Genomic DNA, 288,358 nt, shown 5'->3' on the forward strand with positions numbered 1-288,358 from the left:
TTTCAGTTTGAGGATGGCATTTTAGAGATATGTCTGTGGTGCGTTCAGAAAGGTTTTAACAACAACATATCAAAGTCTATGGCAGATCCTGTTAGAGTTTCCAGAGCTATCTCTCAGATAGTACGTAAATATATGTAATGGGTTCAAAAGTTAACTATGATAAAAACACATTTAAAAGCTTTAAGAAATGCGATGAGAAAACTCATTGGATAAATATCAACATGGCCAATCAAGCAACATCCAAAAAAACAGAAGCATTTTTTAAGAGCAAATATATAGTAATCTTTAACTAAAAGCAAGTGTTAATACCTTTTCATACGAAGATCTTAATCTCCAAGTGTCTAGACAAATTGTGATTGATAAAGTTCTGACATTATCACCAAATTCTGTAGAGGACACAAACACTAGGGAATAGTTAAAAGACTATCACTGATGAGATTCCTTGCGTTGAATACATTACTATATGAGTCCTTTATAGGCGCCATATCTGCATTTCGTTAATTTATTTTGCATCAAGGATGCTAGAAAACAACATGTCTGAAATAAAATAAATGGTGCAATATGTAGCACAATAGAATAAAATAGAAGAATTTAAATTAAAATCAGTTTATAGTAAGCATAGAACGCTTCAATTGTCGGTATACAGACGAAAATACACATGTAACTGCATGAGATCCCACATAATACTAGCAGTTATTTAAAACAAGAAGACGCAAAGTAGTCTTTATCTTCAAAATATTTAAATCACACTTTCTTAATATTCAACGTTAATTTTATTTAGAAAAGTAATGATTAATATTGAAAAGATCCGCGATATTCTGAGATGACATATATCTAATTGTGTTACAAGAATTACAATGCCTATATGAAAAAATGCAACAGTTTTAATAGAGTTTCTTCAACCTGTTATTCAATGAATCTATAGGTTCGATTCCCGTTTGGGATGAAAATTTCAGGAACTCAATTTTCGGCTCTCCCTTGACACCATTTGCGAGTATGGTCTTGAGGAAACGATGATAGTCCGTCGGAAGGGGACGATAAATGGCTGACCTGTGTTAGGAGAGAGCCACATCTCTTGCACGTTAAAGACACCCTTGTAGATTTCGAAAATAGTAGGCTAATGCCGCTACAAGGCAGCACTCGCACCCGCAAAGTGGAAAGGGATTAATATAAGTTGTAAAACTTGTTTCCCTATCCACTATAAATAAATATGTTTAAACTAAATGAAACTATATTTACAAGTCGAAGATGTTTTACAAGAATATTTTAAAAGAACTCAATCCAAATGTCTGTTGGGTCCGAAAGGGAAAGATTCGATACATAATTCTAATACTATCTTTATTTCAGGTAAACTCAAATGATGACAACGGAATTCTTACCGGCAAATGGGACTCCGACTATGTAGACGGGACAGCACCACTTAAGTGGAACGGCAGTGTCCGGATTCTTAAACAGCATGTGAATACCAAAAAGGCAGTCAAATACGGACAATGTTTCACCTTTTCTGGAGTAGTCACTACAAGTATACATAACTTTTTCGTCGATTTTTTATTAAAATAATGTTTTTATTGTTTGTATTTTTTTAAAGTGTTGTTCTTTCTCACAGAAGCATAACTTGGCAGTTAATTTTTTCATTGTTTTATTGCACAATTTTCACGACTTTCTTGCATCTTGCTTACAAACGATTAGTTTTTTTAAAATGAAAATGGTCTTTTTTTTTATCGCTATGCTTTTTAAGAACTTAATTTACAGTTAACAACATTTAATAAAATAACTTATTCAAATAAAAATCCGCTATAAAATCAGTGCATATGCCTTTAACCAATAGGAATTCGTGTAGTTACCAATAGTTTGCTTCAGTTTGATTAAGTTATATAGCGTATATGTTGAATGTTCGTGTCAATTTTGAAAGATTTTAATTCCAAAAGCAAACATCAAAAAATTTCCCTAACCAATTAATGCAATTGTTCGCGAAAGGTAAACACCACTGTGTTATCTGATAACTGTTAAACCACATCAATTTGTGTTGTTATATTGTACATCGAAAATAAAAAAAAAATCCTAATTTGCTACGTATTATTTGTAAATATTGAGCTATTATTTTTTACATTTTTTATAAAATGGAAATTGCCTCAAACCACAAAAATAGTTAACACTGAAATCCCCAATTAATTAGATTAAATTAGCTCGAAGTATATGTGCATGTCAAGTTTGATAGATTCTAATTCGAAAAATCAACATTTTTTTCCTGAAAACCAATTTAAGCAAATGGTCCGAGTGAGAGTAAATATTTGTTTTGTTTAAAAGCTCATATTTGTCACAGTAAGGGATATCTGTATTCAGCATTATGTTGAATTGAAGAAAGACTCGGATGATAATTTATAATTTTAAAGCAACTATGCACTTAAAATATAGATGTGTAATATAAGTCCATAGTTTCTTAGTTTAAAACAGGAGCCTCATCATTCACTCTTTTTCATTTCAAAAGCATTTTTTTTAAGTTCTTCATCTTCAAGTGAGTTTCCACCTTAAAACCATTAGGTATTAAAGTGATGAAAATGTAATCAACGATTATTTTTTGGGCGAAAGTTTTGACAATATTAAACTAAACTTGTCAAATTATAAATATTTTTATCATGTGAGTGAAGCAGGTAGGTGTATACACGTACTTGTATTTACAGGCTGTTTACCGAATCTTGCCTCTTAAAATTTATTTCATGAAATATTGCCTATATCGGAATATGATTGTTTTCTAAATCAAACCCTTTAGTTGTAGTTGGCTGTAAAAAAAAATCACATAACTCTTCTGTACATTTTAACTTTCATAGGCGCATTAAGAATTTTGAAATTTTGAGAATTAGCAGTTTTAAACCAACAACAGTTTATTGAATAATGTTTAAATTCATGTCCTATTTTATCAGTTTGTAGAGCCCTTGGACTTCCATGTAGGAACGTGACTAACTTTGCTTCGGCTCACGACTCGGATGGAACTGTAACAATTGATGTATACTGGGATTTAGAAAGAAAGGAAAATGTCGAAGGAATAGGGAAAAGTGATTCAGTATGGTAAGTGCACAATGTTTTTATAATATTCAGTCTATTAGGGGTTCTGTATTGGACCGCAAAAAACGAGAGCGTAGACCAAATACACAGTAGGGAAAGTAAGAGTTCAGACGCAAGACAACATAGTTAAATGTAGTTATCCATACATGATCACGCCTTTACATATTTGATCATTTATTTGCCTTTTATTTATTTAAGTTTAGGTCTCAAAAGAAGTACAAAAGTACCTGATAGAGAACCTGTAAGAACACACTGAACTCTGACGCAAGGCAACCTAGTTTTGCCTTGAAAGAATGCATGTTTCAGGAATATATTTTTAATTAGAAGTATGCGAAATAAGCGTCAAACTTGATAACATAGTACTTTTTATTTTTCCATATTACTGTTACAAATCTGTTACACATAAAACTGTTGTGCATCTTAAGAAACTTTATTTTTGTGATAATAAAGGAATTTCCATTGTTGGAACGACGTGTGGATGAAACGAAATGACCTTCCGTACGGACACAATGGCTGGCAGGTGATAGATGCTACTCCCCAGGAACGTAGTACTGGTATGTTTACATGAAACAACTGAAAATAAACAGAAAATAATCCTTGTTATTGCAACAAAAGTATATATTGCTTTTCCTGTACGGATTTTTATTGGTAGTTTTTATTAAGTACTATTTGTTTGTCTTCTTTTCCTGTGTAGGTGGTTGAGACCTCAAGTCTAAAGCCGCCGGATATTCACATGCTTGTGTTTTAAAAACAGTACTCGTAGTCTTATGTAAAATGTTTGCTATCTAGTGAATTGGCGTTGTCACTCGAGAGTATTTGTGGCCTATCTTATATAATTTTGATTTAATAATTCAGAAACATTTGGGACGATTTGGTAAAGGCATCTTTCTTATCGTAACGGATTATGTTGCCCTTCATATGTCTTAGATAAGGGTTGTCGTTGCTGAATAATTACGTATACCTAACATCATTCATAAGGCAAAATACTCAACAAATACGTGGCGGTTGAGTTTTGTTTTATACTTGGACTAAAGTAATCGATACTTTATTATCTCTTTCGTACCAGTAAAGTTCACAGTGGCTTCTCATGTCACAGATTGCAACAATGATACGTCTATGTCACATGTTGCAACAATGGTATGTCTTAGTACCAACGGCTAACAGGTGATATATGAACTATCAAGAAAACAGATGCTGTGTTCACAGTTACAAGTAAACTGATTTATACTTGTGTCTGGGTCAATGTTTTATGAGATATGGTCCAAACAATGAAGCATGATCAAAGATTACTTATTCACATGATAAATGTAGTTTGTCATTATTCTTTTGTTTGATAGAAATCTTTCTCTGTTGATGATTATCTTGTATCAATCACTTTAATACCTTCTAATGTATTTTAACATAGTTTTTTTTATAGTATCAATGGTTTACATCGCTCTCGTGTTGATTGTTAAATTCTATTTATATTTTTCAGGCATCTGTTTATGTCACCCCAACTATGTACACTTTTATAACAAACATAATCCTTTGTAGTTTACAATGCATTTTCAAAAAGTGTTTCTATAACATGTATAAAGAAGAATTTCGTATATATTTTATGCATGTTTCAGGGTGAGCATATGTCCCTTGTGCTGTCAAAACCGATCGTAGTATGAATATATACGATGTTAATTAATTTAAATTTTAGGCATGTATCAGTGTGGACCTATGTCTGTTGCTGCTATTAAATCTGGTAACTGTGAGTTATTATATGATGGCCCATTCGTCTTTGCTGAAGTAAATGCCGACAAAGTAAACTGGGGACGTGATGGAGGACAGTGGTTTATTTTGTCATTGGATAAAAGCGCGTAAGTGCTATTGACCTTGAACATATTATACCTACAAAAACATGTATGTATTGTATGATTAACATGCATGTATGTTATAATGTTAAGTTATGACGCTAAAGATTTAACCATAAAGGCTTATAGCAACAGTTATGTTCAGACGGTACCGTACCAAATACAAAATAACAAGCATATGTTCAGTTATGTCCAAATTGATTTTGAATGAAATTTTTCTAAAAAGTTTAAATGAATTTCACATGAATCTAATTTTTCTGTAAATAGATGTAATTATCCGAACAGATGAACGCCCTTACACATTTAATTATATTGTACCTTTTGTTTATTGAAAGTATTGGTCAGAATATTAGTACAAAAGTACCTGATGGAAAGCCCGTAAGACCACACTTGACAGATACGTCAGTAATTCGGCAAGACATCACAGACGAATATAAGTACAAAGATGGTAAGTGATTCATCACGTCTTGGAAGGCTATCATATGTGATTATAAGTAAAAGGATGATGACCTTAATTACATGTCTGAAACAGGACTTGTAAGTTCTAAAGTAGATAGTTTGATGTCTCGTCTGATGCAGAGTTAATAAGATGAAAATCAGAAATTTAAAAATGATGAGTTTCAATGTTAATAGACGTATTATAGAGAGAGAGAGAGAGAGCACCACTTTGTTTGAACAAAAAATAGACAAAATATATCAGAAGGAACACCACGTTCAACAAAGAAAGATATGTTATACATCAGAGAAAAAAACTTTTTTCTGTTCACCAATGATAGTCATATCATGTAGCAAAGATGCACCACGTTTAACAGATCACCAATGATAGTCATACCATACACCAAAATGCACCACGTGTTTCTGTTCACCAATGATAGTAATATCATAAATCAGAAGAAAAAAACATCACGTTTGATAGTTCACCAATTCAATCATCTGAGAGATTATATCACACATCACTTTTCATCTATTATAGACATACATGTATCCAAATTAAAAGAGAACACGATGTTTGACTGTTCACTTATAAATTGAAGTGAAAAGGACTAGGTTCAGTAAGACCTCGTTTTGGCCCCAAAATATAGCAGTTTTACAAAATTGTTAAAATTTAAACTTTTTCTTAGTTATTGGATAGTAGAATGGTTCTGCTATATAAATATGGGTTGTTTTTGACAATACAATGCACATATATTGGGTACTAGCACCATGAAGTCGTGCTAAATAACTGAAATCTTCACAATTCCAGCATTTTAGTTAAATTTTAGACGGTTTCCGGGTAAAACGATTCGTGTTCATTCAAAATATTGAAATGGAAGTTGTATTTGATGATAATACATAACATATGTAAAGATTGAGGATGAACACGGATGCGGCCACTTTCGTTTTTGACAAAAAACATCTGGAAAGTGACATTTTTTCGCATATTTGGTAGATTTTTCATATTTGAGCTTGAATCGGATCGTTTTTAATGACTAAATAAGTTAAAATCTTGCACACAAATTAATTGAATCATATGAAATAGACACTAACGTGTTTAAAAAGTGGTCAAAATCTTTTGTCAGATGAAACTTAAATTTGAGGCCAAAATCGGTCCTTACCGGACCTACTCCTTTGACAAATCTATAAAGAATAGAATATACAAAACTTTTTGTTTAGTATAAAGCTATTATTGTTTACCTTTCCTATTGATATTTTTATGATATAACACATTTAGAAATATATTATCTTTATTTTGAAAAATTCTAATTGAACAGAATCTGACAGAGAAAGATTAGCTGTGATATCTGCCAGTAGATCTGCAGTAGTTAAACGACCCGTTTACAATATCGGATATCAGGTTCGTTTTCTTATCGCATTATTGCTTCTACTATGAACATTGTTGAAAGTGTCCTTACTATCGATAAATGTATAATATATAGCTTTGGCGCATTCAACCCAAACAAAGCCTTTAAGGTTTATGACCCCTTCTGTAGCCATTTTTGTATCTTCTGTATGTAACATACAACCTTCAATGGGAACTCTAGATCTTGAAAACCAAGGAAACAAAAAGGCTAAACAGGACAGCCAGTTTCTTAAATTTATTTTGAATGTCTTTATATGTGTTGCAATAGAAAAGGAATTACCGTAGTAGTGTATTGAAACATCAACTATCTTAAAAACAAAGGGTTCCATGTGGGATTTGGTTGACCATGATGGAATATTAGTTTCACAAATAACGAGGAATGTCTTCCAATTGTCGTCATAACATTCCCGTCCTCTTTAGCTCGAATTTGACATCACCGAATGTCAACTTACATTATCAACATGATGGATGTGACATGTGGAGAAGGTAGTGCCTTACCTTTCGTCGTCAGTTTTCGATGTTGCGTCGAGTATTTACTGGTATTTTGGTCGTTTAAAATAACAATATCTGCCATGATATTGTCGGTTTGTCTTCAATACACGAGTTTGAATGTCCTGTTGGTATCTTCAGACTCTCTCGTACATGTGGAATATTAAAGTAAAATTACGAACACGCAATTACATGTTTATGCTCTAGCAGTGGTATTACGAGTTATCAAGCCTTCCCGGCTTTCGTTTATTTTACTTTGCTTTGTTTAACGCTGTAGTTGATAGCACATGCATTCAAATGTGTTGCATTGTATTTGGATGAGGTAATTGTTGATTTTGAATGCACCGCGATTGCTCTCTGCAAATAAAAGTAATGGAATCTTATAAAACATTTAGGTAATTTGATTATTCATAGATAAGCTGCAAGTCAATCTCTCTCTCTTTTTTTGCAGTCAGGGAACAATTTTCCTTATTGACTTTGGCTTTTCTGATGGACTCTTTTCCTTTACTGATTGTCCTAATGTTTGATCGGAATATTTTTAATAAAGATTGATGTAAATTCTGTAGCACTTGAAATATGATAATATTAAACAGAACATTTTACCTTGAAAAGTTACTAGTACCACACATTGAATTTCATTAAGTCTTATACACTTGCATATTAACATAGAAAATTTTAAAGTGATAACTGTTATTAGGGATGCCGAGAAACTAATATCAATCCTGTTTTTGTCTGTTATGTGTAATGATTTAAACACTGCGTATTTGTATCAAATATGATTGAAATAAACTCAATTCGGTCAATACAAATTTATTAATATTATGTTTTATTATCAATGTTTCAAACTAAATTGAATTAAATGACCGAAAAATGATAAATAAAACCACAAGAACCATCGATTATGTAACCTTTTGTTAAAAGAACACTATTATATACACGATCTTCATTTTCACATCTTACAAATACAAGGTTATTCTATAATGTACAACAATATCAAATACTGATACTTGACTAAGTGCAAGTTTTGATCAATTATTCATAAATTTCCCGTTTTCTAAGTTAATCTATATTCAGAAGATCTTTGGATATTACATTATCTAATTGTTTATTTTTTTCTTCTCTCCGTAGGATGTTATATTTGGTGGCTTTGAACACAGAGATTACATTTTAATTGGGAAAGATTTTAAAGTTTCATTGACTTTCCGCAATATCGGTGACCAAATGAGGACTCTTAAAGGGAAAATTGTATGTGAGACTGTTTCCTATATTGGTGTCAAACAGGATGTTGTGAAGGAATATTCCTTTTCTACGCAGCTTGCCCCTAGAACAGGTGAGATTACACAAAATCAATATTGAAGGTACACAACAACGTTCAACATTAATAGATTATTTATAAAATATATTAATTTGAAAATCACAGAAAAAAATCTAAACGTTTTCCCCTGTTTTCTGTGCCGTTAGCAATATTTTATAAGATGAATTTTCCATCCTTTCAGAGGGAGAATCGTCGTTGGAGGTTAAGTTTTTGGATTATTTACCTAAAATTAGTGAGCAAATGGCCATGAAAGTGTCAGCCGTTGTTCAGGTAGAAGAAACTGGTCATATACAAGCATTCCAAGACGACTTTAGACTTCGAAAACCTGACATTCAAGTAGAGGTGATTATTAGATGAATTTAAGATTACTTGTTAAGTGTAGTACTGTCATTTCCTGAATATATATTACTTGTAAAGAGCAGCAATGTAATTTCCTGGAAATGCTGTTTTCCAAGACAAGTCAAAAGAAGAAATGTCTTCTGGTAGAAATGGATAAAAATGTTAAATTGTACATATATGATGTGGTCTTTTATACAGTACTTTAAGTCAAACAGCATTTTACATATTTAATTAGTTTGTCTAACAATGTTTTAAAGATGACTATGCAACAACAAATACCTACAATCAGCAGTTATGTAGAGCTGATTCTCAATTCAGGAAACTAGACAGAAGTTCTCATATCTTAATGTTTGTCATTATGTGAGATACTGGATGTTGATGACAGATCTTTGATTGTTTCTGTTCAATTTATTGACATATTGTATTTATATCTCTCTTTTGCTGAAGACTTTATATTGCTCTCAGGGGTGGATCCAGACATTTTAAAAAGGGGAAGGGGGGGGGGGGGGGTTCCAACTATATGTCCCCATTCAAATGCATTGATCGGTAAAAAAAAAGGTGGGGTTCCAACCCCCTGAACCCCTCCCCCCCCCCTTTTGGATCTGCCAATGGCTCTATATATTTGCCATTTTGTTGATTTTGTTGATGTATCACTGTCTCATTACCGTATACGCCACATCTCTTCTAATTCATAGGCATACTTGTTTTTTCTTAAACTAGAAAAGCATCTTAGTCTGTTTTATCATTCTTAAAAATACAGAGGCGTTCTGAATTAATTGAACAACTGTTAATCATATTGGAATGTTACCTTTGAAATATTACATAAGAAAATGAGGGTAACAAAAATACAGAACTTCACAAGGAAAATTTTAAAAGGAACGTCAATAATCAAATGGTAGAATCAAAAGCTCAAACACATTAAACATATGGAAAAGAACTATCATATTCTGACAGGCATTCCCTCATGATAAAATTGTGGATTAAATCTAGTTGTATAGCCAGTTTTAGAATTCATGACGATATATTGACAAAAATTATTACTTTAGAGTGGTCGACGTCAAAGGTGTCGTTGTGCAGTATTGTCTCATTGGTACTCATACCACATTTTCTTATTTCTATGTTAATTTAGGTACTGGATAACAACATGCGTGTAGGACATCCATTTAAATGTCGACTGTCTTTTGTCAATCCATTGCCAGCTCGTCTAGCCAATTGTGTTTTAACTGTGGAAGGACCGGGATTAGATGCTGAAGAAATATTCAACCTGAGGTAAAAACATATACTTTATTTTTACAATCTTTTTTTTACACGTACACATACTTTTTGGAACGAAATGAAGGCTATTAAACAGAGTAGGATAATATGTATAGATTATTTGGAGAATCTAACTTCAATGCTTAAAACAAATGGATGTAAGTTAAGCTGGGGTCACACATTCACGATTTTTACTACCGTTCTTGACAGGACCATTCCCGATTAAAATTTATTAAAAGTCTGATCAAGATCCTGTGAATCGTGGATGGAAATTCAAACTTAAATTAAAATTTGTAAAAAAAATAATTTGATCACGACAACAATCAGATAGTGTTCAGGAAGCAACGATATTCAACCGTTTCTAAGCGAATAAGTCCCGATAATCCCGTTCTTAATCCGCTTCTAATCCGATTTGTATTTTCCGCCAGGTAAAATTCGACCGAGTCTGTCACGACTGCGTCCCGACTCTACCGAATGTAATCCGACTGAGATCAGACAGTGACCAGACTGTGAACCGACGCTGACGGAAGTTATTTGTTCGAAAACTGTCGGCATATTCGGGATGATCAGGTACTGTCGGAACGTAATCCTATCACGGTCCGCTCTATCGCATTGCAAACGGCTTTGTCTGGTCTCAGTCGTATTGTATTCTGTAGTTGTCGGGACTCTGACGTGGGTATCGTTGACGAATTTCGTATTAATAACGGGACTGTTTCGGAACGGTTTCGGCAAAAAACGGTTCGCAATCAACAAGATCTGGATGCAATCTGGACTCAAACGGCAGAAAAACAGCTATGAAAAATTACTCCGGATCATTCCCGTTCCACAGGACACCGTCCAGAATACACAAGACATTGTTCGGAATTCGATCCGGTACAGCAGAATCTGTCACGACATAGCCACGATTGTAATCCGATTAGACAAAATCGGCTGAGTTGCCCCGAATGTTACGGGACGCACCCAACTGTCGGGATGATTTGCCGAACTATTCGGACCCTTCCCGATCCGTAGGAATCTGTTACGAACTAAAACGAATGCGTTCAGACAATGATAGGACATTCCAGATAATTGAGGATACCAATCCGACTTTTTCACTTTTCATATCGCATTGCTGTCTGATCTCAAACGGGAGCAATAATCGGCAATGTGTGAACCCCGCATTAAGAATTCAAACTTCTTTTTATATAGTTTCAGCAGTGAATTAAATTTTCTCTATATATTTCAGCAATATTGGTTCACATCAAGAATGGGCAGCTATTTTAGAGCTGACGCCCAAAAAGCCTGGCAGACGACAAATATCCGTGTCACTGGACACACATCAGATTCATGATATATCTGGTGTTGAAGAAATCAAAGTCTACCCATGACGTAGAAATGTTGACCATATTTCATATAAACTACTCAACATATTATGCTTGAAATATCCCATGTGATAGTGATGAACGCTTAAAACTTTGTTATACTATAGAGGACAAAGAATTAAAATGATTGCAGGAATAAAGGATGATAAGTTTGGTTTCTGCATGGCAAAACACAACGAATTACATTAAGTTTGAGTTATTGTTTGATTTCGCAAACATAGAATGAAATATTCCAAACAGTTTGTCTGGCACTAATACGCTTCCTTAATTATAATTAATGATTTGTTTTGTATTTCGTATTTATTTTTTGTTTCATCAAATGCTGGTATTCAATAAATATTAAACGACTAGATGACCGTCGTTATTATTTAAATCAATAAGGATCGACTCATTACTGTCATTCTTTACACTAAATGGAATTTGTTTGATGGTTAGTTTTCTATATTTGTTTTCGAAATACTTGAAATTAATAAATTATGTACATTTATTTTAGTAAATTATTAAAATATTAAGTTAAAAATGAGTTATTGGTTTTGTTTAGAATTGAATGCGTCTTTTTGTGTTTTCATTGGGATGTAAAAGCATTTCAGAAATTTAACAAACAGAGGAATATATTTTGAATTCTTGAGTGGTTAAGTTTTACTATGAATTAACTGTATTTTGATAACCTTTCGAACATTGATTCACAATGCTCATTTTCTTTATTTTCCATTTTCCCTTTTTTATACGCCTGTCAAAATTTTGACGGGACGTATCATGTTATACAAATGTTCTGTGTCCGTCCGTCTGTCTGTCCGGCGTAAACATGTCTCACTGTAACTTAAGAACGACTTATCCAAATTTTATGAAACTTATCATAGTTGTCTCTTATGATGGTCAAATGATCTGTATACTTTTTGGTGAAAATAAGATTAAACGTTTTTGAGTTACGGTACTTTGTAACTAAATGTTATCAAAAGTACCAGGATTATAACTAAGGATTGTAACTAAAACAGGGGTGTGTATTTTTCTCATGTAGCACCATATATCAAAAATCATTTTTGATTTTTGATTATTGCTTGAAACTTTACACACTTCTTAGTTATATTAATCTAAAGATCTGTATAATTTTTGGTGATGGTTCAAAATTTAATTTTTTAGTTATTTAGTATTTTGTAAAAAAAAAAAAAAAAAAGGGGGGGAGGGTTTTTTGAGGAAAAAAGAAGGGGGGGGGTCATATGTCTCTCCGTATCTCAAAAATAATATATGGTTATTGCTTAAAACTTTCTCAGGAACTATTTATGATTTCTGCATAAAACTTTCACACAAGACGACGAGCGTATCATGCGCCAATGGCGCAGCTGTTTTATTTGAGCGTCACTGAAAAAATATTTTTGACGGAAGACACGTATTGCGTATGATATTTTTACCCTGGCTTCTTTGACGAATTTATTAACGTGAATAAATGATTTCATTTTAAAGAAAATGCTTTATTACTCCAAATCTATAAAAATGTAAACCGTTTGAAATATAGTTTACCAGTACGTATTTAATTCGCCGACAGTTTCTTCCAGATGCCATAACCATAGCCGTTGCACCTATAGTAAGAAATTCGGTAAAAAACATCGCATTGTTCATGATCTTCAATTGGATAATATTTGACAACATATTTCTGTATACGGATATTATTGGTAATGCCCTGTATAAATTTGATACCTTGTATTATGCTTAATTAAACGGCATAATAATAACCAGTTACAATTGAAAATGTGTCGCCTGAAATAACAATTCAAAGACAATGCCATGTATGGTATCTTTAATGACTTTGTACCGTTTTATTGTCCCTGTTATGATAATGTCATGGTTTTCTTAAGCTAAAAAATTGGATAAAGTATTATCAAATATTTTGAAATTGAAGAAAACAATACAACAAATTTATTTATTTTCTATTTATTGCACCTTTTAATCAATTCAGTAATTTAGTCATTGCAAATTCAATGATTGAACTGTACTGTGACGTATCGGTTTGAGAATGTATTTTCTTTTAAGAATCATTAAATGCCAAGAAATGAGAATCAATTGCTCTCTTAGCCATTCAATCTTCCATACAAACATTTAAAAGGACCATTTCAAAACTAAATTAAGTTCTATTTTGAATGACTTTAAAATGGAAAAGAGAATGAAAGATTTTCCCTAATCTTTTTTTTTCACCAAAAAAGCATCTAAAATGAAAGAAAACATTCATCAAGATGATGTACATTTTAAAAGAGTAAACAAGCAAAGCTTGCGAATAACATAATGAACACAACTGTACTAAGAAATTTCATAAACAAAGCTTTTAAGTCAAGGCTAAAGGTTTTATTTGTGAATATGAATATGCAAACAATGAATAAATGAGACAAGAGGTGCACAGTAATGACAATGAATAACATACTAAATAATATGGTACGTGCGAGGCTCTTTTCCAAATTGAGAAATGCTTAAAACCAAATATCTGACGCACGTGATGTTTAAATATTTAGGCAGCTAAACGACAATGATTTAGAGACCTAAAAATTTAGTGTAAAAGAGGGGCAAAAGATACCAAATGAACAGTCAAAGTCATAAATCGAAATACCCTTATAACATCATGGCTTAAAATGAAAACAGACAAACAGACAAATAATAGAACACAAAAAACAAATTAGAAAACTAAAGACTGAGCAACAAGAACCCTACCATAGACAGTTCCTTAACGAAATAAAAAAAAAATGCCTCGAATTTGACCATGATTATTGTCTAAATGATTCTATGTCAGAGTTCTAAAAACAGTTTAAGGGTCCGTTCTTATACACATACCTCTAGAAGTCAATATGACGATGGTTTCAAAAATATTCGTAAAACTGCGACTTCGGCAAATGTTTAAAAAATGTTTCGAAATACGTAGTGCTCTGTTTTTGGCCAAACTTTTTTCCATGACAAAACATGCTGACCAAAAATTACAAGCGAATATTGAAAGTTGTATTCAAACAAATATGATCCGGCCTAGCTTCTCGAGTACATTGGAAATGTTCAGTGCTTAAAGGATCTTCACAGTAGAAAATTTTCCTTTGAAACTGTTGCTTAACTTTATGAATGAGACGAAGAAATCTTTTTAAAACTATTTCTTGAGTAGAAGGCCTTTAGTCGAAATACAAAAATCTTAAATAGAATTATTGAAAAGACTGTGCTATGACACTTTGAGTCTGCTGTCGAATACAATAGGAGACTTTGGACAACAGACAGAAGTAAGACATTGTTATATCATCATCATATATTACATCTTCAATTCATTTGTAAATTCTTGCAAATAGTACAAGTTGTTTTCGGCATTCGTATTGTTCTGCATTTGTGAACAGATTTATTTAGAAATAAGGAGGTATGGAATGAGATCGTATTAGACAAAGAATAACTACAGACCAAATGAAGAGAAGGTAAAGATGCTCATTATTTCATAACAATTATCAGGGGTACCAGGATTATAATTTAATACGCCATTAATAGTTGTAAAGCCAAACAAGCCCAAAGATGAACAGCATTGATGACCCAAAATTCCAAAAAACGTTGTGCCAATTAGGGCTAAGGTAATCTATTCCTGGAAAAATAATATCCATAGTTTTTCGAAAAATTCAAAGTTTTGTAAACAGGAAATTTAAAAAAAACCGACCATGTAAAACACTCATTCTCTATGTAGAGGAATTAATGAAAGGAATAAATATATTGGTGCACAATCAGGTTCAAGGCAGGTCCCCTCCTTTGCAATATAAGGGATATGTCAGAGTCAAACAGATAAAGTAAAGAGAACTAGTATAAAAAAGGTTGTTATATTTTTGAGGTCCTGTCTTGTATTTTTTATTTCAGTCCTCACTTTATTTACTTTATCAGCCCTAATGAATTTTTTTTTGGCTTCATGACTGCCTTCAAATGGTAAATCTATTTCCAACACGAGCGGTTATAATCTATATAGATGTTGAAGTGTACTCTTACTCCTGTAAGTATTTTTATTCGGTTGAAAGTAATAATAAAAGTTAGATTCAAACAGTATTATCGATATTTTTAGCCACATACTTTTTTTATTTATAAAATTGAAGCATTGATATTCTGACCGCTCTTGTTCCTGAATTCAAGGAAAAACAAGTTACTGATTAAAGGCAGACAACTCTAATTGTCCACAGTACTATACATTATTCTAAGATTGAAAACGACTGTTCAAACAAGTTGATGTTTAACATTTTTAGAATACTAATGTTTTTTTAGATAATATGCAAAAACAATTATAGTCGGCCTTTAATGGCTATATTATTAAAAGTTTGATCTGGCAATATGTAGGGACGGTGTATTCAACATTATTAAAACACTACACAAATGCTGCAACTCACTAAAGGCCTAAAAGCTCTAAGTACGATTCATGAATGATGAAAATGTGAAATAGAAAGAAAAAAATACCGAAATGCAAGAAAAATTTCAAAACGAAAAGGTCCTTTACAATGGTAAAAATAAAATCCAAAACACATCAAGTGAAGGGAAGACAACAGTTTTTATATCTGACTTTGAACAAGCATTTGTGGCTGCATGGAAGATGTAGAAAATACTTTCACGCTGTAATTGGTTAATATCAATTATAACTAAGTATAAACTGATTCCCTTAAAAAAAAAAATTGTTAAAGACATAAATTAACTGACGGAAAGAGTAGAGCGGTAAATAATTCTGCTTTCGCCGTCAGCGACGCAGTGAAAACTAACTACAAGATCCTGGGTTGTTTGTTTTTTGTACATTTTTTATAGATATCTTGTGAATCGTTTGTTCATTGACAGGTTTTTTTCACGATGTATATAATTTTTTCCCTTAACATGGGGCTTTGGTCTGCTAGAAACATGAAGCAAGACCAGTAAAGTTTTCCATATATTATTCTGTAGAGTGCACTTATTAAAAGGTGTTTATTTCAATACAAAATTTTTCCTCGACATTAACCATGAGGTTAAAAGGAATTCAAAGGAGCAAAGGTTTAGCAGGCGAAAAGAAGTTTAAAAAAAACGCACACTACTTGTGTCGGTTAGAGAGCAGTAACGGATAAAAAAAGTAATGTCTATTATCATAATTTACTATAACATTCAGTTTAATGAAATCCATCCGAGTACTAATGAACATATCTATGAGTAATATATTTACTTCTATAAAAAAAAACACTCCTTTGTCCGGTACTTCTGTTGTTACTGCAATACACACTCATCATTTAGCCGTTTACATAAGTTCTTGAATGCAATTTTCATTATAGTTGTTTATGTGATAAAGCGATGTTTAGTAAAATAGTTGCCTACATCATATACACATGGAAAAAAGTATTGCAACACCAAATTGAAATTGAAATAAAAAAACACTCTTCATTTTTTGGGGATATAATTTGGTAGAATATAACTAGTTAAACATTATTTAAGTATCACCTGAGTTTAAGCAATAAATATCGACTCGATCATTTTTTATCTACGCATGCAGCTACTGTACCCGTAAAGAGCAAAACACTTGTTTTTATCCTCATTGTTTTCAACCCTTTATATAACCAAATTTTTAAAGTTATGTGATTGACACCTCATAATGGGTCCTTGAGAACTCTTAACTGCAGCAAGATGGCAGATAATCAGCATATGGGAAGCAGGGATGTCGCTGTAAAAACTGCACATATTATTGGTCTTCACCATTTCACTATAAGTCGTTTTGAGAATAAATCAGGCAATAAACGCTGTTAAAGACATTCCGAGATAATGAAGACCCCCTATACCATTTGCTAAGGAAAATCAAGCATAATGAAGGTTCGTCAGAAAGAAACCCGTTGCATACAAGACAATCCTAAAAAGAGAGTGGTGGCCATACAGGAGCCTTTTAACAAGAACTGTTCGAGATCGACTCATCGCTACGGGTAATCCTGGGATAAGACCATTTCGGAAACCTTTGCTAACGAACAGATACACACAGTTTTCCATATCCAATGTAGTGCAGAGCTCGCCAAAGTTGGAAATTAGCATCGTGGAGGAAGATCCAATGTTCAAATGGAATTCGGTTCATCTTCCTTCGCACGATCGTAGCCCGGATTTCAACCAAATCGAGCATATTTGGGACACTAATGTGTGGAAAGTGCGCGAAAGGACACCCAAGTTCAAACACATCATGAAATAAACAATGCCCTTCATCAGAAATGGTTGCTGCTACCTTAGCAACAAATTAGTCGATTTATTGCATGAATCAGAAGACGTTTAGATGCGGTTATCCGTTTGAATAGAGACTGTGCACAAAGTACTAATTCTTTGGCGTATAACGATCAACTATGATGTGAACAGTCATCTAAGGATTAATTTTGAAATGTCTGACATTGTAAAGTTCGACTACAGTAAAAGTTGTAAATGCCTTTTTTTGTACAAAAAACACTGCATTTTGGTATTAAAATTGTGGTTATAAAAATCATTTTTTTCAAACATTTTTTGTTCGTTTCAATGCCAATGTTATCATAAACTATGTTTCAATAATATTATACACATATTTTATTATATTTCATCCAAAAAAAGAGGCTGATTTTTCAAGTTTTAAAAAATCAAGGTGTTGCAATACTTTTTTCCATGTGTATATATAAAGGCGAGGAAAGCAAGGAAAAGATCCATGTACAATCAGAGGGAAAAAATTAACCATTGTCGTTTTGCATGAAAAACAAAATGTTGTATGAAGTCTTTTTGTAATGTTTTTTGCTTCTGCGAGGTATCGTCATTTTATATAAAAAAAAATATACTCATTTATGATAATGATGATTTTGTGTTAAGCATTGACTACGAGAAAAAGTATAAAAAGTAGCATCAGTTAATGACATAGTGTGTTTTTGTTATTGGAGGGTATTTGATGTTGTTTGTGTTCTTTTTATCATTTTTGTTGTCTCAATTTTTACACTTTAACATCGATTATTTACAAGCCTTCAATCTTAATAGAATAGAAAAAACTGAACATGTTATGTTATTGTTATAAGCAACCATCGGAAAGGCCGAAGCACTTTTGGAACAAATATGTTAATTTGCCTTTTTGATATGGTATTACTAAAACAATAATGAAATATAAATTTGATTTGAAGTTATCAAAACAATGTTAATGTCAGAAAATGTAAATAACCCATGCACAATATTATAAAAAGACTGAACTTTTGTTACTAGACCGCAGTTTAATTTAGGTGAACTAGTTTTAAAATATTCAAGATGAAAACAAAAATCAAAGTATGATATCTAGCTATTTATGAAAATGTAGAAATTAAAGCGATATTATTACAAAAGCATTTCATTTCTCATTATTGGGTTATTTCTCTTTTCGTACTACAGGTTTGAAGCAACAGCAGTTTTACTATCTTGAAATTCGTGAATTCATTAAATTAAACTTAAAAGACGACGGAATTGCATCAACAATTTTCTGAGTGATTTCGAATGTTGCTCTAGAGATATCCTCAAAACCTTAAAACAACAGTTTTTTTTCTCTGATTGAGAAACAATCAAAATGAAGCAGAAAAGTATAGATATAAAATGTATAAATGCAAAATGAATAAAAACAATCCTTTATTTTAAAGATACAACTGACAACATATTCTTTGTTTTTGGAAGCGGTGTATCATTCTTTGTAGAAAATGATTACATAAACCCTTGTGATTCAGGCAAAAATAGTTCTAAATCTATCCAAAAAGTGCTATTTTTTACCAACGTGTTACATTAGAACAATTTGTCAACATACACTAGGCGTTCCAAATGGTACAAAATGTGCTTTTCTGATCGTCAATTGTTCTTGTATTTATATTGACGGACTTCATATATTATATAGGAAGAATGAAAAAAATAACTGCTTTATCTTTCAGCTTCACGTTACGCTATATGAATGCTGTCCTGTCATCATTATAATAATTCAAAGTTTGCTGACTATGTATTAACGCATCTTTCCCATCGATATCCAAATAAAGGGTACCACAGATATAAAAGGTCTACTTAGAAAGTGACAATAGGGTAGATTGAAAACGAACATTTACAAGAAATGGGATGCTTGTTGAAGCACCAAGACCTGAAATTCCGTAACATTATTGCACTTACGGCTAAGGCAATATAGCTATTACAGTAGCCAAATTGTAGCGTTGTCTCCAATGATTATTTAGTGAATAATTCAACATTTCATGAATAGTTATTTTTCGAAAATGACACTGCTGGTGACACTTCCTTGATTATGAAAGGGATAAAAAGGTTCCTGTAGGAATCACTATAGAAATAAGACTCGTTTAAAAAATAATTAACTTCTAAAAACCCAAGATATTTGTTTTAGGAGCAAACAATACAATACAGAAGTACTATGTCTCGTACTTTTAATAACTAGGTATCATTCTTAATTTACATCTAGAAAAATCGTGAACATATTATTTTTTCTGAACGAACGGTATAGATTAGAAATACTTTACACCAATGGTCTAAAAAGAATTTCGCAAAACAACTTCGAGGAAAATTCAAAACGGAAAGTCCCTAATAAAATGGCAAAATCAATAGCTTAAACACATCAAACGAATGGATAACAACTGTTATAAATGATATACCGTACTTGGTGCAGGCATTTTATTATATAAAAATGGTGTATTGAACCTTGTTTTATAGCTAGCTAAACCTCTCACTTGTATGATTGTCGCATCAAATTCCATAATATTAACGACGATGCGTGAACAAAAAGACATTAAACTGTATAGACTAAATTCCGTCTTGCCTATTGTTGACTATCTGAGAGAATAAATGAATATATTTAATAATACATATCGAAATAACAATACATAGGTAGGTTTGACTATACTATATACTATATCAAAATATGTTTATAACAGCACTAAAATCAACATTGACATTAAGAAGACATTTATAGTAAATGGCACAATATATTCATGTCAAATTGATAAGAAAACGTTGTGGTTTTGGTTATATAAGACAACTTTAAATGACAGTAAATAATGTAAAATATAAAAGATGTACTAAGATCCTGAGAAATGATTATTTAATCAGAGAGAGAAGTCACTTATGATTCATTTTTATCAAATCCACTGTGGCTGAGAAATAGCATTACGAATGACAATAACTTAGTATTCTATCACGAATGGTTCAAAAATAGTAAGAAATTTGTAAATAATCTAATAAACTCAAATGGATCTTTGTTTCATTTGACCAATTTACAGAAAACTATAACATTAACACGGATTTTTTTAATTTTAAAGTGTCATTTCAGAAGTAAAAGAGGAATCAGGATATTTTACCTAGGGATCATACAAATTATTTTTACTTTTATACCATAAATCTTCCTAATTTTTTCAAACAGACTGCCTTTTGCTGTTACAAAATAATGAAGATTACAGTGGTTGCAATACAGGATTAACAAGTGAATCTGTGAGCAACTGCTCACTAATGATACACCGACTATAGTAAAAACGGAAGTTGAAAAACACATTACACGATATAACTGACTTATATAAACCCTGGAACCAAATTTCAGAAATCCCTGTTTTGTAGTTCCTACGAATAATGTTACGAAAATTTCCAACTTGGCTATCATTTGTAAAATGATGCAAGTGTTCTGTAAACGCATCACACGATAAAGCTGACTTATATAAACCCTGAAAGCAAATTTTAGAAATCCTTTTATTGAAGTTCCTGAGAATAATGTGACGCAAACTTTCAACTCGGTCATCATGTGTAAACTGGAACAAGAAGTTGTTTAGTGATGAAGCTGAAAATGCAATACACGGCATAGCTGACCTATATAAACTCTAAAACCATTTTTTTTTAAATCCTTATGGGCTAGTTAATGAGACAGATGCGACGAAAAATATTCATGGGACGGACTGATGTATGGTTCAACAAACAGATGGGCGAATGGACGAAATGACGGATGGTCGAAATGACGGATGGACGAATGGACGGACTGACGGACAGACGAACAGAGGTTAAACAGTAAACCCCATTTTTAGCTCACCTGGCCCGAAGGGCCAAGTGAGCTTATGCCATCACTTGGCGTCCGTCGTCGTCCGTCGTCTGTCGTCGTAAACTATTTCAAGAATCTTCTTCTCTGAAACTACTGGGCCAAATACTTCCAAACTTTCACTGAATGTTCCTTAGGGTATCTAGTTTATAACTTGTATCCGAAGTTTTGATCTATCAACAAACGTGGTCGCCATTGCTAAAAATAGAACATAGGGGTCAAATGCAGTTTTTGGCTTATAACTCAAAAACCAAAGCATTTAGAGCAAATCTGATAGGGGTAAAATTGTTTATCAGGTCAAGATCTATCTGCCCTGAAATTTTCAGATGAATCAGACAACCCGTTGTTGGGTTGCTGCCCCTGAATTGGTAATTTTAAGGAAATTTTGCTGTTTTTTGTTTATAATCTTGAATATTATTATAGATAGAGATAAACTGTAAACAGCAATAATGTTCAGCAAAGTAAGATCTACAAATAAGTCAACATGACGGAAATGGTCAGTTGACCCCTTTAGGAGTTATTGCCCTTTATAGTCAATATTTAACCATTTTTCGTAAATCTTAGTAATCTTTTACAAAAATCTTCTCCTCTGAAACTACTGGGCCAAATACTTCAAAACTTTAACTGAATGTTTCTTAGGGTATCCAATTTGTAAATTGTATCCGAAGTTGTGATCTATCAACACACATGGTCGTCATTGCTAAAAATAGAACATAGGGGTCAAATGCAGTTTTTGGCTTATAACTCAAAAACCAAAACATTTAGAGCAAATCTGAATGGGTAATATTGTTTATCAGGTCAAGATCTATCTGCCCTGAAATTTTCAGATGAATCAGACAACCCGTTGTTGGGTTGCTGCCCCTGAATTGGTAATTTTAAGGAAATTTTGCTGTTTTTTGGTTATTATCTTGAATATTATTATAGATAGAGATAAACTGTAAACGGCAATAATGTTCAGCAAAGTAAGATTTACAAATAAGTCAACATGACGGAAATGGTCAGTTAACCTCTTTAGGAGTTATTGCCCATTATAGTCAATTTTTAATCATTTTTCGTAAATCTTAGTTATCTTTTACAAAAATCTTCTCCTCTGAAACTACTGGGCCAAATACTTCCAAACTTTAACTGAATGTTCCTTAGGGTATCTAGTTTGTAAATAGTATCCGAAGTTTTGATCTATCAACAAACATGGTCGCCATTGCTAAAAATAGAACACAGGGGTCAATCGCAGTTTTTGGCTTATAATTCAAAAACCAAAACATTTAGAGCAAATCTGACATGGTGTTATATTGTTTATCAGGTCAAGATCTATCTGCCCTGAAATTTTCAGATGAATCAGACAACCTGTTGTTGGGTTGCTGCCCCTTAATTGATAATTTTAAGGAAATTTTGCTGTTTTTTGTTTATAATCTTGAATATTCTTATAGATAGAGATAAACTGTAAACAGCAATAATGTTCAGCAGAGTAAGATCTACAAATAAGTCAATCTGACCAAAATTGTCAATTGACCCCTTCAGGAGTTATTGCCCTTTAAAGACTTTTTCACAATTTGTTCATTGTGTTGACTTACTTTAAAAAATCTTCTCCTTTGAAACTGCTGTATCAATTTCAGCCAAACTTAGGCTAAACGAGTTTCAGGGTATCTAGTATAAATTTTATATTTTATTTCCTTGTATGTCAAGAAACATAGCTCCTATGGCTAAAATAGAACATATTATTTTTTTTGGCTTTTGAAGAAAATAGGACGATCCAAAGAACATTTAAATAACTTGAAAAGCCAAAATAATCATTGGTGAGAGATTTAACCAAAAGAATTAAGGTGAGCGATTCAGGCTCTTGAGAGCCTCTTGTTTTTAAAAGCAAGGGTAATACTATTGCATTCTTTCAGCAAACCAGTATTCGGTAAAAAAAAATTGTTTACCGTTGATCCATTACGTACATTTGATAAAACAAAAAACGAGTCTTTTAAAAAATCTCTTTTTGGAAACGTATTACCAAGTTTACGACAGGAGTCCCTTCTGTTGGAATAGTTCGCCCAATGAATTAACTAAACTTTCTTTTGGAGACTTATCCCAGATATTCCCCAGAAATCGATGCATACAACATGATTAAACAAAATATGTTCATTCTAAATTCTTTTAAAAAAATCTTGCATTGCAGGTTATTAAAATAAAGCTCGAGGTATGTGTGTTTTATATAATGCTAGCTGTAAACGAAACTAGATAACTGAATTTGATAGTGTATGGAAAGTTTTCAAGAACCTGTTATTTAATACACACTAATGACTATCTTATTTATTGAACTTATGACTATAAACCAATAATATATTTTTAAAAATACATTATTGTTTTGTTATAAAGCTGATCAGTGATCAAAGTTTTACGAAAGAAAAATGATTTGTTATTGCATCATACTAATGTTATACATCATGAATATGTTACATAAAATAGTTTAAAACTGTATAGACAGGGATGTATCTTGATAATTCCTTCTAACAGTTGAGATACTTAATTAAATAAAAAGTTGAAAATCATTAAAGACCGAAGGTTTCGAAATGTTGTTATTCAACATGAAATTATTTCATGTTGAACCAAATCAACATTGCATTGTTCGATAAATTATGTGGTCACCAAACATTAAATAACAAAAACACCGAACACCAAGGACAGTTCAAAACGGAAAGTCCCTTATCAAATACAAAATTAATAGCTGGTCTTTGAAATATTTTGCTAAGATATCCTGCGCCCTAAAAGATACAGCCATTCGCAGCGTTCATTTCCTTGTTTCTTTCATCTAGCAACAATATGCATTTGAAGAATGAAAATTATATAGATATAGTAATGTATGTCATTAAATTGAGAATGGGGAATGTATCAAAGAGACAACAACCCGACCATAGAACAGACAACAGCATGTATGTTAAATAGTATTTACGATTTATTAGTGATGGTTAGTTGAAAACTAATTACGATGCAGAAGATAATTTCAATTTTCCCATTGTGAACTTTTCATTTCTTTGTAACTATATATACATATGGAGTACACATCTATCATTTGAAAATAATATGCCAGGCATGCGATTCCTATCATGGATTCTTTGATAAAGGGTTCCTGGTTACAATGAAGCTTTTTCATCACATATTTTAAGTCGAAAGGTTAAAATCATCCAGTTCTTATAGACAATAGTCTAATTTTGTAGACAATTATGGAATGTCTGTGTCGTAGATAACCACCGATATGTCGTCATATGACATCCTGTTGTCCTATATTGTGACGTTACCAAACCTATCTTATTGCAGGATTTCATGAGCAACACGATTGACGCCAAATGAAACCGCATACCCGCGATTTTTCAGTTTTCACGATTGGTGGTTCGTTTCTTGTTGCTCAGTCTATTGTGTTCTGTGTAAAAATTTGTTCAAGTTTATTTGTACTTTTGTCGTTTTCTAATTGTGTATCCTAATGGACTCGCGCATTTCAATTACCCTTGGTATCTTATCTCTCTCTCTTTTGTATTGTTTCCACAACCCTTTCAGTAATGTCATTTAGTGTTTGAATGTTCTCATCCAACTAGCCTACGCAGATATATCTCATACATGAGTTTATATCCCGATATAAAATGGCATCCGTTAAATGTTAAATGTAAGTAATAAATAGTTTTGTATTCTATGAATAAAGAAAAAAGTCATATTTTATTTAAAATAAATTATACAGAGTTATACTCAAAACTCCAAATATTCAGGGGAAATAATGGACAGTCAAAAATTATACCACAGAAAAAAATGCTTTGCTGAGCGTAGCCTGATACGATCACAAAAGTCGAACAATTAACAGTGAGGCAAATTTGGACACAATCTTCAAGCTTGATACTGTATGAATTTAAAGAAATTTCAAAATTTTGAAGTAATAATATGAAACCCCTAAATAAATCTGGACAAAACATCCCCCCTTTTGAGTTAATGACCTCTTATCTCTATCCCTGCCTTCCCTTTGTGGTATGAAACCTTGTAGAAAAATGTTAGAGCTTGGAAACTAGAAAAATGCTTGTTTTTTGTCCCTTTTTGCCCCTAATTCCTGAAAGTTCAGGACAATTACCTCTAAACTCAATCCAATCCTTCCATTTGTGATATGGAAATCCTTATACTTACACACAAGTTATTGATTTTGTTTTGTCCCTTTTTGGTCTCTAGTTCCGAAGTTTTTGGTACCATAGCCCCAAAAATCAATCCCATCCTTCCTTTTGTGTTATTTAACCTTTCTTAATTCAGTTATTGTCCAGAAACCAAATTTGTCGACTACGACGACCACAACGACGCCGATGACGAACACAGCGACGCCGACGACGACATCATAGCATTATACGAACCCGAAAAAAATTTTGCGGTCGTATAACACTAATCAACAAAATAAGTAAAATCAAATAAAAATGTTGAGAAACTTCAACCCACTTAATAAAAGGTTAAAAGATATATTTAGATAAATTGTGTACTTGAGAGATCATTCGGTGTAATTTGAATAATTCCTATTCTGTTTCCCAATATCTTCAGACATAAAATTGCTGCTTTCTTTTATTGTACTTTGGCATTTGGTTTTATTGACTGAATTATAAAATGCATTCTTATAGCAGTAGCAAATGAGTACATTTCATATCGACATCGTTGTTTTATTGCTTTCCTATAGTTGTTTTCTCTATTTGTTATGTTGTTCGATGGTATTTTTGTGACATTTAGTATAAACTAAGATTGTTTATTAACTATCTTAGTACATTTGTAATTACATGAGGCCATCTGAAGCAGTAGTATTTAGTGAACTAGCTGGCATGTACTTTCTATACCTTATAATAAATAATCAAATGCAGGATTCCTGCGTACATTTTTTTTGGCCTAAAAACATGAAAATATTTGCTTCGAGTTAAAAGACGTTTGAGTTGGCTCATTTTTTCCATTGTCATGTTATCCTAAATTGTGTTCGGAATATGTGATTCAGGTAATAAAAACCGACAACACCATAATAAAATTGAAAACCGTCGATAAAGCGAAAATGAGCCCACGAAAGATACCCGGTATCAAAATTCAAACTGAGCAGCAAGAACCGCACCAAGACCGGGAATAAACATTGTTGCTTCGGAAGTGAAAACCGTTCCTTATTTAAATGTTTTAATCGTCGTGTTGCTCGTTCAAGTACATATCCATTTATAAATCTCATTCAGTGATTTTATAATTGAGACAAAAGAGAATAAAAATGCTGTCTGCTTATAATTTAAGGCGATCGTAGTGTGCCGATAATCAAATTTCGTAAATGGATTGGAAAGAGACAATGTCACATTCAGGAATAGGTCAAAGTCAAGATCAGACCACTACACTGGTAATATATCTGCAGATCTATGACTGCGAAAACATGTAGGAAGTAAGTAAATACACCGACACATCTCAATGGTCAATATTTTTCAAGACGGTTACAATAAAACTACTGCAGTGTTGATTTCAGCCGCTCTTCCTCAATAATTCTGTGTTGGGATATTTTTGTGTATTGAGAACACCCGTGTTATTGGAATCCGTTTAGTGCGAACGTGCACGAGCGAAATGTAACACATGATAAGGGTTAACGCCATGCGATTGGGCAGAGTGGGGATTTTTTTAAATGCTGAAGAATGAAAATTTGACAATTGGAAAGGTGAAATCATAACGATTGTATCTCCTGATCGATTTGAAACTCTGAACAGATGTATTCTACTGTTTCCTTCAATCAATATAGATTCTAGATTGAAATTGACTACTAGTATCTGTGTCAGTATATATGGTAAGAGCGAGATATGTAGCAACCCTCCGATGTTCAATAGTATCCATGATTTCAGTTTCGTTATTATGTAAACCATTTTTGAAGGAAGCACACTTTACTTTATGAATATAACAGAAATGAATAATACATTGACACGCCACTGAGATAATTAAATCCGTGGTTTTGCATACACAATTTTAATAGTATCCTCACAGAGAAGCAAATTAAAATGGATTATGATTAGCTGCAATTAACATGTTGAAACCTTTGAATCCTCGTTTTGCTTAATAATTGCATTAATTTTATTGAATTATTCATAGCAAATATGGTAAATCTTGTAGATGAAAGAATGACAACCTACTTCTAATTAGCATCAAGTCGTCATATAATGTTGACCTGTCTTTTAGTTATGGAACTGTTAAGGTTAGTGAATGTCAAGCAATATATGAATACTATATATATATCTATTTACATACTCATTAGCTTTTCATATTCTAAGCGAGTTTTCCTTTCACAATACCAATTTGCATAAATGGTTTAACTTTATTTCTATTTGTATTACCATTATTTCTGGAGGGTTTGGTTTTGGTAACTTTTGTTACTGGAGTATTTTTTTCAACTAAAAAATAAAAACTATATGCTATTTTTCATTGTAAACGTTTTTAAAAATAAGACTTAGTATATTTGAACATCCGACATGTTTATAACAGTTAAGCAAAAGTGTTACAATTCATTTTGTCTTTCGTGCAGGTCTAAACTTATCACGTGCTAGCTGATACATCCGACTGAAGAAATCTATTGGTGCTTTAAAAGAAAATCTTGATACACCAGGCTTCATCTTATCCACACGTAGTGTTGGCGGTGGAAGAGACGGATTGAGTTTATATTTGATTAAAGCCAATATTCCAACCAATAGTTCATCAATGTTATGATTTATTCCAGCAGACACTTCCATATATTTTGCATCATATACTGTTGAAACATCTTGGGCTTCTGTAAAGATAAATATTGTTTGATTAGTTTACGCAGACGTAATGAAATATCCGTTACTTTTAAGCATTAGATTGATTTCATATTATAATTCGAAGTCTTTACTTTTTAAATTTATTGTACTAATTCCAAATAAGTTGTCGATCTTTTTCCATTTCTATACCTGTGTATGCGAAGCAACATTCCAATAGCGCAAGCGTATTAAGTATGTAAATGCCAAAAGAAATACTATTCATAGCTTGTGTTTACTTTCAATATTTACTTGAAAGACAGTTGTTTCTTACAACGATGCAATTCAAATTTTGTTTAGCTTATTCCTAATGGTAAAGTTGAAGACGTCCATTTGAACGTTTTGTGGATTCTTTTATGATTTGGTTTCCCGACATATGCAACATCTGTTCCACACATATGTACAAATTGTCGTTGCTATGGCCAAAAAAAATATAAAGACAAAAAGGCAAATAATAGTACACAAGTTACAACATAGAAAACTTCTCCCTCGGTCGTGATCTTGTCGAACGCTTCTGATCACTTAATGAAATTGTCGTCGAATTTTAAACGCAATAGAATATGTATGTTTTCCTCCAGTGTAAATGTTAAATTGGTCCATTGCTATCTCTCTTTTTTAAAAATTCCATTTTCTTAGACAAAGATTATAGATGGTACATGACATTGCAGGGAGATAACTCTTTAAAATCAGATCAGCCTTTTAATAACGGTCTACTGTTAAGGAAATAAAAAGCTTCTCAATGATCACAATTAATGGTAATCAAACTGATATACGTCCAACGACTTTTTCCGATAAAATGCGTGTTTCAAGTATTTAGAAATCTTTATGTTTTTGTCAAATTGTCAAAAAGAATATTATTGTCAAATTGATTTTAGTCAAGATATTTGGAACCACCTAAATAGATTTGTTTGATATTAAGCAAGTTCGCTACACAGTTCCAAATAAATAGCTTTTCATAAAACTAGTTTATATTGATAGGGGATTAATGAAGGAATCAAAAAAAGCAAAATGAATCAATTTCCTTGTATTCGAGATATTAGCTATTGAAATTTTGGCGGGTAAATTTTCTCTTTTGATTTTTCATAGCTTTATAAATTTCTCAAAAACTATTTAAAAAAATAGATAATATTTTATAAGACTTTTACAATTTGCTTATAATTATACATGCAAAAGATTTATAAAAAGCAAAATGGGGGTCAAAAGGAAAAATTCGAAAATCTGACACAAACTCTAAAACATGGCAAGCGAACATCCTTAAATGCAGCGAAAAGGTATGAAGAATTATTTACAGTGATAAGGTTGGAAGGATGAAATGCAGCGTAAAGGTCGGAAGACTGAAAGGTGGGAAGATAACGGCGTATTAGTTACAATCAAACTGGTTTTTGTTTAGATTTCAATTACTAGAATGATTGCTTTTGGTTTTCCTTTCCAAATAAAAGTCTTAAGCATTGAGCGTTCCTGATAAAGGTAAGTCTAGAAAACACTACGGACATGTGAAATTTTAAACGTGTTGTTTTAATTGTTTTTCTGATATTGGTTTGTTAATCTGTTAAAAACACACTGGGGTCCAATTAAGTCGCAATCGGTCAGAGAGAAAACAAACAGAAGTTTTATCAAAATTATCAGAAACAAACCAGTTTAGAGGTTGCAAATATGCATCAGGTCTATGTTCCGCTACTGTTATCACAAAGAGTTTTATCTTTGAAGATGAAAAAAATAAAGCGTGTAATGTCAGGTGTATATTTAAAATTGGTCATCTCAACGAATTTGATTTTCTCACTTGAGCCTGTACGATTGATGACTTTTTAACAGATGTATTCTATTGTTTCATTTCTTTGAATATATTCTAGATTGGAATTGACTATATGTGTCAGTATCTTTGAAAAGAATTAGAAATGAAGCAAACCTGCGATTTTCGGTAGTATCCTTAATTCCAGTCTCATAATTATGTCAACCCATTTATGAAGGAAGCACACTGTACTTTGGTAAAATAGCGATAAAATTATTTAAATTTTGTAATAAGAAACTTGATATGTTTTGCTTTCAAAATGCTAAATACGGTTTAATTATATATGTTTCCGCCCCATTTTCTGGTCTGTGCATCCGTTCGTTCGTTCGTCCGTTCGTCCGTCCTTTCCAGCTCCAGGTTAAATTTTTTGGTCGAGGTAGTTATGATGAAGTTGAAGTCAAATAAATTCTAAACTTAGTACACATGTTCTTAATGATATGATCTATCTGATTTTTATGCCAAATAAGAGTTTTTATCCCTTTTTACGGTTCACTGAACATAGAAAATGATAGTGCGGATGGGGCATCCGTGTACTAGGTACACACTCTTGTTTGTAATAATGTGCTGCTGTAAGGTAAGGAATATCAGGTACATATAGTGGGTTAGATATGTTTTAGCTTTCGGTGTAATTACTTTTGACTAAGAAAGTCTATTTAGAAGATATCACAGTAAATATTAGGCGTCATTATGTTATCTTATTTTTCATATTACATCATTGAATGCCTCTTCGTACGTGTTGCAGTACATATCCGAACGCAGGTAAAGAAAAAATGAAAATCGTAGCATTTTTTTATATAAAATATACTTCTTTTAAACCAACAAATTAAATAAGATATGTCAACATCAATCCTATTGAAGTTGTTTATCTTTAAACAAATAAAAAGCTCTGGATTATGTTATACAGACAAACGAAGCCAGACCAGACGAATATGACGAAGAATAATTTTGATAAATGCTACGACATTTAAACATTTATACGATTTTATCAAACTCCTAATGTTTTTTTTTTCAAATTTATACTACACACATTGCCTTCTTCGATTAGCACCTGCTGATTTTAATTATAATTTATTAGGAACAACATCTTGAACAGCATGTGCATGTTCTTTCGAATTTAATTCATATACAGCACATGCAGAAATTTTTGTTAACAATTTTTATACATATTGAGACTTCACACAAATCAACTTAAAACTTCTAAATTTACTAACAAGATTATATCTAAATAATTTAATACTGGACTGTAAGACGTTTTTACTTCTGTCTTTGCTATACGCCTAGTGGCATGGATTGGATGCATGTTCAGGATGAAAAATTAAATCCGATTGATTTTGTATGTGCTGAAGGACAAAAAATGAGCATTGCTACAATAGCAAAAGAGGATTTGATGTGTATTTAAACATTTTGCGCTGCAAGAATTTCTTAAACGTGAAGAGTGACACATGGGGCACTGGAATAAACTTCATCGTTCAAATCGGACATGACTATATTCATGGACGGCAAAATACATATATACCCAGATCGATCCTTGGATAATTAGACCAATTACAAACAACTATCGCACGTACGCCGTTATTAAAAGAATTCGATCTATTTGCCATTATTATGCCATAATTTGCTCTGATTGGCTACTTCGGAAAATGAATTGTTTCTTCTTGGCTCTTACAAAATTAAATGGGCTTATATGTTTCGTTGAAGTATACTTCTAATCAGCTTTTATAGATAATTATCAAGGAATTTGTCTAAAATATGGAGTTGATACGTTAGAGAGAATCCCTCTCCTGAAAAAAAATAACCTTATGTTGGGTTTCGGTAATGCTTGTTTACTTTAAATTTGTATCCTTGGGTTTAGATTATTTTCACCTTGAACTTCTCCCATACCATTGCATACTGCGATAGTAAAACCCTGCTATAGTGGGGTGAACGTTTGATTGTAGATAGAAGTACAAAAACAAAATCACGTGCGGTCGGAAATGGACCATTAAATCCGATGCCTCGTGAACAGAGAGTGATACGTTTTCTGTTCGTTTAAGTGCTTGTTATAAAGCTGTTTTTCTCTCTCCAAAATATATTTTAATCCCATTGGAAGTCTGTGAATAAGGTGTTTCCAGGCAGAAACACGTGTAATGCGTGAATGGAATTAACACATTTAAAACAAGGAAGTACATATTAACACTATTAAAGGGATTACATTTAACGTGTTAATTTAGTGTTGAAGGTGTTAATATAATGGTGTTACATTTGTAATACATTTTGGACAGCTGAATGTTGTCTTCTTCCTGATCGACACACTTTGCAGAACCTGTCAATTGACATTTTAAAGTTTGAAGTATTTGTCACTGGACGTTAAACAAACGACAATCAATCAGAATTTAAAAAGTAAACTTAAAACTCTTATAATCCTTTGATTCTTAAAATTTGAATAATTTAAAACAGCATTTGTTTGTCCTTCAATGACATAATAGTCATTCATTATTCTGGTTTTCCCATCTATAGCTTTAATAAGTTTCCCATTGAGACGAGAGACGTTTAACACAAGAAGATTAGTAGTCTATAGATTGTTTAGATTGGTAATTACTGGTATACACATGAAACCAAGTGAACTAATAACTTTATAAGATGTAGTTTTCCTGCAGGCTCTAAGTATTACAAATAAAGAAGGATAATTACTTTTTAATGAGCTTACATTTGCAGACGATTATTCCTTCATGCATATTCCCATTCGTATTTTATAGAAGAAGAGACAAAAGGGTACTGCTTTCTATAATAGTTTGCTACAATGATTTGTGAATATAAGACAATATAACCGACGTGTAATTTGTAAATAAACCAGTTTTTTTTATTGTGCGGTTTTTAGGAAAGCTGATGATTAAAAATTTACTAACCCTGATTGTATCGTAGAATAAGAACTCGTGTAAAACTGCCCATTATTCATTAAGAGGCTTATATACGCAACTAACATCCAGAAAAAGTATGAATGCTTCGATACAATGAAAGTTGTAAGGATTGTTCATAAATAGTGTGTCTATCTTTTTTTCAAAAATTGAGCAGTTCTGTGTGACAGCTTATTTTGACAGTTCTAAAGAGAGCTTGCTACAGTGACAAAACAAAGCCGGTAACCCTTAATGTTTTCATCATATTTTTTCATAATACATTCACCATTAATTTTGTTAAGAATATCATACAACATAATTAGCAGAACTGAACAGAATGTTTGGTCTTTAATCATTAATGTTTACATTACTGCTTATCCGTTCGGAGCACCTCAGATTACCCCAGTTGTTGGTAGGGTTTGTGTTACAATTGTTTGTTTGTCTATTTGTCATTTTTTCCTTTTCTAGCCATGACGTCACTTGTCTTTTGACAGATATATCTTATATACTTTAATATTAAAGATTATTTTTTTAAGAAACAAGTGCCTGTGGTTTTAATGTCCCTCTGATCTCTATCTTAGTTTGACGTCATCAACATGACTACGTGTATGTTCATTCAGGTCAATATTACCCCGTAAATTTCTGATTGGTAGACAGAATCCATAATAGTTGATGAATAGTTTATCCATTAACACACATAAACTGGGGATAAAACTGGAGAGTCAAAAATGTTAAGAAGTCAATAGTTTCCTTGACATGTGACAACTGCAACACCTCTACATTGTAAAAAAATTGGTGTAGAAAATGACCCAGATCTTACCTTCTGTGTTAACCTTCCGTTTTCTAACTAGATCTAGTTTATTTCCAACCAAAACAATCGGCCTATCGCTCCCTAGGTCCACCCTTAGCTCGGAGAGTAGATCTGATGCTACATCAAACGTATCTCTATGCGCTATAGAAAATATTACCAGGTATGCATCTGCTTGGATGTTCTCCAGATTGATCTGAAAGTACAAGTGACACATTGTGTCATGTCTTTTCAAAAATATGAATATTGAAAAATATGAATGACACATTTAGCATGCCTAGAAATTGCCCTCTTATAGTACTCTTAGATTCAATAAGGCATTCTTGGATACACTTTCATTTTGTAAACACCTTGAGTAAATGTACCATGTTAGACTACGTAATGGATGTAACAATGATTGCTGGATGTTAAATATCTTAACATTTCGTTATGTTTTATTCAAAAGAATTTTAAAGAAGCAAAAAGCAGGATGAAAACAGACAAATACGTAGCCAACTGACGAAAAGACAATGGTTTGTAAAGAAAACTATTTGAAGAGAAGATTTCAACTTTACCATTAAGACCCCATGGTGCAGTAGCTATCTTGCAAAGAGGAAAATAACTCTTGAGTTAGGATTCATGAACGGAAACGCATTCTTTAAATTATTGCATCAGCTGAAAGATTTCTCCTTCATATTCGCCTGCTGCTGAAATATTACAATTTTTAAAAATTTCAATAGACCCCTTCACTTCATCTCTTTCGAAACGTTTACCGTTCTCATAAAACTCCTGCTGTCCAGATGTTTTTTCAGGAAATAAAGTAAACCTAACTGTACCTGAATCATAATCCATTTAATATGAAAGATGCAATCACAAAATAGTAATAAAAATTTAAATCCTTCATCTAACTAAACAGCGGGGCTTGAAGCAAAAGTAACGCTCGTTTCTTCCTATCATTTACGCTTTTTTGACATAACATAATTTCCTCTGATGTCTCTTGTCTATATCAAAATGACAAAATCAAAAGCTCAAACACATCAAACGAATGGAAAACAACTGTCATATTCCTGACTTGGGACAGGCTTTTTATGTATAACATGGTGGATTAATAATGATTTTATAGCTAGCTAAACCTCTCACTTGACAGTCGCATAAAATTCCATTATATTGACAACGATGTGTAAGTAACACAAACTGACATAAAGTATGTCCTTGGTTGTTTTTAAAACTGTTTCACATTTTTCTTTTCATTAAGTTTATATCTCACTATATGATATGGTGTTTGTTCATTGTTCAATGCCATACGATGATCACTTATTGGTCATATTATTTCCTTTGGTGTATATGTTGACAATAATACAGCATCTCATTTTGTTTCTATAAAGAAAAAACACTGCAATAACGCTTTGGAATTATGTTAAAGATACAACTATTGAAATGGTCATGTTTGAAATTCAGTTTTAACGATTTTGTGTATTGTCTGCTCCTTTTTTACAATTCAAACTTGTGGATCCTGTTTCGTATAATATATACAAAACAGAAAAAGAGAAGTACCTTATTTCTTTGATGTATAACATAATTTAACCAATACTTTTGTATCTTAATATCACATTGGTTACCTTAACACACCTGTAGATTGATATACAGCTTATTACACGTTGTAATCGGCTATAAAATGTAAACAGATATAAGATCTATTAAATAACAGATACAGATTGGAGGGACACGAATGTTGCAAATATCTGTGGACTAGCTAAACACCGGCAGGAATCAATTAATTTATTGTTGTATGTAATATAAAGAGACCCTTGAGTAAATGTACCATGTGGATTGTGTGTTTACTTTATACACACCACCTGCATAAACTGCGTAAATGTTTAATTATGATATACTTCGACTGGTGAAAACGAAAAAACTCTAATATTCTACTTTTAACAGCGTAAATAGAGAGAACGATTGCCATCTTATAATGGCTAATGACGAATATTTATGTGCTCAGAGTGTATGTAACCCCTTAAAATATGTTCTGTTATGTGTGTTCGACACTAAACAATTGTTAAATAAATATATCAAGGATAAACCCACTATTTACTACATCAGAAATGCTTAGTCAAGTCAGTATTGTGACAGTTGTTTTCATTCGATGTGTGAACATTTTGATTTTGGCTTGCCATTTGCTTAGTGACTTTCTGTTTTGAATTTTTCCTCGGAACTCTGTATTTTTGTTATTTTACTTTTCCCTCACTCACTTATACCATTTCATCTAAATTTTTCATTATTAATAACACGACTAAAACTGTTACAGAATAAATTAAGAGATCAATATACAGATTTCAGCAATACATAAATGTCTTTACAAAATGTCAATTACTTAATGGCCTTAAGTCCAGAAAGTATTGAATATGAAATAAATAAAGTGTCTTATATACAATTTGTCAAGCTCTTAATGGTCGTAAGTCCGGAAATCATGGAATAAAAAATAAATTAGTGTCTTGTATACAATTTGTCAAGCTCAAAATGATCCTAAGTCTAGAAAGTAGGGATTAAGTATAACAGTATATATCATACACCTAATATTAACACCAAATATAAAGTCACTATACTGCAGTATTGTTGTAAGCGCCTCCACAATGGCCATGTTTTATATTTATTTACATAGAAGTGTTATCATTTATAATAGTTCAGATTTTGGCAATAAAACCAGAAAATGACTAGATTGTATTATGAAGACTCACATTACCATACAAAAGCAGTGTTATGATATCAATTTAATGACAAAAAGTAGACCCACAACTGTGGAACGTCTTCTTTAAGTGTTACTGCATCAGAATCTTTTTAGATAATGACACTTTTCATATTTTATCAAAACTAATTGCTCTTTTAAGAACAAGAGAAAAGAGAAAATAATTATTGATTACTTCTATGTAAATTATATTGAGACGTCTCACATCTTTGGGGCTAATTCCCATACAGATATCAGAACACAACATCTTATATATGTATATATAAATTTTTTTGATAAATTTTCAGTTGTTTAAGGCTGTAACTTTTACAAAATTGGTAGTCAAACACCCTTTGGCAAAGCTTTTCACAATGTAATGGTTATCTCCGTTCTCAGTTATGTTTTATATCTCTTGATGTCAAATACTTAGTAACCATAATGTTTGTATCAGATAACGCATAACAACAAGTCACTATTTAGTATTGAAGTTTACAATTAAATATATCTTGAAGTTTTATATAACTTTGGATCGAACTCTTTCATATGAATATCACATCCTTTCTAGATAATTTAATTTACTTGCTAGTCGTACCACATCTCTGTTGATTGAATTAAATAAAAACTTTAATTATTTCCGCAATAAGACGAATTCAACGAACATGCATCATATTCGTTTCCTCTTGTGGAATTTTGAATCTCATTTACATTTAAGTTTTTATATTGATGCAAGGGAAATGAAGAGGAACTCTAAAATTAATCAAAATCACAAATTTAATTCATTTGTTAGATTCGCATGCGATCGGAACTGAAAATTGAAATCCTCAAGAAGATTTTTAAAATGAACATCAATACTGCATTGTGAAAGTCTAACTGCGTTAATTTTAGGAGAAATGAGGATAATAACATATCAAGATATTAAATAAACTTATCTTAGATTCCAGGATTAACATTTTATATTAACGAAATAAGAAATGATAAGAAAACATATCGTATTGTAACAAACCCAATGTAAGACATCTTACATTTGGTATACGATAAAAGACGACAATTTAACCTTTAAAAAAAAATTTGGGTGTCATGGATTGGTTAAAATGTGATGCCCAAGTTTACAACAGATAAGGACATTAATCAAAGTTAATCAAAAGTAAATTACAAAAATACCGAACTCGCATGAAAATTAAAAGAAAAATCCGTAACCAATTGACAAAATCAAATACTCAAACACACCAAACAAATGGATAACAACTGACATATTTCGTACTTGGTACAGGCATTTTCTAATGTAGAAAACCTGGTTTTATATCTCGATAAACCTCTAATTTGCATAAAAGTCTCATAAAATATTACTATATTGCCACGATGTATGAACATAACAAACAGTCATAATATATTTCTGTATATGTACTTGCCAAAAATGGTAAAAAAAAAGATACTTTAGTGGCTAGAGGAACTATTTGTTGCATTTCCGATATCAAACATAATAAGTTTAACCAGGACAATACTGTTTCAATGTGCTTGCATGGTATGCATTACAGGCAGAACCAGTATGTGAACTTTTACACAAATACTTTTTGACTTCAAGTATTCAATGATTCCTGGAATTGGTTCATTATTAGTCGTTTCCTATTCTTAATGACGACATCAACTCTACGTTAAAAGTTATGTTCTGTTCTATCCTTTGTCTGTTTTATACCTCACGTTTTATTGTTGATCCATAGATGATAAAACCAATAAATATACGAATTCCAATGAACAAGTTCAATTGTTAATGCATGCCAGTATTTTTTATAGTTCATCTATCGGTCAATGGAACTCTCAACCTCGGTAACTAAACATTTAACATTGTTTTAACAAATAATTAGTGGTCGTTATATTCTGAGCTAAGCGAAATTCTCTAGGGTTCTTCATTCTAACATCACACAAGAGTTTTCGCTGGAAAATGTTTCTAAACAAAATAAAGTCTTCGTGATATACTAGTATTCATTTCCTTTTTTTTTTTGTTATTTCAAATCTTTCAACAGCAAATGAGCATTATCTCTAATTTTCAAATTACCCTTATTTCATATGTTCAGGGAGGGTAATGCCGTTGCTAACGTAATTTGTTATTGTCGCGACGTCAAACTGTGACATATCGGGAAAAGATGCCTTTTTCGACTGATTTTTATCATTCAAACCGATTTAATTTGAAAACGAGTTCATGGACCCCTATTTTTTCAAAACGGCGTTTGGTTTCATTTTGCAGGGAGATTATGTGACCCAAATTTTATAAAACTGTAAATAGAGGATTTTTTTTAATTGTGATAAACATGCTGTAAAAAATTACGTTTTTTCCTCAATTCATGAACATTTGACAAATATGAGTTATTTCTGAATATAAAATTGCATATTTTTTAAAGATATTTATAAAATACAGAAATTACCGATTATTTAACAAAAAACAATTTGTTTTTATCTTTCATAACAAAAAAGTTATGTATTTCTTTCGAAAAAGAAATTACGGCCACAAATCTGAATTTCGAGCAAATATACAAAATTTCGACCTCATTTTACTCAAAAAGTAGCACATGAAGGTATATTTTTTATTACATATTTGATTAAATCAGGTAAAAAACAGCCTATATGCAAATTTTCATGAACTTGTAAATACAGGATCAAAACTGTATCGTATGCCCTTAATACAAACATATTGTCACGTCTATATAATTTGACAAGAAGGTGGGTTTTTACATCAGAATGTTAAAAAATTGTCATGTTGGGGCTTTTTGTAGTTGAGTTTTATCCATTGTTGAAGGCAATACAATGACCTATATATTTGCTTTCTCCACGTAATTTGAAAAGTTCTCTCAATCGAACCACATCTCTTTATTTTTATATTTCATATACGTTGAATTAAAGGATTTTTAGTTTACCCACTATGAATTTTCCTTATATTGACGAAGAAACATTCTAGCAGCAACTGCATAATTACGACGTTGATACGACGTTGATACGATAGAGGGCAACTTAAACCAAGGTTATTAATGGTATACAATATGGTTGTGATTATGAAAACTAGCATTGTTTTGTTGACCGTTACGTAAAACTGTGTCACAAATTCTAGGTTTTGTAGCGACAATCCCGTTCCAATTCTTTCGTTGAAATAAAGGAAACAGTAGTATACCGCTGTTTAAAGTTATAAGAAACCTCAAATAAAAAAAAATATGCATATGTTTTTATAACTAAATGGATAGTTTTTATTATACAACTTATGGACATATACTTTTTTCTGAGAAAAATTCTTTAATTTGTCTACATTTAGAAGAAGTTTACGTATTTTTTATTGCTTGCTTCCAGGAAGCAATTCGCCGACATATTTTCCGTATGCATAGTGACCCGAGCGTTACCCTCTTCGTAAATGGATCTGTCATTGAAATAAACAAACATCTGATTTTACACGTTAAACACGTGCTCAATACCCATGCTTTTTGTGATTTGTTTACTATAAGGTGACAATCGGTTAAACTCGGCTTCAAAACACGGCATTTAATGAGCAGCCATATTTGTTAAATCATATCAAACAGAGAGAAAAAAAATTGACGATTATATGATATATTTCCGAAAAATGATAAAATCGTGCACAGAGGACTAAGTTTGTGTTAAGTTTAAGTATATGTTAGCGGCAATAAGTGAAATTAGGCATTAAGCTTAAATCCTAGGCAATAAGCTAACGCCTAGGCAGTAAGTATATTGCCTAAATGATGTTAGGCGTAAGCTTAAATCCTGAAAAATGTGTGCAGGCATTAAGCTTAATGCCTGAAATATAAATGCAAGTAAATAAAAGACATTTATTCATTTAAATAACAATATATTTGTAAAATAATACAACATTATGAAAACTGGGGCCTTTTTATCGAAAATGTCCTAAGATCAATCCTATAAGATATTCTTAGGACAGAAATTATGATAAAGTTAGGACCGACTTACAACATGTCTCAGCATGCACATTGAAGCTATCTGAGGATTATCTTAGCTAGGATGTCCCAACCTTGTATTGACGTTAAAAAAAATAGCAAATGAAAAAAAAAATAATATTGTATCAAATTTTATAGCCAACAACTTTAATTTAGAAACCGACTAAGTATTAGAAAATAAATATTAGTTTTAAATCATAATAATTTGTACATGGTAAACTCTATGAAACAAAACATAAGTAAAAAATAAACCTATGTTTTATATTAGAATTGAACAAACTAACTGCAAATAGCTAAAATTTTACATATAATCAGTAAAATCATGCTTTGAGGGAGCTGAAATGGAAGTGTCTCAACACTCCACAAGATACTGAAAATAACATCACTAATAAGATTTGTTATCTTTATAAAAATAGTAATCTAAAAATATGAAAAATTGATAAAAATTTGTGTTCAAATAATTGTGTTATCACAAGTTGTGAAACTGTTAATAAAGAAAATTTACTTATACTATAAAAAAAATGGTGTCCGCAAAAAAAAAATTAATTCAAATGTGATTTTTTTTTTTGCTGACAAAAAGTATGTGTAAATTCTGTTTTTTAACTGCTAAATTTACTAAATAAATTACTAAATTTGAAGATCTGTCATATGAATGTATATTTACACATGTTATATTAGAAATAAATTAAGAAACACAGTTATATCAAGAATAAATTACCAAATATGCATTCATTTCAGATTTCACTTATTGCCTAAAATTATGTTCGGCAATAGGATGAATAATCATCATAAGATTTCAGATAATAAGCTTAATGCCTGAAAATTTCAGGCAATAACTTAATGCCTAGGCGTTAGCTTATTGTCTAGAATTTAAGCTTAATGCCTAATTTCACTTATTGCCGCTAACATTGGTTCAAGAATTGGACAAACATTATTTTTCACCACTCACTCGTTTCATATGACTTTAAAAGTCATGAATCGATTGAGAGAAAGTAAATCAAGGTTACAAACTCAAACAGACACACACCAACTATATAAAGAGGAAAACAACAAAACATCAGAAACACTGAAGTGCAACAAAAAACAACAAACAACAGAAACACTAAAGTGCAACAAAAAAAGACAATGCAACACATACTGCAACGAACTATAAAACTAACTACCACTGAATAAAACATAAGTTCACATCCATTTTTTTGGATGGTATGTGTTGTACAAGCTTTGTTTTCAATGTTCACGAAAGAGTTGATAGACAAACGTTTAGTAAATATATGAATGAACATGTCGATTTCAATGCGTACGAATATTATTTCTGAAATAAACTTCATTTGATAGGAGATTAAAATGAAATGTTCGCAGCATGCCACCGGAACTGAAATCGTCTAAGGCCAACTTAAGCGATTCAACAAGCTTTAAAGTATGTGAACTTCATCAAGTAATGTGTGTGTCTGTTACGTTAGCTAATAAAATGAGAATACCAAATGGATGAATTAATAAAGATGTCAAATTGTAAAGATCTATAGTCTTAAGTAATAATACTTCAGCTTGTTGTTTTTCGGCATGTGACATGCGTTATACTGCGTGGGTGATATCAAATGCAATTAACATCTTCTAAGATTTCCAAGTTACACAATGTTTGTAGAGAGAAATATGTAAACAACTTTAAGTAAAGAGTAAAACAGAAGATGTGAAAAATTTCTGATGTTAAGGATTCGCACTTTCTGGGGCCAATATGATGGACATGGGTTTCATTAATATTTCCTTAACAAATCAAAATTCAACTTCAATACATAGTACGTGACTGCATTTTTCGGCTCTCCCTCGACACCATTTGCGTGTATAGTCTTTAGGAAACGATTATAGTCCGTCGAAAGGGGACGATAAATGGCTGACCCGTGTTAAGAGAGAGTCATATCTCTTGCACGTTAAAGATACCCTTTTAGATTAAGAAAAAGAGCAAGCTGATGTCGCTACAAGGCAGCACTCGCATCCGCAAAGTGGAAAGGGATTAATATAAGTTGCCAAACTTGTTTCCCAATCCACTATAAATAAACATGTTTAAACTTAATTTAACTGTATCAAATATAAGGTGTAAAATACATATTTTTAAGTGTTTTGACATAACGGAATAAAGATTCCGTCATGTAAAGGTTCTTTTCAGACCAGTATTATAACGTTTTTAAGAGAACTGTTCCTGTCATATGTGTAAATAAATTCCAAAATACATGGTTTTCTTATTGTTGATGTGTTTCACTCGGTTAAAGTTTGTAATCCGGATTTGTTTTTTCTCAATCGATTTATGACTTTTAAACAGCGGTATACTACTGTTGCCTTTATTTCCATTAAAGTTCTAAAGGATCGTAACCTGATACAGCATGTCACATGAGTATTAACACGACGGGTACCACAAGTGGATCATAATCTGCTTACTCCTCCGGAGCACGTGGGATCCCAACGAGTCTTCGGTGGATATTGTATTGCTTTGCTTAGTAGTCTTTAGTTTTCTATGTTGTGTTCTGTGTACTATTGTTTGTCTGTTAGTCTTTTTCGCTTTCGCCACGGCGTTGTCAGTTATTTTCGATTTATGAGTTTGAATGCCCCTCTGGTAACTTTCGTCCCTCTTTTATGATAAACAACAACGTTTTCTGCAATGTGAGATACTTTTAACATGCATCTATCTACATTTGTCAAAATTTGTGTGGTAGCCTTTTGTCTCAAAAGTTATCCTTATGCCTAAAGTTTATCGTGATTTTGTTTTATACAATTTTACATACATGATCCATAAAACATGTAATCTGCTTCATAAGAATCTATCTGATAAGAACTTTGCAAGTCTGTGTTTTTGTAGTTATTTTTTGCAACGAATGAAGTTCACCAATAACCAAATAAACTTTAATCAAATCTTGCATCAATAACCAAATAAACTTTAATCAAATCTTGCATAGCTCTACTTCCAGAAGAATTTTGTTTTTAATTAAAATCATGTTTTTAATTATATCTGTTGGATAAAATTTTGCTAAGTCTGCAGTTTTGACTAACGTCATTGATTTGCTTAGCCATATATTAATCCTTGGTATCTTTATATATTTTTTTAATTTCACTTCATGATCAGAAACACAACAAAATTATGTAACAATGCCAAACGGTGTGCTGTAAATTTTAACAGACTAGAATATATTAAAGTCGTTTGAAAAAGTTGCACTAGTTCGAAGTCGATTCGTGATCGTTTTAGACATGCCAAGACATTAAGTTACATGTGCAACCTATAGTTTATGACTATCTCGCGTATGATAGAAACTAAATAAGAAAAAGGATATATACCAAAGAACATAAAAAAAACTAAATTCATTTTCTACATAAGGAAATACCTCTATGAAAGTCAGGAATATGAGTCGTTTTCTATAAAAAAAAATTGTGAATTGAATATTCGTTCAGCGTGTTTGGGCTTTTGATTTTATCGTTTGATAAGGGACTTCCCATTATGAACCTTCCTTGGACTGCGGTATATTTGTTATTTTTCTTATCAATAACACAAAGTAACAAACATTAAGTAGGAACGTGCATGAAATCCTTCTATTCTCTATGGGATCAAGGAATGTTTGCGATTTTCTGGGTCTTACCTCATTCTCTATGGATTCAAGGAATGTTTCTGATTTTCTGGGTCTTACCTCATTCTCTATGGAACCAAGGAATGTTTCTGGTTTTCTTAGTCTTACCTCATTCTCTCTGGAATCCAGGAATTCAAGCGTAGATTCTTCGCCGTTAAGCTGTACAGGAACAATGCTGTTTCCTTCACCATGATCTTAAAAATAATAAAAAAAAACATTTAGGACATATTTCGTTTTCCCTTAATTTATTTTTCCATGGGTCTTTAGTCGTTACAAATAATTAATCAGAACCCATTTTTGAAAGCGCCAAACAAATTGCTGATATAAACCTATGACATGAGTTTCATAAAATTCTGGCAACATTGAACAAACGTAAGCGTTAACATTTCAATTTTCGATATAATCAATATTTTCAAAGGGTATAACTTTTTAGAAATAATTATTCAGCATGGGTTTTTAACTCTTCAAGAACATTTATGATATAAAAATATAATGTAAATTTCAAAAACATCTGGCAACAGTTGTACACATTAGAACGCTCATAAGGCAATTTTTCATATAGTTACTTTTTCTAAGGGGCATAACTCTTTTAAAAATTAATGTTCGGCACTGATTTTCGAACTCGCCCAAAACTATGATAACATAAACCTAGTATGACAGGATTTTTTTTTTTTAAATCTGCCGAGAATTTTACAAATGAGAGATCTAACGATGCAATTTTCAATATAATTAATGCTTCCAAGGGGCATAACTCTAATAAAAAATATTGATCTGCACTGATTTTCGAGCTTGCCCAAGACATTGTTAATATAAACCTACGATATAAATTTCATACAATTTTGTCATAAGAGCGCTTACGGTGCAATTTTCCTTAAAATTAATGTTTCTAAGGAGCATGACCTTTTTTATATTGCTGATATAAAACTATGATAAGAGTTTAAATGCGGGTAAGAATTGTATACACGAGGACGCTTACAAGACCGGACGGACGGACGACCGGTATTTCCATTCCCCCCGACAATACACTTCAACAAGATTGGATTTTTATACATTGCAAAATCTGTTTCTAGTTGTAAATTATCATGTGTGAATGTTATCAGAAAATATGCTAATCTAAGCATGGTAAATTTACAATGCATGTTAACTTTATGATAAAGATCGAAATGTCAATTATAATAATCAAAAAGCATGTTTATTCATCTGTATAAAAGATATGAAACAGATGTATAAATATCCATGATAGAATTTACTTAGCAGATGTAGATTATTTCCGTTCTGACTGTTTTTACGTTTTGGTTACTATTAAATAAGTGTATAATATATCTAACAGAACAATAATGACCTTGTCCGAATGAAACAAAGTTTCCTTTAATATTTTATTTTAAATATTTTGTAACTACTTCAAAGTGTGGATATTGTTATTATCCAGTGGCGGATCCACGGGAGGGTTTCGGGGGTTGGAACTATGACGGACCTTTTCGGACCATGGGAATTTACAATGCAAATACAATGAGACGATTTTTTTTAACGATCTATGCATTTGAACTGGGACATATAGTTGTACCCCTCCCCTTTAATCCTGGGTTGGGCCGGGGCCTCCTTTTTTAATGGCTGTATCGCCCCTGTTATGGAACAACAATTTACGTTTTAGAAAAACAAAGCTTTGACCTTTCCTTAAGGAATGTATTGATCAGTAACACCTATCAGACCATCAATTATTAAGGGTGATGAAAAAAACAAGAAAATCATTGTTTCTGTCGGTATAGGTTATAGCATTATTTGTCAAGTGTTCACTGATCATTATATAGTCTTGATAGCCTTAAAATTTTAATGATTATTTTTCTGAGTGGACGATCACAGAGACTACCATGCTATATTAATTTGACTGTTTCTGATTATTGGGATATACTATTATTGCTTGCGGTATGAGTTCATGGTCAACTAAATTCAATTTCAAAGTATATAAATTATGCCTGCCATTGATTTTCCTCTGGACATCTAGATCTATGTAAGGGCACTTGTCAAAGCAATCGTTTAGTTCGATAATGGGTTGACAATGTTATGTATAATACATTAGGGGAATCGTCCTTGGTTGTTTAATGTCTTATCAGACTTAATATTTTGTCATTTCGAGAATTTGGTGTTGATGTCTTTATGATATATCTTGTTGTTTTATCAGCGTTTAATCTGCATCTATTTTTTTATTTTTCACCTATATTTGGTTTCTTCAAAAAGTCAAATCAGCAATGTATGCAACACGTTAAACTGCTGGAATTTGAATGCATACAAGACGCATTCTTTGCCAATTATACACATGTCCTTACAATCAAATTAGTATTCAGTCTATACACATGTCCTTACAATCAAATTAGTATTCAGTCTATACACATGTCCTTACAATCAAATTAGTATTCAGTCTATACACATGTCCTTACAATCAAATTAGTATTCAGTCTATACACATGTCCTTACAATCAAATTAGTATTCAGTCTATACACATGTCCTTACAATCAAATTAGTAGTCAGTCTATACACATGTCCTTACAATCAAATTAGTATTCAGTCTATACACATGTCCTTACAATCAAATTAGTATTCAGTCTATACACATGTCCTTACAATCAAATTAGTATTCAGTCTATACACATGTCCTTACAATCAAATTAGTATTCAGTCTATACACATGTCCTTACAATCAAATTAGTATTCAGTCTATACACATGTCCTTACAATCAAATTAGTATTCAGTCTATACACATGTCCTTACAATCAAATTAGTATTCAGTCTGCGCTACATACTGCATCGAAAGACTATGAAATGAAATTGTATATGAAATACAGAACAAAATGTTCTAACGGGCAAGGTCATTATTGTTCTCTTAACCGATTTCATATCTTCTTTTTATAGAGAATGTCAATGTTTGTGAAGATTTTACTTCGACTACATTTTTAGATAAATAATCAAAAGTAAAACACAAAAATACTGAACTCAGAGGAAAATAATTTTGGAAAGTCCATAATCACATGGCAAAATCAAAAAACAAAACGCATCAAAAACGAATAGACAAGAACTGTCATATTTCTGACTGACATAATACGGCAAAATCTATCAAAACAACGTTTGAAGTGATCTTTATATATTCATATTTTAGTCATATTTTGAGACATTTAACTGTTAGAACTTCAAATTTTAGGAAATACTGAAATTTTGGAAATTAGTGTGAAATAAATGAAGGGTCCCCACCTCTGTCGTTCTAACTTGCGACTTTAACTACAGTTAATTGTATACATTTGCATGCAGGCATTAGCAAAACTATCGGAAGAACTGGGGGGAAATCAGACAGAGTACCAGTAAGTGCTGTTTTGATGTTTCAGTGCAATTCTTCTCTTATGTTATACATCAGCGAATGTCAAAAGTAATTAACAAACTGCAATGATAATTGGCCATTATCACTGAATCCTTTCAAGGACTATGCCAGATACATGTTTAATAAATCAAGCATTAAAAACGTCGCTTCTGATTGTTGGTAGCATGACGGCTACAAGCTTTTCGTCTTGATAATAGACCACACGCCCATCTTTAATTGAAGGTCGGAGATTTAGAAAGTTTGCCCAGTTATTTCATGTTTTGTCCTTCGTCAGTCTTGCTTAAGATGTTAACTGTCCAAACGCGAACTTCATGCTTCCATGTACATATCTTAATCAGGAATATTGAAAGAATTCATGTTTTAATACAGTATAAAATACATTGACGCTTCATATGCTGTAAATACTATAGTAGAATTTAATAAAAAAAAAAAAATCTAATATTTTCGTGTAAGAGAATTGCATATTATTCATCGTTGTTCTGTTAATGACTTTTTAAATCAAACAAGACTAGTTATAAATGATGTTGTATTAGTTCAAGTAATCTAGGAATAGTATACTAACACTATATTATTTCCCAGGCGTAATCTACTATATGAATTTACATCAAATCGATATTTTTTAGACAGGAAAATTGTAGTTCATTCAATTTGAAAATTGTAAATTAAATGGATTTTTTCCGCAAAGTTAAATGTATCTAAAATCTACGATTAAGTGCCAAAAGGAAACGTATTTCTTTAAAGTTTTAATAATACTGTTTTAACCGTCTCTAGTTTCGGTAGCCGTTATTTTTGTGTCATTAATTGGTAATGAATAATCTGATAATAGTCATTGTATATGATTGGCCTTAGGGACAAAGACACCATATTCCTAGCATGTTTATGACAAAAAATCATATACTCGGTGGAATTTATTGAACAACTTAGCATGAGAGTGTATGTGTCAGTCAAGAGCCTGTAGTTCAGTGGTTGTCGTTTGTTGCTATATATCATATTTGTTTTTGTTCATTATTTTGAACATAAATCAGGCCGTTAGTTTTCTCGGTTGAATTATTGTACATTTGTCATTTTGGGACCTTAATTTAATACCCGATTATGAGGTATGTTTTGTTTCATAGTTGAAGGCCTTACATTGATTTATAGTTGTTAATTTCTGTGTCATTTTGTATCTTGTGGAAAGGTTGTCTCATTGGCAATCATACCACATCTTCTTATTTCTATATGAGTCAAAATTGTTACGAGATAATTGGAACATCATTAAATGGACATCATGTACATGGTTAAAGGATAGAATCGCTAACTTATTGCATGCTTCTGAAGAAGCCATGTATGACGTCTGTCTCAACTAATATTATATAACTGTAGACTCAATGGAAGAATTATTGCTAATTAAACCATGTTTTTGTATGGTTTAATTGTAAAAACCTGTAGATTTTGCTGACGAATGAAAGCATTTCTAGTATCTAGTGATTAAAAAATGTCACGATATATTCTGTATTTCTCGAGCTTCTTAGTTTTATATCACAACACGCATAGTTTTATAACTTTCTTTTATACGTCTTTTATTCTAACTGACAGGTGCATATACTCTAAGACCAGCTGTATATTGATACATAAAAGCATGCTTACAAGTCTTTCTAATTAAACAATTACTCAAAACACGTAAGAAGTTTTGCAATATTTTTGTTAGTGTTTGACACTACTCTTCTGACAAACTGAAAAAATGCCAATATTATCTCTGTATCAGTACTAACGCTATATTGTTTACAGAATGCATTTTCACCACGAGTTTCTTTATTATTAGTACTTATGTCTGTAAAAATGGTAAAGAAGTCATTGGCAATTTACGTTGTGTATTGTGCACATATGTTTAACGAAGTGGAAGCTTAGTACAATTACTAGTATGTAAAAAAAATAAAATCGGTCGTCCTCCATAATAATTTCGATTTGGGTTCTTATCGGTCACTTCAGTATTGATTAGTATTTGATATTATTTACTGCAATGTTGTTTATAAAATAATGATTAAAATGCTACTGGCTTTCTAAACTTTTCATTTGTAGTTCCAAATTAATAACGTATTTAAAATGATTTACTTGCATGACTTGGAAACGCTGATTACAAAAACAAATGTATATATATATAGTGCAACTATAGAGAGCAAGTTGACCTAGATAGGGCCTTAAATTTTCAATCCTTCCAAACAGAACAAGACATTATACACATTATTCATGCTTCGTGATATTGTATTTAAAAGATTACAAAATCTTTCCGACTTATAAATCACCTGGAAACGGTTATAAAAGTGACAGGGAAAAAATCCGGGAAAGGTGTAAACTTTCTAAAGCTGGGGTCACACATCCACGGTTTTTACTACCGTCCTCGACAGGACCATTCCCGATTAAAATTTATCAAAAGTCTGATCAAGATCCTGTGAATCGTGGATGGAAATTCAAACTTAAATCAAAATTTGTAAAAAAAAATAATTTGATCACGACAACAATCAGATAGTGTTCAGAAAGCGACGATATTCAACAGTTTCTAAGCGAATTATCCTAGTGCGAATTAGTCCCGATAATCCCGTTCTGAATGCGCTTCCAACCCGATTTGTATTTTTCGCCAAGTAAAATTCGATCGAGTATGTCACGACTTTGTCCCGACTCTACCGAAAGTAATCCGACAGAGATCAGACAGTGACAAGACAGTGAACCGACGCTGACGGAAGATATCCGTTAGAAAACTGTCGGCATATTCGGGATGATCAGGTACCGTCGGAACGTAATTCTATCACGGTCCGCTCTATCGCATTGCAAACGGCTTTGTCTGGTCTCAGTCGTATTGAATTCTGTTATTGTCGGGACTCTGACGTGGGAATCATTGATTAATTTCGTACAGAGTATCCATGATCAATGACACAAAATCAGTTCATGCACAGCAAAACAAAATCACAAAAAGCAAAGGAACAGCGCATTCATTGCTGTTTTTCATCTCAACGTGACAGGGAGGCCTTCAACACGAAGTAAAAAAAAAAACTCTCACCTCACAAGTTTTGACCATTTATTAAAAACAAATTGAATATGACAGTTGTTATCCATGCATCCGTTTACTGAGTTTGAGCTTTTGATTACGTCATTTACGTAGGGACTCCCCGTTTCGAATTTTCTCGGAGTTCAGAATTTTTGTTATTCAAATTTTTGGTTTAAATCCAATAAAAACCTCAATTTTGTTCGTCCTCGATCCCTTCCCTCATGATAGACGTACACTGATCAAAATATATCATTATATACCCAACCTTTACCTACCATTGGAATTTACAATGCAAATACAATGAGACGCAATACTAATGAAGTTATACATCGTATTCAATTGCAGTACGTACAAACATACAATATTTTTATAGTTCGTTCTTATTTGTACTGTTATACCACTGTCCCAGGTTAGGGGGAGGGTTGGGATCCCGCTAACATGTTTAACCCCCGCCACATTATTTATGTATGTGCCTGTCCCCAGTCAGGAGACTGTAATTCGGTGGTTGTCGTTTGTTTATGGGTTACATATTTATAATTGTTTATGTTTGAGTCATTTTGGTCTTTTGTGGATAGTTGTCTCATTGGCAATCATACCACATCTTCTTTGTTATATAGTATGAACACATTTTACCGAATATACTACAGACACAAACAATTCTAGTTGGAAATATCGCATTCAATTGGTATCATTTGTAAATTATGTCTCCTTTAAATCGCAATTATAAGACTAGATATGTTTCCCTTTACCCTTGTGGATCCGGCATAATGGTCAGTCTGGCATGCCGTGATCTTGTGATCTAAAGTCTCTTTTATAGGGCTTGTGGCCTTCAAAAAAATATAATTGAATGTTTTGTCTATTTTTTGGCTTAAGAGAAACCGGGTGTCAGATCTGAAGCAATTTTTAAATATGAATTTTACCTACAAGGGGGATGGGATTATTCTTCTGGAGCCAAACCTTAAATTAAACTTACCAATTGAATTGTCAAAGGCAACATATTCCGATGTCATAAACTGATGAGTTATTGCTGTTTTGCCTACTCCATGAGAACCGAGTACGACAACTTTATAGTACGAAATTGCAGGAGGACTATCCGCTGTCTTCTCCACTTGCACATCCAGAGGAACGCGACGACTAGGCCTTGGACTCGGTGTATATGCATATCTTACTTGTTCTGATGACGGAACACGATCACCCTTTTTCCTAAAAGAATCACCTCTATTCACTAATCCTTTTGTGGTTGTTTTAAACGAGCGCACTCTACGAACTGAGTGTTCCCTTTCCTTGCTTTCAAGCGATATTTGATGTAAGTTTGGAGTACTTAGTGGTAAACTACTTCTACGTCTCAATCCTTGAACATAGGGTGATACTTTTAAATCTTTCCCCGAAGATCCATTATTCAATTTAGAACGTGGTCGTTTCCGTTCTTTTTCAATTTCGCCCGGATCTCTAAAGGAACCGGAACGCAACGGTATCACAGGACGTTGCTCGTTCTGTTCTCGGAAAGAACGTGATCGTGGAACATTATCCCCTGGAAATAAGAGAGATTGAGACATATGGCGTGTATCTATAAAACTATTTGATGAACCGTGACAGACTTTACAATCCACGTAATGATCTATCGTCATTTCTTTTTTCCTAACATTTAAGTTTTTAAAAAGACGTCATTTGATTATATAAAAGACCGTCACAGTATATTTCCCTTCTAATGTCCATATAACAAGCTGCTAACAAGAAATCAATTGAAAGCCTTCTGACAACTGTAAATTTTATGCAAGCTTACACAGAAAAGTGAAGTACAGTTTTATCCTCCTGTAATTGTATAGAAAATACTAATAGCATTAGATTACGGTAATTTAGAATTATACATTCCGTCACAAATATAATACCCTATTGATTCTCTTTGTACCCACAATCCCTCAGTCTCAAAGCAGCACGTTCTCTGCTAGTATCCTAAGATATGATCATTAACAATTTGTGAATTATAGTCGCTCTAAACATATTAATCATCAGAAGGAGATATAAATCAGTTGTTACATACACTAGACGAAAAAAAATAGTGTAGACGCGAAAACAACATTTATCAACAAATATGTAGGATCAAATTCGTGACTGAAAGAAAATAGGAATGGTAAATTATTGAAAAGTCTTATATTTCATTAGTGATACCTAACATACTTATCATGCTTATGGCAATGAGGTGTATTTAAACAAAATAATGATCAGTCAACACAATATTGTATTTCTTATAAAATGAAATGTTGTTATTGACCTTTATACACATTTCTTTACTTTTTGTCGCTTCTTATGCTACCGCTCTATGCACGCACTTGCGTATGACCATCAGTTTCACTACTCATTTGTTTAATACAAGTTTATGTGAACTGGAAAACGAAAAAAATAAATAAAATTGAGAAAGGAAATGGTGATTGTGTCAAATCGACAACAACCCGACCATAGAGCAGACAACAGCCGAAGGCCACCAATTGGTCTTCAATGTAGCGAGAATTCCCGCACCCGTAGGTAAAGTATAGCTTAGACTGTATTTAGACTTTGAATTTGACAGCGGTAAGCCCCGGGCAAAATTGAAATACTACAAGAGATACATGTACGAGGGGCAATGCATTAATTTGAATCCTCTTTTTAATTCTCTATGTGCTTATGTAGAGGGAGTCAATCATTAAATTACAGAATAATCAAAAAGGTAAATGAGCGGACTAAAATGTCTTCATTATCTTAAAAAAAAAAGGAAAAAAAGGATGTGGTATGAATGCCAATTAGACAAATCTCAACAAGATATCAAATGACAAAGAAATTAACAGTTATAGGTGTCACCGTACGTATGAAGGAGACCCAGAATCCTTTGAACTCAGTAACTAAGTTTCTAAACATTACTAAGTGCCATATTACCTTTCTCTTACGTGCGCTCGTTATCTTATCTCTGGGTGAATAATGTATATGCAAGTTATAATAAGCCGAAACTGTTTATAGAATACCAATGTCTGGCGGGTAATATAATATGGCTATTATAACTCTTTAATGTATTAAAATGTATTATCTTACTCTTCCTGGAATAAAATAACCGTGTTTACACAGATACAGGAGCTAAATTATATCTTGATATATTTCTTCAAGCGCATAATGTAATGACTTAAATAATTTTATTTATTAATAATTCATTATATTTTCTGATAGATTCGAATTTCATGACACCTTTCTTCTAGCCTTTTACCTTTGTAAGCCGCTGTAGATTTTTCATTTCAAAAGTGATTGATTTTTTTTTATTCAATGCCATTTCACAGTAGAGGCAAAACCGGTATTGGTTATGTAATTGGTTTAGGAAAGCCATTTATAATCTGTTATATAAGGCAGCAACCATTTGATTTTCTAGGGGGAGGGGGGGGGGGGGGGGGGCTATGGGTTTTTTTTCTGTGCAAACTTGTTTTTTCGCCTTTGGCGAAGAACAATCTATTTTTTTTAGCGACAAACCGAAAACAATTTTTTTCTTTCAATTTAAGCATTACACATAGTGGCAGCTGAGGGTGAAACAAACAATTTTTTTTTCTCAGGGTCCAAAAGAAATTATTTTTTTCACCAAAACCTGGAAACAAACTTTTTTTCCAAAAAAAAAACATAGCCTGTGGTCTGTATGAGTGGTGTAAAAAAAAAAAAAAATTCTGTATGAGTGGTGTAAAAAAAAAAAAAATTCTGTACGAGTGATGTAAAATTTGTTTTTTCTGTATGAGTGGTGTAAAATATGTTTTTTCTGAAGAAATGAGTGGTGTAAAATATGTTTTTTCTGTAGAAATCAGTGGTGTAAAATTTGTTTTTTCCTGTAGAAAGGATTGGTGTTAAACATGTTTTTTCTCTAGAATTGAGTGGTGTAAAATTTGTTTTTTCTGAAGAAATGAGTGGTGTAAAATTTGTTTTTTTTCTGTAGAAATGAGTGGTGTAAAATTTGTTTTTTTTCTGTAGAAATGAGTGATGTACTATAAAAATTTGTTTTTTCTGTAGAAATGAGTGGTGTAAAATTTGTTTTTTTTTCTGTAGAAATGAGTGGTGTAAAATTTGTTTTTTCCCTGTAGAAATGAGAGGTGTAAGAAACAAATTTTCTGTAGAAATGAGAGGTGTAAAAAAAATATTTTTTTGTAGAAATGAGAGGTGTAAAATTTGTTTTTTTTTCTGTAGAAATGAGTGGTGTAAAATTTGTTTTTTTTTCTGTGGAAATGAGTGTTGTAAAATTTTTCTGTAGAAATGAGTGATGTAAAATTGTTTATTTCTTTAGAAATGAGTGGTGTAAAATTTGTTTTTCGAGATGTCTCTACATCAGTCGTATATATGGTACTACATGTGTATCTACTTAATAATGTTATGAATACCACATTCACATAGCATGACGTATGTTTTACCTTCATGTGCCTTGATGTCACAGTTTTAAAATATGCCGGTCTATTGCCGCGAGTAAAAAACTGTTCTTGAAGTCATTCTGCTTTTTGCGTAGATGATGTTGAAAAGCATAAATGTAGGTATATGTCTATTTTCAAACGTCAGTCGTTTGCTTTTATAGAAAAAAATGTCTGAGCAGTAGCTGAAACATATTTTTCTATAGCTCAGCAATACCTAGAGGACTCTGCGCCTCTATGTTGCTAAATTCTATTGTTTGTAACATATCAAAGAATATGTTGGAAGAAGCAGCATATTATCATTCAAATTAAAAGTAAAGGTCAACATTACAGTCTTTATAAAAAAAGAGATATTTATTTTTATATGTCATTTTGTTTCTGTGAGTAAAGCGTAATAAATTCCGGCATATTTCTTTTTTTAACTTAGATTTTAGTTTCTGTTCAATTTATTCAGAACTTTATAGTAAAGTAATGTAAGGGTTGATATATTGAATACAAGTAGACACTCGTCTTTTGAAGGAGACTATCTTGTCATCTAGATTTCTGGTGAATATTTTTTGTTGTTGGTTTGCTGTTCTATTGACGTAAACACATCGCCTTCTTTCTTTCGGCCAGAACTAAAAATACCAAATTGATTTGAAAAGTCCAAAACGGAATTTATATTCAATTCTTAGAAATTTCCACATCGAGTTAGTTTAATGGTGTAGTGATCACATAATTGCTTACAGCACATTAAAAACACAGCTGAAGTCTATTTTCAGATTTTAAATTATCTGCTATTAACCTTTGCTAAATAACAAATTATAGGTTATAGGAAAAGATTTATTTGATTCCGATGGAAATTGTTAGATTCAGCGCAACGAAAATGTGTAGCTTAAAATCTAACTGTTACTTTCACTCTCTATAGGAAGGCCATTAACAATTTGCCTTGCATCATCAAACCAAACGGTTCAATTGTTTAAAAGAGAACTAAAGTGCTCTTGGAGAGCTCTGCAATTAATTTGTTAATGTTAGCAGTACATTACATGAATTAAACACTTTACTATTCTTTAGGCTTAACATAATATTTAACTCTGATAATGAAAGTAAGGAAGTAATAACAGATTGATATGAGTTTCCTTCTCTATACCCTGCTCAAAAGGGTAAGGTTATAGTTAGTGAATCATCATGTACGTCCATCCATAACACTGTCTGTCATATCATTTTGGCAAAAAATGTTAAAGTCATTATGCTTGGTTCTTGATATATATATATATGGTACCAAGCTTTACCTGTTTCTCCTTATGATTATTGAAAAATAATAGTTTTAAAAAATGTCATGTATCAGTCCAGTATGATATAATTTTCTTCTCATTTACGAACGATGAGTAGCGATATATATATAACTTTATTTCCTGTAGCACCTATCTGATGTGGACAAAGGTTAAATAATCATCTTTACAAATGTCACTGTTGACCATTCGCATTTTACCGATGTCATGTCTTCTACTCCCACTTGAGAGTTATTATCTCAGAACTTGAGATACTTAATATATAAAATCACCTCAATTGTGAAGTACACAGGCAAAATTTGCTCACATCAATTGCACATGAATCTCACCTGAAACACATGAAAGATTACAGGTCAGATTCACCTCAATCGAGCTTATACATGAAACTCACGTGAAAATGTTCACGTGAATTTAAAGTGAATTGAGATTCAGATGAGATTCACGTGAGTTTCACGTATAAGCTCGTTTGAGGTGAAATTGATGTGAATTTCACGTGAGATTCACATGAATCTAAATTCACGTGAAATTGATGTGAGTGAAATTTGCCTGTGTAGGGGAGTGAAACTACAACATATGTTTGATTTTGAATTCTAGTTTGTTTGGGGAACACAAATATTCTCCTTATCTAAAATATGCCTAAAGATATCAATTATTTATCATTTTACACTTCTTAAAAATTCTTGAAAGCTGATCCAGCTAAATTTAGAATTATATAAGTGCTTTCTGCAAACAGGGATAGTAATATTTCAATATAAAAAAAACGGGAAGACGTGATATGATTGCCAATGAGACAACTCTCCACAAGAGACCAAAATTAACACAGAAATTAACAACTGTAGGTCACAGTACGGCCTTCAACAATGAGCAAAGCCCATACCGCATAGTCAGCTATAAAAGGCCCCGAAATGACAATTCACACAATTCAAACGAAAAAACTAACGGCCTAATTTATGTACATGAAATGAACGAAAAACAAATATGTAACACATAAACAAACGACAACCACTGAATTATAGGCTCCTGACTTTGGACAGGCACATACATACAGAATGTGGCGGGATTTAACATGTTAATCCTACCCTAACCTGGAACTGTGGTATAACAGTGCAACATAAGAACGAACTATAAAAATCAATTGAAAAAAGGCTCAACTCATCAGATGGACAAAAATACAAGTGGACGTGGACGGGTACTTGTACATCCCAACAACAAAAAGACGCTATGTACAGATCTGAGAGTACTCGGAGTTAAGTGACAGCTAGTTCAAAGCTCTAACAACTAATAAAAAGTTATGCATCTGTATAAGACTTAATTATCAATCCGTACACATCCAACATCCAATGGATTTCGTGAAAAGACGTCATAAAACAGTCAAGTTTTTTTTCTTGTATTTAATTCCTGTGATATTTTGTACCTTCTTAAAACAATTATTTAAATTCTGTAAATTTGAGACTGCAATAGCATCAACAAGTATTCCATTACATATAGTATATATTCTGCACATCAATCACAAATTTACAATGTATTAGTAGCAATGGTATAGCTTTTATAAACTAAAATGTTATGGAGTCTTAGTTTAATTTGTTTTACATCATAAAAAATGTATCTCAATATATGAGGAAAATGGTATGATATTCAAATGGCTTAAGAAAACTTAGATCATAAAATGAATGGGACCTATTTAAACTCATGCCATAATTTAAAAATGGTCTCCGAGTCTTTAAAAAATATACAGGAATACAGAATGTTATTATGTGAAAAGTGAAATCACAAAATAACTGAACTCTGAGGAAAACTCAACACAGAAAGTCCCAAATCAAATGGCAAAATCATATGACAAAACATATCAAACGAATGGACAACAACTGTCATATTCCTGACTTGGTACAGACATTTTCGTAAAATGGTGGATTGAACCTGTTTTATAGCGCTAAACCTTGGGTTTACAACGATGCACAAACAAAACAGACATAATAGGTAAAATGGTCAAAATATGGTTAAAGCAGTCATCAATGTGTTACAATCTAAAAATAAACAAACATTTAACAAAAAGCACAAAGGCATGCATCAATCAAATTAAATTTAAAAAAAACCTCATTCAATGCTTCGCGTGTTCAGAGTCTTAAAAGAGGTAAATAAACTCATCATAGATACCAGGACTAAATTAGGTATATACGCCAGACGCGCGTTTCGTCTACAAAAGACTCATCAGTGACGCTCGAATCCAAAAAAGTTTAAAATGCCAAATAAGGTACGAAGTTGAAGAGCATTGAGAACCAAAATTCCTAAAAGTTTTGCCAAATACAGATAAGGTAATACATGCCTGAGGTAGAAACGCCTTAGTATTTCAAAAAAATCATAATTTTTTTGTAAACAGTAAATTTATAAATACATTTTTTTATAACCATATCAATGACAATTCATGTCAGCACAAAAAGTGCTGACTACTGGGCATGTGATACCCTCGGGGAAATAAATGTCCACTAGCAGTGGCATCGACCCAGTGGTTGTAAATAAACTCATCATAGATACCAGGACTAAATTAGGTATTCAATGCTTCGCGTGTTCAGAGACTTAAACGAGGTAAAAGAGACTTCTGTAAACTAATAAGGTCATACAATTCCAAATTAAAGTTAGCATAAATATAGAGATAAGTTGTGGATCTTTACTCAAGAACATCTATACATATTGATATACTGTTTCCAGCTTCACTCTAAGATATTTCTTAAAAAGTGGAGTTTTGCATTCACCTTTTTTTAACTCACCTGGACCCGAAGGGCCCCATGCGAGGGTATGCCTTCTTATATCTCAGAAACTGAAGCATTTGAAGCAAATCTGCCGTTGGGTTAAATATTCAAAAGGTCAAGATCCATCAGCCCTAAAATTTTCAGACAAACCCAACAAGCCATTATTGGGTTGTTGCCACTAAATTTGTCATTTTAAGGTAATTCTGCCGGGTTTGTTTTTTTGGTTATTACCTTGAATATTATTGGAGATAAAGATAAACTGAATCAGCAAAAGTGTTGAGCAAAGTAAGATCTACAAAAAAGTTTAATATGACCAAAAGTGTCAATTGACCACTTAAGGAGTTATTGCCCTTTAAGGACAATTTTACACATGTTGTTTGTGTTTTTTAACTATAAAAATCTTCTCAAATGAATCTTTAAAATAGAAGATGCGGTATGATTACCAATGAGACAACTGTCCACAAGAGACCAAAATGACACAGACATTAACAGCCTTTATTCATTTATATTATATACATTTTGTATTTTATTTCCTTGTACGTTAAGAAATATAGACACTATTGCTAAAATGGAACATATGGGTAAAATGCATTTATTTGCTTTTGAAAAAAATATGACAGATACAATAAACATTTAAATGTCAATTTTAAGCCACTCATTAATACATATTGAAAAGCAAAAATAATCATTGATGGAAGATTTAAGCAAAAAATAACAGATGAGCGATTCAGGCTCTTGAGAGCTTCTTGATCATGTCTATATATAAAGAAGCTTGCATGTTTAGAAAGTGTTCTTGTAATCTTTTTGACAATACCATTGTTTTAGAGTTTGTATATTTCTTGTGCTGTTTTTCATTGTGTGTTATGCCATGTTTATTTTGTCAGTTCACTATCAAGATTTTAACTGAGGATTGAGATCTCTAAACCTAGTTTAACTCAACAGATATCATCATGTCTGTCAGGAAGTTCTGTGACAGTGGGCACTTTGTGGAGAGTCAAACAAAAAGTCGGTTTCTATCTTATTGTACAGACCAGGGTTGCTGCTACTATGGTAAGGGTTTGATAATCAGTATAATTAAATCAAGGCAACAGTGGTATACCAATATTCATAGACATAATGTCAATAAGAGAAAAAAAAAAGCAGGGTACCAACCAAATTCCAGGGAGACACATCAATTATAAGGGGAAAACAACAGAAAAACAGCAACAAAAACAAATGCAAACATACATGGAAATAGGATATTTGTTAACAACTGACCATATTTCTGACTTGGTACAGGACATTTTTAGAACAAGAGTGCACACACTGAAATGTCTCACCTTCTTTACTAATCATTGATATTTTGTTAATAGTCCTAAGTATATAAAGCTTTATTACAACTATCACATAAACTTATCATTAACCAAGATAGCTAAACAAAGACCAATGAACCATGAAAATTAGGTCAAGGTGAGATGAACCATGCCAGGCAGACATGTACAGCTAACAATGCTTCCATACATTATATATAGTTGAACTATTACTTATAGTTTAAGAAAAATAGACTAAAACACAAAAACTAAACACTGTGCAATGAACTGTGAAATTAAGGTCACGGTCAAATAAAACCTGCAGGACTGACATATATATCATTAAATATTTCCATACACCAAATATAGTTGACCTTTGGCATATAATATTAGATAAAAAGACAAAAACTTAACCATGAAAATGAGGTCATGCTCAAATGACATCTGCCAGCTAGACATGTTCACCTTACAAGCATTCCATACAACAAATATAGTAGACCTATTGCATAAAGTATAAGAAAAACAGACCAAAACACAAAAACTTAGCTATAACCACTGAACCATGAAAATAGGTCAAGGTCAGATGACATCTGCCAGCTAGACATGTACACTTTACAATCATTCCATACAACAAAATAGTAGACCTATTGCATAAAGTATAAGAAAACAGACCAAAACACAAAAACTTAACTATAACCACTGAACCATGAAAATGAGGTCATGGTCAAATGACATCTGCCAGCTAGACATGTTCACCTTACAAGCATTCCATACAACAAATATAGTAGACCTATTGCATAAAGTATAAGAAAAACAGACCAAAACACAAAAACTTAGCTATAACCACTGAACCATGAAAATGAGGTCAAGGTCAGATGACATCTGCCAGCTAGACATGTACACTTTACAATCATTCCATACAACAAAATAGTAGACCTATTGCATAAAGTATAAGAAAACAGACCAAAACACAAAAACTTAACTATAACCACTGAACCATGAAAATGAGGTCATGGTCAAATGACATCTGCCAGCTAGACATGTTCACCTTACAAGCATTCCATACAACAAATATAGTAGACCTATTGCATAAAGTATAAGAAAAACAGACCAAAACACAAAAACTTAGCTATAACCACTGAACCATGAAAATGAGGTCAAGGTCAGATGACACCTGCCAGTTGGACATGTACACCTTACAGTCCTTCCATACACTGAATATACTAGCCCTATTGCTTATAGTATCTGAGATATGGACTTGACCACCAAAACTTAACCTTGTTCACTGATCCATGAAATGAGGTCAAATCAAGTGAAAACTGTCTGACAGACATGAGGACCTTGCAAGGTACGCACATACCAAATATAGTTATCCTATTACTTATGTAAGTAAGTAAGTAAGTAAATTGTTTATTATAGTGACATGTGTAAGTTATAAATATATAAATTTGTACAAAATATAATTACATATATGATACACCAGGCCCAATGGACCAATAAGTCACCTTTTACTTTTAATTCACTATAAATGTTCTTATATCACTTATGATAAGAGAGAATTCAACATTACAAAAAATCTGAACTTTTTTTCAAGCGGTTACTGAACCATGAAAATGAGGTCAATGACATTGGAAATGTGACTGTCGAAAACTTCGTAATATGAGGCATCTATATTCAAAGTATGAAGCATCCAGGTCTTCCAGCTTCTAAAATATATAAAATATGAAGCGTTTAAGAAGTGAGCTAACCCCGCCGCCGCCCTAGCTGCCAAGGCCGGATCACTATCCCTATGTCCAGCTTTCTGCAACAAAAGTTGCAGGCTCGACAAAAAGTGGTGGGTTGAACCGGATTTTAAATCTTACATACTATCAAGAAATATTTCTGAATGGTCCAAATAGCTTTCACATGAAGATGACAAATGTAAAATTCACCAATTATCCTCATGAGGAGCAACAAAGACATTATAACCCATTAAACACAAATTTCCATCACCAGGTGATTACAAGAGGGTGTATTTGAATATCTTCAAAAATGAATCAAACAATGATTAACTGCAAGCATTTCGTTTCTTTCAACAATTTAACTAGGTTTCGAGATCTATACAGAGTCTATGTTACACTTCAAAACACAGACAATAAAAATTTCACAAACATGGCTCACCCAAAAGAATTTAAACAAAGCCATAATTTGATTATTTTAATACATATACATACTATAAGTCCACAATATCATAATCAAATTTTTCATTAAATGCCGTTAAATTTCATCAATAAATATTATATTCTAAATTTCATATTACATCACATAACACATAGGAATGAGATCATTAAACACTTATCTCTTATACATGTACTAGAAGATGGTAGGTTTAATAATGGTTAGGATATCTAAACTTTCATATATATAATAATTTTAATCTGTAATATTTATTAAACTAGTATGCCTGTATTAAATCTGAGACAAGATATAAAATTGATGCTAATTATAATGATGCAGAAGAGCCAGGTTTCAACATTTCCTTGAAAATACATATTTTTCCAATTTCTAAATTATTATCTGGATTTTTTAATACCCAAATATCCAGTTGCAAAAAAACAGGCAATGGTTTTTATCATATGATGTATGAAAATGAACCTTCATTTAATTTTGTTTTTCTTTTATTTCAAAATAAAACATAACTATGACGTCAATAATCTTTACAATATTTTTGAAATATAATAAGTTCTGGCATATTTCCAAACAGTATTGTACAACAACAAAATTCATGCTATTTTGTGTTATAAAATTATTTTAAGCCCAAGAATTTTAATCTAATAAATGCTGACCTTTTTATAAAGATTGGCGTGCAAGTTATGTTGGTAAATTTCTGTCTCAGTGGTTCATGTTTTAGAGAGAGAAAAATAATAAACTAAAATTACAGATTAATTTTCACCAACTATCATTTCCAGTTTATTGCATTTTCATGTGACATTTAAATTTTTTGACCAATATATGGGTATTTGGGCATAACTTCAAATTTATTGTTGTTGTCAATTTCCTTGAAATTAGATAAAAAGGGAAATATAAAGATAAAATTGTTATAAAAAATGTTTTTTCAATGGGTATATTTTAAAAGGAAAGTAAGATAAAAATATTTAAACTTGATGTGACAATCTATGGATTTGGTCTTTTATTTGTTCATCAAATTATATGCTAAGGTTAATTGTGTTCTGTTTTTCATATTTTATTTAGATTACAACACAGAATCAAATATTTGGATATTTAGATTAGTCCAGTTTTTCAACACAAAACAACATTTTAGACTACTTTTGTATCATATGTACAATGTAATAGATACAATATTTCCAAGATCACAGAGGTATTGAAAGCTAAGAATATACTTCTTTGGAGGAAATCAACTTCAATAATACAAAGCTTATTTAACAAATAATAAATAAAATAATATCCTTCACAATGCATGTTCCTGACAATGTGTAAAATATAAAGTAATATCAGTTAAATAAAAAATAATAAGCAATGTAAAGTTTAATATCACAGCAGTAATAAAGCTTAACAATACATATCTTTAAAATACTCTGATAATCAATAAAAAAAATATAATAACTGTAAAATAATCAAATTTATGACAAATATTTTGAAATCATATGATAATAATGGTTAACTGGTGGGAAAATAAATTCTTATAAAACAAAATAAATATTTTGAACAGCTTAATAAAAAATTCAAACATTTTCAAAATAACATTTACAAATGTTGAGTATTCAATGAATGAACAAAGCAAATAATTCATGAATGCTATCTATATATATAGCTATCTATAAACACCATGAAGCTGTTTTACAAAATTTCAATTAAAAAACAACTACAATAGAGTGGGGCGCACAAATTCACCGGGGACACACTTTTGCCATTTTATGATTTTGAGGTGTAAAAACTTCAAAGGATGGCTGAAATGAAGAAAAAATACCGGTAAATCATATTTTTATAACAAATATGATTATTTTTTAAACTGAGACAAAATTGCAGCGCCTACCAAAAAGGACAGAAAAACGCACACAATTTTCGGCAAATTTCCTGAATAAAAACACATGATTTCAAAGAAGTATTTCTAAGTGATTCTTTGACTGAATACCCTAAAGTTCAGATGATTATTTTCATATAAACATGTTTTCAAGCTTAAAAATATTTTGCATTTGAAGTTATCTTCATATAGAAATATCAATATACTTCAAAAACATTTAGACCTGAACATGAAAGATGTGGTGAAAATGAGCACCCCCCTCTATATAATTTTTATATAGGTTTGATTCAAAAATGCCCGTTCAAATATAACATGTATAAGATAGAGATTTCTCCCTTATGTCATTTTTATAAAACACATACATCCCCATCATGTCCATCTTTCCATGAAAATATGTTAAGAAGACAAATGAATTATGTAATTTTTTTAGATTTTGTTTGAAGAAATAGAACAAGTAAAAATGTGACAATTAAAAATATCAAAATAAAACAGACTTTGTTAAAAACAAATGAATAAATTAACACAAGCTTGGAACAATAAAATTGTAATAACAAATTAAATGACCCGCATAATAAAAAAGTATTTAAATGTACACATTTTTATATGTAAATATAAACAATACAGTGTAAAGTTTTACTTAATTCATCATGTGCTTAGTTTTTTGCTGTGAATAAGAACAGATTTCGGGGGTACTGAAAAATGTAAACTTAATCATTGAATTCATGAGACATGTAATTAAAACATTGCAAAAAATGTAAAACCAAAACTATGAAATTTTTTCAACCTGACTAGAATGGTACTGGTAAAATAGAGGAAGTATTTCTATGTAAATTCATTTCATAAAATATAAAAGTAAAGTATAAGACTATGTTCCGACCAATAAAAAATTACCATTTTCTTAAAATTTGACTTAGTGAAGTAAAGTATAACATTTTTTTTTACAAAATCTGAATCAAGGAAGACTAAACCTACATCAGACTGTAAGTCTTTAAATATTGTAAGTCATATATAATATTATACAAAAAAAGGCACAATAAAATTGTAAAGAGCTTTTCCACATGGAAATGTGATCCAACTGAGCAATGCATTAATATACTTGTTGTAACAAACTCATCAACATTTGAGATATAGAACATTCTGTTATCACATTTAAAGATACATCTGTAACAGATATGGCAATATTATATACTTAAATTTTACACAATTACTGTGGATTTGTTATGATTTGTCTAGTACCAATTTTGGTCGTTTTTGTTAGTACATATAGGTAAACCTGTACCATAGTTCAATTTTTCTATAGGCTTCTATGCATACATAAGCAATTAAATCTATGAAATCATATATCCACGAACTAACTATTTTTTCAGAATTTATGAAAATTATATCAATGAAATCAAATGAATCCACGGTGCATTAAATACTTTTGAACACATGAACCAAGTTTTTTTTTACAAAAAATAGTAAAATGCACCTAAAATATATTCTCAATGTATATATCAAATGAGGACAACATTTAAAAAGGGGTTGGTAACCTTGAGAATACAAGGTAATGTTGATATGGTTATAAACAAAACAAGCAGGTGTCAAGTTTTTATTGTTTTAATCTGGCACTTGTTGTCTGTTTTGGCACATCTGTTAAAACTTAATACTGGCTTTCTTCTCCATCTTTCATTAGACTGTATCATACCTGTAAAGAAATTAAGAAAACTTAAAAAAACTTTCATTGTCATTACTGTGCATGTTTTCATTAGCATTTAGCAGACATAAACATTGATAGTTTTTAACCTTCAGATAAGGTTTCCTGGAAGAATAAATTTTTCATATAAAGTTGGTGGTCCCCTTGAATTAGTTTTTCAATTTGTTTTTCAAAATCATAATTTATAATGTTTTGTGCTAATATTCTTGTTGTACAACCAAAAAGCCATTTCTCTGTTATTACTCATTATATTAGAATATCATACAATAGAAAATGCAATTCAGTTTCATCTATTGAATATCACAAATCACCCCCTTTTTAGACTGTCTAACCACACAAGGCATTCATTTGTTGCATGTAAAAAAATCTGAATTTTAAAATAATTTTAACAATCAATTCTATCTAATTGCTATCTATGAAGAAACAAACAGATAATAAACATTCATGCAAGGGATACAAACAATCATGCTTTATACAGACTAATAATCTTGTGATGTTTCAAATCAAATTGCATAAATTGGATAAGAACAAAGGATTAACATATAAACCAGTATGTGTTAGATCTTTGGTAGTCTCTAGTAAATATATTTCCATCATCTTTAGACTGGGGATGATTTGGAGACTGTATGTTGATGCGTAGATATATCTCATGTTATTTGTTTGGTTTGGTTGCAGTCCTATTGTATTATTACCCCCTCCCTTATATATGAAGACAACCTCTTAACTGTAATTGTGGTTGAAGCAACACCATATTTTTCCTATTAACCAAAAAACAGGAAAATACTGATAAAAAAAACCTTCCTGAAAAGTATACACCCACTTGTTATTGCACATTAAGGAAAATTTCACTGCTTTGTAGTTAAAGGCAAAATAAAAATGTCATCAAATAGGTAATGACTGGCCATTAGATCAGAAAATCTCTCAGTCCATGTGTTGGGGTGTAATTTAAAACTATGTCAATAAAAGGTGGTCATACACAATGAGTTTGAAAAGAGACGATGGTGCTATTAGGTAAAGACGTTGATTCTTTAGAATAGAGCTGAAGTGTATTTATATAATTCAATCTGTCAGTTAGTCACCACTGTTTTCTTAAAGAACTTTAAATTTTATTTTTTTATCAATTCAATTGATGTTCCACAGACCTCAGACAATTATATTTTCAAAGAAGATTGCTTGATAAACAGAACAAAATTTGAAGGTAAAGTTGAGCTAAAGCAATTTGTCTTACGTTTTCAAAAAATCTACACTGAGTGTTTCAGATAAACATGGAATTAAATATTTATCAATCTTAGCAAGTTTGCTATTTTTACTTTGAGGATGTACACTTCGAAGGAGCCAACAATTTCTAGAATTAAACTTTTTTCTTAATCTGATTTTTTAAGTTTATATGACTGAGAAAGTAACTGATGAAGAAAAAATCATATGGTAATGCACTTATTTTTTTTATATGGCCATTTGAAAGTACCCATTTTTCATCAGATTTTTTTACCTATTTTAGGACTTTTATCATGAAAAATCACAATTTCACAGAAAAACTTAATTTCCTACTTAATAACTTAATTTAAGGTAGGTGTTAATATAAGAAAGTTTAATAAAATTTTGTTGCTTTAATGTGTCAAATTCACCATGATGTCATTCTTGTAAATTTGGGTTTTTCACCTTCTTTTTTTTTAAGAACGAAATGCATATTATCTCCACTTTTGATAAATGATTGAGAAACTACATTTCTAAGAATTCGAAAAAGAAATAAAATTTGATATCTTTGGTAAAATCATTTCTTTGTACCCTCCCCTATTTTTTTAAACAAAGTTCATACAAAACTCATGCAAATTTTTTCATGAGTTTTTGTACTCATAAAGGAAAAGCAAAATCATCAACTGAAGATATGTAAACAGTACAAGACAATTGTGTACTAACCTCTTAAAGTGATCTAAGGAAAAATGAAAGCCAATAGATAGTTTAAATGAAAATTAATAGACAGCAGAAAAAGACACTAAAGAAACATAGAACAAACATACACTATAAACAGAACAGATATTAAATACGCAGAAACATTTAACAATTAGTACAAGAGACAGTCAACAAAATTAAATAAGATAAAAACCCATTGTAATTAATTTTACAGACAGTTAGTATTAAGTGCACTAAATAAAGTTAGATAAAAATGATGATTTCTAAATTAAGTAGATTCTCAATTGCAACAAGCTGGGCATTTGTAACTACTATTGAATATTTCATAAACAATAACAAAAAGTGAAACATTAATCCTGACTGTAAACCAAATTTTAGTTTAGTTAAATGTTTGAAACTACTTATCTTGAAATGTGTTCGATAATTACTGACATTCAATTTTAGGAAAACACCAGAGGGACAAAAAAATGTAAATCTATGAAAATAAGACATTTTCATTGCAAACAAAAAGGAATAAAAACAATGATGAGAAAAAAACAGTTCACAAAACACTACACAGAACACTAAACACGTTCTTTTTAAAAAAAAATTATTGCACTTTTTTCTCTTTTACTGCTTTATTTCAATCAAATCAATCAGTGGCCACTTTGACAACATGAGCTAAGAAATTGGAATCATGCTATATAAATAGATAGTTGAATAGGAACACACAAATCTGATCAGAAACCCTTACTTGATACTAAAGTGATGAATAACATGAGAATTGAAAAATTGTTCAGAAAAGAACTTTTTCTACACTCTGACAGTCAGTATAAAAGTTCCCCTTAGTTGGTTTATGATTGAATTTGTGCACTTGAAATCAGACATGTCAGCAATGGGAAATAACTCTTGAACTCAAATTACATTGTCTATCAAAAACTATCTATTGACAAAATGATTGATAGTGACAAATGTAGCATTCAAACCTATATGATGTTAGTAAAATTAACAGAATTTACAGCAAAAGTTAAAGACTCAAAACAAAATTTACAAGCATTATCATTGAAGAAACAAACAAACCTTTTCTCCTCTGAATCAATGAGATACTGGATTTTTGCCAATGAAGGAGCTCTTCCTAGAAACTGGAGTATTCTAAGATATAAATATCCTAAATTCATGATCCATCGTTCCGTTACGATACTATAGTCAAACAGGAATCTTTCCCAAACTGATTTCAGTCGTCCACCTAGACTTAGATCCTGTCCTGCCATCTTATTGGCTCCAACTATTGCACTGTAAAATAAAATGTTGTAATATCATAATTTGTTATATAGAATCAAAGAGATTTGATGACATCTGATACTGACACAAGGGATGTTTTTAGCAGTCTTATGGCTGAGCACTCATAAACATGTTTACCCAGCCACATTCTTTTTATGACTTTCCAAAATCTTGTGGTTGTTATTGGTTGCCATATGTTATATATATATTTTGTTTATTGTTATATTATAAATTTGGCAGTTTTCTTTCAAAACTGTTTCATATTTCTATAGTATTGAGCCTTTTACAGCAAACTAAACAATATGGCTAACAGTGACCTGTAATTACTTACATTTACATCATAAGTCATAAGTTGGCTTTGTTGGATAGTTTTTTTTACATGTATCATTTATACTGCAATCAGCTAGTTTACTGTACAGATAAAGCTATACGTATAAACGTTAGCTTTATACGTCAATGACCCCAACTGACCTATAAGCCCCGCCTCCTTATTGTATTTCATCAACAACATTACGTCACGACCATGACAACGTAAAGTAACAATGGTCAAACTTTTTTCAATTTAAACTTTTATGTCTTCAAATTGGTTATTTATATATCATGTTTATCAATGTTATTAATTAAGTTCATTTTCCCTTTCTAATTCCTTAATACGCCAATGTCTTACCACCTGGACTACGCTCATAGGGAAATACCCCAAAATGGTACCTCAAGAGGGAAATTCCAAACACTTTTTTAAACAATTTTTGTTACATGTTTTTTTCATTTTTCATTTCTTCAGTATAAAAACTAGAGGCTCTAAAGAGCCTGTGTCGCTCACCTTGGTCTATGTGCATATTAAACAAAGGACACAAATGGATTCATGACAAAATTGTATTTTGGTGATGGTGATGTGTTTGAAGTTCTTACTTTACTGAACGATTTTGCTTCTTACAATTATATCTATCATGAACTTTGCCCATTAGTAACAGAGAACTATATTTGGTAAAAATTTACATAAATTTACCAAATTAATGAAAATTGTTAAAAATTGACTATAGAGGGCAATAACTCCTTAAGGGGTCAATTGACCATTTAGGTCATGTTGACTTATTTGTAGATCTTACTTTGCTGAACATTATTGCTGTTTACAGTTTATCGCTATCTATAATAGTATTCAAGATAACCAAAAACGGCAAAATTTCTTTAAAAATTACAATTGGAGGGCAGCAACCCAACAACCAGTTGTCCAATTCATCTGAAAAATTCAGGGCAGATAGATATTGACTTGATTAACAATTTAACTTCTTGTCAGATTTGCTCTATATGCTTTGGTTTCATAGTTATAAGCAAAAAACTGCATTTTACCCCTATGTTCTATTTTTAGCCGTGGGGGCCATCTTGGTTGAATGGCCAGGTCATCGGACACATTTTTCAAACTAGATACCCCAAAGATGATTGTGGCCTAGTAGTTTCAGTGGAGATTTTGTAAAAGATTACTTAGATTTATGAAAAATGGTTAAAGATTGACTATAAAGGGCAATAACTCCTAAAGGGGTCAACTGACCATTTTGGTCATTTTGACTTATTTGTAGATCTTACTTTGCTGAACATTATTGCTGTTTACAATTTATCTCTATCTATAATAATATTCAAGATAATAACCAAAAACAGCAAAATTTCCTCAAAATTACCAATTCAGGGGCAGCAACCCAACAACCGATTGACCGATTCATCTGAAAATATCAGGGCAGATAGTTCTTGACCTGATAAACATTTTTATCTCATGTCAGATTTCCTCAAAATGCTTTGGTTTTTGAGTTATAAGCCAAAAACTGCATTTTACCCCTATGTTCTATTTTTAGCGGTGGCGGCCATCTTGGTTGGTTGACCAGGTCACGCCACACATTTTTTAAACTAGATACCCCAAAGATGATTGTGGCCAAGTTTGGATTAATTTGGCCAAGTAGTTTCAGAGGAGAAGATTTTTGTAAAAGATTACTTTAATTTACGAAAAATGGTTAAAAATTGACTATAAAGGGCAATAACTCCTAAACGGGTCAACTGACCATTTTGGTCATGTTGACTTATTTGTAGATCTTACTTTGCTGAACATTATTGCTGTTTACAGTTTATCTCTATCTATAATAATATTCAAGATAATAACCAAAAACAGCAAAATTTCCTCAAAATTACCAATTCAGGGGCAGCAACCCATCAACCGATTGACCGATTCATCTGAAAATTTTAGAGCAGATAGATCTTGACCTGATAAACATTTTTATATCATGTCAGATTTCCTCAAAATGCTTTGGTTTTTGAGTTATAAGCCAAAAACTGCATTTTACCCCTTTGTTCTATTTTTAGCCGTGGCGGCCATCTTGGTTGGTTGACCAGGTCACGCCACACATTTTTTAAACTAGATACCCCAAAGATGATTGTGGCCAAGTTTGGATTAATTTGGCCAAGTAGTTTCAGAGGAGAAGATTTTTGTAAAAGATTACTTTAATTAACGAAAAATGGTTAAAAATTGACTATAAAGGGCAATAACTCCTAAACGGGTCAACTGACCATTTTGGTCATGTTGACTTATTTGTAGATCTTACTTAGCTGAACATTATTGCTGTTTACATTTTATCTCTTACTATAATAATATTCAAGATAATAACCAAAAACAGCAAAATTTCTTAAAAATTACCAATTCAGGGGCAGCAACCCAACAACCGATTGACCGATTCATCTGAAAATTTCAGGGCAGATAGATCTTGACCTGATAAACATTTTTACCCCATGTCAGATTTGCTCTAAATGCTTTGGTTTTTGAGTTATAAGCCAAAAACTGCATTTTACCCCTATGTTCTATTTTTAGCCGTGGCGGCCATCTTGGTTGGTTGACCGGGTCACGCCACACATTTTTTAAACTAGATACCCCAATGATGATTGTGGCCAAGTTTGGTTTGATTTGGCCCAGTAGTTTCAGAGGAGAAGATTTTTGTAAAAGTTAACGACGACGGACGACGACGGACGCCGACGGACGACAACGGACGACGGACGCCAAGTGATGAGAAAAGCTCACTTGGCCCTTCGGGCCAGGTGAGCTAACAATATACGTATAGTGTCTTGAAATATGAAATTTATTTGTATTCGGCACGAAACGGGAAAATGCTCGGTAGAACCTCGCATTTTCCCGTTTCTAAGCCTCATACAAATAAATTTCATATTTCAAGACACTATACGTATATTGTCTAATTATAAGTATGGTAAAACTGAATACAAATCATGAGTTGTCATAAATTATTACTTCATTTGTATCACAGTATCCACATAACACTACATTTGTCTTAAAGACATTTTTTTTAGTTCAATCTCATTGCAATAGACCCCGTTCATTGGTCACCAGAAAAAACCTGTCAATTATGCACGCCTTTAAGACGTCATTTACCAAATAGAGGGGATCGCCTGTATCCCTGCACTATTAATGTTTATCGAGCGTCTTAGTGATCTTCATTGTGCAGGATAAGCTAGGAATAGTGTTTATTTTGTAAGTACTTACTCACAATTCCCTTATGACAGCAGTGCTGATTGTCAATTATGAGAATTAAATTTGCAGAATAAGATGTGCAAAATAGTATTATAATTTTCAAACCACTAGCTCAACATTGGAATGGAAGTGGAGATGCCCCATAACACACGAATGGTGTTCTCTAAAACCAGAGTTTTTGACGGAAATGCATCAAACTCGAAAGTTGTCTATTGACTTCAATAATCAAGAAATGAAATCACATATATATGTCATATATATGCTTTATATTTGAGAGCTATCATAAAAAAAACATTTTATAAATTTTACTTCTATGTACAAACCTTCTGGCCATTATCCCATATCTGTCTATAACATGACCATGCTCTCTGCAGATCGCTCTCACAGTATTCATATTTCTAAAAGGAATTAAAAATTTCTCATCATTTATTTTTTAATTATAGCATATTCATTCACACATTACCTAGTTAAGACAATAACATAACAAAAAGTAATTAATGTGTTTTTCATTTCTCATATCATCAAGTTTCAAAATTCTTGGATATATATTTCTTTACCCCTTTCTTATGCCCGTAAATAACAGATTAATATATAGCATGTAAAATTTGTACTTTTCTCTTTATAATTTGTATAACTGAAACCTCCAAAGATGATATAAGACGACAGTCATTTGACTTAAAATAAAATACTTTAAAAGTATAATTATAGATCATCATTAATTATCTCAACGAGATTGATTTTCTCGCTTGAGCCAGAACAGCGAAAGCGAGAAAGCTTAAGGCAATCCAGTTGAGATGACCAATGATAATCTGTTTATCCCTATTTTATCTCTGACTACATTGTCAATTTCATGTCAACATCATGTGCCTCCTTAGTTTCTAGCAATAATTTTCCATCTCAAAAGAGTTGCATGATATGAAAAATTTTCCCAAAAAAAATCAAAGGAAAAATGCACAAAATAGTGATAAAAGACAATACAACAGGAACAACTTTCCAATGTAATTCAGATAGGGAAACCATGTGACACTGACAGCAACATACTAGTTACTGAAAATAATATTGGTGCAGTATGATTAAGATATTAGTGTTGAAGTAATACTGTAAATTAAGAAATTATTACACGCATTTTTATTTGCAATTTAAAAAAAAATTTTAAAAAAAATGCATGATTAATATAATCAAAACAATTTCTGGAAAATCTTGATACAGATATTACAGATATATATTTATCAGATATAAGGATGAGAGGGCTAATAATTGCTATAATAACCCAGTCTCACTATTTGCAATAATTTCTGAATTTACAGTACTAAAAAAGTAGATTTACTACGAAATGAACAATTTCACAAACCTTATAATAAGTAGAAGTGATCTAGGCATTTCTTTTAATACAATCATTATTGAATCAAAATGTTGTTGTGCCCTTAATCTAATATATTCTAGATCTTCATCGGACATTTTATTAGGGAGATGTAGAGTTTCCCTTTGTATTGGCCTCTGTACAATAATTTCACCAAGAACATGGTAATCTGTGAATGACAAAATGGTCAAGCAAATAAAAATTTGAAGCAATTTGGAAAATTTTAAATTTGTATTATTCTCTTGACATCAGCTTCTGTCCTTGAAATCTGGAAGCTGTTTAAATAAATAAAATATAAAATCTTGGTTACTGGGATGCAGCAAGCATTGACTCATGTGTTTTCTTTTTGTTTTCTTAAAATTCAGAGTTACTTCCCTTTAGTGCAATTATAGAAAATTAAGATTCATGTTTCTGGTATTTTTGTAATGAAAGATGAAAGTGTAAAATTTAAACATATATTTTTTATTTTAATTTACTCACAAGTAAATGTAAAGATTCATTTTATTTTAACCATGTCAAATTTTTCAATAGGAGTAAATGAGAATTTAAGTGCTCAACAAAAAGAAAAAAGATTGAGTCAATTAATACCTTGTACATGTGTATTGACCATTTTCTTTTACAATATAGATATTTTAGAATTTTCATCATTTTGTCATTCTATTACCTGATTTATGATGACAGAAAATAGAATGCTGTGAAAGTTTGTGCAAATATTGAATAATAATGTAAATTTCAAGGATGTGAAGAATGAAATGAACAACAACAAATGCATGCAGTTTGTACAGTATTGTTAGTCATTAGTCAATAGTGAAAATATGAGCCATCCCAAACATAAAGGGGAATAACAAGGTTTCTGTATGTAAATGGTTTAGCCATAGAAAGTAGACTTTTCATCATTGACAAATAATGACACCAAGGGTGGTTTGGACTTTCCATTTCTCTTCAGAAGTCATAATTTTATTAGATTTTAACAATTGACAGCACAACCAACCAAATTTTCAATATGGAGTTCTTGACTTGCCAAAATAATCAAGCAATCCTAATTTTAAGTAAATAATTCTATATAAGATATTTAAAACACAGGCAATATTAGCCATACTAGGTCAAAACCAATCACACTTCCTATAGGCTATATCATCTAGCTCTATTGTGCACCCTGGTTACCTAAATATAAAGAACAAAGGAGCAGGCATTGCCTTCATAACATCAATGGTACGGTCCCACAGTCCATGATAGTCCTCCAAAAAAATATCTTTCTTCTCTTGGTCCAAGTTGTAAAATTCTTCTTTTGTTGTAATTTTCACTCTAAATAATGGCGGAGCTTTATGTAATTTGACTGGACCTTGTTTCACCAAAAACACAAATATCTGATAATCTGAAATTTCACTTAATAAGTATTATCTACAGGCAACACATACAGGAAAGATTTTCACTGGTTTGGACTGAAATAAATTATCTGTAAACTTCACCTACAAACTAGAAGCATGATTATTTTTTTTTAATCTTATATCTGTAAGGCATGAAGAGAAAGATGTTTGTAAATCAATAAAGACCATATAATAAATTGTTAGCATCTAAAGCCAAGCTTTAAAATTTAATGCTTTTTTCTAATTCAGTGAAGAAAAACCTTGAATCAGCTCTACTTTTATTTTTTCCAAAATGAAAACACAGAGGTTTTGTACACTGACAAGCTCATTGTGTTATCTACTTTACCTTTGTATCATAAAGTTTCAAGTCTTAATACACAATTTGATGTTAACCTTAAGTCTTTTTTTATTGTATCATTTGAGCAGAAACTGCTTACCATTCAGGAGCACCAGCACTTTTTTTTTAATTATTCCTTGCTCATAATTTATTTTTAATTGAAATGTTTGTTTTTTTTACTTTTGATTATTTTTGTTGTCATGGTGATGCAGTCAAGAAGCATGAAAACTTCATCAAAAACTGCTTTCAATCTTGACCTATCAAATGCACTTTTAAAACAGTTGTCAATGTGATAATACTGGACTCTTCCACGTAAGTACAGGTGTGCTGGGTTGATGTGTGTATGAAAGAATTCAAACTTGAAAACCCGAAGCTAAAGCAACGAGGAAAAGCACAGTTTAAATTTAAAGATCAAGCGACCAATTTACCAAAAAGTCTTTAGAGAAAAAAATATATAAGTCATGAAAATTTCACAATAACATGCAATAAATTTTAGTTGTAATTTTTGTTTGTGAATATACCCACTGGAACTAATCACTAGATTTGATGCCTTATGTTGAGCATGCTAATTAAACACTTTTGAACTAGTGTAAAATATTATATAAATTACCATCGACTCCAAGCTCTTTAGAGTATTTCATCATTTTATCTTCATCTTTCAATACAATGGCTTTAAACAATAGACTTAATGACTGTCTGTTCTGTGGTGTTAGAGTGTCGTACAGTCCATGGTCTAGTAATACTAATTCTGCTTTATTGTCTGCACCCTTTCTAATAAATACTGAAAACATAAAAAAAATAGTAAGTTTGCTTCAGACTTACATGTAATTACATCCTCAACCTAATGAATGTTTCTTTTATAAATTACAAAGACACCATGTGTATGTGAACCATAGATTTAATTGGCAATTGTAAAATAAACAGTGAAAATTGTTGTAAATGGTAGTACACAGATAAAACCTGAAAGAAACAAACAAAAAATGAAATCAATAATTTTTTTCATTTGTTAAATTCAAATATACACCTGTAACTAACTGGATACAAAAAATATTGACCAAAGAAGGTTGCATTTGGTTTTAAGCTTATATATTAGGTGGCCCATTTCAATTCTTCAATATAGAGATAGTTTTCAATAAACAAAATTTGAGCAAGAGTTACTTTTGTCATCATGTAGGAGATCTATGTGCACACATTTCTACATAAATCAGACAAACTAAACTTTTTAAACTGACTTCTAGACTTTAGAAAAAGTTGTTTTTCTGAATATTTTCATTTCTTTTTACCTTAATAAATTCATCACTACGACCTAGTAAGAATCTGTTATTAGACTTGTTTATACCGTATGTTTCAATTTTGTTGGTGAAATAAGAAAAAATCAACTATTTAAATCTCTAAAATGACAAGGGACACAACTCAACCTAAAATTTAGTCTTATAAATAATGTATTACCATTGCCTGGATGTGGATCAGCATGAACAAATCCAGTAAGGAAGATCTGGTCAGAAAAACTCTCTACTAACTTCTTATCTACCTAGAAATTAGAAGAAAAACAATATATTCAATGTAATATTTTGATTTTTTTTAAACCAGAACCACAAACAATGATTCATACTTTTTATAATGTTTTGAGTTTGTTATAAGAAATAGAGAACATTATGAATATTATACTCATTTTTGAAACAGTCTTTTAAAATTTACATACTTGTACATAAATAAGGCTGTTAGTTTTCTCTTTTGATTTTTTTTACATTGTCATTTCATCAGGGCCTTTTATAGCTGACTATATGGTATGGGATTTGCTCATTGTTGAAGGCCGTACAGTGACCTATAGTTGGTAATTGCTGGGTCATTTTGGTCTCTTGTAGAGAGTTGTCTCATTGGCCATCATACCACATCTTCTTTTTTTTATAATTGAATAAGGGTTTTTTTAGCAATATTTTGATTAATTTGAATTATATATTATGAGAACAGTTACTTACATCATGCAATGACAGACCCATAGCTTTAATCTGTTCTTTATCACTCACTTTACACCCGTCTATATACTCAGATGTCAAAACTCTCTAAAATTCAAATAATACTAAAGTCATTACAGAGAAGGAAAGTTATAATTAAATGACTATACTGATAGGTGTGATATTTATTTATTGTAGCAATGCTTTTAACCCTTTCAACGCTATACACGACATATGCCGCGATGACGTACGCCGTTCGCCACTGCTATTCGCGGCATATGCCGCGATGAAAAAGGATTTTTCATTAGGACTCTTAAACCATTCGGTTTTCATTCGGGTTCTCTCTAATTTTTCATCGTTTGAATCTAGGATATGCAAGGTCTCATTTGCGCTTGAAATCCCGACAATCTTTATAGTAAAATCATGCAGTAGAAGGAAAATAGAAGGAAAATAAAAACAAATATTTTGACAAATGCAAATGGCGGAAATCGGAAACGAAGCTGTAAATATGGGAAAATTTCAGCATTTCCTTGGCGAAACTAACAACAAGGATTAGTTAAAAGGTTTCTTGTTATCTCAATGTGTTTATTACATTGAATTCGTGTGGGAAATATGATTTGATCGATCAATACGAGACGTAGAAAAAGGGGGGGAAAACGGAGGTTGACTGAATTTTTTTAGCACGGAGCTATTTATTTGTGCCACGATTAAATAAAACGTTATGTATGGTACAATACGCTACTGAATCGGACAATTGGTGTCTTCTTTACAATATGGCAGATAAAACAACAAAATAAATGAAGACTAAAAGTAGTTTTTATTCAAAATTCAACACAAATGTAATAAATTACACCTTTTACCTGTTAATTACCTGAAAACGCAGGTAACCTGATAAAAATTTCAGTAAAATAATTGCCTATCATTACAGTTCATGCTCTCCTGAGCATTTTTCATGCAATAACTTTCTCTGTATCTCATATAATAAAAAAGATACAGCAGTCTGAAAAGGAAAATACTGTTCTAATGAATGAACTAAAAAAAAATGCAGCAGCAGCAGCCATTTTTCAATTTTTTTGTGTAGCGTTGAAAGGGTTAATATCTGATTTTATGTTGTTGTATAAAAATAGGCAGAATGTACTCTAAAATGTAACAAAACAATGTGTTATTTTTCAAAAGCTTTTTTTGTTTTTTGGTTGGTGTATAAACTTTCAGTGACAATGTCTTTATTGTTATGGTCAGGTTAAGAAAGTAGGAGTACTTGATAGAATCATCAACCTTAGGTAGGAAAATATCCCTGTAACAAAATGGATACCAAATAGAATAGTTCCTAAAATGGTAGATCCTAAAGGATGGTCCTTTCTTTTTTGAAATTGTCTTTATTTTTTTGTAATTCAAAGCGGCCTATCTTGAAACATATTTTTTAAATATACACATACACAATCTTTTTCTTTACTGGTACAAAATGTATCAATTTCCTGACATCAGATACTATATGTTGTTTAAATAAAACTGTCATATTATGACAAAACCTGAAGTTACAATCTAACGGTTAGGGTTCTCGCTAAGGATTTTTGAAGGCGAGTCCAGGGACTCACCATTTTTGGCCATGATGAGTCCAACAGTAAGAAGAAAATATTTTATTGCAACATAATGTTATATTTTAGTCTACATAGCCTTACAGACTAATGAAATGACATTAAATTCAGATCACTTTTAAACTTTAGCTATAAAATGATGACACTTGTGTTTAACTTTGTTCAGTTTATACAAAAGATTTCAATCTTGATGCATCTGTGGACTCACCAGTTTTGAAAATGGTGAGTCCAGACAGATTTTGATGAGTCCAGGACTCATAGACTCGCCTTAGTGAGAACCCTGCAGTGAGTGAGTAACCATTCTGCCAATTAAATTCAAAAGGTAATAAGTTGTGTTTACATCACTGAATATAAATATACCTTGCTTGTCTTTTTCCAGTCCACCTTTGGCACATAAATATACTTTAGATGTTTCAGGTCATTCTGACAACGCTCTGCATTTTTACCCTCATGAATGAAATCAAGTTCTTCTGCTAAGGTTGCCTTCATGTCCTGCAAAACATTATTGCAAATAGTAGACTAGTATTGAGCCATTTTAACAATACAAGTAAGTATATGTAACAGGCATTTGATGTTTACAATCATGTTCATTATATGAACTTCAATGAGTAACAAATTCGATACCATATAATAAACTATGAACAGCAAAAAGTAAAATAATAGTCCAATTTCAAACTGGATTTTTTTAATGAGGGTTGACCTGAGGTCAATTGGCATAAATGGTGTCATTGAACAATATGACTGTTACTATGACTTAAAACTTATGCATTGTGACAATGGAAATGTATGTGAAAGGAATCACTACATGTATTGCTATTATGACAGATGCAACCATTCTACATTTGATTCATGAAGTCGCATTCATTGATAGGAAAATTAACAGACAGTTCTGTACCTGTACCAAGTCAGGAATATGACAGTTCTTGTCCATTCGTTTTTGATGCATTTTGTTATTTTTGACATGTGATTATGGACTTTCCGAATTGATTTTCCTTTAAGTTCAGTATTTTTGTGATTTTACTTTTTTTTTTCATGTTTTATTAATAGATCTGGTTGATATACTGATTGGTTAACAATATCAACTGGAGACAATCTAGGAAACTGAACTGATGGAAAAAGACTACTGGCAGTAGTTTTAAAAAGAATTTTCTGAAAATTAACAGATGAAGTAAAATCAACCATAGATGCCATCTGATGGCAACGTTAACAGCTTTACACTCATATTTGATCCTGAACCTTCCACCAATTCTTTGTCCATTAAAAGCATGGGTAAAAATATCAAACCAAATTTTCATATTATTTTATTTGCCAAAATCAGTATTTGAAAGAAGAAATGGGACACAGATTTAGAATAGTGAATGTAACAAATAATAAATACATGCATCAATTACCTGTAAAACCCAAGCAAATCCAAATTTAGGATGAATCCAACCAATAAGTTTTAACAAGACCTCACATGTTCTGATATCTCCAGCAAATCTATCTTGTAAGTCTATATACTGAACCTGAAGGGAAATATAACAACATATAAATATCTACAGGACCTCACATGTTCTGATATCTCCAGCAAATCTATCTTGTAAGTCTATATACTGAACCTACAGGAAAATATAACAACATATACATATATACAGAACAAACAATTCAGTTTATTTCATTTTATCTGACATATGTTCTATATACAATTGCATGAACACCTTTAGTGATTGTATATATGATTTACAAAATCATTTTTAAAATGAAAATTTATAAACTTTGACAAATTTATCTTAACTGAAAAATAAATGGATCAGCAGTTCCACTAATTAGATCCTGTTGTTATTGGTCGATGACAGATTTTTTTCATCATACACAGACTTTTTCCATGCTTTTACAGATTTTTTCCTATTCTTCTTACCATATCATGTTGCACAATATTTGTGATAATGAACATTACTAAAATTAAAAATAGATACAAACATAGTTCCATTTAATTATCACTTAGATAACTGGAGGATGGATGCAAACAAGCATTCTGACATTATTGCATGGTAATACATAGTCCCCTACTGGTTAAAAATTAATTGTACTGGAACAAAATGCTACCTTGACCTAACAACTTGTCATGGTGTATACTATATAACAACTATCAAGTCAATATCTTCAATATGACACTTAAAAGTGTGGAAAACTGATTATTCAAGTGAATATTCAAAGTGAAAAGACCAAAACCCTTCACAAAATAATAAAAACTTGCATACATAATTTATGAAGGGATTTTCCTTCATAAATTGATTGAAACTGCATTAAAAAGATTTGGTATTTTTGCCAATGTTAACAAATTACAGTAATAATTGCACACATAACTTACTCAATTTACAGTATTTAACTACATTTGTTATGCCCATTTATGAGCATTATGTTTTCTGGTCTGTGTGTCTGTTCGTCCATCCTTTCATTCTTGTTCTTGTCAAGTTTTTGGTCAAGGTAGATTCTGATGAAGTTGCAGTCCAATCAACTTGAAACTTGTTAAACATTTGATATGATCTTTCTAATTTGAATGCCAAATTAGAGATTATATCCAATTTTCACGGTCCACTGAACAGAGAAAATGATAGTGGAACATTCTTGTTGTACATACCTTAACAGCTACTCTCTTGCCATCTTGGGTCACAGCTTTGTGTACCTGGGCCAGACTAGCAGCAGCAATTGGTTCTTTTTCAAATTCTTTAAACATTTTCTGAGGTGTCATACCAAAGTCTTCTATAAATAGTTCTTCAACCTTTACATTTAAAAATAAAATACGTATTAACAAATTTAAATATCAACAAATATTAAAATAACTGTGTATTTCAATATGTATCATGATAATAGAAGTCCACAATTATGATTCAGTTATGTGTTCCTATATTAAAAAAATAAAGCATTCATAATCAAACTACAGTGAAACTTTCCAGTAAAACATAATGGTACTGGATGAAAAATAATTCAAATCCTCTTCTTGATATTACTTCCTACTATCCAAATACTGTCTCTTCAGGAGCACATTTTTCCAACCCAGATTTTTTGTGGTAATTTTTTGTCTGTCTTTCATTTTGATCATGGTGTTAACCGACTTTCATCAATTTACCATCATTTCATTAATCCAAATGTATCTTGTACATAATTTATATTTATATATATATAATAAGCAGTGTATTTACTTAATGGTGATTTCTTAACAGGTGATCATCTTGTAAGTAAATTTGAAGGTTATCTATTCCTACTCTTTCAGGTACATTAGACACAAGATATTTGGAGCTTACTTTATCGATTGAAATGTATATATATATATATAGATGCCAATTTATATAATGTTAGTTTCTTTAGACTAAATTCTATTTATATATACTTACTTCATCAGGATGTCTCATTAAAGCTCTATCTTGTAAAACAACTAACGTGTCTATATATTCACGTGGTAGAATGTGATTCATTGAGACAAGACCTTGTCCAAGTTTAACATAAAGTCCTCCATTCTTTAAACACCCAACTAGGAGTCTGTCAGCAGCTCTTTTGTGACATAACTTGATAGCATCATTGTATTCTTTGGAGTCTTCCTTTAATTTCCATAAGTTCCATTTATAGTCAGCAGATACAATTAAACCTATTTTTAGAGATCTGAAAAAGAAATGATCCACCTCAATGAGACCAGGCAGTTGTATATGTATATGTATACAAATGTATGAGAGAATCATTACCGGCAATTACCCAATTAAACATGTACATGTATCTCAAAAACCAGGACATGAACCATATATTTTTTCTGCTTTTTTTAATTCATTATTTTACTACGGCAATTTATATACGTTCAATTATAACAGTCTTCTAAAAAGCTTGTCATTTTGAAAAAGTGCAATGAAGATACTAATTGACTTCCATTTTTTTTTATTAGAATGATGTCTCTATTGTCTTATAACAGTAAGCTCAGTTAGCTCACCCCTAGTGGCAGTTGTCTTGGTTTCAATCTTAAAGACTTGTAAATAAGTGTTTGCTGCTTCTTTTCCAGTAAAACTCAGCAATGAAAGATTGACCTGAGAGTCAGAATAATATGACCTAGTAGACTGATATGTCTTTATGCTGACTTTAACCATGCCACTTAATGTAACATTTTAAAATTAAAATCTTACCTTAGAAATATGTATACTCCACCTATGATAACTTTGATTTTCCGACAACTACTGTATGTTCTTCTAAAATCTTACCTTAGAAATCTGCCTACTCCACCAATGACTACTCTGATCTTCCTATGACTAGGTTCTTCTAGGATCTCACCTTATAAATCTGCCTACTCCACCAATGACTTCTCTATCTTCCTACAACTAGGTTCTTCTAGGATCTTACCTTAGAAATCTGCCTACACCATCAATGACTTCTCTATCTTCCTACAACTAGGTTCTTCTAGGATCTTACCTTAGAAATCTGCCTACACCACCAATGACTACTCTGATCTTTCTTCGTTTAGGTTCCTCTAATGAAACATAAACAACTCCTGTAGTTAGACAGCCTAATCCAAAACCATAAGCAAGCTTTCTTTTCAGTGATGTCTTTTTCACTTTATCAACTCCCTGTTGAAGACTGTCATTTTTTCTTAACCATTTAGTTTTGTGGAACTTTCTAAGAGTTTGTTTTGGCACACAATGATCCAATAGACATTTGGAACATATTCTTCTGCATTCATTTCTCAGGAGTACTGTGAGCAAGGAAGACATAACTAAATAACTGGAAACAAATATTACAATACATTAGTTTATAAATAAGAGAAATATTGAAGTAAATTTAGCTCTGTAGATGTCTTGTAACATTATGCAATTTGATTTACACCAGAAAAAAAGGAAGTTACTTCTTGCAAGACATCACCAAAATAATTTAGAAAAAAATTCCTGTTAACAGAAAAATTTCAAATGTATCATATGCATACACCATGCATGCCATGTACAATGTACAATATTGATACTTATAGCGCTAATCTTTGTTCTGTGAGTGAGTGAAATAGAAGTGAAAATTTCTGGTCAACCCCTTCCTTATTTTTAGTCTTTTTGCTTAAAATACTGTTAAGGTTCATCATAACCTTTAGTCTAAAATGGCCATATATACACCACCAATTTCACTCTGAGTACTAACAGAAAAATTTGTAAGGGTTCCGCACACCCAGTGTCTCGCCTACTTTTGCTGTAAATCGCAGATACAACAAAAATGAGGTAAAAATCAATAAAAATATTCCTCTTGATACTACCTTATGATTGTTAGAAGCTTCTGTCCAAGTTTGGTAAAAATCTAGGATAGTTAATGAATCTTATAAATGTTTTGAAAACTTTAACTGCAGACTGTATGTAATGTTAACTGGAAGAAAATCTAAGTCCATTTAAAAGTAAAATATGGAAAAAATAGATTTATTTTTTTACAAAATTTACTTCTGGATACTATCTTATGATCATAAAAAAGCTTGTGTCCAAGTTTGGTACAAACCCAGGATAGTTTAAGAAAGTTATTAAAATTCTAAAAACTTTAACCACAGAGTGAATGTTATGTTTCCCCGCAGAAAAAACTAAGTCCATTTATAAGTAAAATACGGAAAAAATGGAATTTTATTTTTACAAAATTTACTTCTGGATACTATCATATGATCATAAACAAGCTTCTGTCCATGTTTGGTAGAAATCCAGTATAGTTTAAGAAAGTTATTAAAATTTCAAAAACTTTAACCACAGAGTGAATATTTGTGGACGCCGCCGCCGCCGCCGACGGAATGTAGGATCGAAGGCTTGACAAAAACCTGTGCACCTACAAAAGTTTCAAGGCATGACTGGACCTAGATAATTAAATTTGAAATGCATTTTATTGTTTAGAAAATTATAAACTTTACTGGATAATTTGCCATTCATTGTTTTTCATTCCTACAGAAGGTGCAAAAATAAACTAAGTTGAGGAAAAAATTTTAGAAGCTCCCTTTATATAATCTTTGTTGTGGGTATAATGATTTAATGGACACCCCTGAAAACAATAGGTGATCTAAACTGTGTAACTGAGTGGACACAGTATCAAATGATACTTGTGTGTTTGTTTATTTTGCTATCTTCTGCAGACTGGAAAATCACATCAAAATCCAGGTAAGTCATTAATTTTCTGAAACGGGTCTCACTAATTAGCGACAACAAGCGTCAAGAAGCGTCAACAAGTGACAAGAAGCGACAACAAGAATTATTTTAGCGACAACAAGTGACAAGAAGACTATTAAGCGACAAGAAAACATTTTTTTTTATTAAAATTTAAGAACTTTGTATGTAATGTTTTTTTAAATATACAAGCAGATATGTCTTATTAAAATGTTTTATTATATACTATTAGATAGACGAAGAAATGAAACATTTGTGACCGGGAAGAAAGAGATTCTTTCTTTAATAATCATGCTTTGTCATTTAATATTTGTCTAGAAATCTTCAACCAAAATTGTCAATATTTTCAGGACAATGATGCACAAATAATTCATTTTGTGAGCTTAATATATATTGCACGAAAAGAGTTTTAAAAAACAAATTATAAGATAAATAATATGTTCTAAAATACAAGGAAAAGTAATCTCATAATACAATAATAAACGTAATACTGGCTGTTATACATAATAGATGATAAAATATTATGTAAATAATGTTTCCTTTTTTTCTATCAATTTTAACTTTCTTGTCGCTAGAATTATTTTCTGTTGCATATTCTTTCAATATTTATTGCAATAATTTATTTTAATTAAAAAAAATATGTTTTCTTGTCGCTAAATAGTTTCTTGTCGCTTGTTGTCGCTAAAATAATTCTTGTTGTCGCTTCTTGTCGCTTGTTGTCGCTAAAATTCTTGTTGTCGCTAATTAGTGAGACCGTCTGAAACATAGACTTTATATACTTTTGTATACCCAGGTCCAGTCATACCTTAAAACTTTCCTAAATGCTTCAGTTTGTCTGTACTCATAGTAAATTTTAGGGGGTGAAAACAGCCCTATTTTTATTATCCTTCAGGTGAACCTTAATCATGTTAATATATATATTAAACATGTTCAACATGGGTGCCGAAATTGACTATTGTTGAAGGCCGTACGGTGACCTATGACTGTTAAAATGTTTGTGTCGTTTTGGTCTTTTGTGGATAGTGGATAGTTGTCTCATTGGCAATCATACCACATTTTCTTTTTTTATATATCAGAGAGTGTCAGTATATCAGGTGCCAAATTATTTGACTAGGTGCCGATTTGACTATTCAGGGTGCCGTTCTGACCATGTGCCGATTTGACTAGAATTCGATGAAAAGCATCCGACACACTGACCATCTGACTGTCAGTGGGTGTGTTTGTATATACGCCTGAGGCAGCCTATGGTTACCCATAGGTACCTATGGTTTGATATTTTACATATAAAATATCAAACCATAGGTACCTATGGGTAACCGTAGTCTGCCTTAGGCGTATATCCAAACACCCCCAGTGTCACTGTGACTGTTCTGACAAGTTCTGTTATCACACATTCAGAACACATTACAAATGTTAAACATGTGTCTATAAAATTATGGCGATTTCTCTCTCAACAAAATTGTTTTTACCTACTTGTTCGTTTACCTGACCCTCAATAACGCAATGACAAGATATTATTACATAAAAATTTCGGTTAATGTAAGGGAGACAACCATTTCAAAGATAAACTAACTCCGGTTCGTAATCGGTTTTATTTCCGGATTAACTTATACAAATGTTTCCGTATAAACTGATCTAAACTTGTGCAAGCTTGAAAAATAGAGCGATCATCCATCCTTTTTATTATATCTTTGAAAAAAGCGTAGTAAACTTTTCAACCACTGCCGTGATTTTGGCAAAGTACAAGAAACAAGAATGTTTCCATAGTACACGGATGCCCCCGCCCATCCGCACTATCATTTTCTATGTTCAGTGAACCGTGAAAATGGGGTAAAAACTCTCATTTGGCTTTAAAATTAGAAAGATCATATTATAGGGATATGTACGAAGTTTCAAGTTGATTGGACTTCAACTTCATTAAAAACTACCTCGACCAATAACCTATTTAAAGCGGGACACCGTGACGGACGAACGGACATACACACGAACGAACGAACGGACATAAGGACGAACGAACAGACCCACAGACCATAAAACATAATGCCAATAAATGGGACATACAAATCTATCTGAGAAACATACCAATGGACTGCTTGGACTTTTATGCTAGGTAAACGGACAAAAAGTCACAGGACATAAAGTCACAAATTTGGTAGGACAAAAAGTAACAGTACAAAAAGTCCCATATAGTAATAATCTGTTGACAATTATTTGAATATTAATATCTTTAAATATTTGCTTTTAATTACTTATATTCATATTAAAGTTTAGGAAATGTGTCATTATACTTGATAAATTAAGACTTATTTAATTTCAATCATGCAAAAGAAAGAGTTCTTTGACATTTTTTTTCAACAATTATTTGATGAGATATGTTTTTGATAAATTTTACAATACAATAGTTCAAGAAAAATACAAACATTTTTTTGTAGAAATAAGTGTTTTTTATCATGAAAGAAAATAATCAGAAAAAATAAATTGTGACTTATTGTCCTGTAACTTTCTGTCCTATATTCTTAGTACTAGTACCTGGTATCTGTCATATTTTTCTTCAAAATAAAAAAAATAAAAAAATACCCCTATGTCCAATATTAGCTATAGTGGATATGTTTATTAACGTACAAGAATGTAAAAACAAAATTAATACATTTGTGCTAGATACTGTGAAACTAATTCATCCCAAGTTTGGCTGAAATTGATTCAGCAGTTCCAAAAAAAAGAAGATTTTTTAAAGTAAGCAAACTAAATGAACAAAATGTGAAAAATGTCTTTAACTTGGGTTTTTTTTCCAACTGATTTTATAGGGCGTTCATATGTTGTACTGTTAAACCACTGTCCCAAGTTAGGGGAGGGTTGGAATCTCGCAAACATGTTTAAGTCCACCACTTTAGATATGAGTGCTATGCTATAATAATGGTCCGAGCGTTTTGTCATATATCCATATTACTAGTGCTATGCTATAAGAACTGACCTGCTGTACTAATGGACTAGCGCTTTGTCATAATACTGTATCTCGTGCTGTATGCTAAAAGACAGGAACTAGAGCGTGATGTAGTGCTTAGTTCATCAGACTACTAACACAAAGTTTCCTGGTTCGATTCCCGTTCCGGGATGAAAATTTCAGTGATTGAATTTTTGGTTCTCCCTTGACAGTATTTGCGGGTATGGTCTTGAGGAAACGATGATGGTCCGTCGGAAGGAGACGATAAATTGCAGACCAGTGTAAAGAGAGAGCCATATCTCTTGCACGTAAAAGACACCTACATGTATGGAGATTTCGAAAAAGAGCAGGCTAATGCCGCTTCAAGGCAGCCCTCGCACTCGCAAAGAGGAAATAAAGAGAATAATATAAGTTGCAAAACTTGTTTCCCAATCCACTTTAAAAAAACATGTTTCAACTAAGACACGAACTAGTTCAGAATGATTATGTTCTTAGTGCTATGCTATAAGAAAGGACATAGCACCATGTTATAACCATGTATCTAGTGATATGCTATAAAAATTGACCTATTTCTTTGCTATATGAATGTACTTAGTGCTATGCTATAAACGTAACTATACATAGTGGAATACTTTAATGATGTACTTAGTGCTATGCTAAAAGAAAGGACATAGCACCATGTTATAATAATGTATCCAGTGATATTCTATAAGAATGGACATAGTTTTATCCTATTATAATGTACCTAGTGCTATGCTATAGGAATGTAATATGTGGAAAACTTTACATGCTAATATACGTCTGATACGTTTAGTATCTCATTTTACATGATTGAGTTACAATACAATTTCTCATATATATAATTGAGGACTGATACATGGTAATCTTTATGTGAAAGGATAAGGGTACATCTTCTCTTTCTGGAAGAGAACCAAAGCTTGTCTCTTTTGCATCTGATTGAGAACCCAAGCTGTCTCATATACATGTGAATGAGTAAGGGTCCAGCTTCGCTAACACAGATGATTTATACAGTCTCTTCTACATCTGATTGAGAAAGGGTAGTGCTTCTTAAACATCTGAATTAGTGCTTAGTGGAATGCTATGCTATAAGAAATGAACCAATTCTGTGCTTTAATGATGTTCGTAGCATAATGCTATCAGAATGCACTTATGGAATGCTATAAATCTGTATTTAATGCTAGTATGCTATAATAGTGGATAAAATTATTGCTATAATAATGTACTTAGTGCTATGCTATAATACCGTACTTAGTGGAATGCTTTACTAATGTGCTTTGTGTTATGCTTTAAAAAGATACCAACTGTATTGCTATAATAATGTGATTAGTGGAATGCTTTATAAATGTACCTAGTGCTTAACTATAAAAATGTCCCTAGTTCTCAGCTATAAGTAGGCTATAGTATATGAATGTACTTAGTGCTATGCTATTAATATGTATTTGGTGGATTTCTATACTGATGTACTTAGTGCTATGGTATAAACATGTACTTGATGGAATTCTATAATGATGTATAAAGTGCTATTTGTTTTTGATGTCCAGCGGCAAGCATGTCAAGAATATCAAGACAAGTGCATGTTAAAATATATTGATGGATATGTTTGATGTTTGTAGCAAGTACTTCAAGCAAATCAAGACAAGTATTTGTTAATGTACGTTGATGGATGTTAAATGTCCAGTGGCAAGCATTTCAAGACAAGTATATACTAATATGTTGATTGTTTTTTTTTATATCCAGTAGCAAGTATTACAAGGTTATCCAGGCAAGTACATATTAATGTGAGTTGATTGATATTTAATGTCCAGTGTCAAGTATTATAAGCATATTAAGACAAGTACATGTTAATGTGTGTTGATGGATGTGTTTGATGTCCACTGGCAAGTATTACAAGCATATCAAGACAAGTACATGTTAAAATGTGTTGATGGAGTTGTTTGATGTCCAGTAGCAAGTATTACAAGGATATCAAGACAAGTACATGTTAATGTGTGTTGATGGATGTGTTTGATGTCCACTGGCAAGTATTACAAGCATATCAAGACAAGAACATGTTAATGTGTGTTGATGGAGTTGTTTGATGTCCAGTAGCAAGTATTACAAGGATATCAAGACAAGTACATGTTAATGTGTGTTGATGGATGTGTTTGATGTCCACTGGCAAGTATTACAAGCATATCAAGACAAGTACATGTTAAAATGTGTGTTGATGGAGTTGTTTGATGTCCAGTAGCAAGTATTACAAGGATATCAAGACAAGTACATGTTAATGTGTGTTGATGGATGTGTTTGATGTCCACTGGCAAGTATTACAAGCATATCAAGACAAGAACATATTAATGTGTGTTGATGGATGTGTTTGATGTCCATTAGCAAGTATTACATGCAAATAAAGACAAGTGCATGTTAATGAGTGTTGATGAATTTATTTTGGAGGGCTAGTGGCAAGCATGTCAAGAGAAGTATATGATAATGTTTGTTGATGGGTGGGTTTAATCTCCAGTAGCAAGTATAACAAGCAAATCAAGGCAAGTACATGTAAATGTGCAATGATAGATTTTCATGTCCAGTGGAAAGTTTTACAAGCATGTCAAGACAACTACATTTTAATATGTGTTGGATAAGTTTGATGTCCAGTGGCAAGTATTACAATCAAATAAAGACAAGTGCATGTTAATGAGTGGTGTTGGATGTGTTTGATGTCAGTAGCAAGTATTACAGACAAACCAAGATAAGTACATGTTAATGTATGTTGATGAATGTGTTTGATGTCCAATGACAAGCATACCAGGACAATAACAGATATATGTAATTGAATATGAATCCTGCTTTGAATGAGGCCAACAGGCTAAATCAGGTTGAAATGCATGGACCTGAAAAGAATATTCCAACTAGATTCTGACCAGTCTTTGCTCTTCCTCTTTAGTCCCACAAGCTTAGTGGAGAAGCAACTAAAACAAATGGCTCTCAAGAGCTTAAATCACTCATCATTAATTTGTTGCTTATATCTTTCATCATTGATTATTTTTGCTTATAATATATATTAATGAGTGGCTTAAAAAATACAATTTAAGTGTTCTTTGAATCCCTCATATTTTCTTCAAAAGCAAAAAAAAATGCATTTTGCCCCCTATGTTCCATTTTAACCTTAGTGGCTATGTTTCTTGACGTACCAGGAAATAAAATACTACATGCTCTGAAACTCATTCAGCCATGGTTTGGCTGAAATTTATTCAGCAGTTTCAAATGAGAAGATTATTTAAAGAAAGTTTTCAGGGCATGTAGACCTGGACTTAATGAAAACTTTAACTTCTTGTCTGATTTCCATTTTACCCCTATGTTCTATGTTAAGCTATGTTGGCCATGTTTTTTGATAAAACAGAAAATTTATTCTAGATACCCTGAGAAGCATTAAGCTTACGTTTGGATGGAATTGCTTCTCTAGTTTAAGAGAAGATGTTTGAAATAGTTTACAGCAGAGGGACAAGGGATGAAGGATGCCAAGTGATGGCAAAAGCTTAACTTTCTTGAAAAACCAAGACTTTAGGAGGTCACCATACAGTCTTCCACTATAGACAAGCTCTAACTGTGCAATGGCAAAAATACAATGAATAACTGACCCTTATGACCATATGACCTACACGCTGAAATCTTGTTATTTTTAGTAATATGATGAACTTTTGACAAATACCACAAGTGTCTGACTGTCACATAAAATATAGTTTAATTCACCTTTTATCTCTAGTGTTGAAATTAGAGATGAGATAAATCAACCAAAATAATAGAAAACATAAAACAGCTCTGCATTATACTGTAATAAACTTGATGCATGGAGTTGCAAGATAAAATAAAGATTGATAAATTTCGTTTATTAAACAAAACAAGTATCCATCAATAAACATTACAGTAATAAACAACAATTCATAATGTCATTACAAAATATATAAAAGGGTTTCACATGACCAAGTGTCTCACCTGCAATTACTTCTATCTGTGTAATGTAATCTGACAGAAAAATGTGGAAAAATACCAAAAAGTTAGCTTTTCTCAAGATGCTATATCTTGATCACAAAGAAGCTTCTGTTCATGCTTAATAAAATACTATGAAGGTTTGGTAACATATGTTAGTTGCATAACACTATTTGCATTTATCATGAAAAAATACTAGAAAAAAATCTTTTCACCTTGATACTTTCTTGATCATTCAGAACCTTCTGTTACATTTTTTGTCCAATTTCATTCAGGTTTCTTAAAGAAAAATCAACTACAACCACAGAATAATCACAAACCACAAAAGGCCAATTAAAAATTAACTGATCCATGTTTTACCTCACCAGCCCTCAAATTGGTCCTGACTCCTGGCCAGATCTTCTTTACTAAATTTTGTTTTCCAAATTTCCTGATTATTTCATTTCAAACAAAAACTTTCTGTTCCATGTTTAAGGTTGGTAAATAACTAGCTATATTGCCAACCATTGAATCCTAAAAGCATCAGCATCTAAAGGTTTTTTCATACCTTTGTCTGCCATTATTCTAGCTCATTGGATATCAATCTGCTACTAAAAATTCACTTGCAGGTCTTATGGTGTTTCTGAATCATGGACACTAGCTCAGAAAGCGAAACAAATTTGAAGCTAGTAGTCCAAAATGGAGAAATGTCACACAGTTTCCCTACTTACTGAAAATTGGTAACAGAGGTTGTCAATCATAAATATTATTTTAGAATTTTAAAATGTTTCAAAAAAATGTAGAATTCTATATATCATGCATATATATTCTTTTAAGCTATGAAGATCTATTTACTGTAAATTCAGAAATTATTGCGATGTTTTTATTTTTGCTCAAATTGTGACAGGGTTATAATCGCAATAATTTAAACTCACATTTTGAACTTTTTTATATAAATTAAACAGGATTTAGTTTTCAATATCACAAAAATTAAAATCGTATTTTAGTGTAAATCATATAGGTTTTCTTTGTCTCATTGCAGGCAAGACAGTGGGCAGAGAATACAAAGTTATTTACAACAAACACTAAATATAAAAGTGTATAGAGTGACATATGCACTTAACAAACTTTAAAAAGATATATAAAAAAAGATGTTTCTAATAAATGATAATGTAACAACATTGATTTTGATGAAAAAAAATCGTATGTTTAGAAAAACTTTATTATTCTATGTAGTGTGACAAATTAGCTGCTTATATTCCTGTATTCTTTTGAATAGTCATAAAAGTCATATCAATCAATATCCATTAATGATAAAATAATAATTAACAAGTGTTGAAGGAAACTAGTTGACTAATGACTAAACCCTCTTGTAAACAACAGCCTGACTGCTTGCTTGTGTAAGTTAAGCTGAAAATGACATTGAAGCTGTCTCAACAAGTTTTTTAAGGAAAAAATATCTAGGATGATCATAAATTATTCAAACTAGAGGCTCTAAAGAGCCTGTGTCGCTCACCTTGGTATATGTGAATATTAAACAAAGGAAGCAGATGAATTCATGACAAAATTGTGTTTTGTTGATGGTGATGTGTTTTTAAATCTTACTTTACTAAACAGTCTTGCTGCTTACAATTATCTCTATCTATAATGAAATTGGCCCAGTAGTATCAGTGGAAATGTTAATTAAAAATTTACAAATTTTATGAAAATTGTTAAAAATTGACTATAAAGGACAATAACTCCTTAGGGGGTCAATTGACCATTTTGGTCATGTTGACTTATTTATAGATCCTACTTTGCTGAACATTATTGCTGTTTACAGTTTATCTTTATCTATAATAATATTCAAGATGATAACCAAAAACAGCAAAATTTCCTTAAAATTACCGATTCACGGGCAGCAACCCAACAACAGGTTGTCAGATTCATCTTCCAATTACAGGGCAGATAGATATTGATCTGATAAACAAATTCACCCCAAGTCAGATTGCTCTAAATGCTTTGGTTTTGAGTTATAAGCCAAAAACTGCATTTTACCCCTATGTTCTATTTTTAGCCTTTGTGGCCATCTTGGTTGGTTGACCTGGTCACGCCACACATTTTTAAAACTAGATACCCCAAAGATGATTGTTGCCAAGTTTGGATTAATTTGGCCCAGTAGTTTCAGAGGAGAAGATTTTTGTAAAGATAACTAAGATTTACGAAAAAATGGTTAAAAATTGACTATAAAGGGCAATAACTCCTAAACGGGTCAACTGACAATTTCGGTCATGTTGACTTATTTGTAGATAATACTTTGTTGAACATTATTGCTGTTTACAGTTTATCTCTATCTATAATAATATTCAAGATAAAAACCAAAAACAGCAAAATTTCCTTAAAATTACCAATTCAGGAGCAGCAACCCAACAACCAATTGACTGATTCATCTGAAAATTTCAGGGCAGATAGATCTTGACCTGATAAACATTTTTATCTCATGTCAAATTTCCTCAAAAGGTTTTGGTTTTTGATTTATAAGCCAAAAACTGCATTTTACCCCTATGTTCTATTTTTAGCCCTGGCGGCCATCTTGGTTGGTTGACCGGGTCACGCCACACATTTTTTGAACTAGATACCCCTATGATGATTGTGGCCAAGTTTGGTTTGATTTGGCCCAGTAGTTTCAGAGGAGAAGATTTTTGTAAAAGTTGACAACGACGCAGGACGCAAAGTGATGGGAAAAGCTCACTTGGCCCTTCGGGCCAGGTGAGCTAATAAAAAAATTAACAGATATATCTTAACAACAATACTATGACCAACAATTACACTCAGTCTACACTATATATGTGCTGAGGATACTTATGAAAATTTCATGCATGTAACTATGTAGAATGATTCATTTATTTTACAAAAAACATGGCATCTTTACACAACAATACTGAACATGTTTGTCAAACAATCGCTGATTTATATCAACAAACACTTGCTAATTTATATCAACAAACATAGCCTGACTTGCTTGGCATTGATTTTCTCTGCTAAGTTCTGTATACGGACCAATCTCACTTTATCAGGATTATCTGCATTGAAGATTCTATATACATGGAATTTGTCTTTGTTCTCTTGGGCAAACTTGATCTGGGGATATGAGATTTCAAAAATTTCCTTTGTACTAGATAGCGTACTTTTAACTTCAATGTAAACAGTAAATTCCTGGTCTTCAGTCACTACGCCTACTTCAAAGTCATATGGTTGACCCAGCTCCTCATCTTCATTGCACCAGTTCACAAATGTTACGGTAGGATTCTGGTCCATTTCATTAAGTAAATACTGATACACTGTAAGTTCTCCTAACCTACCAATCTCTGGCATGTCAGAGGTCTTTTCACTACTGGGCATCAACAAACTAGTTGGCAATTTCAATCCAGTACTAGTCGCTAGTTCTTCTTCTTCATATTCTCCTAGTTCTTGCTCCCATACTGGCATACCTAAAACAAAATGTATTCATTTATTTTACTGATGTTGATATGTAATTTTCTCTTAATTTAATTCATTTTTACCAAAGAATAGGACTTTTATATCATCTTGTCTGTAATGATTATTCCATATTTTTACTAAAGTATAAGCATATTTTGACGCAGCAAATGTAATGTATTAGTAGCTCTATCATACAAATAAAAACAAGAATGTGCCCAAAGTACACAGATGCCCCACTTGCACTATCATTTTCCATGTTCAATGGACCGTGAAATTAGGTAAAAATTCTAATTTCGCAATAAAATTAGAAAGATCATACCATAGGGAACATGTGTACTTAGTTTCAAGTTGATTGGACTTCAGCTTCATCAAAGACTACCTTGACCAAAAACTTTAACCTGAAGCGGGACAGACAGACGGACGAACGAACAGAAGGACGAACGGACGCACAGACCAGAAAACATAATGCCCCTTTACTATCATAGGTGAGGCATAAAAACATAATTTTGTCTTGCTGAAATATCATTTGTTTTACATCTAGTTGCACAGGACATATTTAGAGTAAATAGTGCTATGGTAAGGCATGGCAATAAATTCAGCATATGATATTGTTATTTGTCTGCATAGTTTTTAAAATATAATTAGTGAGCTGTTTTCTAAAAAAAAGTATTCAGCAAATAAAGTTTATTTACAATTTTATTTCTGTAAAATTTAATTTTAGTTAATAAAATTGCAGATTTTTATCGTACATCAATCCTGATATGATATTTTACCAGATTGATAAAAATTTATACAACAAGCTATTTCTATACATATTTAAAACAAGTGAGAAAGAAATATGCTAATAAGCCAAGCAATTACCTAGCCTAAGATCAGGCTTCTTTGCAGATGGTTGGTTCTGGGAGGAATCACTACCTCCAGACTCTGCACGACGCCTCTTTCCTAAAGAACTGCCATCTTGTTCAGGTATTAGAACACTTCCATCTCTTCGAGGGGTGGAGTAATATGCACCCTCTTGATGTTGTTTGTTTTGGTTATCTCCCATGTTTCCATGGCTACCAGCATGTTCACCGAGGGGAACAATGCCTTGATATGAGGTTGAAGGATGTTGACCATCACCCTGTGGATGTATAGTCTGACCACCATCTTGGTCCATGTTTGGTGTAATTTCCTCCAGGAAAGGTATAGGTTGATCTCCATCTTGAAATAGAAATGAGGACCTACCAACGGCTGAAACTGGCATCTGACCTTCATATTCTTGATGCTCACTTTCTCCTGAAAAAAACCCCATTGAGGAATGTCATTCACATAGAGAACTTTACATTAAAATACTGTCTAAGTTTAAAAAAAAATCATATAAATTTCTTAATAAAAATAGCTCAATGTTTTTTTTTTTTTAATACTGTATCTTGTTTTCAAATGATGCAAAATGATTCTTTCCTGGTATTCCAGTACTTAATTGTTGTTATTTAAAGTCATTGAGTGTACAATCTTTTTCAAGATTTATCTTTTTATATGATAAATATGACTAAAAAAGTGTTATACCATATTGTGCTTCACCAGGTCTCCTATAAATCTGAGTACCAAATTCTGATGATGTTTGGTCTCCTTCTGGTACGTCCTCCATTACTCTAACACCAGAGGGTAAGTCTTTCACTGATTTCATATAATCTGGAGCTCGTGGAGGAGGCCATACTTTGGATTCTTTGTTCTCTCTATTCATCATGTTCACTGAATAAACAAACAAGGTTTAATTAATTTACATATATACTGGTACTAAAAATCATATTTATGAATATTTCAGTCTAATTTGTACAAGTTCTTGCATAGAAAACTATATTTAAAACTGTTTTACTTTCTATGTTTTTTGTCTATAGAAACAGTAATCATGTTGTTGTATTGGTAGAATTAATAAACATTCTCACATGATGTCGTCCTACAAACAATTGAGGTCACACCTATGGTAAAATATGAATCTATTGTTTGGGCTGTTCCAATTGTACTGCCACATCATATGCTTTTCTATGAATAAGCTACCCGACATCATAGAACGTAAGCATTTTACGGGAAAATACACCTTTCTGAAACTGAAAATCATCACTTCAATGAAACGTAAACAAACTATGCTAAAGTGTGTTATATAAGCCATTTTTGTATACATATGAAACATTTAATTAAAATTATCATTTAGATTCATCCACACCTATCTAAATATGTTATTTTAAATAGTTTAAGCATGTCACTTATTCAGTTTGCTCCGTTCTTTTACGTAAATTTAATGGTGCGTTTATTCATGGGAACGGCAAATAATGCCTTCACCTAGAGTGCTTCAATCCAAAACAATTGCAGTAATTGTCCTATTAGAATAGAAGTTATCGTGATTTTACCACGGGTTGGCTCTATATGACGGATATATTACCCTGAGCATACCATGGGTTGTCTGTTTATGTTGATATTTTACCCCTCGCTATAGCTCAGGGTAAAATATCTGTCATAAAGGGCCAACCCGTGGTAAAATCACGATATATTAAAGCCCCCCTGAATTATTTCTTAAACAATACTCAAGAATCAGCTATAATAAAGTGTTTTTAAAGATTTTTTTTTATTTTCATGCTTTCACATAAAAGTTCAACCAGCCTACTTTAAATATGTTTTTTTTATTACTGCACACTATACTCAAACCCTACTTTTTGGTCTAGGAGGATGAGTTTTCCCGTCAGACATTGGTGGCCAAGCCCTCATTTGGTTAGGATCTTGTTCCTTCCGCTTGTTTACTTTTTGCTCTCCACATTCTTTATCCTTAATGTCGCCTTCTTCCAGATGTACTTCAGCTGCAATTAATTTAAATGATTAATGTCAACAACAAACTAGAGGCTCTCAAGAGCCTGTGTCGCTCACCTTGGTATATATGTGAATTTAACAAAGGAAGAGACAGTTCATGACAAAATTGTGTTTAGGTGATTGTGATGAGTTTGTACATCTCACTTTACTGAACATTCTTGCTGCTTACAATTATCTCTATCTATAATGAACTAGTCCGAGTAGTTTCAGTGGAAAATGTTAGTAAAAATTTACAAATTTTATGAAAATTGTTAAAAATTGATTGTAAAGGACAATAACTTCTTAGGGGGTCAATTGACCATTTTGGTCATTTTGACTTATTTTTGAGTCTTAAATTGCTGTACATTATTGCTGTTTACAGTTTATCTCTATCTATAATATTCAAGATAATAACCAAAAACAGTAAAATTTCCTTAAAATTACCAATTTAGGGGCAGCAACCCAACAATGGGTTGTCTGATTCATCTGAAAATTTCAGGGCAGATAGATCTTGACCTATTAAACAAATTTACCCCATGACAGATTTGGTCTTAATGCTTTGGTTTCTGAGTTATAAGCCAAAAACTGCATTTTACCCCTATGTTCTATTTTTAGACGTAGCAGCCATCTTGGTTGGTTTGCCTGGTCACAAAACACAAATTTTAAACTAGATAGCCTAATAATGATTCTGGCTATATTTGATAAAATTTGGCCCAGTAGTTTCAGAGAAGAAGATTTTTGTAAAAGTTAACTAAGATTTACGAAAAATGGTTAAAAATTGACCATAAAGGGCAATAACTCCTAAAGGGTTCAACTGACCATTTTGGTCATGTTGACTTATTTGTAAATCGTACTTTGATGAACATTATTGCTGTTTACAGTTTATCTCCATCTATATTAATATACAAGATAATAACCAAAAACAGTAAAATTTCTTTAAAATTACCAATTTAGGGGCAACAACCCAACAATGGGTTGTCTGATTCATCTGAAAATTTCATGGCAGGTAGATCTTGACCTGATAAACGGGTCAAAAAACACAAATTTTAAACTAGATACATCAATGATGATTGTGGCCAAGTTTGGTTTAATTTGGCCAGTAGTTTCAGAGGAGAAGATTTTTGTAAAAGTTAACGCCGGACGACGGACGCCAGACGCCGGATGCCAAGTGATGAGAAAAGCTCACTTGGCCCTTCGGGCTCGGTGAGCTAAAAAGGAAACAAAATTAGAGGCAATATAAGTCAAATTGTTCTAATAGAAAAAGGAAAGATTTTTCTACAGAAGGAGCCGGTTGTTCAGTGGTTGTCATTTCTTGTTGTGGTTCATAAATGTTTCTCTTTTTCCTATTTAGTTTCTCATTTTTTTTTTATAATTCCTGTTAAGTGTTTGAAGTGTTTTACACTATTTATTTTGGTGGACCCTTTATAGCTTGCTGTTTGGTGTGAGCCAAGTCTATGTGTTAAAGGCTATAATTGCTTACAAATTGTGACTTATATTGCGAGTTGTCTCATTAGCCCTTACAAGGTTTCATATGTTTTATTTGTTTATGCTCTAGGTTAATGTATTTTCAGAAAGTTAGCAGCATTATCTTATATTCCTAAACCACTTTTGTACAGCTTTTGAACATGCTCAGCTCTCCCTGAAGTGTCTTGCTATTTTATTTTTTTTGGGGGGGGGAGGGGTGTTACATACCAACATGTTCAGGCTCTGGTTCTGGTTCAGGCTCGGGTTCAGGTTCTGGTAACAATGGAGGAGGAACAGACCAAACAACTTCTCCGTCAGGCATATATCTAGCATTGTACCTATTCAGACATCGGTCTATAGTTTCACGTGTTTGTCCTAATATACAGCTGTGTACATCAGTCAGAAAATTTCTACAAGAAAAATAGGTTTGCTTTTTATTATAAACATATTGGTATATCTTTCAGATCATTTGCAGTAAGGAATAGAAGTTTCTGAAATTAAATACATTTAATAAAATGTGACCAACCTAAGTTAAAGTCACAAGTTTAATATTTTAATTTCTTAATTATCTCCTCTTTATTAGAGGAAAAAAAAATGTGTCAAGTAAGTAACAAAATCTCTCCTTTTTCAATAAATCCAATTGTAATGAGAGAAGAAATGGTCTGTTCTGGAAGATTAATGAATACAAAACCACCCCTGGATATCAAGGCAACTTTTTACTAAAACTGTTGTATCTTGTATCTAATTATTTGTTATATTTTTATACTTCAATGTTGTTTTTTTGACAACTTAAATGGAATTTTGTACTGATGGCATTATAATGTCTTTACCAAATTTACTTACAACTTAACTAGATTTAATATGATGTAGCGATTGGCATATTTTTATATACGTTAATTTTTTAAGACAGTATTTTGAACTGATATGTAATTTTGTTTATATGTATTGTAATTTTCTATCTAAATGACAGATCTCCTTTTATTCATACACAACATTTCAGTTCACTTTTAACACATCTCTAGGTATGTCACATTAAATAACTGATCACTAAAATTACCTTAATTCCCTGAAACATCCACTGTCATTGTTACTGAATACCCTTGCTATGACCTTGTTTATTTCACCATAGGATTCTACAGCATCTTTATGGAATATAAATTCTTCATTTTTCAATGTGCAATTTTCTGGTCTGATGGCATAAATGTCTTGATCATGTTTAAACCAATATTTCACTTCCAGTTTGTTTGTCTGCAATGTAAAAAGTAATGCAAAAGATTCAATAATAGAAAAATCAGAGGTTAACAAATCCTCCACCATACATATAATTCTGGAACAGCCTGAACTTTTAACATGGTACTTTTAATTAAGAATTGAATGCTTCTTTTTGTAAATTTATTGGGTGGTAAAAGTGTTGACCGAAGTACATTTTGTATGAAGCGCGGAAGCGCTTCATTCTAAAAATGTACGCACGGTCAACGCTTTTACAACCCTATAAAGTTTCAAAAAGAAGTATCCAATACTTATAATTACATTTTTTTTAGCTAAAATCATGAAAACACGATTTTTATCCAGTTTTATTTAATTCACCTGTGCACTTTTTTGTGGGACCTCGTGTCATCATGCATGATAAATGTTATTGTCTGATGCAATTGTTTAGGGAATAACATGTTAGCCAATCAGAATAACGTATTATAATGAAACTTACATCTAATGTAATTATTAACTTTTGATAATGTATCAATACTTTTTTTTAACTGATGAATAAGGATATTTTGATGCAATTGCTATGTGATTTTACTGTAAAAAGGTTTATGACTAGAAAATCATAAATAAGTTCTTAGCTGTTTATTTTATTATCATGGATGTCTTCACAGTATTACTTTATTTTTGAACTATTAAACTTGAGGGCTCTGAGTATACCTAACAATGTATAGAAAAGTGTATTATTCGTAGAATAAACTTACATTGTTAATTTCTATTATTTCTGGGGTACAAGTTTTCCTGAAGATTGTGGACATATAGGTGAATTCAAATATTTAATAAAATACAAGTTTTCAGTATGGTTGTATGGTTTTGGGAAAAACCTCTTAACCAAGTATTCACAAAAATAAAATTTTAACTGAATCTACAATTGTTTTTTCCACATAAATAAATGAATCAACCAGATATACAAAACTCTGTCCTTTTTAATATGACAGACTATCACATATGTACCTCAACACATCTAAGCTTGGCCAATGTTTCCACTATACCAGCTGATATTAAATTCTGGTATATACTTCCATAGTTATAGACACTGGCATAATTATTATACAGGAACTTCTGTAACAATGGTACACACTGTACCATGTAAGCCTGTAGCTTTGGACACGGTATATACATGTCAAAAATGATCTGTTCCTCAACAATGGCACTCAGGTCTTCAATCTCACACATTCTGATTACGCTCATCATTGCTTCTTTATTTATCTTGTAAGATCCACCTGAAATTATATAAAAGTTTTTATTCATATCTTTTTAGATCCATCTGAAATTAAAGAAAACTTTTGATTCAGTATATAATAAAAGTATTGGTCATAGGGCTTTTATTCATGCTACAGGTTGTGCAAAATTGTCAGATATTGTATAGATTATGCATGAAAACTCAATTTTGTATGATAAAAAGAAAACAACACCATATTTAAAGATAAAAAACTCTAATTATTCAAAATCAAAGATGTAGGAAGACACCTGAGCCACCATACTTATATTATAAATAAATATATACTTTGACAAACTTATAATGCATGTAATGACACGTTTACCTTCTGTCTGATAGTACTTCTTTCTCTGCTCATATTCCTCCACCAGAACAAAATGAACTTTCTCATGATTCTCAAATATTGTCTCATATTCCTTGCTATCAGCCATCAGAGGCTTATTTTCAAGAGATGTCCATGTTTTTCTTTTGGTTGGTATTATGTTCTGTCCTTTAAAGATATTTAATATTTTCTTCTTTTTACTGTCACAGACAAGTTTCTTCGTGTCCTTCTCAGGATCATTTTCATCAATAAACATAAGTTCTCCAATCATTGACAATATTTTCATCACATCCTGTAATGTCTCAGCCTCCACTCGATTTTGTGCACCGGCGACATGAACCAATAGTTCTGCATATTCTTCAACATCAGGACACATCTGAATTCTTCCAGTTTTGAAAAATTCTTTCAGACCTGATGACACAGAATACTTTGCATAGCTTGAAAGTATCTTCTTGTTGCCAATGTCTGCATGAATTTCTGTCAAAATTTCCTGATATTTCTGGAATAAACCGGTTTTGTCTTCCCACCACACTTCCTGTCGGCAAAGCATCTGACCAGCAACATCCACATCAAATTTTTGTTTGAATAAATCTCCTTTATCATACCCTCTTGTCGTTACTGGAACAAAAACAACTGGTTCCTTGTCTAAAAGGTCTTGAATCTGTTTCTTTGTCAGATTTTCACTTAGATGATTGTAAAATGAGATTATGTGCTGATGTGATGTTGGAAACTTTGCTGGGGTATCACCATCTGACCTTTGACCCCATTTTTTCAAACTGTTTATCAAATCATCTAACGACACCTCAAATTTCAAACCCAGAAATCTGGCAAATGTACTTTTATCAGTGTTGAAATTCACATCGACATATGTCACTGTGTAATACAACAACTTCACAATGTCTGGAAATGGATAATACAATACTGATGGTTTCATCCGACAAATCTCTTCTGTATACTTAATGATATCATTACTGGTAACTTCTGCCTTCACTGCTAGGGCAGGTAACCAGTCACAAGTTTTCAGCCAGATACAGAAGGAGGATTCAACATCCCTCTCTTGTTTGTTGTCCTTTCTGACTAGTTTTGTTTTTGTGTACCTTACAAACTGTGTATCCCAGACCTGATCCAAGTATTCACAAAGGGACTTCATCTGAAGTTCATATTTCTGAGGACACTTGTTAGATTTCAGTAGATCTCTTATTTCGTCACAGCTATAATCTTCTATAACACATCCCTCTGTAAAGTCTTCAGGGTACAACTGTTCTATAGAGGACCAAGCACTTTCTTTCTATAATATAAATTCAATAAAGTAAATTTCAATGTAAGAAAGTTTGCAATTAGTTTTAATGCAAATGAACATCTTCCTCTAAAAACCAGCTTACCTAATTATAATACATAATAGTCAATAATCAGCTGATTGCATTCATAGCTATCGACATCAAAGGACTAATTAATAAAGGTGTTGATTGTATGATATGACAAAATGATATGGTTAAAGGGGCACTAGCTACGAGATATATAAAAAATCTTGAAAAAGATTTTTTTTATTCAATCAATAATGAAAAAGAAATAATAATTCACTTTTGGCCGCCAAAATGGTTCAATTTTGTCAAATTAAGCGAAGAAACATTGATAATGACTCATTCACTTGCAAGTGAATTAGTCGACCTCATTAAATCCGTATTTATGTGAACTTCAATTTAACCCCTAACTAGAGATTGACAACGCATGCATTAGACGTGTACATGTTATTTAAAGAATAGTACATAATAGTACTTTGGAAAAATAGTTAAGTTTCATTTTTGTTCATTTCTAAATATCAAAATTTCAGTACAAAAGTTTACAAATATTAATATATAGCAAATAAGGAATAATAAATCAATTGGAGCTACCAATAGTGTAAATTAATCAAGATTTTTATGTTTTATACTAAATTCAATATTTTAAGAGAACCACAAATATCTATAAGAGTTGTTACTCAATAAATAATTATTTTTCATCAAAATAAACTCCAACCCAAAAGTCCCCTGCTAATAATATAAAGTTTAAAAACATACCACTGATTCAGAATCCAGCTCTACTTGTACAGGTCTAACAGTGATGAAATCAGTGACACCCAGCCTTGAGAAAAACTTGTGCCATTTTTGTTTTTCAACTTGATTGGCCATGTTTTGTATATAAACACTGTCTAACAGGATCCAGTCATATCCTAAAATCATACATAGAATTGTGATAGACTCTAAATATTTAATCAAGTCTAAAATATTTGGTTGCAAAATTGCAATTTATTTTAAGCATGAGTATCACAAATATTTCTTCAAAAATTAGTTAAACTATTTATATATATCTCTTCTCCAATAACAGTAAACAAATGAAATGAGTTAACTATATCATTTAATTACACTGGATACATTTTGTTTTTTTCATTTTCCCCAACTTAATTTTTTTTAACATCTGAAGCAATTTCATTGTCATTTCAAAGTTTTGTGGTCGAAAAACTAGCACTCTGATTTTCTAACTTGAAAATACATGTATTGATAAAGTTGCTTTTACTGCTATTTCTTTTACTATGAATTATTTGATTTTTTTCATTACAAAATAATTCACTGAAAACATTTTGTAATCTTAAACTAGAGGCTCTAAAGAGCCTGTGTCGCTCACCTTGGTATATGTGAACAAAGGAAGCAGACAGTTCATGACAAAATTGTGTTTAGGTGATTGTGATGTGTTTGTACATCTGACTTTACTGAACATTCTTGCTGCTTACAATTATCTTTATCTATAATGAACTTGTCCGTGTAGTTTCAGTGGAAAATTTTAGTAAAAATTTACAAATTTTAGTAAAAATTTACAAATTTTAGTAAAAATGTACAAATTTTAGTAAAAATGTACAAATTTTAGTAAAAATTTACAAATTTTATGAAAATTGTTAAAAATTGATTATCATGATTATAAAGGACAATAACTTCTTAGGGGGTCAATTGATCATTTTGGTCATTTTGACTTCTTTTTTAGTCTTAAATTGCTGTACATTATTGCTGTTTACAGTTTATCTCTATCTATAATAATATTCAAGATAATAACCCAAAACAGCAAAATTTCCTTAAAATTACCAATTTAGGGGCAGCAACCTAACAAAGAGTTGTCCGATTCATCTAAAAATTTCAGGGCAGATAGATCTTGACCTGATAAACAATTTTACCCCATGTCAGATTTGCTCTAAATGCTTTGGTTTTTGAGTTATAAGCCAAAAACTGCATTTTACCCCGATGTTCTATTTTTAGCCGTAGCGGCCATCTTGGTTGGTTTGCCCGGTCACAAAACACAAATTTTAAACTAGATAGGCTTATAATGATTCTGGCTAAATTTGGTAAAATTTGGCCCAGTAGTTTCAGAGGAGAAGATTTTTGTAAAAGTTAACTAAGATTTACGAAAAATGGTTAAAAATTGACTATAAAGGGCAATTACTCCTAAAGGGGTCAACTGACCATTTTGGTCATGTAGACTTATTTGTAAATCTTACTTTGCTAAACATTATTGCTGTTTACAGTTTATCTCCATCTATAATAATATTCAAGATAATAACCAAAAACAGTAAAATTTCCTTAAAATTACCAATTTAGGGGCAGAAACCCAACAATCGGTTGTCTGATTCATCTGGAAATTTCAGGGCAGATAGATCTTGACCTGATAAACAATTTTACCCCATGTCAGATTTGCTCTAAATGCTTTGGTTTTTGAGTTATAAGCCAAAAACTGCATTTTACCCCTATGTTCTATTTTTAGCCATGGCGGCCATCTTGGTTGGTTGGCCGGGTTAAAAAACACAAATTTTAAATTAGATACATCAATGATGATTGTGGCCAAGTTTGGTTTAATTTGGCCCAGTGGTTTCAGAGAAGAAGATTTTTGTAAAAGTTAACGATGGACGACAGACGACGGACGCCAAGTGATGAGAAAAGCTCACTTGGCCCTTTGGGCCCAGTGAGCTAAAAACAGAAAATAATGTGAGCATTTAATTCTTTTATTGCAAATCCTTGTTTTCAGGCAAAAATGAAATATCCTAAAGCAACTGCAAAAATTTTTATAAAGGAATATCACTTCTTAAAGTATTTATGTTAGTTCTTATTATACACCTTATCGCAATTTGACAGACATTACTGAATATCACATAGGTTCCTGTAAATTTTGACGTCATAAAACAAAATATCCGACGCCCCAATGGAAAAGTGATTGTTGTATGCGTCAAAAGTTCAACGGCCTGGTCAGCCAGGATTAGCGATAAGGTGTATTGTAAACCCAATATTGTTGTACTTTGTATTTTCCTCAATAACTAGACATCGAATAATTGGGGTCTCATTGGGGGGTTCTGATACCAGATTCCACTTACTGTTTTGTCGGATTCCTGTATCCTGCTTACATTATGTATGTAAGCAATTCTCATTTTTTGTTATGTCCTGTTTCCCACTAGACTACATTTCCTGTTTTCTTGGCATAAGAACTTGACTTTTTTTTGTCACGCTTACAAAACATCACGCTTATACCCCGATGAGACACACAATAATTTCAGAAATTACAGTATACAAATTAAACAATACCTGGGAATGTCTGTACCAAGTTATATTTGTTTCCATATACGGGCGTGAAATGAACATTATCCTTTTGAGGATTTTTTTCACCCTGATTGGTCATCACTATGGCAACATTAGCTAGCTCATCCATGTTGACCAATGAACTGTTCTTATCTGTCTGGTCTTTGATGTAGACAAGGTAGCTTATCAATGTTTCCCTGCTTTTTGTCTGAAAACAAAATAAAGTTATAAGAGCATTATACACCTTAAAGCTATTTGTTTACCATTACTGGACATCAAAAAGGTTCATGTAAAATTTGACTTCATAATAGAAAATGTCTAAGGCCACAATGGAAAAGTGATTGTTGTATGAAGTCAATAGTTCAAAAAGCTCAGATTATATAACAAATGAGTATACATTTTGGGAAACATGTGTTCCTTCCATGACTTTAGGCAAAATATATCAATCTCAGAATTCCTGCAATAATTAAAAAAATAATCTAAGACAATCTTCTGACAATACAAAACAAACTATAGGGGTGGAAAGTTTCAATATTGATTGACTGATTATTAGTTGCTTTTACAATGTCCAGTGCCAACCTACCTTCCACATATCTGACTTTAAAACAGGAAGTATATGATGGTTGATTACGTCATGTGGTGTTAACTGACAGACATTCAGTTTGGCCAACATTTTCTGAACCTGTGAGTTGACTTCATTGTCGGGTGCTGACAGAAACCATGGATGGATAGTATTCATATCTTCTTGTAGATAAGACAGAGGATCTAAAAAAAAGGTACATGCTGTTATACAGTTTTAATATGAGCTCCTCTTGTTTGTAGGGGTGTAACCTTGAAAATGACAAAGGCATATCAAAATCTCAATCTCAATGAAAAAAGTTAATAGAACCAGAATAGTGTATGGTTTGCATAAATTGCAAACATTAACACTATTTATCCACCAGAGAGCAGAAACTCAGTGCTGTTGTGACCTTGTTTCAATTCAATAAAAGGAGGAAACAAGACAGCATTACACAAACAAAAGATACATGAAACATTATCTGATCATACCTTTGTGTTGCTGGGATCTTTTGATCTCTTCCAGCGATAGAGGAAAGAAGACTGTATTCTCCTCCAAAGATATATAGACTTGTGAAGCCAGAGGTACCATCTTCATCTTCTTTAGCTCACTGTAAATCTCCTGGTTGTCATGGAATTCATCCAAGCTACGATACACACAGGCTAACCATTTGGCTATTAGAAATATCCTGGCATTGGGATCTACAAAGTTGAAATTAAATAACATGATATGAAGGCTAATATTTGTAATCAACTAACTTATATAATACATGTTTTCTAGAACATATGCTGTGGTATATTTTGTAAGAGGTTATTACATCAAGATAATCTATCTTAAAATTAACATTAACCTTTGGATAACTGCTGACTTTGCTCAAGTGAAAAAGTCCTCACAATATATATATATTTCTGACCAGTTTCAGCTCTAGCATCAATAAAATGACATTTATTTTTGTAGTGCCAAAAGCATATACATAGCATTACACTTAATTTCACTTAGAAGTAAATATATTCCCATATAAAGCTGAATTTTCAAGGGCAATCCAGTTTTTTTAAGTATATTAGCCCAAAACCCTCACCAACCATTGACAGATTTTTTGTGTTAAAACTTCTCCTACTAAAAGGCTATCAGAAATCACCAAAAGAGTTGAACTTTACAACAGACCAAACCAAACCAACCTCAACCACCTGAAAAATAGACATACCAACAACAAACATTTTCTTACCTATTTCAGTATTGCCTATGTTTGTTATAGCCTTTCCAATCTGTATCAGGTGATTAGTGGTTAGAGATTCTATCCCTAGACACTGTATCAAGGTTGGGTTCAACATGTCTGTAACTTCTCTATGGAGGTAGAAAAGGTCAAAATGTTTCTGTAAGAACTCAGGTGTGACGACTTCACGGATGAGTGCATCCTTTACTGTGACAACTTGTGTAGGTAACTTCCAAGACACAACACCTGTAACACAATGTGTACTATATCATTATTGTCAAATCTATATATCTAAAAAAAGGATTACTAAGATCAAGCAACCAAATTATGTGAAAAATAAAATGAGGTTTTGACTGACATTCAGTTTAAAATGTACACATTTTATACATTAGCAAACATGAGTGTATGATTTTAATTTTTATGTATGCAAACATATGTACACCTTATCGCTATTCTCAGCTGACCAGAAAATCTGCTTGAACTATTGATGTGATACAAGAATCACCTTTCCATTATGACGTCAAAATTTTAAGGGAACCTGTGTGATGTACAGTTATGGTGGACAAATAGCAATCAGGTGTATTATACACACCAGACTGCTACTTACATCCTAATACACGAGTTATGGTGGTGGAAATTGTTGCTCTGATGATTGTTATCCTTCTTTTTCAAAGATTTTCAGAAACTTGTGTTCTTTATATGTGAAGGCATCAGGCATGCTCGATTTTTTCCATGACGTCACAATAGGAAAATTCAGAGGAAATTGTCACAAAACATTTTGACGTCATGATCAAATTTCGACTCATCATTTACTGAGAACAGATATTTCACTAGTGAGGAGAAATTTTTTACTCACACCGATCAAGACATGTGAAAATTAAAGAACCTTAGAGAGCACGCTTACATACCCCACGTCCCCACATTGCCATTGGAGAAATTAAATAAGTGTAAGAAAGAAAAAAAATGTATAAGAAAAATAAATTATCTGCCAATATGCACATCTAAATAGTATGTCCTTATTATCTACAAAATTTCATGAAATTCTGTTGTGTGGTTTCAGAGGAGTTGAGATGACAAACTGTTGCAGAAGTATATTGAAGCAAAAAAGTTCAAAGGGGTTTAACTCCTAGAAAATAAATTGAATCACAATTTCCCGTCGATATGCACAACTACAGCGTATGTCCTTATTATCTGAAAAGGTTTCGTGATATTCTGTTGTATAGTTTGAGAGGAGTTGCGATGACAAGAAACAGGACTGACGGACGGACTGACTGACGGACTGACAGGTCAAAAACAATATACCCTCCGCAACTCGTTGCGTGGGGTATAATTAGAGAAATATATGTTTTGAACACAACTGACAAACTAGAGGCTCTAAATAGCTTGTGTTGCTCACCTTGGTCTATGTGAATATTAAAGGAAGCAGATGGATTCATGACAAAATTGTTTTTGGTGATGGTGATGTGTTTGTACATCATACTTTACTGAACATTCTTGCTGCTTATAATCATCTCTGTCTATAATGAACTTGGCCCAGTAGTTTCACGATCAAATTTTGACTCATCATTTACTGAGAACAGATATTTCACTAGTGAGGAGAAATTTTTTACTCACACCGATCAAGACATGTGAAAATTAAAGAACCTTAGTGAGCACGCTCACATACCCCACGTCCCCACATTGCCATTAGAGAAATTAAATAAGTGTAAGAAAAAAAAATTGTATAAGAAAAATAAATTATCTGCCAATATGCACATCTAAATAGTATGTCCTTATTATCTACAAAATTTCATGAAATTCTGTTGTGTGGTTTCAGAGGAGTTGAGATGACAAACTGTTGCAGTAGTACATTAAAGTAAATAAGTTCAAAGGGGCGTAACTCCTAGAAATGTATGTCCTTATTATCTGAAAAGGTTTCTTAAAATTCTGTTAAAACTCTGACAAACTAGAGGCTATAAAGAGCCTGTGTCGCTCACCTTGGTCTATGTGAATATTAAAGGAAGCAGATGGATTCATGACAAAATTGTGTTTTGGTGATGTTGACTTATTTGTAAATCTTACTTTGTTGAACATTATTGTTGTTTACAGTTTATCTCTATCAATAATAATATTCAAGATTATGACCAAAAACAGCAAAATTTCCTTAAAACTAACAATTCAGGGTCAGCAACCCAACAAGGGGTTATCCACTTCATCTAAAAATTTCAGAGCAGATAAATGATGACCTGATAAACAATTTTTCCCCATGTCAGATTTGCTCTAAATGCTTTGGGTCTTTGAGTTATAAGCCAAAAACTGCATTTTACCCCTATGTTCTATTTTTAGCCATGGCGGCCATCTTGGATGGTTGGCCGGGTCACTGGACACATTTTTTAAACTAGATACCCCAATGATGATTGTGGACAAGTTTGGTTTAATTTGGCCCAGTAGTTTCAGAGGAGAAGATTTTTGTAAAAGTTAACGACGACGGACGACGACGAAGGACGCCACTTGATGAGAAAAGCTCACTTGGCCTTTAAGAACAGGTGAGCTAAAAATATATTTTGAAATGCATAAATGGTACATCAAAAAAGATCCAGATGCTTGTAAATTTGTGTTGTGCTCTTATCATACCAATCATTGGATACTGATTGAAGTAGATTGAATATAAAATAGTAGTTCTATACTTAAACTCAAAGCTCCTTAATAAGGTTAAGACCTTGACATTGTGACCTCTCAACTTAAAGCTAAATAGCACCCAATATTTCTCCAGGCCAAATGTTAACCATGTAGCTTTGTTAACTATAATAAGTGAAGCTCAGTTTATTAGAAAACAATATTTAAGGTGCATTAATACTAAAAGTATAGAGATACTAACCTTTATTATTTGGCTGTGTAGGTAGACAAGGTTTAGCCCTTAGCTGTTTCAAAATTTGTGTTGAAACTGGTCTGAAGAAATCAAGGATCTCATCTTCTACTGGGACAAACTGTAGAAAGTTGATCAGGGCCTTCATTCCAGTAAACTCTTTATGACTCTGAAAGTGAAATTTACACCATTTAATAGCTTGAACTGGAAATATTGAGCATTTATGAGTATCTGTGTTCCTGACGGACAGTATTGACTGAAGGATTCTTCACTCCTAAGACTAATGCACACAACCTGTGAAGGTTTAGAAAAATGTGTATAATATTATCTACATCAGAAAATTGTACTGAAAATACAGTAAAACTATACATTAAAATGCCTATTTCATTAAATATTTTTTTTTTACAAGTCTAATCTTTCTTACCTTGAAAACTTCAAGAGCTTCTAAGAAGAGTTTATGGATTTCATTTCTAATCCACTGATTCCATGCACTGTCTCTATCCACATCCTCTCTACTAGATGGAACATCAAAATCAGCTGAAAATGTATAAAATGTTACAAAATCTTCAAAGTACTAACCAAATATACCTTAAATCCCAGAACACTTCGAAAAATATATTAAACTACAGGGCTCCATGTTTTTTCTTCCATTTTGACATCTAAGTGAAAAACACGAACTTTGATTAAATCTACGAAAGTAAACCCCACTCTTCAAATTCAATTATATCCCTTTTAACAAGATGGACTGAGAAAATTTTACTTGGAGCACATCCCCATGTCATGTTCAATGATATGTGTAAAGTTGAATCAATTTTCTTTCAATCATTTAAAAGGTGATACCTATTTGAGAGACTTTTAAAGTATATTGCAATATTGAAGAAAGTACCCAGTAAGTTTGATTATCTCCCCTAAAGTATGTTTACAAGCATGGAAAGTTTCATCAACATTAGTCCATTTAGCAAAAGAAAGGTTGGGCTTAAAAGGCACATGGATATACAGGGTAATGCCTGTAAACAATTCAAAAAGCTTTGATTTTGAAATAGGAGTTTAGAAATTCCCAGTCTCACAAACTTACCTTGAATTATGAATCTGAATCCATAGCTTCTTAGAGGCAGGAAAGCAAAAACAGGCTGTTTAGGGGGCATAACCTGTAAATATAAATAAGGATAAAAATTAGGATTTACCAACATAATACAAACATAACATTAAACAAATTTAAGACCTGACAAGCAAAACAGAATTTTAGTTTTAGTGATGTGTAGTGTTTTTTGTGTAATTTGATTTCATTTCACCCTTTTTCATTGCAAAATTTCGATCTGCTTTTTCAAATAAAATGCAGCTTGATATGACCCCAAAGAACAAACCCTGAACAATTGGGGCAAACATGGACAAGTAAGAAAAAGTATTGGATTTGACTTCAATTCTTAAATGGTTAGAACCATAACCTCTAATATCAATTCTTACCTCCCTTTTTTGGTATGAAACCTTGTGGTACAACTTCATAGAATTCCAATTCAGAAATATTTCATGCATTTATTATTGCGATTTTGTCATTTTAGACTAAAATGCAATTTTAATTTTTGAGATATTGAGAAAAATCCTGTTTAATTCATATAAAAATTTCAAAATTACAGTTTAAATTATTGTGATTATAACCCTTTCATTTTTCGCAATAATAAAATCATCACTATAATTACTGAATTTACAGTACTCCATATATCTACAACAACACTAAGAACCCATTCTAACAGAGTGAAGGACAATCTCTGTTGATTCTTCTTTCCTTACCCTATCAAAAATAGACTGATCTAATCCAGGGAAGGCCAAAGTCATCTCGGAAGATTCTCAATGACTTACCTTACTTAAATGGACTGATTTTAGAGGGAATGCCAAAGCTATCTGTGTAGTTTTTCATTACTTACCTTACTTAAAATGGACTGGTCTAACAGAGGGAACGCCAAAGCTATCTCTGTAGATTCCACTTCAACTCCAGATTTTGCCTACAAAAGAAGATTAAGAGCTGATATGTTTGCTTCATGATCAAGACTAACCAATGATGATAATACAGGTAGATAAGGGATAAGAAACTAGCAAATCATTTGGTAAAAGTTAGATTTTTAGACATAGTTGGACAGAAATTTTTGCATCTGGTATTGGTAAATAGTTCAGGCAAACCTGGTGAAATATTTCTGTAGAGGTATGAGTTAACAAAAGTTAAGCCATACATGGAGAGATAGTTTTATACAGGTGCAAGTTGATGAAATTTAAGTCATACCTGAAGAAATATTTTTATAGAAGTGCTAGATGATGAAATTTTAGCCAAACCTGGAGAGATATTTTTGAAGCATCCAACATTTTCTTGACGACCAGCCATCGGTCTGTTCCATCGTTGTGTTTTATTTCTACCACACCATTACCTAGATCATTTCTCCTCATCACCTGGGACGAATTTTCTACCTGAAATTATATGTTCTTTGATAATTTAACATGAATATTATCATAAATCAATAAAACCTGTTTCCTGATAAATTGAAAATGGGAAACAAATATGTAACATATATATATATATATTGCACTTTCAAAATAAAAATAAATATTTTTCCTAGAATACTGGAAGATTTCAAGTTAAACATATATGCATGCATAGGAATAACAAGAATGTGTCCCAAGTACACGGATGCCCTACTCTCACCATCATTTTCTATGTTAAGTGAGTGGACAGTGAAATTGGGGGAAAAATCTAATTTGGTATTAAAATTAGAAAGATCATATCATAAGGAACATGTGTGCTATGTTTCAAGTTGATTAGACTTCAACTTCATCAAAAACTACCCTGACCAAAAAGTTAAACCTGAAGCGTGACGAACGGACAAACGAACAAACGGACGGACGACAAACGAACAGACCCATAGACCAGACAACATAATGCCCCTCTACTATCGTAGGTGGGGCATAAAAACAAGTTTACTTTTAACAAGGATGCGTCTACAGTACACTAAAGTCCCGCCCACATTATCATTTTCTATGTTCAGCTGAAGGTGAAATTGGAGTAAAAACTCTAATTTCGGCATTAAAATTAGAATGATCATATCAAAGGGAACTGGTGAACTAAGTTACTAAGTTTAAGTTGATTGGACTTCAACTTCATAAAAAACAAACTCGACCATTAACAGTTAAATATTTGATTGATTGTTGTTTGCTTTACGCCACATTAGTACAAAAAGGCTATATGGCGTGATAGTTCAATTGTAAACATGATTTGAATATGACATTTAATTCTTATAATTGATTATACGCAGTAAAACTGACCTTGTTATCAATAGTTATTTCTCTCAATCTGTGTAAAAACAGCAGTAAAGATGGATGTATGTCATTAAATCTGGCAGCTAATGATCTCATATGAATCTTCATCTCTTCTTTCAAGGGAAGGACTATCTTTGTTGTCCAACTGAAATAAACATCAAATTTGAAAGATAAGTTTAACCAAAAAGATGACTTTGCAGTTCTGGCAGTTCCATATTAGTTGCACTTTTAGTGAATGGTAACAGGAAAAGCATATTAGTTATTGAAAGTTTTTTAAATGTATTCTATGATTAGTTCCAAACTCCAAGGTCACCTTTCCAATAAGTTCAGTTTGTCTATTTTTGAGATGGACCTTTGTTTACAGGTTTGACTGAAGTTGCAAAACTGATTGATAAAGACAGCACAAGCACAATGCGTTGGTTCTAAAGATGGATATGTATGAAGGGCCTTTCAGATCACAATTTATCTTGCTACAAATGTAAGTAACAAAATGAATTATGACCAGAACGGCCCTTCATAGATATGGTGCTTTTTGTTGAGCCTTTTACCGATACCATTTAGAGTTGAAAAAAAGTTATAAATATCATTATAGCACTGAATCAAAATTAACTTATTACAATGTATCTAATGAAATCAAAAGAAAAAATGCATTAAAATTAAATAGTAAATGATTAAATATATTATTGTATACCTTTCACTTGTTTCCCATTTATCATCTACCCAGTGTGGTAGAATGTACCCCATTGGTCCACTCTGTACATCAAAACAGATATGGTAGCCATTAGAATGCACCTCTGGTTTATCTGTCACACGGAACACTGACTTGAACCCTATGCCTTTTTGACCTGTTAAGAAAAATTTGATTCATTAACTCCATCTGACTTTAAAATCAAATTTTTAAAGATGAAGAACATTCATTTTTGTAAAATATTCATGATAGGTATATGCATTTTTTTCACAAAAAAAAAGACCTTGAAAATATACACTGAATTTTCAAGGTTGAAAGTTGGGAAAGACAGACTATAGGACAGAGTTGAACTATTACAAGGTCTGCTTTTGCTTTGGTGACACAGGTAAAAATCAGAAACAAGACATAGATTATATATATTTAAAAATTTCTGAAGTGACATACCAATATATCCAAATTTGTGTTTTCCTTTTGTACTTCTTCCTACATCACAAAGTGCTCGGATATTTTTCTCTACAAATCCACTCTCATTGTTAAGGGCAATCACTCCATCTGTTTGCATAACAAACTTCACAGAAGCCATCTGTCCATTTCTAGCTAAGAATTCTGGGTAATCATTGTCATCTGCATTCTGTATCAATTCCAACACAAAGTGAGTATCTTTACTGTACAAATCTTTTGACAAACGGTCTAAACTTCTACCAAGTCTCTCATCCTGAACTCTTTTCAATCTTTGTCCATCTTCATTTAATTCTATACCGATTCCAAATTCTTCTTTACGAATAGTATTTACAACTTTCTCACAGGCATTTGATTGTTTTGCTTGAGCCTCTTCTTCAGTGATGATTTCCATATCTGAATCGTCTGTTTCTGCTGCAGCTGTTTTATCTTTTTCGTCTTCTGTTTCCTTGGTTTCTGATGTAAGTGTCTTGTTGTCCTCTTCATCTAATTCATCAATTATTTTGAATTCTGAAAAAAAACCAATCCATCTACTTATTATTCACTCAAGAAATCTAGATCTTAAATACTTCATAACTAAATGTCTTGGTAATACATGTAATATAAGCAAATTCAAAGATGACAACTCCCCATTGTTAATTTTTTTAATTGTGGTATTGTTAAGAATAACTGTACCAATAATCATGTTTATGTATGTTCCACAGTTTTGTAATTAGATAAAAGCAATGTCTTCTCCAAAATTTTCTGTGCACAACACATCTATGGGTGGTAATTATAAAACCAACACTGCAATCATAGTAAAACCAAAAAATATTGGAGCATTGAGAAATTCCAATACATCAGCTTCTGGTACTGGTGTTGGTGAAATATAGTTAGCCTATCAATTATTATTCCAATTTTTTAAAATGCTGTGTGTGTGTGGCCTGTTTTGTTTTAACAGAGCTTTGGCATTATTTTTTATCTGTCTATTTTGACTTATTTCTATTATTTCTGATAATAAACCAGTCTTTATTTTCTGTTTGAATGGTCTTACACTTGTCATTTTTGGGACCCTTTTTTTTTTATAAAAGCTTGCTGTTTGATGTGAGCCAAGGCTCCGTGTTGAAGACTGTACTCTACCTATTATGGTTTAATTCTACAAATTATGACTTGGATGGAGAGTTCTCTCATTGGCACTCATACCATATCTTCTTGTATCTATATAGTATGATCTTATTATTTTAATTTCCCAACCTGCATCTTCAATATCAGGTTCTGTTTGTGTGTCCTCGTCACCAGTTGATAACTCAACCACTACTGATCCTTCTTTTTCTTTTATCTCCTGCTTTGTTTCTTTCTTAACAACTGATGCTTTTTCCATTGAAACTATCTGAACATCATCATCTTCACCATCAGATAGAATGGAACTCAGGGAAGCTATTGATGCTACATCACTGTCCTCATCACTTTCCTGGTAAAAGCATAAATTTTCAATATAAAGGTTTTGCCTGTTATTTATTTTATTTCCTACATAAGATATTGACTAAATACCAAAATAATTACAAATTCTAAGTAAAGATTGTTTCATCAGGAAGCACAGTCTACATCTATGGATTCCCTTAAAAGTGAAAACTACACTTCAAAAATTTAATGTCACAAACCTCTCCGTCATTATCATCCAGAACAATCATCTCAGCCTCCTCCTCTGGTATAATTTCTACATCTGTTATCTTTATCTGACATTTCTGTTGTATCTGACTCGTCCATTCTCCTACCCCTAACATACATCCTAGTTCCTGTAGTCTGTTAGTGTCGTCTGCTGTCTGACATGCAGATAACAATAAAGACTTGGATTTAGATGATCCAACCACCTGGCCTAATGGCTCCAAAAATATCTGAAATGGATGTAAATTCATATTGGTAAAAATGTGAATAACATGGCTTTTCCTTACAAATTTTCTTACTGTGTTCTACATATTTGAATGAATGTAATATCTCAATACAAAAAACACTATATAATAGGGCATTTAGGGGATATATATAAAAAAGTTGAAATTTTACTCTTTCTCAAAAAGTAGAGATTTATCTATTTCTAGCTAATTTTATAATAAAAGTGGTATTTAAAGCTGAGAGTTATTGTTGCATTGCTATCTCAATCATATATAATACACTTTTCCTTTTAAGATTTTAATGCACAGATAAAACATTTTTTATGTGCATTTGTTTAAATTTTTCTCCGAGGACAAAAACTGCATAAGTTTATTCATGAATTAAATATAAAACATACATTCAGGAATTTTACCAAAATGATGTTAAAGCAACATTTATAACTTGACAAATTTATTTTGGAATTTAACCAAAAGAAGTCTGATCCCAATAAAACTATTTCCTAATTAAATTTTACCTGATTAGCTAATGAGACACAAGTTTTAACAGGTAAATTAACCAGACATGCCAGGACAAACTGAACAGCTGCATCTGTACGGTTGTCTGATGGTGGTGCTCCTAAAATAAAGAAAAAGGTTAAATCTTACTACTACAGTCTTGAGCCATGTATCTTCGGCTCTTCTCATGACTAAAATTGATAGTAAGTTATACTGAAAATTTCATGATAATGGCTGTTACTCTTATATATAGTTGTTCAAACATCAATACAAATTCATACAATTTAGACGTCTTTCTTATTACATATGCAGTTTTAGTAAAACCACTTTATGATATTGGTGCCGTGACCATGATAGTATGACACAAAGATAAAATCTATTTGAACAAGACAAAGAAGCACAGTTTCTAGGGTTTAAGAAGATTTGACAATAGTTGTGAATTAGAGGAAAAACCGCAAGTTGAGGTGTTGGAAACAATTCTTGATACATTAAGGGAAATTCAAAAGCATGATATTCTAAAGGATTTTGATAAGAACTTTTTGCTTTTCCCTCAATGTATCAAAAATTGTTTCCAACTCGTCCTCTTCCGTTTTTTCTTCTGATTCAATAGTATCCTTGACATTGTTGTACAGCCAGGGTTTCCGCTGGCGGTCGCCATTTTCGCAATTTGCGAAAAAATAATAATTGTGGCGATTAAAATTCGTCATTGGCGAAAGAATTTGGCGAAAGAAATATATTAAACGATTTATTTTCAGCCATCTTGTTTATTTACTTTTTTCGGGTTTCTCTGACTTGACCGATCAGACAATACTTGGAATTCACCTTGAACTCGTTTAGATTTTGACAGAAAATCAATAATCAGCTGATTGCATTCATAGCTATCGCCATCAAAGGACTAATTAATAAAGGTGTTGATTATTTCATATGACAAAATGATATGGTTTAATGGCTTCTGTCACATATCACAAAAGGGATTTATAAACCACTTAGCGACGCACGTGTTTGAAGCAAAATTTGTAAGCTTCCTCTCCTTCTTTTAATGATAGTCAAGAAAAGAAAATTGTTGTTATGACGAAAAATGTTCAATAGCAAGAAAGGTCTCTGATTTAAAACTTTATCATTTAACTTTTATATAGATCATTGATTTGAGTGGGTACTTCAAAGTCGTTTCAGTTACACACGGGTTTCAAACATATAGTTTGACTAATTAACAATGGTCTAGAAAAGAAACTGTCGTTATGAAGAAATCTATTTAAAAGGTTGGCATGAGAGTAACCCTTCAATGTAATGACTACACCTCACACAGTGTTGAAAAATATATTGTTTTGGCGAAAGAGGTGGCGAAAAAAATAATTGACCCAGGGGAAACCCTGTGTACAGCCACTAATATTGAAGAGTTGGATGGTATGATTTTATATCGACAAGTTAAGTACTATGAGCTTAAGGGCATATCCAACAGTTTATTTCTGACGGTGAGAATTTTTTCGCTTTAAGATATTTCATTCTTCAGTTGACAGTGAATCAAATTTTGCCAAAAAAAATATATGTTGTCGATTTCGTTTTTCCAAAAATTACTGCTGAATATTGAACATTCTTGCAATTTTGGAGTAAAAAACGTTTTTTATTGAAAAAAAATAAATATGATTTTTTAATCAACATATACTCATATAATTGGGTTCAAATTGAAGCAAAATAATTAAAGATGGTAAGAAAAATCTAACTTTACCATTTAAAGCATTAATTCTTACTCAAATAAAGCCAAAAACGTTATGGTGGACCCAAACAACGGCAAGATATGAACATTTGAAATGCACATTTTTGATTTTTTGAAATATTTCTAACGGTGTCGATTTGGCAAAAGTAAGATATGTTATTCTTTTAAAAAAATGGAACGTCATAACGTTTTGAAAAATAGTTGTCACCATACTCGTTTTTGAGAAAAATTGAGTTATATAATACTGTTTACTCAATCCCTCCCGTAAGCCTCACAAATTGCGCCAAAAATTAAGACGTTTCGGAAAATAACGTTATATTTCCCCGCTAATTTTTCAAAGGCAGTGCGACGGTGTGGCAGACAAATGTATTTATACAATTTGACTTTGATGGATAGTTGTCTCGATAGCACTCATATCACATCTTCTTATTCATAATGAACCAGTATCTGGACGAGATAACAATTCAGATAATTTTACTATTGTGTTCGTCATAATTCTAAACTTGATACTGAAAAACTCCTTATTAATTCATTTTGCAGTTTCGGGCTTTTTATATTCTTTATAGGCTTCTAGCAATAACACAAATCTGTATGTTGACTATCAGTGGTTTGAATTATATGGGTCGTTGGGTTGCTGTCGTATTAATGTATACCTTTAAAATCTTTTTTCAAAACAGAAGGATTGATTGGGTATAGAAAAATTCACATCTTTAGACTTCTCCCATCCGACAGTATATCTTTGCTAAAATTTGGAGCGACCGTTTAGCTGCTCGGATGCCTCGTTTAGTCGAAATAAAAATGTATATATGATGCATAGTGCAGTGAATTTCGCGCTATCTATATGTTAAAAAAAACATCTAAATGAACGGGTGAAGGGATATATACGACTGCTTCGAATAAAATCTCTGAACAACAACAAAGGTCACATGAATCTTCAAATAAGTCACATGGCTGATTTTAACACGTCTGTTGCGCCTTTTGCAGTTGAAGGTAGAAAAAACAGCTTTATTTAAAAAAAACCCAACAGATTAGTAAGACAAAAGCTTGAGAATAAACGAAAGGGCTGAAAAACTAGCCTGACTGCCGTTTTTTTACGCTTCAATATATGAGTTACTGCATATACATGTACACAATGGAGATTGCTTTCTGTTCTACTGCCCTCTATCTAGTTTGACTGCATACAAATGTAACAACTGATATAGACTACAATATTATTTTTGATTATTCAAACAAATGAATTCAAAGAGAAAGATGCGGTAAGAAAATCTAAAATTTTCGTTTAAAAACAAAATAAAAATAAAAATAAAATACCAAAACTGGAAAACTGTTTGAGACAATTATTCGTCGGAAACTGATGATTATGCATCACTATATGAAACTGATAAATTGATTAATCCTGTGCTCCAGTGACAAATATATCACGCATATTTAGGACGAGGCGAAAGTGGATCTGAAGTAAATCATTGATACATTATTAAGATAAAGAGTTTGCTAGCGGTAAAACATATGGATAAATTTGAATAAGAGCAAAATTTTGAGTTAAGCTATTAGCCTCCCCCCTCCTTTCCCAATTTTGAATTATGGTATTTCGATGACTGTTTTTTTCCCCTATCCTACACCGGATTTTTTTTGCTAAATTATATTTGTTTCCTCATACATGAGTAAACATCAAAATCGTCAGATATTTTCTACTTGTATGTCAGTGTATATATTACAATGTGTTCCTATTTCAATTTTGTTTTTATTACAGTGTCATCTTTTGTTTTACATTGTTTACCAGTTAAAGGTTGTATTCATTTAAAGATCTACTACATACGTATATATATTGTACATTAGGAGTCCAACGCAAAGCTGATGCATGATAGATGTTAATTTACGCCATTTCTTATTTTTCTGAAGAAACCAGGTTTTTTTCATCTATCTTACAAATGTAAGTAAAAACAAACTTTGAGTTTTCTATCCTGAATGACAAAATCTCGGAAAAGTTTGGTAAAGAATTTTAAATTACACTTTGCATTCTATTACAATAATAAATCATTAGCAATTGTTCTTGTTGTTCTCTACTGTATTGAAGATAATTTCAATAAAACGGAAACTTAAGTGAGTATGGTCTATAATGATCAGGATAATTGCGGTTCTTTTATATTAGACTAAAACGACAAAGATATCTTTAAATATTTGAGTTCTATTTCTGTTTTTAAATAATCTGTATGAGTTTTTTGCCGATTCCTGCTGTGCCCTTCCCTTTGATGAAAGAACCCGCTCTTTCCAGACGGCTAGAGCCCGTTACATGACGTCTTTGAAACAAAGTTAAATTACGGGAAACAATAGACGACGTTTACGTTTGTTATTACCTCCCCTGAAACTGTTGGATATGCCCTTAAATCTATCAAGATCGGGATCACTGGAAAATTTCAACTTATCCCATATTTCCAGTCAACCAATTCCAGACAACAAGCGTTAACTGTACTTTTTTATATAAATAAGGCCGTTAGTTTTCTCGTTTGATTTGTTTTACATTGTCTTATTGGGGCCTTTTATAGCTGACTATGTGGTATGGGGTTTGCTCATTGTTGAAGGCTGTACGATGACCTATAGTTGTTAATGTTTGTGTCATTTTGGTCTTTAGTGGATAGTTGTCTCATTGGCAATCATACCACATCTTCTTTTTTATATTTGAGCTTTATTCTATCATCAAGGTATTACTTATATGGTACAGTGTATTATTGTTTTGCTTGTAATTTATAGATTCATGTAAACCTACCAGGTAGACTGTCATCAGTATCGTTAGCATGCATGGTAAACAACTGAGATTTCATCTGATTTGCTATGAGAGCCAGCGGAGAATTCTTCATCCCTTTATTTGCCACAATTAGAGACATCAATTGTCCACACACATTTCTGGGGTTCTTTTGCATCAGGGCCTCCTCAAACAATTCTGTGGAAGTTTGGCTGGTCAACTTCAGTAAAACTCCTGGTGTTGTTTCCAAGGCAGCAATATGGTATGTAAATAATTTTTTACCACCTTAAATAAAAAAAATCTTTCATAATCAATATCAATTCATGTAATTTTATTTTAAACAAAAACACAGACTAGGGCTAGAATAGAATATAGAGTTGAATATGGTGATATCATTTCATTTTACATCTTACTATAAGTACCAAGACGAATATTTTTGTATTATCAACTTTAATCAAGATATTAAAGGGAATGAGAAAAAAAGTTCCAACTGTCATATTTTAGGTCATACTTGACTTTTTATCAATAATATAAAAAAGAAGATGTGGTATAATTGCCAATGAGACAACTATCAACAAAAGACCAATATGACACAAACATTAACAACTATAGGTCACCGTACGGCCTTCAACAATGAGCAAAGCCCATACCGCATAGTCAGCTATAAAAGGCCCAGATAAGTTTTTGACTGACCATCAACAGGAAGAGTATTTGTTCCTCCATATTTCTGAATGAAATCTTTCAGTTTGCCCAGTTCTGGTTCAAACACAAGAGACCAGTGACTCCATATCTCCATATCTCCTAATAGTGGGCAATTATGTAGGCAGGCAAGGGCAGCTTCTCTGGTTTGATGGCCTAACATTCCTATCTTTGTTATCTGACTTTTCCTGAAGAATAAAACATAAACAATGAATACAATGTTAGACAGTTTTCCCATGTGCTAACCAAGCTTAATTGACAATTATTTTACTAGTAATGGTTGACACAGAGATATGACTCGCCTATCAGCTTAAATTCAGAAAAAGACAATATGATTGCCAGTAACATTGCTTATTAATTCAGTCACTGGACCATGAACTAATGGTTATACAACTTGATAATAAATATCAATAATCTATCACAAGTAGCTCCTATCAGGCAAAAAACTTTAAAATGATTAACACTATGGTTGCAGTCAACACTGGAGCAGGGAAAACAATCCCTATGTCTCACTTTCTGCAACTTTGGTCACAGACAGGATAATAAAACTAGATGTTGATCACCTGAATATTTATCCATCTTCAACAATGGTCATATTTATGCCAAAAACAACATACAATATTTTTAATGTTGAAAATTTTACACAGCAATCCTTCAAATCATTTGTAAATAGCATTACCTGACATCAGTTCCCATGGCAACTTCAAACACCAATGAGTGTTCTTGATATTGATGTTGACCTGGTTTCTTTGATGCTGTCATCAGATTGGTTATCTTCCCATAGCCTAAATGTTTGGTCTCCTTTACATTGAACTGATTACATAAAGCTGCATTTATATCTTCTTCCTGAAAAAACAAAAAAGATGACAATTTATTATAATAGTCAACCAATAAACAATAGGACAAATACTATGGATTACCAAAATCAACTTTGTGCTTTCTGTAAAATAAATGGGGAGTATGTCCATGGGACACAGATGATACCCCTGCTTGCATAAAATGTTACAAAGGGACATAACTCAAGAACTGTACAAGTAACGCTTCCCAAATTTGTTCTTGATATGAGTTTTGTGGTTATAAACATTGTGTATAGGTTTCATAACATTTGGTTGAGTTGAGAAAAACTTTAGTTAGAGGACAGGAACGAAAAATACAGCAATTTTTCCATCTGTAAGTAATTTATGTAATAATCATAATTACGCTCCATTAAATTTACATATATCGCATTCATATGGCCATTACAAAAGGCAAAAAGGCATAACTCTAGAACTGTAAAATTGATGCCACCAAAATTCAAACTTGATCTATGTTTCGTGGTAATAAGCATTGTGTATAAGTTTCATAATATTTGGTTCAGGCAAACTTAAGTAAGAGAACGGAAACCAATGTTAAGGGTACTAATGTAGACGGACAAGGGTAAAACTAAATGCCCCCTCTGCTATGGTGGGGGCATAAAAATTGTGACATGATAATTGATAGCATATCAGGTGACAAATTGTGGCCTTATAGTGGAAAGATCTGCTCAAATGATTTACCAGTTAATTCTGAAAAAAAAAATCAAAACCAACTTGTGAATACCCATTATATTACAATGATGACTGAAATTCTATTACAAAACCTAGTTGCAGTGTTTTCTGTTCTGTGTTACATGTTACACGAGTGAATAAAATCATGAAAATTTCTGATTCTTATGATGACTGAGTTCCTGTTTCTGCCCGTTTTTTTTAAAAAAACTTACCAAGTCCTTTCCACATTGTATACATTGATGGATAAAGCTGAGTACATCTGTATGAGAAGGTTTGTAACCACTATCTGTATCACTGCTACCTGTCCCTGAACCTACTGATGTCCCTCCAATCTCCTCTAGTACCTGAAATAACATTAATTATCAGTATACAATATAATTAATGACAAACATCTTCTGCAGCCAGTAAACATGATAAAGGGTAAAGCAAACTTTATCCACATAAGGGATCATAGATTTCTTCTTGGGAGAAAGCTCTGAGCATGCTTGGAGGATGAGGATGCTCAGAGCTTATAAGTAGGCTCTTCTAAGTAATTTATGTAATAATCATAATTATGCTCCATTAAAATAAATCGCATTTATATGGCCATTACAAAAGGCAAACCAGATATTTAATTTAAAGAAGCCTGATAATGATCATCATTTATACTTACTTTCTTAACATAAGCTGATCATTTTACACATCTTGCCCCAAAGCATAACATACCTTTTGAATCCACTAGATACTAGAAAAAATGATGGAAAAATGTTAACCCTGTCTTCCTTTTTTATAAGTACTTACCCCTTTAGCCTCCTGTAAGGTAAAGTGTAGAAATCTTCCATAACCTATTTCAACAAAGGAGGGAAAGTTACACTCCTCTGTGATCTTTTCTTCAATCTTGTCAAGTAATGATAGATTCAAAGTTCCATGTTGAAGACAGCGGTCAAGATACTTCTTAAGTAAGTTTAGAACAGTAGCTGTCAAATAAAAGAAAAAATATTTCTTGGGATAAAATATTACAAATATTATAAGTTTAGAACAGTTCTAAGCTATCAAATAAAAGAAAGAAAAAAAAATCTTGGGATGAAATATTACAAATATTATAAGTTTAGAACAGAAGCTATCAAATAAAAGAAGAAAAATTAATTCTTGGGATGAAATATTACAAATATACTATTGTTACATATTTATTAAATAAATATAATGCAGACTTCACCTCTTATGTCAGAATCTACACAACATTTTTAATACCCTATCGCATGACAGCAGTAATGAAATTTGACTGCCATGATGACTTTTAAAATTACAAGAAATATGAATGCTTTTCAACATTTTTACAATTTAACACCACTTTTAAAAAGATTGAAGGCAAATTTTAATCACATACATTGTCATCGTAAACAGCAGTGGTAAAAATGTTGGGTTCTTGTGTATTGATTCATGACACAAAATACCTATGTGCACTATAAGCTTGTAAGAACTTAAACTAAGGAATAGTACTTTTATTGTTTAAGGTGGTGCTTTTTTTGCTAATCTGAACAAATAAATTCTTACTGTTAAAAGTTTAAAATTAAATCCTTGAGCTTACATCATGAATATTTTAATTACCTTTAGGTGGTTTAATTCTCTCCTCCTCTGCCACTATTTCCACCACACTTTCTTCATCATTTGGTGCCAATATTTCCAAGGCGGACTCCTCAAGTACAGAATTGCTGACACAAATAGCCAGATGAAACAAAGTTCTGGCCATCACATCATCTTTCACAGTATCAAGAAAAGTAGTTATTGCAGTTTTTATCTTCTGCTGACGTTTTCTCTCTTGTTTTGATTTTTTGTCTGGTTTTGTTGAATCTGTTGAAGGTTCATCAATTGACATTATAAGGTGAAACTTCTGAAATATTTCTTTAATGGCCATTTCCGGAGAAAGTTTCATGTAATGGTTTCTAACTTCCCATGTACCGTCAGTTGTAGTGTGCATGACTGTCATTCTAAATTTCTGTAAAACTGACTCAATGTCCTTCTGTAATTGATCTTTGAATCCTTCAGTAACCATTCTTCTTGTCTGACCAGTGTGTCTCTGTGCTGTCTTCAGAACCTATAAGGACAGTATTATAAACAATTAAAAGATATGATGAACAAATGGTCATGACCTTAACTTGGATTTCCAATTTTTACTATATTACATTTTGTGCGTTATTATATCTTTTAACAATCAAATTTTTATTGTATAAATTGGGATGTCTCTGCATACCAAAAAAAAAAGATATCTTACTGTGTGTTATTCATTATTTGACTATGAGTATGTTGGAGGTTGTTGTGGTCTCTTGTAATGTGCATTACTTTTGATAATTTCTGTTAGCCTTTTTTAATTTTATTATTTAAAAAACATCATATTCGACATTTGATCTGATGGATAATCCTCTCATTAGCAATCATACCACATCTCCTTATTTATTTATTTTTTATATATGACTACTATCAGTAAAATACAAACCTGTACACCTAATACAAGACTTCTAATTCTAACACCAAGTTGGAAAGCATCCTCAGCGTCATACTGGTCCACAAGATATTCCATGAAATCTTGTAGATCAATTCTGTCAGTCCATTTCTGTTTCTTAGTTAAATAATTCCTTAAATGCTCCAGAACATCTAAGGTTGTAATCTCAGGGATTTCTTCTATATCAGTTGGAAATTTGAACATCTGATATATAATTGGTAGTCTTTGTAACGGCCCCAAATTCAACTTGTTGAAATCAGATTTACCTGGTGCATATTCTTTCAAGCAATCTTTAAGTTCATGAAGTGTACAAATTGTTCTGACCTTGAGAAAGGCCTGAACATAAGCATTGATCTTTGCCATTATTCTATTATGTTCATGTACACACCCAATTTGGTCAATAAAACGAGGCCCTATTTCCATTAAGTTTCTCACATGAAATCTCTGCAAAAGTAGTTTTTCAATTCTCTCCTGTGATACATAGCTATTAGATTCTGCTATAATTTCTATACATTCTTGGGCACAGTTTTCAACTTGCTCTGTTGTAGGTCTTTGATATCTATTCATCCTTCTCATTGGTGCTACATTTAATTCTTTTTCTTCAAACCTCTTTTTATTAATTGGTCTTGCGTTTGCATGTAAAGACTCATACGATGCTGGAGCATCAATTGTTGGTTGTAAATGACCTTGACTAGGCTGAATGTAACCTTCCATAGAGTGGTCTTGTCCTCTACTGTTGGATAGTGATCTGTCTCTGCCCTGTCTTTCTAACGATCTGTTTCGGCCCTTTTGTCCTCTTTGATTTATTGTACAGATTGTGGATGGTCCAGCTGCGTCTTTGAAAGTGCTCAGAGAAAGGAAGTTTGGGGTATCAGCAGTTAAATCAATAACACTCTCACCTGTTAAGTCAATAACTGGTTTCTGTGGTAAATCTGTGGTAGAGTCCATCTCTTCTTCTTGCTTAATCAACTGGTTCCAAGTCTGAACTGGACATTTACGTTTCAAATACCCTTCCTGAAATTTTGGTTTCACTCGAAACTTTTTTTTCCTGCCACCTGGTGTTGGTATAAATTTTTCAATGGCATCAGGAAACTTCTGTCCTACCTGACCAATTCCATAACCAGCATGTTGAACAAATGATGCACTATACTTATTCCTATATTGCTCACGTAATTGCTTTTGTTTCAATGGTCCAGTCTTTGTTAGTATATCAACTATTCTCATCTTTATCAAATTATTGGAAATAGTGTTTGGTCTATTTAGATTTTCTTCTTCTGAATCGTCTGAATCTGAGTCGTTTCCAGGTTCAGAGCAGTCTCCCCATCTAGCCACATTTTGTTCAACCCTATTTATCTCTGGTCCAGGATGCTGGACTATAGGAGGTGGAAGAAGAGAAGGTATTGGACCTGATGTTCTAAATCCAGCCATCCTTGGACCCACATTTCCAATTTGATGAGCTAAATAAGGATTGGATGCCATCTGTGGTGCTTGCTGAGCTGGGCTCCCAAATGGTATATATGAATCATTACTTAGTCTACTTGTTGGCATACTCATCAAAGGCTGTACATGTACAGGAGTAGCTACATAGACTTGAGAGGATACTGGACCAGCAGTACTTGGTGGCATGGACCTCATTAATCTCTGTTGTACCTCATTATTGGACTCAAAGGAAAAATGGTGATTTAAACAGATATATGTTTTACCATCTCTTTTCTCTTCATGTACCATATCCTCAAATAGTCCAAAAATAGCATGCATAGACCCCACTCTGAATTCAGAATTACTCAATCTTAGTGTTGTCTTTGACATAAGAAGTGGCCAGACATTAACTTTTAAGATCCCATCTGAGTATTCCACCAGAAGTTTATAAAGGTCCCTTTTCAACTCCTGCCTTTTCTTTTGAGTTTCAAGTGGGATAGGCATTATGTAGTTAGGATATAACCCACCTAAAAAAAAAAGGGATACCGTATTTGATTTAAATACAATAGTACAATGTATTAAAGTTGTAAGTTAATATTGCACTTCTCCACTTACATTTGTTTATGTAACCTTGCCCAATACTTTCATAGGATATTGTCAAGTTTTTCATTTATTTTGATAAATAAGGAAGCATGTTAAAAAAACACATGCATCAGTTAATTAGTTTTTGAGCATTATTAATTCCGAAGAGCTTAATACATGTAGCTTTAAGAGAAGATAGAAGAATAATCTTTTTGTCAATAAACCGAGAAAAAAAGCTTGAATTATCATGTTTGCAAACAATGTTTACATCTCATGTTCAACCTTTTTTCTTGCTACATCTGTCAATAACAGATATTAAATTGACATTTTTTCTATAATTTCTACTAACTCAACAATAACGTTTTATATTCATTCACAAAAAAAAACACATCATGTTTTGTCTAACCTTCTGATACACTTTTTACCCCTGCATAGCCTTTATGGAAACTATTTTATCTCTTTAGATATATATTATCAAACAGGCACTATATTACAGCCATAAAACACATAATCTTTATAAGTCATTATCCAATTAGCTCTTACCTGGTCAACAACAGTAAGAAAAGGTTGGAACTCAAACAAATATATATGTGTATCAATAACTGCTGCACATGTTTACTGTTAACCTTGCATCTGAAAAAAACCATTAATATTTACTGTATAATTATGAGGCCAAATAAGATGGTATGTGTGGTTCCAGGAGAAATTAGAAAGTGTACATTTCTCCATCTTCCTACTATTGCACTCAGTCACGCTTTGACAATTACCTATAAAATATTAAACTCAGTAAAATTTGACAGACCATAATTTTCGGATAATGTAAATCTAATTCGTGTCCATCAAATGTTACAGTGTTTAATATTTCATGTTCACCTGACAATGCCTGAAGTGACTTTTCTTGATAATTCTGGGAAACCATTTTGAAACAAAATAAATATTTGCCATCTCATTAAACCATATCTTATTTCATCATTTCTTTTGGATATTTCTGGAAATGTTTTGCATCAGTAAGCACAAAAAAAGATAGGACTTTGAAACTATGTAAAAATATAAAGCCAGCAATGAAAATTTCATGAAATTTCATCATGTTCATGTCAAAATTAGGTGTCAAAGTTCCCCCCTAAAATTTGCTCTCAAAATTCAGATGTAAAAAATGGCTTCAGTGTTATGACGTCATAGGAAGGCGCCCCAGAATGTTTTTTAAATCGCCTTGCAAGACATGTCAGATGTCATAATTATTTGGACTATGTATGCTCATGTCTTGTTCATCATGACACCATCACTCATCCCACTCCAAACCTCTAACACTCATGGAACCATCATGACCATTGAGATATGGAAAGTCTCAAACTAAAATCATGATACCAAGTAATATGAAAATGTCCCATGTGTGTAGCTGCGGAACTGTAGCTCATAGTCCAACAGATAGGCTATCCAGAAACATCAACACTAACGGATACCAATTACAATTTTGTAGGACCAAAGGAATCTTTTTACCCAAGGACGATACGAGACTGGAATGCCCAACCACATACTGCCACCAATGTAGGTAGTCTTGAATGCCATGCTTCATGACTTACCTGCATGAGATGAACTAGATTATTTTGTATGTGCCAGTCCCAAGTCGGGAGCCTGTAATTCAGTGGTTGTCGTTTGATTTTGTGTTTTACATATTTGTTTTTTCGTTCATTTTTTTTATCTAAAATAAGGCTGTTTGTTTTCTTGTTTGAATTGTTTAACATTGTTTTATCGGGGCCTTTTACAGCTGACTATGCTGTATGGGCTGTGTTCATTATTGAAGGCCCTATGGTGACCTATAGTTGTTATTGTCTGTGTCATTTTGGTCTCTTATGGACAGTTGTCTCATTTGCAATCATACCACATCTTCTTTTTTTTATAGATCAATGCCATTGAAGATGTTTTTAAATTCACTGTACATGCTGTATAATGTATAGCACAATTCAAATCAATTCAATACTTTTTTGTCTAAATTCTAAATGCGCATCCAAAAAGTGGCAAAATAATCAACTTATTGATAGTGGCCGCGTATCGGTAGCAGTAGAAATACAGGAAATACCGTAAAATGATGATTCCGATTAGAAAAATATTTTTTTCTAAATTTTGTTTATATCATATAAATTATGATCCATGTGCTGTTTGAAGTTAACTCACAAACTGAATTACACTTACCATCAAGGTAAAAAAAATTGACAGGCAGTTTTCATAAAGCTATGAACTGTTTTCCTCGTCTCAATATAAACTTTAATTCATAATTTTTCCCGATCTAATTTTCAGAAAATGTGCTTCTTTCATTATACTACAGAAATGAGGATAAAAGCAGAGGTGCATCGAAAAAACGACTGGTTTCCGACTCAGTAATATATTACAACCGAGAAAAATATTTCATTGGTATCAGTTTAATGCTATAACAAAGATCTCGAACCGGGTTTGAACCTTATATGAGAAAAATATAAATTAATGAATGGAAACACGAGCAAAAAATTATCATCTCTAATTTGTATAGGAAATTCAAGGACATTAGATTTACAATTATATATATAAAAAATTTGTAAGGGTTCCGCGGAACCCAGTGTCTCGCCTACTTTTGCTGTAAATCGAAGGCTCAACAAAAAATGAGGAAAAAAATCAATAAAAAAATTCCTATTGATACTATCTTTTGATTGTAAGAAGCTTCTGTCCAAGTTTGGTAAAAATCTAGGATAGTTAATGAATCTAATTAATGTTTTGAAAACTTAAACTGCCGACTGTATGTAATGTTAACTGGAAGAAAATCTAAGTCCATTTAAAAGTAAAATACAGAAAAAATGGAGTTATCTTTTTACAATATTTACTTCTGGATACTATCTTATGGTCATAAATAAGCTTCTGTCCAAGTTTGGTACAAACCCAGGATAGTTTAAGAAAGTTATTAAAATTTTAAAAACTTTAACCTCAGAGTGAATGTAATGTTTCCCCGCAGAAAAACTAAGTCCATTTAAAAGTAAAATACGGAAAAAATGGATTTATTTTTTTACAAAATTTACTTCTGGATACTATCTTATGATCATAAACAAGCTTCTGTCAAAATTTGGTTCAAACCAAGGATAGTTTAAGAAAGTTATTAAAATTCTAAAAACTTTAACCACAGAGTGAATGTAATGTTTCCCCGCAGAAAAACTAAGTCCATTTATAAGTAAAATACGGAAAAAATTGAATTTTATTTGTACAAAATTTACTTCTGGATACTATCTTATGATCATAAACAAGCTTCTGTCCAAGTTTGGTAGAAATCCAGTATAGTTTAAGAAAGTTATTAAAATTTCAAAAACTTTAACCACAGAGTGAATATTTGTGGACGCTGCCGACGACGACGCCGACGCCGACGGAAAGTAGGATCGCTTAGTCTCGCTTTTTCGACTAAAGTCGAAGGCTCGACAAAAATAGATGTGGTATCAGAGACAATACAATATGTCTATGGTAGTTCGATTGCTAATGAGACAACTCTCCACAAGAGACCAAATGACACAGAAATTATAAGCTATATCCTCTTTATTTTCCAAATTGTGTTTTACATTTTCAAGCAAATGTTTTAACCCTAACTCAGCCGTTTAGATATAAGTGCTTTTATGTAATTTAAAGATGTTGCCTGCATGTTATTCTATTTAAAAATAAAATGTTAGGCCACGTTTTTTTAATTTGTTGGTGTACGGATTTTCTCCATAAAAAAGTTGGGTCGGTCGGTCGGGGAAAAAAACCAAAAAAAACAGAAAAATCTCGAGAGATTATGCAAAATAAATAAATATTTCACCTTCTAATAATATGTTTGTTATGCTATTTTGATATCATCTCTTACATTTTAGTTGAAATATTATTGCTCAGCTTTCATAAACATCGCACGACATTGTCTAATAATTTTCCGTAAAATAGGGGGGTGCACGGACAAAGACGAAATTAAATCGTCATTTCACAACCAAGCATGACAGATTCGTGTAGCTCTTAATCAATTTCAGAAAAACTTGTTAAATAATGATCTTCAAACTTAAAGAAAAAAATGTAAAAACGTCGTACAAAAATAAGATTCAAAACACCTGTCAAAAGCGTAATAGACTCGTCCACTGAAAAAAAACGAGAATATCGGATTAATCTGTTGTCATGCATTCCTGTTTTTTTTTTCCAATTGGACGATATTTTTTTTTATAATCTATGAAACAAGAAAATGTCAAATGATTTGTTAATATCACAGGCACTTGTTTCTGTCAATATGGGGTTTACTATCCATACCAGTACAAAAAAAACACGTGTTTTTGTACTGGTATGGATAGTAAACCCCATATTGACAGAAACAAGTGCCTGTTGTTAATATTCAGTACTTTTAACTTAATGTCTTGAATTTCCACCTGTCCATCTTTGGACAAGTCTATTTCTATGAAATGATGCATCTACGAACTGATGACAAATAAGAGAAACGAACTTGTTAGGTTATTGGTTTTAAACACAGGTTTCGTTCTGCAAAATTATTTGCGCAAACAACATTTCAAGGTCAGTTATATATAATTGATTTGTCTATTTTTAGAAACGTAAACTGGAAGTTGCGTTTTTTCACATCAGAAAGTATTATCAATTCTGTTGGTGATTAATGCATTTCATTTCATAAAAAAAAGAATATTTTAATTATTTTTCAGTGATAATGCATTTGTTAGGGTTGGCGGGAATAAAAAAGCATGAAAAGTTAATTTTTTTTTTCTTCTGGAAATCGGCAAAATCAGGTCGGCGGATCCGTAAATCAACAAATTAAAAAATCCTGGCCTTAGTTATTTCTATATATAAAAAGAGGAACGAAAGATACAAGATGGGCAGTCAAACTCATAAATCGAAAATAAACTGACAAAGCCATGGCTAAAATTAAAAAAAGACAAACAGACAAACAATAGTACACATGACACAACATAGAAAACTAAAGAATAAACAACAGGAACCCCACAAAAAACTAGGGGTGATCCCAGGTGCTCTGGAAAGGTAAGCAGATCCTGCTCCACATGTGGCATCCATCGTGTTGCTTATGTGATAACAAATCTGGTGAATAGTCTAATTCAGTAGGTCACAATCATGAAGGGGAAGGGGATTGTATAGTTACGACGTATTTTTTTTTTTTAAAAACTTTTAATTATCATTTCCATTACAAGTACCAGCAATACTCTTTCACTTAACAGTGCTTTATCACATAATTTGAAGTTTTTATGGGCTAACTTCATCCCTGCATCTTTGAACTGATAAAGTAATTGTGACTACTTTTTCTAACACCCATCTTTTTTCTTAAGTACCGTGGATTCATTTATTTTCATTGGTACCAATTTTCGTGAATATTTGATTTCGTGGTTTTCCAAAAGTCTGCATTTAATCATACAGAAAATTTGCAATTCGTTGAACATTAAAATTCGTGGTTTCCCTGTACCCACGAAGTCCACGAAAATTGGTATTCAACGAAATATAATGAATCCACAGTACATAATCCAACTCTACTTAAAAATATATTAATTTTATCTTTCAATCAAAGTGCTTGTAGGCACTGAATGGTTAAGATTGCTACAATTTATCAGTGGGAAGTAACATTAATTATTGCACTGTTTGTAGTTGATTTGACAGCCATTGTAGACAGAAAGATTACTCCAAATTTTTCAAAGATGATTTTAACAATGACATTATTCTATTTTTAGAACAAATATTAGAAACCAGCACTTTTCAAAAGTTATGTAATTTTCTTGACAAGTTTAATATTATTTTGTTCCTTGAATATTGTATCTGAGCATATATTACATTGATAAATTTCTGGAAATGTTCATGGATAGGACGTATAGAATGCTATGATCAATGCACTATATTTTGTGCATCAAAAAAGGTAGCGATGAGCCTTGGAAAATTTATATATCAAGTCATTCCCATAAGGTTTTGGATTGCACTTTATGCAATCTTTACCTAAAACAGTTATTGAAGCAGTCATATTTCTTCTTTATCTTTTTTTTTTGTATCATTGTTTGTATTGTATTTATGAAAATTATTGATGTAATGTTTATGCCCTTAAAAATCTATAATTGGAATAAAATATATTCTTCTATTAAATTTATTCCCTTTGGCTGTTTTCTGCTCTTTGGTTGAGTTGTTGTCCCTTTGACACATTCCCCAGTTCCATTCTGAATTTTATAACTTGTGAACGGTAAAAGTGATTCCACCAAATTTTATGCTTCCAACCATAAACAGTGGCGGATCCAGGAATTTTCATAAGTGGGGGCCCACTGACTGAACTAAGAGGGGGCCCACTCCAGTCACGCTTCAGTGATTCCCTATATAAGCAACCAAATTCCCCCCCCCCCTAAATCCGCCTCTGATAAAGGGGCATAATTAAAGAAAGGTAAAAGCGAAGCCATCCAATTTCAAACTTGATCTGTGTTTTGTGTAAAAATTCAACAAGTTTTCTGCTTATCAAGGGCATAACGCATAAATGGTAAAAAATTACACCACCTAGTTTGGAACTTGATCTGTGTTTTGACTATATTTTTCATAACATTTGTTTGGGGCAAACTAAAACTACAGAATGGAAATCAATTTTGGAGACCAGAGGGTTAAGGCTCAAGGACATCATTTCATGTCTCCTTTACTACAGTGAAGCATAAAAAGTGCCCACACAATACAATTCATTATTGTCAAGCTGCTTATGAAGTCTTTATGTCCTACTGGTGAAATGTGTGACAGAACAATGAACTGTTCTGTCACCATATTGAAATATTCAAAATTTTAGCAAAAAGCACGCAGGTGTTTGACGGATAAGAAAATTTGCTCACACACCTAAACTTATTTCTGTCAGGTTGCTGACCAAATATGAAGTCTTTCTGTTCAGTGATTCCTAAGAAAAGAGTGAAGAAATTAACTTCTTAGATGAAAGAACAGAGGGACAGACAAGATGAATGCAATATAGCACCCACTTTAAGAGAAGGGTATAAAAAAGTTGTCTTTCAACATCTTATTTTCATTTCATGACTGGGATGGTTGATGAGGAATTTCCAAACTGCATTGAAAAAAAGACTGGTTTCCATCTCAGTAATAAATTATACTCGAGAATATCTGTTTTGTTTGTTTTGATTATAAACCAGGCCTTTTTTTTTTGGGAACAATTTAACATTTTATTAATAAGCTGAGGCCTTTTATAGCTAACTGTGTAAAATGGGATTTGCTTATTATTGGAGGCATTGACCTATAATGGTTTACTTTTTTAAATTGTTATTTGGATGGAGAGTTGTCTCATTGACACTCACACCACATCTTCCTATATCTATGTTATTATATATACAGGTCAACATGATTGAATTTTATGTTTGAAGTCTTTAGTTTAAACATCATTTATTCAGATAAATCATCACATAACAAAATAAATATCTCGAGTTCAGTGAAGATTTGTTTCCTAGTAAACAAAGAATACATTTTCAAGGTCAAAATGTTAATTTTTAACATGCTATGCAATAAATATATAAATTTATATGAAATGGTAAAGTGTTAAGAAAATAGAGAATAAACATGCAATCATTTTGTAATGTATACAGGATGAAATGCTTGAATCACTTTTGAATGATGGAACATTAACATCAATGATTAAAATGTTTGCTTTTAAATCTGTATTTCTGCACCAAACTAAATATCGAGCTATGCTCCAGTCCTTTACTGAGAGTACTATTGAGATGAAAGCAATATATTGGTCTCCAGGTCTTCATTTGAACATGAAGGACATGTTGAGTTTGGTGGAGTGACTCCTCAACTGTCTCAACAGAAGTGATGGCAACAACTTTCATTGACCCTTTTACACAGGTAATTTAAAAATGCACCTCTCATGGTGTTAAATTTGTGATGTGGCATACTTGTCTCTACGTAATGCATCATAAAGAAATGGATAACACTGTTTTTTTTTTTTCATTTTCCATCTTTAATAGCTAGTCTTGCGTTTTCTAGAATTTGTTTCTTCCATTGTTCATAGTCAGTTTTTATATTCTGTTCTTCCTCTTCTTTCTGTTTCTTAGGGGTAGATACTTCATCTGAAAAACAGTCAATGACAATTGTATTTAAAATGCTTTGATAAAAGTTACATAAATACCCAACAAGAAATGCATACATGAGAGTGCTAACAATGCAATTTTCAATATTTTTAATATTTCCAAGATGCAAAACTCTGTAAATGAAATAAATAGGAAATGTGTTCCTAATAGTAATTATCATTATAATGGGACATTAATCAAGAACGATAACAGTGATGCTACCCTAATTCATAATTGACCTGAGATTTGTGGTAATAAGCAATGTGTATGAGTTTCAAAACATAACTCTAGAACGATTAAAGTGATGTCACCAAAATTTAAGCTTGATCAGTGTTTTGTGGTAACAAGCATTGTGTATAAGATTCATAACATTTGGTTGTGGCAAACATAAATGTTACAGAAGGGAAATGAAAAATTCAGCAATTTTTCCTATGTAAAGCGGCAAAACTCTAGAAAGGTAAAAGTGATGCAACCCAAAAATTTAAACTTGATCTGTGTTTTGTGCTTATAAGCATTATGTATAAGTTTCATAACAATTGGTTGAAGCAGAGTTAAAGAAAGTTAATGAAAATCTGTTCAAAATTTTACATGCTATTTCCATATAATGTATATTTCTTAGAAGAATAACTCGTTTTACTTTTAATTGATTGGCACTGATTTATAAATAAGTCAAAAACATTGCTGATATAATTAGTTATCAAATGTATCAGGTTTATAATTTAATACATATAACCTTCAATATTAATTTCATAAGAATCTATCAAGAATTATACAAGTGAGAGTGCTCATAAAACAATTTTCCATATAGTTCATTAATCCAAGGGGTAATAACTGTTTTAGATATGTTGATCCCCACAGATTTTCAAATTCATATGAGACATAACTTACATGAGAGCACTCACAAGATTTTCATTTTTCTTTCTTGAGATATTGGTATTGTAAAAATTTGATACATATATATCTTTTTAAAGGAGTAGGTCCAGTAAGACCCCTTTTTGGCCCCAAAATATAGCAAGTTTACAAAATTGTTAAAATGTAAACTTTTAGTTATTTATTGGACAGTAAAATGCTTCTGCTACATAAATATGGGCTGTTTTTGACTATACAATGTGCATATATCAGATACTAGCACCATTAAGTCATGCTAAATTACTAAAATCTTCAAAATTCTACCATTTTAGTTAAATTTTAGACGGTTTTCGTGTAAAAAGAAAGTGGCCTCATTCGTGTTCATCCCTAATATTGAAATGTAAGTTGTATTTTATGATAATACATAACATATATAAAGGTTGAGGATGAAAACAGATGCAGCCACTTTCATTTTTGACAAAAAACACCTGAAAAGTGACATTTTTCGGCATATTTGGTAGATTTTTCATATTTCAGCTTGAATCGGTGCATTTTTGAGACTAAATCAGTTAAATTCTTTCACATATACTAATTAATTCAAATAAAATAGACACTTTAGTGTAAAAAGTGGTCAAAATCTTTCGTCAGATGAACTTGAAATTTGAGGCCAAAATCGGCCCTTACCGGACCTACAACTTTGGAAAACTGTTGGATGCCTAGTATTTCTATGTCATCTGCAGCATTAACTTTATCAATGTTTTAATGAGGATAACGGAAGATATAAAATACATCAAATTCAAAAATTATTGTGGGCTTTTATTATTGTCTTTGTTGACAGATCTACACAAATGTGAGTTAAATTATTGGGATTTCAAGAAATGATGCATTAAAATACAAAATATATATACAATTTTCACAACAACAAAACATTGCATTTTAAGGTATTGGTTTATGTTTAGGTTATCATATGTTAGAAATGGAAATATCCAATTTTCAGTTTAGACCAAAAGACCAAAATGTACACATGTTTTTTAGTAAGATAATTCAACAACCAAATTATTTCAACCTTACCTTGACCTAGCCTTTCTATATCATCAACAATAGTGTTTTTCTTCTTTTCTTGCACAACTTTCTTGTTCCCTGTAACAAATGAAAATAATGGTTGTATTATTTAACGGTTTTATAATGTTGCAGATATTTTATAAGGTCTGAAATCTTGAATAGCTTCATTTAATTTATATACTTGTCTGAATTCATAAGATTTTAGGGCTTAAGGTGGCTCGTAGGTACAAAATTTCAGCAAAAAATAAAATTTATTTTTTCATTACAAATTTTATGTACATGTATTACACTATTAGTTATTACTTTATGATATGGTATAAAAATCAACCCAAAAAATCTATTCAGTTTGGCCACAGATGACTTTTAAAATGTTTATATCATTGAAAAAGCTCCAAATTATCTCCCTTTGGAGCAAAAAATGACATTTTTGGGCATTAATTTGAAATATCTTTTTTAACTCATCGGTGACCTATATTTTTTATTGTTGTTTTCAAATAAGCTATACATAAACTAAATAATTGTAAAATTTAAGCGATTTCTGAAATTATTTATTATTACTTCGATATAACCTCTATTTCTCCTATTGGTTCAACAGAAAAAAAGGACATTAACAAAAATGTATGCTTCTTCTGGAGGCAGATTGTGAGCTTAAATGAACGGTGATCCCATTTTTGTATTTTATTTTTCTTATAAGTATATGATAAAGTTCATTTATAAGAAAATATAGCGAAATCTTATATTTGAAAAAAAAAAGATTTATACCCAGGAGCCCCCTTAACATGTTTTATAGATACTTCAATAGAGTATAATGTCTCCATGGCAAACAGATGTCCCCCTTGTAAATATACTATGTCATTGTACTAATTTATAGCTATCAGCAATTTGTTTTCTTTGAAACTTCATGACATTTCTTTTTATGTATTTTGTCATTAGAGATTGCTTGTGTGCTCTTATTGTTCAATAACAAACAGTAATTTAAATGAGGAGCTTAGGAACAGTGCAAGTAACACAAGTTACAATTTGCCAAATTTTTCATTTATAAAGAAACACAACTCTAGAACAATCCAAGTTAGACCAACCAAATGTGAACCTTGTCTGTGTTTAATGGTAATAATCATTGAGTATAAGCTTCATAACATTTGGTTGAGGCAAAGTAAAGTATTTTCAACTTAGATCTGAGAAAGTGGTGATCCTATGTACACATAAACTATAGAAAAATCTAAATTCAATTTTACCAATCAACTTTGTAGCTATCTTTTCCAAATCTGTTGTCAATTTGTCAAATGTTGACCTCTTTATACTGCAAACCTCTATCAATTTGGTTCTGTCAACTTTGATTTTTAAAACTCTGCAAATTAAATAAAAATAAAATTATAAAAATTGCACTAAATTTTAGTATTTTTTTACTTAGTAAGTTACTTTTAGCATACAGGTTTGCTGCAATGTATTTGAGTTTGTTAGTCCTTTTGGCTTATGAAGTATTTTATGAATTAAAATGAGAAGATGTGGAATGGTTGCCAATGAGACAACTCACCAACAGAGACCAAATGACAAAGAAATTAATGAATATAGGTCAACATATGGACTTCAAAGATGAGCAAAGTCAATTCCACATAGTCAGCTACTGTGGATTCATTTATTTTCGTGGGTACCAATTTTCCTGGATGAAGGAAAACTTGCATTTTCGAGGACATCTAATTTCAAGGTTTTGCTGAAGTTTTTATAGAAGTCTCTAGAAAATTTGTCATTTGTTGAACATTTGATTTAGTTGTTCATCTTTACCCAGAAAATCAATGAAAATTGGTATTGGAAGAATAATAATGAATCCACAATACATGAAGTATGAAGTATATTCTAATACACTCCCTATTTCTAGTGATTCTTGTGGCTAATGTATCATTTTATGTACATGTGGTATATTGTTGTTTTTGTATGTTTTTTAATTTTTGTTCACTTGTATGTTTTAGAGTTTAGTATGAAGTTCATTTTCACCTACTAGTACACTTTGTTTTTAGGGGCCACCTCCAAGTGCATGATTTTCCCATTGTATTGAAGATCCATTGGTGATCTTATACTGTTTCTGCTTTTAGGTCCAGTTGTTATCTCTTTGACACATCCCCCATATCCATTCTCATTTTTATATGAATTTTATTGATTTTAGTGTTTCAGTAATCAATTCAATACATGAAAAAAAATGGCAATTTCTTTATCGAAAAACGACCCAAGTGAAGAAAAAACTTATTTCAAAAATTTTATCTCTAATTAGAAATAAAGAATATCACAGCATCTTCTTACATGTATATAAGCTATTCCTTCCATCACTATTTTCGATTATAAATGTTTTAGTTGTACAATATATGAATATTAAAACATTAAAAGTGAGTCTTATTTAAATATAGATTTACCTGCATGCTGCACAAAGAGATGACGCCATAAAGAGTGATCCAGAGAAATCCATATCTGCTCCACTGAAGGACTTTTCATATCTGTAATCATAAAATGTACATGTATCTTTTATCTTACCCGTACAAACTAGGCTTACAGGAGCCTGTCTGACTCACCTTGGTATTCATGCATAACTCAAAAGTTAATAGGAACAAAGGTTCCACAGTGGTTAAAGAGCATTAACTGTCAAATTCATGTTCACCAATTTGACTTATATTCTAAAATTTCATTTATAACATATGAACATGTTTAAAACAGCTGCATTTGTTTGCATCTGTCCTATAAAAAAAAACCTGATGTTCAGTGGTTGTCATTTGTTGATGTGGTTCATAAGTGTTTCTCGTTTCTTGTTTTTGATATCAATTGGACCGTTGGTTTTCCTGTTTAAATGGTTTTAAACTAGTAATTTTTGGGGCCCTTTATAGCTCACACTTTGGTGTAAGCCAAGGATTCATGTTGAACGCCGTACTTTATCTTATGATTGTTTACTTTTACAAATTGTGACTTGGATGGAGAGTTGTCTCATTGGCACTCATGCCACATCTTCTTATATCTATTAAACCAATATCAAAATAACAAAAAGTCCACAAGATAAAGACAACAATGCATGGACTTTATAGTTCTTTTACAAAGAGAGATTATAAATAATAAGATGGCCTTACGATTGTAAAACTTGACTTGCCAAATCTGAAGCTCCAGTACAACCAAATTTTATTGCCAGATCTCTAATTGTGGTACGTTCTTCTAAGCCTAGCATACTTTCAAGAGTTTTAAGACCATTTCTATAAATCTTTTTATTCACTCCAGATAATCTCAAGGCTTCACTCTGAAAAAAAATTATAAATTTTTATTAACTGTTTCATTACAACTGTGGTGTCATTCAATTTGGCTAATTCTGTTAAGGCTAAAAAATACCAAATCCCAAAGCTATTATTTAAGTGTAACAAAGTTGAAAAAGAAAGAAATTTGTTCCAGGACTATTGCATAGGATACATATAAGACAAATATTAAGAATGTCGTTCTATTTCAGTTTTCCTGTTTCCCTTTTTACACCAAAACATCATTTTAAGTGCATTTTTGGTTTTGGTTTTGTTTTTTAAATACATTAAAACTTTTTGATTTTTCTGTTTGAATTGTTTTACACTAGCCATTTTGGGGCCCCTTACACATGTAGGTTGTTTTTGTAGGTGACCTAGGGTTCCCGACTAAATGCCACACTTTGACCTATAATTGTTTACTTTTTACACATTGTGACTTGGGTGGAGATCTAGAGTTGTGACTCATTGGCAATCCTATCACATCTTCTTTCTATGATAAATAAATAAACAAATGTGTCTCCAGTAAACAGATGCCCCATCCGCACTATAATTTTCTATGCTCAGTGAAATGGGAGAAAATCTCTAATTTGGCATTAAAATTAGAAAGATCATATCATAGTAAGCATGTGTACCAAGTTTCAAGTTGATAGGACTTCAACTTCATCAAAAACTATCTAGACCAAAAACTTAAACCTGAAGCAGGACAAACAGACCAATGGACATGATGGACAAATGAATGGACAAATTGACGCACAGACCAGAAAGCATAATGTCCATAAATGGGGCATACAACAAATTACCTAACTAATCTACTACATGTATTATTTTTTTCATTCCAAAGCAAATTTTTTTTTTAATTTAGTAGTTTTAATAAGCATGATAAGTAAACTTTGATACAGTACCAAATTTGACATGTAAAATTATACAAATTGCACAAATGCACATCCACCATTTCCAATGAAAGTCAAACTGTCAATTGAATCTCTTTGTATAACTTACCAATTTTTTTAATAATGCCTTCCTGTCTGTTTTATACATGAGCTTTGTCAAAATGAATGCTTTAAATAGCAAACTACAATACATTATGTTGCAATGGGAAAATGGGTATTAGGACAGACAATATTATAGAAAATATTTGTAGATAATCTAAAATAGTCATTGCAAGATCTTTAATAACCAATTTATTTACACATTGACATCTGCCAAAGAAACATATCAATCTAAACAAGAAGAAAAAAATTGAAAACAACACGTTTAATAATTTCATGCGTCCAATCGCTTTTCTGGATTTGTCTTCATCAGCAACACTCAAAGCCAAACATTTGAAATCTGAGGATGTATAAGTACCAAAACCATTGAAGATCTACATTGTAAATGACAAACATACCTAAAATTAATAGCCAAATTCATTTAAAAGTCAACTTTGCCTGAAATGTTTCTTGCTCACTAATTATACACAAGTATTTGCCAAACAGAAAGTTTAAGAGCCATGGTTTTGTTAATGTAAAAAACTGTAAGAAATCCTGATTTGCAATTCCTGATCTGAGATGAAAGCAACAGAAATTTCATGAGCTGATGAGACAGACAGGTAAAACAGGTCCCCCTCCAGGGGTAAGTTTATACACAGAAGTGCCATTACTACAAAAGTTGAAAAATGTTATAAATTTATTTAAGTGGAGTTTGTTCTGTTTGACATGGCACTGTCATATATTTTGAATGTTCCTCTGGCATGTCTGGTATCTTCGCTTCTCTTTTATAGATTATAGATGGCTTTTTACAAGAGTGTATTTCTCAGCTTACAATCTCATAGACAGCCCTGAGAGTAAGACATGAGTTTGAACAACAACCATTGATGATCTGTTTATCATTCATAGGTGGATCCAGGAGGAGAGGGGGGGCTTTGGTTGATTATAAGGAATCACTGAAGCATGACTGGAGCAAGCCCCCCTTTTGAAAAGATCTGGATTCGCCACTGTCATTGTTTTTAAAGGCAAGGAAGGCTAATTTACTAGTTTACTAGTGACAACTTACAATTTCTTTTTTATATGACTGAGAAAAACTAAATTCACTCCTGCAGGATGATTTGAAAAATTATCCACCAAAAAATCAAAACAAAATTTTAGCGATAACATTTACTTTATTTACTGGTTGTCCTGAACCAGTAGCTGCTAAGTCTATACACATCACTACACAACATGATCCTGTAAGGTTGAGAGCAGTTAAACTTTGGCTTCCAACTCTGATATCAACCAGCTGTAACAATTCTTCTGCTTTTCTGAAATATAAAGGGTTTTCATTTCATGTCAGTCTGAATTTTAATCTTCCTAATAGGTAGATGAAGTAAACTCGAGGCTCTATTTAAGGGCATACGATACAGTTTCGATCCTGTATTTACAAGTTCATGAAAATTTGCATATAGGCTATTTTTTACCTGACTAAATCAAATATGTAATAAAAAATATACCTTCATGTGCTACTTTTTGAGTAAAATGAGGTCGAAATTTGGTATATTTGCTCAAAATTCAGATTTGTGGCCGTAATTTCTTTTTCGAAAGAAAGACATAACTTTTTTGTTATAAAAGATAAACACAAATTGTTTTTTGTTAAATAATCAGTAATTTATGTATTTCATAAGTATCCTAAAAAAATATGCAATTTTTTATTCAGAAATAACTTATATTTATCAAATGTTCATGAATTGAGGAAAAAACGTCATTTTTTACTGCATGTTTATCAAAATTAAAAAAAATCCTCTATTTACAGTTTTATAAAATTTGGGTCACATAATCTCCCTGCAAAATGAAACAAAATGCCGTTTTGAAAAATAGGGGTCCATGAACTCGTTTTCAAATTAAATCAGTTTGAATGATAAAAATCAGTCGAAAAATGCATCTTTTCCCGATATGTCACAGTTTGACGTCGCGAAAATAACATATTACGTTAGCAACGTCATTACCTTCTCTGTAACTGTATCGTATGCCCTTAAGAGACTGTGTCTCCAACCTGCATCTTTAACAATAGCCATATTTTGACAAAAATCATCATGAAAGGGAAACAACTCTCTAATGTCAGTTCACTCATTTGGTTATCAGTAAATTGTAATGTCAATTTACAAATGATATTTACCTTCCCATTTATTCCTGCATTTGTAAATATGTTTGTACATGCGGCCCGAGACCACAATTAATTTCTCTATCATTTCTTTATAACGTTTTGTCGCATTTAAAAAATTTTAACTGTTCTTTTTGTCTAATTTTTTGTGTGTGTAATGTACAGTACAAGTCCAAAGATATATGCAATTTTCAGAAAAATTGCATCATAACATCATACAAATTTGGCCAATACACATCCTTACCCCTATAGGCAAGTCAAGAGATGTTCCGAAAAGTGTAAGTATAACCTTTTTGCACCTGGCCTAATCACTCTTTCCTTATTGAAATCAGTTAAAATAAAACATCCAAAAGTTTATTTCAGCTCTCTTCTTTCATTTCCACCCCAGAAAAGCTAAGAAATGAATGAGAAAGGGAAAGAAAAAAAATAAAGAAGAAATACACTATAACTAAAGGGAACTATATTCGTGAACAACGAAAAGAAGGGTCATTAATTGTGGTCTTGGGCCATGCATTATATCTTATTTGTTATATTGTTGTACTATCATGCCTTATGTGAGGCCTTTAGTGAAACAAAATGTTTCAATGTTTCAGTAAAAAATGCAAATCACTTGGGTAGAAATGTCTGTGGCAACATAACACAGAAATGTCTGTGGCAACATAACACTGAAATGTCTGTGGCAACATAACACTGAAATGTCTGTGGCTACATAACACTGAAATGTCTGTGGCAACATAACACAGAAATGTCTGTGGCAACATAACACTGAAATGTCTGTGGCAACATAACACTGAAATGTCTGTGGCAACATAACACTGAAATGTCTGTGGCAACATAACACAGAAATGTCTGTGGCAACATAACACTGAAATGTCTGTGGCAACATAACACTGAAATGCTGTCAATGTCGGAAGAGTATAGTTTTATTGTATAGTTTATGTTTTATATGACTGACCTTTGGCTTCTGGTAAAAAACTGGTTCTTTAATTTTTTGAAAGGTTACCTACTCTGTTTTATTAAATGATATCCATGAGCAAATCAGCCCTAATACGGATAAATCGGCCTATGCAATACGGATGACATCCACTGCCAATATAAAATTCAAGAGTTAATATTGATTTTCGAACAGAACCAATATGGAAAAACAGGACCAATACTGAAAAAGCCCATGAAAAAAGCTATATTGGCCCATGGTCTAATACGGGACATTATAGTAGTCTCAGTTTATAATACATATGCTGGTGGACACAATTTAACATGGAGGACAATATAAAGTCCTATGTACACCCACATACAGATTTATAACACTTTCATTATTTGTTCAATCTACTACAACTAAGGGTTGTTTAACGACTTTGACCACCAAGGAGGGTGTGGTACATACATTGTACAGTAGTCAATATTACATAGTCATTATGAATATATATCTGTGATTAAATAATAATAAAATTAATGATATATGTGTGTTCCTTATAGAGGAAGCTCATACGAAGTGTGACAGGATTGCATCCCTTAGAAAAACGTAGTAGGTACTTAGTCAGCTGTAAGCAGTTGAACTAAGGAAGTACTTCTTTAGCTCAGTCGGTTAGCTCGCTGCCTTGAGACACAGAAGTCCCAGGTTCCAGTCCCCGTGGAGACAAGCAATTTTGTAATGAAATTCGTGCTCTTCAGTTACATTGGTACCCAACAATAATAACCCACGGTTAGAAGAATTACCTATAGTCAGGTTAAAATATAAATATAAAAAGATGAAAATATCATCATTATAGAGTATAATGACTCTTGAGGTGGGGGAAGTGTGAATGGATTGGTTCCCTTAGGAAAACTTAGTAGCTACTTAGTCAGCCCTAAGCCATGTAAGCGGTTGAGCTTAAGGAAGTACTTCTTAAGCTCAGTCGGTTAGCGCGCTGCCTTGAGACACAGAGGTCCCAGGTTCGAGTCCCGGTGGGGACAAGCAATTTTGTAATGAAATTCATGCTCTCCGGTTACAGAAGAAAAGACACATGTCAACCCACTTTAGAATAGAATATTTACCAAATTACTTAATTACTTTAGGGACCAAGAAATAACATATGCAATACACAGACAATAGATTTGTATCATATGCAATAAAACATAAAATAATATACTACAGAAAATACACAACAAAATAGTACTATTAGTAGCAATGGGGGGGGGGGGGGGGGATTAGTATTAAATGTCAACATGACTATCTAATGCGTATTCATGAGCTTTCAAAGTGAAGTGATGTTTATTACCTTATAATAGATTGGGAAGTTACACCTAGATTTTGAGCTACACTTCTAACAGCATTTTTGCTCATGATTATTTTGGAATGGATAAACAGCTGATTGTTAATTGCTAAATATACATTTCCCGCCTTTTTTGTATAAATGTAAAAATATCCCGGTAATATTTCCGGATAAGACATTGACTGGTGTAATTTTAAAGCTGAAAACTCATTTATTTTTTAACATTTATACAATGTAGGTAAAGGGGAAAAGATTAATTAGTAGTGTTATGTTGTGCTTCTTAAACATATGTAATGAGATACTTGATTGACAAACGAAAATAAAAGTCACAGAACAACGCAGTAATTTGTTTTCGAAAAGTCGAAAGTGAAAGAAGAAGTTGGTTTTTCAAAAACAACAACAAACTTTCAAAATGACGAAAAGCAGGAGCGGTTTCACATTACAGAACAATTATTTGTCAACGTGATAGAAGAGAATTAACAATTGCTAAATCTTGAATATCAAAAATGGTAAGAATTTGTAGACATTTTTCTGATCAAATTATTTATATGTTTACATGATGATAAATTGATATTTGCAGAGAAAATTTCAAATCTTTAATTTTTATTCCTCATTCAAACGAGGAAAAAAATAGAAAATCACAAGTAAAACGAAAATTGGGCAATGGAAAACCCATTTAAACACCATAACCATGATAACAGTTCTACCAACTTTTCATGATTCCCATGCAATTTGGCCTATTAAAATTGTAAAGATCTAAGATAAAAAAACCAATAGGTTAAAGGAAAATGCGGTCCACTGAACATAGAAAATGATAGTGCCAGTGGGGCATCTGTGTACTGGGGACACATTCTTGTATGTAACTGAATTTCTAGCTGCTTTTTTTACATCTTGTTTTGTAAACACTATGTCATCAACTGCTAGTGTTTCTGCTTCTGTAGCAGCTTCTTTTGCCAGGGAGTCTGCCGTATCATTTCCTTTTATGTTGGCATGTCCTGGTGTCCAGTTTAAGTTTATTAAAATTCTATGTTCATTTAAATTTTTTATTTTCCCTTTGATTTCATTAATGGTTTTATGATAGCTGTCACTTTTCCAATTAAGAGTTAAGATACCTAATGAGGTTTGACTGTCCGAAAATAAAGTTAAAGTATCAATTTGCGCTTTTGAAAAAGATTCTATGTACAATTTTTATTGCTTTAAGTTCAGCTAGCAAAATTGATCCTTTGTTAGAGACAGGTCTTTTTAATTTTTCTTCTTGATCATTGATGTAAATTATAGCTCCTGCACCGCAAACATGACCCATCTGTAAAAGCGACTGCTGTGTTTGGTGTTTGAGATTTAAGTTGTTCAGAGATAATTTGTTTCCCATCCTCTATTTGGGCTGTTGTTCTGGATTTTGAGCTGCCTTTGTTACGCTTAAATTTGCGCTTTTGAAAAAGATTCTATGTACAATTTTTATTGCTACTAGAACACACCCGTGATATCGCGGGTCTGTGACTGAATTAAAGAATATAACCATGCGTAAGCCTTATTTTAGTATTGGTATTGTCATCTGATAAGGTCATGCCGATTATAAGATGCAGTTTTTTCTTCTTTCAACATCTTTCTGTTTGAACCCTTCGACCTGGAACTTATCAATTATTGGTATTATTAATTTTATTTGGGAAACAAAAGGGCCTGGAAAGGAGTATTTTTTAATCAACAGCATTGTCTTTTATGAGTTATAAATAAAAGTTGATGATTCTTTGATTCGCTATTTTACGTCATCATAGTCCGGCTAACAAATTGAAAACTGTTCATGCTGTAACTATACGCCTTATTTTAAGTTCAGATTTTTATTCTTCGTATTGTCATCTTAGAAAGTCATACTGATTAAAATACTACAATCGGGAACAATGTGAGAATGATTGAATTCAGTAGTGTCGACCCTGTGATTACGACCCGTGTATATACAATGTAGCAAAATCCTAAATACAGCATTTGGTGGTGCGCCTATCACATGCGGAACGTACAGATAAGGTAATAGATAACAGGTGAATAAACTATTCGTATCGGTATCGGATTCGGATTCGATCCGGAACTTCTTAATTATTGGCAATATTAATTGTGTGGAAAACAAAAGGGTATGGAGTGGTGTAATTTTTAATCAACAGCATTGTACTATATTAGTTATATATAAAGTTGAATTCTTTGATTCATCGTGTTTACCTGATAACGGCTGACAAATTGGACCTCGTAATTTTAGTATTATAGATAAGTTCAGCTAGCAAAATTGATCCTTTGTTAGAGACAGGTCTTTTTAATTTTTTTCCTATTAAATGGTGATATAATTTTTCTGGATTTTCCTCCTCTTTCCAAATTTCAATTTTTCTTTTAATTGGGACATTATTACTGTATGAATTAATTTTTCCTAACTCTCTGATGGCCATTTCCTCTCTTCATAAATCTATTGGTAATGTTCCACTAAGTACTTCTAATGCTTCAAGGGATGATTGAGATGGTAGATCTAAACACAATGCTAACCCTTTTCTTTGTATTTCATTTAATTTGTCAAGATGACTTGAATTGCTGGATTGCCAAATGCTGCTAGCATAATTACAAATTGAACATACTAAGCTGTCAAGTGTCTTAGTTGGTACTAATGCTATTCCTTTGATTTCTCTTATGACAGTGGCTATTTTGCTGGCTCCAGTAATATAGCCTCTTTAACATGTTTAATATTATTAGGTGCTATTTTACCAGCTGTGGCATAACTTCCTCAGTGCTTTTTACAGGCTCCAGCAAAATCAGTCAGCTGTATAAAGTCATGCTATTTTGCAGACCTGTTTTATTTCAGATTTTTCTGAATTCAGGCTATATTTTAAATTGTTTTATTGAAACTGAAGTCAGCTGTTGATGACAGTCTGCTGATAGAGGAGGAACCTAGAAACCTGCCCTGAATGGTTTCAAGTTCATGTGTAGACAAACTAATGACTATAAAATTAATTAAGAAATATGATCAAAAATCTATACCATTTTTTCAGAATTCAATAAATTTTAGAAAATGGTATAGAATTTCTCAGAAATCAGTAACAATACTGATTTGACTGCCATTACAAATATTTATTTTTATGATTGGGATTTTCCAAATGACATTTTTTTCTGAAAATTCAAAATTGAAACTAGAAGTACATGGACACATTTATTACTTCCTGAATTTGACTTGTAGTATATAAATAGTAGGCTTCTTTATACTTCTTTGTTCATAACTATAAAGATATATTTAACATTATTACTATTGGATAATCAACAGTCAGTCTAGTATTCCTTTCAATATGTTCAAGGAGTCAGAGTGGAATAAAGGATAATTTAAAATCAAGCTTTCCATTTTGATTTTATTTCTAAGAAATCAATATTGAAAGTTGAAGTGCACTACTTCCCTAAAACACAAATGTATTGACAAATAATTGAGATAGTAGATTATATCATATTTTATCAATAGGAAAAGTCCAGTTTAGATTAAATAAGCCTTTCCTTAAGTCAATATTGAAAGTAGAATTACACTACTTCCCTGAAGCATATATAATAATAAATTTGCTGCTTAATAAGAAATTAACAAGTAGTTAATTGTTTCATTTATTTTTCAAGGAGTGAAAGTCTGATAAAGATTAACCGCCTTCTTACTCATGTTACTTCTTATGTCAATTATAAAATAACAAGTCAATTTTACTTCATATAGTTCTATTGTGATAAACATGATAAATGCATTTTTTTCATTTCAGATGTGGTTTGAGGAAATTTTTTAAGTTGTGAGTTATTTTAATCAGTTTCAAAAAGGTAAGAATACCATACATATATATATGTTAAGGTGGTACCTAACACTACAGGGAGATAACTCTGTTATGTCAGCTAAACGTTTTAATTACGTTGTGTTGTAAAAGGAATATTAAGCTTCTCAATGATCAAAGTTGGTGTTTGTCAAACTGCTATATAACCAGTGTATTTTTTCTGACAAAACGGTTGGTTTAAAATTTTTGATATTTTTATATTTTTGTTAAAGGGTCAAAGTAAATACTTTGACAAAATTTTATGAAAATTAAACGAGCCAAATTAATTTCAGTGAAAGTGTTGGGTACCACCTTAAGTTACTTTTGTGTTGGGTTTTGTTTGTGGTTTATGCATTTGTTAATGCAGTTTAAAAATTGATGTGTTCTTTGTTCTTGTTTTATGACCTTGTACAGTGCATTTGAATATATATGTGAAACATTTGTGTACTGTATGGTAAATTTTGCGAAATAATTTCTACTACTAACATGACTAAAGATAGTGAAATGTTTAATACACGTAGTATCCATAAACTATAAAAAGCAAAAATGATCAGCAATACAAAATTTAGATAACTGCTTTATAATAAAGCTCCTTGAAATTTATTTCACTTAAAATAATGTTGATTTTAATCCATGTTTGTGTTTGGTTTATTTTGTTGAATATTTTATTTAACAATTGTTTAATCAATCCTAGAGAAAGTTTAAACATAAGAAATAATCAGCAATACAAGATCTATAAATTTTTGAAAATATTTTTTTAATTTTTTTAAAGTTGTCTTATTTGCAATCATACCATATTGTAAATGCTGTCAATTGTCTTTTTTCATCAAGAATCTTTTAGAGTCAGTAATTATTTTTCAGATAGCAATATCATCCAAGCTTAACAATGCCTGGTGTGCCAACGGAAACTGAAAAGAAGAGGAAGGCTCTAAAAAAAGAGCTTTATAAAGTATTGGCAGAATCCCCTGGTGGGATCATAAAAGAATATGTGTGGCCTCGTCTTTCAGCAAGTTCGGAACTAAAATTGACAAACTCTGAGTTCAGAGTGGGGTCAATGGATGATATTTTCTTATTGTTTAGGGATATGGTCCATTCAGAAAACCGAGATGGCAGGATATATATTTGTCTAAATCAACATGTATCACCAGCAGGCAGCAAACCTTTACAACAAAATGCAGGGAAATATGTTGCACCAGGAAATAGACATAATAATTTAAGAAAACCAGTTCAGGCTCCTGTTTTATTGCCTCTTAACCCATTCTCAATGCCAGCTCCATTAACACAAGCTGTTAACAAGAAATCAAACAAGCTTGATGAGGGGGGATGGCCAGTATTAGGAACTCCAGCACCACCCAAAACAAGGAAACAACAAGAGAGGAAATCTACCAATGAGTCATCGCATATATCAGGTCCTGCCTATCATGTCTCTGCTCAATCTAGTCAGGGACTGTCACATCCACATTCTGTAAATAAAAACAAGCATTCAAACGTTGAATATGATGATGATGATGATGATTATGATACAGAATCAATTGGAACTGCTAGTGATTACCAATCATCAGAAAATGATTACTCAACAGACAGGAGGTCAAGTCAGCACCGTGACACCTCAACACCACTTCAATTGCATAGGTCAAATCAGCATGGTGACACAGCTTCCCCAGGTCAATCGCTTATATATAGCAGGTCAAATCAGCACAGTGACACCTCAGTACCAATTCAATCACATAGGTCAAATCAGCAGGGTGACACATCAACACCAGACCTATTGCATAGGTCAAATCAGAATGGTGACACCACAAAACCATTCCAATCACTTAGTAACCCTACTTTACCATTAGATGCAAAGAAGTTCAAAGATAAAGAGATGAATATAAGACCATTTCGAATGACGGCTAAAACAATAGGAAAACAATTAACTAAACAGCTTGAAACTTGTGCCCAAGAATGTATCGAATTATTATCAGAGTCTAATAACTATGTATCGCAGGAGAGAATTCAAGCGTTACTGCTGCAGAGATGTAATATACCAAGTTTACAAGTGGTGGGACATCGTAGAATTGAGGAACTCAGTTGTGTTAAAGAACACAATCGAGCAATTGCAAGAGTGAATGCATACGTGCAAGCTTTCCTCAAAGTAAGATCTATTTGTACATTGCATGAACTTAAGTATTGCTTAAGAGAATGTGACCCTGAGAAAACAGATTTTAACAACTTAAACTTGGGACCAATGCAGCGGCTTCCAATCATATATGAATACTTTAAATTCCCGACTGATATGGAAGAAATACCAGCAATTACAACAGTAGACATACTGGAACATTTGAGGAATTATTTAACACAGAATATGCAATGGAGTGAAAAAGTAGACTTAACACAGTTTATGGAATACCTTGTTCCTCAGTATGAAGCAGAAAACGCATATCAGCTTGGGATCAGAATAAGCAGTGTGGCATTGGCAATTCAGGTTTGTAACTTATGTTATCATATGGTATATGGACCATAATTTGCTATTGGGCTCCGTTTCCTATAACTATAGAAAAGTGATAAAATGTGAATTACTGTAAGAAAAGTTGTAACTACATCTAAAGATGCCATTATTTTAATCAACATACAAGTGTATGCTACTCTTCCCTAGAAAAAAATTGAAATATACGAAGTTCAAAGTTTCTACAATCGTATTTTTGTGTCGTTTCTCGCGTTACTTTTTGCTTCGGAAGAGCATAACGCTGACTGATTTATAGATAATCGTCACCGGCAAATTCGTAACTTTTGCTTTCAAATAACAAAGAACATCGACCAATAAGAATAGTGAGAAGAAAATGCCGAGAACTATAAGTATTTATGTAGCAGATGTAAGAACAGTGGCGTGTCTTTTGTGTCCAATTTCATAACGCAAATTTAAGATGATGTAATCTGCTTTGTTGTAATAGAATTCTTAAAAACAATATGCAAAAATGAACTCTCGCGAGATGTTCAAACAGGTAAATCAGAGATGATTTACATTCATGTTTTGATCTTTGTAATAATTAAGTTAGAAAATGACTTTATCGTTATGCTTTACATTTCACATGAAACAGAAGTCCAGTTATTTCCTTTTTTTTAATAAAAATTGTTTGTCTATTCATTTCCGGTCATAACATGTGAGTAACATGTGATCACGCCATTACGGCCGGATGTACGAAATACTAGGTCTAAACATTGTCTAAACATTGTTTTTGTTTCCAACGGGATGTTAGCAAACATAATCTGTAGACTTGTTTCGTCTTGTTTAAAAGAGGAAAATACAATTGTCAAAGAGATTGCGCCGGTGGTCTGTTATTTTTCCTATGTGCATAATGTTACATACGATCCTGTGTGAAAATAAATGCCCAATGACTTGACAAAATCGATTTCAGATTTGACAGACGTTAGAACACACTTCGTCTCCCGATAATGACGTGTAGAGTCCTTGGAAAAATCAATCGAAATTACGTCTCTTATCATTGTACTAATGCTCGTTGGATTGATTTAACTTCAGCAGTAAATATTACTGGATATTTTAGGTGAATAAATATAATTTAATAAAAAATACATGATAATATACCGTTACACTTGGAATGTACAAAGTTGGAATCTTTGTCACAATTTTTAATTCTTATTTTTTATTCATTGTCTGCAAACACTTATCAGAAACGCAATAAACTTGTCAAAGGAGAAGTAAACTTTTACCATGCATGACTTGAAAGGAAGTACTTTATTGATTTTAGCCCACTAAAGTAGGTTAAAATGTGGAAACCATGTAGATGGTGTACAGGTCACAAGTATCACATTGTGCCTATTTTAAAGATTTTAATTCCAAGTTAAAAGTTTTTATCTTTACTGGATTTAAAGAATGTTACATTGCCAATGATTTGGAATAAATTGTATATAACTGGAATTTCAAAACCAAATATAAATACATTTTTTTGGCTTAAACATCAAGATACAACAATTATGGTATCCTGTATCAATGAAGAAAAAATGGAAATTTCTGAATAAATTGTACTAATTGTTTTCAAAACATGCACATATTTAGGAGTTTTATAATACTGTTACATTAAAGATGGATTTTAAGAAAAAGTATACTGTTCAGATTATTTTAAGCAGATTTTGCAATAAAATAAACTTAAAAAATGCTTTCGGTTTCTTATGGTTTCCTGTCGCGTTTAAAAAAAACTTTAATATAACATTGAAAATAGATTTTAAATACTAACATGAAGCAAGTAACACTAGTAATGGTGTTCATTTATGTCTTATGCAATATATTGTGCAAAATAAAGAAAATAAAGATTGGTTTCCTGTTTGGTTTCCTGTCACGTAAACGGTGAATCAAAATGTATTAATTTTTTCTTGAACTCAATTGTTCCATTAATACTATTCTAACACCAACACAACCCACAGAATAAAAGTTAAAGTTTTAGAACTTATAAAAAAGGAAACCAAAGGAAACCAAAGGCCGAATACCAAATTATGGTCCATATATACATTTACATTTCTCTAGTCATGCAAGTAAAGAATTAAAAACCATGAAAATTTTCTTTAGGCATTTTGTTAACAGCATGATACATATGTAAATCTAAAAGTTGATATAAATTTGCTGCAGTTTTTAAATTTACAATTTTCCTTAATCTAAGTAATTTAATCAAAAAAAATTAATTGAACACTGATGGTTTAAATTAAATAAGATTAAACTGACTTCACAATTTTGAAATCCCTTCTGGGTAAATCACATTTTTTTTAGTCTGTCTATTTTCCTAACTGATCATTATCACTTTATATTCTTGGATCAATTCAGGTCCTAAAGATGGCCCAAAGACATGCTTCGGCAAACAGAAGAAATGTAATAGAGACGTTCAAAGGTCACCTTCATGATGACATTGAGAAAGCATTCCAGAAGTTCAGAATGACCGTCATTCATACATCATCTGATGGATCATGGGAAGTAAGGAACCGTTACATGACACTTCAACCTGAAGTGGCAATACAAGAAATATTTGAGAAATTCAAATTTATTATGAAGATGGAGGAGCCTTCAGGTAGATCACAGATTAAAATGCATCAGAAGATTGAATCCTCCATCCTGAACTTTCTTCAGATTCTAAGATCAGATGATAATGCCAGTGCATTGTTTCATCTAGCAATATGTGTCAGCCATTCTGTACTCCAGGAGGCAGCTATGAAACGTTTGTTACCCAAAGAAGAAGAGAAAACAGAGACGGAGGGAGAAGAAAGAGTTAAGCCACCCAAAGGTAGGTTTTTTACATTTTTAAATTTTTTTAATAATTTACAATCTAACTTATAATTGAAAAAAACTGTTTCTTGATTTGATCCTTAAAGATACTAAGGCGGTTGAAACATCTTTTTTTCTTATCTATATAAAGTTGTCCATACCTCTTTTTGTATTTCTGTCCGTTTGTCCGTCCCATTTCAGGTTAAAGTTTTTGGTCATGGTAGTTTTTGATGAAGCTGAAGTCCAATCAACTTGAAACTTAATACACTTGTTGCTTATGATATGATCTTTCTAATTTTAAAGCCAAATTAGACTTTTGACCCCAATTTCACAGTCCACTGAACATAGAAAATGAAAGTGGCCATTTCAGATTAAAGTTTTTGGTCAAGGTAGTTTTTGATGAAGCTGAAGTCCAATCAACTTGAAACTGAATACACTTGTTGCTTATGATATGATCTTTCTAATTTTAATGCCAAATTAGACTTTTGACCCCAATTTCACAGTCCACTGAACATAGAAAATGAAAGTGGCCATTTCAGATTAAAGTTTTTGGTCAAGGTAGTTTTTGATGAAGCTGAAGTCCAATCAACTTGAAACTGAATACACTTGTTGCTTATGATATGATCTTTCTAATTTTAATGCCAAATTAGACTTTTGACCCCATTTTCACGGTCCACTGAACATAGAAAATGAAAGTGGGAATTTCAGGTTAAAGTTTTTGGTCAAGGTAGTTTTTGATAAAGGTGAAGTCCAATCAACATGAAACTTAGTACACATGATCCCAATAGTATAATCTTTCTTATTTTAATGCCAAATGAGATTATTACCTAATTTCACGGCTCATGGAACATGGAAAAGGATAGTGCAAGTGGGGCATCCGTGTACTTTGGACACATTCTTGTTAAAACTACAAATGAGTGAGCAAACAAAAATGGACGTCAGCTTGAGCTAACAATAATTAAAGATGGTTTATATATAGCATACTTATTTCAATACAATTTTTGTAGGGGATGTTATAAATCTGCTGAAGAGTTACCTGAGGCGTTGTTTACAACGTGGTGCATTGAATTTGTCCTTGCTTGATCAGATAGAAGAAAAAATTGCTGAGGAGTGTAACTTTCCCTCCTTTGTTGAAATTGGTTATGGGAGATTTCTGTACTTTACCTTACAGGAAACAAAAGAGGTAAGTTATGATGTAGATCTAGAGTATGGGCTATTTATCCACTTGACTTTACAGGAGATATATATAAGAAGTAAGTTTCTGGTGAAGTAAGATAGTAATTTACACTTAACCTAACAGGACACAAACGAAGTACTAAGTTATTGTTTATATGAAGGGTTTGGTGATTTTTAAACTTTATATTAAACAGAAGAGTTTAGTTTGAGGTAGGGTAAAAGTTTTAGAAGTTGTAAACCTTAAACATTGAGTATTTCTACTAGTGTAATCAGTATTTTACGCTTTTTCTAAGTCATTGTAATCTGTTAGTTATTTGGTATACGGGTATTCAATACCTTTAAAAAGCTGGTTGAATTCAATTTCCAAGGTAGTTTAGACACAAATTAAAAGATTTAGAAAAAATGTAAAATGCTTGTTTTGAAATCAAGATAAATTTGTGTTATCATGGTTATTGTTTTTTAGTTGCTTGAGGAATATGGAGGAACTTCACTTGGTTCTGGTTCAGGGAGCAGTGATTTTGAGAGTGGCTTTAAACCTTGTAATGGAGATATTCTGAGCTTTATCCATCAGTGTACACAGTGTGGTAAAGTCTCTGTAAGTAATGGTCAATCTATGTTTTACATACAAACATATCCAGCTTCATCCTGCACAATATGCAATATAACTTATGCACATTCTATCATATTTATTTTACTTAGAGACAATGTCAACCAAATTCAAACTTGTTCTTACTAATCGGTACAGTAGAATTGAATAGATGCTATGTTCAGTTTCTTCATGGTGTACATTCTTTTATTAATAAAAGTCTCTATAGATCCAATTTTTTCAAAGTTACTAGCGCACTCTTGATTAGTAGCCTACTTTACTTGTACTATTGTAATATTACCCATAGTAACACATCTGTTGTTTCTAAAATTTTGTTTGATAGCCTTTATAACGTCTATCAGGAAATATAAATCTTCAAACAAAATTTATTTGATGTAATTTATTGATGGACAATATTTCATGGTCAGATTATAATATTGTATATTGTATACTTCATAAGAGGACAGAATTTCTTATAATATGATTTTGGCATACTTAAAATGCTAAATTATCTACTGTATGTAGGAAGAAGACATAGATGCAGCCTTGTGCAACCAGTTCAATGTAAAAGAGACCAGACATTTAGGTTATGGGAAGATAACCAATCTGATGACAGCATCAAAGAAACCAGGTCAACATCAATATCAAGAACACTCATTGGTGTTTGAAGTTGCTATGGGAACTGACGTCAGGTATTGCTTTTAATATAGTTAAAATATACTGCTTTTTGAGAAAAGATTGCATGAAATGCAATCAAAACCCTATGTTACTTTCTTGATATCTAAATCTTTTGCAAGACTTATCACTACCTATTTGATACCAAAAATATAGTGCATTGATCATAACATTCTATACATCCTATCCATGAACATTTCCTGAAGTTTATCAACGAATATATGCTTAGATATTCAAGTCACAAAACAATGATAAGCCTGTAAAGAAAATTACATAACTTTTGCAAGGTGCAGGAATCTAATATCTGTTCTTAAAATATAAATGATGTCATTGTTAAAGTCATATTTAAAAATGGGAGTTAACTCCAATTGTCCTTAATTGTAGTTGAATCAGCTACGACCGATGCTTTATTGACAATGCAATATTAGATTTTACTTCCACTGATAAAAATATGCAATCTTTAACCTTCTTTGCTTACAAGCTCTATGATTTATGGACATGTGTTGTCAGTCTTTCTCAGCAGTCCTTTTATCATTCCGAAATAAAACAGTTGCATTGTTGCCATGGTTGCAGGCCTAGGGAAACAAGAAAATTTAACGTTATAATTGAATTTTGACCAATGAAGAACTGAGATCAAATAAACCACACATTGATTTATAAAAACAATCAGCAGGACAGGAAAAGGAATAAAATGGTCAAAGAATTAGAAAAATTGCTTAATCCTTAAAATATGCTCTTTCATACATATACTGAGAGCAAATAAAAGTTTACATATTTTTTAGGTTCACATAATGATTCTTTTATGATATTTTTAGAATAAAGACAGAAACAAAGATAGGAATGTTAGGCCATCAAACTAAAGAAGCTGCCCTTGTCTGTCTACATAATTGCCCACTATTAGAGGATATGGAGATATGGAGCCACTGGTCTCTTGTGTTTGAACCAGAACTGGGCAAACTGAAAGATTTTATACAGAAATATGGAGGAACAACTACTATTACCATTGATGGTCAGTCATATACATGTATAGAAAAACTTTGAAATTATGTCAGACAAATAAAGCAGAATTAAGGATCAATCAGATTTACTCAATCCTAAATCCCCAAAAAATAAAAAATAAATGCTTTCAATATACAGTCGATTCCACTTAATTGCATACCGCTTAATAGCATAATTCGGTTAATTGCATACTTTTCTCCTGCACAAAACCATTTCCCATTCACCTAATGTTAAATTGTCCGGTTATATGCATAGCCTTCCAAGTGGCATTTCGGTTTATTGCATAGAAAATAATCGCTAGCTAGATATGCTCAGTTAAAACTGACGAGATTTTTGACCGGAAACGGCAATTTGGAAAGTATATTTTTTTTGAATGCATCATAATTTTCATTATTATTTCACATTTACTTGTGTGTTATTCAAATAAAGTTTTAAAACAGTATCTTTCGTGTTTATATGATTATAGAGAAAGCCTCGATGTGTACACAGGTAAAGTTTCCCATATTCTATTTTAAGCCTCGAGGTCATAAAAATGTCAATCAGCTGATTGTTGTAAAAACACAATCATTCTATGATCTTCTATCTCAAAAGGTGTTAATTGTTGATTGAATTTCAAACATTGTTCATAGATTACATTTTGGGTGAATGTTTAAAACATTAACACCTGCTAATTATCGATCATTATTCAATGTGTAATCTCGTAATTCAGCTTGGGTGATCTACATTTATGTTAAATATTACAGGGCATTTATATATGGTTGAAGAATTTTATACATCAATCTTTCCTATTTAATAATTTTTTAAAAGAAAATTAACTTCTGATTATTATATTTTCTCACTTTCAATACTCGTGTCCAGCAAATAACCCGTGCAGGGCCCCATCACCTTTGCATATACGAAACTAATGATGTTAAAGTAACAGTCACATCACTGTGTAATCGGTAAATACTGAATATCAAAGGCAGTTCATTGCACAATTATTGATTACAATGATTATAAACTGTGTAGTATTGTTAAACAGTTTATTTTAAACAAAGTGTAACAATGTAATTTGTACATCCGGGTCATAGAAACAAATCTATTTTTAGAACAATTTTATTTTTGTATCTCAGGTAAAGGAAAAGTCGGTACATAAATAAACTAAAACAAAATGTGTTTATAAACTTTATTGAAAGAATACACAATGAAATAAAATGTATGACACTAGACAAATAACTTTTATTAGAATAAATAAGCATTCAATATGTTGTAAGTGGACTATGGACGTTCATCTTTCTTCTTTGCTGATCTGTACTATCGATGTTATTTGACTCCGTAATTTGGCATTTCGGATATAAGCATACTCCGCTTTATTGCATAATTTCGTCTGACAAATAGGCTATGCAAATAACCGGAATGTACTGTACCAGTTTTGAGGTTTACTTTAACACATAAACTTTCGAAGGTTTCACAAACTTTGGATATAATTTTTTTTACAGTATAAATTTTAGGATTAAGATAAATGTATATAATCGTAGAACAGCAAGTTGACTTCATAGTATCAACAACTAAAATCCACATGCATATATGAAAAAATATGCAAAATTGATCAAATAGAATTGATTTTTTAAATAATAACAAACATATTAGTAGTGATAATGATTTTGAGATGTTGAAAATATTCCATTTCAAATTGAAGATTTGTGTCATTAATAGATTGAACTAGAGGAAAACTGGTACATTTCATTGATTATGCATATAAAACAATGATAGACAACAGTTTATTATGTTTTAGGTGGTAAAAGGTCATTTACATACCATATCATTGCCATGGAAACATCACCAGGAGTTTTACTGAAGTTGACCAGCCAGACATCTACTGAGTTGTTTGAAGAGGCTTTATTGCAGAAGAACCCCAGAAATGTTTGTGGACAACTGATGTCCCTAATTGTGTCAAATAAAGGCATACAGAATATACCTGTGGCTCTGATAACTAACCAGATGAAATCTCAATTGTTTACAATGCATGCTGCTGATACTGATGACAGTCTACCTGGTAGGTTTTAATTTAAACAATGTATTTTATAGTACTGGTTTAAACTCTTTTAGATTATAGCATCCATCATGTGATGAAAAAAGTCTGAAATTTGTTACTTTTTTTTGTAAGATGAGGGTGCCATAAATTAAGCTAAAATGCTTAGTTCAGAGATTAAAAAAAATGTTTTATTCAAGTCTGAATTTATTTTAGATAGACAACACAGCTGCTATATTTAAGATAACATAGGAATCATATCTTTTTATTCATATTTTCTTATTCATGAAAAATTTAAAAACAAGCTTTACTTTAGTAACACCTTCATCAGGCAACCATATAGAAAAATTGCCTGTTTTGTCCAGTCTGTAGTGATTAATATTATCTTTTTCTTTATTTTAGGAGCCCCACCATCAGACAACCATACAGATGAAGCTGTACAGTTTGTTCTGCGATGTCTTGCTATTTTGCCTGTAAAAACCTGTGTGTCATTAGCCAATCAGGTATAAACAGGCATTAAATTGTTTTTAAGATATTTTTTATTTGGCTTATATTTCCAATTAATAAAAAAAGAAAGATAGATGTCGCCTAGACAAAAAAATTTTGTTGATCAAAAATTTACTGCTACTTTTTGTATCGCTTGACAGAGCCAAAAAATGCAGAGACATATGTATGCTGTTTCCGGTGTCAGTTTTGCCATATTTGTGTGTTGCATATTCATTATTGCATAAAATTCAAGGTGAAATAACTGGTCCTTGAATACATATAAAGTAACTTGTATTGACCAAAACCCTGCATATTAAATTAATTTAAATCTGAAATGATTTATACACTATAATTCATTATTTAACTAATAGTTTTTCGTCTATTTCAGATATTTTTAGAGCCATTAGGCCAGGTGGTTGGATCATCTAAATCCAAGTTTTTATTGTTATCTGCATGTCACACAGCAGACGACAGTAACAGACTACAGGAACTAGGATGTATGTTAGGGGTAGGAGAATGGACAAGTCAGATACAACAGAAATGTCAGATAAAGATAACAGATGTAGAAATTATACCAGAGGAGGAGGCTGAGATGATCGTTCTGGACAACAATGACGAAGAGGTTTGTAAATGGTTACATGAAAAAACAGGTCAGCTGATATTCTGTAATTTGTTAGAAGTTCATTTCTACACTCTACATAGTAGTGGCTGTTTTATTACTGCTATTGAAATATCAATGTACACTTGATGTCAAAACCCCATGCTTTCAGTGTTCTCCATAGGTTCTATGATATTTACATTTTCAAATTTAAATTCAATCTTCCTTAACTTCAATGGCGTATTTTTCCAATGTAAAACTTTAATAGAAATATTTAAATGGGAATCAGCTGTCCAATTTCAATTCACTGATGTTGACATTCTTTTTGTTTTAATGAATAAACACATGCACACTAGGTAGAAAATCAAATTCATGAAATCTAACACTTTAGGCAATCATACTATCATGTGACTGCCAAAGATGATTTGATTGCATGTATGCTAGCAATAGAAAACAAATACTCAACAAAAAATGAGGAAAAAGTCAATTAAAATATTACTCTCAATACTATCTTTTGATTGTAATATGCTTCTGTCCAAGTTTGGTAAAAATGAAGGATAGTTTAAAAAAGTTATTAAAATTAAAAAACTTTAACCACAGAGTGAATATTTGTGGACGCCACTGAAGGAATGTACGATCTCTGTTTCCAAGGCTCGTCAAAAGTTAGAGAAATTAAATCTATAATACTAAAATTACAAAGTCCAATTTTTCAGCCGTCATCACGTAAAAACGACGAATCAAAGAATTCAACTTTATATATCACTAATATAGTACAAAGGTGTAGATTGAAAATTACACCACTCCAGGCCCTTTTGTTTTCCGCGTAATTAATATTGCCAATAATTATGAAGTTCCGGGTCGAGTCCGATACCGATACCAATAGTATATTCACCTGTTACCTATTACCTAATCTGTACATTCCGCATCAGATAGGCGCACCACCAAACGGTGTATTCAGGGTTTATATGCTATATACACAGGTCATAATCACAGGGTTGACACTACTAAATTGTCAAATAGCTACCTATTGTAGTATTTTAATCAGTAAGACTTTCTAAGATAACAAGACTAAAAATGAGGAACAGTTTTCAATTTGTTAGTGGGCATACATGAAGTAAAACAGCGAATCAAAGAATTCATCTTTATTTATAACTAATATAGGACAATGTTGTTGATTAAAATATACTCCATTCCAGGACCTTTTGTTTTCCAAATAATTAATATTACCAATAATTGATAAGTTCCAGTTCGACGGGTTCAAACAGAAAGATTTGAAAGCAGAGAAAAACTGTATCTTATAATCGGCATGACTTTATCAGATGACAATACTAATACTAAAATAAGGCTTGCGCATAGTTATATACCTTTATTTAGTCACGGACCCACAATATCACGGGTGTGTTCTAGTAAATATTATATTTATGCTTTGTGAATTTAAGATTCTTAAGTAACTAATGACATTAACAGACAGCCAATTTATTTTGAGTGATTTTATCTTTTTAGGAAGAAGATGAAGAATTTGAAACAGCTTCAGTAAGCTCTGATCTCAGTGATATCCTGTTAGACATTGAAGAAGAAAATGACAGATCTACAGATAAAACATCATTGACAGGTGATGAGGTGTCAGGTAATATCATTATTTAAACCTTACAGGACCTTTTTCTCTCTTTTGTCAATACTTTTTGTCATAAGATAAAAAAAAAAAATCCAATTATACAATTACATTTTGTATCATTTAATCAAATTGATTGGACTAAATTCAAAACTGTTCTTACATGTTGAGAGACAAAAGATACCAGAGTGACATCCAATCTCATTAAGTTGAAAACTAACTGACAGTGCCAAGGGAAAAAACAAAAGAAAAAAGTATGAAAAGATAAACAAAACTGTAAGAAATGGTGAAAAAACAAACAACGTTACAGTACAAAAAACTAAACATTTAAAACTAAAGACTGAGCAACAAAAGTTATTAAGAATGAATTATCATATAAATTTCTTTGTTGAATTTGTACACTAGAAAGTATGTCATTAAAAAGTTGACATTATTTTGTTTTTTGTTATGATTAGAATATATAAGTGAGACCACAACACCAAAAACCAAGGAAAAGGAAGATTCAGCAGATGAAGTTAGTACTGATTTAAAGGATATGGAAATTAAGTCTGATGAAGAAATCCAATCAGAACTACTTATAGATCCCTGTGAAAAAGTGGTGAATACTATTCGTAGAGAAGAATTTGGAATCGGTATAGAATTAAATGAAGATGGACAAAAATTGAAAATAGTTCAAGATCAGAGACTTGGTAGAAGTTTGGACCGTCTGTCAAAAGATTTGTACAGTAAAGATACTCACTTTGTTCTGGAGTTGATACAGAATGCAGACGACAATGATTACCCAGAATTCTTAGCTAAGAAAGGTCGAATGGCTTCTGTGAAGTTTGTTATGCACACAGATGGAGTGACTGTTCTCAACAATGAAAGTGGATTTTTAGAGAAAAATATCCGTGCACTTTGTGATGTAGGAAGAAGTACAAAAGGAAAACACAAATTTGGATATATAGGTAAATTGTACCACAAATACACCAATAAGATTATCAGGCCCTATAATCGCTCTTCACTTAATTCTCCAGCCAAACTAATTCAATTATGCAGAATAAAAATGGTTAACATCACAAATAAGTCGATTGGGGTCAAAGTTCTTAAGGTCAGATGAAACACTTTATGTTACACAGCCAAGGTATATGATGATCTTAGTAAAACAGCAACAGGGAAGACCATTAAACAATCAATAAAATGACAGAAAAATTAGCGAATGTGTTTTTTTGCTATTAATTAAGTTGATTTATGTTTACTTTTGATTGGGTTGTATTGAACATGCCGTGAGATGTGATCATTTGCTCTGTGACGGCCTCATTGTGACATTAGGCTGAAGAGCAGAGAATAAAACTCCTGTTTCTTTCCTCTATTTGTTTGGGTTTTGTCAAGCAAGTGTTAAGATTTTGTGTTATTAATTAATACACTTTACTTTTATGAAATGCAATAATAAAGCTTTGGTACACATTAAAATAGAGCTAGACCATACCTTATATATTATATCTTTTGTAGGTCAAAAGGGCATAGGGTTCAAGTCAGTGTTCCGTGTGACAGATAAACCAGAGGTGCATTCTAATGGCTACCATATTTGCTTTGATGTTCAGAGTGGACCAATGGGATACATTCTACCACACTGGGTAGATGACAAATTGGATGCATATGAAAGGTATACACATATTGATTTTATATATATGCAAGTTTTCATCTACGAATTTGAAGCTATTCAATAAATGTAGCCTTATTGTTATTTTTAAATTTTGCATAAATTATTAAATTTAAAGCCATAAAGGTATTATTTGAGAATGAAACCTGTTCTTAGTTCACTTGGCCTTTTGATCATATCTTGGGAGTACAAAATTTATGCTTGAATCTATTATTGTTATCAATGGATGTCTGAGTCTGAGTACTCAAAATTTGGATGACTATGACCTTTGCTATTATGCTTTTTAACCGGATTTTTGTGACAAAAATGTTGGTTATTGATTTGGGGATGTACGGCAGTCAGGCAGTTGGTCGGGCGAGCGGGCGGCAATCAAATGTTGTCCGTGCATTAACTCATGAACTGTTCAACCAAAGCTTTTAGAATTTTAATATGTTGTTACTGACAACTAAATGAAGGTCAAATTGAATAATGGCGATTTTGACTTTTACCGCTCAGGAGTTATAGTTCTTGAAAGATTGAAAAATGGAGTTTCCAGTCGTGTCCATGCATTTTCTCATGAACCATTCGACCAAAGCTTTTCAAATTTTAATATGTTGTTACTGATGACAAAATAGAGGTCAAGTTCAATAATGACGATTTTGACTTTTACTGTTCAGGAGCTATGGTTCTTGAAAGATCGTAAAATGGCGTTTCCAGTCGTGTCTGTGCATTTACTTATGAACTTTTCTACCAAAGCTTCCCAAATTTTAATATGTTGTTACTAATGACAAAATGGAGGTCAAGTTCAATAATGACAATTTTGACTTTTACCGTTCAGGAGTTATGGTTCTTGAAAGATTGAAAAATGGTGTTTCCATTCACATTTGTGCATTTTCTCATGAACCATTCAACCAAAGCTTTTCAAATTTTAATATGTTGTTACTGATGACAAAATAGAGGTCAAATTTGATATTGACCATTTTCACTTTCACCAATCATCAGTAATGGTTCTTGTGATATTGCCAGGACACAAATAAATGTTAATAAACCCGGTTTGCTGTCATTGTGACAGCCTCTTGTTAGAAAAGTTTTATTGCAAATGCAACTTCATTAATGTTCTTGTTGACTGAGGGTTGATATGTTCCATTACTTTTTATTTCAGTTGGACAACAAAGATAGTGCTTCCCTTGAAAGAAGAGATGAAGGCTACAGTGAGAACATTAGCAGGAAAATTTAATGACATCCATCCATCTTTACTTCTGTTCTTACACAGATTGAGAGAGATAACCATTGATAACAAGGTCAGGTTTATTTTCTCTCAACAATTTCAAAATGTAACAAACTATCATTTACCACTGGATTCTTTTATTTAATACATGAAAAGTATGTTTCATCTAGCTCTCACTATAGGTTATTTTTAGATGATTTTTCAATGGTATTTACAGTGAATTTTAAAGCTGAATTGACTTGTCAGCATTTATATTTTCAGGTAGAGAATTCCTCCCAGGTTATGAGAAGGAAAGATTTAGGTAATGATGTGATAGAAATTGAACATAATACTGGTATAGATAGATGGCTGGTCGTCAAGAAAATGTTGGATGCTTCAAAAATATCTCTCCAGGTATGACATAACTTTAATTATCTCAAACCTCTACAAAAACATCACTCCAGGTATGAGAAAACTTTTATAAACTGTCTCTGTACAAAAATATCTCTTCAATTATGGCGTTACTTTTCTTAACTCATGTCTGTACTAAAATATGTCTTTAGGTTGAGTTTTGGGTCTTCATTTTAATATGTGTTTGGCTTTTTTACCTTTTTGATCTGAGTATCTCTGATGATTCTTATGTAGACGTAACACACATCTGGCATATATATCAAATTATAAGCCTGTTACCTTTGATAACTATTTGATAAATTTTATTAAATCACACCTGTAAAACAAATATCTCTCTTAGATAGGTATGGTTTAATTTTTATTAACTCGATTTACTTAAAAAGATATCTCTTCAGGCATGGATAAGCTTTTATTAACTCAAACATATTCTAAAATATATATCTATAGATAATGCTTGAATTTTATTATCTCACATCGTACTGAAATATCTGTTCAAATATATAAAATGCTATTAAATCTCCAAGATACATGAGAAATATTGATCTCAAGTACAGAAGCTTGTTATTGATTGTTTGTCTACGATCATACAGTTTTGTATATTCTCAAACTAGAATGACTACCCAGTATTTATTTTTTATTGAAATGAAAACGCTTGTAAGGTTTAAAATAAACTTTTTTTTGTAGGCCAAATCTGGGGTTGAAGTGGAATCTACAGAGATATCTTTGGCCTTCCCTCTGACAGATCAGTGTATTTTAAGCAAGGTAAGTTTAACTAAATTTTTCATGTTGATCAAGTTTTATATCTATAAGCCAAAAGAAAATGTATGTATGGTGAATGTTTATTAAAGCACAATAACGGTAAAAAGGGAGGGAAATTTCAATCTACTGTAAAAGGACTGTAATTGTCCTTTGTTTTTAGAATCATAATATTATTGAGAATGAAAACGGTGAATATGTTAAAAAGACAACAACCCGACCAAATAGCAGACAATAGCCCAAGGCCATAGATGGGTCTTCAACACAGCAATAAAATACTGCACCTGGAGGTCCTCAGCCGGCCCCTAAATAAACTTGTGTACTAGTTCAATGAAAATAAACTTCACACTAAACGCTATACATTAATTTCTATGTATGTGTCTCACTTGAACAGTTCTGTAAATTTTCTGACCAGTAGTACAAGTTAATTAGATGAAACAAAAGTAATTGTGTCAGAATTTTGAATGAATTGGAGAAATAAGTCACTTGACACTCAAATCACAGTAGAATAAATCAAGAATTATTTTAACATGCACTTAAAAATTTAAAGTACATTGTAGAGTTTCATTATTTTTATTCTTTTCAAATTATTTTTTTTACTTGAATTCTCAGTAACATGTTGAAAGATATTGATTTTTATTTGCAGGTTATGCCCCCTAAACAACCAGTATTTGCCTTTCTACCACTGAGGAGTTATGGTTTTAGATTTATCATTCAGGGTAAGTACTTAAGTACCTCATATATATCCTGGAGGAGAATGTGAGGCAAATACTACTAAGACAGCAACCAAACAAAAATAAATTGCTTACCTCCTCGGGATGACTTTAAGGTGTGGAGTCTTATAAAACTGTTTTCTCTATAAACAAAATGCATTCTCATTCATTATAAATACAGAAAATTTAATCTCAAATATGGGCTTATATAGGCAGAAACTTTTGAAATGTACATTGAAAATTAATACATGTTCAGGAATTGAAGGTATATTGTAAGCAAAATAGTGAACAACATGTGAACAAAATAGTTTTAAATATCTAGAATTAAAGCAAGTAAAGTGTACCTATCACTGCAAATCCAGCAAATCTGTCATACAAATATTAAAGCATTACACAAGGTAATCTTCACAAGAGTTGTATAGCAAACATTTGAGGCTTTTTTGTTTTTTTCCAGCTGACTTTGATGTTCCCTCCAGTAGAGAGGATGTGGATTGCGACAGTGCATGGAATCAGTGGATTAGAAATGAAATCCACAAACTATTCTTGGAAGCTCTGGACGTTTTCAAGGTAATTTTATACAAGTTATGTCTTTGAAACAACAGCTGATTTCTTAAAATGCTGTCAGCATTAGATTGGACACATATATTAAAACTTTCAGGATTCTGTCCAATTTTCCCTGTAAAAAATGTTTTTTAAATTATCAAGCTTGAAAATATTGTCCTGGTGAATAAATGCAGCACATAATCTAAAGTTAATCCAAACTGCACCTAACTAAGGGATAATAAGCTTCAAATATGATTTAATGTATTTCAGTTGCTTATACATTTTAACAGAGTTAATGCCCTTGAACATATAAAATTTAAAGAAAATTGAACTTGGACAAACTTTTTTTATGTAATTCCTGTATATCTTGACAATATTTATTTTTAAATAGGTAAAGATGATTAATAAACTAAAAACAATCTGGGAACTATTTAGTGTCGGTACTATGTCCCATAGAATTATACTTGATTTGAATATACTTTTCTCATGTGGCTCTATAGTGTTATTCACACATATTTTATTCACAATTATTGTTTAATCTACATAGATGTATTGCATGCATAGAAAATTGTAAATGCCATATGAATTTGAGTGCCAAAAAGATATGAATAAAATCAAATGTACTAGGTATTGCTAATGTTTATAGTAAATTGACTAATGTTTATAGTAAATTGATACTGAATATATGACTTGTAATGTATTTTAGGAGCAAATGATTCGTCAGGTGCTAACTATATATAGTAAATTAAAATGCTTCTTTTACAACTTTTGATAAAGTTTGATGCTTGAGAGGGAGATGTAAAATTTACCATACTCTTTTCAGAATCATAAAGAATTTACTGGGATGAAGGCCTTGATCAATTTTCTACAGTTTGTTCCAGTAGAGGGTGAAATCCTAGATTTCTTCAGACCTGTTTCCACACAGATTCTTAAACAACTTAGAGCAAAGCCTTGTCTACCAACTCAGCCTTACAATGGGGGTATGATTTTTCCTCATGTAGTCTAGAATTTTGTACATTGTTTGAAATTTGTTAATTTTCAAAATACATTTATGTCCTTACATATTTTTTTTAAATATAAAAAAGAAGATGTGGTATGATTGCCAATGAGACAACTATCAACAAAAGACCAAAATGACACAAACCTTAACAACTATAGGTCACGGTACGGCCTTCAACAATGAGCAAAGCCCATACAGCATAGTCAGCTATAAAAGGCCCCGATAAGACAATGTAAAACAATTCAAACGAGAAAACTAAAGCATTCCTTATAAAGATATGTCTTCTTACTCTTTTCATTAGGAGTGGTATATGGTATATACTGCATCCAATTTCTTGTTTTCAGATCCTTATTCGAATTTTTGGAGTTTTTTTTAAGCGTCTATAAAACAGTTTATGTATAACAGAAATAAAAACAATATACCATTTCAGGTGATGTATTATGGAAGTTACCAACACAGGTTGTCACAGTCAAGGACTCATTGGTTCATGAAGTCGTCACACCTGAGTTCCTGCAGAAACACTTGGACCTTTTCTACCTCCACAGAGAAGTTGCAGACATGTTGAACCCAACACTGATACAGTGTCTAGGGATAGAATCTCTAACAGTTAACCACCTCATTCAGATAGGAAAAGCTATAACATTGTCACCTATCAATGAAGATGGTAATTATCTTCAAAAGTAATTTAGATAAAACATTTCGTAAAAAATAATTGATAACTTTAAAAACAAAATAAATCCTTTATATGTGCTTGTCCGATCATCCATATTCCTGATGCATTTATTTATGCTAGTATAAATCTAGTGCTGATATGTAAATTAGATAAATTCACGAATTAGTCCAATTCTGAATGTGTTCATTTCTGAAGAAAAAATACAATTATCTCCTACCTGTAAGGTACCATCCCTGGATGTTAGCAACTTTCTTCAAAGAGGTTCATTTTTTAGGGGGAACTATTTTACCCAATATTGTAAAAGTTTGGTTGTTTTGCTGTAACAGCTAGATTATTATTTCCCCCTTAGTTTGAACTATTTGTGTAGGAGTTATCTCCTCTGTAAAATCTTCTTAGCTTAGTTCATAATTGTTGTAACATCCAGATTATTATCTCCCCCTTAGTTTCAACCATTTGTGTAAGAGTTATCTTCTCTGTAAAATATTTTTCTCTCAATTGATTCATAACATCCAGATTATTATCTCCCCCTTAGTTTCAACCATTTTATGAAAGATTTATTTCCTCTGTAAAATCTTCTTTTCTTTGATTCATTATTCATGTAATTATAGGTCAATAAATGACTTGATGGCTTGAATATATTTCTAAGAATGAAATAAAAAAAAATATGGATTTAAAGAAACGGTAATGAATTTTGGATTTGCAAAGAAACAAAATGTACTTATAAATATGTTTGTAAAGTATGTTTTCTTTAATTTGTGCATAACCAATAAACTGCAGAAGTTTGAAGTGAATTAAACAATCTGAAATGTGTTCACCATTTTATATACATCATTGAACTGAATAATTTCTTTATTTGGAGCTTATAGAATATATTGATTATTAGGGACCATAACTTGTGGACCATGTGGATCAGTTTAATTATCACTTAAATGAAAGATAGCTCCAAATATGATTTTAGACTTATTAGACTAGAGTAACATAGTATTTTGTTTTTTTCTCTATGCAGATTTCTATACCAGGATATATGTAATAGCTAAATGGTTAGCCTGTGTGTATCGTAGCTTGGACGAATTTCACGACAACCAGGAGATTTATAGTGAACTAAAGAAGATGAAAATCATACCTCTAGCTTCCCAAGTCTTTGTAGCATTAGAGGATAATACTATCTTCTTTCCTTTGTCGCTAGAAGAGATGGCAAGATCACAGAAGTACAGAGGTATGCGAGTTATCAGTCAGTAATAAATTATAATGTATCACATGGCACATTCTATATTTATTCATTTTTTTTACATCCTCTACCTGTATGACAATTGCTTGAAATTTAATGACACTCATTGTACAATAAAAAAAACAACATTAGTGCTTCAGTATACCTAAACCAATGGCATGCAGTGACTCAGGACGTCCAGACCAATGCTATTGATCTTGTGGTATCTTATTAGCTCACCTGGCCCGAAGGGCCAAGTGAGCTTTTCTCATCACTTGGCGTCCGGCGTCCGGCGGCGTCCGGCGTCGTCCGTCGTCGTCCGTCGTCGTCCGTCGTCATCCGTAGTCCGTCGTCGTCGTCGTCCGTCGTCGTTAACTTTTACAAAAATCTTCTCCTCTGAAACTACTGGGCCAAATCAAACCAAACTTGGCCACAATCATCATTGGGGTATCTAGTTTAAAAAATGTGTGGCGTGACCCGGTCAACCAACCAAGATGGCCGCCACGGCTAAAAATAGAACATAGGGGTAAAATGCAGTTTTTGGCTTATAACTCAAAAACCAAAGCATTTAGAGCAAATCTGACATAGGTAAAAATGTTTATCAGGTCAAGATCTATCTGCCCTGAAATTTTCAGATGAATCGGTCAATCGGTTGATGGGTTGCTGCCCCTGAATTGGTAATTTTGAAGAAATTTTGCTGTGTTTGGTTATTATCTTGAATATTATTATAGTTAGAGATAAACTGTAAACAGTAATAATGTTCAGCAAAGTAAGATCTACAAATAAGTCAACATGACCAAAATGGTCAGTTGACCCGTTTAGGAGTTATTGCCCTTTATAGTCAATTTTTAACCATTTTTCGTTAATTAAAGTAATCTTTTACAAAAATCTTCTCCTCTGAAACTACTTGGCCAAATTAATCCAAACTTGGCCACAATCATCTTTGGGGTATCTAGTTAAAAAAATGTGTGGCGTGACCTGGTCAACCAACCAAAATGGCCGCCACGGCTAAAAATAGAACAAAGGGGTAAAATGCAGTTTTTGGCTTATAACTCAAAAACCAAAGCATTTTGAGGAAATCTGACATGGGATAAAAATGTTTATCAGGTCAAGATCTATCTGCTCTAAAATTTTCAGATGAATCGGTCAATCGGTTGTTGGGTTGCTGCCCCTGAATTGGTAATTTTGAGGAAATTTTGCTGTTTTTGGTTATTATCTTGAATATTATTATAGATAGAGATAAACTGTAAACAGCAATAATGTTCAGCAAAGTAAGATCTACAAATAAGTCAACATGACCAAAATGGTCAATTGACCTGTTTCGGAGTAATTGCCCTTTATAGTCAATTTTTAACCATTTTTCGTAAATTAAAGTAATCTTTTACAAAAATCTTCTCCTCTGAAACTACTTGGCCAAATTAATCCAAACTTGGCCACAATCGTCTTTGGGGTATCTAGTTTAAAAAATGTGTGGCGTGACCTGGTCAACCAACCAAGATGGCCGACACCGCTAAAAATAGAACATAGGGGTAAAATGCAGTTTTTGGCTTATAACTCAAAAACCAAAGCATTTTGAGGAAATCTGACATGGGATAAAAATGTTTATCAGGTCAAGAACTATCTGCCCTGAAATTTTCAGATGAATCGGTCAATCGGTTGTTGGGTTGCTGCCCCTGAATTGGTAATTTTGAGGAAATTTTGCTGTTTTTGGTTATTATCTTGAATATTATTATAGATAGAGATAAATTGTAAACAGCAATAATGTTCAGCAAAGTAAGATCTACAAATAAGTCACCATGACCAAAATGGTCAGTTGACCCCTTTAGGAGTAATTGCCCTTTATAGTCAATCTTTAACCATTTTTCATAAATCTAAGTAATCTTTTACAAAATCTCCACTGAAACTACTAGGCCACAATCATCTTTGGGGTATCTAGTTTGAAAAATGTGTCTGATGACCTGGCCATTCAACCAAGATGGCCGCCACGGCTAAAAATAGAACATAGGGGTAAAATGCAGTTTTTTGCTTATAACTATGAAACCAAAGCATCTAGAGCAAATCTGACAAGAAGTTAAATTGTTAATCAAGTCAATATCTATCTGCCCTGAATTTTTCAGATGAATTGGACAACTGGTTGTTGGGTTGCTGCCCTCCAATTGGTAATTTTTAAAGAAATTTTGCCGTTTTTGGTTATCTTGAATACTATTATAGATAGCGATAAACTGTAAACAGCAATAATGTTCAGCAAAGTAAGATCTACAAATAAGTCAACATGACCTAAATGGTCAATTGACCCCTTAAGGAGTCATTGCCCTTTATAGTCAATTTTTAACAATTTTCATTAATTTGGTAAATTTATATATATGTAAATTTTTACCAAATATAGTTCTCTGTTACTAATGGGCAAAGTTCATGATAGATATAATTGTAAGAAGCAAAATCGTTCAGTAAAGTAAGAACTTCAAACACATCACCATCACCAAAATACAATTTTGTCATGAATCCATTTGTGTCCTTTGTTTAATATGCACATAGACCAAGGTGAGCGACACAGGCTCTTTAGAACCTCTAGTATTGTTCTAGGGTCTGCATAAACTATTTATCACATTATATTGTAGGAAAAGACTATTAATTTTAACTACTCTTTGGAAGATTTATGAAAAATATATCTTGATTTTTAGGGAAATATCAATATGCAATATATAACAGATAAAAGATTTTGCATCTGGCTTGTACAATGGATTATTTGAACCGTGAAAATTTCACTGAAGGGTTACATACCTGCTTCTTCCACAAAAATTAAACACATTATTGATTAAAAAATTGATTCAGGCAGCTTCTTATCTTTAGTTCTAATTATGATGGTTTCTAATAGAATAATAAACTTTTTGTAGATCCAATATCCTATCTACAAGAAGACATGAAAACCATCCATCCATTGTTTCTGGCAGCACCTGACAACGAAGTCAACTCTCAGGTTCAGAAAATGTTGGTAAAACTGGATGTGTGTCAATTAACACCACATGATGTCATCAATCACCATATACTTCCTGTGTTAAAGTCAGATATGTGGAAGGTAAGTCATGTGACATTAGTATGTCTGTCAGTTAACACCACATGATGTCATCAATCACCATATACTTCCTGTGTTAAAGTCAGATATGTGGAAGGTAAGTCATGTGACATTAGTATGTCTGTCAGTTAACACCACATGATGTCATCAATCACCATATACTTCCTGTGTTAAAGTCAGATATGTGGAAGGTAAGTCATGTGACATTAGTATGTCTGTCAGTTAACACCACATGATGTCATCAATCACCATATACTTCCTGTGTTAAAGTCAGATATTTGGAAGGTAAGTCATGTGACATTAGTATGTCTGTCAGTTAACACCACATGATGTCATCAATCACCATATACTTCCTGTGTTAAAGTCAGATATGTGGAAGGTAAGTCATGTGACATTAGTATGTCTGTCAGTTAACACCAAATGATGTCATCAATCACCATATACTTCCTGTGTTAAAGTCAGATATGTGGAAGGTAAGTCATGTGACATTAGTATGTCTGTCAGTTAACACCAAATGATGTCATCAATCACCATATACTTCCTGTGTTAAAGTCAGATATGTGGAAGGTAAGTCATGTGACATTAGTATGTCTGTCAGTTAACACCACATGATGTCATCAATCACCATATACTTCCTGTGTTAAAGTCAGATATGTGGAAGGTAAGTCATGTGACATTAGTATGTCTGTCAGTTAACACCACATGATGTCATCAATCACCATATACTTCCTGTGTTAAAGTCCGATATGTGGAAGGTAAGTCATGTGACATTAGTATGTCTGTCAGTTAACACCACATGATGTCATCAATCACCATATACTTCCTGTGTTAAAGTCAGATATTTGGAAGGTAAGTCATGTGACATTAGTATGTCTGTCAGTTAACACCAAATGATGTCATCAATCACCATATACTTCCTGTGTTAAAGTCAGATATGTGGAAGGTAAGTCATGTGACATTAGTATGTCTGTCAGTTAACACCAAATGATGTCATCAATCACCATATACTTCCTGTGTTAAAGTCAGATATGTGGAAGGTAAGTCATGTGACATTAAAATTGAGAATGGAAATGGGGAATGTGTCAAAGAGACAACAACCCGACCAAAATAAAAAAACACAACAGCAGAAGGTCACCAACAGGTCTTCAATGTAGCGAGAAATTCCCGCACCTGGAGGCGTCCTTCAGCTGGCCCCTAAACAAATATATACTAGTTCAGTGATAATGAACGCCATACTAATTTCCAAATTGTACACAAGAAACTAAAATTTAAATAATACAAGACTAACAAAGGCCAGAGGCTCCTGACTTGGGACAGGCGCAAAAATGCGGCGGGGTTAAACATGTTTGTGAGATCTCAACCCTCCCCCTATACCTCTAACCAGTGTAGAAAAGTAAAAGCATAACAATACGCACATTAAAAGTCAGTTCAAGAGAAGTCCGAGTCTGATGTCAGAAGATGTAACCAAAGAAAATAAACAAAATGACAATAATACATAAATAACAACAGACTACTAGCAGTTAACTGACATGCCAGCTCCAGACTTCAATTAAACTGACTGAAAGATTATGATTTCATCATATGAACATCAGGCACAATCCTTCCCGTAAGGGGTTTAGTATCATACCATCATAACATATATGAGAAGAACATAACCCGTGTCATGCCAACAACTGTTTTTAGAATAAATGTGTTTAGTTCCGACGCAAAGACCTCATCAGTGACTCAATATTAACGCCAAAATATGCAATCTTTAATGACTTGACAACAGTATCGTAATTATATCCCTTCTTAATAAGTCTATTCAAAGGTTTTGTAAGTTTATGAGGTGAATACTGACACCTTTGTGCTTTATAAAGAATATTTCCATAAAAAATTGGATGTGAAATACCTGAACGTATAAAAAGTCTGCATGTTGAGCTATATTTACGAATGATGTCTTTATACCGATGATAAAATTTAGTAAATGTTTTGACTAGTTTGTGATATCGAAAACCCTGGTGTAATAATTTTTCAGTAATACATAAATTTCTCTCGTTAAAATCTAAGACATTGTTACATACACGAGCGAATCGTACAAGTTGAGATATATAAACACCGTAAGATGGTGACAAGGGAACGTCACCATCTAAAAACGGATAATTAACGATAGGAAATGAAAAATCATCCCTTTTATCATAAATTTTAGTATTCAGCTTTCCGTTAGTATGTCTGTCAGTTAACACCACATGATGTCATCAATCACCATATACTTCCTGTGATAAAGTCAGATATGTGGAAGGTAAGAACTTAGTAGAAAAAATGTGATGATGGAAGTTTTTAAAGTCATAAGAAACCTCAAATTAAAAAAAATTATGCATATGTTTTTTATAACTAAATGGATAGTTTTCATTATACAACTTATGTACATATACTTTTTTCTGAGGAAAATTCTTTAATTTGTCCAACTTTAGAAGAAGTTTACTTATTTTTAATTGCTTGCTTCCAGGAAGCAATTTGTCGATATATTTTCCATATGCATAGTGACCCGAGCGTAACCCTCCTGTAAAAATCCGGTGACCACAATATGCATGGATCTGTCATTGAAATAAACAAATATCTGATTATACATGTTAAACAAGTGCTCAATACCCATGCTTTTTGTGATTTGTTTACTATAAGATGACAATCGGTAAATCTCGGCTTCAAAACACGGCATTTAATGAGCAGCCATATTTGTTAAATCATAACAAACAGAGAAGAAAAAAATTGACGATTATATGATATATTTGCGAAAATAATGATAAAATCGTGCACAGAGGACTAAGTTTATGATGTTTACATGCATTGGTTCAAGAATTTGACAAACATAATTTTTCACCACTCACTCGTTTCATATGACTTTAACGACCTTTACTGGCTATTTAGCCCTTACACTGTCACTCTTGCTTAAAGTCCTTTTGTATGACCCTTGAAAACAAAGTTCTAGTGTATATAGAAATGACCCTGTCTAACCATCCCTCTATTTGTCTTTCCATACCCCTTGTAAGCACAACTCCTTTGAAAGGACTTGATAGGCTTTGTAAGATTTTAAAAGTTGTAGAACACTACTTCAATATGTTCTTTGATAAATCTTAGTTCTGATCCTGCTATTTTAAGGGTAGATAATCAAACTTAATTGCAAAAATGTAATTCCATATTGCAATATGTGCTAATAGTAACATATGAACATCTCCTAAACTGCTAGATTGATATTGATGAAACTCTTCTACTGACTGAGCATGTGCATCAAGCAATAAAATCTTAGTCAAACATGTTAAAAGGGAGATAATAAAAAAAATTTTTAATACTAGCACTGTTGTAAAAGATATAGAGGATAAACCAATGATATTTTTTTTAAATCAATAGTAATTTATAAGAATAATTTAATTTTTGATGTAATGCATCTTCTGATTGGCTGACATTGTTTTGTTTATCATCCCATAGACATAATTTTGTCATGTGACCGTGACATCATCAACTTATCTTACTATTTACTCCAGTTTGAAATGGATTTAAGAATTAAATTATAAGAAATGACTGAAGTTTTTCTGTCTATGAAAAAATAACATAAAAAATGTGGTGCACACTGAATAACCCGTGTAGTTCATTTTGTTTCCTTAGAAATTAATAATACTCTTTTTAATATGTTTCAGCATAAAAACAGAGAAACATTGGTTAGCTATCTGGTTTATATCAGAGAACAGACAGAAAAGAACAGTTCATTGGTCAACATGGATGAGTTAGCTACTGTTGCCATAGTGATGACCAATCAGGGTGAAAAGTATCCCAAAAAAGACAATGTTTATTTTACACCCTTATATGGAAACAAATATAATTTGATGCAAATTTTCCCAGGTAATATATATTTATACACTTTTTGAAGAAATATTGTGATCAATTGCTTACTTAACAAATTGAAAAAGTTAAATTTTACTAATTGTCTAAAGCACATTTCCTTACTTACAGCTTTGGTAATATATGTACAAATATTTTCATGGTTCTCTTCTATCATTGAAAAATCCAAGGTGACTTTGGCTGCAGATTATCAGATGATATTATGGGATATACAGGTAAAACAGAAATTTCCATACTATTAGATTGTTGAATGTTGTATATTACTTACATTCACTAAAATATTATACTCTCTAGAATTTTTTCTACAAAAATGCAAACTTTTATACTCCAAGCAAATCATATATGTCTGATGTTTTCCATGTCTATCTTATCAATTTTGCAATGAGGCATATTAAAAACCCATCCCAATGTGTTTTTACACATATACCTGTAATAATATTTTTATGCTCCATTTATGGGCATTATGTTTTCTGGTCTGTGGGTCCATCCATTCGTCCTGCTTCAGGTTAAAGTTTTTGGTCAAGGTAGTTTTTGATGAACTTGAAACTTAGTAAACATGTTCCTAATGATATGATCTTTCTAATTTTAATGCCAAATCAGAAATTTCCCCAATTTTCAAAGTCCATTGAAGAAAGAAAATTATAGTGCGAATGGTGCATCCTATGAACACATTCTTGTTTTAGATAATTCAAATATTGAAATTTGTTTCAGGATATGATTGGTGTTTGTTAGACAGTGTATACATACGGGACCAGAGCAGTATCACAGAGAAACAAAAATGGCATAAGTTTTTCTGCAGACTTGGTATTACTGATTTTATCACTGTTAGACCTGTACAAGTGGAATTGAATTCTGAATCAGTTGTAGGTGTTTTTTATCTTTATGTTTTACTTTGCATAGCAAAAAAATATACTTTTTCAAAGTCTGATTTTTAAAAAAAAATGTTTTCAATAAATGAAATTTAAGTGAACACATACACATTTCTTATCTTTGATATTTGTTCAGATGTTTATTTTTCTTTAAATGTAATTTTATAGATTTTTTAGTCCCCATATGCTAAGGAAGTACACTTAATGACTAGCTTATTTTCTTGTGATTCCATTACAGAAAGAAAGTGCATGGTCCTCTATAGAACAGTTGTATCCTGATGACTTCAAACAGGGTTGTGTTGTAGAAGATTATAGCTGTGACGAAATCAGAGATCTACTGAAATCTAACAAGTGTCCTCAGAAATACGAACTTCAGATGAAATCCCTTTGTGAATACCTGGATCAGGTCTGGGATACACAGTTTGTTAGATACACAAAAACTAAACTAATCAGAAAGGACAACAAACAAGAGAGGGATGTTGAATCCTCCTTCTGTATCTGGCTGAAAACTTGTGACTGGTTACCTGCTGTTGAAGTGAAAGCAGGTGTAGAAAACAATGGTGCCATTAGGTATACAGAAGAAGTTTGCTGTAAGAAGCCCTCCACTTTATATTATCCATTTGAAAAGATTGTAAAGTTGCTCCATTACACTGTCAATTATGTCAGTGGGCTGTTTGACACAAACAAAAGTACATTTGCACAATTTTTAGGTTTGAAATTTGATGTAACCTTAGAGGATCTAATTAGTAGTTTGAAAAAATGGGGTCAGAGGTCAGATGGCGGTATTCCAGCATTATTTGCAACTTCACAAAGCCATATAGAATATTTGTACAGTTACCTTGGGGAGAATCTAAACAAGAAACAGATTCAGGACCTCTTAGACAAGGCACCAGTTATTTTTGTTCCTGTGAATACAAAAAGTGTTGGGAGAGGAGATATGCATCAACAAAGATTTCCTGTCAATGTTGCTGGTCAGATGCTTAGTCGACAGGAAGTGTGGTGGGAAGACAAAACAGAACTGTTCCAGAAACATCAGGATATTCTTACTGAGATACATGCTGATATTGGCAAAAAAAAGATTCTCTCTAGATATATAAATTATTCTAGGTCACCTAGTCTTAGAGAATTTTTCATGATGGGAAAAATTCAAACTTGTCCAGATGTTGAAGAATATTCTGAACTACTCGTTCATATTGCTAGTTCTAAGAGTCGAGTAGAACCAGAGACATTACATGATGTGATGAAAATATTGTCAATTATAGGAGATCTAATGTATGTTGATGAAAATGATCCAGAAAGTGTAACCAAGAAAATGTTAATTGAAATTCAAAGAAAGAAAATGTTGAGTCATTTCAAAGGGCAGAATATCATTCCAACCAAAGAGAAGACATGGACATCCCTTGAGAAAAATCCTCTAATTGCTGATAACAATGAATATGAACACATCTTTAAGAATGACAGCAATGTTCATTTTGTTCTTTTGGAGGAAAATGAACATCGTAGAGGGCAGCACAATGTTAGAACTTCAGGTAAGCTTTAATCTTTCTTAGACATATATAAGCAATCAGCCAAGGAAACAAAAAAATGAATAATTTTGAAAAGGGAATTGCTATCACATGCTGTATTTAAACAATTAAAATGATAAATTATTTATCTATGGAATTCACTTCTCATGCTTCAGAAACCAAGTTCAACCTCTAAAAGTTTATAATGCAACTTCTAAAATATGCATATGGTTTTCCCGTTTGAATGGTTTTACACTAGTAATTTTTGGGCCCTTTATAGCTTGTTGTTTGGTGTGAGCCAAGGCTCCGTGTTGAAGACCGTACTTTAACCTATAATGGTTTACTTTTTAAATTGTTATTTGGATGGAGAGTTGTCTCATTGGCACTCACACCACATCTTCCTATATCTATATATCAATGATGTATCAATACAAAAATAAGGAAATGTGGTAGGATTGCCAATGAGACAACTATATCCACCCAATGTTAAAATGAAGTGGATGTAAGCAATGGTATGCAACAATACTAGAGAAAACTTTGTTCTCTGCAAATGATTGGATGAAGTTTTAGTTATGCCAGATTTAATTCTGATTTTCCTATTATGTGCAGCATGAAAAAAGGCAATTACAACTTCAATATTTAATAGGTAACAATTTTGTTTAATTACAGTAAGGGAGTCCTACCATATAAATCCTGATACCATGATGAGTGTTCTGAGAATGTGTGAGATAGAGAATCTCAGTGATGTCGTCGAGGAACAGATCATTCCAAGCGGGTACAAACTCTCCCCACGTTTACAGAACTACATGATAGAGTGTGTACCAATGATACAAGTATTCCTGTTTAATAACCATGGAAATATCTATCAAAGTTTGATTGACGAAGGCAAGGTAGACACCCTTTCCAGACTAAATTGTATTGAGGTAATTAAAATATACATACTTTGTAGGGTACATATTTTGTTATTGCAAGATTATTTGATCTTGTTATCAATTCAATGAATTTCCGATTTCTCTAATTTTTATGCTATTTTCATAGGTCTTGATCTTTGTGAGAAACATGTATTTCTTCTTTAGAAAATACTTTGTTCTCTGCAAATAATTAGTAAAAATTAGAATAATGATGTCAATTTATTTTTATTTCTTCTGAATTTCTTATTGTGATGTCATGAAAAATGGTAACCAAACCTTATGATATCACATATTTTTTGTAAGGATCACAACTTTCTGTAAATCTTGAAGAGGTGGAATAAGCTTGTTTAGATATTGTCTTAAAATCATTTAAGAAACAGATTGCAACACTATATTTCATGTTTTATGATACTTCTCCACTCTTAACTGTTAGATTTAGAATATCTTTAAAGTCCAGCAAGCCTTGCTTATTAAATTTTGAAATTTATCTGTCTCAAGTGGAAAATATTGTAAGACACTTGATGCAGTTGTTAAATCTTATAGGTAAATAGTTACACTGAAAAGTGAATGAATCTGTTTTCAAGAAGCTTTCTTTATTTCAGACTGACAAGCTTGAAGTGAAATACTGGTTTAAGAATGACCCAGATATCTTCAAATTAAAGGAAGAGACTTGCAAACTTAACAAAGAGGAATTCTTTTTTCAAAAACGATATGAGGAATCCTACAACTTTGTTGATATTAACAAGGCTATAGCAAAGATCTTCAGTAACAATGACCGTGTATGCTTCAATGATTTAAGGTAAATGTTGCAATGATATTTTAGTGTGAAAAAGCACAATCTTATCATGTTATGAAAAAGCCCAAAGGCAATGGAGCTGATGATAAAGAGTCCTTTTACTTGACTCTTTGACAAAAATATAAAAAGTTATCTCCCTGTAGTGTTATGTACCACCTTAACAGACTTATTCCTAGGTTAAGTGATACCCAGTAGATTAATGTGTTTTAATGTGTCATCAGTCTTTATATATCCATGATATTCACCCAAATATTGACCCTGTACTCTTTCCAGTGGCATCACATGTATTAATTTGTGCTTAGGTCAATTAAGGGTTTTGAAGTTTATTTTCAGTAGTTATACAATTTAAAATAATTATCCTTTGATTTCAGAGATTTGCTTACAGATATTCATAGTTGTATATTTGAGAAAACAAGTGAGACACTAGAAGATTGTTTGAGCAGACATAGTGATACTGACATTGATGATACTGAAATTGTATGGACAGTCCCACGGTCTTTGTTACAAGATATTGAACCAGTTGGTAAGTGAATTGATAAATAGAATAATTATTTTGTTTTAATTATTTATTTACAATCTTGAAAATTTCTAATTTACATGTATGGATTTTAATTAAGACAAGATATGTCTTATTTATCAATCAAATAACCAACTCAATAACAAAAATAACTGTCATTGAATTTTGTATTTATGTCATACTTAGATTAAACTAGTTTTATTGTTATGTCTTCTTTGGCCACATAGGTCTTCTAATGTTTTGATTCTTGTAACTCCTTGGTTTTCAAATAATCCACTTTAAGTGTTCTTGATAAGGGTAATTCCAGAAAAGCACTCTGGACAAATACAATTTGTTATGGGTTGGGTTTTCTATTGAACTTATCAATGAATTTAGAATGTTTAGCAGAAACAATCAAAGACGTGTCATGAACAACTCATTTTCAAAGTAGAAAAATTATTAGGTTTTGACAACTATACCCTGATTGGGACTGGCACAGAAACAGGGGGTCTTATATTACTTATTTAGTTGTATTATTGATTCAATATTCCACATCACATAGCAATAATACAAAAATCTTATTTCAAGACAACATGTTACTCTTTTTGTTATGTTAATTTTTTAATATCATAACATAAAATTTCTTGATTCTCTCCGAAGTAATTTACATATGGATTTTTTTCTCCAGTTGAAGAAGAAGATGATGAAGAAGAAGTAGAAGAAGAGACCCAAGCTTCCTCTAATGAACCTGCTATAATGAGAGCTTGGCCACCTATGTCAGATGGCAAAAATCATCCTAAGGCAAAAAGTAAATGTTTAAAGTAGTAACAAAAGTTATTTTATTATTTAAAACTTGGATGTTGCTTATTTATTGCAATTATTTCTGGCATATATCCAAGACACAAGAAGAATTAATTAGTTTATAGCAAGTTGGTATATAGAATGAAAAATTGGAATTCAGAATTTCACTGGATAACTATCGTACATTGCATGTTAGGATGTGTCGAAACTTTTTCTTTTAATTTGAAAGCTATATGACACATAAGAAGTATTGCAAGAGCTCTTTAGTTGTACAAGGATAGAGATATAGTTGGATTTAAATGTGACATTTGATATAGTAAGTTGTCCTTTACCCGCTTTTCATTGTTTAAAGACTCAGTTGTGTCCATGTTAAAGTATTTTTGATAATGCATGCTTCTCCAATCCATAAGCCTGATCAAATGATGCTAAATTGCAAGACATATATATATATATATGCTTATCCAGCATGATGTAATTTCAACATACATAATATGTATAAGGAGTGATATTTCTATGTAAAAAGAGTAAGATTAGATTTATTTTGTGTTAATGTAAAAAAAAGTTTTACTTTTGATGCAAATTAGTTGTTCTTTACTCCATTTTCATGGTTTGATGTAAAGGCATATGTTATGATTGGTAAGATATTGAAGGTTCAATTTTTTGGCCTGCTTCTCACTACAATCAATAAGTTAAATTTATTTGGTCTTGATCTCATTGTTATTCCTGATGAATTGGTCATCATTCCAACTTAAAATCTATTTTCATTCTGTTTAGGCACAGTTGACAGGGAAGAACAAGCAGAATCTAAAGTATGGCCACCTCCTAGAGCTCCAGATTACATGAAGACTGTTAAAGACTTACCATCTGGTGTTAGGGTGGTTAGAGAGAGCCAGGAAGGGGACCAGAGCACATATCATAATACAACAGACAAACTACCAGTAGCTGATGTCATAAAGTCTGGTATGTTATGTATGATTGATAGTGATCAAACTCGAATCATGCCAAACAAGGGAAACTTGAAAAATATTGAAAATTAAAAAAAATTGTAGAATAATATGAATATCAGGAGATGCCAGGTATAGATCAATGTAACAATATAAAAAAAATCAATTACAGTTTGATAAAAAATAGACACAAATCTTAGATATAAAATTGTTCAAATCTTTTGAAATTGTGAAAAAAATTAATAAAACCATCATCAATCTTCCATTTAAATCTAATTTCCTTAAAAGTACAAATTTTATTTAAAATATATATTTCCATAGACAAACACCAAAGAGGTCCATTGCTTTGAACAAAAACATGTAGCAAATTTTAGCACTCATTTTAAATATGAAAAAAGTAAATAAACAAATGGTTTAATCACTAATAATTTAATTTTGGATGTATTGCGTCGTCTGATTGGCTGACATTATATTTTGTTATGAGCCCATAGACATAATTTAGTCATGTGACTGTGACATCATCAACACTTTTTCATGGTTTTCTATGGTTTAAAATGGAGTTTACAATTAAATTATAAGAAATGACTGTAATATTTTTTCTGTCTATTCGAAATAACATAAAAAATGTGGTGCACACTGTTAAATAACCCCCTACACATGTTATTCAGTGTGCACCACATTTTTTATGTTATTTCTTCTTAGACAGAAAAAATATGACAGTCATTCCTTAAATAGCTCACCAGCAAACCAGCAAACCAGTAAATTCAATATTCTAAGGAAGTTTTACAGCAATATACATTAAATGAAAAGAAAACTTTAATATTAAAACGTTGAAGTTTGCATTTCATTTTACTTTATAGTTTTTTGCATCAGATTTTGTTTTTGTACAGGTGAAGAAAAAAAACCTGCTGAGGATCAGCATCAAGAAATGTCTGAAAAAGTAGTTGATGAAGATAAGCCTGTTCCTCCTAAATCAGTCGGTGATGGTGGACCAGCAGTGGCTGGCCATGATGAGAGGCCTCCTTCTTTTCAACCTGGTGATAGGCCTCCTTCATCACACAATGGTGAAAGGCCTCCTTCGTCACATCATGATGGAAAGCCACATTTGATTCACCATGGACAACATGACAACCATTCTTCAGCAACATTAAGAAACAAAGTTCCTGTTGATGCTCAGACAGGTAAACTCAGAACTTTAATTTAGTGCAAAATTATAATAAACCTCCAATCTGATTCTAAATTTGCCATAACATGACTATGATAAAACAATGCAAAGATACCATATATATAGCAACTATCCATGACAAAAAGAGTGAACCATATATATAGCAACTATCCATGACAAAAAAAGTGAACCATGTCCATGACAAAATTAGTGAAATTACTTAATTTCATCAGATTATCAATCTATTTAAGATTGAAAAAGTAGAGACACAACAAAATAACAATTCTGTATCTGGTGGAAAAAATGAAAATGCTATAAAAAAAGTATCTTAAGGTAGATCACAAGTATATATTTATTGAGACAGAATTTTTTTATAATTTGCCAAAATGAAGATTTTACTATGCTCTTTTGAAAAATTAAATAAAAAGTATGGGTCACCGTGCTATTTTTCAAGCAATGAGTTGTTGAAAATTGCCGAAATTTGGTTAGTTTGTGCATTAAAAAACACATAAGTGTGCATAAAAAAAATTCTATGATATAGAATTTTGAAATAAATTGTGAGAAGCAAGGTTTCATAATATGTTTTAAGAAAATAAAAAGAAAACATGGTGTCGCCAAAATTGTTTTCTTGCTACAAGTGAAAATAAAAAAATTCCCTATTTGACCAGTATACATTTTGTACCAAAAGAGTTATCTCCCCTTAAATGGCTTATTTGGAAAAAAATGATTTTAAAACCAAAACAAATAGTATTTGTTAAAATATTTTGTATAATACGATACATTAGCAGGTTTTCTTAAAATAGAAAAAACAGACTAACTATTGAATGCAAATCTGTCTCTAAATTTGCAGATTAAGGCAAATAACTAGACCGATTTTGTAATGTGATTGTACAATCCAAGATGTCGGTATACCATCTATCTACCTTAACCAATTGCATTATTTTGAGCAGTGTTTCAAGAAAGGAAATCTGCCAAAAAACAGTGTTTTTCTTTCTTTCTTTAAAAAATTCTTCAATTTCATACATTTTTAAAGTTTTTTGAAAATTTGAGGTTGTTTCAAAGACTTGCATTTTTTGGACCAAAATATTGCGAAAATACAATATACGATAGCCCTCTTTTTATATCCCTTAAGGTAGATGGGGTGTCTAAATTATCATCCATAGAATTGTTTGATAATTTGCCAAAATGTAGTTTATATCCTATTTGTTCAAAATCATTAATAAAAAGAATTAGTCACCGGACTCATTTTCACACTACAGGTTGTGCAAAATTGACAGATTTTGTATAGATTATGCATGGAAAATGCTATTTTCCACCATAAAACAAAAACTACACCATAGAACATGAGAACATAGCTCCAATAGTATGCTTTCAGGTAAGAAAAAGAAAAAATGGGGTCACCGGACTCGTATTCTTGCTTCATAATAAAATGGGCAAATTCCTAACACATTCTATTGTAAAAGTTACACTATCTGAATTATCTGCCCTTGCATTTGAGTTGCCTCCCCTTGTTTGGCATAGTTGTAAAAAAATGAATAAAATAAAAGTGTTTGTGTTTTTGTAAAATTTAACCATAAAGATGATAAATCATGGCATTTTCTATAAAACAATGAAAGTTCTTACACATGAATCACCTACTACTCTCAAAATTTGCACATTTTATCAAATATCTAGACCTTGTTTTCTGGTATTTCAAATTCCAAAATGGAGGAAGACACCCTATCTACCTTAATCTATGCAAGAATTTACCAAACCTTCAAGTAACAATCATTTAATCCAATTATAGTCAGAGAAGGTTTTTGAAAAGTAATTACCTGTATTTTATATGTAGTTTAGATACAATCAAGCAAGTCTTAAATGAAAGTTTCCATAATTGTTGTAGGTTTGCCAGTATGGGTAAAAGAGTTAGAATATGAAGTAGAAGAACTTGCAAGTGGAAAGACTTTGAAATTACCCAATTTTACAATGTCAGACGAAGAAACTCCAGAGATGGCGGAGATCGGACAATATGGTGAACAAATAGTGTATAATTATCTACTCAAAGAAATGGAGAACAATCCAAACATATCATCTGTGAAATGGTCCAATGAGAAGGAAGAAATCGGTCTACCTTATGATTTCACAGTACGCTTGAAAACTGAAGACGAGGAGTATACGGTTTACATTGAAGTTAAAAGTACAATATCGGATACAAAAGAAATATTTGAGATATCTTATCCTCAGGTCAAGTTTGCACAGAACAACATGGAGAGATTTCATGTTTATAGAATTTTTAGTTCTCTGAATCCTGATAGAGTAAGACTTGTTCGTATACAGAATTTAGCACAGAAAATCAATGCAAAACAAGTCAAGTTATGTTTGTTAATATGAAGTACCTATACTTTTATATGATTGGACAATTTGTTGCTTTTCTAGGATTAGTAACGAGACAAACATATACCTTTATTTTAAGTGCTGTAAATTCAAAAATTAATAGGATTTTTTTAAGGCCAAAATTTGGACAGTACTGTGTTTGCTATAATGGAACTTAATTTCAGTAGTGATATTTTTCATATATTCATAAAATTATGCAATCACATCAATTAGATATCATATTTTGTCCTGAGGTCATGAATTTGCAATAATAAATGCAAACATTAATTTTTTTGAATTTACAGATATATTTCAATTTGGATTTATCTACGCAATCCATGTATTTGGTATTATGATAATTAAATAAAATTTACAATATTGAATAAGTGTAAAGGATTAAAAGACCACTCCTTTTTTGGTGGTCAGACTCCTAATTCATTTTTATGATGATTTCTTCAAAATATATTAAAAACTTACTTTTGTAGCAGATAACTTATTAATCAAAATATAGAACAGATTGATCAAAAACTTGTTTAGCATTGTCACTTGTTGATGGATAAATTCAAATGGGAAATTCAGGTAAAGCCTTATTTGAAATACCAGTGAAAGCAATGTTTGGATTTTGATAAAAGTAAAAGAAAACTCATAAAAAACCCATTATACTATATAAGATGAAGAGACATAAACAACTGTATGGAATTCAAAATGTTTTAAAAAAAATTAAAAGTTTTTGATTGTTTGAAAATGATCTAAGGATATGTATGGGACCACTTGGCAATAGACTGTCATCATTGTTATGCGTTTCATCTCCACACTTAATTTTATATACATATGTTCATCCTAGCAATCAAAACCAGTTTTATAATCATTTTTTGATATAGTCTTTTTGTATAGTATGTTATGTTGTTTTAGATAGACTTTCAAATGAAATAAATGATTTTATGATTGTATTTAATTTTTTCCTATTTGCTTTTATTGATGTTTTGAACCTAGATTCCTAATTTTTAATTTGAAAAAACTTAGATATTGTGTGATATTTACCATGTATTTTTTAATGGTTAAAGGAACAAATTCACATCCAAAAATCATTATCATATAAATCAGAATCAACTTTATTGTGTATTGTTGATCATTAGATTGGACCAATTAGTGCTGTTCTGTGATGACTTATTTTAGCTTTAATTTTATCTACGCAAAACCTGTCATTTTATGTGATTAAGTTCAGTATTATTTTTTAATTACTGTCAGTTACCAGTAACTGTCACAAGCATTTTTTACAAAAAAGAGACATTTCCCTATTATCTTGACACAAATACTTTTATTTTATAAAAAAAAAATTCCTTTTGTTTGATCTGATTTAGACACAGAAATGTATAGTTTTGCATTTGTTAACACAAAGTGTGAAGATCTGTCAACATGACTTGATCACACTTTATGACATCTTTGATATTAGAAATCTTATTATTTTCAAACCTTGTAAAATCAAGGCTTGCTTTAGACCCCAAATTACATTCATGATATGTAGAATAGTATATAAATCTGAAATTCAAATTGCTCCTTTACAATACTATGTTACTTTTTGATTTCCATTGACATCAATTCACTATTCAGTTCAGATTTAGCAAAGGCAGAAGAGCTTTAGATTTTATTGATGGAATAATAATGTGTTTGGTTTTATTCCACATGTCTTCTGTCTTTTTTACACAAAACAGCAAAAAAGACTTTTTTTCCAATTGAGTGGAAATTTTTATTATTTTGCTACTAGATTCTTCTAAGGCAACCAGTCATGATGTCCATACAAATTCATTAAAAAAATAATCAACAAAACTAAGCAACCCACTTTAAATTTAAAAGAGTGTTTTAATTTTGAGCCTGTGTTTATAAAAAGTAATTTTTGGTAACTGATTATATCTATCAAAAATGTTTCCAAACAGAGTGCTAAATATATCTAAGTAAAAACTGATTTTGTGACAGTTACTAGTACAAGACCAGTAGAGTTCTCATTTTATGTGATACATTTATCATATAATTTTATTTCATTTTTTGTATCTTTGTTACTTTTTTAATCAAAACTCATAATGTCATTAAGAAATAAAGTTATGAAAAAAAACATCATAGTTTGTGTTATTCCTGGTTTAGGTGCATATATTTGTTTCCCTTTTTCCATCTGTACACCATTAGTCATCACATAAATCCACCGGTCTGTTTGTTTCACATTTAATTTCAACAATATGTATTTTATTCCCAACTTAGTGGCATTGAGTTTTTAAGGCGATGCTTCTGTTCATTAGCCTTTCCTTCTGTTCTGGCTTTAGGTTAAAATTTTTGGTCAAGGAAGATTTTGATGAAGTCCCTCCATTTGTTCGTTCATCTGTTTTTGTCCAACTTCTGGTTAAAGTTTTTGGTCAAGGTAGTTTTTAATGAAGTTGAAGTCCTATCAACTTGAAACCTAATACACATGTTCCCTATGATATGATCTTTCAAATTTGAATATGAAATTAAGATTTTTAACTCCAATTTCAAAGTCCATTGAGCATACAAAAAATGATAGAGTGATTGAGGCATCTGTGTACCATTGACACATTCTTGTTTTCTTTAATTTTCCAATAAAATATATATGTGTATTTGGAAATAAAGATTGATTGATTCAGCCATCCTGTTTCACTCATTTGCAAGTGAATACATTTGAATTTGTATGCCCCACCTAGGGACATTATGTTTTTTTTTCTGTGTGTCTGTTTGTATGACCATTTGTCTGTCAGGACATCTGTCTTATTTCAGGTTACTGTTTTTTTTTATCAAGGTAGTTTTTGATGACGTTGGAATCCAATCAACTTGAAACTTAGTGTGCATGTAATCTATGATCTTTCTAATTTCATGCCAATCTATAGTTTTGACCCTGGTTTCAGGACCCACTGAGACATTCTTGTTTTTAATATGAAATGCAAAAATTATGAAATTCTTGTCCAATTTATTTATTTATTTCATATCTTTTGCTTCATTCAAGAAGGGGTTAGTGTGTATATGAATAAGGAGATGATGTAGGATTGCCATTGAAACAATTATCCAACAACAGCCAAGGAAAAATGATGTGATCAGTTACAAGTCGTGAAGAGTAAACACATGTTACATTTTCAGACCCCACCCTTTGTCATTTACATCTCAATTACCATATTTTTCTCTAATGTTATTGTACAGCTTTAGTTTGTGTTTATGTTTTTCGATTGCCTTAAGCCATTTCAATTGGAATTGTATGTTTGGGTAAGGGTGAAGGTTGGTATATAATTAAAACGTTTAAACCCACTGCATTTGTTTGCACCTGTCCTTGGTCCGGAACCTGATGCTCAGACGTCGTTTGATGTGGTTTAAAAGTGTTTCTTTTTTTTCAAATAGGTTAGAAAACCTGTTAGTTTTCCTGTTTGAATGGTTTTACAGTAGTAATTTTATAGGGCCCTTTATAGATTAAAAGGCTCCGTGTTAAGATCGTACTTTGACCTATAAGCGGTTAACTTATACAAAATATTACTTGGATGGAGAGTTGTGTCATTGGCTCTCATACCCCATTTTATATACCTAAAGATGTGTTTAACTGGTATAATACAACCACATTTCGTTTGTATACAAAGTCAGACCATCTATCTTCAGTCGTGTTTTCACAGAGGAGTTGGTTTCTTGATCGTTGTTCGCTTTTGGACATATATATTTTTTTAAAGTTTGTTGTCTATTACACTTCAGTGTTTCTGTTGTTTTCCTCTTATAGTTGATGGGTTTCATTCTGCCTTAGTTTCTAACCCGGATTTGCTATCTCTCAATTATTTTATGACTTTTAAACAGCGGTATATATTAGTACTTCTGTTGCTTTTATCTATTGCATGCCCAATACTATGTTTGTTGCTGAACCAGCTAGAACTTCTTGATCGTTGTTGTTTACTTTTAAAGTATACCTTTTTTTTTCGTGGTTTGTTGGTGGTTGGGCTTGTCTTTTATATTGTCAAATACTTTGTGTAATTTACACGATCAAGATCATAATATTATTCTATACTCTGTAACTACTGTTCTTTGCTTTCTTTTGTTTGTCATATATTGTATATATTTTCGTTTGCCATAGCATGATCTTTCCCATCTTTATTATTTTGGCACCTCCTAGAGGATAAAAGTGCACTGCAAAAGTTTTTAATTTTCGACAAGATCAAATATATTTCAATTACATTTATCTAGGGCATGGTGTGCGTTAACACTTTCCTAGATACACTTAGGTAATTTTGAGATGTAAATACAGCCATTTTAGCTAAAGGATCCACATGAACTAGCTTAAAAGGGATAGGGATTTACTTTGAATCGTAGATACTGTGCACTTATTGATGTATATTCATCTACGGTAGACTTCTAAAGACTTGGAGGTCATTCTGCAAAAGAAAAGTTTTCAAAACAAGCAACATGATGGTTGGCACTAATTGGGCAGACGCTGCTTATTATTCAATATTATAAGATTATCCTAAATATTGCTTTTGAAGGAAAACCCTAGCTTTTTACAGATGGTATTTAGTACTTTACTGTTTATCTTGCACATCATTTGCTGCAAACTCGGGAATCAATGTTGGATGTCTCTCGGATGGGATAATGAAGAACACCGATAAAAGTGTTGTTTTGTCAGATCAAGGAATTGTGTATTTAAATAGACAATTCCTTGATCAGACATACAAGAATTTTTTTTATCATGAATTGGTACAGTAAATTTTGTATTTTGTCTATCAGGGTTTTAATTTCAAAAGCTAGGTGTACAACTTTGTTACTGTTTGAACCAATAATCACTTATTGGGAAGACCGCATTAATTATTTCCCGCATTAAAAAGATTAATCCCATATATTCTTGGTATTTTGGGGATTTACCATGAATATGCAGCTGATGACAAAGGACAAAAAAAGACTGAGAAGGATACCAATAGAATATTCAAACTCATTAGTCGAAAACCAATTGATATTGCCATGTGAAAAATCATACACAAAGCACAAATTATAAAACTGAAGACTTAGCAATTCGAACCAAACCAAAAACTTGAAAGTGGGTGGGGGGGGGGGGGGGGTTCTTAGGAAGGTATTGAGTTGGATAAAAGATCAAGACCTTATATCAAAACTTATACACCTGAGTGAATATTTCCTTTATTGAACTAAGCTTACGTATAAAAGAAACATAGGTGTCTGAGACCTCTTCCATTATTTTCACTTCTTAGCTCAGCAATTTTGTTAACTGAAAAACACACACACACACACACATTAAAAGATAAATAATGATAAAGTCCAAAACTTTGACACTATAATTTATTTACATCTGTAATTTACTTCCAAGTATTTGTACGTGCCATTGCATGGATCCCCAAACTGGTGATTATTAGATTCTAATTTACACAGACTTCTTCTATTACATTGCCATTTTATTTTTCTGTTCGATACTGAAGATCTACAATAATGGGTTCTAATCGAGGGGTGTGGACAAACACTTCTACCAGTACTCCTTCCGTAGATTGCTGAAATTATTTCGATGCGTGGTTTTGGCCATCTACAGTGAAGGTATGCAGATTGGTTTTCACAAATAATGATGTCGGCAAAACCTGAAATAGAGTTAATGTAAATTATTGTTTTAAAAGTCTATTAATATACATTTATATTTTCGAATTTACACTCGGTAAGAACAAATGCTTGTGTCATATATAGTCCTGAGTTTAAATGTGTTAAATGCTACACTCTAGACTAGGATACAAACGACATTATTCAAAGAATCTAGACCTCAAAGCAAAGACACTAATGAGTTCAGACATCGTATCTGACAACTTATTGCACACGTAGTGTCGATATTAGTCGTTCTTTCTCTTACATCTCTTTGACAAATTTTGTGTAAGGAGCAAACACATATTAATGAAGTATTTATAGTGTGCACATGTATGAATATACCGTATTAACTGAGATATGTAAGCGCCATTAAATGGATCAGAGGGTTATTAATGATATCATTCAATTATGTTCATGTAAAAATGTTTATTTTGATCGATTTTTAATTTAAATCTTTAAAAAAATATCGCTGAACATTTTCCTGAAATTTGAACAAGTTTTGATTCTTACCTCGTTCGCATAAGAAAATGAGTACTATAACAACTGCATATATATTTGATTTATCCATCTTGTCTATTTCAAAGTTCCTTTAGATTTATTCTATGCTCTCTTTTTTGATATTTTGCGTTTTTTAAATAGATGAAATACAATATGCTATATTTTCATTTAATGAAATTTAATATCGATAACTGGAAACATGTGTCAAACACGTTATTACAATGTAGTATTGAACATTAAGCAACAGTTGTCGAATGCTGTATTGAACACTTGATAAACAAATTTTGGTTAAATTTAAAAGATATCTCTCTCACTCATTTAAAGATTTTGAATTCCCAGAAAAAATGACTTTTGTAGACATTAAACTGTCTATGCTTCTTTCAAGAAGTCTTTCTGTTTCTGTTACTACAATAGTCCAAAAGTCTAAAATGTCTAAGTTATACACACCAACTGCCATATGGATATAAATTAGGAAATACAACTTTCAATTATGAATTAAAAAAGTGTCTGTAAATTAATACATTTTAAATCAAGATCGGAAAACGTTCTTTGTCCCAAATGTTTTAGCCACACGAACGCACACGAGAAATAGCGGGTCCCAAAAAAGACACACGGTCACATTTTAAAAATGCCTCATGTCATCCATTTTAGTAAAGCTAATTTGACTGGCAGTTTTTTCGACCGGCAAAAAATTCAAATGCTTTTTATCAGTAACTTCAACATATACTCCAAGTGAAAACAATTTTGATCAAATGTAAATCAAAATTAAACATGCATGGGTCATTCAGGGGCACCAAAATGATATCTTACTATACAAATCCTTGATTCTTCTAAGTTTAGTTTAGCGATAATAAATATGAGTATATAACAGATAAAGAAACTATTTAAACAGTGCAAAATGTGTCTACTGTGGATTCATTAATATTCGTTGAATACCAATTTTCGTGGATTTCGTCGGTACATCGAAACCACGAATTCAATTATTCAACGAATGTCAAATTTTCTAAAGGAATGTATGCAGATTTTGCCAAAACCACGAAATTAAATATCCACGAATATGAAAGTTTTCCTCAAATCACTAAAATTGGTAACCACGAAAATAAATAAATCCACAGTATACACAATTCATGCGAAATTTATACTGTGGAAATACTTTCAAAACAAGTTAAAGACCGTCACGCATGTGTCGAGATATATTCAGATAGCTTCATCGCTTTATGACTTCAAAAACGTGTCAAGACATATTCAGCCATTATCAAGAATGTCGAGAACATGTCAAGACTTATTCAGACATTTTTAAGAATGGTAAGACTATGTCAAGACTTATCGAGATAAATTTAAGATAATCAAAAATTGGTCGAGCCTAATCAAGACTCTTATCAGATGATACAGAAAGGGTCGAAAAATGTTTAGACAATGTTAATATTGTCAAGACACTTGGCAAGAAAAATCAAGAAATTTGAAAAATTCATACTATCGAAAGAATTTTTAAAAATAATTCAGACAAAGAAAGAATGTTGAGTTAAAACGCGTGCAAATTCAGACAGAAATTGGTCTTTTTTAAGCATTAATACTAGCGGTGTTGTCAGGTGTGATCCGCAAGTACAAACAGTTCCTGCCTCAAGTTTTTTGTAGAATATCAATAAAGTAGTAGATTTGTCCGAGCGATGTCAGTCAAATTGTACGGTTTTGCAAGTCATTTTCTTAACTGCGTGGTAAATATTTTAACAGGATAAAGTTACTTTATCACTGTGATACCTTACCGTAGCTGTTTTCTGACGTCTTTAACCGAAATAACACTTCATAAATAAAGATCGACCGAAGCTATTTACTAGATTTACCTAAAACATAAATGATCAAACCCAGACGTTTGAAAGCCTGTGAAAATTAAAATCACAAAAAAAACTGATCTACGCGAAAAATTCAGAACGGAAAGCCCCTAATCAAATGGCAAAATCAAATGACAAAACACATCTAACGAATGGGCAACAACTGTCATATTCCTGACTTGGTTCAGGCATTTCTAAATGTAGAAAATGTAGATATATAAAAACGTTGAAACTTTAGGAAGGATATGACAAAAAGTAATATCAAAAAATTAGTTGAATCCATCCAAAGTTGATTTTGAGTATGTGAAAAAGAACTAGTTTCTCAGTAATCTTTTAAATTTCATCGTCGAATTTTAGAGAAAAATATGTTTTAATCATGTCGTTTTTGCAGTATTGACTACTGAGCTGATGATATCCTTAATGACTAACGATCTACAAGCATCTTCACAGTGCTAGTTGATATTTACCAAACTGTAAAAACTTCCTGTTATCGAATACATCAATATTATACGGCGTATGACTGAAATGATTTTTACGCTATGTTCTGCCGTAACAATTATCTAAACTCGGGTCGACTTGCCTATTCTTATACACCCGTTAGTTATGTTGCTGTTGAAACGTCGTTGACGTTTCTTTGAATCATCTGTAAAGATGTATGTAATGATCAATAGATATAATTATTCTAAACGGTTATATATTGATTTTCAAGTATAGAACAAGAATGTGTCCATAGTACACAGATACCCCACTCGCACAATAATTTCTATGTTCAGTGGACCGTGAAATTGGGGTCAAAACTGTAGTTAGGAATTAAAATTAGAAAGATCATGTCATAGGGAACATGTGTACTAAGTTTTAAGTTGATTGAACTTTAACCTGAAGTGGGACGAACGGACGGACAAACGGAAGGACGAACGAACGGACGCACAGACCAGAAAACATAATGCCCCCTACTATCGTAGGTGGGGCATAAAAAGGGTAGTATTTGGTAACAATCACTTCTATTGGTTAAATTACACAGAAGTATTTATAAAAATTTCAAACAGTTCCTAGAAAACTAAAATACTGTTTATATAATACCATAGCATCTTCAAACGAAAACATGAATAATCAATATGTATGAACAATGATGTATCAAATAATACTATTGGAGAATTCTACACGAATGATATCATGATTCTGAAAATATAACATTAATATGATACAGATTGTAATGATTTTGTTGCTTCACACACCGAATGATGTGAAATTTGATCAAGTACATGATCTTTCTTTCTTGAAAATCATGACAAACGCCCGTTTGAGTTATGAGATGAAATAAATCTCACTTATCTTGTTGTACAAGTTAGTCTATTTGCAGTTATAATTTAACTATTTCTTTTGTTCTTGCATGAAGCAATACAGAATGTGATTTCTAGTCAAAAACTTTTGATCTGAAACGTATGATAATACTGACAATCATAAGAACACTCAGTTAATTGATAGCTCAGCATAAAATATGGTCAAAACAAATAACACTATTAGAAGTCCTTACATATCTAAGGGGGAAAATACATACACAAAAGGAAAAATGAATTACAAAAATAACATAATCTTCAAAATGCTCATTCTGATCAATAGGGTTTACTAACGTAAATATGAATGAATACTTTCTATTGTAAGAATGGTTGTTTCGTCATTGACCTCACCATACATATACTTTGAAAACTGCAATTCTTTTCAAGAACATTTCTCGAAATGACTTTAATATACTTTCAAAGAGAGATCATTCGATGCATATTATTCATATTGAACTATAGGAAATATATAAGTTTATACACGCCGGGGAAAATTAAGATAAATATTCAAAAAAAAAGGTAAAACCATCAAAGAAAATCCCCAAATTTAACAAAGCAAAAGCTCATACACTTCAAGTTATTTGTAGCCGATTAACGAAGTAGAACATTTGTTCAATCAAATATTGTCGAATCTGTACAGTATTGCAAGTTTCTTTATTTTTAATTTGGCCAAAAACGTCTGATATCTCCTTGAATTAGTTGTTATCCCAAAAATATATTCATGCTTGTCTCAAGTTTTCTAAATTTAAAGTATGTTTTTTTAGTCATTCTTATTTAACTCGAGACAACCTTGACATATTTCATATATTCTTGCCTAATTTAAAAAAAAACTTCTGCTTGCTTTTCGTTTAGTGGAGATATAAACCACATCTTTTTTTCCATATATCTTTAAAAAAAAATTAAATGTATTGCATTATAACATAAATATTCTAAACGGTAATTGATATACAAAAATTGACAAATGATTATATTTATAAACATTCAATTCGCTCGGTTTAATAACACCAACATATATATGAATATTCAACAAGTTCCTAGAAAACAGCACATTAAGTATACAAACAAATAACACCAAAACATCTGCTACTGGAACCACGAAGAATCAATATTTACCAATATTAGCGAAGTTTAAATCAATCTAGAATGAAAGATAATCAAAGAATCAATGTAAGGATAGGAGAGAGCTTCTTAAAAATTGAAATGAAGGAATGAAAACATAAATAGGTATTTTCTTTTTTAACACCATCATCATAATATACCTATTAAAACAACAAAGTAATAACAAAGTTAGCAATACACAAGTTGCGACTACATTAAAGGTAACATCTTAAGAACAGTTATTATTATCATAGTGAGCTGAGTAAAAGATTTCATCTCATTAATATTTATCTAAATTAACAAAAGATGATATCTACGTTTTTCGAAATGGTAATTGACCAGGTGAAATGTCCTCTAGCTTCTATTTGGTTTTGATAGGTTAAATGCTAGTTTTATACAACAAACAAGTGCACGTAGACTTATAAGTTCCTTGAAAAAAATCGTGCTTCTGTGAATATAATTATATTTGAAAATGCGTAGTTTAACAATCATTATCTTAGAAGATCAATAATTTTGTTTATTTATTTTTCGAACAAAGTTTGAAAATAGTCATATCGCTTACCAAAATAAAAAGGCAAGATATTAGCGGTAGGTGCTTTGCAATTTTTATTTCAGTTTTCATCTTTTTGCTAAATACATAGTTTGAGGCGTAATATGATATATAGCCGCATACATTACAGTGAAGATTACTATTCATATCAAATTATTGGAGCTAGCATATAACAAACACACGTATTTAGTGAATACATGTTTTTACTATTATATTGTGTTATACAGTTATATTTCATATTTTATTGATAAAATAAACCACTGCAAAAGAGTAAGATGCGTTTCAACAATTAACTAATCAAGTTCGAAAATGCAGGATTGAGATTGATAAAGTGCTGCCCAGTCATGAGCATTGTTTTGATAATGTAAGGTCATTGGTAGTTTCTGTAAAATTTAGTCAATACCTTTTTTCTAGACAATCATACACTATTTCGATTTGTCATTGTTATGCTTATCACATCAATTTTGTAAGAATTTCCTTCGTTTATATCAAGATACGATATAAAATGAACATATGGATATAATTTTGGATAAGACTGACTCATTTCTTTTTCGTTCGTGCAACATTATAAAAAAAAATTGCTAATATATTTGATTATTTTTTTGTTTTTTTTTTAATCAGAAATAGGAAAATGAAATATATCATAGTTGTTGCAGTAATGTGTTTTATTATCAATCGTAAGTAATTAAAGTTAGAAAACCGGGTTAGTCTTCAAAATGTATCCTCATTGATTCCATATTTTCTGACATCTTGTAGTAACACTTTGTGAAATACCAACGGCCTTGCATATCCATCTTGTTGTTGCATTATTGTTGAATTGATTCGCAAAAAAAAGTGTTTTTTTAGGGGGACCTTAAAATTAAAACCATTTCTAATAAACGGAGACAACATCGTTCGTGTATTAAACAACAGTTATTGAGAAGCAAATAGAAGAGTTATTTTTTGTGTAAGCTTATCTTTTTTTATTTCACAGTGAGTCATGAACATGTTTCAACTGTTAATTATCGAGGGTTAACTGTAATGATATATATATAAGATTGTCTCGACATGTTATTTCTGAAAATGGGATTAGTTGTGCTTTCATCAAAAGTGGGTTAAAGTTTGACAGTCGATATTCTTGATGTTTATGTTTCAAATGATGCATTGCATATAATGGTTTATTTTTATAAATTGTGACTTGGATTGAGAGTTGTCTCGTTGGCACTCAAACCACTTCTTCCTTTATCCCTATAATTTTTTTTTTAGACTTGACTGTACCTATGGTACACGCCAGCAGCTGTAAAAGTAACCGTGCTAAGAATGCATGTGACTGGTTTTGCCATCGAAGCGGATGTAATGACGCTACTTGTACAAAGTATCGCTGTAGATGTAATAGCTGTAAGTAAATTACTTTCTTAGAATATTTCATAATTCGTATCCGATTACTGTCATACACATATTCTTAAGTAAATACAATTGTTAAGGAAGAAAATGATAATCTGATACAATGCTATAAAAGTGCAAAATAATTTTCTTTCGTATCAAAAGAACTTAGTTTTATTTATTAACGAATAAAGGTTTTGTGAAGAAAATTAACCTCGTCTTATTTTTCAATTATAGGTAACAGTTTTAAATCTAGCTCAAAATTGAACTGATTAAAAGTTATCTTGAGACAGAAACGACTTTCGCGTGGTAGTTTTAACCCTTAAATATATATGAAATTATACATTTTTTTAATAAAACGGATTTGCGAAACATAAACTTAAACCAATAACGAGTAAGGTTATCTGAACGATGTGTTTTTTTTTCTTTTTTGAGTGTATTTTTAGTTCGGAGGAGTCGGGCGTGGTATTTTGGACAGATAAGTATTGTTGATATTATCATATTTCTGTAATGCATATGAATTATTGATGATGATACATATAAACATTTTCACGTAAACATTTTGGGGAATAAATTATTAGCCCTAACACAAAATAAGACATCGTGATGTATAAATTTATATTTTTAAAAATTATAAACAAAGTATACCCTTTGCAATATTTCATAATTATTCATTTATAATTGCAGGTTATATTCCGTCACACTGTCCACCTTCATTTCCCGGTCTCCCACGACCACCTGGCTGTTGAAAGTGTGGTCAATGGAAAGCTGCCACCCTACAAATGTGACTTTAGAATATTGAAATAAATGTTATATCCAATATTGTGTCAGAAAATCAAATTATAAAGTCAAATGCACGAATAAAAAATGCCATCGAGTATCAATCTTTTCTCTTTTCAACTTTTCTGTAAGAAGAAATAGAAGACGAAAATCGCATTCAGCTTCAGAGTAGACCGTACATTTCTATTTGTTCAGAATCTGGACTTTAATGATTAGTATCTGTCATATTTTGACGTGAAATATGCAATAAAGTAATGAAACCGTATGTTAAAAGGTTGATTATACCTTCTGATATCCAAACACTCATTCTCGAAACCGAGAAAAGAAAACAGTTCCTGAACCGCTCTCACACATTTTTCATTCCTGATCGATGAGGCATAACGGATGACTAAGCATCAATTAGAAGAAAACTTAGAAAGTGGTCAAGTCTAATTTGAAATAAAAACAACTGTTTTGCGGACATAACTTGCATAGACCTTTCATGTTGAGAGGCAGTACTGACATAACATATATAAAAAAGAAGATATGGTATGATTGCCAATGAGACAACTGTCTACAAGAGACCAAAATGACACAGACATTTACAACTATATGTCATCGTACGGCCTTCACAATGAGCAAAGTCAATATCGCATAGTCAGCTATAAAAAGCCCTGATATGACAATGTAAAACAATTCAAACGAGAAAACTAACGGCCTTATTTGTATAATAAAAAAATAACGAAACACAAAAATGTAACACATAAACAAACGACAACCACAGAATTACAGGCTCCTGACTTGGGACAGGCACATACATGTTAGCAGGATCCCAACCCTCCCCCTAACCTGGGACAGTGGTATAACAGTACAACATCAGAACGAATTATAACAATCAGTTGAAAAAGGCTTTACTCATCAGATGGACACAAATACATTTGGGCGTGGCAGGGTACTTGTACATCCCGCCAACAAAAAGACACTAGGAACAGATCTGAGAGTACTCGCAATTATCTCACAGCTAGTTCAAAGCCACAAACATCTAAAAAAAATCATGCATCTAAGCGGACTAAACTATCAATCTGTACACATCAAACATCCAATGGATTAAGTGTAAAGACGTCATAAAAACATGACATTAAGATTGTTTTGAAAAAATACAATATTGAAAATGTATGCAAAAGAAAAACCCAAATCCACTTAAAACTAAATATTTGAGGAACTTAGATTTCGTAAAGGTACGTCATTTCTACCCCATCAAAAATAACTGTAGTGCTGCTCATTAGAAGCATCATATGTCATACTTAGAAGGGTAGACGTATTTAGGTGCCAGTTAAAGCATGCTTCCGGCAGTGGAATTTGCTGTATTTAAGACCCATTGGTGAAATTGGACTGTTTTCTGGTCTTTGGTCGGGTATTTGACTCTGTGATACATTCCCCAGTTCCATTTTCAATGTTTTTGTGGTAATCAGCATCCGGTTCTTGTTTATTCTATTGTGCTGTCTCCGAATGCCACTAATAGTAGGATTGTTACTTGTAGTTAAGGACAACATTGTTTAATGAACAGCTTACCCTTCCTAAACAAATTTTCGAGGTTTTATTTTTTTGGCATTCGTGATACTCGATTCTTTTTTTGTTGATAAATATTCATGGTGTTGTCTGTTTGTTAGCCTTATATGTTTTTTCTCCTACTGTTATATTGTCCTCTTATGAAATCAGCCTCATCTTATTAAGGTATGATAAGCCACCTTTTTTACAAAAGCATTTTTTGAAATAGTCATGTCAAGTTAAACACATGCATTTTATCATGTTTGTGACGTCATAATAACATTTGACCTTTCAGAACTAAATATGTCCAGATTATAGTAACCTGTGCTTGTATCAATACAATTTTTAAAGTTTTGAAATACTAAAGTGGTTTTACTGTATCTGATGAGCCTTTTTCAACTGATTTTTTTGTAGTTCGTTCTGATGTTGTACTGTTACACCACTGTCCCAGGTTAAGAAGAGGGTTGAGAATACGCAAAACATCTTCAACCCTTTCACATTCTGTATGTATGTGCCTGTCCGAAATCAAAAGCCAGTAATTTAGTGGGTGTCATTTTTTGTTATATATTTGTATTTTCGTTCATTGTTTGTACATAATTAGGCCAACAGTTTTCTCGCTTGTATTTTTTGACATTTGTCATTTCGGGGTCTTTTATAATTGACTATGGGGTATGGGCTTTATTTATTGTTGAATTTCGCACGGTGACCTGTAGTTGTACATTTATGTTTAATTAAATCTCTTGTGTCGTATTAGCAATAATACCCTATCTTCTTTTCTATATTGTCATTTATTTTTACTAATAGGCTTTGTATACATTTCTTTTTGTGTTTCTTTGTTACATATGACGTGGCTCTGTTCTTTTACATCCCGTCATTGTGTAATAGTGCCATGGTAAATGTTTGATTACATATTTGTTTGTTTTTATAGTGATTAAGATATTAACACAATATTGACTGCTGTATCCTTATTTTTATACATTTGGAATTTTTATGCATGTTTGTTTTGATCGCACATCTTTGTCAATATAATGTGATATTATGCAACTACCACACAAGTCAGAGGTTTAGCAAGCATGAACAAACAGGTTTAATCTATCATTGTCTATATAGAAAATGTCTGTATCAAGTCAGGAATATGACTGTTGTTGTCCAAGGTAATTGTATAATTAGTTATCAAAGGTACCAGGATTATAATTTAGTACGCCAGACTCGCGTTTCGTCTACATAAGACTCATCAGTGACGCTCATATCAAAATATTTATAAAGCCAAACACGTACAAAGTTGAAGAGCATTGAGGATTCAAAATTCCAAAAAGTTGTGCCAAATACGGATAAGGTAATCTATGCCTGGGATAAGTAAATTCTTAGTTTTTCGAAAAATTCAAAGTTTTGTAACAGGCAATTTATTTAAATGACCACATTATTGATATTCATGTCAACACCGAAGTGTTGACCACTGGGCTGGTGATACCCTCGGGGACGAAACGTCCACCAGCAGTGGCATCGACCCAGTGGTGTAAATAGTTATCAAAGGTACCAGGATAATAATTTAGTACGCCAGACGCGCGTTTCGTCTACATAAGACGCATCAGTGACGCTCATATCAAAATATTTATAAAGCCAAACACGTACAAAGTTGAAGAGCATTGAGGATCCAAAATTCCAAAAAGTTGTGCCAAATACGGCTAAGGTAATCTATGCCTGGGATAAGAAAATCCTTACTTTTTCGAAAAATTCAAAGTTTTGTAACAGGAAATTTATTTAAATGACCACATTATTGATATTCATGTCAACACCGAAGTGTTGACCACTGGGCTGGCGATACCATCGGGGACGAAACGTCCACCAGCAGTGGCATCGACCCAGTGGTGTAAATAGTTATCAAAGGTATCACGATTATAATTTAGTACGCCAGACGCGCGTTTCGTCTACATAAGACTCATCAGTGACGCTCATATCAAAATATTTATAAAGCCAAACACGTACAAAGTTGAAAAGCATTGAGGATCCAAAATTCCAATTGAGAAGGGAAATAACTGTTTTTGGAATTTTGGATTGTCAATGCTCTTCAACTTCATGCTTGTTTGTCTTTCAAACTATTTTTATTTGAGCGTCACTGCTGAGTCTTATGTAGACGAAACGCGCGTCTGGCATATAAAATCATAAGCCTGGTATCTATATATATGTATCTATAACTTGATAACTATATAAAAATCAAATTCTTGTAGTAGTAAACATTCATGCGATCCAATTGGTTAGAATACAAGGAAGTATATATAAATAGTTTAAACATTCCTAGAAAATTATTGCCTCAATGATAATACTACAACATCTGCAACTGGCCTTCATTTTCCAATAACTCAGAGTATAAAATATATGTTTATAATAAAAGTGATTTTCTTGATAGAGGGTTGTTGCTCACAAGGAAGCTTTAAAATCAAGAGTTCCAAATGGTGAAGTTGAAATCATCTCTTCGTAAAGTTTACGGACGTCATCACGAGTTGGTTGACCATTATGGAATAACCGTTTCACAAATGATATCGGATATGTTCCTTAGGTCGTAACTACAGTCCCCTTCCCTTTCATAAATATGACCTACCGAATGAGACTATTTACCGGATTTGTTATCTCATAAGCAACACGACGGGTACCACATGTGGAGCAGGATCTGCTTACCCTTCCGGAGCACATGAGATCACCCCTAGTATTTGGTGGGGTTCGTGTTGTTTATTCTTTAGTTTTCTATGCTGTGTCATGTGTACTTTTATTTGTCTGTTTGTCCTTTTCATTTTTAGCCATGACGTTGTCAGTTTATCGTCGATTTATGAGTTTAACTGTCCCTTTGGTATATTTCGTCCCTCTTTTAGCACGCTACACGAATTATATAAGATTTTTTAAAGTTTTAAAAATATACATAGAATACATTCATTGATTATTTACATTACTTTGAATGAAATAAATAAAATAATACAACTAGCTGCAAGACTATATCTAAAACAATCGAGGCTATACGTAGCACAAAAAAATTATCTTGGACGGTAATGTCTGCATTTTCATTTTAATGCTCAAAATTTTTCTTATATAATATTTTGATATGAGCGTCACTGATATGTAGACGAAACGAGCATCTGGAAATGACCAACTACCTTGGACCAAAAGTATTTTATTCGACTCACAGACTTAGCATAAAATAATTTTTTAATAAATTAATTGAACCCATGCTGTTTAGTTCTTTTGGAAGATGGTTAATATTTGAAGACTTTCATGTGCGTAGAGTTAATGGGCAAAGCATTTTATTAAATGTTAACATTGACTGAAAATGCTATAAATAATATGTACTAACTTTAATGATGATAGGAAGCTTTATAAAATACTCTTAACCAAGTAATTTCCTTTACATGCATCTTTGTTAAATGAAAGTTACATATCACAAACACGTGGGATACAGATTTCACGAACAAAAATGCCTCTTCTGAATATAAATGAAATATTTGAAAAGGGTGTAGTTTGTAAACATAAAACTTTTAAATCTTTGTATTTATCTTTCAAACAATTTTGTTTTAATTTTTGTGTCTGCCTCGTATTTTGTCTATATCTATTTTGAAATTTGAACTTCGATGAAAATAAGTGACTCAAAAAATTGTAATATGATTGTTTTCTTCAATTTATGAATTATCTTTAATGGTTGATTGTAAATAAAATTACTGGCACTACATTAAGCTGTAAAATGTCTCCTGTCAGATAAATTGTTTATATTAATTTCATAATTAAAACACTATTAATGAGATTAATTTTGTAGGTTTTGTAGGTTAAAACGGTCCTAATATTCTTATGTTTTCGAAACCTTACCAAAAAGTTGCTAGTTATTTAATTTATACTGTTAAATCAGCGAATCATAGAAGACTCGTAAAGAAAAGACAACTCAAAGAATTGGGACACTTCTGCAATGCATACTATCATTCAATGTTTGAAACATTTCAATATCTTTAAAAAGAGTCATCCGAGAATCTAAATAGAATTACTAGCGCATAGACATCATTAAAGAATTTATTGGCAGATGAATTCTTTTTGTTAAGAGATTCAGCGACAGTTACACCCAATAGTTTAGTCTCTCTCCTTTTCTTTGATTAAATTGAAACATCGAAATACCTACATGCATTGACAAAGGAAAGTTTTTATCCCAAATCCAATGCAATGTTTTTTACATGTACATAAAAATACAATATTGTATGTTTGATATATTCATTAGTTGTTATTGGCTTCTAGGTTTCAGTAACCTGTGGTTACTCTAAGATCGGAAATTTGTATCGTTTGTTTTTGTTACTTGTTATTTGTGCTGCATGCCTATCTGTTTTATAGTTGTTACAACTCTTAAACAAAATTCACTGTTTCAATAGATCAGCTTCAGTTTTAAAATGAATGTGAATACTAAACCATCAACTTGATCAAAAAAATAAGATTAAACCAGAAGACAACTATCATATCATGAACACTACTTCGTATTAATAGCAATCTATTCAATCAATGAAATAACTAAAGGTGATTTGATTTGATCCTTTGTTTTATCGCTATTTTAAGCAGATTTTTTAAGATCTCTTTGGTCTTAACAAATAAGATTGATTAAACAAAATTAAATTGCCAGAGAAAACAAGATCTTTATTTTTTTGCAAAATTTTATTTATCTGCCTTATAATGTCTTCCTGGAAGCACATAACAGACATTTCAGTGTAAGAAGGTTTCATTACATTACTTGCATTAGTTTGAGTCAAATAATTAGATTAAACTGTGAGTTGTTTTACAAGACAAAATTATAAAACGATTTTTTTGGTCGCTGTGTATTTGTTTTTACGCAAAACCAATATTGTTCAAATCCACGTCATTTGAACTTTGGTGGTTAGTTATTGGCAATCGTAGCAGGTCTACTGATTTGTATATTATTAGTGAATTGAATTAATATAAAATACATCGAGATAAATAAAAACAGATGACAGGTTAATAGATATAGGAAGATGTGGTGTGAGTGCCAATGAGACAACTCTCCATCCAAATAACAATTTAAAAATTAAACCATTATAGGTTAAAGTACGGCCTTCAACACGGAGCCTTGGCTCACACCGAATAACAAGCTATAAAAGGCCCAAAAATTACTAGTGTAAAACCATTCAAACGGGAAAACCAACGGTCTAATCTATATAAACAAAACGAGAAACGAGAAACACGTATATATTACATAAACAAACGACAACTACTGTACATCAGATTCCTGACTTAGGACAGGTGCAAACATTTGCAGCGGGATTAAACGTTTTAATGGGTCCAAACCTTAATGTCTATATGTTGCCCTCCAACTTTCAATTTTTATTCATTTTGGTTTAAAGTTGCTGTGTTAGTGACATCTCTTTTTATTGACATTGATTGATAATGATTAAATGTAATCTAATATAATATAAGCATGATGTACGATGTTGTAATAAAGTACGAGGAAGTATGTAAACTCAGCTTCTAGAAAAATCATTACATGAGGCATCTGCCACTGAATTCAAAATGTATTTGTAATAGAGAAGAAAGAATCACTGTTTTTTAAATTCTTGTATGAAACTAGCAGTATTATCATTTAAGAACAGTCATCCCTGTATAACGTTCCTTAACAGAAACAAAATGTAAGAGTAAGTCCTTTTGTCAGGTTTGTGTTTCATAAAAAAGAATGACCAACTGTGGTACCGGTATTTTGTCTAAGTAAGAGATATATCTTATTGATACCTTTGTAAGAAATCACTCTGATGAATACAAAAGATTTCTCGAAACCGATATTATCCAGAAACTTGCTTGGTTGATTGACAACATATAAGTCACGTTTATTTTATAAATATTTTAAGTAGAATATTTACAACTTACAAAATGTGCTTCATACTATCTTAATTGCAAACCGGTGTATTTTTCAGAAAGCTTGTTATATGTAGACCAATATTTTGAGTTGCACAGTTGAAACGATTCAACAAGTACATTATCTAATATCTATCAAGTTTTCTCTTGTGTTGTTTGTATACTAGGGAATATTTCAAGGTGTTTAAGGTGTTCATTCTCATCATGTTTACAGTTCTGGAGCATCAATTACAGGTTTACCTATAATTTTTTCTCTTTTGAGTATTTTTATTTCATATGTTATGCACTCTTTTTAAAATCATATGGCTTATTTATCTAGATGTGCAACTGTAAACGTAGGAATTGTTTGTGAATTAAGCAATGAGATGATCGGCAAATACATTCCTAAGTGTTACTACATATGTCTAATCTGTATTCTATTGGTTTAATATCAAAGTTTTGACCATCGACAATTAGCAAATAATTAACCTTCTTGAATTTAGGTGAGGTAAGAGTATTTGTTCCATTTTTTAAGCCGCATAGTGTCTTTAAAATGGAGATCATTATAATGAAAATTGCTGCTATTTTTTTTTTCATGAAGTCGATATTAAACCTGTTACATATTTAACTAATATTTATCTTTGCAAGATATAATCAACGACTTATATAAAGGTTAACCTATGGTGTATTATTGAGTAAGAAGCTGTCACGTTTCGTGGTTGGTATGTACACAATAGCGTAAATTTCAATTTATAAAAGCATTAACCAATATAAAGAAAGGATCATATCCTCTATCGGTTAATGTTTCAAAGCGTAGTGACGTTTTGATTGGTGAAATGAAAATGATATATCAGAAACATAAATAAAGAGCAATTATTGATTCTATGAAACATATTTCCTGCTCAATATAATTCACTTCCTTGAAAAAGGTGTAGATTTACAAACAATATGTTTTTCAATTAACCATATCTATTTATCTTACAAGTAACTTTTGAAAATAGTTCAAACACTAGACGAACCTTAAAGAGAAGTAAGTAGCGATAGGTAATTTTCAACTATCATCTAAGTTTTTATTTATTAACTAAATACTATATTTATTCTTTCTATGTACACACAGAAGATGTGGCATGATTGCCAATCCGAAAACACTCTACAAGAGACCAAATATACTGTAGGTGTAAAATACAACAATGCTAACACTCATCTCAGACAAATGACGTATATCAGAAATAAATCTTAGAAAATACCAAAAATTTCACATAAATTGCGTTTTTATCACATTTTCTTTATAGTAACTACAAATACTATTGATTTTATATTTTACTTTTAAATAGAATAGCCAAACCGAATTGCAATGTTGGTAAATTACATTATTTAGTCTTTTATCATTTCCGCTGCTCGACAATAGAATTCAGTGCTTGAAGATGCTCTACCTGTTGTCATTGATCCTCATTATTGCATCTGCATATGCTGGTAACTTTTATGAAATAGATAAAACATCAAGTTTGCAAATTATGATTAGCAGTTTCTGCTTTTAAGAACATCAATAATTGTATTAAAGTTTAGAGAAAAAATTTGTGCTAGATTAAATCAAAATGTATAATCTATAAATCTATATTAAGTTTAGTATTATAAATCACTGAAGACACCACATATACTTTTAAACCCTTTAACAAAGGCCTGACATCACAGTCTTAGATACAATATACCAGATTATTTATCTTATAGGATTGTATTTATTGTCAAAAAATATTTCAAACATGTTTATTTCATTTCTTTTTAATACATTAAGGATATCATCAATAATGTACTAACACATGTATTCACAATTTTTTTAGTACAATGGCCAAAAGGAAGTTATACACTAGTCAAACCGCGTTCAGGATGCCCATCTGGCTGGAGGGAAGGATGACGAAAGCAAGATAATGAAGATGAAAGACCTAATAATGGGATTACATTTGGACATAATTTCTACGGTAAATGTTTCAACTTTCAAGTAATATGCAGATTACTTTAACTTAAAATATAGAACATTGTTTCAATATAGAAACACAGATCCTTATTAATAAAATCCTGAAATACCAGATAATTACAATATCTGTAACTATTTGATTTCTGTTCAACATTATTAAAAAAACATTTTTTCCAACAGGTTCATTTGGAAAAGACATGGTATTTTATTATTGTACAAAGGACGGCCACGTAGCCGGAACTGCACATTGGCCAAAAGGAAATTATTGTATTATAAGACAAGGCGTTTCCTGCCCACCAGGTATATACGTTATAGATAATGCATATTTTAAGGTTTTTCTTGTCGTAGAACACACCGAGGGGTGACAGGATTGATCAAATGAAAGACCGACCGGAGGGAGGTCTTTCTTTGAACAATCCTGACACCCCGAGGTGTGTTCTACGACAGAAAAACCTTAAAAAATGCATTATCTGACTTATATACCGTCAAAAAATATTAATTTCATAAAGATTTGTAAAATTAAGTATCCTTTTTTACCGACAACACTAAAGTGGGATATTCCTTTCTAATGCGTTCAGGTTTAATACGCCCTGCGGCTCATTTAAAATGTGAAATAAAACTCACTAAATAATTTAGATATAAACCTTTAAACAAAAATTGTTATCCATACACAATAAAAATATAACTGTAACTGCATGAAGTAAGACAAAAATGTATTGTTACCATCCGATAACGGTGTATGACAAATACAAGACACATTGTAAGTTATTTATTGTGTCACTTAGCTTATGGAAAAAGGGGAGGGGTATGTGGTTTTTTTTCGTTTTGTTATGTTATTTCTATCGCGGAAAAGTTGTTATTTATTTAACCATTTTACTTGAATCGAATGAAAAATTTAGAAAGATTGTCTTTCGAACAGCAATACATTTTATTAAAAGATAATCAGGATAAAATTATATACCCTCCGCACCGACCCTTTCGTGTTATTCAATAGAATATAAGATTATTTTATTAGTTGATCATTTGATAGAGTAAAAGGTATACATACATTTTAAAAAGTTACGAACTGACACGAAGACGAATATAAATACATGTAGGTCACAGTATGATTTCCTATTCAGTGTGTATCGTTCTGAACATGCATGAAATATTTGCCACTGGACGTTAAGCAATCAACCTATTCAGTTTGACTCAATAAGATTTTCAAAATCTTACACACGAATATGTTAAATCTGGATTTATTTTATTAAAGTCTACATTAAAATTCATCTGACCTATATGATAATGTTTCTTTATAATTATTATAGCGATAAATCAACAAAACTTCACGTTATTTGTTTCTAAAACTAAATTGCGGGTCTACAATGACGGTTTCTTTTACATCTAGCATCGGTTGAACTTTAGAAATAAATACCCAAATCGGCACCAAAAAACTATTAGACGAATAAAATTTTGAAGTACATCATAGATTGCATGTTAATCAAGGAAAATAATGACCTTACACAGGTCATTATTTTATGCCTTGGAGCATATACCATTGAAACATGGTATCGTCCGGGTTGATTCTGAAAAAGAATGACCCGACGTTCTGAAAGAAAATAACTCCATATAGGTATATAAATATATTCTAACATGTAAGCCTTAATATTACTCAGTAGTAACAGATACATATAAGCAAAATTATACTTTTGTATTGGTCTCAAATTATCAGTTCAAACACAATGTTTGTTTTATTATTCTCAAACTGCAATTGTAGATGTTCCAGGCAAAGTTGCTTATGCATGTCTGCTCTGGCCTTTTATTATTTTGGGTTTGTTAAGAATAAAGACGCGTAGTCAAATGATTTTCAAAGAGCAATTGTTTCAAGTTAGTTAAAGATCAATTAAGGTACCGAAAGATGACAGTATCGATATAACATAAGTTAATAAAAATATAGTTATATGATATATGCAGTAAATATTACTATTTTAGGCTTCCATATGGGAAGTGTACTCTGGGATGATGAAGACAAACGAAATTCTAATGACGGAGGGGGTGTTCTTCCTAGTGGAACATATAATAAAGACACTCTAATAAACTACTGTTGCAGGTATTACAATTATATTAAGATATTATTAGAAATAGTTTATTGCTATACATGTACCTAACAAAAACGAAATATGCAACGAAGAGCTATTACTGGAATAAAAGGAGAGAGAGAGAGAGAGAGAGAGAGAGAGAGAGAGAGAGAGAGAGAGAGAGAGAGAGAGAGAGAGTATAAACACTAGTTTTGGCGCCCAAAATGCAATCTAAACGTTCTCACTTTTATTCCATACAGAAATGGCGATTCCGATCATCATGTCAAGAGGTTCAAGGAATGCGTGTCAAGGAGGAGCACGTGAAATCAGATGACGAGGACAATAGAAACAAAAGCAGTGTCAGTGGATATCACCCTATGCGAACTGGTGGCAGAGACACCATGCTCTACTATTGTTATTATTACTAAATAAAGTTAACGAAGTCACTAACTACATAAAAGAGACAAAAACACATAACTTACAACATTGTGATTTTACTGAATTTGATTGCATAAGATACTCATCGTTAAAATTACATGGTTCACACTGGTAAGTGTTTTAACTATTCTTTCCGTGAAATAGATTTAAAGTCATGTCGAAGACAAAACATTCTATATAAATTGTGATTACATTAGATGATTGTTTTCAAAATAAAATCCTTTTTATAATTTTAAATAATCATTTGATTGGTTTATAGTCCATAAGAGAAACCGAAAGTGCGTTGAACATACGTTTTTATATACCAAACATGAATTCATCGACGATTCGGGATATACATGACATCTAATGATTATGCTCAAACACATTTCTATCTTCCGAAAATTATTTTACACATTTGTTTTTGGTCCTTAAAATTCAGTTGAGATAAAGTTGTTTTCAGTCTGTAAACTTCATTTTTTTCAAAGAATTTTTGACATTTCAAGAGGTCATTTCATCAATATTATTTGTATTACTTATTGTAAAATCTCTTGTTAAATTAACGTCTGACATCAATTAAAATACGTTGAAAATATAAAAAATCAATGTATACCCTAGAAGCATAGCGCTCTGGGTCCTGTTACACATTTCTCATGGTTACCTGTTCCTAAGGGTAACAGAAGTTTGCCGCTGTATAAAAGTCATAAATCGATTTTGAGAAAAAAATAGGGTTAGTACTAAATCGAGGGGAGCACATCAAGTATAAGAGGAAAACATCGGAACAAAACAACACTCAACTGCAACAAAAACTTATGCCTATCTACATACAAACCGACTATTTGATAACAACTTACCGTCATATTCCTGTCTAACAGGACATGTGAAGAAAAACTGATGGATTGAACCTGGTTGTATGGCTATATATAAAAAAGAAGATGTGGTATGATTGACAATGAGACAACTATCCACAAAAGACCAAAATGACACAAGCATTAACAACTATAGGTCACCGTACGGCCTTGAACGATGCTAGACAATCCTGTCGATTATTAAGTCTTGTAATCGTTATAAAATACATCAGAATAGTTGGCTCGTTATTAATCCTATTTTTACTATGGTATCCCCCAATTTTCTAAGAAAATACTAGCAGTCAGACAAGTACAGTCAAACAATTCCAACAACAACAAAAAATAGAGAATTATAAACAATAGTCAACAAAGCACTATACATTAAGATTGAACCATAGAATACATTAACAGTTGATGATTATTATCAAACATATTTGATTTCATAGAAATAAGGTGTACATAAATACTGATTGAAAATGAATATATTGAGACGGATCAGAGTTTTGATATAAGCATCTTAGGGGATTGTATATTTTGTAATTTGCCTAACTCTTTCAGTGTAATATTTTCATTTTCCATATACAAATTAAAATTGTTACAACTCTCAAACAAAATGCACTGTTTAAATAGAAGATGGTTGTCTATAAAATAGTTTTACAATAGATCAGCCTGAATGTGAAAGCATTTTTCAGCATTTTTACCATCAACACCAAATCATAAACTTTACCAAAAATTAATATAAATACAGAAGACAACTATCATCTCATGAACACTACTTTGTGTTAATAGCAATGCTTTTAAACATTGAAATAACAAAAAGGGATTGTATAGGGAGCTGGAAGGGCAGGAAAAACAACAACCTTCGATAGGAAAACTGACAATCCTAGTAAATAAAGTTTGGAGTCGAGAGAACCCGCACGAGCCGCACATCAGTGGTGACTTGCATGTGATAAGAGTAGTAACTACTTATACTACTCGGTCACCGATTCCTCCAATAACAAAAAGTAACCTGTTAAAATGGAGGGCTTAATGACTGCTTACAAGCCTAGTTCTATAAGCATGCTCACCTTACTTTAAAAGTTTTTTAATTTGATATGCAAGTCTTTCTTAGTTTGATTTGTCGAGATCTCTTAGGTTTTAGCAAATTAAATTTATTAATCAAAATTGATTTTTCCAGAGAAAAAAATCTTTTTTTAATAACGTGTTAAAGATCTGTGTACATATAACCAAGAGGGAAAAAAGCATAAAACGAGTCATTCATTTTCCCTACCATCACTCTTTCCTGCCTTCACTTGTTCCCAGTAACTCCGGCTTCCGTATTGGACTCTTATACATTTCAAGAATTTTTGAATTATACTAGTTTAAATTACAAGATTGAAGGGATGTATAAGTTCACAGTCACGTTCAATTATTCAAGTTTAGTCAAAATAGTATTTGTTTTAGTCATTATCACACTGCTATTTATTTGTAATGTTTAAATAAGCAGTCTCTGTTGTAATTGCTCTACGTTTGTCAAATTTGAAATATTACACCAACTTAGATCTGTTAGGGCTGTTTATTGGGACTACGCAGTTGCAAAATCTTAACTGTCTGCACCTTTGGAATTATAGAGTTATGCAAGTTCATATTGCAGATAACTATTTTTATTTTGGCATATCTGTTTAGTTTAAACATATTTATTTATAGTGGATTGGGAAACAAGTTTTGCAACTAATATTAATTCCTTTCCACTTTGCGGATGCGAGTGCTGCCTTATAGCGGCATAAGCCTACTCTGATTCGAAATCTACAAGGGTGTCTTTAACGTGCAAGAGATATGGCTTTCTCTAAACACGGGTCAGCCATTTATCGTCCCCTTTCGACGGACTATCATCGTTTTCTCAAGACCATACTCGCAAATGGTGTCAAGGGAGAGCCGAAAATTGAGTCCCTGAAATTTTCATCCCGAACGGGAATCGAACTAGGAACCTTTGTGTTAGTAGTCCGATGCATTAACCACTACACTACGGCTCTCTTACAAGATTATCTCTGCCGTTTTGGCGTCGTGTTTGCCTGTTTGGAAATTTTAAAAATGTACATGCGTCTCTGATATGGGTTTTTTAGTGTATAAGTTTCAAAATTGTGATAAAGTTGTAATGATACTAGATTGACATGAATCATTTTGCACGGTGGTCATACTGATATATGTTAGCTGAAATACCTATAGTTACATTAAAGCATAATATCATATCCTTAAAGATCTGTTAAACAGTGAAACCGGTAGGGTAATATGGAGAACATTTCTTAACAATTTGATATTGTATTAGACAGATGTGAATTTTCATATTGAATATAAGTATTTGGTGCATTTTCAGCCCAATTTTTTTTCCTATTTTGTGCACCGCGTGGATAAAATTAAAAAAACTTTTCAATAAATAAGACAAGAACAGAAAAACATTCTTTTTGCATTACACAAAATTGTATTGTATCTGTCTTATAATGTTTTCCTGGAAGACCATAACAGGGACTTCAGTGTGAGAAGGCATTGCATTAATTTAAGTCGAATTATTAGATTAAGATAGCCTTATCTGTGAGGTTTTTTACAAGACAATATTATAAAACGTTTTTTTTTGTCGCTATGTATTTTTATTTACGTAAAACCAATATTTGTTTAATCCACGTCATTTTAACTTTGTTGGTTAGTTATTGGCAATCGTACCAGGTCTAGTTTTATTTGTATAGTATAAGTGAATTGTTGAACTGATGTTCTTCAATGAAAAAAGATCAATGAAAAAAGATTGAGATTAAAAAAAAAAAGATGACAGGTTACTGTCTATATGTTGCCCTCTAACTTTTAATTTGTATTTATTGTGGTTTGAAGTTGCTGGTTTATTGACTTCTCTTCTTTTTATGGATATTGATTGCTAATGATTAAATGTATTGTAATATAATATAATCGTGTTTTCCTTTAAATTCAATGGTTTAAAAACGCGGAAGTATGTAAAGTCAGATTTTAGAAGAAAAACATATCATGATGCATCTGCCACTCAATTCGAAATTTATTTGTAATAGAGAAGTCAGAATCATTGTTATTAAAAATTCGTGTATAAAACTAGCAGTATTATCATTTGAGAACAGTCATCCTTGTTTATCGTTCTTTAACAAAAAAAAAATGAAGTTAGTCCTTTGTGGGTGGGGGGGGGGGGGGGGGTCATAAAAATGAATGACCAACGTAGATACAAGTATCTTGTCAAGTGAGAAATATCGTATTCAGACTTTTTAAGAAATCACTCTCATAAAAAACAAATGTTTTCTCGAAACCGATATTATCAAGACACTTGATTGTTTGATTGACAACATATTAGTCACGTTTAGAGGGTTTAGTTTATAAATGTTTTGGGTAGAATATTTACAACCTGCAAAATGCAAAATGTACTTTATACTATCTTAATGCAAACCGATGTATTATTTATCACAAAGCTTTTTATATGTAGAGCAATATTTTGAGTTGAACATTTGTAACGACTGAACAAGGACATTATCTAATATATTTCAAGATTTACTATATGCACATTTCAAGAAAATAGGGTCGTTATAATAACAAATTAACAAAAACGATCTCCGAGAAATATTAAAATTGGAAAGTCACTAATCAGATAGCAAAATAAAATGAAATCTTTGAACAATTGAAATAGGCGAAAATAAATTAGAGCCCACACTTGGTTATGTGTGAGTTACATTAAATTTTTTAGGTAACAAATTTTCAGATTTTTTCTAAATATTTCATAATGAAAATATTTTATCTGAAAAGCAGTGAAAAGCACTGAGCTATTGGACTGGTGATAGTTTCAGGAAAAAAACACACAACTAGACGATAATTCAACCGGGTGTTGATAATTACAAAATTTTTATATACTTGATTCGTGTATTGATACGAAATGACTGTTCAGATAAAATGAAGTTTACAAATTTGGGAAAAAAACATTATGTTCATAAAGAGGATTAGAAATAGCTAATTTCTTTGTTTTTGGTTGGGAAAATAAATATTTTCATGCGCTTTAAGGATGTGTGTCAAGAATGTTTTAAAAATTTCTCAAACAAGTTTTCTCTTGTGTTGTTTGTATACTAGGGGATATTTCAAGGTGTTTGAGGTATATATTCTGTTATATATCATGTTAACAGTTCTGGAGCATCAATTACTGAAATTCATTTCCCTAAGTTTGCCTGGTAATTATTTTCTTTCGCTCGGTCTGATTATTTCAAATGTTAAGCACTCTTTTTGTTTCATATGCCTTATCCAAGTTACATTACAATAATCTAAATGTGCTGATGTAAATGTAGGTATTGTTTGTGAATTAAACAATGAGATATTCGGCCAATTAATTCCTAAGTGTTACTACATATGTCATTCTAGAATTTATCTGCCGTTTGTTGGTTTAATATCGCATTGTAGTTGAGATCATCGACAATAAGTAAATAATTAACTATCTTAAATTGCGGCGAGGTAAAAGTATTTGTTCCATGTTATAAGCCTCATAGTGGGCACGCGGGTTTAAAGAAAAAAAGTTTAATATATGATTTCGTTATTTTTTTCTATAAATAAACTTTATCCTATACTTAATAGAAAAATATCATAAACATATTGGGTCACCGTTCATTTAAGATCACAATCTGCGTTCGAAAGAAGCATACATGTTTGTAAGGTTACTTTTTTTCTGTTGAACTAGTAGGAAAAAAAACGGTGATATCGAAATAAAAAAAGAACCAAATTACAGAAATGGCTTAAATTAAACAATAGTTTAGTTTGAGTACAGCTTATTTGAATATTATAACAAAAAAATAGGTCACCGATGAGTTAAAAAAGATATTCCAATTTTAATGCCAAAAAATGCAATTTCTTCACCAAAGGGAGATAATTTGAAGCTTTTTCAATAATATAAACATTTTAAAAATCATCTGGATCCAAAAAGAATTGATTTTTAAAGTTATTTTTGTACCACATCATGGGGTAACACCTAAAAGTGTAATAAATAAATTTTGTAATAAAAAAAAAATTTGCCGATTTTTTTGTACCCTCGAGCTTCCTTAAATTGGAGATAATAATAATAAAAATGCTGCTTTTTTATGTTTTCATGCACTCGATCTTTAACCTGTAATACTAAGTAGATTTTACTCATCACTATCTTTGCATGGTATAATACATAACTATTATAAATGTTAAATTATATTGTATTAATGAGTAAAGAAGCTTAAACGTTCTGAGGTTAGTGTAGACAATAGCGTTAATAGTTACTAAATAAAAGCATTAACCTATATAAAAAAACCAGATCAAAATATATCCTAAACCACATCCTCTATCGGTTAATATTACAAAGAGTAGTTGCGTTTTGATTGGTCAAATTAAATTGATATATCAGTTACATAAATAAAGTGCAATTATTGATTCTATGAAACATATTTCCTGCTCAATATAATTCATGTCCTTGAAAAAGGTGTAGATTTACAAACAATATATTTTTTAATCATTAACCATATCTATTTATCTCACAATTAAGTTTAGAAAATAGTTCAAACACTAGACGAATCCTAAAGAGAAGTAAGTAGCGGTAGGTAATTTTCAACTTTCATCTAAGTTTTCATTTATTTACTGAATACTCTATTTAATCTTTCTATATACAAAAAGAAAATGTGGTATGATTGCCAATCAGACAACTCACCACAAAAAACCAAATAAACTGGGTGTGTCGGTATATGAATAGAACAATGTCACCACTTATATAAGAAAAGAAATTTCAAAAAGCAAAGTATTGTTTACTCAAATAGGAAAAATTTCAAATGATGTATATCAGAAATAAATCTCAGAAAATAGAAAAGGTACATCAATCTTTCACAAAAATGGCGCTTTCAGTACATTTTCTTAATAATAACTAGAAATGCTATTGATTTTATATTTAACGTTATCTCCAATAATAACCAAATAGAATAGCCAACAGGAATTGCAATGTTTGTATATAGATTGCGTAAATTACATTATTTAGTCTTTTATCATTTCAGCTCCTCGACAATAGAATTCAGTGCTTGAAGATGCTCTACCTGTTGTCATTGATCCTCATCATTGCATCTGCATATGCTGGTAACTTTTATGAAATAGATAAAACATCAAGTTTGCAAATTATTATTCGCATTTTCTGCTTTTTTTTTTAAATATTTGTGTTATAGTTTATAAAAACATTAGTGCAAAATTAAATCAAAATATATTATCTATAAATCAATATTGAGTAAAGTATATAGAATAATTGAAGAAACACACATATACTTTTTAACCCTTTAACAATTTAAGGCCTTTCATCACAATCGTAGATACAATATACCAGCTTTAATATCTTATAGGTTTGTATCTATCGTCAAAAATATTTCTAACATGTTGATTTTTTTTTTATACATAAAGGATTTCATCTATAACTTACCGACACATGTATTTACATTTTTTAGGACAATGGCCCAAAGGAAGTTATACACTAGTTAAACCGCGATCGGGATGCCCATCTGGGTGGTGGGAAGGATGGCGAAAGCAAGATAATGAAGATGAAAGACCTAATAATGGGATTACATTTGGACATAATTTCTACGGTAAATGTTTCAACTTTCAAGTAATATGCAGATTACTTTAACTTAAAATATAGAACATTGTTTCAATATAGAAACAAAGATCCTTATAAATTAACTCTGGAAATACCATATAACTACAACATCTGTAATTATTTAGTTTCTGTCCAATATCATTAAAAAGTTTTCTCCAACAGGTTCATTTGGAAAAGACATGGTATTTTATTACTGTACGAAGGACGGCCACGTACCCGGAACTGAACATTGGCCGAAAGGAAATTATTGTATTTTAAGACAAGGCGTTTCCTGTCCACCAGGTATATACATATATTCAAACACGTAACCCTTAATATTACTCAGTAGTAACAGATACATATAAGCAAAATTATACTTTTGTATTGGTCTCAAATTATCAGTTCAAACACAGTGTTTGTTTTATTATTCTCAAACTGCAATTGTAGATGTTCCAGGCAAAGTTGCTTATGCATGTCTGCTCTGGCCTTTTATTATTTTGGGTTTATTAAGAATAAAGACGCGTAGTCAATTGATTTTCAAAGAGCAATTGTTTCAAGTTAGTTAAAGATCAATTAAGGTACCGAAAGATGACAGTATCGATATAACAGAAGATAATAATTATAGTTATATGATATATGCAGTAAATATTACTATTTTAGGCTTCCATATGGGAAGTGTACTCTGGGATGATGAAGACAAACGAAATTCTAATGACGGAGGGGGTGTTCTTCCTAGTGGAACCTATAATAAAGACACTCTAATAAACTACTGTTGCAGGTATTACAATTATATTAAGATATTATTAGAAATAGTTTATTGCTATACATGTACTTAAGAAAAACGAAAAATGCAACGAAGAGCTATTACTGGAATAAAAGAAAAAAATATGAAAAAGAGAGAGAGAGAGAGAGTAAACACTAGTTTTGGCGCCCAAATGCAATCTAATCGTTCTCACTTTTATTCCATACAGAAATGACGGTTCACCAAGAACAAAGATTACTCTTCCAACAGATGTACCGTTCTACTTATTGCGATTCCGATCATCATGTCAAGAGGTTCAAGGAATGCGTGTCAAGGAGGAGCACGTGAAATCAGATGACGAGGACAACAGAAACAAAAGCAGTGTCAGTGGATATCACCCTATGCGAACTGGTGGCAAAGACACCATGCTCTACTATTGTTATTATTACTAAATATAGTTAACGGAAGTCACTAACTACACTCAATCGACAAAAACACTAAACTAACACAATTGTGATTTTACTGAATTTAATTGCATAAAATAAAATAAAGTGTGCTTATTTATCAATCGTCATTCTGTTTTTCCTCTGTTGTACGTGAAGTTAATTTTTTTTTTATTGATATACATGCACTTTTATTTCGGAGCTTTTTGTCTATTGTTTAATGTGAGTTGTTTTAATTTCTCGTACCAACCTTTCAAATTAAGATAACTGACTTTTACAGTTTGATGTTGTGTTATGCTTTTATACCACTTATACCACTGTCCCAGGTAAGGGAAGGATTGTGCAATCACAAATATGTTTGACTCCACCTCATTCATATGGAACCTGTAGTTCATTGGTTCATACTTGTCATAATAGTTTTTCGAGAAATATTTCGCAATGAATTAGGTAATTAGTTATTTCGTTGTTGAATGCCTTTTATAGTCGACTACACAGTATGGGTTTTTCTCAGCGTTGAAGGACATACGCTTCCCTATAATTGCTGACTTCCACTTTCTTTTAATGATTGTGAATAGCTTTTTGTTAGTACACATTCACGAAGAATGATTAAAATCACACGGTTCACACTGGTCCGGGTTTATACAGTTCTTTCCGTAAAAATGATTTAATGTAATGTCGAAGACAAAATATTCTACATAAATTGTGATTACATGAGATGATTTTTGTTTTCAAAATAAAATCCTTTTATAATTTTAAATAATCATTTCATTGGTTTATAGTACATAAGAGAAGCCGAAATTGCGTTGAACATCCGTATCTATATATATATCAAACATGAATTCAAAGAATATTCTGAATATACATTTCATACCATCAAGTGGACGTTATGCCAAAACACTTTCTATATTCTAAAAATTATTTCACACATTTGTTTGTTCGTCCTTAAAATTAAGTTTAGATACAAGTGTCTTCAATCTGTAAACTACAATTTTTTTCAAATAATGTCAGACACTTTAAGTGGTGACTTTGGTCATCAAGTATATTTGTATTACTTGTTGTAAAATATCTTGTTAAATCAAGGTCTGATATCAATTAAACTACATTAAAAATGTTGAATATCACTGTAGACTCACGAAGCAAAGCGTTATGAGTCATGTTAAGACAGAATAAAAAACTTTGAGGCTCCTGATAGGATGATGCAGGTTGGAATTATTTTTGATTTTAAAGCTTATACGTTTAGGTTTGAAAAAAGGTGAAAATTAAATTCATAATTCACAATGTGTAGAATACATATATATTTTTTTATGAACTGAGGAGCATTCAAAATAATCAATAATTCAAAATAAGTGCAGAACAAGGAAGCTTTAATTACAACTGCTTTTTAGGGCACTTTTTGCAGCATGACCATATTTTCTTTCTGTAATAAAAGGCTGAAATTTATAGTCACAGGAACTGCCACCAAAGTTTGTTTATTCTTCAAGAAATAAATTGTGAAATATGAATGGGGTCATATGGAAAATGCAATAATTGCGCTCTTGTAACCATTAGTAAACAAATTTACCATAGTACAACAACACAATGACGGAAAGTATCTTAATACCAATCAAAACAAACAAATGAATATTTAACAAAGATACTCGAAAAGGCATATATAAATAAATGAGAGAAGGTATGATAATGCCACCTTTTTTGTCAATTGAATTAAAAAATAAAATAAAAAATAACATAATAAACTTTGGAGTAGGTCCGGTAAGGACTCATTTTGGCCTCAAATTCCAGTTTCATCTGATGAAAGATTTTGACCACTTTTTAAACACTTAAATGTCTATTTCACTTGATTCAATTAGTATAAGTGAAAGATTTTAACTGATTTAGTCATTAAAAACGATCCAATTTAAGCTCAAATATGAAAAATCTCTCAAATATGCAAAAAAACGTCACTTTTCAGATGGTTTTTGTCAAAAATGAAAGTGGCCGCATCCATGTTCATTCACAACCTTTATATATGTTATGTATTATCATAAAATACAACTAACATTTCAATATTAAGGATGAACACGAATGCGACCACTTTCGGTTTACCGGGAAAGCGTCTAAAATTTAACTAAAATGATATAATTTTGAAGATTTCAGTAATTTAGCATGACTTAATGGTGCTACAACCCGATATATGTGCATTCTATTGTCAAAAACAGCCCATATTTATGTAGCAGAAGCATTCAACTGTCCAATAAATAACTAAAAGTTTACAATTTAACAATTTTGTAAAACTGTTATATTTTGGGGCCAAAAGGGGTCTTACCGGACCTACTCCTTTACCAATAACACCTTTGTCTGGCATCTGTATTTATGTTTTTACGTCTGTCTTTCGACAATGGCGTCAACCTACGTATATTTACTACAAAAACGGATTTACTTTTCAAAAATTGTTGACATAGTTTTTTATATTTTGGAAATTGTATATGTGTGAGAAAATTTATCCTTCACCAAATGAAATACGGCTTGTTAATCAGTAAATATCCTATATAATATAAATGTAATTTTATGGACAGTATATTTAACCAAATTCATATAAAATGGGAATTTTTGAAATCTCAAGAACACGGCCGACACTCGGCTAACCGAGAGATAGATCGGTTAATCTATATTGAGAATGCGGCTATATCGGCGGTGGGTCTGTTAATCGGGTTGGTTATACGTCTGTTAAGAGTAAAACTCACAATTTAATGTTAAACTCTGTTAAATATACAGATTTTTTGCACATAATGGGAATCACATAAAAAAAAAAGTGTCTGACAAAATGATATATATCTTAGATCATTTTCCACGCAATTTTAAGTAAAACAAAAAGGCTTCGCGCAAGTATGTGGTTTTTATGCTTGTACGCATAGCAATATTTTAGATAAAAGGCCAAGAACCATTCTTATATATGATTTAAAGGACACAAAGTAGTACTTTGGTTCTAAAAAATCAATTGTCATTGATAGATAATTCATAATTGTTATATAAGTTGAGATTTTAATGAATATTAGGGGATTACTGTCTGTTAATGGGTTTGACAATTTGAATCGTGTCAGTTAAGAGTTATTTAGCCACGAAAATAGTCTTACTACCTTGATTTTATATTTTCACATTGAAAAAAATGAGATGTAATTATGACGAAAAAATTACAATACGGTGCAACAGTATCCTTATAGAATGAGCACTTTTATTTAAAATTTTTGTCTCCTCTGCATTTCATTAAAAGGGTGTATCACTTCAAGTTAGCGTTATATGGAGTGATTAACCGCTCGAATTCGCATGAATTTATTAATAACGCCAAGTTATCAATCAACCTTATTTTTTTGTCTGTTCAAAGTTCTTTACATCTTTGAGTCTGTGACCATGTATTGCAATTCAGCTGGTTAAATTCCATGCGTTTTCTTTGGAATACTAAGTCTTTTCTACCTTAGGAATAGATTACCTTATGCCGGGCTCACACATTGGCGGATAGAACAGCGTGCACCAAATGTACAGAGAAAAGTCGGTATACGTTAGTTGCACGCCATAGGAACGCTTAGCAATCGTTCAAAGCGCGTTGCATAAGTTTGAAGTACGTCGAAATACAAAGGTAAAATTGAGAAAGGAAATGGGGAATGTGTCAAAGCGACAACTACCCGACCATAGAACAGGCAACAGACAAAGGCCACCAATGGGTCTTCAATGTAGAGAGAACCTACCGCACCCGTAGGCGTCCTTTAGCTGGCCCCTTAAAACATATACATACTAGTACCGTGAAAATGGATGTCATAATAAACTCCGAATTATACATAAAGCCCCAGTCCCACTAGACCACGATCGCACCACGCTCACCGCGATCTAAAATAAATTTAGATCGTGGTTAGGTCGCGGTATGAGCGGCATGAAAATGTTAATTTTCGTTGCTTTCACGATGCTACTACGTCCTAATTACGCTTCTACAACGATTCCGCCACGATTAAACCACGTTCTCACCGCGCTTATTCGGTGACCTCACCACGTTTATAAAGATCTTTCTACGCTCTTCACGTTTTCACTACGACCATACCACGAGTTATCCGATTGCAACACGATTTTACTGCGATAATAGCACGTTCTTACCACGATTTTACTACGTTCATACCGCGATCTTACTACGTTCTCAGCAATACCGTCAATATCGTGTCTCATATCAATATAGTTCCATTCCTTCTATTTCTGATTAAAACGGAGATTTCTCGGAAACAATAGTCATGCCACCCTGTATTGTCATTTTCACTTAAAATATGTAAAAAATCTCCCTAGATTTTGTTTGTCTGAATGTATTTATCCATTTGCTCTCACGCCTCAACCATGCTTCTCGTTTTTATATACTATATGTAGATTAGACCGTTGGTTTTCCCGTTTAAATGGCTTAACATTAGTATTTTTTTGGCGCCCTTTATAGCGTGCTGTTCGGCTCCTCCTGACTTGGGACAGGCGCAAAAAAAGTGGGGTTAAACATGTTTGTGATATCTCTGCCCTCTCCCTATACCTCTAGCCAATGATGAAAAGTAAACGCATAACAATACGCACATTAAAATTCAGTTCAAGAGAAGTCCGAGTCTGGTGTCAGAAGATGTGACAAAAGAAAATAAACAAACTGACAATAATACATAAATAACAACAGACTACTAGCAGTTAACTGACATACCAGCTCCAGACTTCAATTACACTGATGCTATACACATAAATAGTATAATACTTTGTCATCAAAAGATGTCGGAACGACTAATCAAACCTAAATTACAACCTATTACTGGTCCATAAAGCTCAAATGACGATATTTTAGTACACGATAGCAGAGATGACAAAGATGTGTCAATATATGTAGGAAGATGTGGTATGAGTGCTAATGAGACAACTCTCCATCAACGTAAAAATCTATAAAAGTAAACAATTATAGGCCAAAGTAGGGCCTTCAATACGGAGCCTTGGCTCACACCGAACAGCACGCTATAAAGGGCGCCAAAAAAATACTAATGTTAAGCCATTTAAACGGGAAAACCAACGGTCTAATCTACATATAGTATATAAAAACGAGAAGCATGGTTGAGGCGTGAGAGCAAATGGATAAATACATTCAGACAAACAAAATCTAGGGAGATTTTTTACATATTTTAAGTGAAAATGACAATACAAATGATGGTCGTAGTGTGAACGTAGTAAGGTCGTGAGAAGAGCGTGATGAGGACGGCAAGAGCGTGCTAGAATCGTACTATGTTCGTGAACAGCGTGGTTAAGTCGTAGTGGAAGCGTAGTTGGGTGGCGGTGAGAACGTGGTGGTCGTAGTAAGGTCGTGATAACGTCGCTGTGAGATCGTAGCGCAATCTCTCCGAATAGAATCACGCTTTCGCTACGCTCTCGCTCCGATTGTACTGCGACCTTTGCGATCTTACAACGATCCAAGTGCGCTCTCACTACGCTTCTACCACGACCTAGTTTCGACACGACCGTACCACGATTGTTTTGAACATGTTCAAAGTTGGCCACGCTCTTCACGATGTTGAAGACTTTACCACGACCGTGGTACGACCTTACTGCGACCTACACGATCGTACCATGATCATCAAAATTTGCATTTATTTTCACAGATCGTAGTGCGATCGTAGCCTAGTGGGACTGGGGTATAAGAAACTAAAATTAAAAATCACATAAGACTAACAAAGGCCAGAGGCTCCAGACTTGAGACAGGCGCAAAATTGCGGAGGAGATAAACATGTTTATGAGATATCAAGCCTCCCCTATACCTCTAGCCACTGAAGGAAAGTAAATACGCTTGATGAACGCTACAACCCGAGAATTTTTTTTATGCAGCATAAAAAACATACAACATACGCCAACATACGTTTCTTGAAGGCAGGATAAACGCTAAGCCTAGCTGAGGTACGCTTCTAGTACGCCCAATACACGCTTAAAGCATATTGATAGCGTAAATGATTTTTAACACGTCGGAGCTATACGCTGATGTGTGACGCCGTTATTAGTTGTATTTCCTCAATGCTTTTCTACTTTTTTCGAGCGTCACTGATGAGTTTTTCGTAGACGAAACGCGTGTCTGGCATAAATATAAGGCGCAAATATAAAATTTCAATCCTGGTATTTATGAGTAGTTTATTTCCGGTATGTATTTTCCTTTGTACCGAGTCATTATTCTCATTTTCTGCCGCCTAAGGAAACGTCTGTACGAAGTTCTAAACCGTGGATCTAAACAAGAAACAGACATAAGAATTTTTTTTATATTTTAGCGTTGGGTGCGGATTTAATGTGTAACAACAAGACAATTTTTCATTCCTGTAAATCACAATAAATGCATAATAATAATTTATTTTTTCGAGTAATGATGTATTCCTATGATATCGTAAGTCATTTAGCCGACTCGCAGTCCGCAAACGTGCTTGTTTTTCTATCGAGTGACCTTCAAGGTGGTGTAGAGAAAGGTAGATGTTGAAAGGTTTGTCTATATTTGTTTGCATTATAAACATATTTAAGTTCATTTGATAAAAAATCAAAACATTATGAAGGTAATCTCTGATTTATGTACTTGTTAACTATGTAAATGACAAATTGGTGCCATTCATATCAATGAAACAGAATCCACATGATATATGCGACCATTCTTTGATGAAATTAATATTATTTTGATTTTACACTTTTTAATATCATTTCTATCAATTTTCAGATTCCATTGTCTAAACTTATGTTTCATTGTTCATGTGTTGTTTCCATTTATTCTAGCCACTAATCATGGGCCTATCTCTTTATTCAGATAACACCCCATATATCAATTGAATTATACTTGTAATGTCTTTCATAACTCTTAAGAGACCAACTAACAGACCGAGTTTTATACATCCGACCCATTAACAGACCATATTTTTTATCAAAAATTGATTTATGTCACCAAAAAACAGTTTTTCGTGTAGATTTTTCACATATTGATGTTAATATAGTAAACAAACATAATGCAAGTCTTTTTTCGATGTTCAAAAGATTGCATGCAAGTAAACTCATCCAACTTGTCATTTTTGTGTACATTTTGTGTGTGTAAAATGTGTATAAATTTACTGATGAGTAACTCGCCTTTTCATTTAATATGTCGTTTATTGAAGCTAGAAAAAAAATAATTACACCACTGGATTCAGTACTCAAATCATTTTGTCAGACATGAATAGTTTTTATGATATAAATATAATTAAAAAGTAATACAATGAAACTTGCTGACTTTGCACTGATTTTCACTATAACACCTGATTAACAGACTTTAGCCAACCCGATTAACAGACCCACCGCCGATATAGCCGCATTCTCAATATAGATTAACCGACCTATCTCTCGGTTAGCCGAGTGTCGGCCGTGAAGAAGAGATTTATTATGAATTTATAGGGTTAAATATACTTACGATGCCACTGCTGGTGGACGTTTCGTCCCCGAGGGTATCACCAACCAAGTAGCCAGCACTTCGGTGTTGACATGAATATCAATTATATGGTCATTTTTATAAATTTTCTGTTTACAAAACTTTGAATTTTTCGAAAAACTAAGGATTTTCTTACCCCAGGAGTAGATTACCTTAGCCGTATTTGGCACAACTTTTTCGGAATTTTGGGTCCTCAATGCTCCTCAACTTTGTATTTGTTTTGGCTTTTTAACTATTTTGATCTGAGCGTCACTGATGAGTCTTATGTAAACGAAACGCGCGTCTGGCGTATAAAATAATAATCCTGGTACTTTTGATAACTATTTACACCACTGGGTCGATCCCACTGCTGGTGGACGTTTCGTCCCCGAGGGTATCACCAACCCAGTAGCCAGCACTTCGGTGTTGACATGAATATCAATTAAATGGTCATTTTTATAAATTTTCTGTTTACAAAACTTTGAATTTTTCGAAAAACTAAGGATTTTCTTACCCCAGGAGTAGATTACCTTAGCCGTATTTGGCACAACTTTTTGGAATTTTGGGTCCTCAATGCTCCTCAACTTTGTATTTGTTTTGGCTTTTTAACTATTTTGATCTGAGCGTCACTGATGAGTCTTATGTAGACGAAACGCGCGTCTGGCGTATAAAATTATAATCCTGGTACTTTCGATAACTATTTACACCACTGGGTCGATGCCACTGCTGGTGGACGTTTCGTCCCCGAGGGTATCACCAACCCAGTAGCCAGCACTTCGGTGTTGACATGAATATCAATTATATGGTCATTTTTATAAATTTTCTGTTTACAAAACTTTGAATTTTTCGAAAAACTAAGGATTTTCTTACCCCAGGAGTAGATTACCTTAGCCGTATTTGGCACAACTTTTTGGAATTTTGGGTCCTCAATGCTTCTCAACTTTGTATTTGTTTTGGCTTTTTAACTATTTTGATTTGAGCGTCACTGATGAGTCTTATGTAGACGAAACGCGCGTCTGGCGTATAAAATTATAATCCTGGTACTTTTGATAACTATTTACACCACTGGGTCGATGCCACTGCTGGTGGACGTTTCGTCCCCGAGGGTATCACCAATCCAGTAGCCAGCACTTCGGTGTTGACATGAATATCAATTATATGGTCATTTTTATAAATTTTCTGTTTACAAAACTTTGAATTTTTCGAAAAACTAAGGATTTTCTTACCCCATGAGTAGATTACCTTAGCCGTATTTGGCACAACTTTTTGGAATTTTGGGTCCTCAATGCTCCTCAACTTTGTATTTGTTTTGGGTTTTTTAACTATTTTGATCTGAGCGTCACTGATGAGTCTTATGTAGACGAAACGCGCGTCTGGCGTATAAAATTATAATCCTGGTACTTTTGATAACTATTTACACCACTGGGTCGATGCCACTGCTGGTGGACGTTTCGTCCCCGAGGGTATCACCAACCCAGTAGCCAGCACTTCGGTGGTGACATGAATATCAATTATATGGTCATTTTTATAAATTTTCTGTTTACAAAACTTTGAATTTTTCGAAAAACTAAGGATTTTCTTACCCCAGGAGTAGATTACCTTAGCCGTATGTGGCACAACTTTTTGGAATTTTGGGTCCTCAATGCTCCTCAACTTTGTATTTGTTTTGGCTTTTTAACTATTTTGATCTGAGCGTCACTGATGAGTCTTATGTAGACGAAACGCGCGTCTGGCGTATAAAATTATAATCCTGGTACTAGTACTTTTGATAACTATTTACATCACTGGGTCGATGCCACTGCTGGTGGACGTTTCGTCCCCGAGGGTATCACCAACCCAGTAGCCAGCACTTCGGTGTTGACATGAATATCAATTATATGGTCATTTTTATAAATTTTCTGTTTACAAAACTTTGAATTTTTCGAAAAACTAAGGATTTTCTTACCCCAGGAGTAGATTACCTTAGCCGTATTTGGCACAACTTTTTGGAATTTTGGGTCCTCAATGCTCCTCAACTTTGTATTTGTTTTGGCTTTTTAACTATTTTGATCTGAGCGTCACTGATGAGTCTTATGTAGACGAAACGCGCGTCTGGCGTATAAAATTATAATCCTGGTACTTTTGATAACTATTTACACCACTGGGTCGATGCCACTGCTGGTGGACGTTTCGTCCCCGAGGGTATCACCAACCCAGTAGCCAGCACTTCGGTGTTGACATGAATATCAATTATATGGTCATTTTTATAAATTTTCTGTTTACAAAACTTTGAATTTTTCGAAAAACTAAGGATTTTCTTACCCCAGGAGTAGATTACCTTAGCCGTATTTGGCACAACTTTTTGGAATTTTGGGTCCTCAATGCTCCTCAACTTTGTATTTGTTTTGGCTTTTTAACTATTTTGATCTGAGCGTCACTGATGAGTCTTATGTAGACGAAACGCGCGTCTGGCGTATAAAATTATAATCCTGGTACTTTTGATAACTATTTACACCACTGGGTCGATGCCACTGCTGGTGGACGTTTCGTCCCCGAGGGTATCACCAACCCAGTAGCCAGCACTTCGGTGTTGACATGAATATCAATTATATGGTCATTTTTATAAATTTTCTGTTTACAAAACTTTGAATTTTTCGAAAAACTAAGGATTTTCTTACCCCAGGAGTAGATTACCTTAGCCGTATTTGGCACAACTTTTTGGAATTTTGGGTCCTCAATGCTCCTCAACTTTGTATTTGTTTTGGCTTTTTAACTATTTTGATCTGAGCGTCACTGATGAGTCTTATGTAGACGAAACGCGCGTCTGGCGTATAAAATTATAATCCTGGTACTTTTGATAACTATTTACACCACTGGGTCGATGCCACTGCTGGTGGACGTTTCGTCCCCGAGGGTATCACCAACCCAGTAGCCAGCACTTCGGTGTTGACATGAATATCAATTATATGGTCATTTTTATAAATTTTCTGTTTACAAAACTTTGAATTTTTCGAAAAACTAAGGATTTTCTTACCCCAGGAGTAGATTACCTTAGCCGTATTTGGCACAACTTTTTGGAATTTTGGGTCCTCAATGCTCCTCAACTTTGTATTTGTTTTGGCTTTTTAACTATTTTGATCTGAGCGTCACTGATGAGTCTTATGTAGACGAAACGCGCGTCTGGCGTATAAAATTATAATCCTGGTACTTTTGATAACTATTTACACCACTGGGTCGATGCCACTGCTGGTGGACGTTTCGTCCCCGAGGGTATCACCAACCCAGTAGCCAGCACTTCGGTGTTGACATGAATATCAATTATATGGTCATTTTTATAAATTTTCTGTTTACAAAACTTTGAATTTTTCGAAAAACTAAGGATTTTCTTACCCCAGGAGTAGATTACCTTAGCCGTATTTGGCACAACTTTTTGGAATTTTGGGTCCTCAATGCTCCTCAACTTTGTATTTGTTTTGGCTTTTTAACTATTTTGATCTGAGCGTCACTGATGAGTCTTATGTAGACGAAACGCGCGTCTGGCGTATAAAATTATAATCCTGGTAATTTTGATAACTATTTACACCACTGGGTCGATGCCACTGCTGGTGGACGTTTCGTCCCCGAGGGTATCACCAACCCAGTAGCCAGCACTTCGGTGGTGACATGAATATCAATTATATGGTCATTTTTATAAATTTTCTGTTTACAAAACTTTGAATTTTTCGAAAAACTAAGGATTTTCTTACCCCAGGAGTAGATTACCTTAGCCGTATTTGGCACAACTTTTTGGAATTTTGGGTCCTCAATGCTCCTTAACTTTGTATTTGTTTTGGCTTTTTAACTATTTTGATCTGAGCGTCACTGATGAGTCTTATGTAGACGAAACGCGCGTCTGGCGTATAAAATTATAATCCTGGTACTTTTGATAACTATTTACACCACTGGGTCGATGCCACTGCTGGTGGACGTTTCGTCCCCGAGGGTATCACCAACCCAGTAGCCAGCACTTCGGTGTTGACATGAATATCAATTATATGGTCATTTTTATAAATTTTCTGTTTACAAAACTTTGAATTTTTCGAAAAACTAAGGATTTTCTTACCCCAGGAGTAGATTACCTTAGCCGTATTTGGCACAACTTTTTGGAATTTTGGGTCCTCAATGCTCCTCAACTTTGTATTTGTTTTGGCTTTTTAACTATTTTGATCTGAGCATCACTGATGAGTCTTATGTAGACGAAACGCGCGTCTGGCGTATAAAATTATAATCCTGGTACTTTTGATAACTATTTACACCACTGGGTCGATGCCACTGCTGGTGGACGTTTCGTCCCCGCGGGTATCACCAACCCAGTAGCCAGCACTTCGGTGTTGACATGAATATCAATTATATGGTCATTTTTATAAATTTTCTGTTTACAAAACTTTGAATTTTTCGAAAAAAACTAAGGATTTTCTTACCCCAGGAGTAGATTACCTTAGCCGTATTTGGCACAACTTTTTGGAATTTTGGGTCCTCAATGCTCCTCAACTTTGTATTTGTTTTGGCTTTATAACTATTTTGATCTGAGCGTCACTGATGAGTCTTATGTAGACGAAACGCGCGTCTGGCGTATAAAATTATAATCCTGGTACTTTTGATAACTATTTACACCACTGGGTCGATGCCACTGCTGGTGGACGTTTCGTCCCCGAGGGTATCACCAACCCAGTAGCCAGCACTTCGGTGTTGACATGAATATCAATTATATGGTCATTTTTATAAATTTTCTGTTTACAAAACTTTGAATTTTTCGAAAAACTAAGGATTTTCTTACCCCAGGAGTAGATTACCTTAGCCGTATTTGGCACAACTTTTTGGAATTTTGGGTCCTCAATGCTCCTCAACTTTGTATTTGTTTTGGCTTTTTAACTATTTTGATCTGAGCGTCACTGATGAGTCTTATGTAGACGAAACGCGCGTCTGGCGTATAAAATTATAATCCTGGTACTTTTGATAACTATTTACACCACTGGGTCGATGCCACTGCTGGTGGACGTTTCGTCCCCGAGGGTATCACCAACCCAGTAGCCAGCACTTCGGTGTTGACATGAATATCAATTATATGGTCATTTTTATAAATTTTCTGTTTACAAAACTTTGAATTTTTCGAAAAAACTAAGGATTTTCTTACCCCAGGAGTAGATTACCTTAGCCGTATTTGGCACAACTTTTTGGAATTTTGGGTCCTCAATGCTCCTCAACTTTGTATTTGTTTTGGCTTTTTAACTATTTTGATCTGAGCGTCACTGATGAGTCTTATGTAGACGAAACGCGCGTCTGGCGTATAAAATTATAATCCTGGTACTTTTGATAACTACTACCACAATCCACCACCACCCCTGGAATATATTCAGTTAAACGACAAATTAAAACTAAAGCTAGTGTATGTTACACAGTTGAACTATGACGTATGTGAGTTCATCTCATGGATGTTATATTTAATCACCAAGTTAATTGCAATGAGAACATATTCTGAAAGCAAACACATTCTTTATTCATTGTCATTTATATTCAGATACGAGTATCCGCTTTTTTATCCATTTTTGACCCGCTTAAATGTTTTGAAAAACAAAAGGTTATACGTTTAAAATACACTCCAATACACAAAAAAATGTTGGGTAAAGCTGAACTAGAAATTTTATCAAAACCTATGCATGAGATAGTTATTTTAGGTTATATTTATATACATAAACTCCAACCTGTTTATGACGTCAATGTGACATTGCATTTGAGCTCTCCGAACCAAACTGTCCAAATTATAATAATCTATTCGTTTACCAATACAATTAGCGTAGTTCTGAAATACGTTAAGAGGCATAAGCTGTCAAATTCATGTTCACCTATTTGACTCAAACTATCTTAGAGGAGCAAAAGATACCAAAAGGGACAGTCAGATCATTTCCATTCTCAATTTTATACTACGTTTTTTGATTGAGTTAAGCCATTCCGATTGATATTTTAACGTGTGTCTTTGTATGTTGAGAAGTTACACTATTGTTTCAGATAAGGGAGAAGGTTTGGTATCATTTAAACGTTTACGCCCAATGCAAATATTTGCACATGCCCTAAGTCAGGAGTCTCATGTTCAGTAATTGTCGTTTATTTGGTTCATAAGTGTTTCTCTTGTTTCGTTTTTTATATAGATTATACCGTTGGTTTTCGAGTTTGATTGGTTTTACACTAGTAATGTTTTGGGGCCTTTAATGACTCTCCATTCAGTGTGAGTCAAAGCTCCGTGTTTAAGGCCATAACTTGACCTAATGGTTTACTTTTATAAATTGTGACTTGGATGGAGAGTCGTCTCATTTGCACCTGTACCACATCGTCCTATATCAAACTCTTATGCATTAACACTATCAAATATATCAGCATTTCGTGCATATTAGGGTCTACACGAAATTTTATAAAACATGGAAATAAACCTTGGAGACTGCCGACATTCACATAACCGGATATAAACCCAAATATGCATATACATAGATAGCGACCTCGTGCAATTGAAATTGTTTGTTTTTGCGTAATTTCATATCATTTGTTATTCTTGTATGACGTGCTTCTTTTGCTTTGTGCTCTTAATCCAACAAATTTTGTTTGCATATGCATTTATTGACTACTGCAGAATAATGAATTTTATCAAATTGGCATGCGTTTGATATTTTTTATTAACTTAAAACACTTCCAAACTCTTAAATGTTGCACATGTTGTTACTAATTCATTTATTAGGTCTTTCCACTTTTCTGTGGAAAGACCTATTGTATTTGTTCTTGTTATTATTTTTTTTCCCGCCACATTCTGAAATGTTTGTTACATGAATACGGATTCAATGTGTTTGAATGATTCATTTCAAGAAATGATTCATCAGCAATGGGTCTTTTTTTACTTTTTGTTTTATAAATTTCACCAATCTGGCTGCTAAAATCGAAATAGTGTTTCACTATTTCACTTTCGTGTATGATTGATCAAAAATTAATCACATTTTTTTTATATATCTTGGAGCTGTGTGTGTTATATTTTAAAGTTGTGTTTCTGTTGTGTCGTAGTTATATATATACATATATATATATAAACGCCTAAAAAAGTGTACACAACAACTCCAAATACAAAAAAAGGTAACTATAAATGTAATTATTTATAAATATTTCGGATAACAGATATCCTTCGTCAGTCAGATTCTGATGTGAAATGAATCATCTTTGAGTCTCGTTAGATTAAACTTTTACTAAATCTTGAATTTTATACAATAAAAAAAGTCAAACCGAACATCAGTAAAGACGCTTGCACCATTCTAAAAAAATGTTAACATGACATAGGTTATATAGTTTATTACAACAGAGAGCTCATATATATGCTTTAAATACAAATAATAATGTGCGATTTGAACTAGCACAATTCTAAAACTGTATCGGGAACGACAATTATGATGGTTTAACATGTATACGCATGATAACGTCTGTAAAATTACCAAATAGACAGCACTGCTGAACGATCTAAATATTTGAAATTGAAAGTAAAGTAGTTACAACAGAGTCTGAATATATAAACATCGTGAACAAACGGCCGTAAAAATGTAATAATATTTTTTACTAAGTATAACTAGAAGAACGTGGCTAGGTACTTATTTATCCCTAAAAAAATTAAGCAATTTAAATTGGTATCTTCAACAAATGTATTTTACAAATGAAAAAGGTTAAGAAAAAGAAACAGAGACTGTAATAATAAGTAATATAACCTGAATGTGAAGCACTACACGGAGTCGAACTACATATTTTCATTTATCCCATTTGGTGCCAAAGTTGTTAATTTTCGTATCCAAAATCTTTCCCGAGCCAGTCTATCCTCCTTAGACCAAGCAGAGTTGTGGTCAATGATTTTAATGGTCAGTCGATTGAGATCTGCCTTAGTGTGGCCAGGGGATCTCAAATGTCGACTGAGAGGGAGGTCTGGCTTGCATTGGTAGTCGCTACGATGGCCGTTCATTCGTTTGTGAAACGGCTGTTCTGACTCGCCAACATACTGTTTACCACATTTACACTGTAAGAGATACACAACATTTGAAGTCTTGCAATTAACATTGCAAAATATGGTGTATTCTGTGCCAGTGGAGTGACTGTTAAAAGTCTGGGTATCCAGTATTTGTTTGCAAGTCAGACATCGTTTGTTTCCGCAACCCTTGCAAGATCCCATAGATGATAAGCCTGCTTGAGAGGATAAATCAGCTCTCACCAGCAAGTCTTTAAGGCTTTTGGGCCTACGGAATGCCAGTACAGGTGGCTCGGGAAAGATCTTGGATAGTTTTGAATGTTTTTCGATCTCTTTCCAATTTTCGCGGATTAGGTGAGATAAGTTGTCAAATTTTGGATGGTAATTCAACACAAAAGGCACCCTCTTGTTGACCTTTTTTTCTTTATATTGTAAAAGCTCATCTCGGCTGATGTTGTTAGCACGAGAAAAACCTTTATCAATGTCTTTTCATTTGTAGCCCCGATGTTTAAGGTGACCGCGAAGTTCTTGTAGACGTTTTTTTGCAATATCGTTGGTGGAGCAAATCCTTTTTATTCGTATGGCCTGGCTGTAGGGAATGCTCTTGGTGCAGTGTTTGGGATGACAACTCAAAGGAGATAGATATTGATGTTTGTCTGTGGGCTTGCAATACAGATCTGTTAATATGTTTCCATCCCTCAATTGCGTTGTAGTGTCAAGAAATGTGATCTTAGAGTCAGAGATTTCATATGTGAATTTTATTGAGGAATGGGCATTGTTGGCATGATGAATGAACAGATTTAGTTCTTGTTCAGTATTGTCCCACTTCATGTCAATATCGTCGATAAATCGAAACCAAGAGAGGGGTTGATGAAGAGATGCATTGAGAATTCTTTGTTCTAATTTCCCCATAAAAATTTTGGCATAAGACGGGGCCATCTTTGTTCCCATTGCTGTTCCATTAACTTGGAGGAAGTGTTCGCCATTAAATACGAAGTTATTGCATTTCAATACCAAAGTTAGAAGCTGGATGAGACATTCAGTTGGTGGATGTAAGGTGTTACGAGAGTTCCAGACTTCCCTACAGGCTTCAATACCATCGTCATGGGGGATGTTAGTATAGAGGGAGGTAACATCAAGCGAAACAAGGATCGTTTCAGGTGGGAGAGGGTTCAGAGATTCCATTTTCTTAAGATAGTGTGTTGTGTCTTGTATATAGGATGGTAAATTTTCTACATGTGGTCATATATATATATACATGTAGTCTTATATTTGATGCATTTCCCTCAAATTAAGTGTGTTACCCGGAATTTTTTTTTTCGCAAACGATACATGAATTTTGAACAGCAATATACTACTGTTGCCTTTATTTATGTCCCTTAAATTATGTTTATTTTTTATTTTTTGGAACAGTCATATGCACATCAATAAAGGCAATAGTAGTTAATAAACTCATCATAGAAACAGGGCTGTTTAAATTTCGTAAATTTATTATTATTTATTAATTTATTGATACGTTACTCCAGAGCTAGCTCAAAGTACGTTGATTTTGTTGAACGAGGAATACTGCTTTCTAAAAAGTTGCAAAGACAGGGCTATGAATCAATCAGATTAAGGTCATCACTCAAAAAATTTTCCGGTCGCCATCATGAGCTGATTGGCCATTATGACAAAAGTGTGTCAGAATTCATATCTGATATTCTTCCTCAGTCATAATAATCTTCCATCATTACCGAACTGAACAAAACATAACACTTCCGGATCACCTGATATTACTCCCAGTTTTTAGTGGAGTTCGTGTTGTTCCTATTTATTATTTATAACTGTCGATGTAAATGTCCTTTGGTTGGTTAAGTCTTTGTTTACTCATTCGTTCTGATTGTTATTGTCTTATTAAGCAGAAAACAAATCCGGGTCACAAACAAAAACCAAGGAAAACTCATCAATTATAAAAGGAAAGCAACGGAACAACAGAAACACTGATCTGCAACCAAAACAAACGCAAACATTCATAGAAACGGACTATTTGATGAAAACGGCCATTTCGCCGACTTCATACAGAACATTTTATGAATGCAAGGTTGGTTGAATCGGGTTTTATGGCTAGTCAATCTCCCTCGTATATGACAATGTTAAAAATACCGCTAAAATGACAACATGACGTGACAGTATAACAGAACAAATAAACGCAAACACACTCAGAATAGAGAAATACATAAGTGAATAATATGTACTTGTAGTACATAACGGAATATAAACCACAGAATAACAACGGACATCTCGATAGAATTCACGACAGTACACCAGGACATCAAAATAGAATTATAAACTTTCTGTAATATGAACATATCAATGCCTATTTTTTTGTGACGTTTATCTTATCCCAGAAATATTCATCATTTACTAGCACAAATGTATTGGTTTTATATATACTTGATTAGTAATGGTCTTCATACCCATACAACATGTTTTACTTTCATGTCACTTCAGATTGTGAAGTAACTTGAAATAACGTAATTATGTTGTCCATTGGGATTTTAAAGTTTTGGTATGAAGTAAGAAATGATAAAAGAGAATTATATATTGTGGTTTGAATCAACGAATTTAACCATAGAAACGTTTCTCAAAAGTACAAATGTTAACTTTACTGTAGTGTATCCTATGTTCCTCTGGCATGTTATCAAAACTTTTTTGAAATTATTGTTATAAGTTATCATACATTTTTACATACTCAACATCTGCAACTGGCATTATTTTACCAATAATAACTACTTTATGTTTACAAAACAGTATGCAGCACGCACTACAAAGTATATCGAATTTCAGAATTTTGAAAAATACACACAATACATTAAAACATTTTTTGATTATTTTTTTCTGGAATAAAACAAACGAAAATCATTTAGCTGCTATATCATATTTGAAACACTCCCATTTAATCAATAACATCAAGCAACTGCAGTTTATACAGGCTTTGTAAATTAAATCCGAAATTACCTACAGCCTTACCTCCAAATACTTCACTTGCATAAAAAACGCAGCTTCAGATAATTTGTAACCAAAATAAAGTAAACCAATGCTGTTAGGTTTTTAATAAAAGGGTCACTATTTCAAGATTAGCATGTGCAAAAATCAGGTAAGCATTATATTCTAGGAATACATTTACTGATGATATAAAGCATCACAAAATACTCTAAATGTCCTTAACAATTACTAGACTGAGTGTTAAAACTACCACATACATGTGAGAAACAGATTCCGCAAAACGAAATCATTCTTCTGAATAAGTTAGTATTTGAAAAAATGGTGCAGTCTTACAAGCAATATTTGTGAAAACTATTTACTAAATTTAAAGTTTATTCATTTATCTTCCAAAAAGAAGTTTGAAACTTTAAATCTCTAATCAGGTTCGATAGACAAGAAATAATATAACAATATCAAACTCCAAGGTAAATAAAAAACATTAAGGAAGTCCATAAAAAAAAAAAAAAAACAAACGTGAGTCTTTATTAACCAAGATAATACATGGAAAACAACTTTCATATTTCTTACTTTGAACAGAATCTTCCGAAGAAAATAGCGGTACAAACTTGCTTTTATAGCTTGTATGACAGTTTACAGTTTGAACTGTTAAATTGACATAATTGGGTTAGTAACCTTAACGGACATAATTGATAACCATTGGGATTCAGCAACTTATAACATGTAAATATGAAAAGAAGATGTGGTATCATGTAACCAGACATGTATAAATGTATCAGCTTCGATTTGAGCCTTCATACATGTTCAAGTAAACGATATGGACTGAGCAACGGAGGAAAACGTTACCATTACCGCCTATGGAGAATTAATTGTAAATGTTTACACAATTGTGAATTTAAGAATACTTTATACCGATGCACTGTTTTCTGAATTGTAATACTCTAGGGACGAACATTCCAACATCAGGAAACATTTGATTACAGCAAATATTCATTGATACGGTATTATTTCTCACTATTTAACTGTTGAACTTAAAGTTTTTATTATTACAACGACAATTGCATTTTGTATGCTTATTATCATTGAAATTTAAATTTACATTTTTTCAATTACCTATCGAGTTTTAAAATGGGAAGAACATTATACCAAGCCATATGCATATGTTGATGAAAATGTGTCGTGAAGAAATGAAAGGAGCAATTTTTCAAACTTGTAATATAAACATAAATATTTGATAAACTTTTTTTTTACGTACATTGTTGGGGTTCGTGTTGCTTGTTCTTTAGTTTTCTATGTTGTGTCATGTGTACTATTGTTTATCTGTTTGTCTTTTTCATTTTTAGCCATTGCATTGTCAGTTAATTTTCGATTTATGAGTTTGACTGTCCCCTTGGTATCTTTCGTCCCTCTCTTGAGTTCAATCATATTGAAAAATTGTCTACTTCAGTGCAATTTCCTCTCATAATATAGGCATTAATATGGAAAGAGCGCTAAACAAAACAAAAATGACCCAATAACATTATTTTCATAAACAGAAATATCAGAGAAGCTGAATAAGACATGACATCAAGCACTTAATAGTATAAACTTACATTTTACAGATTTCAAATATTTCGCAATGTTTAACCTTAACATTCAATTTTCGCTGTATAGATAAAGTCAGTCGGTAAAACAACTCAAAATTTGGGAACTATTTAGCTTATATCAAACTTGATTAAGGACACCACATATGCAGTTATTTCTTTCTCATATATTTACTCACCTCTAGAAAAAAGATTCGGAGATAGCCAATGTAATGGAGATACCGAACTGTCGATGCCATGGCAAAAAACGACGGTTCCCTTTATATGAAAGTGAACTACCTAATTAGACTATTTACCGGGTTTGTAATAAAATGAGCACCATGACGGGGGCCAAATGTGGTACAAGTTCCGCTTACCCTATCGGAACACCTGCCTACAATCTCAGTTTTTTTGTGTTTTTTTTTATTGGGGGGGGGGGGGGTTACTCAGTCTAGTCTGTATGTTGTGTCGTTTGCACTTATATTGGTCTGTCTGAGGGTTTTTTTTGCAATAACGTTTTCAATTTGTTATCTATCTATGAGTCTAATGACCCTCTGGTATTTTTCGCCCCTCTTCTATTAAAATTTTAATGTTCAAAGATTGCTACTTAAAAGGAAGATAATGAACTAATGATTCCAAGTGGTAAAAGTTAAAGTCCTTCCTTTAGAAATGATGCAGGTACCATTATGAGTTGGATTACCGTTAGTGATATTAATGTAAAAAAAATACCACGTATATTATTCAACTGTCATAATTATTCGATAGTCCTCGTTTACTAGATTGTGGCTAAAAGAGGCTATCAAAGACTTTAACATACTGTTTTCGTTTCACTACAACCATTTGGGTATTGTGTGTTTAATTTGAAGTTTTAAGACCAGTTATATGTAATTGAATTTATATTGACAAATAAAATAAATGATTTATGAAATATGTTAAGGTTTAGTACTACTCAGTCATAGTACGTCGCATTGGGTTGCATACAATAAAAAGGATCGGAAATTTTTTTCCTTGAAATACCCAGTTGAATTGGAAGTTGGATGTGCCGTTTGATAATTTAAAAAAAAGTCTTAGATGCATGATTTTTTTCTATAAGCTGTCAGTAACTGCGAGTACTCTCAAATCTGCACTGAGTGTCTTTTTTGGAGTTGGAATTTACAAGTACCCTGTCACGCTCACGTGTTTTTTATATATGTTTTTCTATTTGTATCCGTCTGCTGAGTTAAGTATTTCAATTTGTATAGTTCACTCTTATGGTGTGCTGTTATACCATTATCTAAGGTAAGGAGGTATCCCGCTAACATGTTTAACACCGCCACGTTCTGTAGGTAGATTCAATATGTTATTATAGTCTCTCTTCTTGCATTATATAAATATACATCAAAATTCATAAGAAAGAAATATAAGGGAAGATATCCTCATCCAATATAAGCGTCAATATTTGCAACAGAATAATGTAAACTTTTAACATTCGAAAACTAGAGGCTCTAAAGAGCCTGTGTCGCTCACCTTGGTCTATGTGCATATTAAACAAAGGACACAAATGGATTCATGACAAAATTGTATTTTGGAGATGGTGATGTGTTTGAAGTTCTTACTTTACTGAACGATTTTGCTTCTTACAATTATATCTATCATGAACTTTGCCCATTAGTAACAGAGAACTATATTTGGTAAAAAATTACATAAATTTACCAAATTAATGAAAATTGTTAAAAATTGACTATAAAGGGCAATAACTCCTTAAGGGGTCAATTGACCATTTAGGTCATGTTGACTTATTTGTAGATCTTACTTTGCTGAACATTATTGCTGTTTACAGTTTATCGCTATCTATAATAGTATTCAAGATAACCAAAAACGGCAAAATTTCTTTAAAAATTACCAATTGGAGGGCAGCAACCCAACAACCAGTTGTCCAATTCATCTGAAAAATTCAGGGCAGATAAATATTGACTTGATTAACTATTTAACTTCTTGTCAGATTTGCTCTAGATGCTTTGGTTTCATAGTTATAAGCAAAAAACTGCATTTTACCCCTATGTTCTATTTTTAGCCGTGGCGGCCATCTTGGTTGAATGGCCAGGTCATCGGACACATTTTTCAAACTAGATACCCCAAAGATGATTGTGGCCTAGTAGTTTCAGTGGAGATTTTGTAAAAGATTACTTAGATTTATGAAAAATGGTTAAAGATTGACTATAAAGGGCAATAACTCCTAAAGGGGTCAACTGACTATTTTGGTCATGTTGACCTATTTGTAGATCTTACTTTGCTGAACATTATTGCTGTTTACAATTTATCTCTATCTATAATAATATTCAAGATAATAACCAAAAACAGCAAAATTTCCTCAAAATTACCAATTCAGGGGCAGCAACCCAACAACCGATTGACCGATTCATCTGAAAATTTCAGGGCAGATAGTTCTTGACCTGATAAACATTTTTATGCCATGTCAGATTTCCTCAAAATGCTTTGGTTTTTGAGTTATAAGCCAAAAACTGCATTTTACCCCTATGTTCTATTTTTAGCGGTGGCGGCCATCTTGGTTGGTTGACCAGGTCACGCCACACATTTTTAAACTAGATACCCCAAAGATGATTGTGGCCAAGTTTGGATTAATTTGGCCAAGTAGTTTCAGAGGAGAAGATTTTTGTAAAAGATTACTTTAATTTACGAAAAATGGTTAAAAATTGACTATAAAGGGCAATAACTCCTAAACGGGTCAACTGACCATTTTGGTCATGTTGACTTATTTGTAGATCTTACTTTGCTGAACATTATTGCTGTTTACAGTTTATCTCTAACTATAATAATATTCAAGATAATAACCAAAAACAGCAAAATTTCTTCAAAATTACCAATTCAGGGGCAGCAACCCAACAACCGATTGACCGATTCATCTGAAAATTTCAGGACAGATAGATCTTGACCTGATAAACATTTTTACCCCATGTCAGATTTGCTCTAAATACTTTGGTTTTTGAGTTATAAGCCAAAAACTGCATTTTACCCCTATGTTCTATTTTTAGCCGTGGCGGCCATCTTGAATGGTTGACCGGGTCACGCCACACATTTTTTAAACTAGATACCCCAATGATGATTGTGGCCAAGTTTGGTTCGATTTGGCCCAGTAGTTTCAGAGGAGAAGATTTTTGTAAAAGTTAACGACGACGGACGACGACGACGACGGACGACGGACGCCAAGTGATGAGAAAAGCTCACTTGGCCCTTCGGGCCAGGTGAGCTAAAAAAAGGAAAATCAACAGTTTGAAATGTAGATAGTGGTATTTATCGGTTATTATAACATAATGTTTTAAATGCATATGCAATAAGATATTAAATGATAAAGTAAAATTGATCAGCATTTTGTCAATTCAATTGAAAACTTCACAAATCCATGGAATAATAGATACGTGTTTATTTAAACAAATTTGAAATCGACAAATTATATTTGCATTTAGTATTCAGTTATTAGTAAATTGATTCCTAGTATATGCATTGAAAAAGCATAAGATTATACATAAAAGCTTTTAAAATATCAAGATGAAAAGTTTGCTAAAGCCAAAAAGGAATGACATCATCATATATATAAGGTTCCATACAAGATTTTTTTTGCCTGGCAACAGTTTTTCAGTTACCTTTTTTTACACCCTATCCATATGGTTTCAGTTTTGTCAACATTACACTCCAGATCAGAACATTTTAAAATCTATCAAACAAATGTTAACATTTCATGAGTCAGATTTCGTACTTCATGTTCTTTGCAAACAGTCCATATAAAGCATGATATCGTATTTAATTAGGTCTGGATCGTATAAATTATGCTCGATCGTTACCGATCCGTTCCCAAAATATGGCCTCTCTTTTCTAACATCGCCCACAGGTGACAATGGAATTTGAAAATGATAATTTCAATGTACGTGTGATACGGTGCTTTTTGTCCGCAATTCGCTTTTTGTCCGCTTTTGCTTTTTGTCCGATAATTTTGCTTTTTGTCCGAAACTTTTGCTTTTTGTCCGTTGCTTTTTGTCCGTTTTGCCTTTTGTCCGATTATTTTGCTTTTTGTCCGAAACTTTTGCTTTTTGTCCGTTGCTTTTTGTCCGTTTTGCCTTTTGTCCGATTATTTTGCTTTTTGTCCGAAACTTTTGCTTTTTGTCCGTTGCTTTTTGTCCGTTTTGCTTTTTGTCCGATAATTTTGCTTTATGTCCGATATAAAATGTGTATATTTTTGACAGGTTTCATTTTGAACTTCAAAATACCATGTCCTTTTAGGAGTTAAATATAGACTATACTCACATTGTAAATGATTTGTACATGAAATTTCATGTCTTTTACAATATATCGCATTACCTCTAAAATGACTTGAAGCACTAATATACTAGACCCGTAGGTGTTGGTCAACAGAGGGCGAGGGGTATACTCTTGTATATCCCTAAGTCTAAAAAACAACTATTGAAAGCTGGCTAAACTAAGACATACTCCAGGTAGGCCATTATACCAGAAGAAGAGGTAGTCAAACCCTTATAAATGGCTTATAGCACTTATGTCCTGGATCTACACGAGTTTATCAGCAACGAATTAAAAGGGGCATGAGTTTCGCCGGTATATCACGAAGTAAAAATAAACCTCATCGCCAGCTCTTCAAACTAAGAGATTCTCCACGTTGGCCTTTATACCAGAGGTATAGGTAGGCAGTGCCTCTTAAATGGTCCATGGGCCATGGCACTTATGTCCTCGACCCGTACGAGTTGGTAAGAAGAGGGTAAGGGGAATACTCTAATATATCACACAGTCCACCAAAAATAGTGACGGCTGCCCAAACTAAGACATTTTTAGGTGCGCCCTTATACTAGATGTTGGAGTAGTCATTCTCTTAAAAATGGCTCATAGCACTTATGTTATAGACCCGAACGAGTTTGTCAACAATGAGTTAAAGGGGGATGAATTAGCCCAGTATATAACGAAGTTGAAATAAACTGTTGCCCGCTGGCTAAACTAAGAAATTATCCACGCGGGCCATAATATGAGAGGTAGAGGAAGGGATTGCCTCTATAAAATGACCATGAGCACGTATGACCTAGACCCGTAAGAGTTAGTCAGCAAAGTGAAAGGTTGGTACCCTAGTATATAATAAAGTCGAACTAAACTATTGCTGGCTGGCTAAGAGATTCTCCGCGTGGGCCATGATACCAGAGGTAGAGGTTGTCATTGCCTCTAAAATGGCCTAAATCACTTATTCCCTACAGAAGTACGCGGTATCATCAAAGGGTTTTAAAGGGAGTTGGAACCTCTGTTTACAAAGAAGTCGAAATAAATTATTGCCGGCTTGCTTAAGTACGAGATTCTCCAAGTTGGCCATTAATCCTAGGTTAAATGTGTGCATTGCCTTTTAAATGGCTGATAAAACTAACACCCTAGACCTGTACGAGTTTGTCAGCAAAAGGGTTAAAGGGTGGATGCGATGCCTCGTTTTACAACGAAAATATACATTAAGCCTACTGGCCTAAGTAAGAGATTCTATACGCGGGGTATTATATCAGAGGATGAGGTAGGCATTACCTCTAACATAGCCATAACACGTATGTCCCAGACCCATGTAAGTTAATCAGCAAAGGATAAGGGGGGTACCTAAGTATATCACAAAGTCGAAATAAACTATTGCTGGCTGGCTAAACGAAGAGATTCTCCACATGGGCCATGATACCAGAGGTAGAAGCGGCCATAGCCTCAAAAATGGCCACTTGTGCCGTAGACCCGTACCAGTGCTTCAGCAAAGTGTTAAAAGGGGGAGGTGGTATCTATGTTTACAACGAAGTCGAAATGAATTATTGCCGGCTGGCCAAACAAAGAAATTCTCCACATAGGCCATTATAGCAAAGGTAGTGGTGGACATTGCATCTAAAATGGCCCATACTTCTTATTCCATTGATCTGTACGAGTTTGTCAGCAAAGGGTAAGGAGGATACCCTGGTATATAACAAAGTCGAAATAAACTATTGCCGGATGGCCAAAAATAAAAGATGATCCACGTTTATCATGATACCAGAGGTAGAGGTGGGCCTTGCCTTTAAAATGGTTTATAGCACTTATGCCAGCAAAAGGAAAGGAGGGTATTCTAGTATATCGCAAAGTCGTTATGAAATATTGCCGGCTGTTCAAACTACTAGATTCACCACATGGGCCATGCTACCAGAGGTATAGGTGGTCATTGCCTTTAAAATAGCCTATAGCACTTATATGGCATATACCCGTACGAGTTTGTCAGTAAAGAGCTAAAATGAGGAGGTGGTACCTCTGTTCACATTAAAGTCAAAATAACTGTAGCCGGTAGGCCAAATTCTCTACGTGGATCATTATACCAGAGGTAGAGGTTTATTTCGACTTCGTTGTAAACAAAGGTAACACCTTTTATTTTTAACCCCTTGCAGGCAAAATCGTACAGGTCTTTGGAATTAGTGTTATATGTCATTTTAAAGGCAATTACCATATCTATGTCTGGTAAAATGGCTTACGTGGAGAACCTCTTAGTTTGGCCAGCCGGCAATACTTTATTTCGACTTTGTTGTAAACAGAGGTACCATCTCCCCCTTTTGATTCATTATTGTCAAACTCGTACGGGTCTAGGGCATAAGTGTTATAAGAAATTTGTATGGCAATGCCCTCCTCTATCTCTGGTAAAATGGCCTACGTGGAGAATCTTTTAGTTTGGCCAGCCGGCAATTATTAAAGTGTATTTCGACTTCGTTGCAAACAGAGGTACCACCTTACCCTTTTAATTCATTGTTGTCAAACTCGTACGGGTCTTGGGCCTAAGTGATCTGTGCCTTTTTTAAGGCAATGCCTACCAGTGGCGTAGCTAGGTCATTTTTACATGTACGCCCGAACCTGGAAAGCGGTTCCATGCCAAAGAACCTGCTGGAAGTTGATAAGCACGGACAAGCTTTTTTAGAGTTATCGAGAATGTCATAAAACTCCTGTCATTGAAAACTCGTCAATAACAATATTTTTTAGATTCAAAATTATTCATTTTCTATGTTAAATCTATTCATTGTGTTTAGAATTTGTTAGAATCTAATGACGGCCTTTGGCTTAATTTGGAGTTAACTTCCAAACCAGTTATCTTAGAATATGATTAATAACCTTCAATCATTACCGAGGCAGTATGCGTTGTCTTTTATTAAGGATTATTTTACTTTATGAAAACAAGATGGATCAATCCCAGAAAAGAGTTCTCCACTTCTTTCGTAAAATGATTTCATCGGAAATTGAACATAGCAGAGCGATGGCTTCTGCATCTGATGTAGCAACGTTACTAGGTCTAACAAGTATTTGAAAGCTTGCCTCTCTTTGCAATATGTTATTTAACGGTGGTCAGATCGTCTGACTTAAATTGCGCAAAATCAGAAAAATGAACAAAAAAAATGGCTTCTGAAATTAACCATGAAAAAAAACACTTCAAGGAAGTTTATTGAATTCGACGAAGGTTTAACAAAGTAATTGATACGTGTATGTAATATATTTTAACATGAGACTGTAAATGCAAACGGATTTTTTTTCTATAAAATATGAGAAAACTTATCATGTATAAGTTCGTCATTATGCTCTGGATACTCGTTTGGGCATACACAGTGTTTTTTCCAGCTACCGTAAAATTTCACAAATGTTTGACAAAGTTATATTGATATCTTTAAACTAAAACAACATAATAAACCTGCATGTAGATAACTATCATTTTGGCACCGCCGAAAAAAATTACGATCAAAATAGCTCGCTTTCGCGACATAATTGTCAATGGCTCGACAAAAACTGAAAACCACATATCGAATCTTAGCTCAAAATGAATTTCTTTTAAAAAAATAAGGGAGATCTCGAGAGAGTATAGAATTAACGGTAGACTTAGAATTTGACAGAAATAATTTTCGTCACTTTTATTCGCATTTGCAAGCCATTGGAGAAAGACTTAAAAGGTTGATGTACTGTTAACCAATTCTTCCATTTTTATTCATATGATTTTTTTTTTTTTTACCAAATTCAAGTGTACGCCCGGGCGTTTTGACGTAAACGTAGCTACGCGCATGCCTACTTCTACCTCTGGCATCATACCCTACGTGGAGAATCTCTTGGCCAGCCGGCAATTGTTTATTTCGACTTTTTTATATACCAAGGTACTTTGCTAACCCTTTGCTGACTTACTCGCTGGCTTATCCCTTATTGTAAATAAGTAAGGTCAATAAATATAAGACTATATGCCAGGTCTTTCTGACAACCAATTACAAACAAATTGGGGTTTATCTAATGAGGCTTTTCCCAGGATGCAATTGCTCGTAGACTGTATACAGTTGACCAAATAATCCACAAATTCCGCAAAAGGATCTTTTAATTATAGGCCATGTCCATTTAGACATTAAGCAACAAAAGCCCAGCATGACCGATGCATTTGTCTTTAACATCTCCGATATTGATTCCGGTGGCCTTCCAATTGACATGAGTGTCCATTGGTGTTCATTGTTAAACCTTTGGAGCTATATCAGTTTGTGTGGAAATTAAGAGCACGATGACCTTCCCTTGGTGATAACAACATGACCAACAACCATATCGTGTGTTACCAAAAGCCGTCAGCGATAGTCACACCGACAATTTGCTACCTTCGTGGACAAAAGCCTGACTTTTCGCTGGATCCTAATTAACATCTAGTGTTGTCACTACCATTTGCTGTAGAGATTTAGTTGCACAACATAACAGAAACATTCTTTGTAAATACTCTATGTTGATATTTTGACATTTGGATGGTTCATATACCAATTGTAGCCGAAAAATGATAATGAAACATTTCTGTTTAATATCGATCTATTGTTGGAATTGTAAATTTTCATATTCAAATTTTGTTTGTTTAAAGATTACCATTTTAAATAAAGATTTTAATTTTTTAAAAAGCAAGTGTTAGACTTGTGCTTTTATTGCCATTCAGTTCATATAACCTGTCATTTTAGTCGAGCCTGTAACTTTTGTTCCAGAAAGCTCGACATATGAATAGTGATCCGGCGGCGGCGGCGGCGGCGTAAGTTAACTTCTGAAAAGCTTAATATTTTAGAAGGTGGAAGAATTGGATGCTTCATACTCTGTATATAGATGCCTCATGTTACGAAGTTTCTGTCAGTCACATGTCCAATGTCCTTGACCTCATTTTCATGGTTCAGTGATCACTTGAAAAAAAAAGAATTTTTGTAATGTTAAATTCTCTCTTATTATAAGTAATAGGATAACTATATTTGGTATGTGCGTACCTTGCAAGGTACTCATGCCCGTCAGACAGTTTTCACTTGACCTCGACTTCATTTCGTGGATCAGTGAACAAAGGTTAGAATAAGTTTTGGTGGTCATGTCCACATCTCAGATACTATAAGCAACAGGGCTAGTATATTCGGTGTATGGAAGGACTGTAAGGTGTACATGTCCAACTGGCAGGTGTCATCTGACCTTGACCTCATTTTCCCGGTTCAATGAGTCTTCAATATTTGTTGTATGGAATGATTGTAAGGTGTACATGTCTAGCGGGAAGATATCATCTGACCTTGACCTCATTTTCATGGTTCAGTGGTCAAAGTTCAATTTTTGAGTTTTGGTCTTTTTATCTAATATTATATGCCAAAGGTCACTATATTTGGTGCATGCAAATATCTTATGATCTATATATAAGTCTCCCATGCAGGTTTTATTTGACCATGACCTCAATTTCACGGTTCATTGCACAGTGTTAAGTTTTTGTGTTTTGGTCTGTTTTTCTTAAACTATAAGTAATAGGTCAAGTATATTTGTTGTATCGAAGAATTGTTAGCTGTTCATGTCTGCCTGGTATGGTTCGTCTGACCTTTACCTCATTTTCATAATTCATTTGGTCTTTGTTTAGCTATCTTGGTTAATGTTAAGTTTATGTGGCAGTTGTAATAAATCTTTATACTTAGGGCTATCAACATAATATTAATAATGTGTAAAGTAGGCGAGACATTTCAGTGTGTGCACTCTTGTTTAAATGTGCTTATTTATCCGAGTCCTGGACTGCATTCCAGTGGCTTTCATTCGTTTACTTTTGTGTAAATTTTATACAGATCAGTATTTTTTCAAATGTTTTACCAATATTTTAGCTGCATGTAACATCTTGAACACTCAGAAAAGCAAAACAAAATTTAGATTTCAGAAATAAATAGCCTTTAGACATCGCCGAATAGCCGATGATTTCAAGAGTTGTTTCCGTTAAAGGATGATTCCTTTTTTGTGTGCAATACTTGCTCTTTCGGAGGCTCGAGGGTAATTTCAGCAAAAAATTTATCATTTTTGTTTTCATTACAAATTTTATTTATTACACTATTAGTTATAACTTTATGAATTGGCTCAAAAATGAACCCAAAAAATCGAATGATTTTGGCCTCAGATTTATTTTTCAAATGTTTATATCACTGTAAAAGCTACAAATTGTCTCCCTTTAGTGCAATAAAGACATTTTGTTTTGGTAGTAGAATTAAAATGTCTTTTTCAACTCATCGGTGACCTATAGATATTTTTCAAATATGCTTTACGTAAACTAAACAGTTGTAAAATTAAATCGATTTCTGTAATTTAGTTCTTTTTTATTTCGATATATATATCTCTCTGTTTCTCCTATTAGTTCAACTTAAAAAAAGTACCTTAACAAAAATGGTTGCTTCTTTCGAGGGCAGATTGTGAGCTTAAGTGAACGATAACCCCGTGTTTTTATTTGATTTTTCTATTTAGTATATAATAAAAGTTCATCTATAGAAAAACAAGCAAAATCCTACATGTATATTTCAAAAATAATGGATTAATACCCTCCAGTCCCCTTAACGACAAAAAAAATAAATAAATAGAACATTACGTTTAAGTATCACCTACAGTATTTTACAACCTCCATTGGTGAAACAATATATGTATTTCTGCTGTTGTTTTATATAAGTTATTGTCCTGAATAAACATCTTTATGCGTTTTTGCGTTTTTGCGTTTCAGTTTTTATTGTGAAATTTCTTCAATCAGCCAAGACAAACTTTAAATTTCCCATTAACGATGTTTTCGTGAGAAATCCATGTATTATTATCGAATCACTACAAATTTAATCATTGTCTAGTGCCCTAAAATGAGATTTTCCGAGACGCTGGATTTGAAATAGGATACCCTATTTAATTTGAACAATATTTGCAATCTTTTCAAAAAGATGCAGATGGGAATTTTCGTTCCTTATGAAAGTGTTCGCAAGGAGTTAAATTATAAACTCCTTATAGGATTATCAAAAAAGCAACTATTAAGGACCCCTTGGAATAATTATCTTCCAAGACAACGTGTTCGAGAGTTTGAGTTTAATACATGACTTTTTAAAACTTAATGGACGGAGCAGGATTGTCTTACTCTTCCAGTTAACCATACATCATCACAGTTGCATTGGTTCTTGTTGCTCAGATTTTAAATTTCAAAAATTTCGTCCGAGACCACAATTGTCGTCCCTTGATTTTCGTTATTAGTCCCTAGTGATAACAGTGGGTTACTTGCCAATAATTTTTGTACCCCTTACAAATTTATTTCTCCTTGTTTAATGCCTCAAATTGTAAGTAGGGGGGTGGGGGTGGTGAAATTACACTGTAAAAAAATTTGGGTCCAGAATTTTACAGGAAAGTAGTGATTTGCTCCAGCTGAAAAAGGTTTAAAATTAGCACTTCGGAAGCTGTCAAAAGATTTCAAGACACCCTAAACACAAAATTGTCCATATTTTGGGTTAGACGCGATGAAGTTTTCTATAATTTTGATATAATTTGTCCCAAAATTAGTACAACACACTGTAAAAGTTTCATTGAGAAAGCGCAGGTTGGATTTTTTTTAATTTTCATTTATGTTCTAAAAGAAATGCACTACGAATTAATTGTGTTCTCGGACCATTTGTTTTGTGGACTGTTGTGTATCTTGTTGTTTTTCATTCAGCTGCGGCTTTGTTGGTTTGTTTCAACCCTTTTTAGTGTGATTATCCTTTGGTACACTTTGACTCTCTCTTATATATGATATCGCAATAATTATATATATGTAAGCGTTCATATACATTTATATGGATACAATATTGAATTAAAATAGACATAAAAATTAGATGAGTGAAAAAAAGAAAATGAAGTAATAATTGTACGTGTGAGGAAATGGCCTTCTTATAAAAAAGAAGATGTGGTATTATTGCAAATGAGACAACTATCCACAAAAGACCAAAATGACACAGACATTAACAGCATTAGGTCACCGTACGGCCTTCAACAATGAGGAAAGCCCATACAGCATAGTCAGCTATAAAAGGCCCCGATAAGACAATGTAAAACAATTCAAACGAGAAAACTAACGGCCTTATTTATGTCAAAAAAATAAATGAAAAAACAAATATGTAACACATAAACAAACGACAACCACTGAATATACAGGCTCCTGACTTGGTACAGGCACATACATAAATAATGTGGCGAGGTTAAAGTCTTTTACACTAGAAATATTTTAGATCTTGTTATATAGACTAATTCTTATTCATTCTGGTCGTAAGTTAGTCTGTCATCATCAAACGTGTGAGCAATGGTGTACGTACACCAATTTTTAGAATACATGGGATATTCAAATAAAGGCAACAGTAGTATACCGCTGTTCAAAACTCATAAATCCATGGACAAAGACTTAAACGAACGTTAAATCTCAGAGGCATGACTTTTTATTAGTTGTTAGTGGCTTTGAAATAGCTGTCAGATAACTGCGAGTACTCTCAGATCTGTTCATTGTTTCTTTTTGTGTCGGGATGTATAAGTACCCGGCCACGTCCTCTTGTATTTGTGTCTATCTGATTAGTTAAGCCTTTTTCAACTGATTTTTATAGTTCGTTCTTATGTTGTACTATTATACCACTGTCCCAGGTTAGGGGGAGGGTTGGGATCCCGCTAATATGTTTAACTTCGGCACATTATTTAAATCTGTGCCTGTCCCAAGTCAGGAGCCTGTAATTCAGTGGTTGTCGTTTGTTTATGTGTTACATATTTGTTTTTCGTTCATTTTTTTACTTAAATAAGGCCGTTAGTTTTCTCGTTTGAATTGTTTTACATTGTCTTATCGGGGCCTTTTATAGCTGACTATGCGGTATGGGCTTTGCTCATTGTTGACCTATAGTTGTTAATGTTTGTGTCATTTTGGTCTTTTGTGGATAGTTGTCTCATTGGCAATCATACCACATCTTCTTTTTTATATGCTCGAAACTTTAGAATAGTTTAGAAATTTATCAAATCAAATAATCCTTGAGTGATGGTTTCGTTATTGAAATTCTAAATTGATGTTTAACCGCGCTAAATATTATATATGAAAATCATACGAATAAGTCAGGAACGGAGTTTCAATCTGTAATTCAATAGCTATTGCTTGTTTCTGTATTTGTTTATCGTATAGTGTTTTGTAAATCAATGGTTTTCTCGTTTGAATAGTTTTATCATTATGTTAAATGGTGTCGGCGTTTGTTACATGTGGAAGTGCACACATTTACGACATGTTATTGCTTAAACGCACATTTTCTTCTTCCCGCTAATAATATATAGTCACCATTTGCACTTATATGCGAATGGCCGATTGACAGTCGCTCCAAAATATTTTGCAACATTTCAGTTAAAAAAAAACTTTTTTAAGTCTGGTAATATTTTCGTCATATTTCCAACAACTTTATTTTTCTTAAACATTACAAATATTACAAATATAACAAACAAACAAACTTCATTTTTGGAACACTATCACAAAGTTTACGTAATACATGTGTAGCTATTTATTTAGATAAACTGTATTAATCCATACATTTCGGAATTATTTAGCAACTATATCCAAATGACGAGGAAGTTCGAGGTTATTCAAGTAATAAGATTAAGGAAACTTTGGTTAACACAACAGCATTTTCAACAAAGTAGTTTATTTTTGTTTGACAAACTCGAAAAGAGGGGGAAAAGTAATAAAATGGTTACTTAAGCATTTACTTAATTTCTATCACGAAATAAATGCGTTTAATATTTTAGATACAGATACAATATAGTGCATTCGTAAATGTAAAACACTTTTTAATAGAAAATTTAAAAGAGATACATCAACCGTCTTTATTTTAGAATTGCTCATGTCTGTAGGGCTTATTCCCGATTGTCCCACTTTTTTTTAAATTAAGAGCTCATATTGTCCCACATGAAAAGTTCTGACTGGTCCACATTATTTTATGAGGCGAAATGTTCTTATCCCTTGTTAGATTGTCTCTATGGTTTTGTTTCAGATATATAAGCCAAAATCTACATTTTATGCGATGTTCTATTTTTAGACATTGCGGCCATCTTAATTATTGGGCGGGGTCATCGGATACTTTTTTGAAACTAAATACCCTAAGGAAGATTTTGGCCATGTTTGCTTTAATTTTGCCAGTAGTTTCAGAAGAGAAGATTTTTGTAAAAATTAATGACGACGACGAATGATGAGAAAAGCTCACTTAGTCCTATGGTCCAGGTGAGCTAAAAAGCAAAACGGACAAAAAGCAACGGACAAAAAGCAAAAGTGTCGGACAAAAAGCAAAATTATCGGACAAAAAGCAAAACGGACAAAAAGCAACGGACAAAAAGCAAAAGTATCGGACAAAAAGCAAAATTATCGGACAAAAAGCAAAACGGACAAAAAGCAACGGACAAAAAGCAAAAGTATCGGACAAAAAGCAAAATAATCGGACAAAAAGCAAAAGCGGACAAAAAGCAAATTGCGGACAAAAAGCACCGTATCATACGTAAGACCAGCATTTTTTTCTTTCTTATAGCACAATTGATCAGGCACAAAAATAGAATAATGAAATTGTGAATGCCGATGTTGGTGTCATGGGTTCAACCGAAGATCCCTTTTTGACTAATGAATGATAGCTGACCAGAAATCAGTAAACTAGAAAATGAATTCAAAAGATCTAGTGGTTTGAGGCATTTTACAACAAATGAACGACGTAATGAAGACTCTACGAAAACAAAACAATTTCTTTAAAAGCTTCAAAGACTTTTTAAAGTGATGAAGGATTAAGACTCAAAGCGTCGTGAAAGGTGAAACATTCTACAAGTTGCTGAATTTTTTAACCCTAAGGGTTTTGAGTAGTTGAAGATAACAACGAAACGAAATTTTTCAAGTTTCTTGTCAACAGAATTGCTTCTTTAGTGAGTAATAAAGATGTGTATATCAACTCATCATAGATACCAGGACTAAATTGTGTTTCGTCTACAAAAGACTCATCAGTGACGCTCGAATCCAAAAAAGTAAAAAAAAAACCAAAACAAATACGAAGTTGAAGAGCTTGAGGACCAAAATTCCTAAAAGTTTTGCCAAATCCAGCTAAGGTAATCTATGCCTGAGGTATGTTACTCATAGTGAAAATATTCTTTGTAATTTCATAAGGAATACTTCCAAGCTTTTCCCTTATAATCATGAAGAAGCAGATACATTAATGTTTCTCTATGGTTGACATGATTATAAAAATTGTTGTAAAAAGTAATGAAAGGCAGTACTGACACTAGTGTAGTTTTGAGCAGCACTCGCAAATTAGGTGAAACACATTGTGGATAAATTGTGGAAGAAATAAAGACTTTTGATGGCTTTCTGTACGTGACATATCGAAAACCGCGTTTGGTTCTAGTGTAGCTGCTCGTCCGTTCGTTCATGCATTCAGTGAATGAATGTGACACTTTGTTGGATTTTCGTGGGAAAGGTAAGAGGTCAACATGGGAAGTATTTCCAGATGTAACGGATGTTTTATTTCTCTTCTTACTCTCTCTGAACGCACAGACATAGACATCATAGAAGCATCATTTACATCATGTATGACAGAAACACATCAACGTTTTCTGTTAAGTAGGCACTGTTTGAATTGTTTTCCAGGAAGCCTTGGGATGCAATCCCGCCTACAAGATGTTTTTTTTTTTAGCAAATCAAAAGAGAAGCATATCAAGGATGGCATGTTTTGGTTCAGCCTGATTTATGTACTCGACAGGTACATGTACCAAGTCATGAACACTGGGGTTATATGAAAGAAAAACCAATGACAGTTAGAAACTAAAATGGACTTATTTGGCTGCCGTTCCATCCTCGTGTAAGGAACTTTTGAAATACGGAGGCTAAAAATCCATTTGGTAAAAGTAAAAGTAAATGCTACCTTGTAAAGGTTTTTGTATTAGCCACTGTCAGATAATGATAAGATAAGCAACCGGTCTTTTTAATCAAACTAGGCAGTTAAACTTAACAAAGAAAGCGTTATCACTTGTTTTAAAGTTGATGGAAATTATATTAGAATAATAATCATTTTCACAATTTTTGCCACCATTTTGAACCGGAAGTCCTTTTTTTCTTCAATAATGTGTTGTTTTGTCGTACTTTACAAACTGTAATTTTTCGTTTGATCAAATCTTGCATTGGATTATACCTATAACACAGATTGCAATGATTTACGAAATTAGTATGACGCTATTTGAAAAGGGATCGGTGGCCATCTTGAAAAAATGGGAATTTTTCATGGCCAGCAGAAGATTTTTTTTAATAATCAACCTTTGTTCCAAATTTCATGCTGTTATCAAGATTTGTACAATTATTTTCATAATATCTCCCACTATATCATATTATTTATATTTGGCTGGTGGTTCTTACAATTAGTAAGGTTTCTTTCATTAAAAGTAAAATACGGATAAACGTTTTTTTTCTAAAACATTTCAATTATATCTGGATACTATCTTAGGACTATAAACAATCTTTTGTCAAAGTTTTGTAGACATCCAGGATAGTTTAAGAAAGTTATCAAAATTTCAAACACTTTAAAAACATAGTGAATATTTGTAGACACCGCCGCCGCCGTCGCCAACGACGACGACGACAATGCCGACGACGAAATGTTTGATCGCTATTGCTCGGTTTTTCGACAAAAGTCAAAGGCTCGACACAATTTTTTTAATATCTTTATTTTGTTGTGGCTGTTGTCATGTCAGTTTAGAAGGAGGCTAGTGTAACAATTACAATTAGAAAAAAAACTAAGAGGTTATTAGGTCAAATATGGTTCAAACAGGTCGAATATGGTTCCAACAGGTCGAATATGGTTACAACCGGTCGAGTATTGTTCAGACCTTTGGTCGAGTATGGTTCAGACTAAACATAAATAGATCAGGATCTGGTCGAGTACATATTGGGAATGGGTTTTTAGAAATATAAAGATGAGGTATGAGTGAAACAAAAACTCTTGACCCAAGTCACAGTTTATAAAAGTAAACCATTATAGGTCAAAGTACGATCTTCAGCACGGAGCCTAGGATCACACCGAACAGAGAGCTGTAAATGGCCTAGTGTAAAACAATTCAGTCGGGAAAACTAATCTATATAGAAAGACGAAAAACAAGAAACACTTATGACCCAAATCAACAAAGATTATTTCGGACTGATCTAGTACTAGTTCAGACTGTTGTCAATGGCAAATATAAGGGTCTAGTACAAATCAGTACAGTCAAGTGTTTGGTTAAGACTGGGGTCGAGAAATAGCAAAGAAAAATTCAAACCGATTCAAACTGGTCGAATAAAAACAATCAGTACAGTCGAGTACAGATATAAGCCATTCCAAACTTTTCTTTGTTTGAAGTGTAGCCTTCTTAGGTTTAGCGTTTTCAATACCGAGAGCCGTTGACCAAACTGACAAATTCTGAATTTTAAACACCCAACACATTTGTTGCCGCAGCTTTTATTATAGAATATTAGCAAACAGACAAACAATAGTACACATGACACAAACTGAAAACCAAAGAATAAACAACACGAACCCCACCAAAAAGTAGGGGTGATCTCAGGTGCTCCGGAAGGGTAAGCAGATCCTGCTCCACATGTGGCACCCATCGTGTTGCTTATGTGACATAAAATCCGGTAAATAGTATAATTTGGGAGGTCACATTCATGAAAGGGAAGGGGATTGAAGTTACGACGCAAGGAACATATCCGATATCATTTGTGAAACGGTTATTCCATAACGGTCTACCAAGTCGTGATGGCGTCCGTAAAATTTACGAAGGGATGATTTCAACTTCACCATTTGAAACTTTTGGTTTAATAGCTTCCTTGTGAGCAGCAACCCTCTATCAAGAAAATCATGATAGGAAATGCAAGCACGGAAATATCGTATCAATTGGGAGATATATACCCCGTATGCAGGTGCTGCTGGAATGTTGCTACTTAGAAATGGAAAGTTTACAATTGGAAAGCTGAAATCATCTCTTTTATCGTAAAGTTTTGTTTTCAACCGACCCTCATGGTCAATTTCCAGATGTAAGTCAAGATATGAAGCCGACTTAACTGTATCTGTAGTATCCTTTATCTCTAGTTCAATGGGATAGATGCGTTCCACATAGTCACCAAACTTCTTATCTTTCTTATTAAGAGGTTCCTGATAATTTTCTCTAACTTGTCGTATCTATCGAAAGTCCGGACGTCTCTGTACTAAGGTTAAATATATTTCTTAACAGAAAGTTTATGTCTGTGTAAAATATTTAATCAACATATATATTACATACGCTATAACAAACATTTTCATAGTAACAGGTTGGGGCCATAAACGTTAAGAAATTAATTCTTAATAAAAAAAAGATAAACACAAGAGTTTTCCACTCTGAATTGATTATGAAATAGTTTTTCATTAAGTAGAAATAAAATGTATTCATTTTCACTGCTGCACTACTCTTTCAAAAAACTAGTCAACTAAAATGCTTCTTCAATGATCGAATGCAAAGTACTTTACATGAAGCATGTAGTATAGTTTTATTAAAAGCATAAAAATATTCAATTTTCCAAATGTCTTTTTTTGGCAACGAATGAATTATTCAGAAAATCTTATGACAATAAGAGACTGCTACAGAACATTTTTTAATCTACATGTTTCGGTGTCTAAATAGCATATCGAAAATTCATACATTACGTCACAATGTTACCATAATGAGTTTAAATAGTGAGTTAAAGTGTACATGTATTGTTCAGTTCCGTTTGTAATGAATTTATGACATAATACTTTCATTTTTCATGAGGTTATATAGATACTTCTTTTTCAAATCCAGTGTCTGCTTTGGACTTTGTCAACTTCCAACTGAGAAAACGTGAAACTGATAGATATACGGTTGTGAAAGCAGTGCTTCTGTTTAAACCACACTATTAAATATTGTCGCTATTACGCAGCATGATATATAATTTGCCATCAAATAAATCATAAATAAATTGCTCAATGTAACACCAAAGTTAATTAGATATCAAGACATAATTACGTCCATTAAATTCAGCACTCGGTAAACACTTCAATCAAAAGCCTTTTTAAATGCGCCTTTTCGTTGTTAAATTTTCTTCATCCTATTTATTCTGTCTTTTGATGATCCTTCCTACTGAAATAATTTGTGTTTCTTGAAGAGTATAACTTTTTTCCAGTTCTTGGTATTTTCGGATTAAAAACCCTCAGTGGAACAGCTTTTTTCATTACAGTCATCCCTGTTTTTCCACCGTTTTGATTGACTGACAGATTAACGTGTGCCACGTCATGTATATTAACATTGCTCTCACCATCCTTTGCTAATGCCATTTTTGCTAGGCTAGCACATGTAGCAGCTATTTCGGATAACTTTTTCTCAGATTCTTTAGAATGATTTTTAATACTGTCTAACTGTGCTTTAACCTCAGCATGTTCTTGTTTAAGTTCTCTTTTTAGGCCATTGATTGCATTTTCTTGTAGCATTTTGTCTGTTTTCATGACTTGCAGTTCTTTTTCTACACGTAATAACTCTATTTTAAGATCTTTTATTTCGGCTTGTTGTTGATCACGCGTTTCTGATGAATACTTAATTTTCTCTTCCAAAACGGAAATTTTTACGGACAATTCCTCCTTTATCTTCAGCATTTCCCCTTGTTTTGTTTTCAATTCTTCTATTTCTTTGTCCTTTTTACAGTTCGCCTGTCCGAGTTGATTTAATTTATCAGCTTGATTAGCGTTACAACTTTTTAAATCGTCAATCACATTTTCAAGCTGCTGACGTTTTCCTTCTTCTTCTTGCACAAGCTTATTCTTGTCTTCCTCATGATATTTTTCATCTATACCAATTTTCATTTTCAAAACTTCTAACTCTCTTATCTTTGAAATAGCATTCATGTCTTCTTTCATGCAATCCTACATTCATGAGAAAAAGGTTATGTTAATATATCAAGAACAATATATACGAACAAAAATTTAAAGTGCAATTTAAACGAAAAAGAAACACTATGTCAAATCTTTTTCAAACCAACAACAGTTTGCGAATTCACTTATATCTAAAGCAGTTTAATCTAAGCCAGCGTAATTCTAATTGCTCGATCACTCTGGTTGAGAAAAAAACATTGCTGGAAAGCGAACAGTGGACAAATGATATGTACTTTCAGTAGTTTGACGAACGACACAATATGATACTTTTTGTCTATACAGTCATTATTTGTGTCGATTGCCACATATAATTTCCTCTCCCTGATAAGCAATAATTGCTAATAGGAATTCATCAAGTTTTAAATACCATTCAAAGTTCATTAAACTATGTTTAACGTAAAACGCCTGTTGACCGTGGCTTATCGATTATGCAGTTATGGTGAACGAGTTAGTTATCTTTTGCACAAAGATATGTAACACATGATAACGGTTTTTTTTTATTTTGAAGCTCATCATTGTTTTATATCCACAAATAGAGTTAATCTGGCAACGGGTAGTCCAGACAGGTACAAAATTAGGCGAAAACGAACTTGCGACTGTAAAGCTTCCGATTGACATCTGCAATGCTTCAAATCTTACAACACAAAACATTCTATAAGTCAGAAGTTTAAGAATAAAATAAGATTAAAATGTTAATATGTTATGAAACTCTTTTTTCGAGATATTTTTTTTAAATGAAAGGAGAAGGCTGACTTAGACGTCTTCAATGCTCTTCAAATTAGTTCTTTGTCTGGCCTTTTTTTATTATTCGATTAGTCTTTTGAAGACTAATACCAAATTTCAATCCTGGTATCTATGATACGTTAATTTGAATACTACCTTATATCTTAGATCTCACTATAGCATATTGAGAGAGAAGTCTTGTCAAATTTCGTTAGTTAAGAAAATTCAACTCATACTATATTTCAATCCTAAATACATCTTATTGGCATTTACCCGCTTATTACTAGATTTCACAAAGGTTCACATAAAATGTTGACGTTATCAGAGTTATAATAGAAAATATATGACGTCACATTTGAAAAGTTTTTTTGTATGACGTCAATAGTTCAACAGGCACATATTATAAGGTTAAGCGGCGCAGATATGCAAATATCCATAAGGTGTATGATCTTTATCATTGGCAGATTTGACGTTCCATAGATATCAATACTATAATCCAAAAAGCCCTTCGAAAAAAAACAGAAATAAAAAGTTGAAGAGCATTGAGTACCAAAATTCATAAAAGTTTTGCCACATCCAGCTAAAGTAATCTATGCCTGAGGTAGAAAAGCCTTAATAAGTTTTTCAAAAATTCTAAATTTTGTAAACAGGTAATTTATAAATATAACCATATCAATGATAATTCATCTTTGACCAAAAAGTGCTGACCACTGGGCTGGTGATACCCTCGACCCAGTGGTTGCAAATAAACTCAACATAGATACAAGGATTAAAATTTAATCGCTTGCATACCAGATTTAGATACCGTGGACCTGTCCCGAACGTAAGCAAGAAACATTCGTGTTAACTACCAAAATGTGAATATGAACACTTTGATCCTTTATAAACATCACAAGGTCTGATATAAAATCCTGCATATTTTGTTTTATAATTTCACCTAATCAGGAAACTTCGCTAGTATAACATCGAAAAAAGAAGAGGATACAGTTATATATAAAACTAACAGATAAAGAGATAAAGGGTGCGATGTGATTATTATGGATAACAAATTACATGGTTTGTCATCTCAAAACTCTCATATGTGCGGAAGAGTCTCTTTTTTATAAGTGTTCAAACCACTTTCATTTACGTCCCATTGGATGTAAAAAAAAACTTTATCTAGTCGAGGTCTTAGACTGGTTCGCTAGACATTTTCGTTTGCAACAATTATCTACAATTGGATCAAGTAAAATTTTGTGAATAAACTCATCATAGATATCAGGACAAAATTTTGTATATACGCCAGATGCACGTTTCGTCAACAAAAGACTCATCGTTGACGCTCAAATCCCAAAAAGTTAAAAAGGCCAAATTAAAATTATAAATTTTGTAAACAGGTAATTTATAAATATAACCATACCAATGATAATTCATGTCAGCACAAAAAGTACTGAATACTGGGCTGGTGATACCGTCGGAGAAATAAATCTCCACCAGTAGTGGCATCGACCCAGTGGTTGTAAATAAACTCATCATAGAAATCAGGACAAAATTTTGTATATACGCAATGATTAAAATTTAATATTTACACAAGACGCGCGTTTCGTCTACAAAAGACTCATCAGTGTCGCTCGAATAAAAAAAATGTTTAATTTAAAGGCCAATTAGAGTACGAAGTTGAATAGTCTTGAGTACCAAAAATTCCTTAACGTTTTGCCAAATACAGCTAAGGTAATCGATTCCTTATTTTTTTCAACAATTCATAGCTTAATTAACAGTTAATTTATAAATATGAACATATCAATGATAACTCAAGCCAACACAGAAGGTCTGGCAACTGGGCTGGTGATATCCTCAGGGAATTGAATCTCCACCACCAGTGGTATAAACCCAGTGGTCGCAATCAAATTCATCATAGATACCAGGATTAAAATTGTATATTTACGCCAGACGCGTGTTTCGTCTACAAAAGACTCATCAGTGACGCTCAAATCCCCAAAAGTTAAAAAGGCCAAATTAAAATTCTAAATTTTGTAAATAGGTAATTTATAAATATAACCATATCAAGGATAATTCATGTCAGCACAAAAAGTGCTGACAACTGGGCTGGTGATACCCTCGGAGAAATAAATCTCCACCAGACGTGGCATCGACCCAGTGGTTGTAAATAAACTCATCATAGATAGCAGGAAAATTTTATATATACACCATGATTAAAATTTAATATTTACGCCAGACGCACGTTTCGTCTACAAAAAGACTCATCAGTGAGGCTCGAATCCAAAAAAATGTTTAATTAAAAGGCCAAATAGAGTACGAAGTTGAAGATCATTGAGAACCAAACATTCCTAAACGTTTTCCAAATACAGCTAAGGTAATCTATTCCTGATAAAGAAAATCCTTGCTTTTTTCCAACAATTCAATGTTTTATTAACAGTTAATTTATAAATATGAACATATCAATGATAACTCAAGTCAACACAGAAGTGCTGACTACTGGGCTGGTGATACCCCGGGGAAATGAATCTCCACCAGCAGTGGCATCGACCCAGCTGTTGCAAATAAACTCAACATAGATACCAAGATTAAAATTTAATCGCTTGAATGCCAGATTTAGATACCCTGGACCTGTCCCGAACTTAAACAAGAAACGTTCGTGTTAACTACCAACATGTGAATATGAACACTTTGGCCCTTTATTTACATCACAAGGTCTGATATGAAATCCTGCATATTTATTTTTATAATTTCACCTAATCAGAAAACATCGCTAGTATAACACTGAAAGAACAAGAGGATACAGCTATAAAACTAGCTGATAAAGGGTGCAGTGTGATTATTATGTATAACAAATTACATAGAGGAGGGGACGTTCGACTGTTAAACTGTATTATACTGCAATCAGCTTTTTTACTATACAGATAAAGCTATACGTATAAATGTAAGCTTTATACGTCAATGACCCCAACTAACCTATAAGCCCCGTCTCCTTATTGTATTTCATCAACAACATCCCGTCACGACCATGACAACGTAAAGTAACAATGGTCAAACTTTTATGAATTTAAACTTTTATGTCTTCAAATTGGTTATGTATATACCATGGTTATCAAATGTTATCAATTAAGTTCATTTTCCCTTTCTAACTCCTTAATATGTCAATGTTTTACCGCCTGGACTACGCTCATAGGAAAATACCCCAAAATGGTACCCCAAGAGGGAAATTCCAAACACTTTTTTTAACAATTTTTGTTACATAGTTTTTTTCATTTTTAAATATTTTTTTTAGATTTCAGTATAAAGACAATATACGTATAGTGTCTTGAAATATAAAATTTATTTGTATTCGGCACAAAACGCGAAAATGCTCGGTAGAACCTCGCATTTTCCCGTTTCTAAGCCTCATACAAATAAATTTCATATTTCAAGACACTATACGTATATTGTCTAAATATTTACAGATCAAAAACAAAATGATAATCAAAAGATCAACACACCCCTCCAAGAGATATAGGACCAACATATATTTATAATGACACTTATGATTATCTTCGATAGATTGAGAACGAAGTCACTGGTTGTCAAAGATACCTGGTCCATAACTTCGGACGCAAGATGAAGTGAACAAACATTCAAGGATTATTTTTTTAAATAGACAAATTATCATCCCTGTCCATCATTTAAAGTACCTTTCACAAGTCAGAAACACACATAGTTTTACCGACAGAGCTCTTTCCGAGATTAATGTTCATTGCAGATATTTGTTTTTAAGAGTAAAATTTCACGACTTATATTCGCGATACAGATCTTTTACAAAATGTAAATAGTTACCTGATCTGCAAATCAACAAATGTTTCCTATTCATAATTGTAAATATTGACTGGATAAGTATGCTTATTTAACATACTAGTTTTGTTTTCCTTTTGTTGTCTAGTAAGTGGGTAACATTTTGAACAAAAAACGGTTGTTATAACAGAATAAACATGTGAAAAAACCCCATGTTTATGCAATAAGATATTCAGTGCCTAAAGTTATAATGGTCTGTGTCTAGGTTTTTTAATTTGAAACATCACAAATCCAACGGAATAACAAATAACGTTTTTTATTTAAACAAATAATGTAATCGACAAAACAATAATACATTTAAAATTCAGTAATAAAGAAATAAGTAAGTTGATTCGTATTATAAACTATCATAGATTTTTGATTATATTGAAAAGATTTTAAAACTATCAAGATAATACTTAATATTCAAGGCATCAAGAAATAACATCATCATGATTAATAAGGAACATGTGCGAAATTTGGTAAATATTTAAAGAGTTAAAGAAATGAACTGAGACAAGATATCATTTGTTTACATTGTAATTTTTATCTGTTTTGCACGTATTTTTGTTAGAACATGGCTTGACCTTTTGATGTTTTCAAACGAAATCGTTCCTTGATGTTTTCAAACGAAATCGTTCTTTGATGTTTTCAAACGAAATCGTTCTATAAATTGTATAAGTTGTCAGTTATAGAAAAATGAAAAGAATAAAACAAACTTCGATGCTTAACATACTGAAACATTCAAATCTTACCAATACACTTTTATATATCAGTCCATTTAAATAAAGTTATAAAAATAAAGATATCTCTTCAAATACTCTTAACATCAAGACTTTGGTTGTATTGTGATAATAGGGCACATAGGGGTAAACTATACTTAATTTTCGACTTCGGTCATTTGATCTGAAAAAATTAAATTGATTATAAACGCAAAAAAAAAGCAACACTGAAATTTGTGACCACACCGATCCAAGTTGTTATGAGGCTGAACGTTATATTTTTTTTTATAAATGTCTGTGTTCACATAGACTTAACTAAAATTCCGCTTTCGGTGGCCTATTGTTGTCTTTCCTCACCGCCAGGATAATTTAAAGTTGTAAGACAGTACATGATATATAAGACACGATGATATAATTGATTGCAGACTAGCTAAATTATTATATCGCAAATTATCGTCAAATGCTGCCAAGTGCCAACTGTAAACTGTACGACAATTGGAAGACTGTGCAAACAGACGGCGTTGTCTCGATATCACAATAACATGAATAAAGGCAACATTAGTATACCGATGTTGAATGAGTCGAATGACGGCGAGCGAAAAACAAACACTTGCTTCAGCACCTGCCATATTTTATATTGTTGTGCTGAATATTCAAAGTAATTATTAATATATGTGTTGTCAGCCGTGTTTCACAATATCGTTTCAGTGATGAAATACATTTTAAAAATTTTAAATTCACAGGAGTAGTCATTGACATCACATTGGCTAACTCATACCCACGGACAGTATTAAAAAGGTAAAACTCTTGAAGTTAAGAGCAGTTTTCCGTTATCACCAAACTTTTTCGGCACGCACTTGAATTATGTGTTTTAAACTTTGTTAGTTCAGTAGAGCCACATGCGCTTAACAAAAAATATCACTACACTTAGCCCCATATGTTTATCGTTTCCTTAGTAAAAGGACCTGAAGTAGCAAAAAAGAGTGAAAATGCAGTGTTTTCAAATTATCATCAATTATGTCTAATATAAGGAAAATGATATAGATATTCATACATCTCAAACTTTTTTCTTTTTAAAGAAAACAAATAAAAAATGGGGTCAACAGTAAATCTTCTTTAAAAAAAATCTATTTAGCTGAAATAGTGTAAAAAGTTCAATATAAAAGAGTTTTAAAGCCTAATTTGACCAGGTGTTGTAAAAATATGCAGTTATTCTTATAGTGTTGATTATATGAATAGAGATAATGGATCAAGGTTATACAAGAAAAGGAAAACATCAGTTGGCAAATTAACTGTGTTTAAATTAATTGACCCTGAAAAGTCGAGTTGTCCTGTATTTACCTAGTCTAATTATTTCCCTTTACGGAGTCCTTACGCACAAAGTTATGTTGATTTATTTTGACCGCAATACACATTTTTCGTCAACATCAGTGGCGCTTAAGAAAAATAATTGCTAGGCGCATTAAAAACTGACAATTTCAAAAAGTTGTGCCTCATACTTCTTTGACAATCTTTTTTTATAAGTCTGCCAATTATTTCATATCTAGTAATTGACTTTCAGGGTAAGTTGAGACCTACACTTACCCACAAGGACAATATATATATAACTCAAATGATTGCCTTTGTGACCTTTCATCTTTATAAAGCATAATTTCACCAGCATAATTGATCTGTAAAGATATTGAGGATTTTTAACAAAATGATCTTTTTTGGTAAAACTGAAAAAAATTCTACAAAAGTAAAAGAAAAAAAACCAATCACGATATGTTGTTGTCAGTTAGTCATATAATTGTGTTACAGAAATTGCTTTTGTTTGAATCTTCGATATACCTGCACTATTAATCAATCTATCAACTCTTAAACTTCGTACTTTATATGGCCTTTTTAACCTTTTTATTCGAGCGTCACTGGAGACTTTTTGTAGACAAAACGCACGTCTCGCGCAAACCCAAAATTCCAATTTTGGTGTCTGTGATAACTATATTTACTATCAATAAAGTATTTCTATGTATACTAAAAAAAAATAAAAATAAAATAATTCATTTAACTTTAGCTATAGCAACTTGCCATGGTTCATCAGATTAAAAAAAATAACTGTCAATGAAACTACTAACCAAAACACAATCGGAAAAAGACAAGATGTTCTAGATTGCTTTTACCATCGAGCAAAATGTTTCAATGTACAAAAATAAAAATGATAAATAATTCAATAACAAAAATGTCGTCCGCAGTAGACCGCTGTTATAAAAGTGTAATTTACAACCGGTTTGGATTTTTTGTATTTTTTGTAGAAAATCAGTAAAACAACCGATGTGGAACCTATAACGAATACAGACTTAAGTTTATGAATTGTCCCTTGCATGTACGTATCTGCTTTTTCTAAATAAATTATTCGATACTGATTTTAACCTTTTTGATTATTACTGAATACTTATATCGTGCATTCTGTTGAAATTAGTTATAAGTATCACTAATCACTTTCTTTATGACTGAGTGAATGCTTTAAAATATAGTCCGAATACAAGTAAGGTACATTTAAAAATTTAATGGACCATTTAACCGAATGGCTGATTTTGATCTTATATTGAAGGTTAATATTATCTATATAGAGGGAAGCTTATCGAATATTTAAAATCAACACGGTCATGCGTGGGTCGTAAGAGGCCTCCTGCAAAGCAACTTTTCTTTCTCAATCCAATATGACCCCAATTTCTAGTGACATTGTCTGAATTCTCCGAATTCATCCCGGATGTTCTCTATAACTGGTACTTCCTATTGAGTAGACTGTAAATATTTTCTTCTAAAACAATTACTAATCATCCAATCATGCAATTATTATCGTAATGAGAACAACTTTGTTTGACATAATAAATTATGTTTGAAGCATACGCAAGATTTCAACGCACAGTATGTTCCTTTGCATGTGTCTCACTAAAAATTTAGAAGATTATGCGCTATAAACTGTTTTGTAATTAACGAGTTATTCGCCATTCCACATTCAGAATACCAAATATGATCTTACAATTTGAGGTTTTATCCAACAAGCATACAAGAAGAATGAGTTGACTAATATGATGCACAAGGAAGCAACTGTGGTGAATTTCGACTACATTGAAGGCATTTATATCACCTTGGAGACTTTCTCCCCGGTAGAGCTATAGATTAACAGTACATTAATGGGTGTTACACGAACACGTTTAAGATGATACACGAGCACCTTTTCGTTGTTCAAGGACACTTTTTATTTTTACTCGAACATGCTTATTGAGTTCATGAGCACTTGGAATATCAATTAGATTAGAACGTTTTGTGTCACCAACCATCAATAACATATTTAAAAAAAAGTTTTCGAAAGAGGTATTTAGAAAAATAAAAAGTTTTACTGTTGGTTGAGAACTTTTCCAAACTTATTCAATAATTTTTGGACGCCCCTAATACTTTCTTACAAAAGGGACAATATATACAATATAGTATGCAGACATGATATCTAACGACTAACATGCCTTGTTGGTTTCCCTTTGTAACTCCAGTTTGTCTTGAATTACGATATAAATTTTGTTTAATTGATATTGGTTACTTTAATTGATTTTGTTTCCAAGGAAGATGCAACGTTAAACATTATATAAATAGGAAGATGTTGCACGAGTGCCAACAAGACAACTCTATAACCAAATCAAAATTAATAAAAAGTTCTCAATTCTAGTTCAACGTATGGCCTTTCTTACGGAGCTTTGATTACCATTAAACATCTAGAAGCTATATTACGGATTACAAATGTGTCGAGGTTTGTAATTGGATAACAACACCGAGATGTCAGGTTATATTCAGGAAACTGCCGGGGTATAAACGACGTTTTTTTCCCCAATAGGAACCTCAGAAACGTCAGCATAACACCGGTTACTATGTGACGTAGTCAAAAGCTATACAGAACACTAAGGAATGTCAGAGGCTCATAGAGGGAAAAAATGACGTGATTCAGTCAATAATACATTTTTGTAATACAAAATCACGCAATTTTTACTTCTTAAATTTAATGTTAAAAGTGTTATTATAAATTATAACATACACGATAAAAGTATATTCACAGCAAATAAGAAAATCCTGTCTGAGACCTGATTAACATATAACGTAGAGCGAAAAAAATTAGTAGTTACAAACAATGCACACAGACAAACCAACGGTCTAGTCTATAAACTTGTCTTAGTCTCATGTTATATCCATTTCCTTTATAATTGGTTAATTTTCGTTAATTTCTGCAGTTTAACATTCCTCTTTGTATATTTCTGCTTTTTTATTAAAGATTTGTTACTATGTAGTTTATACTTCTAATCCCGATATATTTTTTTCGACACCTCGTGACATTTCATAACAAAGATAAATAAATCATCACTGGTTGATTATTATTAGTTATCGGTGTTCTGGTACTGACATGATTTAGAAAATTGACTTGTTAATGAATTCACTATAACCCCCTCAGCAAACATGACCTTAGATGGATTTTGTATTTTTTTGTACAATTTTAACTACAGGTATTTAGCGCTCCACTTTGAAAATTTTAACTATGAGTTTTTACAGATAAAGATTAATCCAACAAAGCCTGACACAACATATTTTTGAAGTTATGTTGTCATTCCTAATATAATGTTAAGTCTGTTCAAGTCACACATGATTCATATAGAATTCATATAACGAAAGTTCTAATAAAATTAAGATAAACCTATATTTGTGGAAATCCGTTAGAAACTTCTAAAAACTTTGACATCAGAATTTTTTTTAAATTTCACTTTTTAAATTGTTTTGAAACTGCATGTATATAATCGCGCCGATTACAATTGATTTTACAAAAACACTCGTTTAATTCGTTAAGCTTTATAAATTCTGGATAGATAAAAAGATAAAAATATCAATCAAAGACTTCCTTAATATAGTATTATACCATGACAAACATGTCTTAACACTTAACACAGTTTAAATGTTATTGATTTGAATGTATGAAGTTTAAATTAAAAAGAAAAATTATATCACATATACCATTACATATCATATAACAATTTAAAATATAGATAATAGAAAAATAACTATTGACCATAAATTATCTCCTTTTAATTGAGCTCATACATGTTGAACAGAAGAATATAAATATATGAATATTTATTATAAATAATCAAAAGGCCTGTTTCCGAGCATATATATATTTATATACTTTTTCACTTTTTTGCTCTTTCGGAAAATGTTGTTTGTGCTGTTAATCATACAGTAATTTTAAAGATATATTACATTAAAAATAAATGATTACATAAATATACCCCATACTAACTGGTGTTTGCAAATAAATAAAGTAGAATATTTTTCTCTATAAACATAGAAAATTAAAATTAAAATAAAAAAAATCGTGTATTCCTTATGTCCTTTTTATGGGATTTTGTTTTGGCATATGGCATTCAAATATTTTGAGCGTTCATGATGAATGTAAATCCAGAAAGCCGCTTCCGACACATGACATTATTTAACGTGTTTTTTTTTATTCTGATAATTTCGTAACGACTTTGTTATTATAATTTTCATTTGAAAAATTCTGTTTTAAAAGTTAAACTGAAACAAATAATGATACAAAGGTATATCATTTGATATTTTCTACTGCATATAACCAGTTACAAAACCACAGCATTTTATAGCAGTATATATATAATGATACATTATTACTGACATTTTAAAAAAGACAATTCAATAAATAAATAACCTATGTTATGTATTAGCTGAGTTAAAATTAAAATAATCTTCAAAAATAAAAACACCTGAATTTGAATAAGTGTGAATCTTCAAAATAGTATACATGTAGCACAATTGTAAACACTATCCTGAGTGCATTTCATATGCTATATTTACTACCAGTAGGATCATGGGATGAGCAAAATATTTCCCAATACTTTGTCATATATGCAAATGGTTGATATGTTATAAGCGCTGTAATCAAAATGATCAAACCTGGTGAAAGTTAACTGATAGACATTTGAAAATAATATTACTTTAGTACTCAAAAAAATTACAAAAAAGTAAAAAAGAATGAAATATTTCTGTCATTCTATAAAAACTATAAAAGAAATGCATGCCTGATATTTTATTTCGTTCATCAAACCGATAAAAACAATGTCCTTTAATTCTAAACTTTTTTAACCAAGAGGAATCGCCATAAATTAAGGCAACAAAACGAATACCGCTGTTCGAAATTCATAAATTGATTGAGAAAATAATAAATCCAGATCACAAACTAAAACTGAGGAAAACACATCAAATATCAGAGGAGAATTACGACACAACAGAAACACAACATTTAAATGTTAAACACATATAAACATTTTATTAATGTTAAAGCAGATAGGAAGATAGGTAGTTAGATATCATATTCATGATATTGTAATTGAACCTTCATATTTATATATCTACATATGTGTACATTTGGTATTTTCTCTATGCAGATCTATAGAAACAATATCTTTAGCTAACAACAAAACTTACCATGCAGTGTGTTTCAAGTCCAGAGATATACTTTTAACAGTTATGCAATGTACTGTATGTTATATTGTGAAATTTCCCAATGTGTCACGATGTCTTTCATAGTATTTGAAAAAAGATATTGAATTAATGAATTACGATATTTAAATGACTATGACTAAACAGTATTCATGAAAAGACAAGGATTACTTTCGAATGTACAAGGACATTAAATAGCTGGCAAATTTTCCAATTAATATCTAACAGGACCAGTTCTATTGTTGGCAAAATACAAGTTTTAGTGTTGGTTCAATTATAGCGAGTGCATGTCATCTTTAAAAGACTTTTTAAAAAGGATATCTTTTCCAATGTACGATTTGGTGATTGAGCAGTAAAATATTCTTGTATAACAAGGCTTCAGATTACTGTAAAACAACTTAATGAGCAGAAAGATACCAAAGAGACATTTAAATAAACTGACAACGCTAAGCAATCAAAGTGCAGATTGCTCTGAGGGATAAGATTGCCATTGTTTTCATTGACACATGTATACATGTAGCTGAATAATCTTTTTTTCAAAACTAATATTCAACTGCACATGTAAAATGTTATTTATGTAATCTGAAGTTACAAAATAACCAATCCCGGATACATGTGTATAAACAATGTGATCGGTGTGTTTTATTTTCGTACTATCAAATCCAAGTTTACTTTCCACAGCAGTCACAGCAGAGACTCAGAGTGAGAGAAGGTATTTCACTTCGTATCTTATTGCCGATTTTCCTACGATAATTCCTAACTCTTTTGAAAAAAAAAATAATTTCTATTGGGTCAGTGGTCATATCTCCTACCGATACACATTCCTCGGCTAAAATTGCGATCGTATTTAATATAACACGATGTTTATTGACATAACGAGTTCATTTTTTTGGACATGTTTAGTTTTCAGAATTTACGGAAGTTACTTTTCGGAAGGGAGACAACTCGAAACGATAATATGCAGACTCCATTTCGCCGTAAGGGGTGTTGCGATGTGGACTACATTTATTTTAATTCAAAAGATGCACATAATTTAATATTATGAAACAACAATAAACCTCAGTAGCAGACAAATATAGCAAAAGATCCAAAGAGTTTTAAATCAATCAATTGAGTGGGGAATCCAGAGCAACCATTCAATCATATACCCCTTGAAGTCAAGAAAATTATACGCATGTCATAATTACCTAAGCAAGACCTTGAGCAAGAACGTATATTAAATGTTAATTAAACGACGTAGATGATTCTCTTTTATTATTATGGAAGTACAATATCAAATATCTGTTTCATGACGGTGATATATAAGAGAAACTCCACTTCAGTTCTTATATGACAGAAATAGATTTATCGGAATTCAGAGAACTCTCGCATGTTTATCAAAACTGGGGAATTCCCTCTGATGTATTTCTAAATTTATAAAACACTTAATATAAATACTGCTTAATTCTGATTTTTCGTGTTGTTAAAACACGCATATAAGTCAAGAGAAATATCAAACCTGAATATTATAGAAAGAAAATTATAGTGAAGTTGTTTAAGTTCAATCCCTTTGTTTGTTCTTACCTTTTAAAGCAAGACAATCATAAGAATCTAAGATGTTCCTTAATGTTTAGAATAAAACGATTGGCGTGAGGGCAATGCCCTGAGCCACTAGTATAAGTCTACAGATTGCTTGAAAGCAATCGTATTCCAAAAAGAAAAAGGACTAAATTACAAACAAGAGTATAATCCACGTATGATGTGATTCAAATGAGGATATAGAAACACTATATGTTTTGATATTTTTCTCATTCCACTTACAATAATTTTAAAATATTTGAGTTTTCTTCCTTACGACAGACTTTAAAACAATCTAATTTGTTTTATAAAACATATGTTCTAAATCCAAAAACATAATTTTTTTTGAAATTGACAAGCAATTTTTGCATTTTGATTCGAAAAAAGGTTTACTGAAACTGGAATCGTCAAATGGATTGTTTTATGAACAAGATACATTTGTTGCGTAATGAGATTTTTTTTTCAACACATTCGATATTCCTAACGGAATCAATAATACTTATATGCTTTTCGAATAGTTCCTATATTTTAACGTAGCATATTTCATATATGAATTTTAAAGATAAGGTATTCGTATACATCCTTTGCGTAATACAGATAACGTCCTTTCACTGAATAAACCCGTTAGGTTACTATGGTGGTGGTTACTATGGAAAATAAGTAAAATAACAGTTAAAAGCAATTCGTTTCTTCATCGTCGTGGTCACCTCCAGTATCGTCTCCTTCGTTTTGCTCAAAAGACGATTCGGCCTTTATGATTTTTATGTGCATTCATTAAACTTTTTCTTTAAGGTGTGAGGCGTAATATGAAAATATCCAACAACATTGTTTCCTCTGAACTGTATTAGTATGAGCCCTTGACAAATATTTTTTCATCGTTTTAACTATGTTTAAACGCGCGTCTGACGTACTAAATTATAATCCTGGTACCTTTGATAACTTTTTTTTCCACTGGGCCGATGTCACTGCTGGGGGACGTTTCGTCTCCGAGGGTATCACCAGCCCAGAAGTCAGCACTTCAGTGAATATCAATTATGTGGTAATTTTTATAATTTTCATGTCTACAAAACTTTGAATTTATCGAAAAACTAAGGATGTTCTTATCCCAGGAATATATTACCTTAGCCGTGATTGGCACATCTTTTGGGAATTTTGGATACTCAATTCTCTTCAACTTCGTAATTGTTTGGCTTGCTCAATATTTTGATATGAGCGTCACTGATGATTCTTATGTAGACGAAACGCGCGTCTGGCGTACTAAATTATAATCCTGGTACCTGTTTTAGATTAGTCAGCGAAAAACAGTAAACGTCCGCAATATCACAAAATAGGATTCATAATGAGTTAATATTTCAAAATAGTCAAAATTGTCTTAACTTGATTTGTCTTGGTCCAAGTCATGATTCTACTTCCTTAATATTAACTCCGGATAACGCCAAATTTATTGTTTTCAATCGTGAGAATGTTGCCATAAGAAGGATGATATGCTGTCAATTTAACTCTTGAAAACCGACAAGTTGATCCACAGTTCATTACTAACCAGTCGTATTTTAAAAGACAAATGTATCAACTATCTATTTTTAACAAATCATGTTATGTATCTTGAAACATTTTGTCAACTGTAAACCATTGTCTGATCGGTTGTCATGCAGAAAAAAAATCTTATCAAACATTTGACGGATGAACGGAATAAAATAGTTCATAGGTTGTAGTCAAACTTTCCTAAATAATACACACATAAAAATAATTGTTTTGAATACGTACAATCTTAAGAACCACATGTAAATTCTGTCTTCAAGACCTAGGGCGATTTTGGTATTTTGTACTATAAATTTGTTTTTAAAACGCACCTACTCTGTTGCTATGACTTATTAGAAAGGTGTTTCTCTTAATCTGTGTATTTTTTGGGGAACAATGAATTTCTTATGCTACTAGTATACTATCAGATTATTAAATGGAATTTGTTTTATAGTTTTTATTATATATACATGTATTATTTTACATGATATATAAGACATGAAGATGAAAAGTTTACAGATCAGCTGAATTATCTATCGTAAAGGATATTACAAATTAATGCAGGATGCAGTCACAGAAATAATAACGTCTGAACTAGTGACAAACTCTGCGACAGATTTTATCAATCTGATTATCAGCAGTGATGGTGATACAAGGCTGAAAATGTATTCTGAATATATATAATTCGTCTAAACATCAGCTTTGCACTATGCCCGACGCGCTAGACCACTCGACCACCTAGGGTCTACAATATAAAGCCCTACAGTGACCGGTGGTTACATTTCCTTCATACTTTTTTTATTTATATATAGCCTATATAGTTATCGAAAGGTGTATATAGAAAGTTAAAATGTTTAAGGTCCAATGAATATCCAATATGTTGTTGATTGAGTCCTCTCAAAATGTAGGCTATAATCTACGGATCCCTTCAGGGTAAAATATACCGTATGGAAAATATACAATAAATGATATACAAATTTCATGCAAACAACTAAGCTGAAACATGCCTTGTTGGTTTCATTTTGCAACGCAAGATTGTGTTAAACAAACAATTTAAAGTTTGAATAAATCTTTGTGACTGTATTATTTTGATTTTTAAGCGGGATCCAGCGTTCGACATCAGCTTGTTTTGGGTCTAATTTTGTTGTTGTCGAATGCTCGCGTTGCGATCTGAAATATAGGCATGACGTCCTTGAACAGATTATAAGATTTCACTCTTTTTACAATGGTATAATGTATACTTTTCATCGATTTATGAATTCTTACGTTCCTCTTGTTATTATCTCTTTCTTTTTTTTATAAAATATTTGCCACTTTTTGTTGTCTATACTTCTAAGAACGATACATTGTTTTCGATATCACTTGACATTTTGAAATAAAGATAACCAAATCACCACTGTTTGAATATTATTAGTAATCGGTGTGCTGGTACTGATACGATTCAAAACATTGATTTGTTATCAAATTATTCATTAATTAATCGACAAACTATAACTATAACTATAACTCCCTTAGCTAAGATGACCTCAGATCTATTTTATAATTCTTTTACTCTTATTTTCGTGCTATTTTCACCTTTCCTGAGCCTACTCAAGACAGTAAAATTTAAATGCCTGAAAGACACATATGTCTTTTTTTAATTTATGCAAGCTTCTCATCATTACTGTACCTTTTTCAAAATAAAAGATCGAAAATCCAAAAGTGTTATATGTTTCTACAATGGCTGGCAAATGTAACGGTCGTTTCGGCAAAACGTCAAATCGAATGACGACATTGTTTGGCATATATCACGTCACAAACGTCGAGCAATCGTATTTTGAACAGATATATCATGATAAGGAGGGATATTTGCGAAAAATACAAGTCGAGTGACTGAAATTTTCCAAGCCGCTAGGCGAGGGAGATTTGGTCCCAAGACTTGTATTTTTTCTCAAATACCCCTCCATAACATGATATATCTGTTTATTTACACCGAACAGAATTTGATTGAAACTGTCTATACAGAGAAGGGAAATCGTAGTACCGCGGGAAGTATATATATGTACAAATTTACTACTACTTAAGGTGGTACCTAACACTACAGGGAGATAACTCTGTAAAGTCAGCTAAACGTTTTAATTATGTTGTGTTGTATGGGGAATATTAAGCTTCTCAATGATCAAAATTGGTGTTTGTCAAACTGCTATATAACCAGTGTAATTTTTCTGACAAAACGGTTGGTTCAAAATTTTTGAATTTTTTATATTTTTGTTAAAGGGTCAAAGTAAATACTTTGACAAAATTTTATGAAAATTAAACGAGCCAAATTAATTTTAGTGAAAGTGTTGGGTACCACCTTAACAGGATTATATCTGTCTTTTTATAACATCTTGGTATCTATGTGTAGTATCTGTTATTCCATCATCAAATCGTTCATTGGTATGTTCGTCTTTTTTCCCACTTGATATCTGACATTTTTGTTTTGTAAAATTCAACAGTGCTTAAAACCATCTTGTCTTTTAATGAACATGATAAAGTTAGAAAGATTCTGAATAATTTTGGCGGGAAGACGCTCGCGAGGGTAAAAAAGGAATATCCAAAATGAAAAATACCATGGTATTTGAGGCAAATTCACCAGCAATGGTGAAAAACAGGCAAATTCGTAAGAAATGAGGAAAAAATATTAGGATAAGCGAAAAATACACTGGCTATCAACCAATCAAAATTTAGCATTCTTATATAATGTGTAATTATCTGGCATATGAAATGCAACCCTGAAAAACAACTGGCAGCAAGAGGGTTCAATATTAAAATTAATTCTGGTGTCTCGAGTGGAGAACTATCATAACACACTTATGGATTCTACATAAGTCTTCTTTTTGATAGTAATCTTTCCACTTTTAATATTTTAGGTACGAGTTTTTCTGATAAAGGATAATCAAGCAAATAAGAACGCAACAAAATCGTAAATTGTATCTTCATTTTTTATTTAAAGTTAAGTCTGTTTATCAGTCTATGGAAGAAGCGATTCGATAAAAGCTTTTCTTATATCAACGAGCGATATTGTCTTATATCAACGAGTTTCTTTGTTGGAAATTTCAGTCGAATGTTAGCATTTGCACGAAGAAAGGCAGATTTCTCGGTATTAAGTATTGACTCTTTTCTTAAAATAGGGTGACATTTAACACGAAATACGTCTGGTGTATAATTTTCATGAGTTATTTTATGTAATAACAAGCAAGGTGTATTTAAACGCGAAAATTGAATTACTGAATAATGAAACATAAATGCACGATTTATCATTTGTAGATGTACACACTCTTTAAATATCATGTAGCAAATTCAGTGGAATGCAATTGAGATGAATTCAATTGTTTGCGCCAAAATCACATATAAGTCAACAATACTGCTATATTTTAAAAATTTCAATGCGATATTTGTCTTATATCATAGCCTTGATTTTTTAATATCAAAAATTTATGAATGCGATACTTTTCTAATATAACTGCTTTAGTTTTCTAATATAGAATCAATACGATGACACGTCACAACGCATGTCAAGAAAACTGCAAACCTATTTCACAAACCTAGATCATTACCGGTTTAATTTTTTAGGATCAACATCACTAAAGTTTCGTAACTGTAACCAAATTAACTATTACATGAACAATTATCATTTCGAAAATGTTGCTTTACCCTATTGATAGTTGATGGTGTTAACAACCTGTTCAGTCTATTGTTTTCAATCACATGGTTTAACCGACTAACTAATATGTTTAGCCCCGCCACATTATTTATGTATGTGCCTGTCCCAAGTCAGAAGCTTGTAATTCAATTGTTGTCGTTTGTTTATGTGTTACATATTTGTTTTTCGTTCATTTTTTTTATATAAATAAGGCCGTTAGATTTCGCATTTGAATTGTTTTACATTGTCTTATCGGGGCCTTAAATAGCTGACTATGCGGTATGGGCTTTGCTCATTTTTGAAGGCCGTACAGTGACATATAGTTGTTAATGTCTGCGTTATTTTGGTCTCTTGTGGACAGTTGTCTCATTGGCAATCTTACCACATTTTCTTTTTTATAATTCTATTTGAAGTGATGATGCAATGGCGGAATTCAAATTGGTTGCAAATACTCTACCGACCTATTAGATTCTTATATACTGTTCACACTGCTATAGCCTACCCCACTTGGTAATATCGAAAAAGACAAAAAATATCATTACTTAAAAGAAATGTTCATTCAAACAATCCAATCCAATACAGCTCCAAATTACAATGAATATTAAAATGGTAAAATAGATAATCCAAACAAATAAAAATGTACAAATGCTGATATCCTGAACTTTGAAGACTTTTCCCGTTGGTAAATCGATATATCTATGAACATAATCAGCTCGCCGTGTGGCTGCTCTTTTTCCGATGTATTGTTGCCACAGAGATTTGACTTTCGTTTTTGACTAGTAAACCGATCGTATACATACGCGAACATTTCTTAGTGCAAAATAAGAATCCGTATCGCTTGTTATAAATTTATTTCTTCAATGAGAACTAAAAGAAAGGCTTAGAACACAAATAAATAAGATTTAAATGTCTTTTGACGTTGTAAATGCGTATACATCTTTTCTATACTGTGAAAGTACTTTATTTCGTGGGTATCAATTTTCGTGGTTTGAGCAATATTTACATGTTAGTGGGTTTTTAAATTCGTGGATCTAAGTTTTCTAAAAAAAAAAAATATTGAAAAATTTAGAAACAAAGGTTACAAATAGTCGGGATTGAAGGAAATTGCAAAGTAAACATTGACCCGTGTAAATCGTAGTGACAACACTAATTAACCCAAGTAAAAGTGATCAACAGATTAAGGACCATCAAATGTGTTAATCAGGCCATAATCATGTCACCTAAAGAAATCAGTATCATAAACAAATGCTATAAACGCATCTTGAAATATCAAATAATTCTTATCACAATCAAGCCCAGCATGAAACTATTATTTCCCATATGTATAAAAACTATTAAAGTATTCCCTGATTGGAGGTTATTCAATATATTCTCTTGATCATATCATTAGTCAAACCTTCATGGGGATCTTTCCATGTCTTGGTTTGGACAGTGGTTGTTTTATTTCGTTGGACATTTAAATTCGTGGATAAAGTCATCCATGAAAACCACGAAAATTAGTACCCCACGAATAAAAGTACTTTCACAGTATTTATAAATTTAGATCGTTCAGTTTGAGGACTGGATAAATTTTAAAGATTTATAGATATAAGAAGATGGTGCATGAGTTCGAATGAGACAACTTTCAATTAAAGTAATAATGTGTTTAAAGTAAACCATTATATGTCAAAGAAGGGCCTTAAACACGGAGCCTTGGCTCACAGTGAACACCACGCTATATAGGAACAAAAACATTACTAGTTTTGAACCATTCAAACAGGAAAACCAACGGTCTAATTTGTATAAAAAAGGAGATTCAAAAATACAGGTCAGATTTTGTCGAATCAATCTGAACAAGGACAGTATGATTCATCTTTGTCACAAGTTAGTTTCATTGTTATCAAAAAAGAAAGTCTTTCATGCATGCGTTGCGAGCATATCGGATATATATTATTTCGGTGCGTTTATTATGAAATTTGCTAAATGTTATATATGTGAACAATCATTTTGATACTAAGCTATTTGATTACGGCATTGTTTGTTAAACCCTTATGTGATTAGTTTTGCTTCCAAAACCAATTGAGAAATTTGTAAGATGTTACTAAAAACAATTTGAATTTAAGCAATGGTATTAAAACTGCGTATTTACATACAATACTACTAAGAATTAAATAAAAAAAATACTGAACTCCGAGGAAAATTCAAAACAGAAAGTCCCTTATCAAATGGTAAAATCAAATGATAAAACACACCAAACGAATGAATAACAATTGTCATATTTCTGACTCGGTACTGGCATTTTCAAATTTTGTGGTGGATTGAACCTGTTTTTATAGCGTTTAACCTCTCACGTGTATGACAGTCTCATCGAATTCTGTCATATTTACAACGATGCGTGAACAAAACAGACATACTAGGTAAAATTGTCAAAATATGGGTTCAGCAGTCAAATATTAATACTAATAAGTTCTAATATTGATATTACAAAAACACCGCTATGATATTTTAAAAGTATAGCATTGATATTAGAAATCATAGCATTTGTATATTTATGTATATAAGAAAAACACAGCACTTCAAATTTTACACGGACATAAACGTTTGCTTATAGCTAACTTCTGAATGTATATTTAGACTCAATTACTGTTTATATTTGAACAATAAGTTTTAAAGTAAGTATGTTCTTAATTTTTCGTTGACGAAAACAACGCATGGAATGTCTGAATATTTACAATTGATATTATACAAATACAGCCTTTGTATGAGGTCGATACAAGGATATATTGACCTGAAAGAAGTATATTGACTGAGGACGAAGTCCGATGTCGATATACTTCTTTGGGTCGATATATCCTGTATTGACCTCATACAAAGGCTATATTTGTTATATTATTAATTTCCGAACATGTATCAAAATCGTCATTTAGGTTTATTGGAACTTTATAGATATCATATTATTTCCTTGACAATAACAACATATTAGTTGTTATTTCATTTACTTTTTTTTGGACATCTTATGTATTTGAAGATTTTTTTTCGTCAAATAATCGATCACAGATATCATTTGTTCCAAAACGTTAAACAATATCCTGAAAATCATTACATGACGTCACAAAGTATATCGGTTTTTAGATATTCTAAAAATAACCGTGCGATATGCTTTTTGCAGGTCAATATGCTTTTTGCTATCCGCCGTTTTCTCTCTACCTTCGAAAATATAGTTTAACATGTGACTATCCCTAAACGAATCAAATTTGTTAAAATATACGAATTAATAATATTAGACAATATCGCTTTGTGATATAAGAAAAGTTTTTATCGATACGCTTCTTCCATAGACTGTTTATGTTATACATAATTTATCAAGAAAATTATGAATTAGAGATATAAAGATTTAAATTATATTTATAGCACTCTGTTGCCAAAAACGTTGACGTCAGAAAATGTTGGTAATTGTCGTCTAAATATTTCTTTACAAAACATTTTACATGCATATAGCGTCGTCTATTATAAATCTTTCTACAAAAAAAACCTAGTTTCATTCTTGGAGATATTGTCATATATGAATCGACAAAATGTCACCACAAATGTTTATTAAATATTTTCTCTCCGATTTTTTACAATGAGAAACGTCTAATCGTTAATTTAAGTTGTCTTAAAACTTATCAAAGTTGTATTACTTTTAAAGGTATGAAACTTAAATATATATAATAGTTCTAAATCATTACACATTATATAATTATCAGAAATTGAAAAGATTAAAAAGTAATTGATGATCATAATTTATCTCCTTCAAAATAGAGCTCTTAAAAGTTGGGCATATTCTCCCTATTGAGTTTGTTAAATATGTAATGTTCAAACAAAGTTATCTTTATATAGTTATGCTAAACAAATAATTGTACATAAAGGAAACAGTAATATACCGTAAAATAGTCATAAATCGATTGGGATAAAACAAATTCGGTTTACAACGTTCACAACTTCAGTATTTTCTTTTATATTACCAGTACATGTATAAAGCGGTTGACAATGAAACATTGTACTGAATAATGATTAAAGACATATCTTTGATGTATAGACAGGTAAAATAAATATAACGAAAGCACAAAACACAGCTTATGTAAAACATGATAAAAAAAATAGCTTTTATTCCATAAAGGTAATACTTGCTTGGTATTATTTTTGTTCATAAATCGGATAAATAAAAATATTGATACAATTTTTAACATGCAGACTCTCTAAACATTTTGTTTTTGTGTGTTGTAATGTTTATTTATTCCGTTTTTATTCAATAGACATCACAATTTTTCATTTTTAAAATTATAAATACAGTAGAAACGAAGATAGCTAGAGAGATGATAAACTCATCATAAATACTAACCGGAATAAAATTGTATACTGTAGTCGAGTCTTTTTCTACAAAAGACTCATCAGCGAAATAAAATCAAAATTTGGTGCACACTTTAAAATAATCCACTACGCGGGTTATTCATGTGCACCAAATTTTTGATGTTATTTCGAATTCTTCAAAGACAGAAAATATTTTACAGTCATTCCCTAAACGGAAATACTTGCATGATTTTTCATTTCGTACATAAATTGGATAGAATAAAAGAGACCTTGCAATGTTCAACATGTAAACTCTTTTAAACATTATTTATTTTGTATTTCAATTTCTATTCCATTTTTGTTCAACATGAACAATCAACGTTAACATTTCATTATAGATAAAATAGAAAATAAAATAAATAGTTGGATACGTAACTAAGTATGGATGCCATGATTGAAATTGTCACATTGATACCAGACGTGAGTTTTGTCTACAAAAGACTAATCAGTGACGCTTGAATCATTATAAATAAAATATAGTAATTGAAGATGCAAAACTGGAGATGCATTTATGAATTGTGTTCTTCTTTTTGTAAATTCATTGGGGTGTAAAAGCATTGACCAAAGTACATTTTGTTTGAAGCGCGGAAGCATTTCATTCTAAACATGTGCACACGGTAAACGCTTTTACAACCCTATGAAATTACTTAAGACATAAACTGTGCACTTTTATGTGATAGCACGTGTCATCATGATGTATGTAAAAATATTAAACATATCAAATTGTTTGACCTTTGAGATATGACTAAACTATCTGACGAATAATTTTGCTCCAGGACTTTGTCAGGAAGCTATTTTTTCGCTTAAAGTACACCAGTTGAGAAGCCACTACGCTAAACTTGAACAACACAACTGACAGAAGAAGGACAAAGCGAAGCTTAATCTGAAGGCCCATGCGTGACAGTGGACCAGCCCCCGCGCGTTTTTGGCGTATTGAATTTTAAACCTGATGCTTTTTGTTATCTATTAATCATGTTTTTCCTTGTCTAATATGTTCTCCTATTTATTTGTATTGTAGTCCTGTAATATTATGTTGTCATCGCAATGTTATATTTAACTTTGCCAT

General features: G+C 32.2%; 8 protein-coding genes and 1 pseudogene across 12 annotated transcripts in view; 4 read left to right on the forward strand and 5 right to left on the reverse strand.

Moving 5' to 3' along the window:
* The window catches only part of LOC134723005 (protein-glutamine gamma-glutamyltransferase K-like), a 20,413-nt gene extending 8,559 nt beyond the window's left edge, over positions 1-11,854 (forward strand). Inside the window, exons 6-16 of the mRNA XM_063586635.1 lie at positions 7-120; positions 1,348-1,522; positions 2,922-3,066; positions 3,514-3,617; positions 4,751-4,910; positions 5,240-5,352; positions 6,656-6,738; positions 8,362-8,563; positions 8,730-8,890; positions 10,017-10,156; positions 11,367-11,854. Coding sequence (XP_063442705.1) covers positions 7-120; positions 1,348-1,522; positions 2,922-3,066; positions 3,514-3,617; positions 4,751-4,910; positions 5,240-5,352; positions 6,656-6,738; positions 8,362-8,563; positions 8,730-8,890; positions 10,017-10,156; positions 11,367-11,508 — 1,539 coding nt within the window. The 3' untranslated portion in view covers positions 11,509-11,854. The remainder of the gene's footprint in view (positions 1-6; positions 121-1,347; positions 1,523-2,921; positions 3,067-3,513; positions 3,618-4,750; positions 4,911-5,239; positions 5,353-6,655; positions 6,739-8,361; positions 8,564-8,729; positions 8,891-10,016; positions 10,157-11,366) is intronic.
* A 15,716-nt stretch (positions 11,855-27,570) lies between these two features.
* LOC134721832 (GTP-binding protein GEM-like) lies at positions 27,571-52,423 on the reverse strand. The gene is made up of 4 exons (XM_063585078.1): positions 51,390-52,423; positions 44,134-44,219; positions 33,779-33,962; positions 27,571-28,289 (listed from the first exon to the last, which is right to left on the reverse strand). Exons 1-4 carry the CDS (start codon positions 52,042-52,044, stop codon positions 28,027-28,029), a joined length of 1,188 nt encoding a protein of 395 aa, XP_063441148.1. The 5' UTR covers positions 52,045-52,423; the 3' UTR covers positions 27,571-28,026.
* Positions 52,424-64,379: 11,956 nt separating this feature from the next.
* On the reverse strand, positions 64,380-86,875 carry LOC134721833 (uncharacterized aarF domain-containing protein kinase 5-like). Of its 4 annotated transcripts, none has more exons than XM_063585081.1 (13): positions 86,756-86,875; positions 83,580-83,888; positions 82,523-82,787; positions 81,769-81,909; positions 80,540-80,653; positions 79,509-79,640; positions 77,578-77,661; positions 77,048-77,129; positions 76,209-76,379; positions 75,059-75,269; positions 72,858-72,932; positions 68,814-69,026; positions 64,380-65,834 (listed from the first exon to the last, which is right to left on the reverse strand). In XM_063585081.1, exons 2-13 carry the CDS (start codon positions 83,876-83,878, stop codon positions 65,819-65,821), a joined length of 1,803 nt encoding a protein of 600 aa, XP_063441151.1. In that variant the 5' UTR covers positions 83,879-83,888; positions 86,756-86,875; the 3' UTR covers positions 64,380-65,818. The 4 variants fall into 4 exon arrangements, with proteins under 4 accessions (XP_063441151.1, XP_063441152.1, XP_063441153.1 ...); XM_063585082.1 differs by lacking the exon at positions 75,059-75,269 and adding an exon at positions 73,886-74,063 and having other exon boundaries at positions 86,752-86,871; XM_063585080.1 differs by having other exon boundaries at positions 65,067-65,834; positions 86,752-86,871.
* A 5,214-nt stretch (positions 86,876-92,089) lies between these two features.
* On the reverse strand, positions 92,090-132,238 carry LOC134721834 (uncharacterized). Its single transcript, XM_063585084.1, has 33 exons — positions 132,105-132,238; positions 130,458-130,547; positions 127,908-129,859; positions 127,022-127,508; positions 126,215-126,390; positions 125,647-125,778; positions 124,588-124,754; positions 123,903-124,096; positions 123,234-123,494; positions 118,776-118,876; positions 118,033-118,266; positions 117,626-117,842; positions 116,378-116,902; positions 115,937-116,090; positions 115,252-115,390; positions 114,268-114,399; positions 113,865-113,942; positions 113,018-113,090; positions 112,367-112,479; positions 111,955-112,111; positions 109,110-109,343; positions 108,376-108,585; positions 107,909-108,090; positions 107,332-107,533; positions 104,791-104,942; positions 102,737-104,021; positions 102,147-102,415; positions 100,990-101,180; positions 100,161-100,342; positions 98,336-98,479; positions 97,194-97,379; positions 96,510-96,923; positions 92,090-95,659 (listed from the first exon to the last, which is right to left on the reverse strand). The coding sequence occupies exons 3-33, from the start codon at positions 129,834-129,836 to the stop codon at positions 95,163-95,165; spliced, it is 9,417 nt and encodes a 3,138-aa protein (XP_063441154.1). The 5' UTR covers positions 129,837-129,859; positions 130,458-130,547; positions 132,105-132,238; the 3' UTR covers positions 92,090-95,162.
* A 5,598-nt stretch (positions 132,239-137,836) lies between these two features.
* Positions 137,837-148,698, reverse strand: LOC134721836 (origin recognition complex subunit 6-like). The gene is made up of 7 exons (XM_063585086.1): positions 148,536-148,698; positions 145,303-145,441; positions 143,011-143,174; positions 142,309-142,389; positions 141,139-141,251; positions 139,913-139,981; positions 137,837-137,992 (listed from the first exon to the last, which is right to left on the reverse strand). The coding sequence occupies exons 1-7, from the start codon at positions 148,598-148,600 to the stop codon at positions 137,871-137,873; spliced, it is 753 nt and encodes a 250-aa protein (XP_063441156.1). The 5' UTR covers positions 148,601-148,698; the 3' UTR covers positions 137,837-137,870.
* On the forward strand, positions 148,681-192,743 carry LOC134721835 (uncharacterized). Its single transcript, XM_063585085.1, has 33 exons — positions 148,681-149,038; positions 152,291-152,345; positions 153,197-154,802; positions 157,152-157,605; positions 158,594-158,769; positions 159,226-159,357; positions 159,874-160,040; positions 160,839-161,032; positions 162,797-163,057; positions 163,436-163,536; positions 163,908-164,141; positions 165,621-165,744; positions 166,185-166,676; positions 167,221-167,374; positions 168,513-168,651; positions 168,840-168,971; positions 169,653-169,730; positions 170,371-170,443; positions 170,892-171,004; positions 171,804-171,960; positions 172,411-172,644; positions 173,660-173,869; positions 176,755-176,936; positions 180,608-180,809; positions 181,521-181,672; positions 181,917-183,207; positions 183,853-184,106; positions 184,697-184,893; positions 185,262-185,413; positions 186,075-186,194; positions 186,962-187,147; positions 188,022-188,312; positions 190,179-192,743. The coding sequence occupies exons 3-33, from the start codon at positions 153,222-153,224 to the stop codon at positions 190,664-190,666; spliced, it is 8,721 nt and encodes a 2,906-aa protein (XP_063441155.1). The 5' UTR covers positions 148,681-149,038; positions 152,291-152,345; positions 153,197-153,221; the 3' UTR covers positions 190,667-192,743.
* A 17,945-nt stretch (positions 192,744-210,688) lies between these two features.
* LOC134723006 (uncharacterized) lies at positions 210,689-216,447 on the forward strand (annotated as a pseudogene).
* A 5,447-nt stretch (positions 216,448-221,894) lies between these two features.
* On the forward strand, positions 221,895-224,259 carry LOC134723741 (uncharacterized). Of its 2 annotated transcripts, none has more exons than XM_063587284.1 (6): positions 221,895-221,976; positions 222,425-222,503; positions 222,863-223,000; positions 223,174-223,293; positions 223,651-223,768; positions 223,962-224,259. In XM_063587284.1, the coding sequence occupies exons 2-6, from the start codon at positions 222,455-222,457 to the stop codon at positions 224,182-224,184; spliced, it is 648 nt and encodes a 215-aa protein (XP_063443354.1). In that variant the 5' UTR covers positions 221,895-221,976; positions 222,425-222,454; the 3' UTR covers positions 224,185-224,259. The 2 variants fall into 2 exon arrangements, with proteins under 2 accessions (XP_063443354.1, XP_063443355.1); XM_063587285.1 differs by having other exon boundaries at positions 221,932-221,966.
* Positions 224,260-263,096: 38,837 nt separating this feature from the next.
* On the reverse strand, positions 263,097-276,283 carry LOC134723742 (golgin subfamily A member 4-like). The gene is made up of 2 exons (XM_063587286.1): positions 276,171-276,283; positions 263,097-264,396 (listed from the first exon to the last, which is right to left on the reverse strand). The coding sequence occupies exons 1-2, from the start codon at positions 276,171-276,173 to the stop codon at positions 263,593-263,595; spliced, it is 807 nt and encodes a 268-aa protein (XP_063443356.1). The 5' UTR covers positions 276,174-276,283; the 3' UTR covers positions 263,097-263,592.
* Positions 276,284-288,358: the final 12,075 nt, after the last annotated feature.

The sequence above is a fragment of the Mytilus trossulus genome, chromosome 6 (assembly GCF_036588685.1).
Source record: "Mytilus trossulus isolate FHL-02 chromosome 6, PNRI_Mtr1.1.1.hap1, whole genome shotgun sequence".
NCBI classification, from domain to species: domain Eukaryota; kingdom Metazoa; phylum Mollusca; class Bivalvia; order Mytilida; family Mytilidae; genus Mytilus; species Mytilus trossulus.

Coding starts and splice junctions, on each gene's coding strand:
- LOC134721836 (XM_063585086.1), bottom strand. CDS start 148,600: ATGAGCAAAAATGCTGTTAGAAGTGTAGCTCAAAATCTAGGTGTAACT. Junction 143,175..145,302: donor CAGGACAACCAGTAAATAAA/GTAAATGTTATC, acceptor ATTTTTTTTCAG/AGTGAAGCCTTGAGATTATC. Junction 139,982..141,138: donor GATAGCTACAAAGTTGATTG/GTAAAATTGAAT, acceptor CATTTGTTACAG/GGAACAAGAAAGTTGTGCAA.
- LOC134723741 (XM_063587284.1), top strand. CDS start 222,455: ATGCTCTACCTGTTGTCATTGATCCTCATCATTGCATCTGCATATGCT. Junction 223,001..223,173: donor ATTTGGACATAATTTCTACG/GTAAATGTTTCA, acceptor TTTCTCCAACAG/GTTCATTTGGAAAAGACATG. Junction 223,294..223,650: donor AGGCGTTTCCTGTCCACCAG/GTATATACATAT, acceptor TTACTATTTTAG/GCTTCCATATGGGAAGTGTA.
- LOC134721832 (XM_063585078.1), bottom strand. CDS start 52,044: ATGACGATAGATCATTACGTGGATTGTAAAGTCTGTCACGGTTCATCA. Junction 44,220..51,389: donor TGCCTTTGACAATTCAATTG/GTAAGTTTAATT, acceptor ATTATTTTTAAG/ATCATGGTGAAGGAAACAGC. Junction 33,963..44,133: donor TGGATTCCAGAGAGAATGAG/GTAAGACTAAGA, acceptor TTGTACTTTCAG/ATCAATCTGGAGAACATCCA.
- LOC134721834 (XM_063585084.1), bottom strand. CDS start 129,836: ATGCCTATCCCACTTGAAACTCAAAAGAAAAGGCAGGAGTTGAAAAGG. Junction 104,943..107,331: donor CTTGGTACAGACATTCCCAG/GTATTGTTTAAT, acceptor GTATGATTTTAG/GATATGACTGGATCCTGTTA. Junction 102,416..102,736: donor GAAGTACTATCAGACAGAAG/GTAAACGTGTCA, acceptor ATATAATTTCAG/GTGGATCTTACAAGATAAAT.
- LOC134721835 (XM_063585085.1), top strand. CDS start 153,222: ATGCCTGGTGTGCCAACGGAAACTGAAAAGAAGAGGAAGGCTCTAAAA. Junction 176,937..180,607: donor TAAAGTCAGATATGTGGAAG/GTAAGTCATGTG, acceptor AATATGTTTCAG/CATAAAAACAGAGAAACATT. Junction 186,195..186,961: donor AAATCATCCTAAGGCAAAAA/GTAAATGTTTAA, acceptor CATTCTGTTTAG/GCACAGTTGACAGGGAAGAA.
- LOC134721833 (XM_063585081.1), bottom strand. CDS start 83,878: ATGTCTTCCTTGCTCACAGTACTCCTGAGAAATGAATGCAGAAGAATA. Junction 77,130..77,577: donor TGGGTCTGTCATTGCATGAT/GTAAGTAACTGT, acceptor TCTAATTTCTAG/GTAGATAAGAAGTTAGTAGA. Junction 69,027..72,857: donor TATGGGATAATGGCCAGAAG/GTTTGTACATAG, acceptor TTTATTTTACAG/TGCAATAGTTGGAGCCAATA.